This window comes from Megascapheus bottae, chromosome 6 (assembly GCF_031878675.1).
Source record: "Megascapheus bottae isolate mThoBot1 chromosome 6, mThoBot2.hap1, whole genome shotgun sequence".
NCBI classification, from domain to species: domain Eukaryota; kingdom Metazoa; phylum Chordata; class Mammalia; order Rodentia; family Geomyidae; genus Megascapheus; species Megascapheus bottae.
In genome coordinates, this window is record NC_143514.1 from 41,003,491 (window position 1) to 41,252,844 (window position 249,354).

General features: G+C 40.6%; 2 protein-coding genes and 2 pseudogenes across 3 annotated transcripts; 1 reads left to right on the forward strand and 3 right to left on the reverse strand.

Moving 5' to 3' along the window:
• Positions 1 to 59,042: 59,042 nt before the first annotated feature.
• Positions 59,043 to 165,785, forward strand: Jak1 (Janus kinase 1). 2 transcript variants are annotated; one of them, XM_090334682.1, is made up of 25 exons: positions 59,043 to 59,274; positions 112,531 to 112,612; positions 116,449 to 116,647; positions 119,434 to 119,557; positions 123,674 to 123,827; positions 128,808 to 128,971; positions 131,713 to 132,055; positions 133,183 to 133,368; positions 137,319 to 137,476; positions 139,635 to 139,758; positions 141,968 to 142,154; positions 147,588 to 147,694; positions 151,514 to 151,657; positions 152,471 to 152,558; positions 153,684 to 153,811; positions 154,299 to 154,434; positions 156,638 to 156,789; positions 158,361 to 158,511; positions 158,674 to 158,768; positions 159,599 to 159,791; positions 160,522 to 160,646; positions 160,841 to 161,013; positions 162,766 to 162,883; positions 163,376 to 163,486; positions 164,289 to 165,785. In XM_090334682.1, the coding sequence occupies exons 2-25, from the start codon at positions 112,607 to 112,609 to the stop codon at positions 164,397 to 164,399; spliced, it is 3,477 nt and encodes a 1,158-aa protein (XP_090190808.1). In that variant the 5' UTR covers positions 59,043 to 59,274; positions 112,531 to 112,606; the 3' UTR covers positions 164,400 to 165,785. The 2 variants fall into 2 exon arrangements, with proteins under 2 accessions (XP_090190808.1, XP_090190809.1); XM_090334683.1 differs by lacking the exons at positions 59,043 to 59,274; positions 112,531 to 112,612; positions 116,449 to 116,647; positions 119,434 to 119,557; positions 123,674 to 123,827 and adding an exon at positions 125,821 to 125,998.
• On the reverse strand, positions 64,152 to 64,736 carry LOC150061701 (RING finger and CHY zinc finger domain-containing protein 1 pseudogene; annotated as a pseudogene).
• Raver2 (ribonucleoprotein, PTB binding 2) lies at positions 165,782 to 233,692 on the reverse strand. Its single transcript, XM_090333978.1, has 13 exons — positions 233,622 to 233,692; positions 230,936 to 231,824; positions 206,230 to 206,296; positions 194,574 to 195,043; positions 192,198 to 192,389; positions 187,576 to 187,702; positions 182,132 to 182,217; positions 181,115 to 181,216; positions 180,848 to 180,959; positions 177,521 to 177,768; positions 176,129 to 176,240; positions 173,612 to 173,748; positions 165,782 to 167,974 (listed from the first exon to the last, which is right to left on the reverse strand). The coding sequence occupies exons 1-13, from the start codon at positions 233,690 to 233,692 to the stop codon at positions 167,828 to 167,830; spliced, it is 2,760 nt and encodes a 919-aa protein (XP_090190104.1). The 3' UTR covers positions 165,782 to 167,827.
• Positions 233,693 to 238,706: 5,014 nt separating this feature from the next.
• LOC150061703 (large ribosomal subunit protein eL29-like) lies at positions 238,707 to 239,108 on the reverse strand (annotated as a pseudogene).
• Positions 239,109 to 249,354: the final 10,246 nt, after the last annotated feature.

The following is a 249,354-nucleotide window of genomic DNA, read 5'->3' on the forward strand; positions in this document are numbered from 1 at the left end:
GAAGCACCCCTTTTTCCACCCACGTTCCGTGGGCTTCAAATAGGCCTGTTAAGATCGGTAGAAATAACCCATGGCTATTAGCTTGACCCATAATTTTTACTCCTGACTATACTCTCTTAATAGTCCTACGATGTGTTACTCACCACAGGGAGGGGTCCTTCACCTTCGTCCCAGATTTTCAGGGTCCCTGTTCGGGCGCCAGATGCCGGGGCCAACCGGCAGCAAACCAGGGTTCGCAGATTGGGGTTCCTGAAATAGGGGACAAGGACTAGGAAGAAAAAGAAGAGAGACAGACACACCGGGTCCGGGATGTCCGCAGTCCAGGCAAAGACTGCCGAGACTCCCGCGTTTATTTTCCACTCCCCCTTCTTCCCTCCTCCTCACCCAGGGAACCTCCAGGTGTTACATTCATATGGTAATTCTCAGGTCATTTACATAGAATAGGGCCAGAAAGCAATAAGACAATATAGCCATCGTCTGATGCAAGTCAAGGTACAGTTTGATTCCACTCTGGCTCCCAACATATTGTAAATTTCTGCTAGGAGAACCCAAGGTTTCTACTGATTATGACAAATGAGGGAAACCATTGAGCTTAAGTTCCTTTGAGTCTGGCTTACTTCACTTAATATGGTTTTTTCTAAGTCTTTCCATTTCCTTACAAATGGGGTGATGTCATTCTTTCTGACAGCAGCACAGAATTCCATTGTATACAAATACCACATCTTGTTGATCCACTCATCAACTGAGGGGCACCTGGGTTGGTTCCATATCTTTGCTATGGTAAATAGTGCTGCAATGAACATCATTGTGCTTGTGGATTTAGTATGTCCTTGTTTCTGGACAATTGGGTAAATCTGGCTAGAGATTCTTATGTTAAGCAAAATTAGCCAGACTCTGGAAAACTAAATGCTACATATTTTCTCCCTCATATTGATACTAGCAAAATGATGACAAGAAAGTAGGACAATAAAGAAGAGGATGGAGAATGAGAGGGTAGTGGGGATGAATTTGGTCAAAGTATGCACATATGAAAATATTACAATAGAAACCTTGTTTTGTGTAGTTACACTAGTTAAAATAATATATGAGGAGAATGAAATGACCTGGCCAAAGAATAAACCTGGGTTACTCCATAACCAACCTGATTACAAAGCTACTCCATGCCATATCTGCATTCAACTACCCTCCTCCCCTAGGCTCTCTAACTAGGCTGTTACCCACAACTCTACTCTCCCTTCTCCTGTCCACTATTTCTAACCATAGGAAATTACTAAATTACATAAGTGGAAAAGTGGAACAACCCCTCACCAAAATACATGGCTATTCATTCAATTAAGCACATTAGGCTTCCTATGTGCTTAGCTTTGGGCTGAGGATCAGCTATGGTGGCAGAGTGAAAAGTCAGTGAAAGTTATTCAAGCTCAGATCAGATTGACTATTAGGTATTCTTCCTCCTCAGGGGAATGCAGACAGAGTGTCTCAAGGCCTGGATGTGTTGTGGACAGTACTACAGTACAACTTAGCTTTGTGATGCTAACTTCAAGCCCAGGACCCACCGGCTCTCAGAAGGCATTAAATACATCTTAATTCCTAATTCATAGATGTAGATCTTTCAATAGTTCTTTTTAAATTAGCATACACTAGTCATATAAGCGGTCCCTCATAGCATTCATACACACATATAATGCATCTATCACTCTCCCTTGCCCCCTCCTACATTCAGAAATATTTTCAATAATTGCAACCTCTCTCCCCTTCTTGCTGGTACCCCCACTCCCCATCAGAGCCTGTGAGGAGTCAAAGCCAGAGAGCTTTGTGTATCCTAGGCTTTAACCCTGAGCTACAACACAGATCTTGAATTTGTGTGTGCGCGTGTGTGTGTGTGTGTGTGTGTGTGTGAGAGAGAGAGAGAGAGAGAGAGACAGAGAGAGACAGAGACAGAGAGAGACAGAGACAGAGAGACAGAGACAGACAGACAGACAGACAGACAGACAGACAGAACAAGAGAGAAACAGTATCCTGGGGTTTGAACGCAGAGCCTTCGCACTATCCCTGAATGGTTTTGCTCAAGTCTGTCACTTGAGTCACAGCTCTCCCTCTAGCTTTTTGTGGTTAATTGGAGATAAGAGTCTCATGTGCTTTCTTGCCCAGGCTGGCTTTGAACCATAATCCTCAGATCTCACACTCCTGTGTAACTAGGATTATGGTAGCCTTGAGCTGAAGAGCTCAGGGACAGCACCTAGGCTGACTCAAGCCACATGACCCACCAAAAAAAAAATTGTTTAGGAATCCTGTTAAGTCATATTATTAATCTTTGTGTTGCATAGCATGTAAATGCTCACAAAATCATTTTCTACTTACATCCTCTCATCAGCCTAGACTCAGGCTGCTTACCCTGCTCTGTAAATGGAGAAATTAAAATTCAGACCAAAAGATTTCTTAGTCTGTAAGGATTGAAACCTGGACACCATATACTGGGCTGTGAGTCTTAAGCTGGCACTGTCTTTACTTTCCCTCCAGTCCTTTCCTGCTCCATTCCAATATAGCTTGTATCTTTCTGCCCTTGCCATTGGCCTACTGGCTCGGAACAGTGATCACAACAGAAAAATCCAGAGTGAAGCCAAGAGGACACTTCTCTTTTTGCAAGCTCCACTTGGTCAGCCATCTGTTGCCCTGACTTTCCACAGCATAGGTGTTATCATCAGTCTTCATCTCCACTTAGAATTTCAGTTGCCTTTACAGCACAAAGCCACCATGCCTGGGGGTAGGGGGGAGAACTGTTGTGGTCCCTAGGCAAGAACTTATTGTATTATTCCTCAAGTCATACTACCCTATTTGAAAGCTTGCAACTTCACTCACTTTCTATAGGGGTATTAAGCAAAAAATGGCCTTGGAAGCTGATTTTCCAGTGGGTGGGTCACTGAGGAACAGCTGATCTGAAGTTCACTCTGCCCTTTGCCCAGGAGCAGAAGCAGCCATCTCCACTCCCAGTAAGCTTTCAGGATAAACTTGCTGAGTCCTCTATATCAGACACATGCCTGCAATCCCAGCTACTCAAGATGACAGTGTATAAATCTATCATCCTAGCTACCCAAGAAGCATAAACAGAAGGATCACCAAAAAGTAAGACCCTGTTTGAGAAACAATGAAAGAGAGCTGGGCATGTAGTTCAAGTGGTAAAGTACCTGCCTAGAAAGCAGAGGACACGTCTATGGCCATACCACCCTGAACGTGCCCGATCTCGTTTGATCTTGGAAGCTAAGCAGGGTCAGGTCTGGTTAGTACTTGGATGGAAGAAAGCAGAGGACACATCTTAAAACCCATCAACTGTGAAATGTAATCATATAGTGTATAACATTTTGAGATTTTTTTTCATACCATATTATTAAGAATCATCCAAAACCAGGCCATGGTGGCTTACATCTGTAATCGTAGCTACTGAAGAAGCTGAGATCTGAGGATGGCAGTTCACAACCAGCCTTGGCAGGAAAGTCTTTGAGACCCTTATCTTCGATTAACAACCCAAAATAGGCGAGCAGTGGTGCTGTGGCTCAAATGGTAGAGTGATAGCTTTGAGCAAAAGAAGCTCAGGCACATCACCTAAGCCCTGAGTTTAAGCCCAAGAACCATCCAGGAAAAAAAAATCCAACCATCCAAGTTGTATATAGGTTTTGGGTTTTGGTTTGTTATTATCTAAAGTATACAAATATATATATATATATATATAATGATCTTTTTATTTCATTTTTTTTAATTTAGTAATTTTTTTGGTAGGTCACAGGGCTTGAATTCTGGGCCTGTGTGCTGTCCCTGAGCTTTTCAGTTCAAGGTTACCACCCATCCCCAGGGCCTGGGTGTTGTCCCTGAGCTCTTCAGCTGAACGCTACCACCCTACCTCTTGAGCTAGAGCCCTACTTCCCATTTTCTATTGATTAATTGGAAATAAGAGTCTCACATTCTTTAGTGCTGGGGCTGCTTTGTAGTGCAGTCCTCAGATCTCAGCCTCCCGAGTAGCTAGGAATACAGGCGTGAGTCACTGCTCCCGGCTACTAATTTTATTTATTTATTTATTTATTTATTTATTTATTTATTTATTTATTTATTGCTAGGCTTGGGCTTGGGCTCAGGGCCTGAGCACTGTCCTTGGACTTTCTCAAGGCTCTACTACTTGAACCACAGCACCACTTCCGGCTTTTTTTTTTATGTATGTGGTGCAAAGGAATCGAACCTGGGTCTTTGTGCATGCTAGGCAAGCACATTACCACAAGGCAAAAATCCCAGCCTCTTATTTTTTTTTTTAACTAAAGCCTCTCGCTAGAATTACAGAGAATAACTATCCCTTCCTAGCCAGGACAACTTGAGCATTGCTTAACACCTCAAAGACTGCTCAACTTTAGATTAGGTATAATAATTTGACTCTTATATCCTATTCCCATGACTAACAAAAACTTACTATAAAGATAAGAAGTCTCCCCTTGAGAAGCAGCTGTTCTAGGAGGTGTTTTTTTTTCTTTTGTTTTGTTGTTTTGTTGACAGGTGTTGCCATGTAGCTCAGGATGACTTCAAATATAAGATTCTTCTGACTCAGCTTTCCACGTGTTAGACTATCAGATGTTTGTTACCACACTCAGATTTACAACATTGTTCACAGGAGACCCTCTGGCCAACTCTAAAATCATATATAAAACCATAAAGCCCTGTATCAAACGCTAGACCTCCACAAAAGATATCTGATTTAATATGAATTCAGTCAATCCACTGTAGCTATTTGACTGTGTGTTGTTAAAAACTGGACATTGCTGGGGTGTGTATATATATGTGTGCCAGGTTTTAAGAAAGCCCAGTTTTGCAAACAATAGGGAAACTAAATGTGAAGATGAAAGGGGTGTGTGCTCTCGGACCTGCGTGCTTGCGTGCGTATGTGCTTGCGTGCGTGCGTGCATGCACACACATGCATGTATTTGCTTGTGTTTCTGAAAGGTGTCAGTAGAGTTCAGTACAGAGCTAAAAACCAAGGTCCCCTGGTTCCTATGAAATTTCTGTGTCCAGGAGCAGGCAAACTTAGAGAATATCTTTTGGGCATGTTAGAAGGGTTACAAAGGGTCATCAGATAGGAGGAAAGATCAGTCAGCAGGCATATCCAGGGTCCTTGGCTGTGGTCATCTACAAAACAAACAGGAATCATAAAAGCTTAAAAGCTGGCTGATCTTCAATCTCCCCATTCAAGATGCAGATAGGGAGTAAGTGTATCTTTGTATACTTAATTTTACAACTTTTCCCTTTTTATGTTTTTATGAGAAAGCATGGGTTAGTGTCTGGTTCTGTTTGGGGAATGAGAAACCTCACCCACTGGGATGGGCTAGCTCTCCTGGAACACCCTGCCCCATACTAAGGGGAGGCCAATGGAGGTCTTTCTTTCATTGCTGCTCGGTCTCTAAGCTGGCCAGCTCTACCTGGTATTTGGCCCTTTGGTACTTTAGTATTAGCTAGGATCACATCAGAGGTCCTTTTTGCTTTTTGATGATGTTTGTGTCTGGGACAAAAATAGGAACAATACAATACATTCATATATTCCAGCAACTTGTAGGCACTAAATCCTCAATGCCCCTCAGCTCCTTGACTTCCTTTTACCCCATGATAGTAATTACCATGCTTTCTCATTTCTTGTGATTTTTCTGCCAGCTCCATTAAAGGAAAGCTCTTTCTGGGCAAGGACTGTCTTTTTTTTTTCTTAATATCTCTTGCCCCAAGTGAGATACCTAGCACATAATAGATGTATGAATGTTGAGCCAGGAACCGGGAGTTTGGCTTAGTGGTAGAGTACTTGCCTAGTATGCACAAAGACCCAAGTTTGATTCCTCCGTACCATATACATAGAAAAAGTCAGAAGTGGTGCTGTGGCTCAAGTGGTAGAGCTCTAGCCTTGAGAAAGCCCAAGAACAGGACTCAGGCCCTGAGTTTAGTTCAAGCCCCAGGACTGGCAAAAAAAATAAAATGTTGAGGTGGTGGTCAAGATGATGAGGAAGGTTCTACAAACAGGTCACACGAAGAATGGGACCTGCTTTGGACAAAATAATGGACATCCAAAGACATCTTGATCTCTGGAACCTGAGAATTTGTAGCTATGGTTGCAGATGGAATTAAGATTACTAATCATCTGACCTTAAAATGGGGAGATTATTGTGATTATTTGAATGGTTCCATACAATCACAGGGTTCTGATAAGAGGGAGGCAGGAAGGTCAGTTAGAAGAGACCCAAAACACACAGAGGCTTGGAGTGACATGGCCACAAGCCAAGAAGGCCAGGTGAGCTTAGAAGATGGAAAGGGTAGGAAATAGATCCTCCTTTAGAGCATCCTGGAGGAACATAGCTACTGCCTCCACCTTGATTTTGCCCTTCCAGGTGCATTTTGGACTTCTGACCTCAAGATAATCATTTGTATTGTTTAAAGCCAGTGAGTAGATAGTGATTTATAGGGAAGTTGTCATTTTCTAAATGGACTCACTGGAGTCCAACCTCGACAAATGGGAACCAGAGGGAGGCATGGAGGAAGGGCTGGCCACAGGAGGTGTTGATAACAAGAGACAGCACAAAAGACTGCACCAACCACATCCTGATACAAAGGCCACCATCACTACATACAGAAAATATCTCTGAAAAGTTGTCTGTCAAACATTTCCATGTCCACACAGGAACCTACACCATCTTTCTTGTTGATTATAGCAACAGGCAGTATGTAGTCAATTTATGTAATATTCTTCCTTACCTTTACAAACATCCTCTGGCCTCAGCCTCCACAAAGCATGCAAGTCTCCCAGGACTCAGTAGTAACACATGTTTTGTGGAAGGCAACAGAATGTTGGTAATCTTCAAATCCAAGGGCCTTGTTCTCAATCTTGCTAAGGATCTCTTCCTTAAAAGAAGTAGCTGTTCAAAAGCATCTAGAGAGGACAAAGTTGCTAAATTATGCCTGATTCTGATAAAGAGCCCAATTCACCAATAGGCTTCATATTATAAGAGGGGACTTTCTTCCTTATCAGTCAGTTGGAAATCAAAATCATCTTTAGATTCTGCTTTATGTGCATAAATTTGTCTGTGTGCTTTGTGAGAAAACCATTGTTTTTTTTTTTCTATTTTTTTATTGTAATTAGTAAAAGGGTTACATGATATTTGCCAGATAGAAGGTGCATTAATTCATATACATTGATACCCTTTCACATGTCTTGGTACCCATTACTCTCCCCCCCCACACCCCCACCATTGTTTCAATAACAACAATGATAATGATAAATACCTAGAATGAATTAAAAAATGATCTTTCCTACAACCCAGCAGTCCCACTTCTGGCCATTCTATCTAGTAGAACACAAACAAAGCCATCAGCACTATTTTACCATAGCCAAGATGTGGACTCAGCCCAGGTCACAAAAATGGAGGAATGGATCACAAAAATCTGGTATATATACACCATGGAATTCGAATTATCTATTAGAAAGAAAGTTATGCCATTTGTAAGGAAATGGAAAGACTTACAAAGAAGTTTTATTAGGACAATTAAGCAAGACCCAGAGAAACAAAGTTTTCGTGGTTTCCTTCATTGTAATAGATAGAATGTATCTATAAATATGTAGGCAAGTGGTTACAAATGAACAGAATTATAATAGACTCAATTGAGATCTCAGATAGTATCATCTTTTAGAAAGAGTAGGTCTAAGCCCAACAAAGTCAATACCAGGTGGGGTGGGGCCACCAGGAGAAGAATAAATGAATGAAGAGGGAAGTTGGAGAATGCACTAAAAAATTCATGATCTATACAACAAAATTAAGAAAAGTGAGGGAAGGGGTAGCTGAAGGTGAGATGTATTGTATTCACAAATTGCATTGTGATATAGAAACTGCTTTGTACAACTGCTTAATGATAATTGAAAATATTTTTGAAAGATGATAAAGCCATATACAAAGAATGCCATGAAAGATAGGTTTCACCTAAAGCTATTAGTGTCGGCTACTCTGAAGGCTGAGGTAAGACAGTTGCCTGACACTACAAGTTTATGACCAGCCTAGGCAACATACCTGGATGTTGTTTTTGAAAAAAGAGACTCATTCTCAACAGGAAGACCTAGAACCTGAAGAGAAAGCTATGGACCTAATGTAGGGGAAGATTTCGTAATGAGCCGATCAAAGAGAATAGCAGCGTGGGCCCTCTGTTCCAGGTTTTCTAGCCACGAGTGCAAAGCACTCAGCAGTTATAATATAGATGAAAGAAATCCTCAAAACTAACAGTGTCCAGCAAATAAACAAATGAGAAGTTTCACCAACTGACCTTCAAAAACGTATCTCCAGTTGAGACTTCAAAGTTCTATCGCATTTTTAAGAAAGGAGATTTAACTTTTTCCTCAAAAAACAATGCAACCTTTGAACAATATGCAACATACCAATACATAAAAAGTACATATACACACCCCATTCCTTTGTTGTTGTTGTTGTTTTAAACTCAAAGCCTTACACTTGCTAGGCAATTACTGTGTTACTTGTACCATACCTCCAGCCATGTTTTGCTTTAATTTATTCTTCATGTAGCATCTCACTTTTGCTCACAGCTAGCTGAAGACTATGATTTTCCTATCTAGGCCTCCTGAACAGCTGTGCCACTGGTGTGTACCATGACACAGCTTTATTTCTCAACATATATATATATATATATATGTATTGTTTGAAGAGGATCATAGTTACTTAAGTAGTACATAGTTTTCATGTTCATAGATTGTCAAGATTACATAGCAATCCTTTGAATGGATGTAGTATAATTTATTATTCTCCAGTTACCAGATGACTCAGTTTTTCCAGCATTTCATTATTATAAAGATCAATGCCCTAGATTTTTTTTTCATGCACAGCTCCTTTTTTGCCAGAATAATTAGCACTCATTTAGTTGCAAATTATAAAGTTTTTTGGAGTAGCTAAGTATACAAGAGGTTTGTTGATGAACAGGTAGAACAGCTACAAGATACAACAGGCAGAAAGTCTCAATGCCAATGTGCAAATGATCATTTGCAATATTCAGCAAAATGAATTCCAGGAGATGGAAACAAGAGTTTTTTGTTTTTTTCTTTGTTGCTGTTCTTTTTTCTTTTTGTTTTATTTGTTCATTTATCTGTCTTTGGGAGGGTAAGGGGTCACAGAACTGGAGGAAAAAAGTGTGAACAAATGCAGCAGTGACATTCACTAAACACTGTGTTGAAAATGAATTATAAAACTTGTTTGCAGGGATAGGAGGGAGAAAGTAGGGAGAAAGCATGGTCCAAAAAGAAATGTACTCTTTACTAGCTGGGCACAGTGGCTCATGCCTATAATCATAGCTACTCAGGAGGCTGAGATCTGAGGATCCTAAGCCAAGATTCAAAGCCAGTCCTGGCACTAAAGTCTGTGAGACTCGTATCTCCAATTAACCATTAGAAAACCAGAAGTGGTGTTGTGGTTCAAGGGGCAAGGCCTTGAGTGGGCTTGTTCAGGGACACCACCCAGGCCCAGAGTTCCAGCTCCTGATGGACAGAAAGAAAAAGAAAGAAAGAAAGAAAGAAAGAAAGAAAGAAAGAAAGAAAGAAAGAAAGAGAGAAAGAGAGAGAGAAGAAAGAAAGAGAGAGAGAGAGAGAAAGAAAGAAAGAAAGAAAGAAAGAAAGAAAGAAAGAAAGAAAGAAAGAAAGAAAGAAAGATACTCTGGTCCTCCTCACTTATGCAATTGTAACCTCTTTTTATAATAACAATCTAAAACATTTAAGACACAACTGGCAACCCACAGAGAAAGTTAAGGATCTCCTGCTAGTCCCTTCTGTAGTCTAGCTCACCCCACCCCTAGTCTGACTTCTTGGCCCATCTTGGATTCTTCCTCCCTTATCATCTCGGCCTGCTCAGGGCTCCATTGTAGCTGGAGATATCAGGTCTACCTTCGGCAAGTTCAGAGCCAATCACAATCTCATAAGAATATCTTTATCTTTTTATTTTTTTTTATCTTTTTAAAAATCAGGTTCTAGGTCTAGTGTTTGAAAAGGCTTGATGACCTGTTCCCTCCCTTGATCTGTGGGGAAAGAGATTGGCAGTGGAGATAAGGACTCTAAGGTTGATCTAGATTCAAATGGAATTCTGCCGCTTGCTACTCTGCAAGTAAGGAAAAAGCCAGCTTCTCTACATTGTTGTGGATTGAGACTCAATTGAATGAGGTTATAGTGAAGATGAAGGAAAAAAAGGTCGTTGTGAAGGAGCATGGAAAGAGCTAGTCAAAAGTTCTTTGTGAGGAGTGACATTGTTCAAAATGATTTTGTCTGACTTAGTAAACTATAACCCATCTTTACAACACCGTAATAATAACAATGGAATTATATTTTAAACCAGTTCTTTGTGTATGTGTGCTCTTAGGAATCTGTTTTATTATTCTTTTCTTTTTCTTTTTTTCTTGTGTATGTGCTAGTTCTAGGGCTTGAATTTAAGGCCTGGGCACTATCCCTGGGGTGTTTTGCTTAAGACCAGTGCTCTACCATTTGATCCACAGCTCTACTCTGACTTTTTTTTTTTTTTTTGCCAGTCCTGGGTTTGAGCTCAGGGCCTGAGCCCTGTCCTTGGACTTTCTCAAGGCTAGAGCTCTACCACTTGAGCTTCACCACCTTTTTTCTATGTATGTGGTGCTGAGGAATCTAACCCAGGTCTTCTTGCATGCTAGGCAAGCACTCTACCACTAGGCCAGACCCCCACCCTTTTTTCTTTTCTTTTTTTTTGGGGGGGGGTTGCAATAAGAGTTCCATAGACTTTCCTGCCTGAGCTAGCTTCAAACCATGATCCTCAGATCAGCCTCCTGAGTAGATAGGCTTACAAGTATGACTCACTGATACTTAGCTATTCTTTCTTCCTTCCTTTCTTTCTTTTTTAAATTATGGCCATATATGTTAGGAAAATGGAGGAGAACAGAAAAGAAAACAGGCAAGGGCTGTTTATTGAGAAACAGCAAGGGATATAGACTTTCTCTCGGATTAGAGCTTGTGCCAGGGACTGGTTTGGGGGTAGGCTTATATAGGCTTAACAAGGCAACAGAAAATAAAAATGGGCTATGGTTTCTTTGGGGCCAAGGGCAGTATCTAGATCAAGCACACAGTAGAATGTTTCACCTAGGGTGTGGGAGCTATTGTCTCCTGGAGGCCAGGGTGGAAATGACCTGCCTGTGAGCTTGGTGCTTTGCTTGACCCTGGGAACGAGGCAGGAATCAGTCCTTTAAGATATATAGCATACATTTTACTAACTTAATCGTTTTAAGTATATTAGCAGCATCAATAACATGTGCATTGTTAAAAACAAGTTAACACAATTGTCTATCCAGAACAATTTCATCATTCCTGAATCTGACCTGTTTTATTTGTTTGTTGTCAGTCATGGGGTTTGAACTCAGGACCTGGGCACCGTCCCTGAGTTTTTGTGCTTAAAGCTAGCACTCTATTACTTTGAGCCACAGCCCCACTTCTTCCTGCATTGGTTGGCTTCAAACCATGATCCTCAGATCTTAACCTCCTTTGTAGCTAGGATTACAGGTATGAGCCACTGGCGTGAAGCTGAATTTTGTCTTTTAGTCATCATTGCTCTGAGCAGTCCAGATATGGCAGTAAATCTATCTTTTTGAAGGAGATGAAGACACTTCCAAAAGTAAGGAACATGGTAGCTGGGTACACTGAGTGCCCATTGAAAATAATACACTTTACCAGTCTTTAAAAGCACAGAACATGCATGCACATGGTGCTAGATTGTCCTCCCAAGGAACTTTGTTTTTTCCTTGTGGTATTGAGGATTGAGCCAAAGATTTGCAGATGCTAGGCAAAAAGAATTCTTTACATCAGAAATTATCGTTCTTCTCATATAGGAAAGAAGACTGAAGTTGAGAATATCTGATTTGCTTAATGTCTCTCACCTATCTTACCTGGAGATTCAAGACCTAAGGCCAAGTCTTCTTCTGAATTCTCTTCCAGCGCACCAGTGGTTCATGCCTGTAATCCTATCCACCCACAAGGCTGAGATCTGAGGATCAAGGTTTGAAACCAACTGGAGAAGGAAAGTCCTAGAGACTCTTATCTCGAATTATCCACACCATGCAGGAAGTGGATCTGTGGCTTAGGTGGTAGAGGACTAGCCTCAAACACAAAACCTTAGGGATAGCACCCAGGCTCAGAGTTCAAGCCCCAGGACTGGCCAACCAAGAGTCTCTTCCATGACATCTCAGACATGTGATCTCTCCAAGCTTCCTTCGCTCACCTCTCCTATTTCAAATATTCATATTGTAGTTTGTATTGTGCTGTGGAAAAGAAACTTTCTTTGGTGGGCTCTCTAAGTTTAGGTGTCCAACAGATCCAGCAGCTGGATATAGGAAATGCAGAAATAATTTAACGTTAGTGTATAATGTGGTAATTTTATAAAAATAGCAGAGTGGGAGGATGCTTCAAAGAGCTCTAAACTTTTACCTTGAGAAAAGTTCTAAAATATTTACTGTAAACAAATGGCATTCTCAAGAGAATTTTAAAAATTAGATAGAGAAAAAGATAGCATTAGAAAGGAAATAGGTGAATGTCTGCTAAGATTTTATGGTTTGTACAGAAGAAATGTACTGTATCTAATTGACTTGATTACCCTTTTTAAGTGAAAAATACCTTTACAAAATGCTGAAAGTCTTCATTTTATACAAAAACCACAAGAAGAAAGCTCATATGGACTCAAGCTACTCCATACACCTTTCTAACAACTACATTAATGTTTGCTATTAGACAATCTCTCCATTAAAATAATGGATAAGGTTTTTGGATTAGACACTTCCCTTCCATTTGGCACTCAGAGTCATTTCATTTCCTGTCACTTACTTTAAAATAAAATCACTTAGAGTAGCTGAAGACCTTTGCGTGATTCTTTCTGTACAAAATTGATGGAGTTGACTCATCACGCTCTTCATGTCTTTTCTTTTACTTTTCACCTGACCACACCCTGTCTGCACCACCAAGATCCTACCCCTTCCATGCTGTTCTATTTTCCTCCAGTCTGGGATACCTGTTATATAAGTTACCTTGCACATCTCAAATACATTGTATTCACCAACCCCTTGTCTTTACCCATGTAATATGCCTCTTTCCTTTTATCCATGTGGAGTACTTTTCTCTTCCATCCAGTCTCAATTTCTTTGTCCTTCATTACAAAAAAAGAATCTAGTATATTCTCTAAGGTTTGACAACTGCAGCCCATATAAATGTCTCCTTTATTTCTACTCCTTACAGCTACCAAAGAATTAATATTATCCTCTCCCCTTCCCTCTGTGTGTGTATGTGTGTGTGTGTGTGTGTGTGTGTGTATGTGTGTGTGTGTATGCATGGGCACATGCATTCACCCAGGTGTGTGTGCACAGTAGTCTTGAGACTTTAACTCAAGGCCTACATACTGTCCCTAAGTTGTTTTTTTTTTTGTACCAGTCTTTATGTATTTATTCACATATTTGATTAAAAAAAGATCACAGTTAAGAGCAAAATCATTACAATGACATAACTTTACAGAATCAAATTACTGAAAGTCAGAAGATGAAGCAGTCACAACCTCTCAGCACCTGTGCAGACACTTACACACACAGAACTGTTCACAACCATAGGCGCTAAGTTTGGACATAACCAGAGTTTTCTCTGATTGCTGTCAGGTCCTAGGGGAGAGAAATGTTGATTTAAAAAAAAAAAAAAAGATGCTAGACTCCTAGAAGAGGCAAAAATATTGGGGCTGTTCGTTGTTTCCTTGGCACAGAACTGAATAAACAACTAGAAGGTCAAGAAGGGGTTTAATTCATCTCAGGTTTAAATTCCTTTTCAATACCACATGTCCCTAAGCTTTTTGCTCAAGGCTAGCACTCTACTACCTGAAGCATAGCTCTACTTCTGGCTTTTCTGAGGGGGAAGCGGGGGAGGGAGGGAGTGGTTAAAAGAGGTAAATCTTAGATAATTTCTTGCCCAGGCTGGTTATGATCTATGATTATTAGATCTCAGCCACCTGAGTAGCTAGTATCACGGGCATGAGCTGCCAATTCTCAGTTTATCATATAAAAGTTCAGAAAGGCTCTGTGGTTCGCCTGATGTTGCCCATTTCTAGCTAAGGACTGCTGCAGGGGATCGACTCCAAATTCTTGCTCTTTCTACAAAATATCCTTCAGACTATCTAGAAATGTCCTTTAATTGGTTTGTGTGCATTTGTCTTCTCTCCCCAATTAGTTCTTGAAATTAGGAACTGTATATTTAAGGATATTTAACTGAAACTTCTAGACATCCAATAAGCACAAAATGGGAGATATAGATAGATAGATAGATAGATAGATAGATAGATAGATAGATAGATAGATAGAAGTCCAGAGAAAAGCAAGCCTAATATGGGATCACAGTTTTAGCTTCTTTTAGCCCTGATTCTACAATCCCAAGGGTATTTCTTTTATCCTCATGGTTACATGATGACTGCTGAAAGTCCAGCATTATATTTGTGTTCAGGAAAGAAAGAAAAGATTAAAAGGTAAAGGTAGTGGAACAGGGATGCTGGATCTGGCTGGTGCCACCTTGGTCACATGGTGGATGGGGGGAGTGGAGTCTGCCAGCACTGGTCTGCTTTGTTGGTATTGTCCTTCTGCTCTTTCTCCCCTCTCTGACTCTCATGGTTGTTTTCTAACAGTGTTAAGTATATTCACTGGGCTGCAAATCTTTGTGGCATGAGTCCATCTGCAGACCATCAGCACTACAAAAAAGGCTCCAAATTCAACCCTCAAAAGTGGCTTCTCTGCTTTCTCACTGTACAACAGTAGGCCTCCTAGACAAATAATAGAGACTTTTTCTAGAAGCTTCACCCTACAATTTCTGTTTACTATTCACTGGCTACCACATTTGTAAGAACAGCTAGGAAATATTTTATGGCCAACCATACTGATTAACCCCAAAATTAAATTTTACTTTCTTTGTAAGAAAGAAGAGATAGTGCCGGGAGTGGTGGCTCACGCCTGTAATCCTAGCTACTCAGGAGGCTGAAATCTGAGGATCAAGGTTCAATGCCAGCCTGGGAACAAAAGGACCTGAGACTCTTATCTTCAATTAACCTCTAGAAAACCGGAAGTAGGACTTGGCTCAAGAGTAGGTTGGTAGCCTTGAGCTGAAGAGCTCAGGGACAGCACCCAGGTGGAGTTCAGGCCCTGTGACTCACCAAAAAAAAAAAAAAAAAAAAAAAAGAATAAAATGAAAGAAAGGAAAGGAAATCTGCCATTAGTTCAGGCAGAAAGTTTACTATAGGAGGAAGAGCAAACTGCAGACCTACATGAGATGGAGATGAGGAAGGAAAAGGACAAAAAGAGGAGGGGAATCCAGTTGAGCCAGATTACATAGGAAATGGTGGGAGGCCAGACCACTTGGGATGTGGAAGTGATTTCAGAGCCAGGAGCACCTCTCCCTGTCCGAGGGAGGTATGGTTCAGGAATTGACCTCAGCAGATGAGGAAGCGACCTCAGAGCCTGGGATCCTTTGCTGACTCAGTCAGGTGATTGACAGATGATTACTGATTTTAGGTAGGTGCAGAGGTAGCTGGGAGGGACTCTTCTCCCCGAAGACCAGAGAATGGGTGAAATTGACTGGGATACATTGTATATATACTTGTGCCACAAGAAACCATGTCCTTCATAACAATAAAAAGCAAATGGAGAGTAGGAAAGCAACATTTACAAACGTGATAAAGGAAGAAACTAACAGTAGCCACATTTGAGCTCTGACTTACAAGTGCTTCACAAGAAAACAAACACATATCCATGACTTCTCCCTCTACAGCCCTGCTGTCACTTGGGCTTCACATGAAGAACAAGAGGCCAAAGCAAGTGTGGCTGACTTCATATGTAATCCTAGCTATTCAGAAGCTGAGATCTGAGGATTGCTGTTGGAAGCCAGCCTGGGCTGGAAAGCCTGAGACTTATCACCACTAAACTTAAAAAAAAAACCCAAAACCTGGAAATGGAGGTGTGGTTCAAGTGGTAGAGAATTAGCCTTGAACAAAAAGGGGCAGTGATCATGAGATCAAGCCCCAGGACCAGTGGGGTGAAAAAAAAGAACATGAAGCCAACTCATTTGAAATTATTTTAAATAGATGTATTTCCTTCTGATTTTATTCCTTGTATACATTTAATTTCCATTTGTAAAATTGGCAACAGGAAATGTTTTGTTTTGCAAAAACAAAAAAACTCATTGTAAGAAAACAACTTGTGACCAGAGTGTTGGGTACTCAGTAAATACCTGCTGAACACTTAGAGAAAAAGAATAGATTGCATTTTTAATAGACATTGGGTGTATTCCTGAAATTTTCCTGAATTTATTTTGATTTCCACAATAAGTGAAAAGTTTGAAAGGAAAAATTTTATGGTAATTAACTAAAATATTTCCCTAGTCCCCAGATTAATAAGGAGAAGGTCACAGAAATTAAAAGCACATTTCTGTAACTTAAAATTTTTAAATAATTTAAAATTATGTGTGCCTTTTACCCTAAATCAGCAATTACTTTCATTTTGGTTGATTTGTTTTCTTTCTCTCTTCCCTGTCGTCTTTTATGTGTATGTTTTTGTTTTCTCAAACTTCTAACAGTAAATTGAAGACCACATATATTAAAAAACTCCTGCACACTTTAGATAAAAGGACATCCTCATATAACCAAAGCATCTTCTCTTATGTAACCACTCAAAATGATCAAAGCCATAAATTAAGATTGATAAAAATCCGATTGCCTAATACTATTATCTAAGCTGGTCTGTGTACACATTTTCTTAATGTCTCCAATAATGTCCTCTACAGTCATTTTATTTTCCCAGATCAGAATTCAGTCTTATAACAATACATAGCCCTTGGTCTAAAACAGTTTCTTGGCCTTTTTTTGACTTTTTCTTCTGTGACATTTTTAGAGAATTCAGGGCAGTTCTTTTATAGAATGTTCTTCAGCTTGATTTTTCTGACTTGTTCAAGAGTTACATTCAATATCTCTCTCTCTCTCTCTCTCTCTCTCTCTCTCTCTCTCTCTCTCTCTCTCTCTCCTCCCTCCCTCCCTCCCTCCCTCCCTCTTCCCCCTCCCCCACCCAGGTCAAAGTCTCACTATGTAGTCCAGTCTGGCTTCAAACCTCCCAATTCTACTGCCTCAACATCCTGAATTCTGGAATTACGGATATGCACCATCGTGTTTAATCGTACATAGGCTGTAGATTTCTGGCAGGAATAATAAGACACTACTGTGTCCTACTTGGTGCCTCATATGAGGATAAACACAATGCTAGGTGTCTTAATGCCAGTAATGTTAACTTTAATAGCTAGTAAATATGGTATCCAAGATTTTTTCTGTCATAAAGTTGCAGGATTTATTTTCCTTTATAATAAAATATAATTGATGGGGAAGTTTGGGGGAGGAGGCTTGTAAATATCTGATTCCTCCTGAAATGTTCATCCATATAGCCAGAGGATTTTGATTTCTTATTTCTTTCTATTGTAAGAACAGCAATCTCTTATAAAGGAGAGTTTCTGATGCCTATGGCTACGTATTTTCCAATGCTGTCATAGTGCATATTGGTTGTCCTAACAAAACCTCACAGCCTGGGTGGCCTAAACAGAAGACATTTACTGGGAATTTTATGAAGAAGGTGCTAGCAGCTTCAGAGTCTGAGGAGACCTCTCTTTCTGGCTTGCTGATGGCCACATTCCAACTGTGATGTCACAAGGTAGGAGAGGTATGGCTGGTATTACCTTCTTTCTTATAAGAACCCTGATGCCATCTTGGGGCTCCACCTTCACTACCTCACAGATGATCTCCCAAAAGCCCCACCTACTGATACCATCAACATACCAGGACATAAACATTCATTCCAATGACAGACTTTAAAACAGCCTCCTCCCAACCTAAGAAGATGGTATCTTCCTTGGATTGGGTTACTAATGGCAAGAGTTCAAACCCAAGTACAGTAAAGGGAACTCTTCGCTCTGTGTACTCTGTTAAATTGTTTCCATATTGTGAAAGAATGTGTCCACTTCTCTCTTCCTTTGGCACATTAGTTTGTTTCTTGTTTGGTGTTGTCAGACAAATAAGGATTCAAATTCTATACTCCCAATTGTGGAAGACATCTAGCATCTTCTGTAACTCTTAGTGTCTTTGTGGTGACACAGAGATAATGTGATAATGTACTTAAAAACTGGTAATGAGGTAGGTGATAAAAGGGAGCCATCAGCAAATAAATTCTCTATTTTTGAATTGTGCATCCTTCATATAGCTAAGGGGTGAGATGTCTGAGCAATCAAGTTTTCATCAGAAAGAGAAAAGATTCATATCATTTGTTAATTATTACATGATATGTATGGTTATATCAGCCTTTTCTTCTTCCTTTCCACCCCCCTTTACTTCCTTCTTAGACAACGTGAAATAAAATTTGCTCTGGGCAAGTCACTGTCTAGAGGGGTAGATTTCCAGACAAAATCTTCTGACTTGATATCTGTTAAGTTCTAATCAGAGATAAAGGATTAATATAGAAACAAATATACATTTACTTATTTATTTGATTATTTATTTTATACCCAACCTGGGGTTTGACTTAGGTCTGGGCACTCTCCCTGAGCTTTTCTGCTCAAGAATAGCAATTTACTACTTGAGCCACAGCTCCATTTCTGGCATTTTTCTTTTTTCTTTCTTTCTTTCTTTTTTTTTTTTTTTGATAGTAGAGCTTAGAGTCCTTTGGGCTTTCTTGATCAGTTTGGCTTTCAATCATGATCCTCAGAGCTCAGCCTCTTGAGTAGCTGGGATTACAGGCCTGAGCCACTACTATGTAGCAGAAACAAACATTTTTAACCAGGAAGAAAAAACAGAAGAAACAAAATAAGGATTGTGAGGGAGCTGCTTATCCTTCACCGGGACTAAAGGAGAGGAGCTCTTTATTGAGCGGTCAGGGTTTCCAAGGGAAAAAAAAAAAAAAAAAAATCACTTCTGGCAGAGGAAAGAAGAAACCTAAGGCTTAGAATGAGAGTTATTGAATGTTCACTCAAAGGAATCATGGAAAAGAGCCAAAGCTCATCTACAAAATATAACACATAACAGGCCAGTGCAGCACGGTTGAAAAACTGTCAGGGATGAGGTGGGTGTTGCTGTAGGTGTGTGCAATGTAGACGCCTCTCAAGAAAGAATCTGCTGCTTGGAAGTGGTGCTGTGGCTCAAGTAGTAGAACATTAGCCTTGAGTTGAAGAGCTCAGGGTCAACGCCCAAGACCAGAGTTCAAGCCCTATGACTGACCAAAAAAAAAAAGAGTGCAGAGATCTCCCAGCATCTAGGGCAAAACATTTTTTCTTGCAGAATCCTCAACCAAAGAGATCTGACTATAGGAAGGTACTAGGATATGATCATCACTATCAAGAGTGGGTGTCCTTTAAGGGCTATCCTGGTGCCAATGCTGCTTGTTAAACTGACCAATCTCTTTCCAGAGCTGTACTACCAGGCTTAATCACTTTTCTTTTAACTGTATCAGACCTGCCTCATGGGGTAAGACTTGTCTGCACCTTCTTGCTTTTATCTTTTGCTGATATTGCCCTTAGTGAATTATCTGCACTTACTTATTAGTGTTTGTGGCTTCTCAGAGAATGCAGATCTCCTGGGGATGGAGTAGAAATGCATATGATGAGATGTTTCTTGACCTCTACTGCCTCTCAAAGTCAGATTCAGAGCCATGGGGATGACCAAGGGGAGTCCAAGTGGTATGGAGAGATGATCAACTTTTCCAAATACTCAGCATCAACCCAACTCTGAGCCATCTCACACAGCAGACAACCAGAATGAAACTTCTTTATTAAAAACACAGTTCCATCCTAACTACTCAAGAGTCTGAGATCTGAGGTTGATAGTTTGAATATAACTCAGGCAGGAAAGCCCTTGAGGCTCTAATTTCCAATTACCTAAAAAAAAATGCTGGAAGTGAATTTGTGGCTCAAGTGGTAGGGTGCTAGTCTTGAGCAAAAAAGCTCAGCTTTCAGGTCTTGAGTTCAACCTTCAGGACTAGTACAAAAACAAAATCCTCACAGTTCCAATCAATTCCTCGGTATTGATATCCCTAACTATTTATTTTGTGTAACCGTTATAATTTGTAATCTCTTCAAATACTTATACAAAAGAGGCTAAGTATTTCTTATAGTGAGATTCTGGGGTTACCAGTGGAGTAGTTTCAAACCCTGAACCAAGTTCTGAGGAATGGTAGACCAAATACCAAACTAAAATGTAAAGAGCAGTGGCTTTGAGGGAGGAAAGAAATTGGTACTCACTTGCCTGTCAGAACTCAAACCTTGGGCATGTAGGCTCTCTGGTGACATCTGGTCTTTCTCCAAATATGATAACCATCACAGACTCCACCCAGGCTGTATCTGTTGGTCATTGTCTGTCATGGTTCATCACTCTCATATGACATATCAAAACCATTTTCAGAGTTGAACACATTAGGCTTGAGTGAACACTTACTAGTTAACAGCTCTGAATCTTCTTTTGCTAGTTTCTCTCTGGAGAGCTCTACCCATACTTGGGTTTCATGTGTACTCTGGCTTCAGCAATGGGGCCTGTGAATGCCCCTGAATTAACATCCCCACTCCCCTGCTGGTGGGATTCATAGGTACTCAGTCAGAACCAGTAAGTCTTTGCTAACAACCACTGGGGGAAAGGCAAGGGCACTTTTCCAGTTGACCTGAATCTGAGAGAATGGATGGCTGGAGCCAACTTGCTACCCCCATTGGACAAGTCTGTCCTAGGATGGTGCTCACACAGCAAAAACAGAGCCAACAGAAGAATAAGAAGAAAACAGGTCCTGATGTTACCTTTTAGCTCTCTGGATCAGGCCATTCTTGTAGGCAGTAATCAACAAAAGTGCCATCTATGCAAAAGCTACTATTTTCTGTCCTCTGTTTCTTTCAACCAAAGAGGTTGCAGTTTATTTCAATTAGTGTTAGAAATTAACTGGAATTCAACTGTAAAAAGATAACTCAAAATTAAATGGACAAAGAATAGAGTAGATATTTTTCCAAAGAGGACGTTCAGGGAGCTGACAAAATTCTTAAAAGATTCTTACTATGAATACTCATTAGGAAAATGCAAATCAAAACCACTATGAAAAGATATCATCATGAGAGAACTTCACTTTCTGAGATGGATATAATAAAATATAAACAATAACAAGTAATAGCAAGAATATGGGGAAATTAGAAAGCCTTGGACATTGTTAGTGGGGATATGCAATAGTTCAGTTGCTTTGGAAACAGCCTAGAAGTTCACCAACCAACTAAACATAAAGTTACCATGTGACTAGAAATTCGATTCCAAATAAAAATAAAAATATACATCCACCAAAAGCCTAGAACAAGAACACTCATAGTGGGTTTTTTGTTTTTTTGTTTGTTTTTGTTTTTTGTTTTTTTGACCGGTCCTGGGGCTTGAACTTAGTGCTTAGGCACTGTCCTTGGGCTTTCTCAAGGCTAGTACTCTACTACTTGAGCCACAGCACCAGCTTTTTTTTCTGTGTATGTAGTACTGAGGAATCAAACTCAGGGCTTCCTGCATACTAGGCCAGCACGCTTACCAATAGGCCACACTCCTAGCCCTCGTAGTGTTTTTATCCATGGAAACGAAAGAGGAAAAAACAATGTTCACCAAAAGGAGACTGGACAAACACATTGTAATATAAACATACATGTCTGTAATCCTAGCTACTCAGGTGGCTGATATCTGAGGATCTGTGTTCAAAACCAGCCCGGACACTAAAAAGTCCATGAGACTCTTACCTCCAATTAACCACCAGAAAACCAGAAGTGGCACTGTGACTCAAGGGATAGGGTGGTAGCCTTGAGCTGAAGAGCTCAGGGACAGTGCCCAGGCCCCAAGTTCAAGTCCCAAGACCAACAACAACAACAACAAAAAGTAGTTTACTGGATATAAGAGTCTCATGGACTTTCTTGCCCAGGTTATCCTCAAAGTGAAGTCCTCAGATCTGTACCTTCTAAGTAGGCAGGATTACAGGCATGAGCAACTGGTGCAGGCTCTAAAATTTAAATTTATTTTCTGCATTGACTTTTAGCATAGTTCCTCTTCTTAGGAAGATATTTCAACCTATTACTGACTAAGGCGGTTAAGTTCCTTAAGGCTTCATCCATCTCATCATGGGGTACATTAATTTATTTAAATTTTATTTTATTGTTGCAGTGATGTACAGAGGGATTACAGTTACATTCATCAGCTAGTGGGTACATTATTCTCACACACTGATATTCCTTCCCATGTTTTTCTCACACTTTCCCTCCTCACCCCTCCCATTCATCTTGTTTTTCCCTTACCTTTCCATTTTTAAATACACAAATAAACGTACATACAATATACAAAGTAGCAAAGTCAGATACAGTAACAATACAAGATAAACCTTAAGAGGAAAAGAAGAAAAAAATAGCTTCACATAGTACATTGAGAACAACAATCACAAAGATAAACCTCTTGTTTCCATATCCTGAAGTTCATTTCGCTTAGCCTCATCCTATATGGACTTACATACATAGCTTTTGAGCTATTATGATCCTCTGTTAGGAGAATCTTACATGTATACTAATTGTTACAAATGAGGGAAACCATGGAGCCTACGTTTCTTTGGGTCTGGCTTACTTCACTTAATATGATTTTTTCCAAGTCTTTCCACTTCCTTTCAGATGGGGCAATGCCATTCTTTGTGATAGCAGCATAGAATTCCATGGTGTAAATATATACATCTTCTTGATCCAATTATCTACTGAGGGGGCATCTGGATTGGTTCCATATCTTTGCTATGGTGAATAATGCTGGGATGAACATGGTTTTGCTGGTAGGTTTAGTCTGTCCTTGTTTATGGACATCTGGGTAAAATGCCCAGAAGTGGGATTGCTGGGTCATATGGGAGCTCTATGTTTAGCCTTCTGAGGAACCTCCATACTGCTTTCCAGAGTGGTTGGACAAGTTTACACTCCCACCAACAGTGCAGTAGTGATCCCTTATGAGGTACATTTATGAATTGTTGTTTTCTAATCTTTTCGTTTAAATCAAGTTTTGTGACAAAGTTCTTCACTTCACAGAACATAGTCCAAAAGAACTGGTAATTTCTATCTATCTTAAAGTCCAGAAAGGGCATATATAACAAAATCAATGTAACAGTGATTACTATTTTCAAATCTCTAAGAAAGTTGAAGAGATACTATCCCTTACACACTAAATTTCCACTTTGGCTGACTCATTCTTACTTCTTCCATTGTCTCCTTACCTCATCCCATCTCCTAGTCTTGTGTCTGGTCATTTACCACTTACAGAGCAGTTTAATGGGCTGTGGGAAGGCTATGGAAATCCTGAAATGCAGAGTCACTTATAGATTTCCTTAGCACAGTTTCTGAAGTCCTTCTGGGCACAGTAGCATATTCATTTTGATGGGGCTTTGGGGATTAGAAAGATCCCTTAATTGCTCCACTAGCACAGACTTCTCTGTGACCAAAAATAAAAGCCATAGTGAACTTTGGGATGGAAATGGACAGGAAATTTCACAAAAGCAAAAGGATATTATTTTCCAATACCAAGAAAATTTATTAGCAAACACATTAAACTTTGCTTCAGTAGTCATCACACTGATGACTTGTTCTGGAAAAGGCCCTGCTTTGGAAAAACACAGGGCAAAAACATCTCCCTTTATCGCTTGGCACAGTGAAACAATAGGGTGACAAATGTCTTATTCTTCCCTGTGGTGCTATCAGGTGTTTTGCCTGCCCCTAAGCCACCTTTATCACCATCTAACATTATGCTATTGCTATTTCCCAGGTCCACCTGTCATAGGCACTCTCCTCCAGTGTGTGGGAAACAAATTAGTCAAAGGTCATAGATATGCAGTCTTAAATACATCTCTCAATTTCTCTTAGTTTCAAGGCTCTCATCTAAAAAACAGGAAGTATAAAGCCAGGCTTGGTGGTTCATGTCTACACTTCAGCATGTAGGTGGCTAAGGCAGAAGGGTTAAGAGTTTGAGGCTGCATAGGCAGAGTCTTTCTAAAGACAAAAACAAACAAAAAAATAGGGAGTAGGGACATGGTTTCAATGAAATGGAAGCTAAGACACACCACTAGTCATTCTGGCTTCATTAGATCACAGAACTAATAGATATTGATAAAGAGTAGTAGATCCTTACTGGCAGTAAGGGCTAGTTCCATTGGTGGGTTGGGGCAGGGAGGGCTATGCGTAGAGCTCAGGGATTCTGTGAATGACCTTTTGGTTCAATGTTCTGGTCAATGGACAAGGGCTTCCATTTAATAAAAACAGGACTATCAATGTTCCATTGCTCACCTGCAATAAAGTTTGGGCCCCTCCAAATCTGTTGCAGGCAAGTGGGCAAGTATCTTCACTCCTGCAGTCTAGCACAAAGACAAGGGCTGTCAGCTGAAGTACTGAAAAAAAGGGAAGAGAAGAAATGAGAGAAGGTAGTCTGACTGCCACCTTGGTCTTTTGTGAACAGTTCAGAAGCAGGGGTTGTCAGTTATGGTTTATGCTAGTCTATCATTTCCTTCCATTCTACCTTAAAAGAACACTAGAGTTGGCTAACATTTTAGGTTTTACTGAGCTTATGACCAGCTTCTTATCCCTCCAGATCTTCTTTTCACCCTACTGTATGCTTAGAGGTTGACCTACAGGCACTGTATCATTTGCTGCTCTGACTTTGGGCTTCCAACTGGTTTCAGCAACAGTGAGCACAAACAGAATATCAGAGAGAAGAAGAAAGGAAACAGAGGAGGGAAGGAAGGGCCGGTGGACAGGCGGGCAGAAGGGAAAGAAGAGCAAGACTAAAAACGTTCTCTCCTTTCTCCGAGGTGTTATAAGCTGGCTTCCTCCTAACATTTAGAATAGCCCTTGACAAGCAGCTTTCTTTATAATGGCTTTCTTTCCTCACCTCTTCAAGCTTATAGGTGGAAATTATAAGTCATCTTACTAATACTAGGGTATTTTACTAAATCACTTTTTAGTTCCTTACTGTCGGTACAAACAATTCCTCTATCGATTACCAAATTTATACAAGTAAATTATGTCTTTCCTGTTGAAACCTTTATTAATTCAGGCAGGTCTCTATTAGCAATCACAATCCTAATTATCAAATGAGATTTCCTTCAAGATCAAATCACTTTTTCTCTTTTTGGTCTAAGACCTGAACTTGGTGTACAATACTTAAACCTGAGCCATGCCTCTAATCCCAAATGATTTTTTTGCCTGTCCTGGGGCTTGAACTCAGGGCCTGAACACTGTCCTTCTACAAGTCTTTGCTCAAGGCTAGCACTAGCACTTGAGCCACAGTGCCACTTCTGGCTTTTTCTGTGTATGTGGTACTGAGGTTTCAAATCCAGGATTTAGTGCATGCTAGGCAAGCACTCCACCACTAGGCCATACTCCCGCCCCCACCAAATAAATTTTTTTAATGCTTGTGAACTTTCTCTGAATAATATGACTTTGTTGAAGTTCAAATAAAGCATGACATACATAGAAAAATACATAGGACATCTATTTACAGTTTGAAAATAATTGTAAAATAAACACCTCCACAGAAGTGTGATTATTTAGATATAGAACACTGCTGACTGCTTAAGGTACAACTGACTCCATTCCTCCTTCCCCCTCCTTCCCATAAAGTAACCTTTATTCTGACTTTTATGGTAGTCACTTTATTGCTTTTCTGCATTTCCCCATGAGCATGTGTTTTATCCATTATGTAAGCATCCTTTGATTATAGTTTCATTTTGCCTGCCATATAATTTCTATAAATAGACTGTTAGTATAGATATTCTTTTGTGCCCTGATCTATTCTTGGATAACATACATATTGTTGTCACATGTCTTGATCCTGTGGCTATATTTATCTGTTTGACTAAAGGGGAGGATTTGGATTGGGTTGAGTTTCAGGCCACTCAGAGCAGTGCTCCTGAGAAAGGTATTGTGCTTGTCTCGACTGTGCAGTGTGAGTTTCTCTAGGACAGTCGGTGGTCCACAAGCTTTTTGGTTTCAAGATTGTATTACATAACTGAAAGCATTGAGGAAAACTACATATCAATAGGAGGATAAAAAATGGGGTAAGAGAAAGCTATAGGGAGGATTCTTCTGATTAAAATATAATATGTGCACATCTGAAATGCCTCAGTGAAAGTCATAGATACAATTTATACACAGTAAACAAAATTAAAAGGAAAAGAATGATAGGAAGTAAAACTGTCTCTGAGAAGGGGCAGCTATGAGCAAAAACAGGGAGGTGGAATGGAGGTCAAGGTACTTTATTTACATATATGAAAATAGGACCATAAAACATGCTGAAATTAATGAAGATATAAGGAGGTAGGGAGAATGAAAGAAGGGGTCAATGTGATTAGGTATACTTTGTATAAATGTATGAAAATGTCACATGAAACACCATCAAAGACTTGAATCTGAAACACTGAAAACTCATACAAATCTAGATAAAATAGATTCAATTAAAAAAAAAAAAACTGAGCTAAGCCAGGCTTGGTGGCTCACATCTGTAATCCTAATTGCTACTTAGAAAGCTGAGATTGGAGATCAAGATTTAAAGCCAGCCTGGGCACAAAAGGACCTGATACTCTTATATCCAATTAATCTCTAAAAATTGGGAAGTAGGACTTGGCTCAAGGGCAGGGTGGTAGCCTTGAACTGGAGAGCTCAGGAACAATGCCCAGGCCGAGTTCACAAAAAAAAAAAAAAAAAAAAAAAAATAGGAAGAAAAAGAAAAAGAAAAAAGAACTGAAGATGTGAATAAGTGCTGCATAAAAGAAAGATTTCCAAGCTGGGTGCTGGTGGCTCATGCCTGTACTCCTAACCACTCAGGAGGCAGATTTAAGGATCACAGTTCAAAGCCAGCCCAGGCAGGAAAGTCCATAAGACTCTTATCTTCAATTAACCACCAGAAAACTGGAAGTGGCACTGTGGCTCAAAGAGCCACAAGAGCAAAAATAGCTCAGGGACAGACCCAGGCCCTGAGTGATTTCAAACCCCACAACCACCACCACCACCACCACCAACAACAAAAGGGCGAGATTCCAGTGACCAGTAAATGTGCAAAGACCTGCTCTGCCTCATCCCCTCTATTAATTATGAGGGAAATGCAACAGAAAACCATAATGAATGCCAATGTATGCCAGCTATTGGTAATAATATAGAATGATGAGAATTCCACATCACTTTTGACAAGTATGTAAATTAACACATCACTAAACAACACTAAACAACAGTTTTACTCCTAGGCTTGTATCCCAGATAATCGCTTCCCAAAGAGTCTGTGAGGACAAAAGTCTTTTTGTTTTGTGTTGCTTGTTTGTGATATGTCATTATGTAGCCTAGGCTTGAGTTGAACTTACTTTTTTCCTTTCAAAAATATTTGGTTTTATTTTATAGATGATGCACAGAGGGCTTACTGTTACATAAATCAGGCAATGAGTACATTGCTCTTTGAAGAGTGCCACCTCCTCCCTTGTTTTCTCCCAGCTTTTTTCCCCTCCTGAACCCCCTTCCACACAGGTGTATAGTTCATTTTTTTATTAAAGAATTTATTAACTTTGATTTATACAATATATTTCAAATGATATATTTAACAAACAAGTATTCAAGAAGGGAATCTCTATATACAATCACTGGCACTTAGATTTTAGAACATAATTAAAATTAGGCTGAGGGTTTATATGTCTTAGATACATATGAATCTAGGTAATAAAACATTATTTCTATAGAGTCATAAAAGGTGTATAAAAGTTAATTTTCAACATAGTGTCTAGTGAACATTGCTGCCAGCTTTCTTGATTTGAACTTTGAATACTTCTGCCTCAGCCTCATGAGTACTGGGATTACAGGTATGTCATCACACCCAGCTGAAACGATTTTTTTTTTTTGCTAGTACTGGAGCTTGAACTCAGGTCCTGGGCACTGTCCTTGGGCTTTCTCAAGGCTAGTGCTCTACCACTTGAGCCACAGCACTACTTCCAGTTTTTTCTGTATATGTGGTACTGAGGAATTGAACCCAGGGCTTTAGGCATGCTAGGCAAGCCCTCTACTACTAGGCCATGCTCCCAGATCTGAAACTATTCTTTCTTGGGTGGAGGGAGGTACTGGGGATTGAACCCAGGACATTGCACTTTCCAGGCAAGCCTTTTGTCACTGAGCTACATCCTAGGCTTAACCCTGAAACTATTCTTATAATAATGTATGCTATTTGTCTTTTTCACTGGTATAAACATCTGTGCTGATGGAACCAAAACATTGGTGGGTAATACACAATCAAAACCTTCCACTTCCACCCAAGAATATCTTTAATGGAGCAGTCACAATTAACACTATTTAATTCTAGTCAGTGAATAAACTTCTTTTCTTTATTTATGTATTTATTTGCCAGTCCTGGGCTTAAGCTCAGGGCCTGAGCTCTGTCCTTGGACTTTCTCAAGGCTAGAGCTCTACCACTTGAGCCTCAGCACCACTTCCGGCTTTTTTCTATATATATGGTACCAAAGAATCAAACCAGGGTCTTCATGCATGCTAGGCAAGGGCTCTAGCACTAGGCCATACTCCTGGCCCCATTTCGTTTATTTTCTAATGATATTAATAACAAATATGAGTTTTAAATATTATATAAATTTGTATATAGTATAAAAATATGTACAAGCTTTGGAAACATCTGCATAATACAATGAGCTAGTCTTTTCCAAATGACTGATATATAATGCTACAAAAAGCATACATAGGTAAAAGTGCTAATCAAAATCAAAGAGAGGTTGATGGGTTTTTCTTTTTTTGGTCAGTCGTGGGGCTTGAACTCTGGGGCTGGGTCTTGTCGCTGAGCTCTTCAGCGTAAGACTACCCGCCCTACCTCTTGAGCCATGGTGCCACTTCCAAGGTTCATGGATTTTAGTGCATTTAACAAAAAGTTTACTGCTGTGGTTTCAGATTCCACATTAAAAAGGTGTTATTGTAATTGTGAGTAGAAGCAATCATAGTAGACATCTTTTAATTTTTCCTTCTGTAAAAATATTGGAAAGTTGCCAGTGCATTACTATTCCTTTCAAGTCATTTGCTGATTTTTAGAATTAAGAAAGTATATTGACATTTTTGGGGGCCATTTACCTTTGCTAAATATATTGAAGTGGTCATATGGGTTTGCTTCAGACTGTTAATATGGAAATTATCATTAAAATTATTAAATTTTTAGGCTAGTATAACTTGGTGTTCTTTTGTATCTCTATGTTCAGTTTGCTAACCCTGTGTTGCAGAGTTTCGCACTTATGATCATAGGTCTAGTTCATCTGTAATTTCATTTTGCTTTACTGTCCATGACAAGTTTTAGTGTCTTATTATGAGCTCTGGACTTACTCATTTTCATGCTCCTTTGTGCTTTTAGAATATTTTGTTTTCTAAAAGAATGGTAGAATGAAATCAATGTCTTTTGGGGTCTTGGTGGTTTCTTCTGAATGATTCCTCTTATAGGATTATTAAGTATTTTTTATATCATTTTAGAGTTATTATTTCATACCTAGAAAATTAGATATATAGAGACTGTTAGGAAAGAAAAAGAGCAGAAAGAGCAAAATCATCAGATCACCAAACTTTAGTTGGGTGGAAAGCCTGGGAAAGGCAACAGTCTCCTTTGGCCTGGCTAGGGAAATGGCAAACTCCTCTTACAACTAGTGTCTCTTTAAATATTAGGCAAAAAGAGTGAAGTCAGGCAAAGGCAAATGGAGCTTGAGTAGATGGACAAGATTTTTTTTTTAGATTTATTTATTTATTTATTGTCAGTCGTGGTGCTTGGACTCTGGGCCTGGGTGCTGTTCCTGAGCTCTTCAGCTCAAGGCTACCATCCTACCCCTTGAGCTACAGTACCACTTCCAGTTTTCTAGTGCTTAATTGGACATAAGAGCTTCACAGACTTCCGTGCCCAGGCTGGCTTTGAACCATGATCCTCAGATCTCAGCCTCCTGATAGCTAGGATTAGAGGCATGAGCCACCGTGCCAAAGACAATGTTATTTTGACTGAGGAGTTTTAAGGCCTCAACAGCATCTGTGTTCACCAGGGGTGTCAGCATCAGACCTGGCCTCAGTCTTAGGCTCTCATCTCCAAAACCAAAGGGAATGTTTGCTTCAAGAGTAAGAGGAGGAGAGATGATATGGCTGTCTAGGGAAAAGATGAATGTTTTTGATTTAGGTCATTTTCCATCATAGACCACACTGTCAAATGTATAAGCATTAAGTCATTCATTATTATCTGCTTAATATCTTCCAAATATTTGCAACATCTGGAATAACATTCCCCTTCCATTCCTGATTATTTTTATGTTCCTTCCTTTCTTGAATTTCCAAGCTTCTGTCTGGGATCTATTCTTTTGTCCAGAATGGCAACCCTCTGAATTCCCTTTCACAAGTAAACTCTGGATAATAACAAACTTCGTTTCTGTTGGTTTTTTTAAATTGCCAGTCCTGGGATCTGAACTCAGGGCCTGAGCACTGTCCTTGGACTTTCTCAAGGCTAGAGCTCAACCACTTCAGCCACAGCATCACTTCTGGCTTTTTCTATGCATGTGGTACTGAGGAATCAAACCCCGGTCTCCGTGCATGCTAGGCAAGCACTCTACCACTAGGTTAAACTCTCAGCCCCCGATTCTTCATTTTCAATAATTGTCTTCTTTTTCCATTTTCCTTTCCTGTGTCAGTACTGGAGCTTGACCTCGGGGTCTGTTCCTTGTTCTTTGATTCAAGAATTACATCTACCACTTGAGCCACAGCTCCACTTTCTGCTTTTTACTAATTGTAGACAAGAGTCTCACAAACTTTCCTGACCTTCCTGTCTTTGATTCTCAGATTTGCCTTCCGCACATGGCATATTTTCATTTCTAGCTTTCTATTTTGGTTTGGTTTTTCTTTTTTGCCAGTCCTGGGCTTGAGCTCAGGGCCTGAGCACTGTCCTTGGACTTTCTCAAGGCTAGAGCTCCACCACTTGAGCCTCAGCTTTTTTTAATTTTTTTCTATGTATGTGGTGCCGAGAAATCGAACCCGGGTCTTCATGCATGCTAGGCAAGCACTCTACCACTAGGCCAAACTCCCAGCCCCTGGTTTTTCTTTTTATTTGTGGTTCAAGGTCATCCCTTTCCTGATTGGGATGAAGAGAGCTTAGCAACACCTATCTCTTTAAGGGCCCTTGTATGGATTAAGTGAATTTAATCCTTGTGGGGACTACATGCAAAAAAAAGCCTGGAACACAACTAGGGCTCAGTTATACTGTAAAATTTAGGGTATATCAGGATAGTACAGGTCATGTTCTTTTCTCAGTCTTATTTGAAATAGAATGGACTTCTTTTTCTTTCCTCTCTCCTCCCCCATATCCACATCCGCTAGTCCTGGGACTTGAACTCAGAGCCTGAGCACTGTCCCTGAGCTTCTTTTGCTCAAGGTTAGACTGTACCACTTGAACCACAGTGCTACTTCTGTTTTTTTCTGTTATGTGGAACTGAGGAATTGAACCCAGGGTTTCATGCATGCTAGACTCTACCACTAAACCACATTCCCAGCCCTAGACTGAACTTTCTTTGTAATTAATTTTATTTTTAATGTTGTATTTGTACCTCCCCCTCCCCCAACTTTTTTTTTTTTTTTGCCAGTCCCAGGCTTGACCTCAGTGTCTGAGCACTTTCCTTGGGCTTTCTCAAGGTTAGAGCTCTATCACTTGAGCCACATAACCATTTCTGGCTTTTTCTATATATGTGGTACCAAGGAATTAAACCCAGGTCTTCATGCATCCTAGGCAAGCACTCTACCACTAGGCTAAACTCCCGGCCCAATGGAGTGTCACTATGCAAATAATATCATTCTACTACTTTGTGATTTTTTTTTCTTGTTAAATGATCTTGTTCTATTTTTTTTTTCAGTCCTGGAACTTGAACTCAGGGTCTGGGTTCTGTCCCTGAGCTTTTGTGCTCAAGGTTATCCCTTTACCACTTATGCCCAATAGCTCCACTTCTAGTTTAGTGGTGGACTTTTTTTCTGGGACTGCTTGAAATGTAATCCTCAGATCTTAGCCTCCTGAGTAGCTACGATTATAGTCCTAAGCCACCAGTGCCCAGCTAATAGATTATTTTTTATGACTGTGGTTATAACCTTAATCTTTCTTTTTTTTATTGTGATCAATAGAAGGGTTACATTATATTCACCAGATAAAAGGTGCATAACTTCACCTTAATCTTTCTTAATGACTGCATTGACTTCTATAGGCCACCTGCACCACAGATGCTTTGACCGCTCTATCGATGGCATTGAAGGTTTTGTAATTCTCCAGCTTTTTATTATAAATAATTATGTGAGAAATATAAGAACTTACATGAACTTTCTAACTGGCAATGGTTCTAAGAATAGAATCTTTATTGACTTGCTCCATTCATTGAACCAATATATTTCCAATCAAAAGTCTGTATAATGTGTAAACAATTTAGCTTGACAGTTTTTCAGGAATTTCTCCAATGCAGCATATTTCTTCAATTTAGTCTCTTACTACCTTTACTTAAAGTCATATCTCACTAAATTATCATGCTTAACATTCCTAAAGCACCTCATATACATTTCCACTTCCAGGCTTTTACTCATACTTTTCTTCTTGCTGAGGAAAGCTTTTCTGTTCTTTTCGGCTTTTTTCTTCTATCCTTTTTTTCCTAATTTTTTTTATTAAAGAATTTACTGGGGCCGGGAGTTTGGCCTAGTGGTTAAAGTGCTTGCCCAGCATGCATGAAGACCCGGGTTCAATTCCTTGGTACCACATACATAGAAAAAAGCCGGAAGTGGTGCTGAGGCTCAAGGGGTAGAGCTCTAGCCTTGAGAAAGTCCAAGCATAGTGCTCAGGCCCTGAGCTCAAGCCCAGGACTGGCAAAAAAAAAAAAGAAGCTTTAAAAAAGAATTTATTAACATTGATTTTTACATCATATTTCAAATGACGTGTTTAACAAACAAGTATTCAAGAAGGGAATCTCTATATCTTCTATCCTTTTGTATAGTGGGCTATTCATCTAACAATGGTGACTCTTCTGGCTTCCCACCTCTAATCACAATTGTTTTATCCAGGAATTGTCACCAAGTCCCAAACTATGCCTATCACAATACCATCTTTCTCTTGACAGACTCAGGAGTAAGATAGCCCTACAAAGAGACCAGGCAATCTAGGTGTTTCCTCAGGTGTAGTACCTGATACCAAGATACATTTCTGCAGGAGATTCTGCCAGACACTGGGCCCCCCTAAACTGTTTTTTATTTGCCTCCATGAAAGTTGGTTTTGAATTCTCTTTTAGGATGGAAATTTTCCAGGGTAGGGATATAACTCAGTGGTAGAGCTTTTGCCTAACGTGTACCAAGGTTCATTTCCCTAGTAAAGGTCAATCTGTTGGTTATGGAAAAAATATTTCAGTGTGGTTCTACTTTGTTTTTCACTTTCATATATTTGATGGTGATTTGTGTTTCCTCTTTTGGAAAGTCCCTATTTTAATATTTGGCTTACTTTTCCTAGCTTGAGCTTGTTTGTTGTTGGTAAAGTATCATTTAGATAAATACACAGACAGAAAGACAGATCTTAAAATAAATATATATTAGGATATATATCTTAATCTATATCTAATTTCTAGTCTCCCCAACAGATGATAGATATTTTATGAAGTTTTTTCATGAATAAATGTCCTAGTTTTAGTACAACCCAGTTACCAATCTCAATTTTATTTATGTCTTGTTTTTTTAAAACACTATTTTTCTCACCTTTACATAATTTACTGAAAGGTCCTTTTTCATTGGTCAGTGTCCTCAGACCTAAGTCTGGATTTGATACTCAAATTCATTCATTGATTTCTTTTTTCTACTCATGCACTGAAACTCAAGCACTATCTTATTTATGATTTTATGCAATTTAATATCTAGGAAAGAAAGTCTCTGAATATTCTGCTTCAAAAGCAACTTGTTTATTTTTGGCCCTTTGCCCTATATAAATATTTTATTTATTTTTGAAACAAGTTCTCACTTTGTAGCTTATGTTAGCATTAATCCTCCTGCCTCGGCTTCTTCAGGGCTGCAGTTAACGGCATGTGCTACCATGTACAACTTCTATATGAATTTTAGAATCAAGTTGTCAACTCCACCAGAACAGGCTGTTGGGATTTTGACTGAAATTGTAACTGAACCAATGGGTCAGTGTAGAGGAATTAACATCTTTAAATTTATTTGCCTCCAGTGCTGGGTGCTATGTGACTCAGGCCTGTAATCCTAGCTACTCAGGAAGCTGATTTGAGAATTGTTCAAAGCCAGCCTGAGCAGGAAAGTTCATAAGACTTGTATTTCTAATCAATCATGAGAAAGCAGAGAAAACAGGAAGTGGGGCTGTGGCTAAAAGTGGTAGAGCACTAGTCTTAAGCAAAAAGAGCTCAGGGACAGCACTCAATCAAGCCCCATGATTGACCGCCCCCCCAAAAAAAGGTTGCCTCCAGTCCAGGAACATGAGTGATGATACTGATAAATACCATCATATAATTAGATTGGTTAGCAATAAAACTGAAATTATTCTGATACTTTCTTTGCAAAAGAAAGTTTCAACATGAATTATGTTATGATGTCCAGTATGTAACATACCATAAAATAAAATTTATATTCAAATAGGTTTTTATTTTTAAAAATCTGACTTGAAGAAGAGATTTTTCACTAAATGCCTTTTTTTTTAAACATTCCTTTTGATCTTCACATCATCCTTTTCTGGAAATTCTGGTTCTTAAATTAGACATTTGATTAGTTGATCATCTTTAAAACTTGGGAAGGCAACAATTTGTTCAATCGTGAGCAAGGCTGTCACAGAATTACCCTATGTGCACACAAATTGCAGTTTATTCCAAAAGATAAGCACAAATCTATCCCAAGCTTGAATGAAAGAACTGACTGGCCTTAGAACAAACCTGAGAATGGCATGTGAACAGAGTAGTACTTACATTGAATACCAAACTTCCTAATTACAAAAGCAAGGTTAGTGGGCACGAGATATCCTCCATTTTGAAACCTCAGAGAAGCAGTGTGTGTGTCCTTTTCCTTTTTCTCCCCCTTTTCTTCCTCTTCTCTTTCTCCTCTTTCCTTTCCTCCTCCTCCTTCCCATCTCATCCCCTCTTCTCTACTCTCCTCTTCCCACTTTACTCCTCTTTTACTCCCCTTTCCTCTCGCTCCTTTCCCTCCCCTCCCTCTACTACCAGCCTAGGCTGACCTGAAATCCCTGATCCCTGCCCCTGAAACACTGGGATCCTAGTTTTGTACTATACTCTTTTTTTTTTTTTTTAGATTGGTGTGGCTCATGCCTGTAACCCTAGCTACTCAGGAGGCTGAGATCTGAGGATCATGTTCAAAACCGGCATGGGCACCAAAGTCCTGGAGATTGCTATCTACAATTAACTACCAGAAAACAGGAAGTGGCTCAGTGGCTGTACATGGTAAAGTGCTAACCTTGAGTTTAAGAGCTTTGAGACAACGTCAATGCGACCAAAAAAAAAAAAAAAATAAGGAAGAAGTGCTCTTCATTTATGGGCCTGCTCAGATATCATCTTCCTTTGGTAATACCAAAGCTAGCCTACTTAGTGAATGTTTTATTTTGTATGGTTGTTTTAGATGGCTAGAAAGCGGGAGTGGAGTTTGGGTCGGCAAAGATTGTTGAGAGAGGCATTTAATTTTCATCAAGAAGGAAAAATATCCCCAATGTGGTGATTGCATTGGGAGTTAAAACACATTAACCAGGTTGTTTCCAACTCTCCAAATTCACTGGCATTGACCTGTACCATGAAAGCCTTGGGCTGCAGGTAGCCTTTAAACCCTCCTCCAAGGATTCTATCACTCTTTCTCACCTTCTCCTGCGCACTGCTTCTAGAAAAGCTCCACAACTCTTCCTCCCGAAAAAAAAAAGAAAAGAAAAAAAGAAAGAAAAGAAAAACGAATCAGTGCTTGTCTATCTTCTCCCCCCAAACAGATCGAAACGCTTAGCCCCTAGAGTGAACCCCAGGAAAGGAGCCTTGTCAACCGCAGTCATCAAGCAAGAGCTGGCAGGCCGTGTTTCCTCGTAAAGGGAACTTTATATTCTAAAGGCCAGCGCAGCCGTCACCGAAAGAAAGGGCGTCTGAGGTCAGGGTGTGGACGCAGCAATTCTTCTCCTAGGCTGGGGAAACCTGGGAAAGTTTTTTTGGGCCCCATTCGAGTCACGCGGCAATTCCACGGTAGGAATTGTGCAATACGGCTCTTCGGCGGGCGGCTGCGTGGGGGCGAGGGTGAGAAACAGCTGGAGGGGCTGCTCCGGGGTCCAACTGTGCGCCCCCCCTCTAAAGTGCAGATGTGTCACGCTGCGCAGCCCCACTGCAGGGCAGGGGGAGTCCCCAGCCCCCAGGCAGGGAAGCGCGTCCCCCGCGCGGACGCGGCATGGAGAAGGGAGGGTTCTGGGGAGGGGGGGTAGGCGCGTCCCCTCCAGCAGACGCCAGTCACCAGGGCGCTCTCCCGGCTTGGCGTCCTCCACCCCCGAGGGTGGGGGGGGACTTGGCCCAAGGCTGCGTGGGGGATGCGGACTGGCCACGTCGGTCGATCGTGGCTGGGAACGTGAACTCGCCCTGTCGGGAAGGGCCTCGGCGCCGCGCCTCCGCCCCCACGAGCGGACGGTGACGCAGCCGGCCGGGGAGAGCCTGCGCGGAAACCCGGAGCCCCGGCGGATCGCCGCCCCCGCGGCCCGGGCCGGCACGGCCTCGGCCCGGGGAGGGGAGAGCACGCACGCACCGCGCTCCGGCCCGAGGGGCCCCGGGTCGGGGAAGAAGCGTACACCGGACACGCCACGTGTACGCGCGCTCCCTGGCGTTTGGGGAGATTCGTCACCGGGGCTGCGGGGCAGGGGAGACACGCGCAGTTATTCGCTTCACGTAGACGCGAAGGAGCAGGCTTGGCCTTTCCGGAAGACTACTTGCCTGAAGTCAGACTGGAGGCAGAACTACCGAGCAAATCCGAGTTTGGATTCCACCCGCGCTGTCAACCCCATTCCCCTGCCCGATCCGCCGCTCCCAGGCCCCCAAAGGGAGGACTGGTAACAAACAGGTGGGCGCCGGAGGCCTCGGCTTCTGGCTCGAGCTCACGCATTCGGCCCGACCAGATCAAAATAAATACGTGTATATATGTGCACGTATATATAAATTCATATATATAATTGTTCTCATAACGAAAAGAGGGGAGTGCATTCTGCACAGCTTCACTTGTGTTTGCACTTTGAATCTATAGATATGTTCATAACAACCAGTAAGAGTCATATTGGCACATCTTATTTACACACACACATACACGCGCACCTTTTTGGCGCTGGCTTCTTGACATCGTAGAGGAGACCAGCGTGGTCGTTCAAGATCCTCACCCTCGCAGGGAGACAAAAAGAAAAAAAAAGATTTAACTCAGTCAGCAGGAAAATCCCAAACTCCTATCACGGCCTCATCGGTGACCTGCCCGAGATCTGTCACTTGGTCCCACAAAGAGGTTCTTGCCACACCACGCCGCCCCCACCTCCTGCCCTCTCTTTTCCGGGTCCTGTGACCCGCTGTGGCGGCTGGAACGTGACTTTCTCAGAGACACGGTGGCGGTGGCGTGGGCGGGCACCTCCGAGAAGGGAACAGGAGGAAGTCGCGGCAGCGCTGGCTGCGGGCCGTCCCAGCTCGTGGGCAGCTGGGGACGCGTAGCGCGCGCGTCACTGGGTGGTGGGCAGCCGGGGCGCACGGGCCTCCCGGCCCCACTGAGGCTAGGCTCCTTTTGGCCACTCCAGGAAGAGCGGCAGCCCCACACAGTCTGTGTGTGTGTGTGTGTGTGTGTGTGTGTGTGTGTAACGAAAACGGAGAATTAAGCGCCCTTGGGATTCTCTCCTGGAGGGGATGCATAATCCTTCCATGGCTATCAAGGGAATACAGAGGGGAGTTTATTGAGAAAGTGAAATTGGGGGGGGGGGAAGGAGGGCCAGGGAGTGTGGCCTAGTGGTAGAGTGCTCGTCTAACATACATGAAGACCTGGATTCGATTCCTCGGTACCACATACACAGAAGAAGTGGTGCTGTGGCTCCAGTGGCAGGGCGCTAGCCTTGAGAAAGAAGTGTCCAAGGACAGTGACCAGGCCCTGAGTTGATTGGGAAGTTTTCAGACAGCATGAAGTCTTGGAGATTTGTGCTCTCCACTTGTTAGGAAATTAACATTTGCTACTTCTTAGAATATCTGTTTCTCCCTCCCCACACACTGCTTCTTAGAACATCAGTTTCCACGCACACACACACACACACTCCCCTCACCTGCCCCATCCCCCCCACATTTGTGAGTTGAAGCTAAACAATCTGAAGGTAGATAGCCCCTCTACTGCAGCTGAAAAACCAAGAGGAAACAGGAGCTTATAGGAAAGGACTTTCTTCCATAGGAACAAAAATTATTATTATTATTATTATTATTACTATTACTATTACAATTACTATTTGCCAGTCCTAGCTTGAATTCAAGGCCTGAGCACTGTCCTTGGGCTTTCTCAAAGCCAGAGCTCTACCACTTGAGCCACAGCACCACTTCCGGCTTTTTCTGTGTATGTGGTACCTAGGAATGGAAAACGGGTCTTTGTGCATGCTAGGCAAGCATCTACCACTAGGCCAAACTCCCGGCCCTCCCTTTGTTTTTAATCACAAAATTAGTAGTACTCCCCGTTGAAAAGGCAATTTTTCTTTTGTTTTTTGGTTTTTTTTTTTTTTTTCAAAACAGAAGGGAAAAAAAAATCCGAAATAATGTCACCCAGAAATTCTGTTTAACTTGACGCACAACATTCTGGTTGTTCACACTAAGTAGAATGCTGTGTAGCCGCCCTTCCTTCCCCCCCCCTCCCCGCCGCATATAAAATACAGCATGTTCCTTGATGCTGGTGGCTTACACCTGCAATCCTAGTTTCTCTGGAGGCTGGGATCTGAATCCCGTGGTTTGAGGCCAGTCTTAGCAGAAAGGTCCAATCTTTGGTAGTTTATTGATAGAGCTGTGGCTCATGTGCTACAGTGATTGATTTGAGAAAAAAAAAAAAGTTCAGGGACAGCACCCAGGCTGAGTTCAAGCCTCAGGACTCACACACACACACACACACACACACACACACACACCACACAAACACACACACACACACAATATGGCATGTCATTAAACATGTCACATATATGTCAATAATGGCTATTTATTGCACATTCAGCTGACCAGTACCCTATAAAGATTTAAAATTATATATTTAAATTATGCTTTTTAAATAGACCATGAGAGAGTGCAGCCGTTGTAGCTAAATCTTTGAGCGTATTCTCAATTGTTTATATAGATAAATTTCCTAGAAGTTGCATTACTGGGTTCAGGGTTGACAAGAATTGCCTTATACTGACCTTTTAAGCTAATGATTTTTCCCCCAGACTTTCTGACCATTTATTTACTAAGAGGATATTGAGTATCCATCATATAGCAGACTTGCCAAGACTCAGAATACACCATAGCACAATGATCAATAAATACATTGTGATTCAAGGTGCCATCCATGTCAGAGACAACATTGGACAGCCAGGTGTGGGGTTGAAGGTCCTCAAGCAGCAGCAGACTTTGAGATTTTAGGTGAGCAGAGGCTAGAGCACAGAAGAAGGCTAGGAAGGCCCAGGGGAATTTCCTGAGAGTCTGTATTCATTTATTTGGGAAATGTGTAAGTTGTTCTACTGGGATGGAGGGCGGAGGCAGCAGGCATAGAAGTAGCTCATTATGTCTTGCTTAAAAAAAAAGTCTGTGGAGATAATGGGAGAGCACATGTTTAATTTAATAGTCACGTCACAAGGCCCTGGGTTCAATCCCAGCACACAGACAGACAGACGGACACAGAGAGAGAGAGAGAGAGAGAGAGAGAGAGAGAGAGAGAGAGAGAGAGAGAGAGAGAGAGGGAGAGAGAGAGGGAATTGGACTTTATTCACATAGCAACTGGAAAAAGTGATTTGTGGAACTTTTAAAGTCACGCTGAAATTAGACCCCCCACGCTTAGTACACTGAAGAGCATTGTCTTTAGAGGTCTCCTTTTCATTCCTGCAAAGATGAAACATGGAAAAAAGGCAACAGTGCAGAGAACAATCAAGATTCATTAGTAATGACTACCATGCCATCAGGCTTAGGAAGTGTGGTGTGGTTCACGTTAGGAAACTGGGCCGTGGATAGCCTTTCCTCTTTTTCTACTTTAGAAAGGTTTCCTCCCTAGAGAATTCTGCTGAGGATTTTATTTTCTTCCCTCTCCTAACATGTAATGGTTTGAGAGCCAGGGTGTTTATATTTAGGTTTCTTTATTCTCAGAAACTAGAACAGTACCTAGCAAATAAAAGGTTATATTTGTTGAGTGAGTCAATATTAAATATCCTTCGTATTCTGTGCCTTGTCATTTCATATTTGAAGATGGCAGGTATAATGCTTGTCATCCGTTGCTTTGAGAACAAGAGCTTGCCATGTAGTGCAGGTTCCACCATACTCCCCAGACTCCCAAGAACTGGGGCTACATGTGGGGCCTCTATGCCCTTCTTGCTGGTTGCTTTTATGAGCCATTTTGTCTTGCTTACTTGTGTGCTTGTAGCTTTTGGTGCATGAGTTCATATTTCTTGGGTTTTATCCATAGAAAGTCTTTGAGGCATAAAATGAAGTTGCATTCATGCTTGAAGAGATCTTTCATATTTCCTTTTTATTTATTTTTATTTTTTGGATAATAAAAATATCCAAGCACCTTAGTGCTTGGTAGGCAGGGACTTTATCTCATGAGCCACATCTCTGGCTCCTTGTATTTGTATTATTGGTTGTCTAGGGCAATTGTTTATTCAGGATCAAAGTAGTATATCTGTATAATTGCTTCTTTTTTTCACTTTTTTTTTGCCAGTCCTGGGCTTGAGCTCAGGGCCTGAGCACTGTCCTTGGACTTTCTCAAGGCTAGAGCTTTACCACTTGAGCCTCAGCACCACTTCCGGCTTTTTTCTATGTATGTGATACTGAGGGATCGAACCTTGGTCTTTGTACATGCTAGGCAAGCACTCTACCACTAGGCCAAATTCCTGGCCCTATTGCTTCTTTTTTAACTATATAAGTAGAATGAATTGACCTCCAAACTTGTATATGAGAATATCAGAATTAAATATTAAATAAACTGGCCGGGAGTTTGGCCTAGTGGTTAAAGTGCTTGCCTAGCATGCATGAAGACCGGGGTTTGATTCCTCAGTACCACATACATAGAAAAAAGCTGGAGTGGTGCTGAGGTTCAAGTGGTAGAGCTCTAGCCTTGAGAAAGTCCAAGGACAGTGCTCAGGCCCTGAGCTCAAGCTCAGGACTGGCAAAAAAAAAATTTAAAAAAAATTAAATAAACTACAATCAAAAACCAAGGTATAGATAGGCCAGTTTTCTTATCCCTTTCTGTGCAGTAGGGTTTTCTCTTTATCTTTATGTTTACCACTCTTTTAGATTTCCCCAGCTTGTTTGGGCTTTAGCTTGATCTGATTTCTAAAAATTCACTATTCTTAGATAAATTTTTTTAGATAACGATATTTATGTGAAACCAGTGATTTGTAAATATCAGCAATTGATTCTAATTGACTAGCAGGGTCTCACTATGTAGCCTAAGCTGCCTTTAAACTCATGTTTTCCTGCCTCCCTTCCAAATACTGAGATTACAGGCATATACCACTATACCCACTCAAAATTCTTTTCTTCCTTCTTTCTCTCCCTCTTTCCCTCCCTCCATTCCTTTCTTTTTCTTTTTCTCTTTAGGTATCTTTTTATTTGGTCTTGCGGTTTTTGCAAGGACTGACCTCAGAATGCAATTTTCCCCATAGTTGGGATTATAAATATACACCACCGCAGCCCAGTTTATTTGTTGAGATGGGATTTCGCTAACTTTTGCCTGAATCTTAATCCTCTTCATCTTTTCCTGAGTAGCTGGTATTACAATAATGAACACAAAATTATTTGTGTGTGTGTGTGTGTGTGTGTGTGTGTGTGTGTGTGTGTGTGAGAGAGAGAGAGAGAGAGAGAGAGAGAGACAGAGACAGAGACAGAGACAGAGACAGAGACACAGAGACAGAGACAGAGACAGAGACAGAGACAGAGAGTCCTGGAGCTTAAAATCAGAGCCTGGGCTCTGTTGCCCAGCTTTTTTTTTTTGCTCAAGGCTAGTGCTATACCACTCTGAGCCACAGCACCACTTCTGGTTTTCTGCTGGCTAGGATTCTGCGCTGTGCTCCTCAGAGCTCAGCCTCCTTAATAGCTAGGACTGCAGGCGTGAGCCACTGGCACCTGGCAAAATAAATGTTTCTAAAGTAAAAAAAATTACAGGCCACATTTGACCTTCAACCTATCAGTTTATAATCTCTTATTCTAGATGAGCTAAGCAACCAACTCCAGTGTGTGAACACAGTGTTTGTACCATGCGGAATGTATTCTGTTAGAACACATTTTTTTTTTAATGCAATAATCAGACAAGCCTAAAGTCTTATAAAATGGCTTTCACACAACAAGATCCAGCAGTGGGGGTGTGGGGGGGGGGAGGGAAACGGGTACCAAGACATGTGAAAGGGTATCTATGTATGTGAATTAATGCACCTTCTATCTGGCAAATATCATGTAACCCTTTTACTAATTACAATAAAAAATAAATAAAATAAAATAAAAAAACGATCCAGCAGTATATTCAGGCATAGTACATAGTATTATTATTTTTTTTTGTCAGTCCTGGGCTTGAGGAAAAGTCCCTATTCTAAGTTTCTGCTTTTTCTCTCTCATCTCTGTAAATCTAATTGTTAGGTCTCGAGTCTAGATTTTTGATTCAGGAAATATGGTCACCATCTATAACACAGAGGAAAGACAGATCACAGTCCCTTCTCCCCAGGCTTTCCCATCTCAGCCATGTAGTATGTGCACAGTATCCAGAGATCTGAAGAGCAGCTAGGAAGTCATAGACTCCGTCCAGTCTGCATTAATGGAGCCTTAGCTGGATAGGTGTGATCTCATTCGAAAGAAAGGTTAGATATCAACTATCTGAAAGATTTGGTGACAGGAGATAATCTAAATGCATGTGGGTTAAAAAAAGAAGAAGAAATAATATTTTCTGCCTATGCAGTTAAGAAAATTCTAGCTAGGCACCAAGTTTCATGACTAAGAATGTCTTTTCATTTTGTTAGAAAAGAAAATAAGTCAATTGCCACTTTTTTGTTTATTCATTTCTCATAAACAATTGGCAATGTGAGAGATTTTCTAATATGTAATGAAGGAAAGAGACTGAGTGTACACTTCCCCTAGATAATTAGCCCTTGATTTTGCCGATTGTTTCCCTAAATGGCTGTTTTTTCTATTAGTTTTACATCCTCAATTGGTTTTCTTTGCTCATTTATGACACATTTGTCAGGTTTGATTCTACACACCTTGTGTGGTTTTGGCTCATACAAGCTTTATGCTAGCTGTATATGGGGATTCTGGTCTTTAAAACAAGAGTCCATAGTATTCCTCTGGCTCTCCAATAAAGACTAATAATTTGGCTTTGTAAGTGGTAACTTCTCTGTTTCTTGTGACTGAGTTTCCTTACAAATGCAATCAATTTTCTATGACAATAAATCACAATGGGAAATATTTTGGCTGATATACTCATGTAGATTATCCTCTTCCTCAAGGCTAGAGCACTATTACTTGAGCCACAACATCACTTCTGGCTTTTTTTTTCTATGTCTGTGGTACCGAGGATTCAAACCCAGGTCTTTATGCATGCTAGGCATGCACTCTACCACTAGGCCAAACTCCCAGCTAGATTATCCTCTCCTAGTATCTTATCTTCACTGAAGGATTGCTTTCACTCTTCAACAGACAAAAAAAGTTATAAGCACATAGGCTGTCAGGATTCTGAAGCATCTGAAGGCTTCTCATGTTGGAATGCTTAATTGAAATACATTGTCAATATTCTCCTAATGCAATGTTTTCAGTTCCATTTATGGCATTTCACTGGCGCCTGACTGTTTGAAGAGGCTATAGGAAAACTGATGACATTAAGTAAGATAGATTATGGTTCACATTCAACGCTCATTTCTCAGTGGGCCTAGCAGACATAACTTCCATTATTGTTAATGGCAGAGTCAAATACATGCCTTTGTTCTTATGCGCTTACCAGTAAAAAGATCTATCAATCTCCTAATCTTTTCAGCAGGTTGCAAATGGGCTTTAACTTTAGATGTAATAGCTTAATTAGTTGGGACTATAGTCTGCTTGTAAATGATTAGTATCAATAGGTTTTGTATTTCCCCAGAGCATCCGCATGATGACACATTTATCCACAGCCTAGAATGAAGGTAATCCTAAGAGAATTTGGTTGCTTATCTATCACATCCAAGTATGAGGCTGGGATTTTGGTAGGATGATATTGGTTTAGCATGGAAAGAATTATTAGGCACTTGGACATGCACAGTGTCACATGATGTGAAAACCTTGCTGCTGGAAATGAAACAGTGACCCCTGTCATAGTGGGTGTCAGTGTGCCCACAGCTTTGCCCCTCCTATTGAAAAAAAAAAAACAAAGAACTAATGGCATGAGAAATAGCACTCCACCTTGAACTTTGGATTGTTGGTGACAGTGGCAACATATGCTTTGTCAAGGGAAGTCATCAAGAAGTCATAGGAAGTCCCTAAAATGTATTTAGTACACTTTAAAAAACAAGCAAACTTATTGGAAATAAATCAACATGTCCCATGTTACAGTATGATATGAACACAGTGAATGCTGTTCCTGAGCTTTTAACATTCAAGGTTAGTACTCTGCCACTTTGAGCCCCAGTTCTACTTCTGTTTTTCTGATCATGAATTAGAGGTAAGAGTCTCATGGACCTTCCTGTACAGGCTGACTTTGAACCACAATTCTCAGATGTTTTTGTCTGGAGTAGCGAAGATTAGAGGCATAAGCTACAACACTCAGCTCCACATCTTACTCTTTTTCTTTGTGCTAGTAGCAGGGCTTAGCTTTTTCACCTAAGACTGGCCACTCTACCACGTGGGCCACAACTCTGCCTTTGGCTTTTGCTGGTTAATTGGAGATAAGTCTCATAGACTTTCCTGCCCAAGGTAGCTTCTAACCTCAATCCTCAAATCTCAGCCTCCTGAGCAGCTAGGATTATAGCCATGAGCCACCAGCTATTTTGTTATATTTTTTTCAAAGTGTTCTCCAGTATGTTTTCTGAAATATTGAAATGAATTATTTTTTTAAAAAGTCTCATTACTTCTCATATTCCTACACTAAGGATTAAGCTTCTAAAACAGGAAATTTTGAAAGATAAACTTAAAGCAAACTAGAGCAGTGTTGTAGTGTTTCATTATTGTGGCTTTGTAAGAAAATTTGAAATCAGGAGGTGTGATTCTGCCAACTTTATATTTCTTCAAGGTTATTTAGGCTATTTCTAGACTCTTCCAAACCCATATGAATTTGAGGATAAGGTTTTTTCCCCCATTACTGAAAAATAAAATAAAACTAGTGGGCTTTTGATGGAACCTGTAACTCACTTTAGACAATATTGCCACCTTAGATCTCTCAATCCATAAGTGCAGAGCATTTCCATTTAATTTATGTGTTTCCATCTCTTTTGGCAATGAGTTTTCAGTGAGTATTAGTTTTCCACGAATAATATTTCACCTCCTTGGTTAATATATTTCCAGACTTTTTTTTTTTGCCAGTCCGGGGCTTGGACTCAAGGCCTGGGCACTGTACTTGGGTTCTTTTTCTCAAGGTTAGAGCTCTACTACTTGAGCCTCAGCACCATTTCTGGCTTTTTTCTATGTATATGGTACCGAGGAATTGAATCCGGGTCTTTGTGCATGCTAGGCAAACACTCTACCACTACGCCAAACTCCCAGCCCTCCAGGTGTTTTATACTTTTGGATACTATTGTAATATAAATGGAATTTTTAAATTTTTTAAAAAGGAGATAAATTCCTATTGTTATTATTAAGGTATATACAGAGGTGCTGCCATTTTATAAGCCAGGTAATGAGTACAATTCTTTTTGCACAGTTACCACTTCCATTGCTTTCCTCAGTTTCTCCCTCTTATCTTTGCCTACAAGTTGTATAGTTTATTTTCCACACAGTGCATAATGAATTCTATGACTACATTTGTTTTTATTTCTTTGTTTGAATTGTTTTTATTTCTTTTTGGAATGTTCTTTGTGGATGTTGAAAAATAACTGATTTTTTTTTTTTTTTTTGCTAGAAATGTATCTCGGTGGTATAGTGCTTGCCTAACATATAATCCCTGGGTTTAATCCTCAGCATTGCATAAAAAGGAAAAGGAGAAGAAAGAGAGGCAAAGAGGAGAAGATGGGAGGGGAAGGGAATAGAAGGAAAAGAATGAAGAGGAGAAGAGAAAAGGGGTGTAACTTACAACAGATTTTTATGTGTTGGTCTCATAATCTGAACTTTGCTGAGATAATACATATTAGTTTTAGCAGCCTTATCTGAAATCTTTGGAAATAGAGATATAAGAATAATTTTAACTCTTCCTTTCCAACTGGAGTACTATTTATTTCTATTAACTCTCGTTACTGTGGCTGGGACAGTGTTAAATACCAGTACTAAACGCCAGCATTGGTCAGGAGTTTGGCCTAGTGGTGGAGTACTTGCCTAGCATGCACAAAGACCCGGGTTCAATTCTTCAGTACCACATACATAGAAAGAAGCTGGAAAAGGTGCTATGGCTCAAGTTGTGAGCTCTAGTCTTGAGAAAGCCCAAGGACAGAGCTCAGGCCCTGAGTTCAAGCCCCAATACTGGCAAAAAAAAAAAAAAAGCCAGTATTGTTGTTTCTGGCAATTAATTTTAAAAAATAGTCATTTTTTTTTTTTTGCCAGTCTTGGGCTTGAGCTCAGGGCCTGAGCACTGTCCTTGGACTTTCTCAAGGCTAGTACTCTACCACTTGAGCCTCAGCACCACTTCTGGTTTTTTGCTATGTATGTGGTACCGAGGAATTGAACCCGGGTCTTCATGCATGCTAGGCAAGCACTCTACCACTAGGCCAAACTCACGGCCGTCACTTAATTTTTAATGATAAATTTAAATAGTTGTTATGGGGCTCAGATCCAATATGACTAGCATCCTTATAAGATGAAAGAAGCATAAGAAGGTGTTAACACAGAGATACAACCATATGAACAAGTAGCAAGAGTGCAACCACTTGTAAGCCAAGGAAAGAGGACTCAGAGAAAACCATCTTTCTACCAGTTTCTTTGTCTTGAACTTTCAGACTGTGCAACTGTGCAACTGTATACCTATCTGCTGTTTAACCCACACATGCTATGATATTTATTATGGCTCATGCAAACCCTTCTAATGATGTTTTTTCTTTCCAGTCCTGGGGTTTGAACTCAGAGCCTGGGCACTATCCTTGAGCTTTCTCAAAGCTAGCACTCTACCACTTTAGCCACAGCATTACTTCTGGCTTTTTCTGTATATGTGGTAACCAAGATATCAAACCCAGGGCTTCGTGCGTGCTAGGCTAGCACTCTACCACTAGGCCAAAACTCCTGGCCCCTGAACTTTTCATTTTAGTTATGATTATTGTATTTTCAGATCCAGTGTAATTTTTAGTTTTCTCTTCATTGGTCTTATATTTTTCTATAAATAATTTTCCTGATTTTTTTTTGTGGGGGAGGGTACTATCCTGGGGCTTGAACTCAAGGCCTAGGTGCTGACCCTGAGCTTCTTTTGCTTAAGGATAACATTCTTCCACTTAAATCACAGCTCCACTTTGAGCTTTTTGGTATATATTTTTTAACTGGAGGCAAGAGTCTCATGGACTTTCCTACCCAGGCTTTAATTTCCTACCCAGATCTCAGCCTCCTGAGTAGCTAAGATTACAGGCATAAGCCACCAATGCTTAGATCTGATTTATTTATTTTTATTTATTTATTTATTTTGCCAGTCCTGGGCTTGAGCTCAGGGCCTGAGCACTGTCCTTGGATTTTCTCAAGGCTAGAGCTCTACCACTTGAGCCTCAGCACCACTCTGGCTTTTTTCTATGCTAGCTCTTGCCTTGGTTTCAGTGCTGGGATTGTAGACATGCATTACTATAAAATTTGGTCCTATTTAAGACCATGGTTTAAAAAATCTTGATCTGATAAAGCTAATACCTGCATTTCTTCAAGAATATTGTTCTTCCCCATCTGTTTTGTTCAGTTGAGCTCTACTTTTCTGTTTCTTTTGGTAACTTCTGATTTTTTTTTTGTCTATGGGGCTTGAACTCCATTTGGGCACTGTCCCTGAGCTCTTCAGCTCAAGGCTACCACCCTACTTCTGGACTTCTGGGCTTGGGCATTGTCCCCAAGCTCTTCAGATCAAGGCTATCATCCTACCCTTGAGCAAAGCCTCACTTCCCGTTTTCTAGAGGTTAACTGAAGATAAGAGTCTCAGGTCCTTTTGTGCCCAGGATGACCTTGATCCTCAGATCTCAGCCTCCTGAGTAGCTAGGATTACAGGTGTGAGCGATGGTGCCTGGCTTGATTTTTTTTTTATTGTTGAAAATCGAACATTTGAGTTGTATTTTATGACAACTCTGGAAATCAAAGTTTTTTCATTTCCCAGTGTGCTCTATTGTTTGTTGCTGTTATTATCTGTAGCAGCCTTCTTTTCTAGTGTTTTTTTTTTCCCAGTTATTTTTGCACAGACTATTTTCTTTGTCATGTGTGATCATGGGAGTCTCTTTAGCTTGTTTTCATTAAGTTTTGGCAGAATTATACTTAAATGCCAGGAACTAGAAAACAAAACAAATTGGTCCACCAAGCAAGCAAACAAAAAACATCTCTTAGCTGGGAATGAAAGTTCAGTGGTAAAGTGCATGCTTAGGTTTAAGGCCCTGCATTAGACTCCCAGCCCCATGAGAACAAACAAACATATAAACAAAAGTCTGTCTTTCACAGTCTTTGCAGATCAGCAGATTGGCTCTGTGCTTGAGCCTTCCTTCAACACTCAGGCAGACTTGCACTATAGTTTGGATCATCTTGTGATGGAAGCTTAAGGATTTTTGGACCTTTCCCCAGTTAGTACTTTTCTCTGGGCATGTACATACATGGTTTTCCAGATTCCCCATGTACACAGCTATTTCTGCTTGTTGTAACTTCCTTAAGAAATGGAGAGAGGAAAGGTGTCTGAATGTGGTCGTAATAGTCAATGTACATATGTGAAAATGAAACTAGGTAACTTGAGAGGAACGGTGGGTTTGGGAGAGATGGGGGAGATTGATGGAAGTTTTGACATTGACTAAGATACATTCTGTGCATAATCTGACATGTTGAATCAAAATCCAACCAGTACAACTACTTGAAGACGAAAGCATTTTTCCCCCCTCAAAACTAACACCTGTGATTCTTCCTTTAGGCCTTAGACAGTTTATTGTATGACTCAGTTTCATAATACTTCTAGCACTGTCTTTCACTTTTCCAACCAGGGTAAGTTTAGAAGTAGGTAGATGAGAAGAACATTTTCATAGGGAGCTCCAGACAGATTTTAGCAGATCAGTACATTAATTGGCAAAGTATAGGTAACTGTTAGTTAGTATAGGTAATTGGTAAGTATAGGTAACTGTCTTCAAGACTGTTGCTAAGAATATGGGGTAAATACCAATAAAAATTCTATAAAACTTTCTTATAAGGTTTATTTTGTTTTGTTTCATTTTTCAAACTAAAATCTCATTTTATAGCCCAGGCTAGGCCTTAAATTCATTTTCCTCCTGCCTTGGCCTCCTGAGTGCTGGAATTGCATTAAGTGCTAAGATTACCCATATGTAACCGCACTAGCTTCTGTCCTTTCAAAATTGCTTTGATCTTGATTTATCATTCTCTTCATTGCTGTAAGTCATTGCCTTTTGCCTTTTTTTTTTATCCCCCTCAGAGTTTGGACAAAGCAGATTCAAACAGTTTCAGGGTGTGTGTGTGTGTGTGTGTGTGTGTGTGTGTGTGTGTGTGTGTGTGTGTTTTGGCATTTCCATGGGAAATAGAAGCTTGGAGCTGTCTACTTCTGACTTAGAGGTCTAAAATCTTGAAATTCATATATAAGATAAACTATTTCCTCCTATGTAATTTAAAAGGAAGTAAAAAAGGTAGGCACTGGTAACACCTACTTCTAATCCTAGCTACTCAGTAGGCAGAAATTGGAAGGATTAGCTTTGTAGGCAATCTTAACAGACAAAAGCATGGCTGTGTGCATCTACCCTCACACTTACAGCTGGAAGTGTAAATACAAGGTTCCAAGTAAGTGCCGGCCTTCACAGAAAGTGAAACCCTATCTCAAAAATAACCAAGGAAACTAGGGCTGGTGGCATAACTCAAATGATAAATGCCTACATGGGAAGCATGAAGTTCTAAATTCAAGCCCCAGTGCTGCCAGAAAATAACAAAAGGTGGAAATACTGAATGAAAATAATGAAGAAATAATGTAGAAATATTGCAGGAATTTCTATGTTCCAGTGCATGTTCAAGGTAGACAGTCTGAATTTTAATTCTTTTTTTGTTACTAAAAGTTTATAATGAAGTAAATTGACCTCTATAAACCTCAGTTCCCTGTCCATAACATTTGAGTATTGGAAAGACATTAAAAATTTCCATTGTAAAACCCATGTTCTGCTGATAATTGCTGAGTGATCCATTTTCAGAAGGAATGGGTGTGGGAAACCCTCATTTTCAGTATCTGTCAGTTTCCATGGTGGAAACACTACTGATAAACTGATTTTAAGATGCCAGTTGAAAATCATCCAATATAGAGTTGAGACACCGTGCTCTCAGTCGGCTGTCCTGAGCTCATGGGAGTCAACTCAAGGACATCACTTTTTAAAAAGGGCAAGATGGGGCTGGGAGTTTGGACAAGCACTAGTGGTAGAGTGCTTGTCTAGCATGCACGAAGACCCCGGTTCAATTCCTCAGTACCACATACATTGAAAAAGCCAGAAGTGATGCTGTGGCTCAAGTGGTAGGGGAGTAGTGGGATTGACATTCAAGACCAGCCTAAGCAAAAAGTTAGCAACATCCAACTGGGAGCTAATGGCTCATGCCTGTAATTCTAACTACTCACTATTTGCCTTTAAGAAAAAGAATAAAATAGAAATGGTATAGTTGCTTTAAAAAAGTCAAGATATATGATGTCTTATATGTTGCCTGGTGTTGTAAAATATTTTACACTCTAGGTACTTTGAAAAGCTGTCTCCAGATGGTCTGCCTTCTGTGAGACTCATATTGCATATCCTATTCCATCTCTAGATCTTGCATCATTGCTTGCCATGAATTCAATCACAGAGCAAAATTGTCCTGCAGTCTACCACCCTGTTGGCAGTCGATCTGGCCAAGCAGGACTTGTCTGTAATTGGCTATTAACCATGCAGGCTGCAAGAGATGGTAGAGGCTTGGCTTCTCGGTTGCCTTGGTATTTTACCTGATATTGGTCCTGCCAGCAGTCATCAACTAGGTATACTTTTCTGCTCAGAACATACATACCGAATTCTCAACCATCCTCACCAGACAAACAGTTTTATAAATTATCACTTCCTTTATATTTCTATTCAGACCTAGGCCTAGGCAAGTTTGTGAAACAAAGATTATCTTACCTAATATCCTGGGTATCCAGACCAAACCCTTTTATAAAGTCCTTGTACTGGCACATGTTTTCCCTTTCTCCCCCCTTCCCTCCCTCCCTCCCTCCCTCCCTCCCTTCCTTCCTTCCTCTCAGTGCTGCAAATACAATGATGACAGCATCATCTCTACTGACTATGAACTCACAGCTTGAAGTGGAATGAGGAAGAATGGAAAAAGACATATTAACAAAATCAAATCTATAATACAGAATTGATCCCTACAGTGTGATAAGGGAAAGTATATTCAAAATATTCTGGGATTTTTAAAAGGGTTCTCTACCAGAAGGTTCTAAGGAAATTTGTTCAGAGTTTATGCAGATAAACATACCGGAAGGAGATAGGTACTTGGGGGTATGGTAACATGCCTTGGGTGCCAGGCTTGCTATTGTCTCCCCACAGTACTGAGTCTTTCTATGCATTTGCTTTGCATCACCAAGCATCAAATCATGATCTCTACAATAACAAATAATTATCAACTTTTTAGAGCTCACAATGTGACAATAACACACAAATGCTTTTACATTCATTGTATAACAATGTGAGCAGTAACCTTAGAAAATTTTATCACTCTAATTTTGCAAATAAGAAAATTAAGCTTTAAAGTGGCAATATAGCTATACACCGTGGCACTGCAACCCATTGCAAGACTGAGGCCAGCCTAGACTATATATACATAGCAAACCCTAGTCCAGCCTTTCTATATAATCAAGATACTATCTCAATCAAACAAGAGGAATGGTCATTCACTCACCACCTAGCAATAGGCAAAGTTGTAGTCTTAGAAACAGAGATGAAGTTAGGTGCTGGTAGCTCACACCTCTCCTAACTCACACCTAATCCTAATCACACAGGAAGCTGAGATTTGAAGTATCAGTTCAAAACCACCTCAGTTATGGTTAGAAGTATGGTTCAAGAGCGCCATCCATGATTGAAAAGCCAAGTGAGAACATGACACCCTGTGTTCAAAACTCAAGTACCAGCATGAAGACAAAACAAAGCAAGAAACAAAGAAAAACTAGAAGACAATACACTAGGTGTAGTGGCTCAAACTTATAATCCCAGTACTGGGAAAGCAGAGGCAGGAAGATCATGAGTTTGAGGCTAGACTCAGCTACATAGCCAGACCCTGTTAGGAGAAGGAGGAGAAGAGAAGGGAGAGGAGGAAGAGAAGGAGGAGTTAGAGGAGGAAGAGGAGGTGGTGGTGGTGGTGGAAGGGAAAGGAAGAGAAAATGGGGAAGAGGAGGAGATAAAAAATGAGGGAAGGATAAGAAAAGAAAAGAAAAAGACACAGAGAGTCAGCAACACTTGGTATATATGAGGGACTAGAAGGAGCTGTTCTACTCACCCTACAAAACTTCCCCAGAGTTTATCACTACATCTTAGAACCACACGTTCCTACTTGTGCTGACTGCATCAGTCTTTAAGTGCTGTTTGAGGGACAATGGTAGTTACTACAGAAAAGAGCTTCAAGGATGGTGGTGGCAGTGCCAACTTACCTCCCAGCACTGTGTTGTTACTGTGTTAGGTTAATGATTAATCTACTTTTATGTGAGTCAGCTAATACCACTCCCAAATAATATAATGTGTGAACCTCGTTTAAAAAACACCTGCTCAACAAAGATGAATGTCAACTAATATATCTTACATTCATAAGCTCTGAAGAATGCAACCAGTTTTCATGGAGAGGACTACTTGTCAGGCAGTATGAAGACATTACCTACTTTAGGGTTGATATCAGCTCTGTAATATTATATTTTTGAATAAGAACCCTGAAGCTCAGAAAGGTCAATGAATTTGAACAAGTATAGAGTCAATTTTCTTTCTGCTGTTTCAAGACTATTAATGGGGTTTATTTAGTTTGGAAATTTGAATAGTACCTGAATAGGCATAATTATTCTAGATGTGGGATGTAGTGAAAAAAATAGGAGCTTTGAACCTTCTATCTGGCAAATATCATGTAACCCTTTTACTAATTACAATAAAAAATTCAAAAAATAAATAAACAAATAAATATTTGTTGAATAAAAAAAAAGAATAGGAGCTTTGATGATTTGTGTTCCTATGTTAAAATTCTAGTTCCTTCTCTTTAGTCGGGTCACCTTTAGCAAATCATCTGATCTCACCTCCAAAAGTGATAAATAAGCATTCAAGCAGATGGCAAATAACTAAGGGTTTTTGAATACATGTTCATCTTTTCTAGCTCTTCCTTAATAGAGTAAGAGTGGACATCTCTAGCTGTCTCATGCAAATTGATTAAAGACTCAAGACATTATTCAAGGTATTTTAATTAGAGATTTTAGGGAAACTTAAGGGAGATATTGTGAAACTGCACAAATCCTATAGGTCCTAGAGGCTGACACACACAATTAGTGAGGTCTATTGCCCATGATGCTATGGGTGAGATGCCACAGATTTCTGGAGGAAAATAAGAAAATCTGCTACTGGAGCTATGAAAAACTTGAGATAAAACATGCAGACAGATGGAAAGAGAAATCAGATGGCAATTGGAATCAGAAGAGGACTCATTTCCAAGGAGAGATGCAGGCAATAAGTAGTATGTGAACTAAGAGGAGAGACTGCTTAAAAGGATCCTAGAAACCTGCCAGAACCACAACATGCCCTCTTTCCTGTCCCGCGCCCCCCCCACCCCAGAGACTCTGAGTTGGTCTTTCAGCCACTAGAGCACTTATCTCTGAACGAGATGAGGAAAAACATTGCTATCTCCTAATAGCCAGTGCCAGAATTTCTTATGTGGATAGTAGTATCTAGGTTTGGAAAAATAAAAATAAAAAACAGCTGGAAAATGAGATATGATAGAAATGGAGGAGGGACATATGCTGTGCACATTACAGAAACAATCTAGTGGCAATTGTGGGCCAATATGCAATGGAAAAGGAAGGGAAGAGGGAAGAGGGAAATGGGAGGGGAAGGAGAGAGAGAGGGGTGGGGAAGGGAGAGAGAAGCGTTTAACAAAGTAACAGTCCTTTGGTTGCTCTACCATGACTTCCCTACAGAACAGAAATTTTACCATATTCAGTCAAGTTTGTGTGAGAGTTTTGGATAAGAAAACCAGAAAGGTATTGACTTATCTTTTAACACTGTTCAAAACAGAGTAGATATGAGGAAGTAGGAATAATCCTTTCAAGGAGAGGATTTTTGAAAGTACTTCATATTTTTTCAAGCCAGTTACTGGATTTAAAATTCAAGCCGCATTCAGGTCCAACTAGATCTTTGAGAGGGGAAATGGGCCCCTGTTGATTTCTCAGCTAAGTCTACGATTTCGTAATTTCCTGTCTACCTTAAAGCTTATCCAGTACAGTGACTTATGTAAAGTGAGTGATCTATAAATATCTGTTGTGTCAAATCTGTTAGACCTCCATACCTGCAAGTTCTGCATCTACAGAATCAACCACCCATAAGTTAAAAAATATTATTAAGATGATTATTTCCAACCAACATATATAGATTTCTTTTTCTGCCATTATTCCAAAAGCCAACTGAGTTGAAACAGTATAAGATTAGCATAGCACTCAGATTATACTGGTTCTCATAAAATAATCCAGAGATGATTTAAAGCATATGGGGGATATGTACAGGTTATCTGCAAATACTATGCCCTCATAGGTCAGAGACTAGAGCATCCTAGGATTTTGGTATCCACAGAAGAGAGCTGAAGAAACTGAGGGATAACTCTACTAGTCTCTCTTATCACAGTACTTAAAAGTCATTGGTCAACACATATGTATTTTAAACATTAAAATCCTCATGGTTCTGAGAAGGCTATAATTAAATGGGCCTAATATGTTGCCCCCCTGCCCCACATCCTTGAATATTCATCTCACCTCTATCTTCCAGGAAGTCCACCTAGATTTTCAGTGGTGTTTTCTGCCTCTGAAATCTTATGACACTGGTGTCCTCTGTCCATTGTGCCCTCTATCTAGCACTTGATCATTTATTTTCCAGATGAAGAATTTACTTATCCAGTATATATACATCCTTGAGGGCTATCCCTCAAGATTGGCTATCCCTTACCAAAGGCCTATTACATGCAGTAGATTGCTACTGGTCATATTATGTCCAGAAGTTAGCTCCATTTTTGAACATAGTACTGAATGAATGTTTCTTGGCTGAAATTGAATTGTTGGAGGTCACAGTCTGCAAGACTATAAGATTTCTAGAAATCATTTTCCTAGAGGAATAACCAAAAGTTAGAACTTGCAAAAAAGTTACACTTATTTTTTGTGCAGCCAATTTATTTGTCTTCTGTTTGGGGGACTCATACTCTAGACTTTCTATTTCAGTTACCCTCATCTGTGCAATGCAAGTATAATTTCCCGGCCAGTAACTTTTGCATAGTTAGTATGAGGTTGAAAGGAAAGATGTACTTAATTTTGATTCTGAGATAATCATAAAATAGTGTGAGCCAGCAGTGTGTCAGTGACTCATGCATGTGATATGGGGATCCTGGTTTAAAACCAAACCAGGCAGGAAAGAGGTGAGACTCTATATTTCATCATTGAAAATCCAGCTATGGAGCTGTGGTTCAAGTAGTGGAATACTAGTCTTGAGTGGAAAAAGCCAAATGAGAGCATAAGGCCCCGAATTCAAGTCCAGTACTTACACATACAAAATAATGTAATCTAACCCAAGTTGAAATGTTAGTGCAAAATGATTAGTGCTGAAGCTATCTTGTCTAATGTATTCAGGTCTCCCTCTTTCTGACCCAGTGGCCTTTCTAAGGCACCAAGCTTAGTTGTCTGAATAGCATTTCCTCATAAAGCATTTTAATTACAAATATAGTATGCTAAGTCATAGGAATTGTCTTATTCTTATAACTAGTAAGTCCAAGAGTCCAATTTGACATTCATGTAAAGCTAAATGGATCTTGAAGTAAAGTATCCTTGGCCTTACTAACCTTAGAGGGGGCTGTCATCTCAATCACCTACTAAAAAAAAAAATCCCAAGCCCCAAACCCAGCCATAAATGGTTGGACATTCATTGTATCTCCACTTATTGTATCTTACTTGTTCTGTTATGTTACTAATTATTATAGGCCCACAAACGTTTTCAATGTGCTCAAAGCCATAATAAATAAGATTAATAATACTTTGCTGTATGTTGAATGTTTCTAGAACAATTGATGTTTATCTTCCCAGGCATTACTGCATTGACATCCTGTAAAATAATTAAATCAGATAATTAGACAAAAAGAATTAAGTGTTCTTTTAATGGTTAAATGGTGTTAACAGTCATGACCAACCCTGGTGGTATCTCCATAAAGTACACATGATCATTTTCAGAGACAGATTGTATATAAAGGGAAGTGGGAGAGTTAATATGAAGTGAAAATATGATTAAAAGAATAAAGCACCGGGCACAGATGGCTCACGCTTGTAATCCTACTACTACTCAAAAGTGGACTGAAGGATTCTTCCCTGTGATCCTGTGATCACCTTTCATGGAGCATGAATCCTACTGCTTTGTTACTAGATTGTTATTCTCATTACTCCATGGTAAGTATCCACAGGTCAGGAAGTCTTTTTCTTTGAATATCCAGCAACATCTGGGACAAGGGAATGGAACTAAACTCACGAGAAAATAGACTAATTCTTGAGCATTATGGGTTCATTGCTATTTTCTTTTGTTTCTTTTTCTTAACCCATTTTCGTCACCTGACATGCTATTCTTATATGTTTCTGTCTACATTTATGTCACTAATGCCTGTGAAGGTCCAGATAAAAGTAAGAAAAAGAAAACAGCAAAAAATCTTCCCAAATCTGATTCATTGAGCCCATGCCATAAACCAGATAGTATCTTAACTCACTTCAGCAAAACGCCTATATGGAAGGCATTCTCTCTATTCCACAAGTGAAGAAAATGATGCAACAGCGCCAGGCATTCATAATACATTAGGCAAGACAGAACATGCACACCCCCACCTGGGCCTGCTTGCTACCTGCTTGATTCTCATTTTCTCTCTTCTTGGGAAATCATTTAGTCTGCTATGCCACTTTTATGAGTAAGCCACAAATTATGAAGTGAAACACAAGTGGTTGATGATTGAGGCCTAACTAAAATGTGGCCATTCACTTACCATATATCACACCCAATATGTCTTGGTCAGTCTAAGTTGTAGCACTCCTCCCTCCCCCCCAAAGCATCAGGAACTGCACTGCAGGGTTAGTGGAGTCAAGAGCAAGAGCAGCTACAGACATAAGTGACTTGAAGCTGCAGAATTCCTATCACCCATTCATGGCCTAGCAGGATTTTGGACCAAGGATTTTCAAGCTGAAACACTGGAGTGTTTTAAGCACAGGCCTGAGTGGAAGAGATTTGAACTTTTAAAAGCTCACCATGAAGAATTAATTGATTCTCGACATCGATCAAGATGCATTGCATTCATAACTGGACTTACAGAATTGAAACCTTTTTGTACAACTACTTAATAATAATGATGATGACTTAATTGAGAGGCTGGAGTGAATTCCTAATGACAATTTAAGAGCTTTTCACGTTCCAAAAGTGAGCAATAGTGGCAGCATTGGGTCATATTGTGATGGCACAGAGAAGTAGGCTGCTTAGACAGATATCAGAAAATAAAATTGTTAGGATACGGCTGTAAATGGCTTATCGTATACGACTCCTAGCGACAGTATGGCCTTGATAAAGGACCTTAAGCCTTACTCGGATTCCTCATAGATAAAACAAAGCCTGTATTACTTTGGAGGGCAATAGTAGAAGAGAAAAGCGTTGGTCACTAATGATCTATCCATGAATGTTATTTCATCTTTTATATTACTGCTTTATCTAAGTGGCCGGCCACCCCCTCCTCGTGCCTTGAGAGAGCTTATTAAATATGGGATGGGTTGGATCTGTCAAACTCTAAGGTTTGATTGATGTTCTTGCTAGTCAAGGGCATGAAGGGCGCGGAGAAACACCTGACAAACACATCCAAGTGCACCAAGAGGCGGTGGCATGCACCTTATACTTGAGAGTGTGGGGGGGTCACCCGGTGGGTGAACCCTAACAGGGGTTCTTCCCAGTGCCCCGGCTGACCTTTGACTTTTACGCTGGCGCTAGGAGAAGGCTCAGACTCGAGCGCGAAGCCGGATGTAGGTAACGCGGGGGGGGGGGGGGGCGGACCGCGGGGGAGAGTGGGAGGTGCCCGTGACGCAGGGTGGGCGGGGCCTCCCGCCGCAGGGAGGGAGGCGGGGCCGGCGGCGGGGCGGCACCGTCGGCGAGCGCAGGCCGCGGCGGCCGCGGAGTAGCCCGGGAGCCGCCGACACAGCTGGCCTGCCCGCCCCCCTCGTCTCAAGCCTCGGCGGCCCTTCGTGCCCTCTCCGCTACCTCAGTCTGATTAGGTCCGAGCGGCGGGCCGCTTAGCGAGCCGGCCGGCCGCTCCCTCCGGACCGGGACAGCGTTCCGGAGCCGCCCGGCCCAGGCGTACACGGAAGTGGTGAGTGTCACCCGGGGGTTGGTGGCGAAGCCCGCGGCGACGCGACAGGGGTGGGGGGTTGGGGCGCCGAACCCCGGCGCTGGCCCAGGCGTTGCCGCGGCGGCTCTCGTCGGCTCCCGGCCGGTCCTCACGAGCTGCGCTCCCGGGACCGCTTGGTGAGCGGCCACTCCGGGGCCCGTGCCGCCTCCCAGCGGGGACAGCGAGGGGGGATTTCCAGCGAGCCGGGCCGGCGGAGGCCGCGGGCGGTGGAGGCCTCGGCGGTGGGAGGGAAAGGTCGCACCTCGCCGTCCCCTTTCCCCCACCCCCACCCCGGAGCGCGCCGCAAGTTTTCACAAACAAGCGCCCGGAACGCGCGGTACGGCCCGACATCCTGTTTATGCCTCCCGGGGAGACGGGCTCGCCAGCCCCAGGTCCCACAGCTGGCGGCGGGGCTCGAGGGAGGTTTTTCTTCTTCTGACCTCTGGACGCTGGGCGGAGGGTCTTAGGAGTTTTTCTCCCTGGCCATCTCAGCCCCATTTCTGGGATTTAGATCTAGGTGGAGGTGGGAGGCCGCAGTCCGTTCAGGAAACGCCCCCTTCCCCTTGGAAGCGTTCAGGACCCTGGCCTGGAAGAGCCAGCGTGAAGGGCCACCGGTGACCCTACTCCTGGACGAGGGGGCCCGGAGAGAGGAGCAGCGAGAAAGGATCAGTTGAGAGTTGCACATCTGACGGTGGCCAGGGACTTGATTTAACCGAAACTGGGAGGAGTCCCCAACTCCTTGGACCCCCCAACTCCTTGGACCCCCCTCTGACGTTACTCATCTGGGTTCCTGGGGTGCTTGTTTACGCAGAAACTTGTCAGGGGAGACCAGATGAGAGGTGTTTTTGAGATCTTTTAAGAGCGTTAGGTTCTGTATGCTTTCCTAGGAGTTTTCTGTGGATAAGATTCTGGGACTCTGATGGCGCCCCGAAGTCCCAAGTAAATGCTTTGATACATCACCTTACATACATGCTGTTCATATTCTCTCTGACCCCGCTCGGTTATAGAGTTTTTCAGTGGCAGGTATTTACAGTGATGTAAATTTTTAATTGCTTCTCCAGACCAGAAAGGCATTAAAAACCTTGACGTGTTATACATGATGTACATAATGCCGAGGCAGTTAGATGAGATACTGGAGTCTTTGGTTATTTTGTGTTTTCTTTTTTGAAAAAATTTAAGTTATGAGTTGGCATACATCCACTTGGAAAAAAAAATTTTAAATGAGCATTGTGTTTTGACTGAGTCTTTGTTACTCCCTTTCCAAAACCGCATTTTGTATTATTAGTTTTGCTTTTGGTGACTTTGATGTCTTCTGGCACCAACGAATCATTTTCACTGGAGGATCAATGTGTTCTTTTTTACTTTGTGGTGGAGGTTAATGAGACCATCAGAGTAAGAGTTCTGGACACGTCTGGTATACTTTGCTTTGGAATATAGAGAAAATGTCCTCTTATACTTCCAGATCACATTTAAAGATGCAAGTATATCCCAGTACATTGAAGGTATTATGAAGCAATCATAACCTCTTCTTAATTCTATCGAACATATTAAGAACTTTTATGCATTGTGACTAAATTCTCAATCAAAACTTAGCTGAGTTTTTTTTTTCTTCAAGTATTGGGACTTTGGTGTTACACTCCACATCGAATGCTTTCGTTTATTTCATAATGTACGAATTATTTACTACCACTAGGAAATGATGGTGGAAAAGAAAATTACAAACTTGGCAAACTTAATTCAGACATTTTACAAAATATACATTTTGTATATGTGCATTTTGTATGTATATATTGTATACATATATGTATATATGCATATATTTTGTTTGTAATTTGAGCAGTCAATATCATCTTGGCTACTGCTATACTTGTAATGCTTTAGTCATTTAATATTCAGTCTTTACAGATTTAATGCATTAAGGGGAATTAGTTTCAAAATATTTTAAATTCAGTCTCTTACTTCAAAGCTAGTGAAAATGAGGAATTCTAATAGGAAGGTTGCTTTTACAGTGGTACACTGGCTTGAAGAACTTTAATTTGAGGATTTCCAAATAGTTCTGTGAGTTCTGCCAGTATATGAACACTAGTAGTTTCAAAAGTAGATGGTTGGCTACAAGATTCTAATAATATTCTAAACTTATCACTAAGTTTCTGAATTAACACATATTTTGACTGAAACACGAATAGAGAAGTATCTGATGCTCTGTGATGTATTATGGTATATGAATCCTTGCCATATAGCCATATAGTAGAGTTGCCACAGGAATCTTGAAGATTTTTTTTTTTTAATTTTTTATTAGTTTTGGGGCTTGCACTCAGGACCCGGGCATTCTCTCTGAGCTTTTTTTTACTCAAGGCTAGTACTCTACCACTTGAGTCCCATTCCCAGTGGAGATAGCAATTGCTTTTAGCCAGGAATTCTCAACCTGGTATGATTTTTGTACCCAGGGAAGATATTTGCAGGTTCTGTAGAAATCTTTTTTTTTTTTTTTTTGGTTGCTATACACTGTGTGTGTGTGTGTGTGTGTGTGTGTGTGTGTGTGTGTGTGTGTGTATGTGTGTGTGTGTGTTGCTATTGATCTCTCTGGTGGGCAGGGCTCAGGGGTGCCACTAAACATCCTGTGAAATACACAGCATTATCATCATCAGCCCTCCTGCTCCCCCAACAAGGGAACATCTACTTCAAAATGACAATGGTCCCCTTTTGGGGGAATAAAGAAAAGTAGATGAACTGGGTTCTTATTGAGACAGATTATTTCATTAATGGCACCTATTTTCTTTCTCTGTAAATAGAAGCAAAAATCTCCCTCTTGGCTATCTCACAGTATTGTTGGGTATATAGTGCATGTGCTCGTGCATGGAAAGTGACATGCTACACAAATTATAGCTATCATAAAGATATTTATTTTCTCTAAATGAATTGTTAAAAAGGTATACTAGTAGTTGGGCAAGAGAAGAGATGAAAGCAGGATAGTATCAAATCATTGTTTTAATTCACTTTTGATAGATATGTGTATATATATATATTTTTTTTTTTCTTGGCCGTGGGACTTGAATTCAGGGCCTGGCACTGTTCCTTAGCTTTTCTACTTAAGGCTAGCATGCTGCCACTTTCAGCTACAGCTTCAGTTTTGGTTTTCTGGTGGTTAATTAGAGATAGGGGTCTCATGAACTTTCCTGCCTGGGTAGGCTTTGAATACTGATCATTAGATCTCACACTCCTGAGTAGCTAAGATTACAAGCATGAACCACCAGCATACAACCTAAAGAATTTACTTAATGTGCTTAGTTTTCTTATTGTTATAACATAAACTTTTTAACTATATAATTTCTTTAAACATAAAACTTATTTTCTGGTTTTAACAAGTAAATGAGAAGGGAGAAATTCACTGGGGGGGGAAGGAATAGAAGCAATATCATTTGTGCCCTCCCTACTCCTTATATTCTTACCATTTTTTTCTGGTTGTGGGACTTGAACTCTGGGCTTGATCACTGTCCCTGAGCTCTTTAGCTCAAGGCTATGGCCACAGCACCACTTCCTGTTTTCTGGTGGATAATTGCAGATAAGAGTCTCACCGTAATTGTAGTACATCATAACGTTTGTAGAAGAGGAGAATTGAGTCCAACTGAAATGAACAGGCTCTAAATTCTCATGTATATAATCCACAAATATACTTTGTATAAAATGAGATTTCATAAATATATTATGCCACATTAAAAAGTACAGCTAGATGAATAAAGCAGAGGTAGGTAAGGAAAATCAGTTGTTACTTCCTTTATGGTAAATATTAAATACTTTAAGATCAAGTATTCATTTTAAATGGAATACAGATTCAAATGCACAAACAGTGGCTGGTAGCATGTTACCTGAACATTGTTGTTGCTTTTTTTAAAATAACTTTTACATCTAGGAAAATCTCGCATTACTGCTGCCCAGTCCCATAGGTGGACAAGTCGGTATGCCATATTGTTTGCTGTCAGCTTCAATTGTCTTTGTACTAGTGATTCTTACTGAATACATTTTTCTTTGTACCGTGCAACTTTATAAAATTCTAAAGCTAAATAGACATCCACTGTTAAGACTTCCTGAATATATAAAGACAATAAACTTTATTTTATTATTTTAAAAAAAAGAGTCTCACTGACTTTAGTGCTGATGCTGGCTTTGAACCGTGATCCTTCTGATCTCAGCCTCCTGAGTAGCTAGGATTACAGGCTTGAGCCACTGTGCCCAGCTTCTTACCAGTTCTTTTAAAATATAATTTTATTAGCACTTATTACATCAAAACTCATTTATACTGATACAAAGGAATGTTTTAAGAAAATTCAAAAGCATATATAATTAGATTTTTTTTTTTTTTGCCAGTCCTGGGCTTGGGCTCAGGGCCTGAGCACTGTCCTTGGATTTTCTCAAGGCTAGGGCTCTACCACTTGAGCCACAGCACCACTTCTATCTTTTTGCTAAGTATGTGGTACTGAGGAATCGAACCCGGGTCTTCGTGCATGCTAGGCAAGCACTCTACCACTAGGCCAAACTCCCGGCCCATGTAATTAGATTTTTAACAATATAGTACAACTAATTCTCACAGCCCTCAAAGTCAAGAATACTACTTAGAATAATACAGTTCTATCAAGAACTAGAAATAGTGTCACTTAAAACAAAGTTCCATGAAAATATAATATATATCTATGAATGTGTCAGTGGCAAACCTCATTGGCTTCTAAATTAAAGGAATTTCCAACCCAACCACAATCAGAGATTTTCATTCAATACAGGGTTATGGTAAGTCTATAAAGAGACCCTGAATCCTTAAATACTTGTAATATGATTTTTATATCTTGACACTCATATAAAACACGTCAACTCTAATGCATAGATATGACACATTATGACAAGAGAATACTTTTCCACAGAGTTTTTTCTATATCACAAAACGTTGACATTTCCAGTTACGTATATGCTGATCATTGCTGAACTCGTGAAATTCTACATCCCCCAGCTTGAGCAGTATTGTAAGAATCACAGATCTTAAACTTCATGCCCAAAATATGGAACTGGATTGTCGATCGCCCATTACTGTCATTGCAGAGAATATATGCAGAGAATATACACAGTCATCTTCTGATACTCTGATGGCATGGAAGTCTGTGCTACCTCATCATCCAGCTGTCTCCAGTATCTTGTCATATCTAAAGCTGAGTGCATGCACAGCGGACATCTGTAGCCTTCTTTCAACATTTCTTCATAACACGTTCTATGTAAAAGTGTAAAAGATGTCTGAATGGCAAGACATTAGCCACAACATGGGATGTGTGAATGTCCTCCAAACATATTGGACAATTCTGCTGGGAAACATTTTCAATACACTTATGTTTTCCTTGAAGATTCATAGCTAAGCATAAATTACATTTCAAACAGTGGAAAAAGTCTTCTTTCAGACCCATCCTACACAATGATACTGCTTCCTATGTTTGTCAAAGATGGCATGTATACTGCAGTAATGTTCTCCATATAATGTGCTATATTCTTCACAAGTCTGTTGGGCATGTTGAATTTTTTTCACAGTTGATACACTGCACTTCCTTTACATTAAAACGGTCTAGCTGATGATCTTCATTGTTATCATAGCACAACCAGCAAGTATAAAGCTTGTCACAACAAGGAGCCTTCAGGAGACATCCTCTGTCATAGTGCTGCCGTCGCCATCTCCTCTGCCTCCCTCCATGCTCCAGAAACCCTTCCCCTAGGTTGAAAGCCATTCTTACCAGTTTTTTTATTAAAGAATTAACATTGATTTTTACATCATATTTCAAATGATGTGTTTAACAAACAAGTATTCAAGAAGGGAATCTCTATATACAATCGCTGGCACTTAGATTTTAGAACATAATCAAAATTAGGCTGAGGGTTTGTATGTCATAGATACATATTAATCTATGTAATGAAACATTATTTCTATAGAGTCATAAGTTTTTATGACTATGTAGTTGTGCTTGTATTTCCAATACCATGTTGATAGCATTGGGTATACAACTTTTGAGTACTCCTTGCTCTTGTACTGTTTGGATGTAATAGCCACATATTAAGGATACCATGTGCCTTTTGTTCCTTTGGTCTTGACTTGTCTCACTCAACATGATTCGCTCTAGATTCTTACCATTTTTTTTTTTTTGCCAGTCCTGGGCTTGAACTCAGGGCCTGAGCACTGTCCTTGGACTTTTCTCAAGGCTAGAGCTCTACTACTTGAGCCTCAGCACCACTTCCAGTCTTCGTGCATGCTAGGTAAACACTCTACCACTAGGCCAAACTCCTGGCCCTCTTACCAGTTTTTTAAAAGAGCTTTTTACAATCCTCAACAGTTATAATGAAAAAGAACAGACTACTTGATGACCAAGGAGGTGCTACTTTTATTTTATTTTAATTTTTTTCCCCAAATAAGTACAATGCAAGTTGCATGTGGTAGTACATACTTGTAATTTGGACCTTGCAGTTTAAGAGACTGAGACTGGAGGAAAGCTTGAGTCTCAGGAGTTTGGGGTTAGCTTATGCAACATAACAAGACTCTGTCTCTTAATAAAAATGTTAGGATACAAAGGTAAGCTATGCTTTTGGAGGCACTAGAGAAATTAGCTTTTTATGTTTCATGCTAAGCTGCAAAATATGTTCTCCTTTAGTGTGTGCTTCCTCTTGGTGTCTTCCTCTGGTGCTCTCAGCTAGGTGTGCCTTTAGTTTCCTGTCTCAAAAACTTCTCTGGTAACATGGGGTTTGAAATAGCTGCCTTGTTGAAATGAGAGAGTTTCAGGGGCAGGAAATTAATTTCTATGAATGCTTTCCCCTCTGAAGTATGCCAACATTTTTTTCAGCAGTTTCAGGCAAGAAGAAAGCATGACATTAATTTATTTTTGTGATACCTTCATTTCTGTGGTTTTTATGACTTGTAATACTTGCAAGCCAGCAGCAGGCAAATGTTCTCCTTGATGCTTGAGTAGATTGCTCAGCCCTATGGCAAGATGTGATTTAGTAATGAAAGGGAAATTCTTTTAAGTCTGCTTTGGCCAGAAGATAGCTGTAGTATGTGTTAGGAGTTATATTTTAATCTGCCATCTGCCTTAATAATGTGCAAACGATATTTTGTTCATTTATTTATTCCCCCAGTAAATATTTTTGAGCTCTTGTTATGAGTCACAGAAAAAACAAATGCACAACAATCTCTGTTCTAGAATTTACAGTGTTAGTGGAAGACCCTTGAGAATACTCATAGACTTTTTTTTTCTTAAGGGGACCAAGGTCTTATGCTGAAGCCCAGGCTGGTCTTGAGCTCACAATTCTCCCAAGCCTTGAGTTCAGGCCTCAGGATGTCATGGCACAAATAACAACCAAGCAACAACAATCAAAAAGAGGGAGAAGAAGAGGAAGAAGAAGAAGAAATTGTGCCGCTCTCTAGTAGATGAGTAGGGAAGATGTGAAGGCATTTGAAGTAGGGAAGATGTGAAGGCATTTGAAGTTTTTGAGTTAGAGATTAACATCATTATCAAAGTGGAAGAACTGTGAAGCACTAACTTCTAAAAAGGGTCAGATTTTTACCAAATATTGTGCCTTCCACTGAATGAAAATGCTGTACTGTCTACCACTTGCCAGTTATCCAGAAGACTGCCAGGAACAGAAAAATGCTTAGAGAGAAATACATGTCATGAAGTCCATACATGCTTTCCTTATAGCAGAGCAAAACCATTCTGATTTATTTTTAATTTATAAAGGCCTCTTCAACAGCTTACAGTTTTTCAAACTTCAATAAACCCAAGGCATTGCACAGGCAGATACAGCCACAGGGACAAAACAGTGCTTTTTAAATTTTATAATTACTATTTTTTTAAATCTTAGGATAGAAAGTAGATGGGTTATAAAAAGTGGAACTGTAACAGTGATGTAATCCGGGGCATGTATTGGAGGGGTAAGACGTTGTAAACACCCTAGGAATTTGAAACTGTCATGATACTTCACCATACATGGTAATTGATACAAGTAAGGATGACCAAAACATTAAAGAAGGAAGAGGTCAAGTTACAGAGCATAACTGAAAGAGGCTCAGACCTGTAATGGACAAGGAACCCATTCATACACCTTACTCAAGCACCAGGAAGGGAAAAACAGCAATGTTATCTTTGTTTTTATTATTTAGGGAATACATTGATTTAGAGGGATCAGCAATTGAAATGTATAAAGAGGATCCCAGATTTTCTGTATAGGAGATAATAGTAACTGAATCCTAGCTGTGGGAGACTCAGCTCTGCATGTTACACCTATAGGTAGAAAACAGACATGGATATTGCATTGTAGCTTGCTTCTTTTCTTGTATTTCTTTTCCCCTCCCTCCCCCCCTCCTTCTTCCCCTCTCTCCTCCCATCCTGCCTCCCTCTTTCCTTTTCTTCCCTCCACCCTTTCTTTCATCTGTCCTTAGGCTTTAACTTGAACTAGACACTGTCACTAAGCTGCTTTTAAGGCTAGCGCCCTACCATTTGAGCCACAGTGCCACTTCTGGCTTTTCTTCAGTAGTTTTTTGAGATAAAAGTCTCTTGGACTTTTCTACCTGCAGAGAAGTATGGCTGGCTTCAAACTGCAGTCCTGAGATCTCAGCCTCCTGAGTAGGTAGGATTACAGGCATGAGCTTTTTCTTGGATTTAATAGTCTGTTTTAGGAGGCTGTGGATTGGGTTGGTTGGTTTGAGCCTGACAATGATGAATGAACAAGCTATGCCTGTTTTCTTATTTACAGAATGAAAGTAAAGACAATGCCTACTTCTGAAATTGGTTTTAGGACTGAATGGCTATGCTTAAAGATGGTCATAGGCTTGAGCTAGAAGTGAGCTTGGTGTATGTTTTTGGTGTCTATTTTAAAAAGTTCAGATTATATCAAAATGTTTTAAGGTGGTAAGGAGTGTTACCTATTACTTGTAAAACAAAACAGTATCTGGTATCTTTTTTTTTTGGCCAGTCCTGGGCTTGAGCTCAGGGCCTGAGCACTGTCCTTGGACTTTCTCAAGGCTTGAGATCTACCACTTGAGCCTCAGCACCACTTCCGGGTTTTTTCTACGTATGTGGTACCAAGGAATCGAACCCGGGTCTTTATGCATGCTAGGCAAGCACTTTAACCACTAGGCCAAACTCCCGGCCCAGTATCTGGTATCTTTTATATTTGAGAGGCTTCGTTTAGAAACGAATAAACCCAAACCATTCTAGAGCCTTGAATTTTTTTTTTAATCTAGAAGCATTTATTATGTAGATAGCATGTACAGTGCTAGGTAAATTAGGTATTTCTCCATTTTTAAGGAAAGATAAGGAACAAGGGTTCTTTTATTTACCATGGTATATAATTGGGAAGGAATGTGTTAGGATTTCTGGGAAGCTCAATGGAAAGATACTGTGTTGCCTTCACTGATTCAGTGTACTTAAAAAGGGGTTGGCTGTGATATCTGAGAGTTACTTCCAAATTAAAAAGCTTACTAATCAAGTTATTACCCGATTCAGGAATTACAGGAGTTTAAAGGACCTCTCAAATACACACGGTTTTCACTGAACCATTGTATGCTTTTCCATAGTAGCCAGTCTCCGTTTTTGTCTCTCTTTACTTTTGGTCCTTCTCCCCTCCTCACTTTTTTTTTTTAACCATCCTCATGTTCTTGTTCTCTCCTTTCCTAAAGTAAGATTTATCCACAATACAAAGTTACAGTCATGCTTTTCTCTTTTAGTTATATGTATGCCTACATATTGGCTTATTTTAGATGTATTTCCTTTTTAACAATACTTATGTTGACCAGATTTTTTGTTGTTGTTGTTAGTCATGGGGCTTGAGCCCGAGTGCTGTCCCTGAGCTCTTCAGCTCAAGGCTACTGCCCTACCCCTTGAGCCACAGCACAACTTTTGGTTTTCTGGTGGTTAATTAGAGATAAATGTCTCATGGATTTTAGTACCCAGGTTAGCTTTGAACCATGATCCTGAGATCTCAGCTTCCTGAGTAGCTAGGATTATAGGTGTGATCCACGGTGTCCCGCTTGGACAGATTGTTTTTGAATCTAGGTATTATTCTGAATTTTAAGAATACTAGTTGCCTTGTGGTTGGAAATGGAGTGTATTGGTATGATTCTTATGGCCTGGGCTTTGACAGCAAAGCACTTCACTGTGTTTTTCCTTGTTCTTCCATTCAAGGATGAGAAAAGCAATGAACATCCCTAAAATGACTTGTGGATAGCAGTTTGTCAGTAAGACTACCTGAACTGTAGAAAAGGCAGACTTACAGATATTTCATAAACAAATTTAGATGTTATTTTCAGGTATATTGAGGGAACTGAGGCTGGTCTGATTATAGAAAGAAAAAAAACCAGTTTGTAATTAATACAACTCTTTTTGTGTTTAATGGTGTTTTTAGGGCTTCAGGGTATTAGAACTGACAACTGCTCTTTCAATTAAGCATAATTATATCTGTAGGCTTGCTTATAAAGTTAATTGTGCAGATAGTAACAAGGTTGTAATTTACAGCACTTTATTTTCAATTAGTAGAATTAAAAGTATCTTTTCATGCTACAGTAAGAGTAAAGAAAAACAATCCCCCTCCACACACAACTTGCCAAATATATATCATCTCTGTGGAAATTGTTGTTATTAAACTAATTTGATGGGTCACGCAGAAAGGTGGATGTGATTTATACTATAAAAGAGATAAAGAGGCATGGAGTTTGGCCTAGTGGTAAAGTGCTTGCCTAGCATGCGGAAAGACCTGGGTTCCATTCCTTGGTACCATATACATAGAAAAAAGCCAGAAGTGGTGCTGAGACTCAAGTGGTAGAGCTCTAGCCTTGAGAAAATCCAAGGACAGTGCTCAGGCCCTGAGCTCAAGCCCAGGACTGACAAAAAAAAAAAATACTATGTACTATGCCTGAATATACTGCTGGATCTTGTTGTGTGAAAGCCATTTTATAAGACTTCAGGCTTGTCTACTGATTACTGTGTATCAGTTATCCTACTGGGAAACACATTGCATGTATGGTGGGAACTCCAGAGAACCTCATCCTTATGCTTGTTTAGAATGATTATTCACTCAACTTGCTTGGAAATAGGAATGAGGTCAGAGGTCAGACCAGCTTGACCATAAATTATAAGCCCCCTTGATGTGGATTTTGAAAGTAGGTTTTTTTAGGATTCACATATTAGTTGAGTTAAAAATACTCTTTTTCATATTCATCTCATTATTCAACTACTATCGGTAGAATACATGCACCTACACAAACAAGACAGGGATTACTCTGCTCAGTAGAAAGGACAGTTAGGCAACTGTTAAGCTGTTCAATAGTTGTACAATTTGTCACAATTGTGCTAAGTATCAGGAGAGATGTCTAGTTGTCTGTAAGACAAAGAGGCGGCAGGAAGAGGAAGATATCTCTGAAATAACTATTTTATTGGTTGAAATATGACAGTTGAAAGAATTAGCAAAACTAAAGGGGGTATGGTTGTTTTCTAGTCTGAGGGGAATAAGCATGTGTAAAGGACCTAAGGTAGGGACAACATCCAGCAGTTGGTACATAGAGAAAAAATAATCAGGTTGGACAGATAGTCAGAAACCTGCACAGACAGGGCTTCATACTCTGGACATTTTCATAAGTAATAGGGGAAATTGGAGGTTTTAAAACTGAGCAATAGGCTTTAAAACTGGACAATAGTAACAGGAGAGATTGCTGCCATTGTATGAAAAAACTGAGAAAAGGATTCCATTCCCCACTGTCCCCTGGGTGCCTCTGCTCTTCTTTTTTTTTTTTTTTTTTTTTTTGCCAGTCCTGGGCTTGAGCTCAAGGCCTGAGCACTGTTCTTGGGCTTTCTCAAGGCTAGAGCTCTACCACTTGAGCCTCAGCACCACTTTTGGCTTTTTTGTATGTATATGGTACTGAGGAATCAAACCTGGGTCTTCATGCTTGCCAGGCAAGCACTCTACCACTAGGTCAAACTCCTGGCCCTGCTCTTCATTTTTTTTTTTTTCCCCCTCTCCACATCCTTTTGTCTGCTAAGAGTGCCTTGAAAGCTTTTACTTTCTTCCACCCATGCATTCTTTAACCCTTTGCAAACCCCCACTTCTTAGTTTGAGATTGCTTCCTGGAGATCAGCCACCCTCTGGGTGTCATATTTTAACATCCATTTCCTGTCATTTAAAACATTTTTGCTGTTCTCCACCTCTTTCTGGTTATACCCTCCCCAGCTGATAAGCTTCAGAGACAAAGTAACTACTTTTCTTTCTTTGTGTCTTGTTTTCTTTCTGGATGTTTCTTCTTGGTTCTCCTCTTTACCCAATTGAAACTTTTCCTTAAGATTTTGTGATTAGCAGATCTCATCTGTTTTTAAAAGTGTTCAGGTAATCCACTTTTGCCTGAGCTGCAATTGTCCCTGCCCTTATTCATCTGTTCTTTACCTTCCCAACACTGATTGAACAAATTTGAGGCACTATTCAAAGCAAAGGATGCAACAGGAGCAGGAGTTAAGGCTGTGCTCTGAAAGTGCCATTGGAAGAAGTTACATGCATTGGTAAATAAGATAGCTTCAGCATACTTTTAGGTAATGGTAAGTACTATGGAGAACACTGGCAAGGTAAAGGGCAAAGAATGTTAAGATGTGTGGATGAAGATGAGCATTCTCTCTGAGAAAGAAACATTTGTGCTCAGACCTGGAAGATGAGTGAATGATGAGGAGGGAGGGGCCAGGCCTTGTGATGATCTCAGGAAGAGTGTATGAGGCTGGGGGCAGAGTCAGCACTGGCCCTTCAGTGAACAATCCTCCCATATCATACTGGGCCTCCTTACCTGGGTCACTTTTTTTTTTTTTTTTTTTTTGTGGGTCATGGGGCTGGAACTTGGCCTGGGCGCGCTGTCCTTGAGCTCTTGAGCTCAAGGCTGCTTCCCTACCTTGAGCTTCCCATTTTCTAGAGGTTAATTGGAGATAAGAGTCTCAGGTCCTTTTGTGCCAGGGCTGGCTTGGAACCTTGTTCCTCAGATCTCAGCCTCTTGAGTAGCTGGAATTACAGGCATAATCCTAGCCACCTCGACCTCCAAGCAAGTTTTGTATTTTATAGTGAAGTTTTTGCCTAGGAAATGTAAGGCCCTGTGTTCATTCTCTGACCTAGTGCATACATGCACACCCACACACATATAGGCACAATTGTATTGACGTTTTTGACATTTTAAATCAGATTAGATTTGTTTTTACTATTTTATTTGTTTGTTTGAAACTGTAGCCCAAGAGCCAGTGTGTGGCTCATGCCTGTAATCCTAGCTAGCTACTCAGGAGGCTGAGATCTGAGGATCAAAGTTGAAAGCCAGCCCAGACATAAAAGGACTCTTATCTCCAATTAAGCTCTAAAAAATGGGAAATGGGACTTGGCTCAAGGGTAGGATGGTAGACTTGAGCTCAGGGACAGCATCAAGGCCAAGTTCAAGCCCCATGACCCACAAAAACAAAACAACCCCCCCTCAAAACAAACCAACCAACCTGTAGCCCAGGTTGGCCTTAAAGATTGGCCTTAGTATCCTGGCTTCTGGGATTATAGGTGTGCTACTTATAGGTGTGCTGCTATGGCCAGTTCTATTGCTTTATATACCTAATAATTATATGAGATAGTCCATGTTTAACTGCTCCAATCTGAGCACAAGCAGATGTGGTTTTTTTTTTTTTTTGCCAGTCTTGGGCTTGGGTCAAAACATTGTCCTTGGGTTTTTCTCAAGACTAGAGCTCTACCACTTGAGACACAACACCACTTCCGGTTTTTTTAATGTATGTGGTACCAAGAAATTGAACCCAGGTCTTTGTGCATACTAGGCAAGCACTCTACCAGTAGGCCAAACTCCCAAGCCAGATGTATTTTGAAAGCACACTGGTTTTGGAGCCAAGAAGAAACTAATCTGAGGCTATCCTCTGCCACTGCTAGTTATATGATTTTGTGTTGTTGAGTTTCAATTTTCTCAACTTCAGAATGGACCTAATCATAGTATCTGTCATCATGGAGGTTTTGTGAACCCTGAATGAAGTAGAACATATGACATTGCTTTAGGTGGGGCCTGGGATCCAGTAGCATTTAATATCTTAGTTGTCCGAACTTCATCAAGAGATACTTATAAAGTTAGGAACTTCTATGCCAGATATTCATAGAGTAAACAGGATTATAGTGGTTGAACAGCATGTATAGAGGCACGCAGCTTTTCAGTAGGTTTGCTGAAAGCCAAGCCTACTTAGACCTTGGTCTCACTCTCTGAGTTCAATTCTTAAAGTTCCTAGGTACCCACTCAAGACTCCATTTACTGTTAGTCTGTGCTCAGACTACAGTTTTGAGATGACAACACCACTCATAGTTCTCTTTGGCAGCAGTACTGTTTTCTGCTTTTTTTTTTTTTTTTTGGCAGGGCAGAAGTATAGTGTTTCAGATACTTTATGCATTAGTCTTTTGTGTGTTGGCTTGGGAACTTAACCACATGTACAGCAATGAGTGTTAGGGCAAATGTGTTCCAAGTTTCAAACAATCAACAGAGGATGAATTTTTTTTTAAAGTCAGGATTTCTTTTAAGTTAAAGACTCTGACCAATACCTGTATTGTTATACCTTAAAGGGCTTGTATGTCAGATCTGATCCAGGCAACATTCTGGAATGTATATGTTATTATGCTTACTTGCCTAACTATCATCCAGAACCATTTCCATTGTGTTTGGCATAGAGTAAGAATCTGTGAAGAGACTTGTTGAGTCCTCTAAACAAGGGTGGCTGAAGTGATGATCACTTGGTCTAGAGTTTGAGATTATCCTGTGAAAATAGGCAAGACTATTTACCATAGCAAAGATATGGAACCAACCCAGATGCCCCTCAGTTGATGAGTGGATCCACGAGATGTGGTGTTTATACACAATAGAGTTCTATGCTGCTGTCAGAAAGAACGACATTGCCCCATTTGTAAGGAAATGGAAAGACTTAGAAAAAATCATATTAAGTGAAGTAAGTAAGCCAGACTCAAAGGAACAGAGGCTCCATGGTTTCCCTCATTTGTCATAATCAGTAGAAACCTTGGGTTCTTCTAGCAGAGATTTACAGTGGAACAAAACATAGATACAGAAGGCCATATAGTATGATGCTAAAGGAAAGGACCTCCAGGATATAGAAACAAAAACCATATAATGAGTGATTGTTGTCCTTAATGTATTATGTTGTCTCTCATCTCTTTTGCTGTCCTTGGTTATCTCATATTGTTACAGTATTTCACCTTGTTATCTGATATAATATATATGCGTATTTGGTTATTTGAAATGGGATAGGGAAGAGGGGAAAACAAGATGAGGGGCAGAGGTGGGGTGAGGGAAATGGGGACTAAGACATGAGAAAGGGTATCAATGTATGTAAAGCAATGCCACAGCTTTACTTCTGGGTTTTCTAGTAGTTAATTGGAGATAAGAGTGTCACAAACTTTTTTTTTTTTTTTTTTTTTTTTTTGCCCAGGCTGGCTGTGAGCCCTGATCCTTAGATGTCAGCCTCCTGAGTAGCTAGAATTGTGGGTGTGACTCTCCAGTGCTCAGCTGATCAGATCCCATTGAAAGAGGAATATTGCCACTCTGTTGTCAATAAGATGAAAATACTGCTTATGTCAGATGGAAAGACAGTGTCAGGGCCAGACACTTAGGAAAATATTTATTGATTGTAAGATAAAGAAAGCAGTTCAACTAGATCCTTCTTGGCTTAGAGTCTTGTTTACTTTTCTCAAGTTAAAACTGATAGTTCTAATGGTTTTAAGAGGTCATGGAGACAAGTATGCCATGAACCTGAGCACATTAATTGTGAGTTTATATGAATTGTATAATATGCTGTTTAATGATTTTTTAGCATACCATAATTATGAAACTCATAATTTTATAAGTTGGAAAAAAATCGAAGTCATCCAGGAAACAACTTCTTACCCAGTTTTATAATAGACAGAAAAGAAAAATCAGAGTACCTAAGTGACTTGCCCGAGATCTCTATGGGTCAGTGTTTTAGTGCTTTGTCTTCTTCCCTTTTCTCCCCAGCAGGTCTCACGTGTGTGGTACGAATTACATTTTGGTCTCAAATACATGATTATTTTCTGCTTAGCTTCTGGAGTGCCTAGGACTAGCAATGTGTATCACCAAACCTGGTTTTTAGTGGTTTGTTCTTTGCTTTTAAATTTCTCATTCTAGATTTGGGATGGAGTGATATACAATGTGGAATTCATGAAAATACTTACCTATTCAGTTTTAAGACTGATCTATGCTTATGGAAGTGTGGGAGACTTAGAGGTTTAGAGAAATTAGAAGTCTGTTGCCTTTGCCTATTACCTTAGGTATAATAAAAGAAAATGTCTCATAGGACAAGAGAGATGAGGTTTCTTGGTTTATGTGTTCCAGGTACCTAATCTGAAGACTGGGCTGGATGGTGATCCTAAGCCCCTTTGGTTGCTTTTCCTTAGAAACAAACTAATCAGCACAAGCCTGGTTGTTTCTATGAATAATGAAACTTTGTTCCAGTTTAAAACATTTTAATTATAAATATTTAATAAAATGCTTCCTTTAAATGTGAAATTTGCTCCCACTTTAAAGCTGTTTTTACTTATTGTGTTCCAGTCTTTGCCCCTAATTCACTTTATTCAGCTTTTGAAGGTTGGGAATGTAGCTCAATGGTAGAGTCCTTGACTAACATGTATGAGGCCCTAATTTGATCCCTGGTACTACAAAAATCAAACCAAAACAGCCAACCAAATAACAACAAATGGAGGAAGCATTTATTTAAAAAATAGTAATGCCAAGAAAGGATTGAGGATTTATAACAGATTAAAGGTACTTCCAGGGTTAGGGTTGTGGGTAGAACATTTGCTTAGCTGTGTCCTCCCTCTCCCCCCACTCTCATACTATTCTTTTTTTCCTGCTTCAGGTTTATTGGTAGAAATGACACAGGCCACTTCCCCTCCTGAAGATGGTGGCCAGGGAGCCACAGCAGTCCTCCTGTCCTCACACTGGCAGACAGAGGTCTAAAATTGTGGGACCTTCACAGGGCCCTGGGCACCCTTAGGGGCTGGGCTTGAGTGGGAGCCTTAGCCTTAGCCTTAACCAGGGCCTGTGCCCCTGTCTTGGGCCACATGAACCTGCTATCCTTGGTGATGTAGGCATGGATGTGTCTGCATCTTCTTAAAGCCCTTCTTGTGCTTCTTAGCAAAGCACATGTTCTTCAGGAACTTGGGGTCGATCCCCAAGAGACTCATATCCTGAGATTCTTGATGCCATTTCTGTGCCATTTCCAGGACTGGTTGTGTGTAGTGTGGTTCTTAAACTTGGCCCATGTCTGAACTGCCAAGCTGCAGGAGCTGATGCACCTGGAACCGGAAGGGGAAGAGCCTATTAAAAAACCTTTTTTATTTCTATTTCTTGGGATTCATTTTGATAAGCATCATTTTATATGGTTATGTGCAAATAGCTATTTCTCCATTCTCTTAAGCATCGTCTGTTCTCTCAGAGATGCTCAGAATGCTGTTTAATCATTTGTCTTTTACTGTCCATTGGATTAACTTGTAGATTTATAGATATATTTTAGTTATTACAAACAAGGGAAACAATGTAGCCTATATTTCTTTGGATTTGGCTTACTTTGCTTAATGTAATTTTTTCCAAGTCATTCAATTTTCTTATGAATGGGGCATGTCATTCTTTCTAATGGAAGCATAGAATTCCATTGTGTATATATACCACATTTTCTCGATCCATTCTTTTGTCACATCTTCTTGATCCATTCATCTGAGGGCATTTGGGATGATTCCATATCTTACCTATGGTATTTAATGTTGCAGTGAACATGGTTGTGCAGGGACACTAATGTAGGCTGGTTTGTGGTTATTTGAGTAAGTGACCAGGAGTGGGATTGAGGGAACTCTGTTGTTGGTGGGAATGTAAACTTGTTCAACCACTCTGGAAAGCAGTATGGAGGTTCCTTAAAAGACTGAACATAGAGTTTCCCTATGATTTAGCATTCTAATATTATTTTCATTTAAGACTTCAGAGAACTTGAATCCATGGGGTAAAATAATTTTTAGCTTCTAGCTTTACACTTAAGGCTCTTCACTGTACACTGGTTTGGGGCAGAGCACAGCCTGTCTACTTTGGCAGCTCTTTTATACATTTCAGTACTGCTTCTTGCTGTTGTTGCATGTTGCTCAGGTCCAATTGTTCACTGACTCCTTCCTGCTGTTCTTCCTTGTTCCATGGAGCCCTGAGAAGCTCAGTATCCAGGTCATTTGCTTCTGGTCATTGTCATGACTCTGCATGTCTGAATCAAAATTTACCTGCTTTTTCCTTGTTCTTGCAGAAGGGAAGGATCTGCATACTGCAAATTTTCATGTTGGTATGCAGCCTGAGGAAATAATTCAGTAAAAGTATTTATGGCTAAAACAAGACACCTCAAAGCAGTCTAACTTGGGGCCTCTGAGGATAAAGAGGTTTTTATTTCTGTTTTCTTTTTAGTTTTCTTGTTTAGTTGTTCTTTAAAAACCTACAGGCTTTAAATTCAAAGTAATTATAACTTTTCCATATTATGTAAGGAAATATGTATTTTATGGATTCTTCAGTGATATGTATTATATTTTATCTTCACAGACATAAGGTTCTATGTTTCTCTAAATTGTTATTTTTTAATTAATTGCCAAGGCGTTATGAGTGTAATATGTAGTAAATACTGTTACCTAGTCTTACATTTCCTTATAGAAATGTCAGACTATTAACCTAGTAATTGGCTTTGTCTAGGCAGCTATTTGCATCTTGCTATATAGTGCTTAACTATAGACAACAGTTTATTTTCATTTTAGAAAAATTAAGAAATGAGGGGCCAGGAGTTTGGCCTAGTGGTAGAGTACTTACCTAGCATGCATGAAGACCCAGGTTTGATTCCTTGGTACACATACATAGAAAAAAGCCAGAAGTGGTGCTATGGCTCAAGTGGAAAAACTCTAGCCTTGAGAATGACCAAGGATAGGTCCCAAGTGCAAGCCCTGGGATTGGCGCGCACACACACAAGAAATAAAGTTTCTAGAACCTGCCATGCACGTAAGCTTTTTTGTTAAGATTTCGGTGCTATTTATTTTTGATCAGTCATAGAGCTTGGACTCTGGGTCTGGGTGAAGATCCTGAGTTCTTCAGCTCAAGACTACCACCCTACCCTTGATCTACAGTGCCACTTCTGGTTTTCTAGCGGTAAATTGGAGATAAGAGTCGCACACACTTCAGTGCTGGGGCTGGCTTTGAACTGAGATCCTTAGGTCTCACTCCCCTAAGTAGCTAGGATTACAGGTGTGAGCCACCAGGCCTGGCCAGTGCTTATTATTTAGATGGTGTTTATGAACCTGTAAGTTAAAAAAATTTTTTTTTCCTGTCCTGAGGCTTGACCTCTGAGCTTGGGTACTGTCCCTGAGCTTCTTTTTACTCAGGGCTAGTGTCCTATCACATGATCCACAGCTCCACCTCTCATTTTTTTCTGTGATTAATTTAGAGATAAGAGGGTTTTTTTTTTTTTTTTGTGCCAGTCATGAGCTTGAGCTCAGGGCTTGTGCACTGTCCTTGGACTTTCTCAAGGCTAGAGCTCTACCACTTGAGCCTCAGCACCACTTCCGGCTTTTTGCTATGTATGTGGGGTACAGAGGAATCGAACCTGGGTCTTCGTGCATGCTAGGCAAGCACTCTACCACTAGGCCAAACTCCTGGCCCCTAGAGATAAGAGTTTTATAGATATTTTTGTCCTGGTTGGCTTCAAACCATGAATTTCAGACCTCAGCCTCCTGAGATGCTAGAATTACTGGCATGAACCATGCCCTACCCCTTGAGCCACAGCACAACTTCCAGTTTTCTGGTGGTTAATTGGACATAAGAGTCTCACAGACTTTAGTGTCCTGGGCTGGCTTTGAACCGTGATCCTCACATCTCAGCCTCCTGAGTAGCTAGGATTGCAGGCACGAGCCACCATGCCCGGCTTTTTAGGTAGTTTTTCGAACACTAAATTATGTATATTCTTTGAATGATTGGTCCTGTGGACTTCAGTTCACCTGGGAAGCATTCCCAATAAGTAGATTTGATTTCAACTAGTTTAGGCATTGTGGCTATCTGGTTCTGAGATTGTCTTTGGACATGCAATCTGGAAGTTATGTTAAATAACTGGGAAATAATCCAGTGGAAGAGACAACCTGTCATTTTTCTGTTTATTGGGCTTATTGTAGTGAGCCTTGATTCTTCTACGTAAATATAGTCATTACCTTCCCTTATCTTGAAAATAATGGTATGATGGAGAAGTCTTCAATTTCAGAAGGTGCAGTTTTTTAAACTGATCATTTGTTAACAGTTATTTCAACAAATGGCATTTGTAGTTTTGAAGTTATTTTTGTTGCCCAACTCTGGTTTAGTGGAACGAAGGCTAGTTTATCTTCGAAAAGACTTGTGAAATGTCTCTAACTACACTTCCTCCCTAGGAAATTCAGTTCATGTTAAAATTTTGCTTCAGGCATCTTTTTCAGCTTTATCCTGTAAATGTTTCATATTCTAGATGTGAAAGTGGTTTGGCATTAATTTCTAGCAAGACAGCTTTTTAGAGATCCTGTTTGTATTGATTCATTTAAAATCTATAGAGCCTAGTGCCATATTTGGTTTATGAAACTCCCTTCCCCCTTGATTTATTCCTTTCTTTATGCTACTTACTGGTTCCTATGAGATTATATCCATACAGTCAATAAAATTTATTGGTTAGATATGTGTTAGTAAGATTAAATATTGTCAATAGTGATAATTAAACCCAGGGACTCCATGGTAAGGGGAGAATTGCACGGAAGAACTAGGAAAGGGTGAAGTACTTTCAGTAAGGTTCAGATTAAGGATCTTACCTTCCTCTCTGTCTTGTGACTTTCTTGTTACACCTGTCCACTCCAAACCTTAACATCATGACAATACTTAGGTTTTCTTGTCTGTGTTGTATCAGATCATTTAGATAGAAACAGGTAAGAATAGAATTTTGTCTTTTATACTTTATACCAGTCTTCTCACTAATAAATGTATATTTAGATTGACAATGACTAATTTTTTTTCCTTAGAAACATAAAATTCTAAAAAATGCTGTAATGTGAAAATTATTTTTTGGGTTACTGTTGCTCAGTGAAATTGCTTTTTTTTGGTTGGATGCCTGTATCTGTTCTCTCTTTCTTTCTCTCTCTCTCTCTTTCTCTTTTTTTTTTGGTGGATCATGGGTCTTGGACTTGGCCTCGTTGTCCCTGAGCTCTTCAACTCAAAGATACCACCCTACTCTTGAGCCAAGCCCCATTTCCCGTTTTCTAGAGGTTAATTGGAGATAAGAGTCTCAGGTCCTTTTGTGCCCAGAGTGACTTTGAACCTTGATCCTCAGATCTCAGCTTCCTGAGTATCTGGGATTACAGGTGTGAGCCTCCGGCTATGTTCTCTTTTAATGGATTAAGAAGGGGAAAATGGTGCTAGGATTTTCTGGCTTGTGCAATTAGTATTTCTTAAGTAACAGAGAAGGATCCAGAGAATCAGGGTATAAAGGCATTGACTGTCCTCTCATTAGGAGTCCACTTTAGGAAGAGAGCAGCCATCTACTTGAAAGTAAAGTTTCTTCTGGCTATTTGCTGGATGTTCTTGACAGATTCTTCTCTGGGTCTCTCTTTGGACTTGTAGGTGGATGGTAATTGATTAGATTGAGTCATGTATAACAAGCCCTAGGTTCACTTTCTCGGTACTACAAACTCAGAAAAAGCTGGTGCTGTGGCTCAAGTGGCAGGGCACTAGCCTTGAGTAAAAAGTGTCCAAGGACAGTGCCCAGGCCCTTAATTCCCCAGGACTGGCAAAAAAAAAAAAAAAAAAAAAAAAAGGTCTGTTTTCCTTTTTTTTTTTTTGCCAGTCATGGGTACTGAACTCAGGGCCTGAGCACTGTCCGTGGGCTTTCTCAAGGCTAGAACTCTACCACTTGAGCCCCAGCACCACTTCTAGCTTTTTTCTATGTATGTGGTACACGAGGAATCGAACCTGGCTGGGTCTTTGTGCATGCTAGGCAAGCACTCTACCGCTAGGCCAAATTCCTGCTTTGTTTTCTTAAACACTTGAAAGTTATACTAACTATAGGAAAAGGTATTAGACTTAAGAGTCTAACTATGGACTGTTTCTATGCAGTGGTTGTGTTTGTGATCTTCTATGAAGTGACATATAACCATTAGGTTGGTTGTGAAAAGCTGATGTGATATCAGGTATGTTATGAAGACACAAAGAAGAGTAAATTCTTGGTTCTCTTGAGTTGTTAGGAACAAGTCATTTTGAGATAACCAAGTTTTCTAGGTGGTAAGAGTTTATTATAATACCAACTGAATATTTTAAAACTTGGAAAAAGGAAATATATTTGCTTTGTCCCTGCATTAAATATTTGCAAATTTATCTTTTATTCATCAGTTTGAATTATGAACAGAGGTTGCATTACATATTTTGCTTCCAAGGGCACATCATAGCCTAAAGGTTACACTTTCTGTAAAACTTCTGTTGCCTAGGAACACTATACTCCTCTTCCTCCTCGTCTTCCTCCTCTTCCTTGTCCTCCTCCTCTTCCTCCTCCTCTTTTTGTTCTTCACATTTGAGATCAAGAAACTTGATATAAAATAGTTCTTCCATAACAATATCTCTAATGATTATAATTGAGATTTTCTTCAGACTCTAATGAATTGGGTGTGTATGTGAATATATATAAGCATGCATGCTTACAAAATCACATGGATACATTTATATTTCTGTATGTAGTAGTATTGGTTGTTCTGTGGCCTCATCAAAATGAATTGCCACAACCACTATTTATATAATGGCAGGTGCTCCCTGTGAAAAAACAGTCAAAATGTTGTGCCCACATGACTTTTCTCTGTGGCTGAGTTCCACCTTCAGTTCTCTTGTCTAAGTGAGGGCGTGAGGTTCATGGAACCTTAAACAACCTCAGAAGCTGTACCTTTGTGTCATTTATTGAGCAAGTTTTTGAGTACTGGAGCTGGTGGTCATTTGAAAAGTAGCTCAGGGATCCCATGAACCTTCCTTATTCCCAATTAATGAATTGGAACAGCAGCTGCTTCTGATTCCTTTTTCTTCTGTCCATGTGGTTTCCTAGAATTTATCGTTCCTCAGGTTTTTCTCCAAATAGTGTTTGTTTCACATTGCAGTGCCCCAGTTCTAAAAGTGGACCTGAGTAAGGCTATTGGCTGTAGTTTTTCATTTCTTGAGGATAGTTACGTTTATATAGTAATTGTTCACTCTATAGTACCTGGAAGTCATAAAGACCGAAGAAGTTTGATATGTCACTTCAGTATGAAACAAAGTAAGTCTAAAAGTAAATCAAAGTTTCTTTGAACGGAAAGTTTCTGCATCAGCTGTCTGTCTGTCTGTCCATCCGTCGTCTTGTCCTGGGGTTTGAAGTCAGAATCTGGGTGCTATCTCTGAGCTTCTTTTGTGCAAGGCTAGCACTTTACCACTTGAGTCACAACACCACTTCTGGCTTTTTTCTGTGTATGTGGTGCTGAGGAATTGAACCCAGGGTTTCATGCGCTTTTATGGCTGGCTTCAAATAGCCATCTGGGGATCTCAGCCTCTTGTGTAGCTAGGAGTACAGGCGTGAGCCACCGGCATCAGACTCTGTGAGTAGCTTTTGTACTAATGTTTGAGTGGCTTTGGAAAGTCCCCTGATATGACTTCTTGTAAACTTGGTTAAATAAACTAACAGGGGATTCCAATCTTTATTTGTAATTAAAGGTAAGGATGCAGAGTGAGTTTCCATTACTCCCGGATATCATGAAGCTAGTTGTATCTGCCAGCAAGCAGAATCTTAATTCTGTATAGGAGAAGTCTTGTTAGCTAATCTCAAGTAGCTGAGTAGGAGGACTTAATAATTCAGTTACACTTATTTTCGTGCTATAAGCAATCAAGTGAGAAGCCTAAAAACATCTTTGGCTGTTTAGGGGATTTTTGTTAGTGAAAGTATTGTTGGAAACTGTATTTCTAAGGAAGCATTGTAGAATATCTCAGGGTTTACCTCCAGGAGAAGAGTTAAAGTGTTACGTGTGTAAGTAAATATTTCGAGCACTAGGAATATGAATAAAAGAATTGTCTAGAGGCGAACAGTCCAACAAGTTTTTGGTTTTTTTTGTTTTTTTTTTCAGGAAGAAGACCTGGGAAGGGCAACTGAGTCTCCTTTAGCCAGGCTGAAGAGAAAATAGCATGCGTCCCTCACAACTAGTCTCTCTTTATTAGTTGGTAGAAAAAGTGACGCCAGGTGGGGCAGCTGGAAGCTGAGTGGATGGAGGTGTGGTAGGAGAACAGTCTACCTTGAGTTGGGGTTTTCAAGGTTTCAGCAGTGTCTGTGTCCAGTAGGGGTGTCAGTGCCAGAGGTGGCCTTGGTTTCAGGCTCTTTTCCAAGATCACTGGGTGTGTTTTTTCAGGGTAAAGGGGAGAGGAGGTGATTCAGCAGAGTTGGCAGAAGAGCAGTCGTAAGATATAGCTGTCAGGGGGGAAGGTAAGTGCTTTCAGTTTAAGTTATTTTCCATCACTGTACAGATCCATGTTTCCTGTCAACTGTGATTTGAGGCCAGTTACTCTTAGCTGCAATTGACTCCTTAGACAATAAGTAGTAGTTTCAGTTCTGAAGATAGATATAAAGAATTGTATTAGTTGAGAGTGGAAGAGGTAGCACATTAGGGCTAAAAACCTAATGGGTAGGCTGTCTTTATTCCTGTTTTAGGTGGCCCCTTTCCCCACTCCTGCCTGGCCTACTGCCCTTGTAGACTTGAGCTGTTCTCCACACACACTTGGTGTGGATGATAAAAAAGGTGACCGGGGGAACTAGATTACGTTTCGCCATACAGCTGTCACTGAACCTGTGTCTGATTTTGGCTCTCACTTCTTTAGGCGGGGGGGGGGGGGGGGGGGGGGGGGAAGAAATAGAATCCACTTATTGGTAAAGTTAGGAATAAAAATAAGTGAGGGGTAGAATTTTTTCATATTTGGCTTTCTTCAGCTGACATTTTCTCACAGGGAGGCTGTACTTCTAGCAACCTGTGAAAAGAAGAGGATTAAAAAAGAATCAAGGATGTGGATACATTTCTGAAAAGCTGAACTCCCATGAGTAAAATCACAAGCATTTCTAACAGGTTTTATTTCACCTACTTACTTGCTGTTTTTTTTTTTTTTGCCAGTCCTGGACTTGAACTCAGGGCCTGAGCACTGTTCTTGGACTTTCTCAAGGCTAGAGCTCTACCACTTGGGCCTTATAACCACTTCTGGCTTTTTTCTTTTTCTATGTAGGTGGTACAGAGGAATCGAACCCAGGTCTTTGTGCATGCTAGTCAAGCACTCTGCCACTAGGCCAAACTCCTGGCCCCAACACCTACTTACTTTCTTATCTTCAGATCATAAGCTATTGTGGTGAAAATAGAACAGTTTTTTTAGCTTTGACAGTTGCTAGTTTTTTGTTTGTTTGTTTTTTTTCCTGCAAAAGTATATAATGACATCTTTTCCTAAGCATTCCAGCTGGTCCCTAGGATCAGTTTAGTTATTACTGTATCAGTTTAGTGCTTTGTAAACTTAACTTAAAAGTCGTATATGAATGACATCTGCTTGGACATCTTATATTCCAAAGTACAGAAACATTCTTTTAATTTTTTCTTCCTAACTGCTACAGTATGGTACTGGTTTTCAGAAGATGACCAGAAACATGCTGCATGTATTAAGGGCTTTGGCATTCTACAATATGGGATTACTGGTACCAGAAGATGAAATGATAAAGGGATGTGTCAATATGTGTGAGTTATGTACATTTATGAGTTACTTAAAAAATTGAAATCATAAATAGAAGTAGGCATGAGTTCATCATCTATTATTTTCATTGGCTTTAGAGGTTTTCAGGTTAAAGGTCACTGAAAAGGGAAAGGGAAAGTGGGAGAAAAACATAGGAAGGGATAACAATGTTCAAGAAGTAATGTACCCACTACCTGATGAATGTAATTGTAACCCCTCTGTACATCACCCCAATAACAACAAAAAAGTCACTGATACATTTAAATGTTTTAAAGCAGAGCATGTAAAAAAAAAAACTTAAAACTCTGTAAAAGCACCTTCATTTGAAACTGTATCTTGATTTTATTACCAGTGGTATTTTTTATTAAAATTTATTAACACTGATTTTTTTTTTTTTGTGGGTCATGGGGCTTGAACTCAGCCCGGGTGCTGTCCCTGAGCTCTTTGGCTCAAGGCTACCACCCTATCCTTGAGCCAAGTTCCACTTCCCATTTTCTAGAGGTTAATTGGAGAAAGAGTCACAGGTCCTTTTTTGCCAGGGATGGCTTTGAACCTTGATCCTCAGATCTCAGCCTCCTGAGTAGCTAGGATAACAGGCATGAGCCATCATGCTGGGCTTAACACTGATTTTTTTTCCGTCATATTTCAGATGTCAAGTTTAATAAACAAGTATTCAGGAATGGAATCTGTATATGCAATCACTGCCACATAAATTTAAGAACAAAATTAAAATTAAGCTGAGAGTTTGTCATAGATCAGTATGCCTATAGAATATATATCCCATCATATATTTATGTGTCTATATAATCATATTTATATGTCCAAGTTCCTGTCAGTGACCTTGAGTACCAGAATATTGAGTCATTGCTCTTGTAATATTTGGATCTAATATCCACATATCAAGGAGGCCATGTGCCTTTTGTTCCTTTGGTCTTGGCTTATCTCACTCACCATGATTTGCTCTAGTTTCATCCAGTTCCCAGAGAATGCCATTATTTTATATTGTCTGGTGGCTATGTAGAATTACATTGTCTACATGTACCACATTTTTTGTATTCATTCATCTGTAGTGGGGCATCTGGGTTGTTTCCATCACATGGCTATTGTGGAATAGTGCATGGGTGAACATAGCTGAGCAGGTATCCTTATCATATCCTGGGTTATGATGCTCAGGATAGATGCCTAGGAGTGGTATGGCTGGGTTATAGGGAAGATCTATTTTTAGTTTTTTGAGGAACCTCCAAATTGCCTTCCAGAGTGGCTGTACTAGTTTACATTCCCACCAGCAGTGCAGTAGGTTTCCTCTTTCTCCACGTCCCCACCAGCATTTGTTGTTGTCTGAGTGCAGAATATTTACCATTCTGATTGGGGTAAGGTAGTATCTTAGGGTTGCTTTTATTTGCATTTTCTTAATGACCATGGATGATGAGCATTTTCTCATATGTTTCCTTACCATTTTTATCTCTTCTTCTGGTAAGTCTCTCTTTAGCTCCCTTGCCTCTTTAGTGATTGGTTTGTTGGGTTTGGGGTGGGGGGGATTAGTTTCTTGAGTTTCCTGTAGATACTGGATATTAAGCATTTGTCTGCCAATGGTATTATTAGTCACAGTTTTGTATTGATATGTCTGCGTTCTGCTCTGGCACTTATCAGACAGAAAGCAACAAATCAGAAAACAACCTTCATGGCCTCAGGGAGCTTTATGATCGTTTACTCCAAGGGCCAAAGTGTTTACCTGATGTTTCCAGGGCCCTGAGTAGATTATGGCAGAGGCAAAGTTAGAACTCATTCAGTAGTATCATCTGTGAGAGAGAGACGCCGTACAGATTTGGTTACCATTGGACAAGGATATTTTTACTACCATTATTCTATTTAAATTACAGTTCATACTACATGACCCTGATATACCACTCTTGAACATGAATCCAAAGAAAGGTAAATCAATATACCCATATACCCATATTTATACCAGCACTATTTACAGTAGTCAAGATGTGGAACCAGCCATTGTACATATATACAATATAGTAGTAGTATTCAGCCATAAAGAGGAATAAAATTATTCCATATTTAGGAAATGGATGGACTGGAATCCTTGCGTAAATAAGAGTAAGCCAAACTCAGAATGATAAATATTATGTTTTCACTCATGTAAATCTAGATCTAAAGAAAATAATCATGTGACACAATTATAGAGGGGGGAACTGTTTGAGAGAGGAATTAGTTGGTGAGGGAAATGGAAAAAGAGGAAATGACATGAGGGGTAGAGCTTAGAGAAATGCATTATATATGCATATTAAAATAGTTCAAGGAAGACCACCAAAAACTGTCAAGAGAGAAGGAGAAGAATTAAGACAGTATATAGTTTGGCACTGGTGGTTCACATCGGTAATCCTAGCTACTCAGGAGACAGATCTGAGGAGAGGTGGTTCCATCCAGCTCTGGCAGAAAAGCCTGTGAGAGCCTTATCTCCAATTAACTAGTGAAAAGTCAGAAGTGGAGCTGTGGCTCAGGTGGTAGATCACCAGCCTTAAGCAAAAATGCTAAGGGAAAAATGCCCTGATTCTGAGTTTAAGCTCTATTTATTGGTCCTCGGCACACACAGAGTAGTATAGATGAAATAAATTTGATAAAAAATATATTTATATCGTAAATATAACAAAAAGCCTGTTTGTACAATTGATTTAAGCAAATAAAATTTAAAATTTTATAGTTTATTTGGTTGAAATCTGGTTTATTTTTAAATTTGGAAGAAGTCTTCATAAATTAATATGTACCTCTTTATGCTTAGAAATGTTTTTTTATTTTTTTTGGTCGGTTGTGGGACTTGAACTCTGGACCTGGGCGTTGTCCTTGAGTTCCTCATTGCAAGGCTACTGCCCTGCTCCTTGAGCCACAGTGCCACTTCTTATTTTCTGATGATTAATTGGAAATAAGAGTCTCATGGACTTTTAGTGCCTGGGCTGGCTTTGAACCACCATCCTTAGATCTCAGACTCCTGAGTAGCTGGGATTATAGGTGAGAGCCACTGCACCTGCTGAAAGTGTTGTTTTAATGACTTTATTTTTCCATACAGGGTTACTTTTCCATTTATCATGGTGCTCATTTTTAACACTTTTAGCAGCCTTTTTTCTTTCTTTTTTTTTTTTTTAAATAGAGTTCTCATTCTGTGTCTGGCCCTTTGCTAGGTATGTGCTGGAAGTGGGAATGTATTTCATAACTTGACTCTGATATCAGGCTTCACTGCCATTTGCCTTAGTTCATCATTGTTTTCATTGAAGCCTGAAAAAAAGGAAGGATCATTAGGTAAAACAATGATTTTTTCCTTCAGTTTTTGTTCTCAACCTATCCAAGGAAGCATACATTACAAATTGGCCAATAAATTAAAAGGATTATTGCTTCGGAAAAGCTTTAGACGATTGCTGCTATTTGAGACCATCTTTTACTATTTGATAAAATAGTAAAATAATTCCTAATATGCATCTTGTTTAGGGTTTTCCATTCTGTTAGGAGCTTTAAATGTATCAGCTTTAAAAATACTCTACATAGGGGCCGGGAGTTTGGCCTAGTGGTAGAGTGCTTGCGTAACATGCACGAAGACCCAGGTTCGATTCCTTGGTACCACATACATAGAAAAAAGCTGGAAGTGGTGCTGAGGTTCAAGTGGTAGAGCTCTAGCCTTGAGAAAGTCCAAGGACAGTGCTCAGGCCCTGAGCTCAAACTCAGGACTGGCCAAAAAAAAAAAAATACTCTACATAAACTAAAAATATTTTAAAATAAAAATTTAAATATAAATATTTAAAAATACTTTAAATTTCCAAAACCTATCAGCATATAGATGACTTTAAAATATAAATGTACAACTAGAAAAAAAACACCAATATATCCACTGGTTAGATTAAGAAATGAGTATTGCCATTGTCTTGAAGTTATCAAGTATCCTTCTTTATTGCATTCTCCTTAGAGGTAACAGCTATCCCTCCTTTTGCATTAATCATTTCCTTCCTTCCAGTGTGATAAATCCAGGAAGCAGGTGTAAGTTGAGGTGTATAAGCAAAGAGCCAATCTTTTATCACTAGATGAAGGCTTTCAAAAGAGTGCTTCATAGTTCTAGGTTGAAGTCACCCCTGGATTCATCAGAAAATATGGGTCAGGAATGGATTCAGACTTGACAAGGCTGAAAGTTCTTTTTAGAAGATTAGTGGAAAAGGTTACAAGAGTTGTGAGAAGCAAGCTCCTCACAACAGTTGGCGTTTCTGGAAGACTTCAGTGGCCTAACTGTTAGGGTCTTGGAAGGATCCTGGTTGGTAGAGGTGCTGCTTCCTATTTTATTTCTGTTTCTGTGACTTATATCCAGCTCTCATAGTAGGTCAAAACAGAGCACTTCTCTGGTGTCAAATGGTCATCTGCAGATTCAGGCAGTAGGGCATAGAAGGGAAAAGAACACTGTTTCCCATGAAAAAGAAAATCCCCTCCTCTCCTTCCCTCCCAGCCACTCTCCTCCCTCTCATTTTCTCAGAGACAGGGTCTTACTATGTAGCATAGGCTGACCTTAAACTTGGACTTTCTCTACTTTACTCCTGAATGCTGACATTCCAGAATTGTACTCTATGCCCCACTCTGGATATATCTTAAGTTGCATTGCCCAAGTGTGCACTGGTCATTCTTGAAGGCTGGCTAGAGCTGTTATCCTGAGAGTTATTGATTCCTGAAATTCTCTTTACTTGTACTTTGTCAAACCTTTATTTCTTAGATATAGCTTGTCTTCTACTAGGTTTTTGAGGATACATAGCAGGAAAGTTTTTTTTTTTTTTTTTTTTTGGCCGGTCCTGGGCTTAGGCTCAGGGACTGAGCACTGTCCTTGGATTTTTCTCAAGGCTAGAACTCTACCACTTGAGCCTCAGCACCACTTCTGGCTTTTTCTAAGTATGTGGTACTATGGGATTGAACCCGGGTCTTCGTGCATGCTAGGCAAGCACTCTACCACTAGGCCAAACTCACAGTATAGCAGGAAAGTTTTATGGGATATTTTAGGTCTAAATATGCTTGATATAATTCTTCCTTCTAGCCTTCTGATAATTTGACTTCTAGATTGAAAATTTTCCTCTTCATAATATAATATATATATATATATTTTTTTTTTTTGTCGATTGTGGGGTTTCAACTTGGCATGCGTTCTGTCCCTGAGCTCTTCAGTTCTACCACTTGAGCAACAGTGCCACTTCTGGTTTTCTGGTGACTAATTGGGGCTAAGAGTCTCTGACTTTTGTGCTGGGGCTGGCTTTGAACCATAAGCCTCAGATCTCAGTTTTGAGAGTAGCTAGGATTATAGGTGTGAGCCACGAGCACCTGGCTCTCTTCATAATTTTGGAGGCTTGTTGGCTGAGATCATCTCTGTGTCAACAAAGCTATCAAGAAGACTAAAAACATTCTTGAATCTTGACTTTTCTGCATGTGGCCTGTCCCATTCTCTCTAGGAAGATTACAGAGCTTCTCTTGTTTTCAGTGTTCTGAAGATTTCCAGGAATGCCCAGAGCATGTCTGTATGCATGGATTATGTGAGTGGATCTTTTTTTCTTTTTCTGACTACCTGTAGCCTTTAGTTCTCGGAAATCTGGGAACTCATTTTAGGATTTTCTTCAGGAACTCAGATGTATGACTGTTCTACTCTTACTGTCTTTATTCTCCTGTTTTTAAATTGTTTTCTTTTAGGCTAAACTTGTATTCAGACTTTTTTGAGGTTACAAAAATTCAGGTGCAGTTATAAAGTGTACCAATCCCGAATGTTTGTCTAGCTTTGAGAATTGTATATTCTGATTCAACCCCACCTGAAACATTTCCATCAACCTTAAAATTCTGTAGAGCCCCTTTTACTCCTTCTTCCCACCCTCCCTCCCTCCCTCCCTCCCTCCCTCCTTCCTTCCTTCCTTCCTTCTTTCTTACTTTCTTTTTTTTTTTTTTTGGTGGAACATGGGGCTTGAACTGGGCCTGGATGCTGTACATGAGCTCTTCAGCTCAAGGTTACCACTCTACCCTTGAGCCAAGACCCAGTTCCCGTTTTCTAGAGGTTAATTGGAGGTTAGAGTCTCAGATCTTTTTGTGCCTGGGCTGGCTTTGAACTTTGATCCTCAGATCTCAGCCTCCTGAGTAGCTAGGATTACAGGCTGAGTCACTGCGCCCAGCTTCCGTCCTCTTTTTTTTGTTTTTTTTTTTTAATATTAAGTGTTTTTATTTTTCCCCTCTGATATATTACTTATAAGAGGAAACTTCTATTTGTGTGTGCCTGGCAGATATGTTTCTTCTCTTTCTGAATACATTAATTTAAAAAGTTTTTCTTTCTTTGTTTACACTGAATTTTCTTTTTCTATCTGCATGCTGCATTGTAGTCATTCTTCAGACTGCTATTTACCTTGGCTATTTGTTCAAGTAAATATAGGCAGTGAAGAGTTGAATGTGTGTGTAAGACTTATGAACTTTGAACTTCACTGAAGAGTGAACCATTAATTGGGAAATACCTACTGTTAGTATCTTTTATCTGTTCTAGAGGGATGTTGATGTTACATAGAGTCAAGCTCCACTCCTGAGATCCTACGTACTTGAAAGACTGAAATCTGAGTATTGTGGTTTGAACCCATCCTGAGCAGGAAAGTCTATGAGACTCTTAAGTTTAGTTAACCAACAAAGAGCTGAAAGTGGAGCTGTGGCTCAAGCAGTGACGTGCTGGACTTGTAAAGGCTAAGGGGCAGTGCCTAGACCTTGAATTCAATGCTAGTACATATACTGAGCCCGGCTGTGTTCTGTATCTTGTACTCAGGAAAGACCCCTTCCAAGTCATACCCCATTTCAAAGTAACAATACTTTTAGTGAGAGATGCATTAGGCATACTAGCATAGACATTTCTTCTTTATCTTTAAAACTACTTAATAAAAGAGGTCAGTTTTGAGTTGTCTGTCTCAGAAAGATTATTTGCTCCTTAGCTGTTTACATCTACATGGTCTGGAGACTTTATGATAGCATTCGCTTTCACAATGTTTGAAATGTTTAGGGTAAAAAGCATCCATCGTGTAAGTCTTTTACTCAAACTGTCTATGATTATTCTTTCATTAGAATTGCTCCTGTAACAGTTAATAGCAGTTAGAATTCACTTTCTATAGGCAGCTGTTTATATCTGAATCCCTTGTTTATCCCTGTTTATCTTGGCTACCCTAATGATGGATGCTTATTTGCATCATTGCATTTGCTTCCTAATTGCTAGTCTCTAGCCGTCTTTTCCAAATGACCTGTGAAAATTGATCTTTCTCAAGTGCATTATGTATTGACTTCCTGTGACCTTAATTATAATATCCTAGCTCCGCAACATAACATAGAGGAATGCTTATGCTCTGTTTCTTTCCTACTCCAGTAGAGCTATTTTTGGTCACCCCTTCCTCCTGCTTCCCCCTCTTCCCTTTAACACTGAACCACATGGAAGGTCATATTCTAAATCTACCTCTATACATACTCCTACTTTCTGGCTGAAATATGCTTTCTCTGCTCCTACCCATTTCTCCTCTTTACTGTCTACTATTTTCTTATAATATCAGCCCCAGAATGTTTGCCTGACCCACTTTGATTTAAAGGGGCGCTGCCCCTGTTGGGCCCAGTGGCCTCTGACACCATGTGTGGCCAAGCACGGCATCCATTTGGCTTCTGCCAGGTGCAGGACAACTGGCGTGAAGTGGCCGTCGGAGACAGCTCCGGCCTTGCCCCTTGCGCGTCCTCAGCAGCCTAGGCCTTTGCCTCCACCTTCCTCAGGCCGCCCCCTACCCACTACGAGCACTACAACCCCGGTGACGCTTCATTACAGTATATCCATTCATTCAGATTGGATCTTGCCATACTTATTATTCTGCAGTTTGTCTTTTCTATCTAATAATATATTTTTCTACTTAATATAAACTTCCCATATTGTAACTGTTGAATGACCAGTCAGTTCTCCCAATTAACATTTTTTGATAGTAATTTTATCTTCATATGACCATTCTTGGTTCAGATCTTGTCACATAATAGGAAAATATGTGTTGAGTAAAGCTAAGCCCTTGTGTTGAATGAACCTATGGAAGTTGTTTTCTCCTCTGACACATTTGGCATTCAGCCTATTTTCCTAATATAATTATGAGTAACACCCCACTTTCACTTAAATAAGTCCTGGTTTTCAAAGAAAAGTATGTAGCTGCCTTATCCAGCATAACAAAGTGGATCAGCTAAAGAATAAGAAATACTTAAATGTGTGTTTATATTTAAAGCATTAACTCCATTTTCTTTCCAATCAACCAATCAGGAAAGCCCCAAAGCCAACATAAGAAAATTCCTTTAATGTGTTTTCAGTTTCAAGTGTTTCATTTTCCAGAGAGAATGCTGATCCTTTCAAAAATGCTTTTGTGAGCCAGGCACAGTGGCTCACACTGTAATCCTAGCTACAGCTGAGATCTGAGGATTGAGGTTCAAAGCCAACCCAGGCACTAAAGATCGGGGACTCTTTTTTTTTTTTTTTTTCGGCCAGTCCTGGGCTTGGGCTCAAGGCTTGAGCACTGTCCTTGGGCTTTCTCAAGGCTAGAGCTCTACCACTTGAGCCTCAGCACCACTTCCGGCTTTTTGCTTTGTATGTGGGGTACCGAGGAATTGAACCTGGGTCTTCGTGCATGCTAGGCAAGCACTCTACCACTAGGCCAAACTCCCGGCCCCAGATTGGGGACTCTTTTCTTCAGTTAACCTCTAGAAAATGGGCAGTGGGGCTGTAGCTCAATGGGTAGGGTGGTGGCCTAGTGGTACTGTGCTCATCTAGCATGCACCCAAAGCCCTGGGTTTTGATTCCCTGGAACCACATGCACAGAAAAAGCTGGAAGTGGCATTATGGCTCAAGTGGCTTGAGTAAAAAATGGGGGACAATGACCAGGCCCCGAGTTCAAGCCCCAGGACTGGCAAATAAATAAATAAGTAAATAAATAAAATAAATAAAGTAATAAATAATAAAGTAAATAAATAAAAATAAAGAAGAAAATAATATTCACATATTCATTTACTATTTTAGAGTAGGAGCAATGGTGATGGTGAGAAATACTTGCTGTGGGGAACATTTAAAAAAATTAACACAGATCTTACCAGAAACCATGTTAAGCATTTTACATATATGGGGCACTTTTTTTTTTAATTGTATTTTATTGTCAGGATAATGTATAGAGGGGTTGCAGTTAACACTTGTCTTTCCCTTCCCCCACTCCCTCCCAATCATCCTGTGGGGCACAGTTTGAAGGTAACAAATTAACAATGGTTTAGATGTGGGATGTGTCAGAAAGAAATGTGTTAAGATTGACCTTTGAGGGATTTGCTGTTACCATGTGGTGATAAATACTGGTATTCACAATAGTGACTACTGGGGATGAGGCAGAAAGTCTGTGGTGGTGGTGGTGGTGGTGGTGGTGGTGGTATTTATATTGAGGTCTAAGAAGTAATTAGATATTTGAGATCAGAATTCTGAGATATAAATTTGATAATTGTTGGTATGCAACTGGGTGAAATTGCTTTGTAGTGAAAGTAAAGAGAAAGCTGGAGATCAAAGTATTGAGTCCATGGGCCAGCAGTATTTGGAGATTGGGAAATAGACTCTACGTTCTGAGACTGAGGTACTGAAACCTGGGTGCTCTCTCCTGTAGGTTGTAATTGTACTTATGTGTAAGATATTATATCTGAATGCTCCTAGAATATTACTGTGTTTAATTATGTCAATGAAGAAAGACACAAGGGAAGGTATTGATAACAATGATTTTCAACTTGACATTTCTTCTGCAAGTATGAAGTTATGTTTTATGGTACTAGGAAAGGTATGCCAAATTTGACCTGTACTAGCAATTCCAGTCTACAGGTTGCCTTGCTATAGGGGGAGAAATAGAGAGCAGTGGGGAAATTGAACCAGGGTCTGCTATATGCTTTTAGTATGATTATTTCCATGTTCTAACTCAAGAAAATATATAGCAAAGGAATCCATGGGCTTTGTTATTGTTAACAGAATTCTCAGACTAGAAAAAAATTAACCTAACACAGAGCTTAATACATTTGTAAAATTTAATTTATGTATCCTGATTATGTGTCGGTGGCATCTGTTCATAAGAACAGATGTCTGCTTGGGCTTCCAAATCTTAGTGAGCTGCTTGAACTTGCCATCATCTCACTTTCTTCTTCTTCTTTTTTTTTTTTTTTTTTTGGTCATTCCCTCACACTGAGAATGAGGTGGGGTTTCCTGAAAAGTGGGTTCTGTTCTGGGAAAACTCTGGCGAGCTGCCAATATGATGACATATAATAACTCAACCAGTCACATGGTGAAAAGATAAGACTTGCAAAAAGATGGATGAAAACAGGAAAAGCAAATGAGTTGAAGGGAAACAAAAGAAGATGATTTAGGAAAATGGAGGCCAAGGATCATTTGGGGGGGATTTGGGAATGATAACCAGCATTTCTTAGATGTAGATTACTTGTTCTCTCTTTTGGGTTAATTTCTTTTTGCCAGTTTGTTATTGTCAGAATAACAGGATTCCCCCCCCCCCAGGTGTTTGGGTTACTGAGTAATGAGTAAATATAACTTTTCCCAGGAATTCCCTTCCAGAAAATCTGTGTGAGGGAACATTACAAAAATGTTGTATTGTCCATGTTTATGAGTACTGACCAGTAACACTGTATTGAAATATTAGATTTTATCCTTGTTTTGTTTGTCAAATTTATTTAACTTTATGGTGTGTGAATGAATGACATTTCTGGAAAATAATATATTCTGCCATATGTTCAGGACAGAAGGAGTTCCATGTTGATGGCCTCAACAATATTATTTATTTATTTTTATTAAAGAATTTATTGACATTGATTTTTACATCATATTTCAAATGTCATGTTTAACAAGCAAGTATTCAAAAGGGAACCTGTATATACAATCACTGGCACATAGATTTTAGAACATAATTTAAATTAAGCCAAGGGCTTATATGTCATAGAACAATATTTTTGTTTTTATTTATTTATTTTTGTGGGTTTGAACTCAGCCTGGGAGCTGTCCCTGAACTCTTCAGCTCAAGGTTACCACTCTACTCTTGAGCCAAGCCCCATTTCCCGTTTTCTAGAGGTTAATTGGATTAAGAGTCTCGGGTCCTTTTGTGCTCAGGCTGGCTTTGAACCTTGATCCTCAGATCTCAGTCTCCTGAGTAGCTAGGATTACAGATGTGAGCCACCACACCCTGCTTCAACAATATTTTTAGTCTTTGATAAATGGAAGAGAACGCAAAGATTATCTGTATTTAGATTTTTCCAAATATATGTTCCATCAAAGATAGAAGTCCTCAGCTGAGTGTGGTAGTAGATACCTTGAAATCCCACCATTTACTGGGTAGTCATTTGGGAGGGTAAGCCAGTAGAATCTTGAGTTCAAGGCTAGCCTGGGCTTATATAGGAAGATTCAGTGTCACACATGAATAAAACTTCTGGCTGAATAATTTTGGCCAAAGTTGGACACTCAGTATGCTTTTTATGATGAAAGGTAAGAGCTTTTGCTTTTAAAATGTTATGTGACTTTTTTTTTTTTCAATTTATTTCATGATGATCCCCCATAGAGGTGTAAAACATTCCAGAGAACATAGTTTAGGAGTAAAACTTTAATTCAGTCCTTACCTATAAATTGAGCTGTAACATTTCCTAGTTCTAATTTACTAATGAAACACTAAAAAAGTTGCATCTGCTTTCATATTAAGGATTTTTCTCCTATAATTACAACACCTATAGGGCTAGGCACATAGTCTCAGTAAATGCTGTTGGAAAAATTGCCCAAGAAACATTAGTTTTAGAGTAGTATGCTAACTCTAAAGGTTGTAGAAAAGAAGCCATCTTACGTATGACCTCAAAGAATTTGTAGTCTATCAAGTTGGTGGTTTTCCAAAAAGTATGAGATGTGCTATGGAGGGAATTCAGATTAGATTGTGACTTTGATCACCTGTGGAACACAGATATACTGGACAAGTTTTTTGCTCCTGAGTCGGATGTATAGATGAGAGCTTAAGTGAGTTGTGTGAACCTAATTTTTACAAAAGGTATCCGTTACAGTTATAGTCACCACAGCAGTCATATAGTACTTTTTTCCTGTCAAGAGCTTCATGATAATATCAACACAAAGATATGAGTTGTTGTTCCTATTTTATAATAAAGGAACAGAAATTTAAAGACTTAGTAACATTTCTTAAGTTGACATATGTTTTTAATGAAAATACATAATTAGGACCCAGTTGTGTGTGGTTCTATATATTGTTCACTAGACCATAGATTTTCTGTCCCCTATAAATCCTAGAGTCTTTCATCATCCTGTTTATATCAGGAGCTCATCTTGATCAGATTCCAAGGGTTATATATATTCCTGGATCCCATTATTTCCCTGCTATGTTTCTTATATCCATACTCCACGATGGCTGCTGCTTTTTTTTTCTTTTTTTAATATACCAGTACTGAGGCTTAAACTCAGGGTTATAAGCTCTGTCCCTTGCTTTTTTTTTTTTTTCCTCTGCTCAAGGTTAGCACTCTACCTCTTGAACCATAGCTCTACTTCCAGCTTTTTTGGTGGTGAATTACAGAGCCTCCACACTTTTCTTCTCCAGCTGTCTTTGAACTGAGATCCTCAGATCTTAGTCTCCTGAGTAACTGGTATTACAGTCATGAGCCATCAATGCCTGGCTAGAGTTGTTTAGCCACTATTTGGGAGAAGTCTTCATGTCTTCGTTAGGACTAACTTGTCTGGATGTAATTAAAATTTCACTAAATCCTGTCTCAAAAAAAAAGTACTTGTTTGTTAAACATGTCATTTGAAATATGATATAAAAATCAATGTTAATAAATTCTTTAATAAAAACAAAAGGTGTGTTATGTGGGAGGGGGGGCAGGCATGGTGGGCCCTGAACTCCTTATACCAGCAATCAATCGGTCAGCAAGGAAAGATTGCCCTTCATTGTCCCCTTTGTTTACTATTCATAAAATGTGGTTGAATGTTATTTTAATTTGGTGAAATGCTACCTTTTTACCCTGTTTATTTGTCCCTTTTTTCTTTAATTATTTCTTTCCTTTGCCTCCTAATGACTTTTATTTGAATTCTAGTTAATATATACCTATCACCTTCCACAAGTAACAATATTTTACTTATAAGTGAAATAGGAATTACTGTAGCTATAGTGAGGATTGAAAACATGTATTCAAAGTGCTTTGTAAAATGTAGAATGTATATGATTGTATTTAATGATTTTATATTAGTAAATGGATATGAACAGTTAAGCCTACTGTGCACTTTTGGTATTCATTTGGAGCAAATTAAGGTGGCATGGTGGAAGTCATGAGATTAGGCATCTAAAGATTTGGGCTTCTGCCATGTAGTTATTAGTTATGCAGACAGCTGTAATATATAGGACAAGTACAGCTTTCTTTGGCTGGGATCAGAAATGTTTCAGGAAATGCTTGGCTGGGCACACATCATAGAGTTCAGTGAGCTGATTAAACATTCACAGTGTGAATGGAGATTGGAAACTGGTGTAGAACAAGGGAACTTGTTCTGTTTGAATTCTACTTACTGAATTTCCTACAGTTTTACCCTAAATTTTAGTTCTGTGAAATAAAAATTTGTCAAAATCATTATTCTGAAGCCTGAGAGGGTCTGATAAGATTTCTTTATCATCAAAAGTAGAAAAAGCTCGAGTTAATAAGGATTTTTGTTTTTGCTTTCCTGTATTTGGATCCTTAAAAATATGGATACTTTGTATCACAAAGGCTGTGTAGGCAACTCTATTGAGTGATAGGTTATCCGGGTCTTTGACTTATATTTGTGTGTGTGTGTGTGTGTGTGTGTGTGTGTGTGTGTGTGTGTGTGTGTGTGTGTGTCTGTCTATCCTAGGGCTTGAACTTAGGGCCTTACTCTTGAAGTTTCTTTTTGTTCAAGGCTACCGTTCTACCACTTGAGCCACAACTCACTTCCAGTTTTTTTGGTTAATTAATTGGAGATAAGAATCTCATAGATTTTCTTGGCCAGGTTGGCTTCAAACAATTCTCAGCCTCTTGAGAGCTAAGATTGTAGTTGTGAACTACCAGTGCCTGGCTAGCCTCTGAATTTTGACTCTGTGTTGCCTTTTATCCAAGGATAAGAAGTTAAAAATAATTCAGAATACTTTTCAAGGGCAGTCCATGAAAAACTCTAACTATACCAACGAGGAGGATGAATCACCACCTGTAGATGGTTGAGTCCCTCAGCTAGCCTCTTCATTTAGGAGGAGAGAAGCTCTATGAAAGTTCCCCTCCCCCCACCGAGTCATATGCATAATGATTTGCTAATATCCTGTAGATTTTCATTTTCTTTCCCCCCAAAGAAATTGTGTGTGTGTGTGTGTGTATGTTTAGTAAGGTGGGATGAAGGCATATTTCCTTCAAATGAACATTCTGATATTTGAGGCTTTTACCAAGTTAATTTTTGTTCTGGAAAGTTTACTCTGAAGTTGGGATGAAAAGTAGGAGGATTTCACTGCGTAGTGCCCATCTATCTATCCAAGTATTTTGCTGGTATGTGGGATCTGTTCACTTAAAATAATTGAAGGATATCCTTTTCACAGCTGACTTTCAAGGGTTCTGTACCTATGCCTCCTCTGTCATCTTCTATTGTCTTAGTCCATGCATACACAGGGTCTTTCTTGTGTCTGAGGAATTCTTATGAGTTTTAATGCTTCTCCTCAAGAGTTGTGTTCTCAAAGGAAGATCCAAGCTCTGTAGTGTTGTCCCCTGGTACATGGCTCTACCTTTGTCCCAGCTCTGTCTGATCTCCATGCACCTTCTATTTAGTGTCTCATTAAGAGTTTTGCACTCCCTCTTTCCTTCTTTTGGTCTTTCTTTGTTCATGTTTCCATTTGGAACATTTCTTGCAATCAGCTCATATTTTCCTGTATTTGTATCTTACCATCTCTAAAGGCTAGCTCACGTCTACTTCCATAGAAGTATATGCTTGCTGTAGGCTTATGTTTTGCTAGATGCATCTATAATTTTTTCCTAGAGTTTTTAATTTGCAGATGAGAAAACACAGAAAGTTACAAATTATTTACTTGAATATTAACTATTCAGTAGCAGACCTAAGATTCTTCTTGATGGAAATGTTTGACCATGATTGTTTCCTTTGAAGTTCTCTGGGTGTACTGGTCCTCTACTTATTCCTTTCCCATAAGTATAATTTGCCTCAGTTGACAGTCAGTCATGTATTGTTGTCTTGCCATATTTGGGGGGTGTTTACAGTTCTTTGGTGATAAGTCTTTTATGATCTTCTTTGCTTCCTGCCAAGCTGTGCATCACAAGTTTTACATAATGAATTTGTGTATTTTTAAAAAAAGAATGTTGTCCAGGACAAGTTATTTCCCCTGGTTCTATTTAGTCCATTTAGTCACTTATATTTTACCATAATATTTTCTCTCATTAATCGCTAAGTAGCTTAGCATGTTAATTAGCCTTCCTGTCTAACTACATTTTACTTCCTAGAAAAAGACAAAATTTGGGCATAGTAGAACGGGGACTTATGATCCCTTGCCAAGTAATAAAATAAGAGAATAAGAAGTAGAATAGTGAATAAAGAGAATAAGAAGTAGAATAAAAGGAATAATAAAGTCAGAGTAGTACTTCTGTACAATGAATGAAATGGTTGCGACTCTGGATAAAAGCAAATGTTTTGGTTAGAGAAGGGCTATTTGATAAAAGCATTATGCATATAGACATGCTGTAGACTTGCTCTAGATTTTAGTTAAAGGGCACAAACATCTCCCCCATTAAAAAAAAATTAGGCCAATGATTGAACATAAGATCTTAGGCATGCTGGGTAGGTGCTCTACCATTGAGATTCATCCCCAGCAAGGTTTTGCTTTATTAATTCAATGCAAAGCAAGAGTTTGTCTTGACAAAGAGTACATGCCTCTGATCACTTTTTTTTTAAAGAATTTATTAATGTTGATTTTTACATCATATTTTAAATGACAAGTTTAGCATACAAGTGTTCAAGGAGGGAATCTCTATTTACAATCACTGGGACTTAGTATTTAGAACTTAATCGCAGTTAGGCTAAGAGTTTGTATGTCATAGAAACATATTAATTTATGAAATAAAACATTATGTCTATAGAGTCATAGGTTTTTATGTCTATACAGTTATGTTTGTATTTCCATTACCATGTCCATAGCTTTGGGTATGCAGTTACTGAGTCCTCGCTCTTGTACTCTTTGGATTTAATAGCCACATATTAAGAATACCATGCGCCTTTTGATCCTTAGGTCTTGACTTGTCTCACTCAACATGATTCGCTCTAGATCTGATCACTTTTTTGATTGATAGGTTAGGAGTTTTTAAGTTTTTTCTGCCAAATTAATGATTCCATCTATCAAATTTACACGATTTGCATAGTACCGTTAAAGCTGCCACTTGCAGTTTTTTTCCCATCTATAGTGGGGATTTCTGTAAAATATATAGAAAAATTTGCCTGTATGAAAGTTATCATATTGTTTTTTTTTTCTTTTCTTGCCAGTCCTGGGGCTTGAACTCAGGGCCTGGGCACTGTCCTTGGACATATTTGCTCAAGGCTAGTGCTCTGTCATTTGAGCCACAGTGCCACTTCCAGCTTTTTCTGTCTATGTGGTACTGAAGAATCAAACCCAGGGCTTCGTGCAGGCTAGGCGACCACTCTTTCAGTAGGCTACGCTCCTGGCCATCATACTATATTTTTAATGCCTTAGGTTCTGTGAAGGATAATTGAGAAATGTGATCATAAAAACAGAAACATGAACTATTATATTATAGTAAGTCATGTGACAGTAGTAATTTGGGGCAGAATTTAAAACATGTATTTTCCTTACTTTGTTTCAATGTTTTCTAGATATCCATAGCACTTATTTTTGGGTCTAAGACATTCTGGGAGAAGAGATTGTTTTATGAAGTAAAGGCTGACTGTGGCGTTTGGTGGCTAATCTCAGTCTAGGACTTGTGCTGAAACATCTTAAGCAGCATACTGTGGGATGAGAGGAATGGTGAGTTGATACAAGAACTGCAGAGGAAGTACATATCATTGGTACTGCTTTTCTGAGGATGATAGACACATTGGATTAAAAACAGCAATTTTAAGGCCAACTTTTTTTTTTCTTTTTTTAATGATTGGTTGTAGGGCTCAAACTCTGGGCCTTGGCACTGTCCCTGAGTTCTTCTGCTCAAGGATACTGCTCTACTATTTGAGCCATAGTGCCACTTCTGGTTTTCTGGTGGTTATTTGGGGATAACAATCTGTCAGACTTTTGTGCTTGGCCTGATTTTGAACCATGAGCCTCAGATCTCAGTCTCTGAGTAGCTAGGATTATACACTTGAGCCACCAATGCCTAGCTTAAGGCCAGCTTTATTCCTAGTTTTCGTTAAATTATTACTTGGCTGTAAAATATATTTTACTAGATAGATGGATGTGTGTGTATGTATAGTAGGTTTTATGCTTTAAAACATGTTAAATAGAAGAAAATAGTATAGAATAGAAATTAGTGTAAATTGCACATAGCAAGGATAAGTATCATACTTGCTAGGCAAGTGATCTACCATTGTAGCTATTTCTGTGTATTATAAAATGTATTTCTTATTGAGAATCAAAGCCAGAGAATGAAAGGTGTTTTAAGGTATGGCTGGGCTATCAGATCCTGGGCTATCAGGTTGTGATATGTAGCTCTTACTAGAATCTCAGCTGATATCAAAGGAAACTGGGAATGGGGAAGAGGGTTGACTATCAGCTTGGCTCTTGGAGTTCTGTTCTGTTGCTTCTGTCTTAGTGAGGACTGAGTGTTCAAAGCAGCACACTGATACCTTTTGATGTCTACAGTTTAGGAGTGGATTCTTGAGCTGGGGATGTGACACAGTAATAGAGAGATTTGCCAAACATGCATGGGGCCCTGAGTTTGATCTCTAGCACTACTCTTCCCACCTTCCAGAAAAGGGGTGGCTCATGCTGTAATCCTAGCTACTCAGGCGGCTGAGATCTGACGATCAAGGTTCACAGCCAGCCTGGGCATGGACCAGAGACTCTTATCTCCAGTTAACCTTTAGAAAATGGGAAGTGGGGCTTGGCTCAAGGGTAGGGCCGTAGCCTTGAGCTGAAGAATCAGGGATAGCTCCCAGGCTGAATTCAAGCCCCATGCCCTCCCACAAAAGGGGGGGTGGTTGGAAGAGATAGAGAAGAAAATGAAAGAAGTGAACCTTTTGCCCACAGTGCTATTCCATTCATTTTTATAATCCATAAAAATGAATTATTTCTTGGCTGAGGAGAAGTATAGGGTATTGTGTATTGTATAGAAAAACCTTTTTCTTAAAATCCTCTTACTTTTCTCACTGATCTGTAATTATATTGTGAATGAGATGCTCAGGATTTCTTTTGGAGTATATAGTGTAGTGGAATATGTCCTTTGGAGGATTGTCTAGTGCTTGAACTGCCTTCATTTCTGAAATTATCTTCCACTGTGGTACACAGAGCTGACGGAAGTGTGGACAAATGACTGAGGGCACAGTAGGTTCAAGGCCTAAGAGCCCTCTTTTCCAGAATTTGAATGTAAAGGGAATGGTGTAGATCTAGGGGATGGCTTGAGATCATTGCTGAAAGCAACTGAGTTGAGAGGCCAATTGTGATGACTGCTAGTGATTGGTGGTGTTGCTGCCAGTGGTGTCCATATCCTTCATTTGTCCTTTAAACTTTTTCCCTAAGGTAAGCCGACTAATTTCTGTTATTTATACCCAAGGTAAGCCGACTAATTTCTGTTATTTATACCCAAGTACACTGAGTGGTTAACGGCTGAAAGTTATGGAAACCATTTCAGATGGATTTATGCCCCAAAAGATTTGTACAAACGGAAGGAAAAGTAAGTGAGCATGTGGCCACACAAATAAGTTACAAAGGGTTGGGGACAAAGGATTGTTTCTTGTATATTCTTTTAAATTATGATTACCTTCGAGCTTCACCAGATAAAGATACCAGCAGGAGATTCTATGTCTTTCCTTCATGACATTTTGGAAGTAAAGATTAATGAAAAAAATCATAATATACCTTAATATCACTATAAACATTTGTAAGTCAAGGTTGGTTTGTTGTTCCATTTCTTTTTTTTTTTTTTAAGTTTAAAGGTGTTTTCAAGTCTCAAGTGTGCTTATAGAAAACTAGTTTCCTAATGGGTGTAAGCTTTTTATTTTAACATAAAAGACTAAACTAGAGCTCCCCTATGACCCAGCAGTTCCACTCCTTGGCATTTACCCAAATGTCCAGAAACAAGGACATACCAAAGCCACTAGTACAATGATGTTTACCATAGCGAAGATAGGGAAGCAACCCAGATGCCCCTCAGTAGATGATTTGATCAACAAGATGTGGTATTTATACACAATGGAATTCCATGCCGCCATCAGAAAGAATGACATCACCCCATTTGTAAGGAAATGGAAAGACTTGGAAAAAATCATATTAAGTGAAGTAAGCCAGACCCAAAGGAACATAGGTTCAATGGTTTCCCTCATTTGTAATAATTGGTACACATCTAGGACTTTTCTAGCAGAGGATTACAATAGCTCAAAACCTAGGTACATAAAGTCATATAGGATGAGACTAAATAAAAGGATTTCTAGGATATGGAAATAAGAGCTTTTATCTTGTGTGATTGTTGTTCTTAATGTACTATGTTTCTCTTCTATTTTGCCCTTTGGCTAATCTCATATTGTTACAGTATCTTGACTTTGTTACCTGGTATATTGTATATATGTTTATTTGAAATAGGAAAGGGAAGGGGGGAACAAGATGATTGGGAGAGGGGTGGGAAGAGGGAAATGGGAACAAAACTATGAGAAGGGGTATCCATGTGTTAGAAGTAATTCACCTGCTACCTGGCTAATGTAACTGTAACCCCTCTATACATTACCCTTACAATAAAAAAAAAACTGAAATAACTCAAAGCAGCACAACAATCCTGTGTAGTTTTGTAGTTGCCATTTTACATTGAAACCCTTGAGAGGCTAAGAAACTTGCTTTTGGTCACACAATAAGTGATAGATATGAGATTTGAGTCTGGGTTAAGGTTACTAGAGGCCTAAGACTCAAACTACTTCCATTCTGTAAAGATCTTTAAAGATTATTTAATACATGTTCATTGAGGAAGACTTGAGTTTAGAGAGCTTAAGAGGCTTGATCAGTACTAGGTAGGTCCTGGCAGAACTGGACTGGAACTGGTCTTCTTTCTAATGGGTAACTTACCTACTGCCTTCAGGAAGAAGCTAGAGTTCAGACTGTCGGGGTCATTTGTACCTTTTCTCCCTTTTCTGTGCTGTATGCTTTTTACCTATACAATCCTTCCTGGTCTGTGTGTTCTTTCCTGCACATTTATCCTTGCCGTATTCCTCCCTTCCAGTCCTTTTGGAAGAGCTATATCCTACCTCTCTGTTGTTTTAAGGCTTCTTTTCTTCAGATTTGAGCATAGCCACAGCCCAAAGCCCTTGCCCTCTGCTTTCTTGACTGTAAGTCTTCCTGTGTCTCTCTGTTCCCTTTGTGTCCTGTGTTGCCAGCTGAAGCTACATCAAAAAGGTTTTCTGGGTTCACATATATCCTGTTACATCTTTGGATTCCCTGACACTATGTGCCTTCCTCAGGACAGTGTGGTGAATGGAAAGGACAGGGAGGCTGGAGTTTAAGAAGTGTGTTTGAGAGTCACTTTCACCACTTACTGGCCAGTTGACCGTGAGAACATCTGGAACTAAGTCTTCTCATCTGTGAAAAAGGCTTTTGAGACTTAAATGTGGTTATAGATGTGAACACTTTTTTTCTAAGTGACAAAGTACTGTGTAAACGAAAGACTTTATCATGCCCAGTGCTTCATAATTATTTTAGGATGAATGATTAAAAAGTACACATGTTCTTTATTTCCCCCGCCCCATGAGAATCTTATTATACAGCCCAAGCTAGCTTTGATCTTGCCTGAGACTCCTGAGTGCTGGGTTTATTATAGGTATGTGCCTGTATGTCCGTCTCATGGCATCTTTTTGGATGACTACTTCTGCATGGTAGTTTTGACCCTTGACATGTGGATGGCGTTACTAATCATACCCCGTCTTTAAGAACACTTTAGATGTATTAGTAGTAATTAGTTAAAAAGAAGAAAAAGAAAAAAAAAAACCTGAACTTTAGCCAGCAGCTCAGTATCTTGGTACAATGTGGTTTTCAGGTAGATACTTACTGACTTTAATTAAGCAAAGTACTATATTCACTTTGATCAGAAACCTTTTCTCAGCTAAAGCAGGCTCTTTGGGTGCAATACAGAGCACTCGAACCATCGACTTGGTATTGATTGTTTGATCATCCCTAGAAGTTTATTGTAAGTGAAGCAGCATTTACGATTCTAGGGTATTCCTGGAACTGCTGTTATAGTTAGAAGTGAATTATTCTATGTGGCAGGAGTGGCATATAGAAAAGCCATAATTCTGACTTACTGACATGAAAAAAAAATAAGAGATTTGAAATTTATATTATGTCATCCTTTTGGCTAGAATCCATCAGCTTTACAGTATCTTGCAATGCTTTCATCAGCCATTATCCCAGGTCTCAGTAAAGCAGTGGGGTCTGGGAACAAGAGGCAGAAGTCATTTCTGTGGCTTTGTGAGTGTGAAGCCACGGGTGGTACAGCTGGAAGAGAAAGAAGCAGTGGCCCACACCCTGAAGCAGTGGTGACAGCAGTGTCTAGTTGTGGGCTAAATTAAAGCAGATAAGGTAGGGTACTTCCATGATTTTTAAAATGAAAGTTCTTTTTCTTTTAGAGGGAAAGGTGCTGGAATGAGTTCAATCTCCTATATAGAGGCAAAACTATGAAAAGAACTAAAAATCTAGAGAAAGCAATCCTGATCACTTTGGAACATTTAAGTTGTTCCCCATCCTAGGAATCAGGAGTCACTCACTTACACTGATTAGCCTTTAAGCTCTCAGTGTTTTTATGAGAGCTAAATTGTGCATGAGATGTGAAGATGGTTAGTGCCTAGTTTGGGTCTTGTGCTAGGACTGTATTCCATCAAGTGGCTACTTTCAGGACATTTTCTTTATATTTTTCTTTTTGTTTTTTAATAACTTCATTTCTTCAGTATTTTATTTGTATTTCCTACTTCAGAAACCAGAGGCTTTAATTCCCTGAAGTCATGCATAAGGTAATTATCTATATGTGAAAGTGTATCTTTAATGAAAATAACCAGATGCTTATAATACTTGATTTTGAATCTTCTGTTGGTTTTAAGTTAATCTGTTTTTTACCACATAAATCTGGTAGTGTGGTCTTTGGCCAAAAGCAGCCATACTGTAATGATCACATTTCATAAAATTGGGAGAGATTGGTAAGAATGATTTGAAAACAAGTGACATTGATAAAGCTTCTTTTGTATTCTTAAACTCATATATTTAACCCCATTGGCATAACTACTTAAGGAAAATAAGAAAATTTAAAAAATTTGAATGATTTCTTTTCCTTTTGTTCACTGTCTAAATTTAATTTTCAGTTCTTCCCTGCACAAATCCTAGTATTTCCAAGGATGCCCTTGGGAAATCTTTTATCCAAGATTTATGGAATTTTGCTCATTGGAAATAATGTTATATCCCTTATATCGAAGTTAGGCAGTGTTCAGACTCAGAACTGTTTTGTTTCTTTTACTTTCTGTCATTCAGGAACTATTAGCTACCTACATGAGAATGAAAGACATTTGAGAAATTTCTCTGAATTTTTTCTCATACAAAGTAGCATCTATAAAATTGAGCCTCCTTTAAATCCTTGAAGAATTCACTGATTTCATCAAACAGCTTTTAGTTGCTCATCTTCTATCATTCTCATGTTTTAAGTTACTTTGTATTCATTTGAGTGGGAGTCAAGCCCCAGTGAATCATGTTCTTTTTTTAAAGATACTTAATGATTTCTACTGAACTTCATTTTTAAGATTGAAGATTTTTTTCTTTTATATCTTGTAGTAAGAAACTTGAAGTGGTTTCTTGGAATTAGCAAAAATGTTTATAAAATGATCTTGCTGTTTTTTACTTGTTTTAAAAGTTAGCTACATTATGTTGTTTGGTTTATTTTGACATGTTGTTTGGATGAAGCCTTTTCACTAAAAACATCCTTAATGAGAGCCATTGTCATTCCTTATGCAACAGATTCATAATTCTACATGTAAAGGGCATATTAGAACAGTACTCAGTGTGACTTTTTTTTTTTGCTAGTCCTGGGCTTGGGCTCAGGGCTTGAGCACTGTCCTTGGCCTTTCTCAAGGTTAGCACTCTACCACTTGAGCCTCAGCACCACTTCCGGCTTTTTGCTATGTATGTGGTACCGAGGAATCGAACCCGGGTCTTCGTGCATGCTAGGCAAGCACTCTACCACCAGGCCAAACTCCCGGCCCCCAGCATGCCTTTTTAGGTGCTATTTGGGTGTTTAAAAAATTATTAGAATGTCAATTCCCCGACAAAAGGGATTTTATTTTATAAATTGGCATACAAAAAATATAATAAATGTAGGTTGTCTAAGAATGTGATTGCTAATCTTGCTTTCTCAGTTTAAGATGAAGAGTAGCAAATATGTATCATATCTCTGTCCTGGCTAGCCATATTGGAGATTAGTTAGGAAAGTAGGTATACCATAGTATCAGTATATAGGCTTGTTTGCAGTGCAGAAAGAATGCTTTAGCCTTTCTAAAGAATTACATTGTTTGATTTCTGCCCTGAATCTACTGTATTTTAGTTAATACATCTGTGTACACTTGTATGCTGCCCTGTGTACTTACCTTTATATTTATAAACTAATTCTAGCTTCCACATATGAGAGAAAACATGCAATCTTTGTATATCTGGGACTGAGGGCACTCACAATTTTTTCCAGGCCCTTTCTTTGCAGTTGAGTACTTGAAGTGGAGTGGGGATAGGGAGGAAGAGGGAAAATATGAATAGAAGAAGGGTTGAGGAGAGCACAGTCAGCAATTCAATGCAGGGGTCAGAGGTGTGGGTCAGGTGATAGAGTGCTAGCCAGGGAGTGAAAAATATCAGATACCAAGTTTGTGTCTGGGTCTCAGAAAAAAAAAAACAATTCAATACATACCTCACAAAATTAAGAAAAGTAAGGGAAATCTCCTGCTTTTGGGAAGGGAGGGATGAGTGAGAATGTTAAAAGGGGTGACATTGATCAACATGCATCATATTCATAAACCACTTTGTTGAATGGCAGCTCCTTTGTACAAATATGTGTACGTGTGTATATGTGTGTACGTGTGTGTGTGTGTGTGTGTGTGTGTGTGTGTGTGTGTATGCACGTGTGTGGAAGAATGATGGGAAAATCTGTCTCCTTGCTTACAGGTTGTCATGGAATTCTAGTTATAGGAGAACCGTAAAGACTGACCTTTTAATTTTACAGAACGTCTGTGATTCCTAAGTTTAAGAAGCACATAGCTAAGTTCTAGTAAATTTTATGTAGAATTATGGGGGCCGGGAGTTTGGCCTAGTGGTTAAAGTGCTTGCCTAGCATGCATGAAGACCCGGGTTCAATTCTTTGGTACCACATATAGAAAAAAGCCGGAAGTGGTGCTGAGGCTCAAGTGGTAGAGCTCTAGCCTTGAGAAAGTCCAAGGACAGTGCTCAGGCCCTGAGCTCAAGCCCAGGACTGGCAAAAAAAAAAAAAAAAAGAATTATGGGCTTGGGTGTTCTCAGTCTATGTTATGTCTCTCTATGGTTTGGCCGGTTTCTTTGTACTCCATAGCAGGGAGTTCTTTGGCCATCTTTTGTTCATCCATGGCAGCAACAGATAATGGTGTACTGTGGAAAACCTGGTATTGAATGGCATGCTCTTAGCAAGGACTGCCTATGAGTTGTTAGTGCTGGTCTATGTGCAGATATCAAGATGAGTGTGGTAGAAGTTTTCCCCGTCTAGCACCTTCCCTCTTCAGGGCCTTTGTAACTTACTGTTCTTTGGTCTGAACTATTTTCTTTTTGACTTGGTGCTCCACTGCTGAAACAACCATTATATTTTACCTCTATGTTACTGCCCTCTTGAGCCCCAGACCAGCTCACACTCCCCCATTTTTTCTTCGTGGTATCCTTAGTTGTTTGTACTGACATTTGTTGCAGCATCTCTGCTTCTGTTGTTTCTGTCCACTGAAAGCTCTACATGGATAGGGACCATATACTGTTTTTCTTTGTTATAATTCTCATCTAGCTTAGTTTTTGACATAGAGAATTACACAAAACTACTTGTTGAATGGAAGAATCTCAATATGGTATTTTAAGTTCTATTTCTGACTTATTACAGGGAATTAACATTCAGATCTCACGCTTGCTAGGCAACATGTCCTACCATTTGAGCTGCACTCCAGGCCTTTTTGGCCTTAGGTATTTTTTTTTTCCTAATCCATGCTTCTTACTTTATTACTGATTATTTTACCAAATGAAGGAAATGAGGTAAGGGTTACTCAATTGGGGAAAATTTCTAAAATGAGAACAGGGCAGGTTGTCTGAAAGGCAAGCAAGATATGATAGCATAAGTATCTGAATGCTGAATCTCACATAGACTTGGCTTTCTATGGCCTTAGGTACTTTTCAGGTATTTAAATTTGTCCTGGCCTAGCATTCAGCTTGGATCCTTTTCCTTAATAGCCTTCCACATAGCTGGATTGACTTGCTTTTGTGCACTACTGTGCTCGGCTTTTGGGTTAAGAGGGGATTTCACTAGGCAATCCTGAATCATGGTCCTTCCAGTCTCCACACCCCCTTTTAATTGTCAGGGTAATGTATAGAGAGATTACAGTTAACATTCGTCAGGTAGTAGGTGCATTACTTCTTGAACATTGATACCCTTTCTCATGTTTTTGATCCCCTTTCCCTCCCCCTGGCTCCCTCCCAATCATCTTGTTTCCCCCCTTCCTTTCCCTATTTCAAATAAACAAATAAATGCATATACAACAAATAAGGTAACAGTCAGATACAGTAACCATATGAGATTAACTGTAAGGGGAAAAAGAAAAGAAATAACAGCACATAGTACATTGAGAACAACAATCACACGAGATAAACCTCTTGTTTCCATATTCTAGAGTTCATTTTTAGTCTCATCCTATATGACTGTATGTACATAGCTTTTGAGCTATTATGATCCTCTGCTAGGAGAGCCCTAGATGTGTACTAATTATTACAAATGAGGGAAACCGTGGAACCTGTTTCTTTGGGTCTAGCTTACTTAATAGGATTTTTTTCCGAGTCTCCTTCCCCTTCCCTTCCTCTTCCCTTCCCATTTCCTTCCCCTTCCCTTCTTCTTCCCCTTCTCTTCCCTACCCTTCCCCTTCCTATTCCCTTCCCCTTCCCCTTCCCTTCCCCTTCCCCTTCCTTTCCCTTCTGTTTCTTTAAGAATACAATCTTAAAGATGTGAGCCATAGTGCCTGGTCACATTAAACTAATTTTCAGTTGCTGTATTGATACAGGAAAGGTTGCCTGTTCATGTAATTCGAACAGTTGTTTATATTACTTTTAAATAGATGAAGGTATAATGATTCATTCTTGTTACATTTGAATCTTGTTACATTTGTCCAGAAATAGCCAAAGCCAGTATTGCCAAAACTCTTGCTGTGTCTTCTGCCTGGTCTCCTGTTGTTACTTTTACTAAATATTGATCCACTGCAGAAAACTTCCTCAGTTAGTTCTTGACAGCATGTCAAAGTTAGTCAGAGATATACACGGTGGTATCACAACACAACATACTCTGTTGAAGTTAGATTTGTTTCTGTTTGTGCATTTCTCCCTTGACTATTATCCTGTGGGAATGCTGCTCCAGGCCTCTGAGCTAATCGCTCCTCATGTCTTTTCTGCTCCCCATCTACTGCTGCTACATAGTGTTCAGGACTGTGCTTTTTCCTAATTCCAAATCTGATAGAAATGTATGATAGGATGGAAAACTGAGATAATAATCTGTGTTATCTTGGAACAAGTTTTGAATCACTGAATTTGGTAGCTCCATCTTTGTGAAACTAACTTATGTCTAAACGTGTGCAATTTTGGGTGTCCTACACTGTTACCCACTGTTCTCAGTATCAGGAGGAAAATGGAAAAGAGAAAGTCTCCATTGTGACAGAAAGTCATAGCCTAGCTTCCCTTCTCAGAAGAGTCAAAGTGGTATTTTCTTTGTTGTTTATATCATATGTGTCCTCTTAATGCCCTTATCAGTCTTTTCTTTTTCTTTTCTTCAAATTACCTCCTATCTGACTTATTTATTTTTGTCTTTAGCTCAGCTCCAAATGGACTGAAAAGTTGAGAAAAAAAACCCAGTCTCCTTTTTGTGGGACATTGGACAGCCGGATAAATGCAGGTGTGTAGCTTTGCTTTACCCTTTCCTTTCTTTCCTCCCCCCTTTCCTTCTCTTCCACTTTTCCCCTCCCGTCTTCCTCCCTCCCTCCCTCCTTCCCCTTTCTTTCCCCTTCTTCCCTATCCCCACCCTCTTTCTTTTGGTGACAGGGTTTTGCTATGTAGACTAGGCTAGACTTGAAATGCAATCCACCCACCTCTTCTAGAATACTGGGATTAGACATGTGTCACCATGCCTGGCTAATTTTTTTTAGAAAGGAAAAATCTCTCTCTCTCTCTCTCTCTCTCCTCTCTTTCCTCTCTCTCTCCTCTTGGATTTAAAATGGTCTTGCCTGCTGATCAGAACTGCAAGCTTTCAGCCTGATTTCTAGACAGTTCTGGTTTTTACATTTATTTTGGAGCCTAAGCAATTAAAATGGAATGACTTGTATTTTGTAGCACTGAAAAATACCTTTTTAATTCTCCTCTTGAAAACATCCTATTTCTCCTTACCCACAGTGCAGCTAATAAACCAAGCAAATGAGTTTGGTGAAAAGAACTGTGCCTGCTGTCTGTTCTCTAGACTTTTCTTGTTTTGGTTCTTTCTTTGTTACTCTTACAAGCACCATTATGTAAGCTTCTCTGTTTCAGACTAGGAACATGAACATGAATGTCACAGTTTTTGCCCTCAGAGACCTCATAGTATGTGAATAAACTGGCATCTTTCATTATTATTTATGCAGTGTACTGATTATAGGGGTACAGGGGAGGGAGCATTTACTTTAGAGGTGGAACTGAGTTTCACTGAAGATGTCCTGAAGAAGGTACTATGTGGCCTGAATTCTAAAGAACATAGAAGTTTAACATGAAAGAGGTAAGGGGAAGAAGACAGCATGAGCAGAGACAGAGAGTGAAAAACAGCATTGGGGAGTGAGGAGACCAAGAATGCTGGTATTCTATGGTTTCAAGCCTGCAGTAAGAAGTGCAAACCAAACAACGGACAAAGGCCTCATATCTAAAATATATCAACAGCTCAAAAAATTGAATCACTCCAAAATTAATCTCCAAAGTAACAACCATCCCATTAAAAAATGGGCCAAAGGGCCCGGGAGTTTGGCCTAGCGGTTAAAGTGCTTGACTAGCATGCACAAAGACCCGGGTTCGATTCCTCGGTATCCCACATACACAACCAAGCCGGAAGTGGCAGAGACGAGACACAACCAAAACCGGAAAAGTGGCAGAGACAAGACAGCGACGGAGACAGAGAGCGAAAGAAGCGAGCTGAGCTGAAGTGAACAGAGCCCAACCGAGTGGTGGCCGGAGCGAGCGGGGCGGAGCGAGCAGGACCCCGGAGCGTGCGGGAGCGAGCCGAGCCAGAGCCAGCGAGGCCGGAGCGAGCAGGGCCAGAGCGAGCGGGGCCGGAGCGAGCGAGAGCTGGCAGGGCCGGAGCGAGCGGGGCCGGAGCGAGCGGGGCCTGAGCTAGAAAAGGGGGGCCTAGCCGGGCCGGAGCCAGAGCGAGCGGGGCCGGAGCGAGCGGGGCCTGAGCTGGAGGGGGAGCCTAGCCGGGCCGGAGCGAGCGGGGCCAGAAAGAGAAGGGGGCCAAAAAAAAAAATAAAAAAAAAATAAAAAATGGGCCAAAGACTTAAAGAGAGTCTTCTCTGAAGAAGAAACAAAAATGGCCTATAGACACATGAAGAAATGCTCAACATCTCTGGTCATAAAAGAAATGCAAATCAAAACAACTCTAAGATTCCACCTCACTCCAGTTAGAATGGCCAAGATCAGGAAAATGAATAACAACAGATGCTGGAGGGGATGTGGCCAGGAGGGATCCCTACTACACTGTTGGTGGGAGTGCAAACTCATTCAACCACTATGGAAAGCAATATGGCAGTGCCTCAAAAGGCTAAACATAGAGCTCCCCTATGACCCAGCAAGTCCACTATTTGGCATTTACCCAACCATCCAGAAACAAGGACATACTAAACCCACTAGCACAACAATGTTCATTGCAGCATTATTCACCATAGCAAAAATATGGAACCAACCTAGATGTCCCTCAGCTGATGAGTGGATCAACAAGTTGTGGTATTTGTACACAATGGAATTCTATGCTGCTGTCAGAAAAAACGACATCACCCCGTTTGATAGGAAATGTAAAGTCTTAGAAAAAATCATATTAAGTGAAATAAGCCAGACTCAAAGGATATTAGGCTCAATGGTTCCCCTCATTTGTCATAATCAGTAGAAACATTGGGCTCTACTAGCAGAGATCTGCAATAGAGCAAAACCTTGATACATAAGGCCATATAGTATGAAGCTAATTGAAAAGACCTCCAGGATATTGAAACAAAAGCCATACAATGAATGATTGTCGTCCTTAACTACTATGTTATCTCTCATCTCTTTTGCTGTCCCTTGGTTATCTCATATTGTTATAGTATCTCACTTTGTTATCTGATATATTGGATTTATTTGTATTTGGTTATTTGAAATTGGATAGGGAAGGGGGGAAAACCAAGATGGGGTGGTGGTGGTGGAGGGGAGGGTAATGGGGACCAAGACATGTGAAAGGGTATCAATATATGTGAATTAATGCACCTTCTATCTGGCAGATATCATGTAACCCTTTTATTAATTACAATAAAAAAAAAGAAAAAGAAGTGGAGAATGACAGGAAATTGAAACAAAGAGACCAACAGGCCAGGAGAGGAAGGGGCTCAGTTTAAGGGTTTGAAAACTTTTCTGTAGATTAATGAGAAACCAATGGAAGATCTGATAATTTACAAAGATACTTACTATTGTATGGCTAGATAAGGCTTGTATGGTAGGCAGGAAGAAAATAGAAGTCTAGGAGCCAGGCAGTTGTTATTGAGGGAAGGGAAGGAAAGAATATGTTGGACTTTCCCTTGCTCTTCTGTGACCTGGCCCAGGGTTGATACTGCTTCTTTGTTCCTAGTACTTTTGAGGGCCATGGAGTGACTAACACCATACCTCATCAGTGGGTCCTACCTTTCTCCCTCAAGGTAGCCCATCCAGGAAAGTTTGTGAGTGTCTTACCTTCAATAAACTACTCAGAAAAAGACAGAAGTGATGCTGTGGCTCAAGTGGTAGAGCACCAGCTTTGAGCACAGAGAGGCTAGGGAGACAGCATCTAGGCCCAGAGTTCAAGTACCAGGATTGCCGGGGGTGGGGGGGGGGAGACTGTAATTCTTGCCATAAGTCTGTTCAGAAGTTACATGATCCACCTAGGTACCAGTGGCTCACACCTATAATCCTAGCTACTCGGGAGGCTGAGATCTAAGGATGGTTGTTCAAAGTCAGCCTAGGAAGGAAAGCTTGTGAGACTGTTACTTTCAGTAAACTACCAAAAAAAAAAAAGCCAAAAGTAGAACTGGGGCTACAAGTGGTAGAATAGTAACCTTGAGCAAAAAGCCCAGTGACAGCACTCAGATCCTGAGTTCAAGCCCTATGACAAGTACAGAAAAACAAAAAAGAAGTCACATGATACTAGTAAAAGTAGCAACGTTAATTATTATGTCTAGGACCTTTTACATCATTGTTTCCATAGTATACTGCATTTTTTTTTCAGCTGCAGCTTGTATGCTAGTAGAGAAAACAAATTCCCCCTGCTCATTTTTTAAGATAATTTTGATTGTTTAGAAAATGGTTTGACTGTAGGTAATTAGCATGCTAATTATATTAATTAATAATTATTTCTGTAGTTTTTCCCTTGTAAGGGAAAGAGCAGGAGTATTTATTCACAATGAAGTGTTTGTGCTCTTACTTTAACAGGACTCTTATCACTTGAACTTTTAGCACCTAGAATGACTACGTCATATTGTCTTTCTCTCCATATAGTATCTAAACATAAAAGAAGACTGTAATGCCATGGCTTTTTGTGCTAAAATGAGGAGCTCCAAGAAGACTGAAGTGAATCAGGTGGTCCCTGAGCCAGGGGTAGAAGTGACCTTCTATCTGTTGGACAGAGAGCCCCTCCGACTGGGCAGTGGAGAGTACACGGCAGAGGAACTGTGCATCAGGGCCGCACAGGAATGCAGTGAGTATTGGTGACAGGGCTTGGGAGGCACTGTTCCACTGTCCCAGAAGCAGATCTGAAGTCTCTTTCCCTCTTAGTTTTGCTGAGCAGAAAGGTAGAGATCCCAGGAACAGGATTCTGCCTTATCTCTGCCACTGCCACTTCCAATTGATCTTTAGCCAGTAATATTAATTCTGCAGTTTTACTTGGCACTGAAAAATCATTAATGAGCTATTGAGTACAAAGGAATGATGATTGCTTCTGTGTGGGGTTAGTTTTTTCTTCTTTTGAGATAGGGTCTCACTGTGTAGCCCAAGCTGACTCCAGATTCACAATCCTTTGTCATAGTCTCAAGTGCTGGAATTAAAAGCTTTTACCACCACATGAGATTGAGACTCAGTTCTTATTTCTTCCACATCTATATGATTGGGATAACATTAGCTGTTGATGAGGTTGTATGGAAAGCACCTAGAACAAAGTACAAGCATCTCAGTATATTAGGAATTATTCAGAACTCCTGCAGGGTAGCCCATTCTCTTGCCACCATAGCTTGCCCTTCCTTTTGTGGTGCTGGCTTGAAGTAAGAAGTTGTGTTGCTTTGTGGCTTGGGCAAGTTGTCAGGTTGTGAAAAGGGACAGTGAAGCTGTTAATAAAAATCAATCTCTCTCTCTCTCTCTCTCTCTCTCTCTCTCTCTCTCTCTCTCTCTCTCTCTCTCTCTCTCTTTCAAAGTGAGGCTTATCTTAGTTAACCTCCCACCTCTTGAGGGTGAGAAACCAAAGCACCTAACACAGAAGAGCTCCTTTTATTACCTTTTGAACTTGACTTGAAGAGCCTTTATTTACCTGATTTTAAATGATAAGTGAAATAAAGGCATAGAAACTTAGTTTTAGTTTATCTACTTAGGTTGTGGTGACTAGTATAAAATGTCATTGAATTATGCATTTAAAACAGGTGGGGTTTTTTTTTGTGTGTGTGTGCTGGTCCTGGGGCTCAAACTCAGATCTTGGGTACTGTCCTTGAGCTTTTGTGCTCAAGGCTGGTGCTCTACCACTGTAGCTACAGCTCCACTTCTGACCTTTTTGACTGTTAAGTGGAGATAAGTCTCATGGACTTTTCTGCCTGGGCTGGTTTTAAACCATAGTCCTCAAATCTCAATCCCCTGGGTAGCTAGGATTACAAGTCTTAACAACCAGTGCCTAGTAACTCGATTTTTTAAAAAAAAAATAATGTCAAGCCACGGTAGTTCATGCCTATAATCTTAGCTACTCATAAGGCTGCAATTTGAGGATTTCACTTTAAAGCTGTCTCAGGCATACATATCCATGAGACTCTTTACCTCCAATTAACCAGCAAAAATTTGGACCTGGAGTTCAAACCCATATACATACATACATACATACATACATACATACATACATACATACATACGTATGTGTGCGTATATATGACCTTAGCCTTCAAAACAGCATTATAGGAATAGTATAGTTATTTCAAGAAACACATGTCTTGTTAGTAATGTACCTTGTCTAGAAGCCCCATTCCTCTCTGATATATCCTTCTGCTTAAAAAGCTTTATGTTTCAGAACACCTGAAAGGGAGGGAGTTATGACTGCTTTAGAAAGAGTTCCTTTCTAGCTGTATAGGACCAGGCAAGGGACCTGTCAATGTCTTTCTCATTTCAGGTGTCTGATTTGAGCACCAATTATCTCATTCCTCCCCAACCCCCCATGATTTTTGCCTTAAAAGTTTCCTGTTTGAAGTCTACTTGGTCTTGAAACTACCAGTAATGATGATAGGCACTATGTCTCTATATACCTGTTGAAATTACAGGTCTATATTTCATCCTGGGCTCTGAAATGAGTAGCTTCATAGTCTCCCTTATTTTTTTCTATCTATCTTTGTTATTAAAGAATGTGTTGGGGAGACAAAGCTGTACTGGCCTATTTTGTTAAGCATATAACTTTGAGCTAAGTTGACTACTAAAAGCATTTATGATAACTGTACAGAGTACTTAAGAAGTATTTATTATTCATGGCAATACATTTTAATCACCTCCAAAATCACTTTGTTTAGTATTTATTCTAAAATGCAGCTTGTGTGTACTACTGCCAGGATTTCCTTGCATATTGAATTTATAATCATAGTATATTAGAATTGTTTAAACATATTTTAAAGGAAGCAAATTGAAGATTTCCTAAACTCCAAGAATGTTTCTGACTGATTAGCATAGTATATATTAGATGGAACCAGAGCCTCTCAGCCTAAAAAAGATAAAAATCAAGCTTCTGTAAGACTTTTAGACACCTAAAATGGCAACTTCTTTTATTTTGCTTTTTTTTTCTTTTGCCAGTCCTGGGGCTTGTAATCAGGGCCTGAACACTGTCCTTAGGCTTTCTCAAGGTTAGAGCGCTACCACTTTAGCCACAGCACCACTTCTGGCTTTTTCTATGTATGTGGTACTGAGGAATCTAACCCAGGTGTTTGTGCATGCTAGGCAAGCACTCTACCACTAGGCTAAACTCCCAAACTCCTAAAATGAAAAATAACAACTTTTGTTTTTATATTAGCAAATATGTACATACTAGTTTTCCAAGAAGTATGTTGTCCAGATGGTGTAGTTCTTATTATTATTTATGGTTAAAATTGCTTGACTGAACATGGTTGAAAGTTATATTTGCCTGTAAAGGATAAGGTGACCTAGATTCTTTTTGGATAAGAGAGTTTCTTATCTTTGCATATGTCATGCTTTAGAAACAGCTGATCACATGAATCTTTCTGTAATTTTCTTATGTGTTCTCTTTCCCAGGTATCTCTCCCTTATGCCATAACCTCTTTGCCTTATACGATGAGAACACCAAACTCTGGTATGCTCCAAACCACATCATTGCTGTCAACGACAAGATGTCACTTCGACTCCACTACCGCATGAGGTACTGGAGTACAGAATTGGTGCTTGTGTAGTTTCCTCATGCAGCAAAGAATGGCAGTTATCTGGGTCCCTGAGTCATTTAGCAAGAAGTATTACAGTAATTTTGGTAATTTGTAACTTTGTATTGGTTATGAGAAAATATTTCTTTAGTTCTTGGTGTGCAATTCTAGATGCACATTTCAGAAGAGAAATGTTTATAATGTAAAGACCATTGTGAATTGTGTCCAGCAGAGGTGAATCCCAGATGGTGAATTATGAGTTTAATATATTGGGTTCTGGGTCCAGGAACATGGTCTAGTGGTAGAGTGTTTGCCTAGCATTCCTTGGTACCACCTATACAGAAAAAGCTGGAAGTGGTGCTGTGGCTCAAGTGGTAGCGTACTAGCCTTGAGAAAGCCCAAGGACAGCCCAGGCCCTGAGTTCAAGTCCTAGTACTGGCCAAAATTATATATATATATAGAGGGTTGTAACCAGAATTTAGAAAAATATGCAATAATAGATAATATCCTGTAGGTACATATGGTTGGAGTATTGTATTTTGATTTTTTGCAATATTTTTATTATGTATATGTTTTTACTGGGTCATAATATAAAATATTTCTTACTAAAAGATATGTCTATATGATAAAATAATAACTTAGCAATTATAACTTGGTCTTGCTCTAAGGGAATAGCTATTTTAATCTACACCTGAGGACTTTTGGCAGTAGGGCTATAACTTTTCTTTTGATAAGAGCTGGTCTTTTTTTCCATGTTGCAGACGTTGCTAAATGTTGCAATGTCTCATGGTCATGCATGGATAGGTGCTTCTTTAACTTTTAAAAAAGGAAGGATTCTGTATGAAAAGAACCCGTGTGTGTGTTTGTGCTTGTACACATACGTACATACATGTATATGTGTCAATATTAGGTCTTGAACTAAGGGACCTGACTCTGTCTCACAGCTTTTTTGGTCAAGATTGGTGTTCTACTACTTGAACTATGGCTCTACTTCCAGCTTTTTGGTAGTTAATTAGAAATAGTGTCGTGTATTTGTTTGCCCAGGCTGGCTTCGAACAACAATCCTCAAATCTTAGCCTTCTGAGTAGCTACAATTTCAGACCTTAATTTGTATACATCTGATTAAAACAACAAATTATCTCAGATGTGAATTGGATACCAAGGGCATGATAGAAAAGCTCTCTTGAATCTTAGAAGCTCTCTGCAATCTTAGCTGCTGGTGCCTTTGTGACTTTGGTAGAGTTGTGACTGTTCCAGAACAATAGGATTTTTCTGAAAACTGAACCAGATGTCACTTTCATAATCCTTCTAGGGCTCATTTTTCCTCTTCCTCTTGAAATTACTGAAGGTCTAACCTTAAGGGGAAAGAGGTGTGTTCTGTGTAAGATTTCTCCCCTCAGATTAGGGAACCATTTACTCCACTCGTCTGAGCCTTCTGATTACATTTTGATTGCTTTTCTAAGTATAATTTTGTTCTTTATGGCCAGTGGTTGTCTGTGTGATTATTATTGATACATATATTTAAGAGCTGTTAGTCTAAGCAAGGAACATGCCATTGAGTTCTAATTCCTTTCCTGGAGCTTTCAAAATTTAGCTGAGTCCAGGATCGTAGTATTTGGCACTTAGTGTATAGTAAACTGTGTTAGCACTATAGTCCTGTCTGAAGCAATAGTCTTTGTTAGGAATGCCTTGGTATTAAAAGCTGGTTTTGCTTGTTAGCTGCCAGGAAATATACAACAGCTTTGTTTTTGTCACCTTGCCTTTGTACCTGACATTGTGCTTCAACAGGATATTGCTTTTTTTTTTTTTTCTCTTAACCACAAACTCTTTGAACCTGGGAGAAAATAGTACCACCCTAAGCTAAATAAAGCATTTGCATTACAACAAAGAAGAAAAAGTTTGAAAACTCAGTCTCACCATTGAACAAGATGTGATATGAAAAAAAAGTGTTAGTGATTGTTTCAGTTGAGTCCTATTTTGGGACTACATCTTCTTTTACTTAAGCTGTGGTTTTCTATTTTTAGATAATGAAAATTTTTGATAGTTGTTTTTGCAATATATGTTAATGTAAAACAGTTATTTTTTATTTCTTTTTAAGGGAAGAAAACCATGCTTTTGGGGGTCAGTACTGGGATTTGAACTCAGGACTTGAGCTACATTTCCAGTCTTTTTTTGTCTTTTCATCTGAGTGAAATCCTGATCCTATTAGTAAAATTTAGAGAAACTTAAAGCAAAATCTTTGGATATAATGGTTATCCACTTAAATGTGCAAATTTCTCAAAAACTTGCAGGATTTCCGGACGAGGTGGCTCATGCCTGTAACCTTAGCTACTCAGGAGGCTGAGATCTGAGGATAGTGGTTCAAAGCCATGCCAAACACTAAAGACCAAGAGACTCTTATCTCCAGTAATCACTAGAAAAGGGGAAGTGGTGCTGTGGCTCCAGGGATAGGGCAGTAGCCTTGAGCTAAAGAGCTCAGGGACATCACCCAAGCCCAGACTTCAAGTCCCATGACCCACAAAAACAAAACAAAAACAAAAACAGAAAAATTTTGCAGGATAGATTTGTGAGAGCTTTTTTTAAAAATATCTTTCTGCTTTTCCCATTGGCCTGTTATAGTAAAGTAATCTGTGTGTACCAAGTGTGATAAATATCTTGATTATTTATTTCCTTATAAATGGACACTTTGATAGCTTAAGATTATATACACTTATGAGGAATTAAATGACTATTACTTATCAATCTGGAATGATTAGGCCAATCTCAATGTGTACTCATCACTATAAATAATTTTCATGGTGAGAACATTTGAAACTGCTAGCAATTTTGAAATGGCCATTTTGAGAGGGCCATGAAATGCTTTAATTTTATTTAAAGTCACAGATAAATGAAGTTGGTTGAATTACATTCATCTTCACAGTTGTGAAAAATAACTTTCAATGTTTTCATGTGGATGAAGCGAAAAGTATATGGGGCTCATGAAAGTTGTGGTATAGTTGTGCTTATGCCCCCCCGCCAATTGTATGTTGTTTTATAATGTTGCTGGATTGGACTTAACCAAGGACGGAGACTGTGCCTAAGAGCCATCTCAAGGCCTAACAGACCTACAATGTCTTGGGTCAACAAGTACAGTTCAGTGACACATAGCTTCATTTCCTTCCTTCCTTCCTTCCTTGCTTCCTTCCTTGCTTGCTTGCTTGCTTGCTTCCTTCCTTCCTTCCTTCCTTCCTTCCTTCCTTCCTTCCTTCCTTCGTCCCTCCCTCCCTCCCTCCCTCCCTCCCTCTACTTTTCCCCTTCTCTCTTCATCTCACTCTTATCAGTTAATCAATTAATTAGTCATTGTATAAGGCTTGAAATCAATGCCTTTTGCCCCATTACTTCAGAGTAACATGGTTGTCTTTCTGTCAGCGTATGGGCAGCTCAAGGGAGAAAGATATAGACAGAGCTAAGTCTTTCCAAAATTCATGTTTCCTGTATAAGTGGCAGAGGAAATCGGCAGTTGTAGATCATCTTGCCTCTTACAACCTTCCTTTTCTTCATTAGTGTAGTGGAAACAGTAAAACATACCTTTCAGAGATGCTGTGAAGATTAGGTGGCATGTTTGTAGAGTGCTGTTAACTTATCCTTGACACGATAGCTGGTGCTTGTAGCAGAGTTCATGTAGTTCTATTCCTAATCTTCATTTACCACAAATTTAATAATATCAGTCTGGAAATTGGGAAACATAACATTGTCTGGTGAAAATAAGTTTTAGAAATGGTCTTGAGACGAAGGCCCGATAGCCAAGCATCATGGCTCTATTTGATATGCTGGGCCAGCATAGAGGTGCAGGCAGCAAGTATTTTCCTGTTTATGGTGACGTAGTGGATGCTACTGGCCATCTTGATATAACAGGAAATAGCTATCTCCCTATGTTGTAGAGGAAATGCTGATAGGACACTCTTGTGAAATGCTTGCAAGAGTGAAAGGAGAGGAATGATGAGGGCATGTAAGGTATAAGTCTTGTCTCTGCTTACCTCAGAGCAGTTCTGCTTCCAGTACCAACTACTCTCAGTGGACACAGGAGTCGTCTTCTAGTACTAAGGATTCAAAATTGACATTATTTTATTGCATTTCAGGTTCTACTTCACCAACTGGCATGGGACCAATGACAATGAACAGTCTGTGTGGCGACATTCTCCAAAGAAGCAGAAAAATGGCTATGAGAAGAAAAAGGTTCCAGATGCAACCCCTCTCCTTGATGCCAGCTCATTAGAGTATCTGTTTGCTCAGGTAGGAAGTTTGGGCTCAGGATGATCTGGAGTTTGTGGGGAGACTGAGACATCTGTTGAGGGTTTCTATTCCTGGTACAGCTGAATTTGATGCACTGGGAAGCTTTATGGCCTGTTTTGTAGGAGTTCTTGCCACATTTAGAGTTGCCCCAGGTGAGCAGGGAGGCAGCAATTCAGCCTCCCAAGAAGCTATCTGTTCTACTTGTGGATTTTGCAGGACTTTCTTCTTTATTGCTTTCCTTTCCAACCCTCTGCCATTTTGCTTGTTTTTTGTGATATCCCATGCACAGAGTTGAGGGGACTTGATCTTACTCATGCAATAAGTGAATGAATGAATGTTACATGTAAGAAGTAGATGGGGTCTGGTCAGAATAAACTCCAGGTGTATTAATTAAGATCCTAAAACAGTGATCTGGGGGGAGAAATTGCTAGTTTCATTTAGTATAGTGACAGTGGTTTTGGATAAGAATAAGCAGATCTGCCATTTATTTTAAAAATGAAATACAGTTTTAAAAATGAATACAGTGTTCTGATGGGATGAGTATAGAAGGGGAAAGACTAGAAGATGCAAAGATGATTTCTTGGTTTTTGTTCTGGGCACTGTCTGGTGGACAATAGAGTTATTCTCTACCAAAAAAGAGCTTCAGGATGATCTAGTTCTCCTTTGGAGAAGCTTATGAGACATATGAGAGGAGACTTAAGAAATTGAATACTGATTCTGGAATCTGAAGAAACTCAGTCATTAACTGATCACATATTCCTTGACATTTTGGTTTTTTTTTCCCCAAGTTTTCCCATTGATGCTATCATTGTGATAAGCCGTTATGAATAAACATAAGTATATATTTATGGGTTCCTGTTTGTGTCTGTTGTTTCCTTAGGACATCAGGTTTTATATCAAAGTTATAGCTCACTATATCACTGTACAGCCTGTACTTTATCCTTGTTCCCTACATAACTTAGATCTACCTTTAGAGACTGCTGTAGAGGAACAAGACAATGTACAATCATGGGCAGATATTGTTTAGACAAAAATAATCAGATCGATCTTTTTGGCACCAATCTCTCAATTCCGTGTATCTCTATATGAGATTTATTCTTTTATTCTCCTACCTCATGTTTCCCCATTCACAGGCCCATGCTGAGGTATGTATGGGGTAGTTTTACTCTTCCTCCTCTTTCCCCCGTCCTGCCCCCCCCCACTCATGTGGATCATGGGGCTTGAACTTGGTCCCTGAGCTCTTCAACTCAAGGCTACCTCTGGAGCCTTGGTGCCACTTCCAGTTTTCTAGTGGTTAATTGGAGATAAGAGTCTTACAGTCTTTAGTACCTGGGTTGGCTTTGAACCTTGATCCTCAGCTCTCAGCCTCCTGAGTAGCTCGGATCACAGGTGTGAGCCACTGCGCCTGGCTGCTTCCCCTTTCTGTATAGTCAGTATAAGAAGGAAGCCTGTGGTATGCACCTAAGAGGATTTATTCTTTCATCATTCTTGGAAGCAGAAGTATTGCATTAAGACTCTTTTGTTTGTTTGTTTTATGTTTTTTGGGTGTTTGTTTGTTTGTTTTGCTTTTAGCCAGTCCTAGGCTTGGGCTCAGGGCATGAGCACTTTCCTTGAACTTTCTCAAGGCTAGCACTCGACCACTTGAGCCTCAGCACCACTTCCGGCTTTTTTCTATGTATGTGGTACCGAGGAATCGAACCTGGGTCTTCGTGCATGCTACGCAAGCACTCTACCACTAGGCCAAACTCCCAGCCCAAGACTGTCTTTTCGTATGACATAAAACATTCACAGTGGCTTGGGTGCTTGACCTAGTGGTAGAGTTGCCTAACATGTATGAAGCCCTGGGTTCAATTCTTCAGTACCACATACACGGAAAAAGCTGGAAGTTGTGCTGTGGCTCAAGTGCTTAGGCTCTAAGTTCAAGCCCCAGGACTGGCAAAAAAAAAAAAGAAAAAAAAAGAGAAAAAAAGTAATGGTCACAGAAAAATAATACTCTTCCCCCAAAAATCCTAGCTTTAGATTTTGTTCTTCTTTTCACACATTATAGGACGATTGTTGTTGTTTCTCAGAAATTTGTAGAATTTTCTTACTAAGAGGAAGAAGAAAGCCAATTGTGGACAGAAAGGGAACTGCAGCTTGAGAATCCCCTCACATGTCATCACAATGGCCAGGTATGGGGGTGACTCAGACCTGTTATCCTAGCTGCATAGGAGGTTGAGATCTAAGGATCTAGATTCCAAGCTAGCCTACATGAAAGTCTGTGAGACTCTTATCTCCAGTTAATGACCTAAAAGCTGAAAGTAGAGCTGTGGCTCCATAGTAGAGTGCTAACCTTCAGCACAAAGGCTCAAGGACTGGGCTCAGTCCCCTAAATTCAAGTCCAAAAAAGCTATCAAAATGAGGTTTTCTGAGAGAGAAAATGAGTGTCTTCAGAAGGAACATCTCACATCTTTCCAGTCTGGAAAAAGAATGAAGAGTTTGCAGTCGTCAGAGTGCTGAATGCTTTTAAGCTATCAATGAAGATTGAGTACGGCTGTGGCATAGTGGAGTCAGGTCTAGGTTTAATCTTAACTTACTATTCACTAAACTCTTGGCCCATGATACACAGTTCTATTTGATACTTTTTGTAACTGACATTTGGTTATCTTGTTTGTTTATTATTCTGCGGTTTGAACTTGTCCTCATGCTTTCTATGCAGGTACTCTGCTACCTTAGACATGCTTCTGAGATCTTTTCACTGTAGTTATTCCTTAGATTGGTGTGCTCTCTCTCTCTCTCCTCCTCTCCCTTCTCCCTTCTCCCTCTCCCTTCTCCCCCTCCCTTCTTCCCCCTCCTCCCCCTCCTCCCCCTCCCTTCTCCCTCTCTCTATCCTTTCTCTCTTCTCCCTCTCCCTTCCCTCCCTCCCTTCCCTCCCTCCCTTCCCTCCCTCCCTCTCTGGTTGCCCTGTCTCTTGAGCCATAGCCCCACTTCTGGTTTTCTAGTGGTTAACTGGAGGTAAAAGTCTCAAGGTTTTTAGTACCTGAGTTGGCTTGGAACCTTGATCCTCAGATCTCAGCCTCCTGAGTGGGTAGGATTACAGGCGTGAGCCACCATGCCCAGCTTGGGTCTCTCATTTTACTTAGGCTGGCCTTGGTCAACAATCATACTACCTATGCGTCCTGTATAGCTGGAATAACAAGTATGTTACTACCACGTCCATCTAGTTCACTTCTTTTTTTTTTTTGCCAGTCCTGGTCTTAAGCTCAGGGCCTGAGCACTTTCCTTGGACTTTCTCAAGGCTAGAGCTCTACCACTTGAGCCTCAGCACCACTTCTGGCTTTTTTCTATGTATGTGGTACTGAGGAATTGAACCCGGGTCTTCGTGCATGCTGGCAAGCACTCTACCACTAGGCCAAACTCCTGGCCCCCATAGCTCACTAACTCTTTACCCAGGATGGTTTCAAAAACTATAATTGTCACAATATCCATCTCAATAGCTAGAATTACATCTAGTTCTATGCACTATCATAACCATACCATACTTCCTCTTTAGAATGGAATTTCCATGAGGTCATAGCATGGTTTACTAAGTTGCTATCTGTCCAGGGCCTCATGTAACATGTAGCCCATAATTGGTTCTTCAGAATGAATCAATGGGACTGCCTTAGATTCCTCGTCTATTAGAAAGAGCTAATGTTAATACCTGCCTGGCATGGCTGTGGTAAAGATTAAGTGAAATAATAAAAAAGAATGAAGTGCAGAATCTAGAAATGACAGTAAGGGTTAATAAGAACCATCTGCCATTTATATTTTTTTGTAAGTTTACTTTAGGAAGGGAGGTGGTGGCCCTGTCAACTTGATATACCCAGTTTTTTCTCATATATATTTTATTGTAATTAAAGAAGGGTTACATTATATTCACCAGATAGAAGGTGCATTACTTCACAAACATTGGTACCATTTCTCATGTCACAGTCCCCATTTCCCTCTCCCCATCCCCCCCACTCATCTTGATTTCCCCCCATCCCTATCCTATTTCAAATAACCAATTCAGCATATATAAAATATATCAGATAACAAGGTGAAATATTCTAACAATATGAGATAACCAAGGGACAGCAAAAGAGATGAGAGACAACATAGTACATTAAGGACAACAATTATATGGCTATTGTTTCTATATCCTGGAGGTTCTTACATTTAGCCTCATACTATATGGTCTTATGTATCTAGATTTTGTTCTATTGTAAATCTCTGCTAGGAGAGCACAAGGTTTCTACTGATTATGACAAATGAGGATATACCCAGTTTTTATAGACTAATTGTCTAGTACATTTGTGGAATTAAAGAGTGATCAGTCACTCAGCCCAGTGTTACCCCTGTGCTCTGGTATGCTTGGTCTAGCATGCACTGTGAATGTCATTTAGCCCAGTGTCACTTTCCCATGCTGTAGTGGAAGTTTAGCCTAGCATTAATGATATGGCAAGCTTCACCAAGGGGTTTTTATGTGAATATACTCTTCAAAAATGCATTTCAGAGTACCCAAGAAATGCTTCCTGATTGAATACTAAGGAGAGTATTCATGCCTAGCTTTGTTGAAAAAGTTTTAATGCTGGAGCTACCGTAAATATGATTTGTATCATTGTTGTACTGCTTTTCTGGGTGTCACCTCCCAATGTAGAAGCTGTCCTATCAAGATAAAAAAGGTAAGTGAGGCCAGGCACGGTGGCTCACTCCTGTAATCCTGCTGCTGGGATCTGAGGATCCGGGTTTGAAGCCAGCCTGGGAAGGAAAAGTATGTGAGAGTCTTATCTCCAATTAAGCTCTTAAAAAATATCTGGAGGGGGGCTGTAGCTCTAGTGGTAGAGTGCTAGCCTTGAGCAACAACTCTCAGGGACATCACTCAGGCTCTGAGGTCAACCCCAAAAATGGGGGGAAAAAACACAACAACAAAAAGATAAGTGTGATTTGATATTGATTATGGTTCATTTTGTTCTAAAGGGACAGTATGATTTAATCAAATGCCTGGCTCCCATTCGGGACCCTAAAACGGAGCAGGATGGACATGATATTGAGAACGAGTGCCTCGGAATGGCTGTCTTGGCCATCTCACACTATGCAATGATAAAGAAGATGCAGTTGCCAGAACTTCCCAAGGATATCAGGTAATCTTTTCTTCTGGGCAAAGAGTGGATGGTGGAGACGATGATGATGTTACTTTTATATGTTCTCACACATCTCATAGGACTGTACCCAGCATTTGCTCAATGGCTGTTCTCTGTAAAACCCAAATCTTACTTAGACTACTTGAAAAAAGATAGTTTACTTGTAACTGTTTTTTTCCAAAATGTTACTACACAGGTAATATACAGGGGAGTTACAGTTACATAAGTCAGGTAAAGAGTACATTTCTTTTTTGTGTGTTTTTCTTTTCTTTTTCCCTCCCCTCTCTCCCTCTCTCTCTCTCTCTTTTTTTTTTTTTTTTTTTGTTGGTTGTGGGCTTGAACTCAGGACTTAGCTACTGTCCCTGAGCTCTTTAGCTTAAAATGAGTGTTGTACTACTTTGAGCCACAGCTTCATTTCCAAGAGTATTTTTCTTTTTGGACAATGTCATCCCTTTCCTTGTTCTTGATCTGATTTTAAATGGTGACTAGTACTGTCACAAATCTATTCTGCAGTGAAACATTTGGAATAAGGATTCCAATCATATCAGTGACTCAGATGCTCCTTACCCTGTGGTAGACATTGCCATCCATGTCTGCAGTTTTCTCCATTTTATCCTATCTTGCAGTCCTCACTACTACAGGATAAGTAGCTATTGCTATCTCAGCCTGAGCTTCCAGAGAGCTCTCATAGTATACTAAGGAACAGTTAATTCTTATATGAGGGATGATCAAACTTTATTATATATACAAGAAAATTGTATTTAAATTATAAAGTATTGAAGGTCAATGGTCAGCATGTTCTTAATTTTGTATAGTTTTTTTTTAAATTTTTACTCCCCAGTGGGGTATTGTTATTGTCAGAAAAGAAGAGTCTCTGTATTAAGAATTTTATTGGGGCTGAGAGTTTGGCATTAATCCTCAACTTAAAGTATAATTTTTTAAAATTTAGATTAATAGAAGAGAGAAAAGCTGTCTGGGCGCAGTATTTGGCCTAGTGGAGAGTGCTTGCCTAGCATGCATGAAGACCTGGGTTTGATTCCTCAGTACCACATACATTAAAAAAAAGTCAAATGTGCATGGCTCAAGTTGTAGAACTCTAGCCTTGAGAAAGCCCAAGGACAGTGCTAAGGCTCTGAGTTCAAGCCCTAGGACTAGCAAAAAAAAAAAAAAAAAAAAAAAAGAGGGAGATTTACTTATGGCTCCATTAATTATAATAGGTGGCAAACATCTCAGAAGGTTGCTTGTTTTTTTTTTTTACTTGATGATATTGGGGTTTGAACTCAGTGTCTTGTGCCTGCTATGTAGGTTTTCTATACTTAAGCCACGTCCTCAGTCTAACTTCTTGTTTCTCTTTGCCCTGTAATCTATCTCATCCTTAATAAAGCAATGCCAAGTTGCTGCTTTCTCTTTTTCTTTGACCTTCAACCTTCATTCTGGGTATGTGCGTGCACGTGCTCGCACACACATGTGTTTATTTATTTATTTACTTTTGGTATTTGTTGCTGGGCTTGAACTCAAGCATGGACACTGTGCCTTAGCTTTTTCACTCAAGCCTGCCACTCGTCCTCTTGAGCCAAAGCTCTTACTTCTGGCTTTTGCTGGTTGATTGTAGTTAAGAATCTCATGGGTTTTCCTGTCCAAGCTGGCTTCTAACCTTCATCTTCAGATCTCAGCTTCCTGAGTAGCTGTGGTTACAGGTGTGAACCAGGGGTGCCTGGCCATCTTTCCATCTTTATATTGTCATGAGTCTGAAACAAAAACAGACAGCTCCCCTCCCCCCTCCCTCTCCCTCCCTCTCCCCTTCCCTCTCCCCCTTCACCTCTCCTTCCCCCTCTGTCTTTTATCCAGTACTGTGGCTTGAACTCAGGGCCTGAGCCACTGTCCTTGGACTTTCTCGAGGCTAGAGCTCTACCACTTGAGCCACAGCACCACTTCTGGCCTTTTCTATGTATGTGATACTGAGGAATTGATCCCAGGTCTTCGTGCATGCTAGGCAAACACTCTACCACTAGGCCAAACTCTGAGCCCAGACAGCTCTTCTCTCTTCTATTAATCTAAATTTAAAAAATTATACTTTAAGTTGAGGATTAATGCCAAACTTCACTCCTCTGCTGTGAAACCATTAATGCTGCTGGACTTCTCTGGGCCAGGGTGTCTCTGACCCCTATACCTGGGGATAACAAACGAATCAGCTTCTTCATTTGTTCCATAGTAAACTTGTTCTTTCTTTCTTTTATGGAGGTTCATGGTGCTATGGCCCTTGAGCTAAAGAGCCCAGGGACAGCATCCAGGCCAACAGTTCAAGCCCCTGGATTGACTAAAAGAAAAGAAAAAGTCTGTGATCTTTATAGAAAAATGAGCAGACAGGAAAAGTAGCATATATATGTAGTATCTCTCCAGGAAAGATCTACTCTGGATGCCTTTTATATTGTTTTCTATCTAGTGCTCAATCATGGCAGTATACATGTGAATGCTAACATGTTCACAACAATTAACTATCAAGCAGAAATGTAGATAAGTCAATATTTGTGTCTACTTTTGTGATTCAGAAAACTTGATAAATACATATACCTTTCCATTATAGTTCATGTTCAGCTCCTTACATTTATCACCTATGGTGATGTGGAAATAGGTCTTCCCTTCTCATTTGGCAACATATGTAGGAAAGATTCACACAGGTTTGTTTCTGAACCTTTTTCTACTAACCTGATGAGAAATAAAGACATCTTTATTTCTTTTAGCTACAAGCGATATATTCCAGAAACATTGAATAAATCCATCAGACAAAGAAATCTTCTCACCAGAATGAGAATAAATAACGTTTTCAAGGACTTCCTTAAGGAATTTAACAATAAGACCATTTGCGACAGTAGTGTGTCCACACATGACCTGAAGGTGAAATACCTGGCTACCTTGGAGACATTGACAAAACATTATGGGGCTGAAATATTTGAGACATCGATGTTACTGATATCATCAGAAAATGAGAAGAATTGGTTTCATGCAAATGACAGTGGAAATGTTCTTTACTATGAAGTGATGGTGACTGGAAATCTTGGAATCCAGTGGCGACAGAAGCCAAATGTAAGTGGTTGTGGTGTCTAATCAGAAAGACCTACTGTGTCACACAATTTGTATTATTTACCCTGCCTGAACAACTTGTTTTCAATCACCCTTATGATTTGAGTTTATTTAATCTAGGGACTGTATATGAGTCATTTCTTAGTCATCCATGTAGAACATTTGAGGCAAGAATTGGACTTAGGCTTCTGGCTTCTTGAAATAGTATTATCAGTTTTGCAGTCTGAAACTTCTTTATTACTGTGCTTGTTGAATAAAACAGGTGGAAAAGAAAGGTTTTAAGATGCTGGTTTTAAATCTTAGAAAAGCTGACTGATACGGTAACTACCAGTTTTGGTTATGAGGCCTTGAGAGGGTTATTTTACTCATATCAATTGCATATTATTTGTCTGTCAAATAGAAGTACAATAGTTCCTTAATGTCTGAGGGGAGGAAGTTATCCAGAACTCTTCTGTAGATATCAAAATCTGTGGATACTCTTTAGATATAAGATGGTAAATTACTTGCTTATAATGTGCATAAACTCTTTCTGTATTATAATACCTAATAGATGTAAGTGCGACATTACATACATTAGGGATAATAACAGGAAAAAAAACCCCAAATCTCCCTGTTCAAGACAGATACAGCCATTAATAGGTCTGATTTACATTTTCATTCTCTGATTGATTGGATCAGTGTATGCAGAATCCATGGATGTGGTACCTGTGAATATGTTTGGCCAACTATTTTTACTGTATCTAGTTCATAGACCCAGTGAGAGAACTAAGTAGCATTTAGCACAGAATGGGGCATATAATAAGTGTTGAATAAATTTAATATAACTGCTATTGTAATTACTACTGTAATAATGTAAAAGTAAACAAGAGTCATCTCTTCCTATTGTTTTGTTGTCAAGCTGAGATAAAAGTGGCTTGTACTTACCAGGTGACTTCTTTCTATATCAGAGATACTGTATTAATAAGTATGTACCTAATCTCTAAGACTATGTTCCTGAATTTTCTGTGTGAGTTTCTGCAGGTGACTTTATCCTCCTTGGTCTACATGAAGTTGTCAAATGTATTAATCTTTTACCAGCAGAAAGCTAGGAAAGCCAAGTTGACCCTGTTCCTTTTTGGTATCTTTATCAGGCTGTTCCTGTTGAAAAGGAAAAAAATAAGCTGAAGCGGAAGAAACTGGAAAATAAACATAAAAAGGATGAGGAGAAAAACAAAATCCGGGAAGAGTGGAATAATTTTTCATACTTCCCTGAAATCACTCACATTGTAATAAAGGAGTCTGTAGTCAGCATTAACAAGCAAGACAACAAAAAAATGGTAAGTTTGCTCAGAAGCTGTTTGTTCTGGATGTGGTAAGGAGAGGGAGGCATTGCTGAGGGCATGTGATTCTAAATTTCCTATCCCAAGAGAGAATCCCATTCAAGCCCAAAAGGCCCACTGCAACATATTTCCCCCAGGGCCTCCTCAGCTTCTCTGCGGTGTCAGATGGGTCTCTGGGACTAGTGGGAAGCCCTACTGGCCATTTTGGCAGAGCTTTGAACAGGCCTTCTCAAGGTGCAAGGCATATACCCAGAAACTCTGGCAGAGAAAGGGCTATTCATCTCACTTGGTTTTTCCTGGTAGCACTTGTAATCTAAATAAGCAAGCCAATTCGGCAGAGGAAGTAGAAACTGCTGAAATAAGTACTTTTGTCAGGGAAAGTCTCAGATGACAGCACTGGAGAGGACCACCTGGTGAAAAGAGTACAATCACAATGCAAAAGGAAGCAACACCAAGAAAATGCCTTGTGTTGCCTAAATTTAGCAAAGATTATGTTGAAAAAAATAACATTGATAAGGAAGAGCCTTGTGTGTGACAGGGCTTAGGATAGACGGATGGTTACTCTCACAGCCAGAGTAACTTGTTTTCTTTTGAAAATGAATCTGATAGTAAGACATTGATCAAGACACTTGGTACTCAACAACTGACATTGAACTGAACCCCCTTCCTACAACTACTTAAAGATAATTTGTTTTTAAAGCTTTGAAACTATTTTCATATTCCTCCATTCTAGAATCTAGGGTCAAAAGAAAAAAAAAGAAGAGAAAGAAGAAATCTAGGGTCAAAAGAAAAAAAAGAAGAGAAAGAAGAAATAACCAAGGAGTTGGAGGCATGGCTCTGTTGGTAGAGCTCTGGCAGTGAGCAGTAGCATTAGGTATCGAGTTTGAATCTTGCACCTAAAAAGGATCTTGATCTTCTAGAAGCAATATGGGATGAAGATACTGGTTAATGAATAAAAATCATTTTAGCAGAATTCATTGTTAGAATACTGAAAGCAGTCTAGATATGCATGTCCACCCAAGTAATAGTATTATATAATCACATTGACTTTAGAAGTAAAAAGAAGCATATAAAGCTTTATAAACTGGAAAATTTCTTCATGATTTGCTAACCCTGGCAAAAATATGAGACCCCATCTAAAAAGTAGCTGAAGCAAAAAGCTAGAGACAAGGCTCAATTAGTAGAGTACCTGCCTTGAGTTTAACCCACTCCCCCGCCAAAAAGAATCAGATATTAGTAGTTATATTTTTTATGGTAAGGTTATTGGAGACTTTAGTCTCTCTTCCTTAAAAAAAAAAGGTTAATTTTATCAGAAAAAATGTAATAAAAGCTAGTGAGGAGAAGACTGAAAAAGCCCAGATCAATACTGATGGAAATATAGAAAATGTAGGGTGAGAGAAAATAATAGATGCCAGGCCATGGGTTATATTCTGTACCTATGTTATTAGTCCTTACTTAAGGTCCTAAGCTAAGGTTAGTCACCAAAAGAAGCTTAGCTGTAGCAATACCAGCTGTTTGAAGTGAGGAACGCGAGACCATTACTAAGAGATGCAGAGCTTTGTACAGGGTTGCAGAGTGAGGAACCATCAGGACTTGCCTTGTCTGGTACAGACCCTGCCTTTTGCCTTCATTGCTTGGGTGGCTAAGGGACTTTGATGCAGTGAGGAATAGGTTCGTTAGAGATTCTGCCTCTGGAATATAGATAATCCCTTAACAAATTAGGAGGAGGAAGAAGAGAAGCAACAGATAGGATACACATTTTGTCAGCCTATCTTACCATTTAACAGTTGACACAGTCAGATCTGGCACTTGGTTGGGGCCCCTGTCTTCCAATTCAGAGCTTACCCTGGCCTCTTTGGCCTACAGCTCTGCCAAGCTGTGTCCAGTACTTCCTATTCCAAGTTCTTGACAAGTACCCACTCTTTCCATTTTCATTTTGACTCTTGAGTGGGTAGACAGTTGTCTTCACAGAGGAAGAAAGTGAATCACAAAGAGATTAACCCACTTGACCAAACAATTTGAAAATACCAATATCTGACCAATTTTGCCTATAAAAATAGTGAATAATACATATGCTTAAACCCAGTAGCAGGCAGTGATGCTATGATCTGAATCCAGATAGGAGGTTCCAGTGTTATGCCCAGATTTCAGGGTCCCCAAAGACCACCAAGGAGCTGAATCCGATATAAGAGCACAGAGTCTTTATTGTAAGCTCGAGCCTGGTCTCTAGCACACACAGCCGCAGCCGGTGATGCAGAGAGCCCCGAGCCTAGGGTTACAGCATTTTTATACACTTCTTTGAGGTAGGCAGGGACTTTAGTGATCATTACATACTGTGGGAAATTCATAAAACAACTCTAACACTAATTGGGGAAGAACTTCAAAAGGTATCCTTGGGTAAGAACTTCTTACTGACAAACTTCTTACTGATTTGTTAGTGCCACCTGGGGTGTCCCAGGAAGCTATATGCTTAACTGCAGGGTCTGCCCTAAGCAAACACCGTCTGTTGCACCTTCCCGTGTTAGACAAACTTGCCATTTGTCTATCTGCCCTGAGTAGTTCAGAGTGACCTTCTGGCAGGGCCTGCTTAAAAATAATTTTTTACTGAAGTTCATCAAACTTCAAAATTAATTTAGGCCTCACACCAGAACCTGTGGATTAGCTACCGTTGTGTGCTTTCATTTGAATAGGTAGCATTTGGCTGATGGTCTTCCAGGAAAGCATGGCCATACATCTCCAAATCCATCTTCATGTATCACTTCTCTCTTTGATATTTCCAATTATACTTAGGCTTTTGCTCTTAAGAAATTTGGATGTTCTTATGGCTAGATATGAACCCTGCACTTCATTTTAGAGCCTCTCAAATCTGTTTTCCAGAGGTATTTTCAGATGGATATTAGATTACACCTGAAAGGAAATCTCTCTTCTGAGGTGCCATCTCTGTGTTGCCTTGCCCTCGTGACCTCCTTGGCACAATCTTAGGGCATCACCCTTCCTTTAACATTACAGTTGTTATCAGGTCCCCTTTACCACCTTCCTAACTAGCTGGTAATACACACTGGCCACCTTTCTCCTCAGCAGTTTTCGTGTTTTTCCTTACCAGCCTTTCCCTCTTCTAGAAGAAAGAACCTTATTCTCAAGTGTTCTACCTCTCTCTGAAGACTCAGGTGCTTTTAAATATCTTTGTAAACTGGAGCTCCAGATCATGATTTCCATGTATTTTCTCACCAAGACGTGTTCTTGGATGAGCAAACATTTCTATTCAGATTGATGGTATTTGATCTGGGACCCCTGGCTTTTCCTCTGAATGTTTTTCTAAATACCTTCCTTTGTGGAAATTCTCTCTTCTACTTTGCTGTGCCTTGTCTTTTTATTTTTTTTCCTCTCCTAGTAAGATTTGCCTCCTTCAACTGAGCACTGTATGGAGAACCATTCTTGGATTAGAACACAGGAATGTCAACTTCTGTATTAGCTGTGCCATGAGATGAGGCAGTCATGCCTCTATTCTTTCACTGCAGAACAGAAATACCAATGCAGTGGGTCATTGCTTTGTGCCAAGACCAGAATATATACCTTCTCCTTTTACTACATCTACTTTTGTGCCTTTGTCACTTTGATTCAGGCTGCTGTTTTTTCTGTCTGGACTCAGGAGGCAACTTCTCTGTAGGTCTCTCTGTCACAGCCTCTCTTTGGTCCCATCCCTTCTTACCCAAATGCATTGTCCTTTGTCTTGGTCTCATTAAGATAATAGAGGGGTAAGCATGGAACAATATAGATCCTCTGTAAATGCAGGAGTATAGTTGCCTTCAAGAAGATGTTTTCCCTGTGAGGTCATATGTTCTGAGTTTTGTTTTAAGTATCTTCTACATGGTGCTCTACAGATGAGGATGGTCATGTAGGGTGGTGGACACATATTGTAACCATTCGAATGTCTTCTCTCTTAACAGGAACTGAAACTTTCTTCCCACGAGGAGGCCTTGTCCTTCGTATCCCTGGTAGATGGCTATTTCCGGCTCACAGCAGATGCCCACCATTACCTCTGCACTGATGTGGCTCCCCCACTGATTGTCCACAACATACAGAATGGCTGTCATGGTCCAATCTGGTTGGTTCTAGAATGTTTTTGGTGACTTTGGTGTGACAATAGCCCAGATTTTAGTGGTAGGGAGAGTGGCCTTGTCCAACCCTGATAAGGCTAGTTATGCAGGTTGGAACAGTTGACTCTATTCATTTATGGTACATATAGATTGCCTTCTTTTCTACTGCTGCTGTCTGAGCTTCCTTCTATCAGTGCTCCTGCCATAGCCTCTCGACTCAGTTTAATACCTTCCATAGCTGATCAACCCAGCACTACCTTTCCTAATCCCCTGCCCTGTCAAATGCTGTAGGCATTTTGAGGTACAATATAGATCTCAGTACCAGACAGGTGGTAAATAGAATACTGGGTTAGTTTGGCCTAGTGTTACTGGAGGAATGGTGAAGACTGGGAGTATGATTTAGCCTTAAAGCCAGAAAGGGCCCTGTCAGATGCCTTAGAATACCTGTGTCTTAGAATTAACAACTACTTAAACATCTCTACAAATAGGCCCCATAGTGATACACAAGGTAGTCATAGATTTTAGCTCCCCTAGTGACCAGTGTACAAACCTTTTTAAAAAGAATTGTACTTGGCCTCTTGTAACTTCTTTTTACTCATTTGTGTTCTGCTTTTGAGACAGCAGGGGTTCAGTGTACTTCCTGTTAAATGTGGTTGCCCTCCAGACAAAGGAAGACTGTGGTGTTTTGTTTTGTTTTGTTTTTGAGTACTAGGGATTTAACCCATATGCTAGGCAGGGGCTCTACCACTGAGCTATATCCCTAACTACAAACTCATTCTTTAGATCTGAGGTAGTATTTCTTGGGCTGTTTTCCACATTACGAGCTTTCCAATTTCCTCTTCAGGTTACCTAGTGAAAGCCAGGTGGGTGTTGCTTTGGACTGTGGCTTATAGTCTTATGGACTTGGGGAGACTGTCCTGAAGAATTGCAGAATCAGGAGTTGACCACCATCAAAGTGTCTTCCTACAGTGTCTCACCTGGCATTTCTGTTCCCTAGCTGGGAATGCCCTTCTACTAAGACCTACACAGCCCCCTACTTGTTTCAGGTGACAGCTAGCACTACATCCACTATGTAAAATAATAGCTCTCTCTTCTTTCCATCCTTCCCTCCTTGGCTACCGTTTCCATTTTGCTTTCCTTCAGTGCCATTTATTACTTCCTGTGTCCTATGTTTGTATGTCCATTTGTTTCTGGTCTGATTACCCTCCCTTCCCAGAGTATGAGCCTCCTTACAGTGCCTCCTGCCTTCCTCAGCACCCTTACTCAGTAGAGCCTGGCACTTCAGAAGCAGTCAGTGTTTATTTGTTGAAGGATAAATGTTTTATGTTCTGTGGGAGGTTGAAACTCTCTGTCTCAGGAGGCTTCTCAAAGTAGTCCACATTCACATTGCATTAAGTGGTAAAGAATCAATGACAGTTTGCCAGGTCTTAAAGAGTGAGCAGAGTATACCAGATAGGGGATCAGCAGTGCAAAGGTGTTGGAGGTATTAGATACCAGGACACAGTTGATAAGTACTGAAAAGTGCATTTTTAAAGCATGTTGATCATGTTGACCCTCTTTTACCAACATTTCATGAATAGCATTCACTGGGTGCTAGTATAATTCTTCTACATGGATTATTTTAGTGAGTGTTCATTGCTCTCTGAGTGCTCAGACTCATTCCTGGGAATACAAGAGTGTAAGATGTACATGTTCCCTGCTAATACCTTTTTTATTCTCATTGATTTATTCATTCAGAGCTTTATTTTCTGAGTATTTACTATATTACCAGGCCTGTTCTGGTGACTAAGGGAATAGCAATGAGAAATATTCACCATGATCTTCCACTTAGGCTGGGTTAGGGATAACTGAGGGGACTAAGTATGGAATCTCCACCACTGCATCATGGGGAGCTCCCCATCACTAGCTTTAGGGATACCCCTTAGTGAGTACTGGAGATGTGTTAAGGAAACTTGGGGCAAGGTGGAACCTTCTCTATACTAGAGCCTCATCCTGTCCCAGTATTCATGAATATTTCCATGTGTCATGTCAGACACTGTAGGAATCCGCATGGGTTATATAATGGGGCTGTAAGATCGAGGCAACTCAGGTAAATGGATAACCCAGGGGCTTATAAAGTACTGTGTAATTCGAACTCTTTCTCCTTTTCCCTACTTCCCTCTCCAGCACAGAATATGCCATCAATAAGCTGCGGCAAGAAGGGAGTGAGGAGGGGATGTATGTGCTGAGGTGGAGCTGTACCGACTTTGATAACATCCTCATGACTGTCACCTGCTTTGAAAAGTCTGAGGTTAGTGAGGACACTGGTGTGAGCTGAGCCATATGGCCACAGGGTATCGGACAACCTGGTCCAGAGTCTGTGATGGAGAAGTTGAGGTAGAAAAGCCAGGGTTGCTAAGGAAATCCCTGGGAGGTCTGGCAAAACTTAATTCACAGAAGACCACTCCTGAGCAACCAGACCTGCATTCGTTCCTCATAGCTTTTCTTCTCTACCTGCTGTCCCTTCAGCAGGCATGCACTGTGGTTTTGTAAGACAAAACATGACCAGGAAACTGGTTTTTACCAGACCCAATGTAATCATATAGACTGGTATAGTTTAGACTGAATATCAAAATCATCACACACACAGAGTTGTGTCTCCTTGCCACATTCTGTGGTTCAGACAAATACTAAAATGTCACCTCATCAGCATTGTCTAACAGTTTTCCCCAGTGACAGGTCAGAGGTCGTAACAAGTAAGTAGTTGATCCATGTTTTCTTTTTTTGTTTTTTGTGAGTCATAAGGCTTGAACTCAGCCTTTGCAGTATCCCTGAGCTCTTTGGGGTCAAGACTACGGCCCTACCCTTGAGTCAAGCCCCACTTCCCGTTTTCTAGAGGTTAATTGGAGATACGAGTCTCAGGTCCTTTTGTGCCCTGGCTGACTTTGAACCTTAATCCTCAGATCTCAGCCTTCTGAGTAGCTAGGATTACAGGTATGAGCCACCGCGCCTGGCCTGACCCAAGTTTTGACAATTATAGGCATCTGTAATTCAGACAGTCAGATGTGGCTGGAAGTTGTCAGTAGTTTGAGAGAAATCCCAAAGGCTGAGATTTTAGCCAGAATTATTAACTTTGGTTACTTGTACAGTTTTTCAAGATGAAAAGTAGAATTTTTGGAAGACATAATTTTACAGTATTTATCTATAAATCCACTAATATTGGTGGGCTCAGCATGCACTGGGAGAACTGAGGTGAGAGGGATATATAAGATGGAAGTTGACTGGTAGTACAAGGTAGACCTCAGACATTGGAGAACTGAGGTAAGAGGAATGTTTAAGATGGAAATTGATTGATAGTATAACAAAAGGAACCCAGTGCTGCCAGATGCCCTGGGGAAAGTCCCGGTGGTCACTGCTTATCCAGGGGTGTTCCTCAATAGCCCTGCTTCAGGGCTGATAGGAGTGCAATGGGTAGAATATGTCATATTTGTTGACTTCACAAGGGATGCTTATCCTTGTTATTCACTAATCTTTGGAGTCAGTTTAGTGTTTTTAGGATAGATGGTATGTAAAACCACCCAACCTTCCTGAGGTAGAATCTACCTGTGCTCTAACAACAAAGTTAGTGATTGAAAAAATATGACCTGCTTGCAGTTAGTGACTAACGTTAAATTAGTCACATTGGTGACTAACTATTCTGCTCATCTAGTATACTAGGCACAGTGATACTTTGGCACACACGTTTTTTGGTAAGTTATACAATGCCATATTATAGGTAGGCAATGTTATCCAACTGTATGGGTAAAGTAGCTAAGGCATTGAGACTTGAAATCATGTCCTACTTTACACTATAAGTAGGTTTTAATAGCTTTCATTGTTAACCAGTAAAATAGTTTCCTTTTCATAGAAAGCACAGTGAAAGGAACTTCTGCTTCTACTTCCTTTCTGTTAATCATAGAACTTGAACCTAGATGGATAGTCAAGCACCTACCCTAGTGGTTCTCCACAAAAAGCTTAGTCTGGAAGGATTCGTAGTTTCTGGATGAATTTTGCTATCTGATTCTTATTTTATGCATCATACTTGCTAAAGTAGTAAGTTTTAAGATATACCTTGTCTGTTAACCATAGCAACAGTTTAGTGATAAAGTTGATAGTTTCCTGAATGTTATCTTTTAGGTCAAAAGCTAAGGGATACTCTGTATTTTGTATGCTTGCTTTACCAAGGCCTTCACTTGAGCTCCATTTTATTATTTCCTTATTTGTTGGTTAATTTCTATAGTGATAGTAATTTCTAAATGTTAGAATAATTTTAGATGAACGGCTATATTATAGAGATGCTATAGAGATGATTTATGAGCACACAGTTTCTATGAGAACATAGAGAAACTCTATAGAGTTTCTATGTACTCTTCTTCAGGGTCCCTTAACATTTAACATCTTACATACCCAAGCATACCCAAGGTAACTTGGCCTTGTTCCATTTTAAACAAGTAGTTTCTGATTGCTTTTCTGAATGACAGGTGCTAGGTGGCCAAAAGCAGTTCAAGAACTTTCAGATCGAGGTACAGAAGGGCAGTTACAACCTGCATGGCTCAGATCACCGATTTCCCAGCCTGGGAGAACTCATGAACCACCTCAAGAAGCAGATCCTACGCACGGACAACATCAGCTTTGTGCTGAAACGCTGCTGCCAACCCAAACCTCGAGGTTTGTCCCCTGTGCCAAGGCAATGTCCCCTTAGTTCCTTGTGGGTACTTTGAGTCCCAGATGGACCAAAGGACTCTAGCTGGGTTAAAAGAAGTATCTCTTTCCCACAGTTTCTGTTTTTTTTTTTTTTCCTTTAAATTTTGTTACAAGTCTATTTTGAAGTCAGATCTCTTGAGAGTTAGACTTTTCTGTAGAAAAGACATGCACACCTTTTCTCAACATCTCAGTCTACAGAATAAAAAGCGTATTCAAGGGTCATTGACCAGAAATGTAGTTCTTCACTCATTAAGATAAAGTACCCTGTCTGGGTGCAGATGGCTCTTGTCTAAAATCCTAGTTACTCAGCTGTGATTCTAGGATTGTGGTTCAAAGCCAGCCCAGGCAGAAATGTCTGTGAGACTCTTAAACTAACCAGTAAAAATCTGGAAATGGAGTTGTGACTCAAATGGTAGAAGCCTTGAGTGAAAAAGTTAATCAAGAGCAAGAAGTCCTAAATTCAAACTGCACAATTGGTACCCTCCAAAAAAAAATAATGACAAGAAGGAAAGGAGGGAGGGAAGGAAAGATAAAGTATCCTTGAGGACTCCTGTCATTGGTTTGTCAGAGAAATACCTTTTATGGGCCAAGAACTATGTTAGATATAAAGAATCAGAATTGCTTAAGACCTGGTTCCTGCTCTCTGAGCATTTCTACTCTAATGCAGAAAATATGTCAGTGAGGCCATTACAGTATGTGATAAAGTGTTTTAATTAACGTAACCCAGGGATGGAAAGAGAGATGGCCAAATACTCTGAGTTACTGAAGATGGTGGATTCGTGGAGGAAGCAGAGACTGAGTTGGATGATAAGGAGGAGGTGTCAGTTAGTTGAGAATGTATCTGGCAGAGCTAGAAGCATATGCCTGGGCAAAACAGCAGGCAGAACTAGGGTAAATGTGAAGGCAAAGGTGGAAAGAATGGAGGGAGGGGGATGGAAATCGGCAGCCACACCAAGGAGCTGGGACTTTATCTTGCCAGAACTTGAGGCTGTGGAAGGATCAGGAAATAAAATACAAGCATTGGGCCAGGGACCTAGCCATTCTTTATTAAGCCCCATAAGTAGTGTCAATGATGGGTTACAGGAGGATTCACTATCTTTCAGAAGAACACTTTAGGGGTAACCTAGACCTGAACCTGCACTTGTAGATAGGAAAACTGGAGTGCAGAGAAATAATGTTACTGAAGGTCAGCATCAAAGGGGTTTGAGTATAGGCCTACCCCGAATGGGTTTTCTTTCTCAAAGAGCTTCCCAACAATTGTCAGTCCTTTGAAATTGTCTGTCCTTAAAGCAGAGGCAGGGAAGTTGTTCTGAGGATCTGCCTGAGACTGTGTTGCTCTGTGATAATTATCTCTGAGCCTTGTGTATCTATATTTTGTTCTGTATGGCAGAACAAAGCATACTAGGTCAGAAAGTAAACTAGAGATCTAGAGATCTGCTTTTGGCCTCTTTTCTTGATATGTGAATCATGTTTCAGTCTAAACAAAGAGAGTTGGGCATTGAATATAGTGAAAGAGGAAGGACTGGTTCTTGTTGATCAGATAGGACTTCCTGCCAGCTGAGGGGAATAACTGCAGCCTTTGTTTTTATGCTCAGAGATGTTCCACAGAGACTAAAAACACATCTGCCACTTGACTGTGAGACCTCAGAGCAAATTAAAAACTTTAAGCCCAACAATCTGTTTACTTGTATAACCTTTGCTTCCAGATAATAATAAAAAAAAAAGGGTTATATTTTCTTGTGGATGTGAGGTCGTTAAAAGGAAAAAGTAGTGGAGGTAACCACAGGAGTAGGAAGATAGATGGCCAGGTCTGGGACCTAGTAGCTGTACAGAAGTGCAGAAATAACTAAATGTCCTGTCTTGTGTCTTCTTTTGAATCTTCCGAGACTCTGCACTGAGGTGTTTAGTGTATGTGTCTTCCCGGTTTCTTATTAACTTTTGAGGCAGTCTGGGTCTCACTATTTTGTGACTCCTAGGAACTCCAGGCCTGCAACAAAACCAGCAAGTAATAATGCCTGTCAGACAATAGTTGTAGCACCTCCTGCTAAATTTGTGGATACCTCCTATCCTAGGCAGTTTACATGAACATCTCATTTCTTTTATCTACATAGCAGTTCTTTATAATCATTACAGAGGTGAAGAAATTGAATCTTAGGGATGTTTGGTGATTTTAAAGGTTACATGGCTCATGGTATCAGTAGTGGTTATATTAGGGGCAATAAATAATAGTAACTGCTACCCTGTTAATAAAGCTTACTGTTTGCCAGACACAACTCAAAACATTTTCTATTTTAAATAATTTAATCCTCAAAACAACCCATAGTGTGTTTTCTTTTCTCTTTGTACTTGCTTAGATCACATGTAACAGAAGAGTAGGAATTTGAACTTAGATTGTCTGACAAGTATGTTGATTTTCCTCCATATCGCATGATCTTTGCAGCAGAGCATGTGAGCCATTAGCCTGAGTCTAGGACAGTGGCAAGGGATAGGCCATGAGGCTTCTTCATACCAGTCCTCAGAGCCCTCTTTCTGCCTTTGTAAATTAGAGTAGTAAAATCATGAAAATTTGATTGGAGAGTATGATTTTAGGTTGTCCTCATGAGATAAATATAAAGCAGAGGGAAAAGTAGGAGGCCACACAGGATAGGTGTGATGTTTATGCAAACTTACCATCTCTGCCCTTTGTGCAGTTCATGCCCAGATCCAGACCTGAGAGGAGCTATGTTAAAAATACACCAAGCTCCACCATCCATCCTCCCATTTCCTCTTCAGCTGATGTGGCTGTGCTGCCCGAGTTCCACACCAGTCATCTCTAACCCACAAGGAATTCTATAGGCTGCTGTGCAAGGCCTAGGGCACACAGGTTGTAGAACAAGGATGATGACTGGTAAGGCTACCATTGATGGAACGTTTACTTCACATCAGGCAGTGAAGACAGCTGTTTGGATGTATTGTGTCATCTATCTTTCCTAAAGAGCCGATGAGGGACACTTTCCTGGTGTGAAGCAGGTTCCTGGAGGTTAAGTACTCTATTCACAGTAAACTTTGCTTCTGTGTCACCAGTCACTTTTTTTTTTTTTTTGGCATTGGCCTGTGTTGCTTGTTTAAATCAGGTTTTACTCCAGGAATTGGGTAGAGTTGAGAAAACAGTATAGAGGGAGTAGCCTCTGAAAAGGGAGTACTCACAATATGGTAATGAAGAGTCCTTCCAGAAACCAGTTTCGGGGATCGTAGTTTATACACACACTAGAGCAGATGTTCTGTGGGAAGGAAAGCGATGAACTGTCCCTGATTTCCATGTAGAGCCTGTATCTGGTGCTTATGAACTTTCTCATTGTGGTCAGACTGTTTCTGACATTGGCTTTCTGATCTGTAATAAGGGTGAAGTTGCTGTCTGCCTCATAGGATCATCATGGAGACAGAGAATAGTGTCTGGCATAGAGAAAGCAGTAAGAAAATGTGAACTTAAAATAGAAAAGGGAAAATCATGAAGGGTCAGGGTAGTGAGAACTTGAGGGACTTGGAGTTAGGCATCATGCATGAGGGCATGATATTCCGCAGCTGTTGTCTTCCAGGGCACATATGTGACCCTAGCTCACAGGTCTTGGATAAGCTCCTTCAGAATCCAGGAATCAGGACTTATATTTTCTTCCCAAAAGTGGAAGCAGGAGAGCATCTGTGAGTTGTGACTTTCCTAACTGTCTGGCCTTAGCTAAAAGAGGCTCATGTCATGTTCAGTGGCTGCTATTGTCTGCTGAGGTTCCAGGGCCATCATTTGAGTGTGTCCTGATTTGGAAGGTCTCCCCCCACACACCTGGGGCTTGAACTCAGAACCTTATGCTTGCTAGGCAGGCACTCTACCATTTGAGCCACCCCCCCCAGCCTTTTTTACTTTTATTAATTTTTTAAATAGGATCTATCACGTTTGCCAAATCTAACCTAATTCAACCCCCCCACTTTACACTTTCTACTTACCAGGGATTACCAGCACACATCAACCATACAAAACTTGTTGAGATTAGAGTCTTGCTAACTTTTTCTCCAGGCTGGCCTTCAGTCATGATCTCTTGGTCTTGGTTTCCTGAATATCTATAATTACAGGCCTGGGCCACTGCACTAGTCTTGGAATGTCCTTTATTCCCCCATTGTTGCCTTATATCTTAATAGAATCCACAGTAGGAATGGTGATCTGTGTGTGTGTGTGTGTGTATGTCTGTCTGTGTCTATGTCTGTGTCTGTGTATATGTGTGCCAGTACTGGGGCTTGAACTCGGAGCTTGGGTACAGGCCAATACTAGGGCTTGAAATCAGGGTCTGGGCACTATTACTTAGGTTTTTCTCTCAAGGCTGGTGTTCTACCACTTATCCACAGCTCTACTTTGGGATTTTTGGTGGTTAATTACAGGTAAGAGTTTTTGCCAAGGCTGGCTCCAAATTGCTGATACTCAGAACTTAGCCTCCTTAAACTAGGATTATAGGCATGAGCCACTGGCCCCTAACTTACTTAAAAGATGATTTTTGAGAATCATAAACCCCAGTTAGCCACCTGTGCCAACCCCAGTCCAGCAGACCTTGACACATGTTGGGCTTACGTTTGAATGGAGTTTGGAGGATGTTTCATTCCTAACCCACATGTTCCAGATTTGGTGAATATATCCTCAGTTATGGTATTGCTAGGCTTGGAAAGATTTAGACAATACTCTCTAGGTTGCCTTTTCCCTCTTCTTGCACATAACCAACATTTCCCTTCTTTACAGGGTTCCTATGGCTCCTGAGGCTCAAAACTTTTGTTACTCCCTCATTGACTTTGCTCCTACAAATCACTACATTTTACATATCATACATTTAACAAGTACTTGTGGAGGACTGAGGTAGCAAAGTACTTGCTTAGCATGTAAAGAGCTTTGGGTTCAATTCATGACACCACAATACAAAACAAAATGAAAAAAAAAAACCACAATATTTCTTGTGTTGCCCATCTTGTCTAAAGCTGTAGAGGTAGAACAGGAAATAAGATAGTCAATAGACTCTGATCTGTTAAGAGTTTCCATTTTGATCTAAAGGATCCTTAGGGAAATCTTTGCTGAGCTCTTATCGGTGCAGGTCTTGCTTTGTAGAACTTAGAAAAACCTAGGCTGTCCTATATAATAAATAACATGCTACCTTGTACCATGCCACCTGTTGGTCAGATTATTTGATTATTTTTGACTCTGTTATTTGCCTGTGATCTCCTGGAGGGCATGAATCAAGTACTTTTCCAGTTAAGTAATTGATGAATGATTGCGACAACAAATACACACGTTTATGTTCAGCAGCTTCTATGGCTCCACACATTAGCTCGTTGTGATCTTAAATGTTTAGTACTACTACACTAAGACTTCTTCAATCTCTTCTACAGAAATATCCAATTTGTTGGTGGCTACAAAGAAAGCACAGGAGTGGCAGCCTGTCTACTCCATGAGCCAGCTGAGTTTTGATCGGATTCTTAAGAAAGATATTATGCAAGTAAGTTACTGTAACAGGCCTTTGGTCTAACTTCGGTAGGTAGACCTCCTGACAGACGGAAAGCCTGAGGACTTGAGGTGAAATGAAGTCTCTGGGGAAATCCTGATGAGAGAAGGAAAAGAAGACGTCGTTTTCATAGTTAAAGCAGGTTACCTTGTACCTCCTATTCTGCCCTACCTTGCTGCTGATGGCCATTGTCAGTGGTACTATTGAAGAAGTACCTTAGGTGTAGTGTTACCTGTGTTGGAGAGACCATTCATTGTGAGGGAGCTGGAGTCAGCTCTCCAAGGAGACCTGGCTTGGCGCTCTCACCATCCTGCACTACATGGTGTAAGACTGCAGTTCTAGATTCCAGACTTGCTGTTGTTGATGGTTCTTCTAGAAGGAGCAGAGCTAGGGGAACAAAGAACATGATGGGATGGCAGAACAACTACCTTGAGAAATGGATTCTCACAATGGCTTAGACCAGTGTCCCAGCCTTAGGAGGCTTTTCTTTATATAGCCTTAGGCAGATCAAAAGTGTCCCTTGTAACATCCCTTAGGCCTTTGCTGGCGGGGGACATTGAAGCTCAGGGACAATTTCACTCTCTATTCTTTGCCCCCTTTCCAGTCCCCCTGGGATAGGAGCAAGACATGGCAGCAAGTGGGGCATCAAACTAGATAGCATGCCAGTATCCTGGAGAGAATGAATCTTCAAGGACCATTTGCTCTCTGATGAGCAGGACAAGGGAGAAGGCGAGTGTGGGGTCTTTTAAGTTTCCTTTTAAGTAAATCCAGAGTTTTTTTTACGGATCTCCATCTCTCTGGTGGTGTCAGAGCTATGTTCTGACATTAACGTCACCAGAGCTGCAGTACTAACTGCAATCTCTTTTCTCTCTAGAACTTGAAAAAGAACTTGGGACCTGGGTACTTTCCCTGCTTCTGAGCCTGTGAGCTCGTAAGCATCATCTTCCATGCCTTCTGTATCCATTTACTAAAGTGATAAGCATTTATAACCATTGGGTATAGTTGCTACCCTCAAACTACTGGGAGAGGCCAAGTCATCTTCAGCATGTAATTCTCAAGACACAATTCCTGAGGTAGCTTAGTACAGCAGGGCAAAGGAACATCAAAGATCTAGTCTGGGGATCACAGAAATGGCTTCTTGACGCTCTGGATATCAATGGCATGAAAGGAGGCTAGAGTGGACATTAGAGGATTTTGTGGGTTGCTGTGGAGTCTTAGGAGTGTGGGGCTATGACCTGCTCACTGAAAAAGCCACCCTTCTGGGGAAGAACTAATTATTCTGAAAGCACGTGACTTTTACAGAACGTTCTGGGAATATAACTTCCCATAATTATGATGGATTTCTTTGTGATGTAGCTTTAATAGTCACAAGACCTTGCCAGAATCTAGCAAACAGGGTGTCTATATAGCTGTTTTGCTGTGACAGATATATGGTAGTATTTGTGTAAATTAATATACCCAATTAATAATCACACGTGTTTCCTGTGGGAACAGGACTGATTTCCTGTGTATCATCCACAATCCATTTCTTCCCATTTAATTGCAGTCCTAAAGTCATGGAAAAATAGGCCTTTAAGCTATGTTTTGTGATGCTGAGGTCGACAGCTTGATATACTTGATATAATTCTGTGAGTAATTTTTTTCTGGCTGTATTGGGAATTGAACTCAGGGCCTTATTCTTATTGGCTGGTCCTCTACTTCTTGAGTCACTCCTGTAGCCCTTTTTTTGCCTTAGTTGTTTGTGCGATAAGATTTCAGGCCTGGGTACAATCTTTCTGTCTTTGCTTTCCTGTGTTGCTTGTAATGACAGGTGTATGCCACTACAGCTAGCCATTGATTGTAATGAAATGTTATGAACTTTCATGCACAGGGCTGGCTTTAAGTCACAATCTCTTGATAACTATCTCCCAAGTAGTTAGAATTATAGGATTGAGCCACAGTGCCCACATACAAATCTTCCCCTTTCTTTTTTCTCTCTTTCCTTTTCCCCTTCTTTTTCCTCCCTCTGTTCTCTTCTCTCATTTCCTCTCTCTCCTCTCTATCTCCTTTCTCTCCTCTCTGTTCTCTGTCTCCTCTCTTTCTTTTTCTCCTTTTTCCTTTTCTTTTTTCTCTCTCCTCTTACCTCAGGACCTAAATGTTGTCCCTGAGGGTTTTTGCTCAAGGTTAGTGTTACTTAAGTTATACCTCAACTCCTGGCACACGTGCGCGTGCGCATGCGCGCGTGCGTGCTCTCTCTCTCTCTCTCTCTCTCTCTCTCTCTCTCTCTCTCTCTCTCTCTCTCTCTTTTCTTTCTGCATAATTGGGGATAAGAGTCTCATGGACATCTCTGCCTAGGCTGGCTTTGAATCATGATCCTCAGATCTCAGCCTCCTGAATAGCTAAAATTATAGGTATAACTAATGGTGCCCAGCATCAAATTTCATTTGATTATAAAGCCAGGTGCAGTGGCTCACACCTGTAATCCTAGCTACTCAGGAGGCTGAGATATGAGGATTGTGGTTCAAAGCTAGCCTGGACACTAAAGTCCATGAGTCTCTTTATCTCCAATTAACTACTGGAAAACTGGAAGTGGTGCTGTGGTTCAAGGGGTAAGGCAGTAGTTTTGAGCTGAAGAGCTCAGGGACAAGGCCCAGGCCCAGAGTTCAAGCCCCACAACCGACCCCCCCTCCAAAAAAAGAATTTATGTCCAGAATCAGTGATGCATGATGTAATCCTAGCTATTCAGGAGGCTGAGATCTGAGGCCTAAGGTTCAAAGCCAGCCTAGACAGCAATGTCCGTGAGGTGGTGCTGTGGCTCAAAGTGGTTAGAGCAGTAGCCTTGAGCTAAAAAGCTAAAGGACAGCACCCAGGTCCTAAGTTCAAGCCCCATCACTGACCAAAAAAAAATAGAAGTAGTGAAGCTCAAATTGGAAGGGTCCCTAGAGGCAGATAGTTCTTTGCTAAGGGCTCTGCTCAGTGGCTTATTTAATCCTCATGCCATTTTTCTAGTGGGATTACTGCCTTTCTTATGTGAGGAAACTAAGGGCCCAGTTTCTTAGCTTGGGGCTTCTGGATAATGTTGGTATAATTTGTGTCACTGCTTCTGCAGCTTTGCATGCATGTCCTTGTGTACATACACTGGAAAGATGGGATGAAGAGGAATGAATATTTCCAGTGTGAGAGACAATGATTACTAGTGTGGAAGGCATTAACACAGAACTCATGGGCCCAGAAAGACGAGTTTCTATCAAATACCACATCCGAGAGTCTTTTATATTTACTTTTATATTTACTTCCTTATTCAGTTCTTAAAACAACTCTGCAAAGTAGGTGCCATTATCCCCATTTTCAGAGAGTGGGCAGAGACTTGAGTATAGTGAAGGAGTATCACCAAGTTAATGCCCAGCAGGTAGTAGAGCACAGAGTTATAGACCTCTTCACTTTGCCCCCTGGACTGAGAGTGAAAACGCCATCTTGCCAGATCCTCCTCAAGTCTTCTGTGGAGCCCAGGGGATGAAAGGGGGTGGCTGGCTGTTGTCATTGTTTTGAAGTTTGTGGTGGGTCAGTATTGGGACTTGGCTTTTGTCCGTCAGGTAAGGAGCAAGAGAACGAGGTATTTAGGGAACAGGTGAACTGTTTCTAGGGCACCAGGAAATGACATAATTGTGTTTAGCCAATAAGCTTTCTGATCTTCCAGAGACCTAACAAGGTTAAGACTGATTTGCCTTAGCTCCCCTCCCATCCATATTCAGTGCTTCCATTAAGGGTTCAGTCCCAGACCCCACCATCACACAGTTACAGAAAGAGGTCACCACCTTCTGCTTCCTCCCTCAGGGTGACCACCTTGGCAGAGGTACCAGGACACATATCTACTCCGGGACCCTGGTGGATTACAAGGATGATGAAGGAACTGCTGAGGAGAAGAGAATAAAAGTGATCCTTAAAGTCTTAGACCCCAGCCACAGGGACATTTCTCTGGCAAGTATTGGCCTGGTTTATGGAACCAGAATACAGTGGACTGGGAAGAGCCTTTGCCTTCATTTTGTCCTCGTGGTTGTCACACCTTTATTTCAATCAGTCTCAGGCTGACTTGTATGCATGTAGAACTAGTCAAGGAAGATTCACCATTAGGTTCAGTCCTTGTACCCAGCCTGTCCCCTACTTTTCCTCATTCCTTTCTCTCCTGCATCACCCCTGTGGGGTTCTGTGAAGTCCTGGGGCAGTCCAAATCGTCTCAGAGTTTCCAGTGGAATCTGGGGTTCCCATTCCAAAGTATGGGAAATGAAAGCAAAGAGGAGCAAAAAAAAATGACTACCCAGGATTCCACAGATTCATAGAATACACAGACAGATAGTGCTAAGCATTATTGTTCCTAACATATAAAGAATGAGGAGGGTGAATGTCTGATGGGAAAAGTGTCAGCTCATCACATCCTGTTGGATTTTCTCAAAATCATTCCAGCTCCGTTGGTGCAGAGGTCAGGGTGTGGCCATGCCTTTTGACTGCCAGGCAGTAGGTGCCGTTATCCCCATTTCAGAGAGTGGGCAGAGACTGAGCATAGTGAGGAAATATCACCAAGTTAATTCCCAGCAGGTAGTAGAGCACAGAGTTACAGACCTCTTCACTTTGTCCCCTGGACTGAGAGTGAAAACGCCATCTTATCTGGTCCTCAAGTCTTCTGTGGAAGTATTTTCATGGCCAGGAGTGAAGGCAGTGATGAGCTCTCAAGGGGTCCGATTGATGTTACTTTAGCAGTGGGTAGCTGATCCTTGATCCTCCCTTCTCTTACAGGCCTTCTTTGAGGCAGCCAGCATGATGAGACAGGTCTCCCACAAACACATTGTGTACCTCTATGGTGTGTGTGTCCGAGACGTGGAAAGTAAGTGTTCTGTCTTGAAGGAGATAGTGGGCCCTGCCTGGGGAGGGCACGTCCAGGATGCATGAATTTCTTACCCTTCTTTTTTGCAATTCAAGAAAGTGAGGTACTCAGAATGTCTTTTGTGTATGTTAGTAGTGTCTATAAACTGGATACCATTTTGTGTTTGGGGGGAGGTGTGTATGTGTGTGTGCGCACGCACATGGACTGGTCCTAGGACTTGGACTTCAGGGTTTGAGCACTGTCCCTGAGCTTTTTTGCTCAAGACTAGTGCTCTATCACTTGAGCCACAGCTCTAACTTCTGGCCTCTTTGGTGGCTAATTGGAATCTCACAGATTTTCCTGCTTCAGCTGGCTTTGAACTGTGATTCTCAGAGTAGTTAGGATTTTGGGTGTGAGCCACCAGTGCCCAGCTGGGCATCATTTCTTTAACACTTTCTCTGGTCACTCTAGATGTCTTACTGTGCTATACCAGGAGGTAAAATCAATGTGGCAGGAGAGAGGAACTCTGAACAGTGGGACTGCCTGTTGAGCAGACTAGCTGCTTGTAACAGTGTTCCAGCTCTGGCCTTTCTAGCTTCAGGCTACTGACACCATTGCTCTTCATCTGTCTTTGGTCTGAAGCTGCTAGAAAAGACCTAGGAACTCCTGCCATACATATGTGGAAGAAAAGGAATGTTTTTAAACCCCAAGTTCTTTACTGTGAAATCTGTTGCGTGGGCTATTCTGCAACACACAAGTCTTGCTGCAAGGGAGATCTGTACAGTATGTGCTAAGAGTAGGGGGTGATGATGGTGGCTGTTCTCACAGGCCTTCCATGTCTTATCACATCTAGCTCTCCTAAGAGCTCTGAGAGGTGGAGGTATTGCTATTTCCATATTTATAAACAAGGAACCTGAAGTTCAGAGAGGCTCAGATTAGAAGTAGAAGTGCTATAGGGATGAGCCCAGGCTAGTCAAACCCTGAAACACTCTGCATTTGTACCTCTGGAAAGTATTTTTGGTTGATGAAATGTAGTACCATCCACTAAAAAGGGCTGTTATAAGGGGATAAGGAGAGTACCTTCTCAGACAGATGTGTGTTCTGGATATTACTGTATCCATGGGATATCTGTTTCTGTGCCTGCAGACATTATGGTAGAAGAGTTTGTGGAGGGGGGCCCCCTGGATATCTTCATGCACCGGAAAAGTGATGTCCTCACCACACCATGGAAGTTCAAAGTTGCCAAACAGCTTGCCAGCGCCCTGAGTTACTTGGTAAGAATGTTCTCACATCCACGGTTTCTGACTAGAAACCAGAACATCCTCATAACCTTGGTGGGAAGGAGGTGCTGGTCAGCAGACCACAAATGTGGCCAATGCTTAGTGAAAATTTGTAATTGAGGACTGTTCTGTGTGCTCGCTTATGAATCTTGGTTAAATAAGGGAAACTGCCAGTGTCTATCAGAGCTTATGTTTTATTGTCGACTTACTAAGAGCCATAAGCGGGTCCTATGTTTTAGATTCTGCTTACTTGAACCTCCCACAGATCCCCAGGAGGCATGCTCTGATGTTATCCCCTGTTCCACTGATGAACTGGGGCTGAGGGACAATATAGGGTGTGTATGAGTCACACAAATCATCAGCAGAAGGGCCAGGCTGTGGGTTCTGCCTTCATAAGAACAGGGACAGATGATCTGAGGAGCCAGAGTTGGAAACAGAGGAGTATGATAAAGAAGACCCAGAGACTCTTTTTATTCTACAGGAGGATAAAGACCTGGTCCATGGAAATGTGTGCACCAAAAATCTCCTTCTGGCCCGAGAGGGCATCGACAGTGAGATTGGCCCTTTCATCAAACTCAGCGACCCTGGCATCCCTGTCTCTGTGCTATCCAGGCAAGGTAGAGTCCCCCAGCCATCACCTCTGTGTACACAATGCCAGGCATCTGGCCAGCAGTGCCAAAGGGCTGGGCACCCTTGAGACATGGAGTCAGCACACTGATGTATGATACTATTGTTTTGTCCTGACAGGGATATAATGCTAAGTCCCTGACAGCACAGCCTAGACTATCTGGTCCCTGCTATATAGATGCTGTGTTCAGGTGTTGGGGAAGCACAGAGGGGCCACAGGCTCCAGGGAGTGACCAAGAGGTTGAGAGCAGAAGTCGGGCTTTCTTTGCTAATGAGTAGTTTGGAAGGCATCTTTATTGAGTGGTTGCTGAGATTGCATATCCTCACTGTGAATTGTGTTATGCCAAGGTAGGCTGCAAAGGCGAATGTAGCCAAGCTCAGAAATGTACATGTATCAGGTTGTGCTCTTTCTTCTTGCCCAGTGGGCTACTCAAAGAGAACCATACACAAGGGCCCAGTCTCTGCTATCTGCAGTATTATGTTTTGTTCAGCATAATGGGTTTTCCTTAATAATTTAGTCAGAGTGGATTAAGTTTGGAAGGAAATAAACCTTACAAATGAGATCCCAGTCATCTTTTCCTTGATAGGGGAATGGCCAGTTACCTTTCATTTCCTGCCTGATGGTTGTCATGTGACCATTAGCCAGTCCTCCAGTGGCAGAGAACACTGCTGAGTCTGTCAAGAGTCTTGTCCTCAGCAAGGGACATACACCCATCCTATGACTCCACAGTCACACACACACACACTCTCTCTCTGTCTCTCTGTCTCTCTTTGTCTCTCTCTGACTTCAGAGTCACATAAATATGCACACATACAGGTGCACACATATAAACTCTGTGACTCTAGTCTCATACACTCACACACATCCTGTGACTCCACAGTCACACACACACACACACCCTTTGTCTCCATAGTCTCTCACACACAAACACACCACACACTCTCATGACTACACAGTTACACTCACACACATCCTGTGACTCCAGTCACACACGCACTATGACTCCACAGTCACATACATATGCACACATACAAGTGCACACACACTATGACTCCAGTCACACAAACACATCCTGTGACTCCACAGTTTCTCTCTCACACACATTCACACATCCTATGACTCTACAGTCACACCCACACACCCACACTGACTATACACACATACCCTATGATTCCATAACCACACACACACACACACACACACACACACACACACACTCTCACACATCCTATGACTTTACAGCCAGAGAAGGCTGGGGACTCAGAGGTGTTTATGAAAGGCTGTGGGGCTGGTCACTGATAGCTCATACCTGTATTCCTACCTACTTGGGAAGCTGGGATGTGAGGATTATGCTTCAAAGCTACCCCAGCAGGAAAGTTCGTGAGACTGCTTCTTTTGGCAGCCAAGTTACCACTCTGTAGGGGTCATGGCATTGGCTGAGGGCATTTCCATGGCAGGGGTCTTTGCTAAGATTGTGACCTGTGGTCTTAGAAGCCAAAACCCGTGGCCATAGAAGTTGCCCTGAGAAAAGGACATGCAGTTTTCCTCATTCCTTCCCCATTCTTTCCCCCAAAGATGGAAATCCTTACAAAATTAGCCCAAGACTCCTGAGCCATGGTACAGGATACATACATACAGACAGCTGCCTGGCCTCTTCTCTCCTGCTTTCTTTTTTTTTTTTTTGCCAGTCCTTGGCTTTGCGCTCAGGGCCTGAGCACTGTCCTTGGACTTTCTCAAGGCTAGAGCTCTACCACTTGAGTCTCAGCACCTCTTCCGACTTTTTTGTATGTATGTGGTACCAAGGAATCGAACCCGGGTCTTTGTGCTTGCTAGGCAAGCACTTTAACCACGAGGCCAAACTCCCAGCCCATCTCCTGCTTTCTTTTGTGAGCCATTGTTCACATTCTCGCCTGATCTACCATGGTGTCCAGGTGCTGGGGTGCTCTGCTGTTTGTGAGGCCAGGGCTTCAGAAGTCAGGTACTTGGACTGCTTTATAAGAAGCATTGGAGCAAGCCTAAAGGCTGCCATGTGATGGCTCTCTGTTGGACTTACATAGACAGGTCTGTCCACATCAGTGAACTCTGATAGAAATAGTTTCTTTGGTTGCCTGTAGCTCTACTTGAGTAGCATTGCTCTGTTCCCTGGGTGATCCCAGAAACAGGACTATAAATGTGCCTGTTGTCTTCTCCAGAGTGCATAGAGCGAATCCCATGGATTGCTCCTGAGTGTGTTGAAGACTCTAAGAACCTGAGTGTAGCTGCCGACAAATGGAGCTTTGGAACCACACTATGGGAAATCTGCTACAATGGCGAGATACCCTTGAAAGACAAGACCTTGATTGAGGTGAGCAGTTGTTCCAGGGTGTGAAGAAGAAGAGACTTTCAGATGACCATGGCATCCTAGAAGTTTCCAGGAAGCTCACTGCGGAAGGTGGTGGCATGGGCTGTTGTGGGAGTCCCTAAAAGTAACTTCCTGTCATCTCTCATCACTATTAGCACTTTCACATATTGTCTTTCAGCCTGTTTGTATCTGTATCCTTGTAAATGAAATTGGTATCATGCTAATTATAGTTACATGTTCTGAATTTTAAAATCTGTGAATTTTAAGAAATTGAATTAAAGGCCAGGAGTCAGTGGCTCACACCTATAATCTTAGTTACTCAGGAGGCTCAGATCTGAGGATCGCAGTTCAAAACCAGCCCAGGCAGAAAAGTCCCTGTGAAACTCCTATCTCAGTTAATCAAAGAAAAAGCTAGAAGTGTTGCTAGGGCAGAAAGTAGTAGAGCGCTAGACTTGAGCAAAAAAAGCCCAGGGACAGCACTCAGAGTTCAAGCCCTAGGACTGGCAAAAAAAAAGTTTTTGAATTAAAAAATATGGATGCTTTCATGTGAGATTAAGAGTGAGCCTTAATTTTTAAAAATTTAATTTAATATGAGTAATAAAATAACTTTAAATAAATTTATTTATTTATTTATTTATTTATTTTGGCCAGTCCTGGGCTTGAGCTCAGGGTTTGAGCACTGTCCTTGGACTTTCTCGAGGCTAGAGCTCTACCCCCTGAGCCTCAGCACCACTTCCAGCTTTTTTCTATGTATGTGGTGCTGAGGGATTGAACCTGGGTCTTCGTGCATGCTAGGCAAGCACTCTACCACTAGGCCAAACTCCCGGCCCCTTTAAATAAATTTAGTATGATTAATTGGTCTTCTTTAACTATTACTAAACTATAACTATATTATGTATACTGTATATACAATATATAACATATTGTATATAACATAATAGCTATAAGTTTTATAGTTACAACTATATAGCATATAGTTATATATGTAACTATAGTATATTACATATACTAGTTATATATCATATATAGTTATATATGATATATAATACATTGCATATTATATATACATTATATACATTGTATAACTATATTGTATACATTATATATTATAACCACACATGCTATATATTTATATATTTTATGTATATATATATATTTGACCTTTATGTTGCTCTCAAATTTCCAATGCCCTAATTCTGCAGATTATACTTTTATATATTAGTCTTAGTATATCTGAACTATTTTTGAATCATTTACAAATTGGAATGAGTTGGAGCAGGTGAAGAACATGAAGATTGTTATGCATGCTGCCATATTAGATTCCAGAAAGGCTGCCTGACTTCACAGGATTGCAGTGTTGGGACTGGGATATACTGCCCATCTTTCTTAAATCTACGCTACTCTAGTATCAGGACAGAGATTTCCTGCAGTGAAATAAGGCCACTGTAACCCTTACAGAAAATCTACCTCTCAGCAGAGATGTTGGAAAATAAATTAGAGATTGTAATTGTTCCAATCTGGGGCTAAAGGTTTGGAGTTCCTTTGTTTCCTCTATGTGTCCCTCTTCTTTACAGAAAGAGAGATTCTATGAAAGCCGCTGCAGGCCCGTGACACCATCCTGCAAGGAACTAGCTGACCTTATGACCCGCTGCATGAACTATGACCCCAATCAGAGACCCTTCTTCCGAGCCATCATGAGGGATATTAACAAGCTTGAGGAGCAGAGTAAGACATTGAGCATACTATTGTAACCATGAGCAGCCATAGCCATAGAGCAGTTGGGCCTGGGGAGTGGAGGGGGAATAGGACGAGCTTACGTGTAGGTGGCAATCTCTGGGCACCGTTCACTTTTTTACCTTTTTTCTTTTTTCTTCTTTCTTCTGTTAGATCCAGACATTGTTTCAGAAAGACAACCAGCAATAGAGGTGGATCCCACCCATTTTGAAAAACGCTTCCTGAAGAGGATCCGTGATTTGGGAGAGGCAAGTTACACTGGTTCCCACCCCCCTTTCTATTTTGATGATATTCTTTTCTGATAAACCATTTCTACATAGTGCTGCTCCCTGCTTCTTCCCATTCGAGGTCAGACTTTATAAGAGAACATATCTTTGTGCATCTTAGGAGAACACTGTCATTACATTCCACTTAACATCTCCCTACTTGCTAGACCACACATTTGCCTGTGTGTATAACTGTATTGTCAGTGTATGTGTACCCAGGACCTTGTTCAGCTCCCTTGAGAGAGCCTTGATTTTTTGGGGGGTGGAGGTGGGGTCTATCTTTAGGCTTGAACTTAGGGCCTGGGCACTAAGAGTCTCAAGGACTTTTCTGTCCAGGCTGGCTTTGAACCACAATTCTTAGATATCAACTTTCCAGGTAGCTGGGATTATAGGAATGAGCCACTGACACCTCACTTGAGTTTTTCCCTATGGGGCAGAGATAATTAGGTATAGATATTGTGTGAATAGAAAAATCTCTGTCTCGGACTTTTCTGGGAATAAATATCTTATGAGGCTCCTGAAATAAGGGATAAATTTACTATAGAGTACCTTAAAAGAGTAGTGGCTTACCCTTTAGACCTCAAATGGGAGTTGCCACCAGCTAATGATCAGAGATTTATATCTTTACACAGATTTCCATTGTTCAAATAATGGCACAATAATTGGCATGTCTTGGCTTCACAGTATGTCCAGGATTGTATGGCGCATTTTCACAAGCATAGCCCTTTGTCTTGACAGTATCCCACAAAAGGCTTATTACTGCTTTATACAAAACCACTCAGGAGTCAGCTGAGATATATATGTCTTTCCAGGGCCACTTTGGAAAGGTGGAACTCTGCAGATATGACCCTGAGGGGGACAATACAGGAGAGCAGGTTGCTGTCAAATCCCTGAAGCCTGAGAGTGGAGGTAACCACATAGCTGATCTGAAGAAGGAAATAGAAATCTTAAGGAATCTCTATCACGAGAACATTGTGAAGTACAAAGGAATCTGCACGGAAGACGGTATGTGGTCCAAAAAGTGGGGTCTGGTTCAAAGACTTAAGTGGTCCTCCTCTAGTTCATAGAGGCCAGTGCTAGACATGCAGTCCTTGGCCTCAACTAAGCCATCAGCTCCTAGGAGCTATTAAGACTTCCAGGTCTGACACTGTCCTCATACTGTCAGATCCCTCAGCTTCCTGTAGTAGCTTTCCAGTCTCATTTCCACTGAAGGGATAGTTCAGTTGTGTCTCTACTGTGGTTTATATATGCAAACTGAACAGAACTCCACCATGCACATATCTGCACAGATACATATTGAAGTGACACCTATCCTGGCCCCTCTCTCCCTATGCTTCTGACCCAGGACTAGCCAGAGCCAGAGCATTTTGTTTTATATTTACGTAAATTAAGGTGGCAAAGTAGTATTTGGTAGATGGATTTGCCAATACTTTTCTATTTCTAAGGTGAAACTATTCATGTATGTCCTTTAACACTGGTAGTGAAGAATATGGCTTATACTTTAAAAAAATTAGTGGTTTATGAGTATTTGGGCCATGTTGTCCTGATTACTGCTTGTATACAAGCTAAGAACCTAAGGGGTATGTTTCCTCTGCAGTATGAGAGGTGTGTGTCAGCAAACTTGGAGTTGTCTGGCTCACAGCGTAAAGTTGAAACCGTGTCAGGTTCCCCTCCCCCGTCGGATCTTGTACTTGCTGGTTTGGTAACCTAATATTGATGGGTTTTTCCTAAATAGGAGGAAATGGTATCAAGCTCATTATGGAATTTCTGCCTTCGGGAAGCCTTAAGGAATATCTTCCAAAGAATAAGAACAAAATTAACCTCAAACAACAGCTAAAATATGCCGTTCAGATTTGTAAGGTAAAAATTTAAAAAAAAAACATGCCAGCAAAATCAGGCAGTTTGCCTTGGATCATAATGGTTTGAAATTAGACCACAGGTGGAAGACTTTAGAATAATTGTACAAGCATATTTTTATCTTTAAATTATGAAATAACAGGTGCAGAATATAACTTAAAATACTAACAGTTCGCTTACCTTCATTTCTCTCTTAGGGAATGGACTATTTGGGTTCTCGGCAATATGTTCACCGGGACTTAGCAGCAAGAAATGTGCTTGTTGAGAGTGAACACCAAGTGAAGATTGGAGACTTTGGTTTAACCAAAGCAATTGAAACTGATAAGGAGTACTACACAGTCAAGGATGACCGGGACAGCCCTGTGTTTTGGTAACTGAATGAAACCAGCTAGATTTCATCCATGCTTCATGGGCTCATTTACTGTTTTCATGGGTTCTTTCTTATTCCTTTGTGTTGAGTCACAGTTGGAATTCACTTAATCTGTTTCACAAGTGCCTGAGCTTTGATAGCACCATTTTTCTAGGAACAGTTCCCTAGGAGAGGGCAGTCGTCACAGCTGTCAGCAGTGGAGAAGGCTAGCGTCCTCTTAAACACATGCATGCAGAGGACATCTGGAGGGCAGGAAAGGGAGAAGGGGATGTGGTGGTAGACACTTAACAGAACTGGGCAAATCCTTGACAATGAAGTCTTGGCCATCTCAAGAATTGCGAGACCTCCTGGTTTGAAGGCCACACACTTATTACAACCACCTCATAACCTGGAACAATCTCTGGGAAGAAGCTTTGGACTTCTTGTGTCCTCTATAAAACTGAACAGCTGAACAGCAGCCCTAGTGCCTCCTCAACAGATGCAAATGCATCTCTCCTCACTAGAGTCTGAATCTTTCTTTATTTATGTGGGGGGGAAATGTGTCAAGGCCCATCTTGACAGGTACTAGAGATAAAGCTACCAAACTGATTGAAGTGTGAGGCAGCCAGCATGGCATGTTTGGATGAGGCTTAAAAGACTATAGAATTTGTAGAGGTGGTGAAAGCTAACATGTGAAGCTAACAGAACTGAAACGCAGTGTGTTTCAGTCACAAAGGAGGCTTGCAGGGGACAACTGAGTCAGAGCTTAAGAAAGATGAATTTGGGGGCTTTCATCCCAAGAGCAGTGAGATGCCATTAGCAGGGCAAAGGATAGATTTTTTGTTTGTTTGTTTGTTTTTGCCAGTCCTGGTTTTGGGCTCAGGGCTTGAGCACTGTCCTTGGACTTTCCCAAGGCTAGCACGCTACCTCTTGAGCGTCAGCACCACTTCCGGCTTTTTTCTATGTATGTGGTACTGAGGAATCGAACCCGGGTCTTTGTGTATACTAGGCAAGCACTCTACCACTAGGTCAAACTCCTGGCCCCTGTTTGTTTTTTGCCAGTCCTGGAGCTTAAACTCAAGGAGCCTAAGCACTATCCTTGGGCTTTCTCAAGGCTAGAGCTCTACCTCTTGAGCCACAGCAGCACCACTTCTGGCTTTTTCTATGTATGTGGTATGGAGGAATCGAACCTGGGTCTTCGTGCATGGTAGGCAAGCACTCTACTACTAGGCCAAACTCCCGGCCCCAGGATAGTTTGTTTTAAACACATCGCTAGGGAGGGGTGCAAGATTCAGCTGCTTCAGCACCTAAGCAAGTGCCAGCAATAGTGTGGACTAGGACCATGGTTAGGATAGTGGGAGGTAGGACCGAGGAGTATGTAGGAAATGATATGGAATTCCTTGAAACCTAGCTTGGGCAATTGGGATCATTTGCCCAACAGGTGACACTAGACATTGGTGAGCCAGTGAGATTGCCACACTCGGGAGTTTGCAGGAATATAGGACAGGGTGCCTTCTTGATTTTCCTTGTCCTCCACATAAAGAACACAGCGTTGTCTACTTATTTGAGAAAAAAAAATGTGTTACTGAAAGGTTGAAAAGTTACTACTCTTTCAGATGTGCACCAGATTAGCATACATGCGATTAATATATAATACCTACTGAGATTCCTTGAATGTTAAAGACTAAGAACCAAATAGGTGATTTTTCATAGTTATTATGTAATGTTTGGAGTCTCTTAGGAGTGGAAGATTTACCTTCTGCTTGTTCTCAGGTATGCTCCAGAATGTTTAATTCAGTGTAAATTTTACATTGCTTCCGACGTCTGGTCCTTTGGAGTGACCCTGCATGAGCTACTCACTTACTGTGATTCGGATTCAAGCCCAATGGCCGTAAGTCTTGTCTCTTCATTTCAATCTAAAATCTAGTTAAAATATGTCCATTCTTCTACTTTAAATTTTGCTTTCAGCTATCATGCATTGCCTTGCATTGCATTGCAAAGGGTAAGTATTGTTCCCTTTTGGTAGTCAACAAGATGTCCCAAGACTTGGCTTCACATAGAACCCTCGCCTGCATAAGGAGACGAGAGGATGCTTCCAGAGTGCCTAAGGGAGCCAAGTGCATCAGTGCTGGGCCTTGTTTGTGCTGATTTATTCCTGAACAAGGGATTTTTCATTGACTAGGTTTTCTGACTGGAACAAGTAGTTGGGTAAAGTCTGAGACAGGATTTCAGTCTGATTGAGGGCTAGTAAAAAATTTGGATTTTCCTTTAAAGTTACTAAGGAGAAATGAGTTTTTCTTGCTGGTGTTCAGTTAATTCTAGATATTTTGCCTAAACAAGTATTTACAATAGAAAACATTTTGCCTGGTTTTATTTTACATAGTTGTTCCTGAAAATGATTGGCCCAACTCATGGCCAGATGACAGTGACAAGACTTGTGAACACACTGAAAGAAGGGAAACGCCTGCCATGTCCACGCAACTGTCCCGATGAGGTATTCCGCTCTTCCCTGGAGCAGCCCGAGCAGCCCATTTTACCCTTTCACAGCGCAGGTTTCCAGCAAGGGTTGGCAGGCAGGGAGGTTGGAGTGGAAAATTCCTCTAAATTATTTTTCTGTAGCTCAATTTCAGGTAAGACTTTTGAGAAATAAATCTTTGGGACACTTGATTATGCCATTCAAGGCAAAGAAGCCTTTCCCTGCTGAGCTGCTGCCTACCCAAGGAATATTCTGGCAAAGCCTATTCTCATTTTTGTGTGTAAATTTTGTCATAATTATTCATAAAACTTACAGTATTTCCTGTTTTTTCCATCTTAAAGTGAGTTGGGCTTTGAGACTCCTTATACTCTTTAAAATTTTAATATTTTGAAATCCACTGACTAGGTACTATATGTACAGTTCAAGTGACAGAGTGCTTGCGCAGCAAGCCTAAGCCCTCTTTAAACCTTAGCACTGCAAAAAACAAAATATATAGATTGAGTAGTATGAATAAGAGCAAGATGACCATTATGATGAAATGGGATCTCACCTCAGCTTCACCACCCCCTTTCACCCAGCGACAGGAGTGCCTGGCTAATGGCCAGTCAGCCCATGAGCTGCTCAGATGTCCATGTTTAGGAATTGTAACCCACCAATACATTTTTCTGCTTTTAAATTATTTAGCATTCTAGGAGGTATTATCCTTAAGGAAAAGTCATTTCCAGAATTGTTTCCTTGCTGTTAATATTTCTATAATGTTTTAAAACTTACCAAATCTGACATCATTTTTGTTCGTGTTGACTATTTTTACTTTTTACAGGTTTACCAACTTATGAGAAAATGCTGGGAATTACAACCAGCCAATCGGACAACTTTTCAGAACCTTATTGAAGGATTTGAAGCACTTTTGAGAAGCATGAATAACCTTTAAATTCCACTGTTTACCAGGTCCTCCTTCCCCAACGAATATCTGAGCAATTTAAAAAGTTTTATGGCAAGTTTGTTTTGTCTGAAAAGTCACTCAAGAGGCATAGGCCCACTGTGGGCATAGCATGTATAAACTTCCTCTAAATTGATACTTTTCAAATTAGTGACAAAAAGTGACAGTCAAAATGCTAGAAAGCACTTAAGCACTCCTCCTTTTGGAAAGACCATTTCATGGAGCTAGTTTGCCATCGTAATTGCTTAACAAAATAGGATTTGTGAAATAAGAGGAATTGACCAAAGTACTGTCTCAAGATGATAGCTTTTGTCAACTGCCAGATGGCCTAAAGTATTTTCTGGCACATTTATCTTAGATTGAAAATCAGTGGACTTCACCCATACCTTAACTTACCCTCAAATTTCAGTATCTGTATACATCGATAGACCAAGCATTCTTAAAAGACTAGATACCAGTTAGTATGCTATTGTTTCTGTACCGATGCGTGTACTCTGTCACCAGTGGGATGGAAACTTCAGACTATTTGTCCAGTGACTCGGCTATTGTTCCCTTGGCTGAGCATCATCTTCTGTTGAACAAATTGGCCTTGCACCGGGGACAGCATGGGGTACACTCTGCATGTTACTTCTTAAGGACTAAGCGCGCCAGTGCTTTCCTAAGCAGTGTGCTTTCCACCTGCCCCCTGCCCTCAACCTGCTTTCAGGAATCTTCAGTGTGTACCCTTTCCTAGCTACCACTTTGGGACAAGCTGTTCCAGCATTAGCTTTGGACACCATAGGCAAACAAAATATATATCACATATCACTATTCTTAATGTTTTGATATCACCATCGACAAGGTCGATCACTATTTTGACTATCACCTCATGGTGCAAAACTTGAAAGATCTAGCCAGAGGCATTCTGGAGTTAAAAGTTTACTAGAAAGTCTCCAGTTTGCTTGGAGGTAGCTGGGTAATTGAAAATGATTAGTGTCTGTTAGATGTGGCAGTGAACACTTGTAATCCCAGCACTTAGGAGGCAGAGAGTTAGGAGTTCAAGGCCAACCCGGGCTACATGGCTCTATAGCAAACCCTTTCTCCCCCTACCGCTCCCTCTCCCCCCAAAAAACCCAAATTAAGATGTTTAGTCTCAATTCAATGTGAAGCCTAAAGATCCTATGACTAAGAGTCTGAAAAAGTTCTTAATACTGTCTAGTATTTGTTCAATATCTTACTTTTGAGCCCCCCAAAGAGTTCAGGACTTCTTCATATGGCAGTAAGCCATTTAAATCTGTTCAGTTGTCTTTATTGTCAAGATTTCTGTGTCTAACCTGTGGTCATCTATATGCACTTTGTTTATTACTCTTTATACAAATAAATATACTGAAGACTTTACATGCATATGTCTTTTAATATTAACTTTTTACTTACAAAGCATTTCAAACAGTTTGCATACATAGAAAAATACAGTATAGATTTTTATAGGGAAGGGTAATGGTTCTTATTACTAAAACAACTTCATTTGTACCTAAGGCCAATGATAATGGGGCAAAAACCAGTAGTAATGGCAAATCCACAGTGCTGAAATACAAAACATCATTGTTTTAGTTCTTTCAGCTTCTTTCTTCTCTCTGTGCAGCTATGATGTAGACTTCCTCATCTTCCCTTCCCTCTGTTTGTACTGTACTAGAGGAGGAACAACCAAGTACCCAAGAGGCCAAATCTAACAGGAAAATGGAAGAAGTGCAGAGAAGGAGACCACTAGCCACCTGTTGTGTGGTGGGTCCTGTCCAGTTATTTATGGGTAGTATACTTCCTAGAAATTGTCTTAGCTTACCTTTCTAGCCGTCATCTTCCAATTGAGGCTAATATGGGCAATAAATTAACCAGTAAAATTCTCTACAGAGCATTTAACAATGTACCAGTTCTATGCTTCATAATTAAAGTGAGATATCAGTATCAAAGTAAAAAACAATGAGTCCCCAAACTTGAAAAGCTATTTTAATGATCTGATCCTAAAGACTAGGGTCATTGAGATTCCAAACTCCCAATTACAAGTCTCAGAACCATAAACAAACTTAGAAATCCCTAGATAGCAAAGTGTTTTTCATGCATTTAATAGCACTGTTAAACTCACATTAAGACAAAAATTCTTTACGTGGATTAAAGAGCTACTTTTTTTCCACCCAAACCTCTACCAAAGACTGGGAAATCAAAGTTAAACACAGCTAATTAATTCACAATAGTTAAAAATATCATCTCCCTAGGACTCCTTCAGAAAGGGTTGGATAGACAGCATACTGTGGAGTGAAAGCATTTGGTAATCAAAGTGGCCCCATCTAGTAGTTAGATCATCACTAGTCTGCTCTGAAAGATGGCACAGAAATCTTTGTTCTTTGTCACATGCAAAAGTTGAAGGTCTTTCTTTAGCTGAAATAAAAATAATAGGGAAGGGACCGGGAGTTTGGCCTAGTGGTAGAGTGCTTGCCTAGCATGCATGAAGACCCGGGTTCGATTCCTTGGTACCACATACTTAGAAAAAGACGGACATGGTGCTGAGGCTCAAGTGGTAGAGCTCTAGCCTTGAGAAAAATCCAAGGACAGTGCTCAGCCCCTGAGCTTAAGTCCAGGACTGGCAAAAAAAATAATAATAATAATAATAATAGGGAATTAGTGCCATTAGGCCAGGAAGTCAGTAAACTCTATGAAGGGAATTGTGGACACTGAAATTTGAATTTCATGTAAGTTTATGTAAGTTTCTTGTCATCCGTCTCCCCCCCCAACCATTTAAAAATGTAAACATCATTCTTAGCTTGCAGACAGCACATGGATAGGTAGTGGGCCAAACTGGCCCAACTCCCGAATTTGATCACCAAAGTTGCCTTTCCTAAAACACTGCATTTGCCACAAAAGGTACAAATGGCTGTAGGTAGAACTGTGTTGGTGTGTCAGGGTCACTGTTGTTGGGCCTAATCTAGCGTGGCTGGTGTGAATAGAGTAATAGAGCATGCACAAAGCAGGTCCTACAAATGTAGAAGAGATTCCTTCCAGGGAGAGTGCATTGAAATGCACAGTGGCTTGTAAGAAATTCATTCTAAGGCTAAGGAAACAAGATCGTTTCCCATTTATTGCTTCAAACTTGTATATGCGACATCAAAATCATTCCCAGTCATAAACATGGAATCTTAGGACATTATTTCTCCAGTGGTCTGTGTTCAGTCACATGGATTAGGACATATCTAATCTTAGTGGAAATGCATCTTCAGTGGATGTCACTTATTGCTACTTGTTGGAAATTTGGCAAGTCTGCCTGCTGCACAACACAGTTCCTTCTGGGAAATCAGAAACCCGTATTGAAAGGATATGGCTAGACTGAATGAAGTTAAGGCAGTGATGAACAGCAGAGGTGCTGCAGAGAACCACGGGAGGAGGTGGTCCTAGCACACTCGCTTCTTTTTTAAGTAGGTTTCCAAGCAGTAAGCTCCAGTGCCCTGAGAATGCCGATCAGCAAATTCCACTGCACTGCCACCTGGGGCCGTGATGAGATAGGCCGACCCTCGCTTTTCATTTCTCAAGGAAGACATCTATGAGAAAGTCAGATCACAACAGTAAAAGCTAAATTAAAATTTACTTGTTAAAGATGTCTGAGTTCTGTTCATGTTGGTGCATGTAAATGTGGACTGTAGAAGCTGTCAAAGGAAAGAAACCCAAAACTTCCAATTAAATTATGTTTTGGGGTTTTTTTTGGCCAGTCCTGGGCTTGAGCTCAGGGCCTGAGCACTGTCCTTGGACTTTCTTGAGTCTAGAGCTCTACCACTTGAGCCTCAGCACCACTTCTGGCTTTTTTCTATGTATGTGGTACCGAGGAATTGAACCCAGGTCTTCGTGCATGCCAGGCAAGCACTCAACCACTAGGCCAAACTCCCAGCCCCTAAATTCCGTTTTTAAATCTCTATGTAAAACATCACTAGTGTAGCCAGTGACTCACACCTGTAATTCTAGCTCCTCTAGAGGCTGAGGATCAAGGTTCAAAGTCAGCCCAGGCAGGAGAGTCCATGAGACACTTCTAGTTAACCACAAAAAAAGCTGGAAGTGGAGCTGTGGCTCACAGAGTAGAATGATAGAGCCCAGGCTCTGAGTTCAGGCCTCAAAACCGGCATGAAACAAATGAGTGGGGGGAGTGAATGCGAAGGAAGGGTTGGGTAGGGCAAAAATAGGTGAGAATGTTGAAATGGATGACACTGAGCAAAACTGCTCTAAAATAGCAACTCCTTTGTATGATTACCAAAAGTAATAAATGAAGATACTCTAAAAAGCAATGGGAACTCAAAACCTTAGCGTCTAAAACAGGACAATAAAAGTAGCACCTGTTTGTATCTACAAATAGTATAAGTGTGTCCAAACAATTAATGTAACAACAAATGTGAAGGCAAAACCAGCCGATAAGAAAAGTTTCCATCTTCCCATTCAGTGATGGTTGGACCGTCACTGGTGGGGCAGCTTCAGGGAGCAGATGTGACGTCTCATAGGCACAGCTGTCAGCCTCCATCATGCCTGCAGGAAGATGGCAGGCCTGGGGTGTGACTCAGCCCAGCCTGTCTAGCCTGTGTGAGGCCTGGGCTCCATCCTCAGCACTGTGGGAGAAGCATGACAATCTGCTACATACCTTATTTCTGTGTGGCTCTCTACTGGGAGGACAATAAAAAAAAAATACAAATGCTTCACCAGCCAGGTGCAGTGACTCACACCTGTAATCCTAGCTACTCAGGAGGCTGGGATCTGAGGATCAAGGTTCAAAGCCAACCTGGGCACTAAAGGACCAGAGACCCTTATCTCTAATTAACCTCTAGAAAATGGGAAATGCGGCTGTGGCTCAAGGGTAGGGCAGTCAACTTGAGCTGAAGAGCTCAGGGACAGGCCCCATGACCCACAAAAAAATAAAGGAAAAGAAAAAGCTTCACCTAACTAGCTTACAGGACAGTTCACAAAATGAAGCAGTGGCTGGCTGAGGCTTTGGCTTTAGCCTCTGTCCCCAAATTTCTTTGGCAGTAATGAATGAGGTTTGCTCAGAAGTCATCTGAAGAAAGAGGACAGGAAACTGGTCGTGAGCTAACGGCTGCCTGAGCTGACTAGACAGAGGAGGCACAGCTTGCTCCTGGTTGCTTGAGGCCCCGTCCCCAGCCCTCTGCTCACCGCCAAGCCCCAGCACCATTCACCAGCTCCTCCACATTACCCTCCACTGGCTGGTGCTCTAGCTTGTTAGTGGTGCCATTGACACCCCTCACCATGCCTCCGTGCCTGCTTCTCCCTTCCCCAGGCTAATTTTCCTGCACTCAGAATATGCTGCTGTCTCCACCTGGCAAAAATGCCTGCCAGCTAGCCACTGTCAGCCACCTCCACCTGTCTCCCCCACCCCAGGTCACAGCATCTTTACTTGCATAACATCTCAGTAGGCTCCTGACCTTGCTGTATTCATTTATTGTTTAGAATAAAAAACAAACTACCTTTTCACTCCACTGTGACTTCATCCCTTATTCCCCTCTGTGTACTCTTCCCTGCCCCAAAGTGTCCTTTGCAGTTGCTTTGGCATGTTGGCATGTCTGCCTCAGGGCCTCTGCACATGCCAGTCCTCTCTCCAGAGGGGACTTCACCCTGGCAGGTTCCCTAAACTTGCCATCTTTACCTAAAGGTCAAGTATACCGTGAGCACACCCTTTACCAGGTGTAATCAGCAGAACCTTGCATTGCTTTTTCTGCATTTATCATTACAGATCTTGCTATTTTTCCAATTTTCTCCCAACTGCACATAAATTCCATTGAAATAAGAATGCACTTTAGGGACCAGGAATGTGGCCTAGTGGTGGATTCAATTCCTCGGTACCAAATACCTAGAAAAAAAAGGCAGAAGTGGTGCTGTAGCTCGAAGCTCAGGTGGTAGAGAAAGCTCGAGGGCAGGGCCCAGGCCCTGAATTCAAGCCCCAGGACAGGCAAGGACAGGCAAAAAAATTCAAGAATGTATTTTGCTCTGCCATTTGCCTAGTGCCTAGAACCTTACTTGTTTAAGAGCAAGCACTCAATATGTGTTGAACCAGTGCCTGTCACAAATGTTTCTTCTTTCTATATATTTCTCCACGATTGCTTCTGACATGACAGAACACCATGGCTGGGAAGATGTGCTCCTGGCTTTGCCACTCCTTTCCTCTTAGAACTTCCTTCTCCTCCCACTCTACATCCCCTACCCCCCCCCACACACGCCAAAGGTATCACATTTAAAAAGTGAGATCATCACCTCATAAGGTTAGTGGCCACACAAGGCTGTACTTAGGTCTAATTGTATGTCATTTCTATGCATGTCTCAGGAATTTTGCTGTTACTGAGTGATGTGCTTTTCTGCCCTTCACAGCCACTAGGTGGCAGCATCGCACCATAAAAGAAGGGGTCAGGAACCTTCCAGCCTTGATTATTTTTGTTCTTGTTCTCTTCACCCATTCTGTGATGATTTCCCTGGGAGCAGCAACTTCCTGGCAGGAATAACCTGCACCCAGAGTAATGCAGGAGTACATGACACAAACTGACAGCACTGACACCTTGCAGAATTGGGGTTTATACAGAACAGCCAAACTAATTCTTCCACTTAATAGCTAGTGCTACAGCAGTGGAGCCATGCCTCCTGGCCAATTATTTTTTTTCTGTAATATTGAAACTGATGACTAAAGCTGAAAAAATAGAATAAATATTGGCCTATTTTACCTACTTACATATGAGGAGGCAGAGAAAACTGGTTTGTCAAATTGTCATTACATATTAGATTTGGTCATTAAGTATTTAATAAATTGATTTAAAGCCTTCTGTGAAATTGATTACCAATTCTTGGATTACTTATCTGTCTCAGAATCTGACCATTTCAAACTGTTTTTACATTCGCATTAACACAGGATTTCAGACTGTGATGCTATTACTTTTAGTTTAAACTAATTATTGCTTTCTTAAATTTTCTGTCACAGTTAATATATTTAAAACACGTAGTTTTTGCACAGATAAAATGAACATTTCAATCAAAATTCTAGTTACAGTTAAGTAAAGAAATGGTAGCATCCATTTGAAACTAGATTCTAATTCAACCTAGATCAGAAGTCTTTGCTTTAACTTGTCTGATATCAATATATTGTGGTGAGTGTGTGTGTGTGTGTGTGTGTGTGTGTGTGTGTGTGTGTGTGTGTGTTCTGGAGCTTGCATTCAGGGGCCTGGAAATTTTTCCTGAACTTTTTCACTTAAAGCTAGCACTCTACGACTTGAGCCACAACTCCAATTCCAGCTTTTTGGTCATTAATTGGAGAGAAAAGTCTCATGGAGTTTCTTGCTTGGGCTGGCTTCAAACCATAATCCTTAGATCTCAGCCTCCTGAGCAACTAAGATAGAAGCATGAGCCACTGGTGCCCAGCTTTCAATAGACACCCTGGAGATGTCTAAAACACAAATAAAATGGCTTAACACAGTTCAGACTTGTTTTTAAAAAGCTTAAGAGCCCTGCCAGGTGCTGGTGGCTCATGCCTGTATTCCTAGCTAGTCACAAGACCTCTAGGCAAGCCAGGAAAAAATCTCCACGAGATTCTCTTCTCTCCAGTTATCCACCTGGAAAAAGAAGTCCCCAAGTGGAGCTGTAGTTCAAGTGCTAGCCTTGAGCAAAACACCTTAAGGACAGTGCCCGGAATTCAAGCCCCAAGACAGGCATAAAACAAAATAATTCCAGAGTTGAATATCTGATAGGCTCAAGTTTGTATGTCACAATGTGATTCCAGAGCGTTCCCTCACTCCTACAAGAATTCCTGCACCTGGTAAGGTACCTCCTTCCATCTGCTAATCATCTTCCTCTGGCCTCCAATAACTACCACCTATTTATGTTTTCTGTGGATTTGCTTGATCTGCACATTTCATAATGTGACATCATGTATGGTGACATCGTGTATACTTTATCATGTTTAAAACGTTCATTCCTGTTGCAGTGTGGATCACAAAGTCCTTTCTTTCATGGCTAAATAATATTCCATCATATGGATAATTTGTTAACTGATAGACATTTAGGTTTTCCCTTTTGGCTCTTAGGAATAATTCTAAGCAAACTGGCATGTGAGTTTGTGTGTGGACACTGGTTTTCCATTCACTTGGGAACAGCAAAATGGATATATCTAAGTCAAGACACAAAGTGTCTTTTGAATACTTCCTGTCTGTCAGTTCTGCACCCATGAATTCAATTGAGATTGAATATATCTGAAAAAATGCATCTTCACTAATCACACAGACTTTTTTCTTCATTGTTATTAGGTAAATAGCATATTAAAAACTATACTATGAATCTGCAGAGATGTGCATAGAACGAATGCAAATGCTTCAGCATTTTATATATGACTTGAGCATCCACAGTAGGTCTGGGAATAAATCCCATACTGACAGTGAGGGTGGCTAAATCTTGATGTTATTGATGAACTAGTTTAAAAGTTTGTAGCAGAGTCTGTAAAAATGTCCATGGAGGGGCCAGAGTGTGACCTAGTGGTAGGGTGCTTGCCTAGCATGTACAATGCCCTGGGTTCAACTCCTAAGTCTCACATACACAGAAAACGCCAGAAGGGGTATTATGGCTTAAGTGGCAGAGTGCTAGCCTTGAGCAAAAGTGCTTAAAAACAGTGCCCAGGCCCTGAGTTGATGCACCAGGACTGGAAAAAAAAGGCCATGTCCTCCATGTAGAGGCAGCAGTGAGCAGAGACATTCCCTTGGGTTCCTCGGGTCTATACTTGTGTAAGCAGTAGGGCAGCAGTCTTCTGTATTTTGTCAGATAATATTCAATCAAGTAACCACATAGGCCTCGGATGGAACTGCTCATGTCTTTCACTGTAGTTCGACTGAACCACAGGAAATGTGTAATGAATGGACATGACTATAAAGTTTACTTTCCAGAGGCAGATGGTGGGCTGGGTCTCACCTGTGGGCTAGAGCTCACGACCACTAGTATGAAAACAAGAGGTAAATATTTAGTGCAAAGTCACTAGCAGCTATCCCTGGAGCCCATTCCTAGATTTGAAATGCAGAGTAAGAAATACCATCTGCTGGCCTGTGCATTTAACATTCCTATGAGGGTAGGAAAGTAAAGCTAATTTCCTCTTCAGTGAACTCAGGACATGGCTGTTCCACAATCTCCCTTGCGCTGACAATGCCTTCATCACTTACCTGTGTGCAATCACCAAATGGTGGGGAGTAGGCCATGTACTTCTCCAGCGCGTGCTGAGACTCACTTCCCTGAGAAATTGCATCCAGAATGCTGTGTGCAATTCCAGTCTTAGGAAGGGGGGTTTTACCTGCAGAGGCTGAAGGCAAAAGCAGCACAATTTAGGTTTTTATAAATTACAAACAAAATGCTAAGCTCACTAACTCAGAATATTCTTAAACAGAACACAAATTTTGGTTTGCCAATATATATTTTTTGTCACCAGGAGAAACTACATATAATATTGAGTTCTTTTTCTTTTGCCACTCCTAGGGTTTGAACTTAAGGCCTGGGTGTTGTCCCAGAGCTTTTTGTGCTCACAGCTCATGCTGTATTACTTAAGCCACACCTCCACTTTTGGCTTTTCTTTGTTTTGGGGTTTTTATTTTTTGCTATTTTTTTGTAGTTTGTTTGCAGATAAGAGTCTCACAAAGACTTTCCTACCCGGGCTGACTTTGAACTGTGATCCTCAGATCTCAGCCTCCTGAGTAACTAGGATTACAGGTGTGAGCTACTGGTACCTGGCATATTGTTTTATTCTTTTGGAACAACTGAAAGTGTAAGCTTTCCCTACTGGTAAAATAATTATGAATTATAGAAACATTTTTAAAACACTTTAAGATATATTTTTTCAAACAAAGTGCATAAAATTTAAATTAAACTTAACACAATCCCTAGCATATCCAAACTTTAGATAATGTCAACAGTACATTAAGGCATGCTAACTTTTGGGAGGGCCTTAAGAAAATTAGAAATTAAGGTTTGGGCTCAAGAAGCTACTACAAAAAATATAGCAGAAGTTATATATTTAAATGATATTCAGCTTTAATCCTTTTCCTTCAATCCTATTTGTTCCCATAACTAACAGTTCAGAATTTCTTTCTCCAGATTAATGCAAGCATTTACAAGTCAAATATGTGCCTGTAAGAATATGAAGCTTTAAATACGCATAGATGGAATCAGTTGATGTGTACTTTTGAACAGATATAAAAGAACAGTTTTGCATACGATAAGCCTTACATATTATGGAAGACTAGGAAGCAGTGTGGCAAGTCGGTTATGAAGTGTATTAGAGGGGTACCCTACATACACACCAGTGACATTGATGGGGTCTTTTCATTTTGGTTTGCTGTAAGGAGCACTGCAGCCAAGCAGGAGTCCAGGACCCTGGACTCTGGTTGCCATGGCACAAGCAAGGTGAGCTGGTAAAGCCTTCTCCCAGGTCCCCACGTCAGACCCGACCAATGCAAGCAAGGGGGTCTGGTTCAGCTGTTCTGCTGCCACTCCAAGACATCAGAGCAACTATTTGCAGAGCAAATAATTTGCAGAGCAAATAATTTGCAGAGCAAACTATGTTTGGAGTCAGATATTTTAGACTTCTATCAAAGGATAGTGCTTCTCTTATTTTTTACTTTTTTTTTTTTTTTTGCCAGTCCTGGGGGTTGAACTCAGGGCCTAGTTGCCATCCCTGAACCATGATCCTCAGATCTCAGCCTTTCGAGTCATTAGGATTACAGGCGTGAGCCCCTGGTGCCCAGCTTGGATACCGCTTTTCAAATTCTGACGATTTTAGTCTAATCCATATGGATACATGGATATAATAAATTCACCTACAGCCCCGCCTATCTTCATTTATTAATTTAAATACACTTTCCTACCTCTTCATACATCATTAGGAATTTAAAAAAAAAGTCCTTCAAGGATGTATTTCCATGTCTTACTTTAACTTTTTTTTCAGCTTCCTTTTTAAATTTCTCCAAGATCTCTTCTGGAGTTGCTGAGGTCCAAAGCACCACTGCCTTTTTGTGAAGTGTAGCTCATGTGTGTAAAAGCCCATCCCTCTTCCTGAGTTCTGAGACAGAACTCAGCATCATCCCTGCTTCCGGCCTGGGCTTCAGTGGCTCCCATAAGGCTTCAGGAGGCAAAGCTGGCTCAGCATTTTGTTTGGGACAGAGGCTGGCATGGATAGTTAGGATGACACAACCTTTAGGATCAAACGCTACAGGCCCTAGAAGAGGAAGTGGTTGCTCTGGTTCATCACACCAGTCTCAGACATCCCTGGTGGCACAGGTGGGTGAGTGGTGGCCAAAGTGCCGCGTGTGTCTTCTGAATCAGGGTCTGCTCTGAGCCACCGCAGCCACAGCCGAGGCTCAGCACAGAGTGCAACGATTCTCTATGCCTTCCACACAATCACAGAGAACGGTCAAGTCATCCCTTTGCCCTCGTTATTTTCAAGTATGACTCAATGATAAATCAGTAAAATTATTTTTAATGTAAAATACTATTATGGATCTCTCCTTTAAATGAAGTAATAGACATTCTAGAACTTTCCCCGATCTCCCTTTCAATTTAAAGAGTAGGGTTGTGACTCAGGGCATAATTTGGTCAATGGACACTACTTGTTTCCACTGAGTTAAAAGCTAAGGAAAATCACTGTGCGAAGCACTCAGGGTAGGCGCAGGGGACAGTGCCACACTCACACGGTAAGCACACGCTGGGCAACACACTCGCCAAATTCAAATATGGATTTTTACTGAGCCGGACTTCTTTTGGAGGTTCTCCCAAGAGCGAAGTCTGATTCTTACCAGAAGCCTATTAGTCAAAAACAGAAGATGGGGGTATTTCATAAGAGGCAAAGGGAAATAAATGGTGAATATGATTGAAGTAGATTACATGAATGCATGAAAACATCAAAGTGAAATCTCTTATTTTATACAATATAAAGTATTCAATTAATAAACCCTACCTAAGAGTTTAGCATAAAGTTAAAATGAAGAAAGAATAGGGAAACGTATTTTTTTCATATAGAAAGGTGAATTTATTGGGGAAGTAGATGGTGAACTGACCAGCCAGAGACACAGTGCAGACTCGGGAGCTGACGCTGTGACCCCGAATGGTTCTCAAGCTGGGTTTTTAAGGGCAAAACCCATGCGGTCAAACCTGGCCACACACAGGTGGCCGATGGGATAGTTACATACACAGAGGGACCATAGCCAGCTCCGGCCACACGCAGGGAGCCAATAGGGTTACAGCCGAGAGAAACACATTTTTAATACATCTGATTTAGTGCAATTAAAAGCTAGTGGAACCTAATCTGTGATGATGTAAGCTTGTGAAATACTTATGGACATTCACTTACTTTTATTTTTCACCTGTTACTATTTTTTTCATATTAAAAAAATTACATTCTAGACCTACAGAACTGTGAAATGAAACAGGAGTGAAGGTGTTCTGTATAATGTTCACACTTGAAATAGAAAAAAACAATGCATCCTAGATCTCATTTGTACAATAAAATTATTAGCATTAATTACTAAGACTTTTTATTTCATCTTCTTTATTTCAGCCCCCACCCCAAAAAATCCCATAAGGCCAGCATGGTGTTACAGGTCTGTAATCCCAGCTATGCAAGGAGCAAAAAAAACAAACTTATGATTCTTGAACAAAGCTAGTAAGATCCTGTCTCAAAAAAAACAAAACAAAATCAAAATGAAGTGTGCTAGGGGAGAACTGCTCAAATACCTAGCATGAACACAACTCTGCAATTAACTCCCCAGGATGGGAAAAAATTTTTAAAAAGCAAATTCCCAATTCATCATTTACATGGCAATGCTAAAACTTCACCTATCTTGAATATCAATGTGTTTACTGTATTTTCAAGTAATTAGTTAGATGTCATGACTTAGATATTTTTAGTATATGAATAACTTCCTTTCAAGTTTAGAAATAGTTGGGACTGCTTTATGAAGCTTCAAAAGTTACACACCTGTAAAATGATCACAATTAAGCTATGGCTAGTATTAGGAAAATCTCACTGAGGCTATAGGAAGCATTCGTACCTACATTAGCACACCAGCTAGGTGTTTGCTCACCTCTAGATTCATCTCTGTGCCTTTGGGCTGGCTCTGTTGCTTCTGGTGTGCCGGCAGCAGGCCTCCAGCCGTGAGGTTTGGGAAGCTCTGAAGATAAGGCTGAGACACTGAGAAACTGCCATCAGCAGTTCCTGCCGTGGCTGGCTGTTTCTCCTGAGTACTGCTGGGTCCAGGCCCAGCCTGTGCAACAGTCTGCTGAGCCAGGAAGAAGGGCAGCACGCCCATCCCGGCCGCCACAGCCGTCCTGCCTGGAACCAGAGTAGATGCTGTGTGAGCCACAAATGCGAAGATCAGAAGTCAACCAGGGGTTGCCTTAGAGGTAAAAGGTAGGAAAGTCTTTTTTGTATCCATTAGAGAACTTTAAAATTCAAAAGGTAAGGCTAGGCTTTTAAGTTGGGAGGCTCCTTTATGAAAGAAAACTAAAATAATAACATAACATAACACGTGGCTATTAGATCCAAACAGTACAAGAGGGAGGACTCAATATTTGCATACCCAATGCTATGGACATGGTACTGGAAATATAAACACAACTACATAGACAAAAACTTATGACTCTATAGACATGTTTTATTACATAGATTAATATGTATCTAGGATATACAAACCCTTAGCCTAATTTTGATTATGTTCTAAAAACTAAGTGCCAGTGATTATATATAGAGATTCCCTTCTTGAATACTTATTTGTTAAACATGTCATTTGAAATATGATATAAAAAAATCAATGTTAAATTCTTCAATAAAATTTTTTTTAAATTTCAACAATCAGAATGATCTCAATATTATATTTCTAATTCTAAGTATTGTAATTTACAAGTTTATGTATGTTTGGGCACTTAAAATTGTGCTAGCACCTTAAAAATATTCAAATTTTTCTGTTTCCACATTGTTTATGTTTTTAATTTTCTTCTTTTCTTTTTTGGGTTGTGAGATTTGAACACTGTCCCTAAGCTTCTTAGTGCTCACGTCTAGCACTTTACCACTTTGAGCTACAATGCCACTTCTAGCATTTGAGTGGTTAACTGGAGATAAGAGTCTCATTGGGGACTTTTTTGCCCATATTGGCATTGAACTGTGATCTTCAGATCTCAGCCTCTTGAGATTAGGATTACAGAGGTGAGCTGCTGGTGCCTCTTTTTTTTTTTCATGATACTGAGGTTTGAACTTCTTAGACACTATGCCCCCAAAGCCACATCCCAAGCCCATTTTGTCAGCTGGGGCTTGAACTCAGGGCCTGAGCATTGTCCTTGGGCTTTCTCAAGGCTAGAGCTCTACCACTTGAGCCATAGCACCACTTCTAGCTTTTTTTTATCTATGTATGTGGTACTGAGGAATCAAAACCAGGTCTTCGTGCATGCTAGGCAAGCACTCTACCACTAGGCCAAACTCTAGGCCCTGCTTCCATTTTTTAAAGACAGTAAGTTTTGAGTTTTATTAAATTCTTTGAAAATAAGCTGGACTGAGCCCATCACTGTTTGATTGGCTAGCCTCATCTAATGAAAGCCAGGGTACCCGGCATCTCTTCTCAACCTGAGTTCAGTGTTCCCACATTACTTTTTTGTCTCCCAGATGTTTTTTTAAGCCTAGAGATCTGGTTCTTCGACACTAGTACACCACTGGGTTTTTTGGGGGGTGTGGGAGTAATCAGTATTTGTGACTAGATAATCATTAACATATAAAAGTTTAATGTTTAACTTATTTGCAGGAACTAAAATTCTGAAAGAAATAAAAATTTTCATGGGAAAATTCATAACCACTCCACTGTTTAAAGATCTGTAGGCTATCTGGGCAAGTGGCAAACATGGAGAGGCCCAACTATTCTTGGTCTGAAGCAGAAAGATTGTGTGAACCGACACATTTAAAAACCAGCCTAGGTAACCCTATCTCAACTAAATAAAAATAAATAAATAAAGGAAAAGTGGTAACAGAACTACTTGAAGTCTAACTTCAGTTTTATAACTTCACTAAACAAATTTCACAAATAATTTCTAGTACTAAATTCTTAAGAGACAGATACTAAAGTTCTTTTTTCTTGTTAGTAAGAGGATTGCTTGCACATTGAATTTTCAGTGCTTCTAAACTGCACAAACTAAAGCAAGTTTTATTTCACATATGTTATACTAATAAACATTTGCATAGCTTTTAGTGGTAGAAAGCTAAATTTTTGGAAAGACAGGCTCTTTCACATCATGAAAGTATCTTTATTCAGCCTTTGCCTGGTCAATTCAAGCCCAACCTAAAGACAATTCCCTATGTTTGGCTAAATTTTATATTACTGGTGACACTTAGTTTCCACTCAGCATGTTCATGCCTAGTGGACTTTCAAAAATCACATTCCAGTAAGAAGTAAAGCCATGTTTCTGCTTTCATATAATAATAATAATAATAATAATAATAATAATAATGCCCCCATTTCCGTGGGCTGAGAATTACTGTCTACGGTACATAGACAATGTTTTCTATACTAATTTTAGTATGATTCAAACAAATAAACTTTTCTTGAAAATGTTATTGTCTTTTATAAAAGCTAAGGCAAAAATTAAATGGGTGTGTATAGAGCACTGTCAGCCAATTAGGCAATAGGTCATCCTCAAACGAATCTGTATCTTCCCTCGTGCTGCTGGGAACTGCGTGAGAGATGAAAGCATATCCAACAGAGGCTGGCTTATGTTTCATGGAGGCAAAACCGTCAATAACTTATCAATATTAAATATCGAGAAGTCAAGAAGGCTCCTGAAAGTTGAAATGGTCTACTATAGCTTGAAATGGACCTTCCAATAAACAAAAACAGAATATACGTAAACAGTCTTGTTTATTTTTGTGCCACTTCTAGGACTTGAAGACTGACTTGAACCCAGAGTCTGGGAACTATCAGTGATTTTTTTCCCCCTCCAGGTTCGCACTCTATCATCTGAGTCACAGTTCCACTTGTGGCTTTTTGCTAGTTAACTGGAGATAAGAGTCTCACTGACTGGGCTGGCTTTGAACTGCAATCCTTGGGTCTGAGCGTCCTGCAGAGTGAAGATTACAGGCCTTGGCCACTGGAACCCAGAAGAAACTACCTTGCGATCCCAAGCCTGACTTTTTTTTTTTTTTTTTTTTTGCCAGTCCTGGGCTTGAGCTCAGGGCCTGAGCACTGTCCTTGGACTTTCTCAAGGCTAGAGCTCTACCACTTGAGCCTCAGCACCACTTCCAGCTTTTTTCTATGCATGTGGTACCGAGGAATCGAACCCGGGTCTTCATGCATGCGAGGCAAGCACTTTAACCACTAGGCCAAACTCCCGGCCCCCAAGCCTGACTTTTTTGGCCAATACCCATCACTTACTTTTGCGAGCCTCCCCATGATGTGGCAGCTCCGCTTTCGGTGGCAGTGCAGGCCCCAGCCCTAGGGCACTTGGCAGAACCATAATGGGGGGCTCTCCAAGTAAGCCAGGCTTCTGCAAGAGGAGGAGGAGACAGAGTGAAGCTCTGCCTGTGGCAGACAGCTACACCTGCAGACAGAGGACGCATGAGGGAAACGCCACCATCTGATCACCATCTGATTCTAGAAAAGGAATCATCTCAAAAGAAAAACTAAACACGCAATACTTACGTTATTAGTAGGGATATTCTCAAACTTCATTAACTGTTGCTGTGCCAGGGACACATGAGTCAGATTCTGAAGGAATACGTTAGAAGTACCCATAACGGAGCTCTGTGAACATGACAAAACAAGAAGCTGGTATAATTTTGAAAAGCCCTCATGTAACCAATTCATCTTAAAATTCAGGTCTGCAACTGATCTGAGTAGAAGCCACGCGTTATACAATAAGATCCCACAGACTCTTAAAGTATTTGAACTGACTAGGTATTTCATTATATTTGTCTCCAATGTCATGCACATAGTTGACATATTTTTTTAATGATAAGAACAACATTCCTTACTTTCAATAGTGCATGAATTATTTTTATAATACTTAATTTCAAGAATTATTCCTCATTTATTTGTTTTTATAAAAAAAATTTGAGAGTGGGAGCTGTCCTAAATTGAATCTCAAGGCCTCAAGCTTGCTAAGCAAGTGCTTTACTACCAGAGCCAGCCCCCATACCCTTTTGCCATTGCTTGTTTTTGCCACAGGTCTTGATGCTTGTGCTGGCCTGGGCTGTGATCCTTCTGCCTGTGCATCCCAGGTCACTGAGAAGAACAGGCACATGCTACCATGCCCAGCCACTGGCTGAGACGGTATATGGCGGGCTGGCTTCAACCCCAAATCTCCGGGTACCTGCCTCCCAAATATGTCTGAGCCATGAAGCCTGGTTCATACGCATTTTAAGACTACTTACGGTTAGTTTGCACTATCTAGCAAAAGGCTAATCACATTAAAAATAAAAACCATAAAACAGACCTCCTCCCCTCTTAAGGCCCTACAAATAGAAGTCAACACAATTGCCATGCTATTCTGATGAACGTAACGGGACTTGATAGACTTGTAAGTGATAGCCCGTACTTGTATTTATTAAGGATATGTTTTAAAAGCAAAAATACTCAGGTAACTTCCCACAAGTCCATGGGAATGAGCACGCAGCTGCTGCTGGCGCCCACTGTGGCCACCATGGGGCCTGGACGTACCTGATGCGTTTTACTCAGGTGCAAAAATGCAGGGGAGACGGACGGGTTCAGCAGGTGGGGCAGGCTGGGCGGCATTCCCAGAACTGCTTCAGGGAACAAGAGAAATGTAACTGATGGATATGTGACATTAAACGCGAGACGAGCTCCAAAAACATTCCTTTAAACGTTTAGCAAACTCATCAGAAGTTTAGTGACATACTGACCTTTGGTTCATTGGTCAAAAGTGTCAGGCAACTTTCCTTATGATTAAGCTCTGGGATTACCGTTGAACTTCTAACTTTCTGCCGTCACTGTGATATACTAAGTCTGGGCTAATACTTCTCCAGCCCCCTTGAAATAAAACTAATTCAGTCTTTTCATAAGTTCTGTACTCATTAACCCACTGAATTTGCTCAGTGTTTTGTTTTGTGTGTGTGCCTTTCACGGGGCTTGACCTCCGAGCCTGGGTGCTGTCTCTGAGCATTTCGTGCTCAGAGCTAATACTCTACTACTTGAGCTACAGCTCCACTTCCAGCTTTTTGGTGGTTAGTTTGAGGTTACAGTCTCATGGACTTTCCTGCCTGGATTGGCTTTGATGATCCTTCTGCACACGGGACATGTGTTTTTCAGGGAAAGGAAGCTGCTATGAGAGATGGGGGGAATACATGATCCTTATTCTTAAAAACCTCCTCCAAATCCTACTTAAAAATAATCTATTCACACAGAAATATTTACACAATGAAAACAAAAGACACAACAACACTAGTCAGAGAAAGAGAAATAAGTAATAAGTACATGCTTAGAGTCAATTTCAGAAGAGGTATTTTCAGAATAGAGAATATATAGGACAAAAAGAACAATGAGATAGAAAATATGTGAAGAGGGCCGGGAGTTTGGCCTAGTGGTTAAAGTGCTTGCCTAGCATGCATGAAGACCCGGGTTCTATTCCTCGGTACCACATACATAGAAAAAAGCTGGAAGTGGTGCTGAGGCTCAAGTGGTAGAGCTCTAGCCTTGAGAAAGTCCAAGGACAGTGCTCAGGCCCTGAGCTCAAGCCCAGGACTGGCAAAAAAAAAAAAAAAAAGAAAAGAAAATATGTGAAGATATGTCTCCTAAGTTTTATAAAGTAGACGAAAATAGTCATAACATACAAAATTATACATATATAATATTCAAAATATTTAGTGCCAAAGAAGGTACTGACTGGTAAAGGCTTTTCATAATGAATATGTAGCAAAAGTAAAAAAAGCAAAAACAGTGCCAGGCATGGTGACATATACCTGTAATCCCAGCATTCTGGAGGCTAAGACAAATGTATTACCTGAAATATAGTGGGTTCAAGGGAGATCTCAAATAGTGTAATTCCTTAGAAAGCCAAAATAAAGTCCCAAAAATAAATACCAGGAAGCAGGTACTCAAAAGGGGTGGGGTGGGGTCAGGGAAAGGAATGGACAAATGAAGAGGAGAAGGGAAAATGAAGACAAAAATCTAATGCTTATATAGCCTACAAAATTAATAAGAGTGGTTCAGGTGCATGGTCTAGTGGTAGTGTGCTTGCCTAGCACGCACAAAGACCTGGGTTTGATTCCTCAGTACACAGAAAAAGCCGGAAGTAGTGCTTTCACCCAAGGGGTAGAGGGCTATACTTGAGAAATCCCAAGGACAGTGCCAAACTGAGTTCAAGCCCCAGCACTTAAAAGAAGAGAGAAAAAAAAGGAAGAGTGAGGGAAGGGATGGGTGGAGAAGGAATGGGTGAGAATGTTGAAAGGGGTAACGTCGATCTAGATGCATTGCATCCATGCCCTGCTTTGTTAAAGGCAACTTCTCTGTACTACTCCTTAAAGATAATTTTTAAAGGAGTCATGGATTCCAGATCACTCTTGAGTACACTGTGAGACACTGCCTCAATGACAACAAACTACTGGGGGAAAAAAAAAAGAAACTAAAAGAGACTAGTGAAACAAATTGGCCTTAAAACCAAATGTTCCAGCATTCAAGCAGAGACCAGGACATCTCAGATAACAAGAATGATGCAGTATTCTAAGAGGTAATCAACCCACAGCGACTGTGTAATTTACCAGCTTTCAACATTCTTTCTGTCAAACGCAGTGATGCCCACTGCATATGGGGATGGCGAGAATGTTTATTACAGCGGAATTTTAAGGCCACTAGAGTCACAGGAGGGTATGCAGCAGAGAACTGTTAGCCTTCTTTTCCATACATCAGGGTGGAAAAGGCATGTCTGGGTGGAAAACTGCTACATAGAAAAAACTTGCTTACAAGCTGTGTGTCTGTAAATTGAGTGAAAAAATCTAGGAAAGTATTGCTTGACTAACAAAATAACTAGGATAGAGGAGTTTTTTTTTTTAATTTTGGAGTTGAAGTCTGAAGAACTATTGTTTAACTGGTAAAATACTTTTGTAACAAAGTCAAGGTAGTAGAGATTCCATATGTCTCACTGAGTTCCGCTCAAGCTTTCACATTGTAGCTACTGAATCCATATTGACAGGTATACTTAGCACATGCTTGATTTATGTGTCATTAGCTGTATTATTATTATTGACAGCAACCCTTTTCTCTTCCGGTATTCCATCCAGGGCACTATACTGCATTTAGCAGTATAGCAGTATAGTGCATTGCATTTAGCAATGTTGTAACAAAGTCATGCAAACCAGAAGTTTGCTATGTTTGGATGACTTTGACATTTTTTATTATCCTACATTTATAATCCTACACTGTTCACTTTCTACACATGCTTATAATATATTCCAATCAATTTCATCCCTCTATCATTCCTCTTCCCCCTTTGCCCATTCCCAAAACAATTTCAGCAGGTTTCACCATTGCAAATAATTGATTTTGACTATGCTCAACTTGCTTCATCCTCAAAGAACTATTATGAGACAAATCCCCTTCTAATTAATGAACACTTGGGGGCAAAACATCGAAATTACAAAGCCTCATATGTATCACCTACCAGAGAGAAAAAATGACCATGGGAAACACAAATTACATGTCAAAAACATTTTTATAAATGATATTAAAGTCACAAATTACTGATGGAGCAGCCAGTAGTAATTTGGGAAGTATGATGAAAGTATTTTCTAAGACAACATAAAATATAACCCTTGACAATTTACAAGATACAGAAATGTTAATAGGAGTTTCTTGAAAGTAGCTTTTCTTTTTTAATGCCTGTAAATATTTCGTCAGTTTGTCAGGAGTGATGAGTAGATATGGTTGGAACATTTTCAGATTACTACCTGAAGGCTAAACTGGACACTGGTGGCTCACACCTGTGGTTCTAGCTATTCAAGACCTGAAGATTACAGTTTGAAGACAGCCTGAGCAATAAAAGTTTGTGAGACACTTATCTCCAATAAACTAACAAGAAGCCAGAAATGAACCTGTAGCTCAAGTGGTAGTGTACCAGCCTGGAACAAAAGAAGCTCAGGGACAGTGTCCAGGTTCTCCTGAGTCCAAGCCCCAGGACTGTCACTGAAAAGAAAAGTGTAAGACATATAAAAGAAAAGTTTTTGGAAAGAATGTACTACAACTCTTGTTTATTTCAATTTTGTCTTAGAAAAGGAAAATATTAAGCTTAATAATTTCTTAATAAATGGACTCTGAATGGTAGACTGATTTGGTGTAGGACCACTAATATTCTACAGAAAAAGAATAGATTGGAGTTTGGGCTACAAATTTTATTTTACTGATATGGTTTCACAGAATGAATGAGTGAGTGAGTGAATAAATGAATGAATAAATAAATAAAGCAGACAATAGGAGACTGGAAAAACAGAAGCCGGGGAAAAATCAAACCAAAATTGATGAGTATTCATAGTATTGTCTTCCAACATTATAAGCTATTCTTGTGGAAAAAGATTTTTCTGTTTAGTCAGAAACATACTAAGGGACCAACAATTACAGAGATTATGACATAATGCAAGAATTTCTACGACAGGCATGCTGGCTCAGACTTATAATCCTGCCCACTTAGCAGGCTGCGATCAGGGAGATAATAGTTCAAGGAGATCATAAGCAAAAAAGGTAAGGAGATCCCCATCTCAATCAATAAAAAGCTGGGCACCTGTCATCCAGCTATATAGGAAATGGAAATAGAAGAACTGTTGTTTAGGCTGGCCTGAGAGATTGGGGATTTTTTTATGATGACGAAAGCGAAACACCAGCAACAAACAACCAGGGGTACTACTTAAGCAAGAGGGCCTGCCTAGCAAGCCCTTGAGTTCAAATCCAGTCCTGTCAAGAAAGGACATTTCTAGTGATTAAAATTATGAAACTAAGAAACTAATTGCCTTGAGAAGCAATGAGATTTTAATTATTCGTGTGCTCAAGATGTAAGCTGTAGAAAAGATTTCTGAAGATTACATCATAGCCTGAGCCTGAACACCTCTAAAGTTACTTCTTACGCAGAAATAATTGTTGAAGACCTGAAACAATATAAATACTGCTGTATAATAAAAAGTTAGCCAGGCGGGGCACAGTGGCTCATGTCTGAGGATCATAGTTTGAGACTCTCGGTGGTAGGGGAAAGTTAGTCCTAACTCCTAACTCCAAGAACAAGTTGGGTGTGATGGGTGCATACCTGTAAACTCAAACATGTGGGAGGCAAAGGTCAGGCGATTCCAGTCTAATACTGACTTCAGGCAAAAGTGAGGCCCTATCTGAAAAATAACTGAAGTAAAAGTGGGGCAGGACTAAGGCCTACAGGCTAAGGTATCCAAACATTGGGAGTTTCACACTCATATACACAGAGAGAGAGGAAGAGAGAGAGAGAGAGAGAGAGAGAGAGAGAGAGAGAGAGAGAGAGAGAGAGAGAGAGAGAGAGAGAGAGAGAGAGAGAGAGAGAGAGACAGAATTTAACTAGATTTTATCCTGGGAGAGAGAATAAGTCCTTGAAAATTCCCACTTGAAAGGAGTGTTCTAAGAAGATGATGAAGGTGAGACTACAGCCAGCCTTATGATGAAGGTAACCAAGACAAGAGACTAACCGGGCTGTATGATGGAGCTCTGGGGCCTGAGCCAGGTTTTTCTAACCCCGCCTCCCACCCTGTGAGGAGAAGAGGGGGCCATAGACTGAATTCTGGGAATCTGCCATTGAAAAGCCACAGCTGACTTGCTGGGCAAGGCCTGCCACAATGAGGGGAGGTGTGCCAAGAAGTGGTATGGAAATGATGACCTGGTTTCAAATCATTTCAATTAAGAGCTAGATTTAAGGCTTAGTATTTGATATTTATTAATGGTAAATATAACAGGAAACACAGAAGCAGACTAACTTATGAAAAATAATCAAAATACACTGGTATCTCAGATAACTGCTTAAAATAATTTTTTAAAACTAATTTGTGGTTTTCAACACATGAGTGTGTCTTCACATTTTGGACATAAGGTAGCCCAGTCAGCTTTGAGCCAGCACTTTGGGTTAACAGGGGATGCCTGCTTACCTGGTTTGCCAGCTCGTCCACACAGCTGAGGCTGCAGAAGAACTTGTAACATGGCAGGGTTGTTTAAACTTCTCATAATTTGTACAGGATTAGGCTCTGGAAGTAATCCCTTTTGATTACTTTGTGTCTTCCATGAATGCAGCCGAACATTAGAACAAGCATGGATACAAAAGACAGCATTTTAAAGGCTTTCTCCTAGACATTCTAATTCATCAAAGATCTATTTTCCAACACAACTTGTCTTACATTATGAACCAGTTGTTTGCTTTCTATCCAGCTTTCAAGTTAATTTAGCGGTCCTATTTTACATCTGACATGAAATCTTCATGAATGTCAATTAAATGTCAATTGTTTTCACAAAGACTCACATCTAGCAGAACAAATCTCTTCATAATAAGCACATAAGATAGTAACAAGGAAAATCTGAATTAGCTACCAAGGAGACAACTTGCTGGCACAATATGAATCTTCTTTAATACTACAGAAGAGCTTTATTATTCTGTTGATCTGAAGCTTAATAATGTAGGGTATCTTGCAAATATTTTTTATATTCCAAGTCTAACACAAGACTAAAATAAGCTGACTTCATATATATATGTAATTGAATGTAAGTATTCTGTTTTAAAAAAAACTAGCCTAATCTATGAGGATCTTAACTTTAATAATAGAAAATATATAGAGATTACCTTCTTGAATACTTGTTTGTTAAACATGACATTTGAAATATGATGTAAAAATCAATGTTAATAAATTCTTTAATAAAAATAATAGAAAATAAAAACTTGAAATATCTAGTCATGAGAAAATGGAGACTTGATCAGGAAATCGAGATCCCTCTTCCAATCTAGACACTGAAACTAAAAGGAAGAGAAGACTCTGAGAAACTTCCATAACCCTGATTAAAAACAAAAACCAAAACCCTTGGAGAGAAGGTGTACAAGAAACCAGAAAGATTGCACTAGAGAGCCTGGATCCACACAGGGCAATTCGAAGAAAAGCTTTTGAGTTTATGACTGAGATCTTTCCTCTACATTGCCTTGAGGGAAGGGAAGCTGGCTCTTCTGGCCAGAAAACAAGGCAGGAAAAGAGCAGTAAGGTTCAGTGACAGCCATAGAACAGAGGAATTAGCCCTGAGGGACAGCAGGGAGCAGACAGGGTAAGATATGGGCAATTCAGTTTGCAAGACTCTTACCTCCAATGAACCACTTAGAAAAAGCCATAAGTAGTACTGTGGCTCATTGATAGAGTGCTAGCCTTGAGCAAAAGAAACTCAGATCACTTCCCAGGCCTGGAGTTCAAGCCCTGGGGCCAGTATCAAAAAAAAAATGACTGAAGAGTACCCATTAGATAGGACTATTAAAAAATAATAATAGTAGTAATTTTTTAAAAATCTCTGCTAATTTCCATGAGAGTACTGTCACTTTAACAGCAAAGGCAGAAACTACAATGCACTAGGCTGAGAAGGGAATAGATAAGAAATGAGAACACTGAATTAGGCTTTTTTTCTAAGAAATTCTGATTGCATAGTTGTAAAGAACAACATCTGGAGAAGTTTCTCTCAACAGCAATAAAAACTCATGTATTTAATGAAATTGTAAACAACAATGAAAAGAATCAAGACAGTACAAAAAGCAAAGATATAAGTCTCTAGCTCTCATGACTTCAGCACCACCCAAAATACAGTAATAATTGACACATACAAATAGTATGATTTCTCTTCCTCCTACTTGCAGGGTCCCCAGTGATGACCATCACCTAAAACACTTCAATGATGAGGCTGTATTCTGGAGCAGAAGTAATTGTTTCATGTCAACAAGACTGTTCTTCTTTGGGATCCCTCTGAGACGTACAACTGAGACAATAACTAAACCAGGCACCCTTTGCTCAGACTACTTAACTAGGCATACTTCTCTCCCCCATCCCAATTTTTCTCCTGTTTAAACCTAAAACTCATGCCTGTTCCTCAAAGATGGGATGAAATGCTTACTTTGTGTTCCCATGCCATATTAATAACTCTCTTTTAACATTGCTCGTCTCCTTATTTGGCATGTTGGGCTAAGTGGCTGGACCTGGGATGTTAGACCCCTGGAGTTAGACCTCTGATCTGTAATTGTGGTTACAGAGGTTCTGCTTCCTCTAAGAGAGCAGGGATCTCTACTCAACACCAGTGAATTCTGACAGCTCTCACTGTGCACGAAGCCAGCACCAAGTAAAGATTTGTAGAATGAATGGTATTAATTGAAGAGGGAGGTCAGAAATAAGAAAAGTTGCTTGAATGAATCTAACACAAAGCCTTCATGTCTCTAGAAAGTAGAGCCCATGACCATCTGACAGAAAGATGGACAAAAGCAGGAACAGAGTGCAGATATCAGACACTGCTGTGGGAAATGCCAAAGACCAGATGAGTGACAAGCTGTGGGTAGCTGGGCCAGCTCTGAACAGATGCCATTCCTGGGCATTGCTAGCCACTTGTTTATTTTTCTCCATGAGAAGCTAGTGTCCTGACTTTGGAAGTAGGCGACAGGAATGGATTCAGAATTGCAAACTCCACAATCCAACAGAGAAAACTTAGACAGAGGCATGGAAATTGATGGGGAACAAATGGCTAAAGTAGTCAATTACGTAAGAAAAAATACAGGAATAATGAAAGAGACAGCTAAGAGAAGACAGGCTCTAGGACCCGAAGTGAGATGAGAGAGGAAGAGAAGGAAGAAGGTGGAGATGGCCATGTTCTGTCTGTCCCCCTATCCTTGATCTTCCTCTCTCTGTAGCTCATCTAAAAGTCAGTTTCAGACTACTCTCACCATGGCCTGCCTCGGTGTCACTATCTCATTTAGCTATTTTATCAGCTCTCTACTGCTAATCAAATTCAGTTTAAGTTCTCTGGGCACACCAGTCTTCCCTGCTGTGATGTCAGGCTACCACCTCATCGTATATAGCTCTGTGTTACTATCCAAGCTGTCTACTTATAAGCACATAAACCCAGCTCAGGCCACTGCTGGGGCTGTTTGCTTCACCTTGTCACCTATGCAGTCTCCTCCTCACAGCTGTCAGATTCGGCAAGTCAAAATATGAGATATTCAGTTAAACTTGGAGTTCAGATAAGCAATAAATGATTTGTTAACATGAGTGTGTCTCATGTACAATCTGTATTTGGCAATCTTATCCTCCACCCATCTACATATGCCATTGTTTAATGTCACACTTGAATGTCATCTGCTTCATGAGGTCTTCTCCAGTTCTTTCAAATGTGTATCTCACCCTTCGTTAAATAAAAAAATGATTTACTAAGCTATGAAGAAGACGGAGACCTGTATGTGGGGCTTCAGGACAAAGAAGTGGGGAGGAAGAGGTAGATGGTTGATGATAAAGAGCAGAAAGGAGACACATGACTTCCTCTACTCATACTTAGGAATACTTAGGAAAAACATCCAGTAGAGGCACAATATACTCCAACCTCACAGCTGAAGGGCAACTCCAATATTTACTGAACAAATAAAATTCTTTTACAGAATTTCTCACGATAAATACATCTTTTAACTAAAAAACATTTTTAAGGACAACAATCATTCGTTATATGGCTTTTATTTCGATATCCTGGAGGTCCTTTCAATTAGCTTCATACTATATGGCCTTATGTATCAAGATTTTGCTCTATTGCAGATCTCTGCTAGTAGAGCCCAAGGTTTCTACTGATTATGACAAATGAGGGAAACCATTGAGCCTAAGTTCCTTTGAGTCTGGCTTACTTCACTTAATATGATTTTTTTTCTAAGTCTTTCCATTTCCTAACAAATGGGGCGATGTCATTCTTTCTGACAGCAGCATAGAATTCCATTGTGTACAAATACCACAACTTGTTGATCCACTCATCAACTGAGGGACATCTAGGTTGGTTCCGTATCTTTGCCTTAATGTACTATGTTGTCTCTCATCTCCTTTGCTGTCCCTTGGTTATCTCATATTGTTATAGTATCTCACTTTGTTATCTGATATATTGAATTTATTTGTATTTGGTTATTTGAAATTTGATAGGGAAGGGGGGAAAACCAAGATGGGTGGGAGGTGTGGGGGGGGAGGGAAATGGGTACCAAGACATGTGAAAGGGTATCAATGTACGTGAATTAATGCACCTTCTATCTGGCAAATATCATGTAATCCTTTTACTAATTACAATTAAAAAAAATGCAAAAAAAAAAACCAAAACATTTTTTTCTCTATGACAACTTCTTTTTTTTTTTTTTTTTTGCCAGTCCTAGACTGGAGCTTGGTCTGAGCACTGTCCTTGGGGTTTTTTTCCTCAAGGCAAGAACTCTACCATTTGAGCCGCGGTGCTATTTCTGGATTTTTCTATGTATATGGTACCAAGAAATGGAACCTGGGTATTCGTGCATGCTAGGCAAGCACTCTACCACTAGGCCAAACTCCCGGCCCTCTATGACAATTTCTGTCTTGGTCTTACAAAGATATCATTTAGTCAATTTTCAGAGAGGATGAATGTGAAATATAATAACAATTCAGTGAACAAGCAATGACTTTGGATAGTATGTCTAGATTAAGATAGTCTTAGAGTTTTCTATAATTTTAGACAAAGAAACCTGAACAGACCAAACTGCACTTACCACACGCTGTGAGGCTATCAGAGCAGCTAGGGTGCTTCGGCCTGATGCTCCTGGGGCACAGAAGGACACCTGGACTTTGCCCCTGCTAATGGTCACGCCATTGGTTGCCTGCTGGGCCTCCTCCGCCTGCTCTGCAGAGTGATACTCAACCACTGCAAAGCCACCAACGTAACTGCCTTCATCCTGTGCAAGCTGACACCAGGCACATTATTACAAAGAAATTCAGCAGGTGACTCAGTACGCTAGCTTACAAGGCATCCTTCCTAAGTTCAAGAACAAGCGGACCTGAGCCTGGTAGTCATGACCATAATGTATCCTTTCTCCATGAAAACGGAAGGATATAGGGATGCTTGGGCAGACTCCATAGGTCCCTCTCTAGAGGCAGGACAATAGACAAGGATCTGTTGAATCTCATTCTGATTTTTTAAAAATAATTTATTTTAACAGTCAATTCCTAACTGATGATAGTCCCCGGGCATTCAGACAAATATGTGATTGGGGATTTATGAGAACATGTGAACATGCAGTAATTGAAATTTTCTTTTAAACAAAAGGCACAGGTTACAGAGACATAGAGAACAATTTTTGGACTACACATTGATGTAAAACAAGTATTGTCAAAAATAGACATGTGAGTGAAAGCACATTCAATTTGTAGTTTATTATATGAGGCAGATTCCCTAGAATCTGCCAAAGTAAAAGTAGTGCCAAGATTTATTAAGATAACCATGCCCAACATTCAACCTTGAGTTTTGAGTAAAGTGCACTATGTAGAGCTAGTTACCCACCTGTAGGAGGGTACTGGGAGATACTAAAGACATGTAAAAACTGACACCGTGAGAAGAAGACCAGAACATTTCCAAGTTTCAAACACATCTGAGTTGTCTTATATATGTGTATACCGCAACACTTGTCTTTCAGGAAACATATAACTCTTATGTGTGGGTTGGCATCTCATACACTGATATTACAAAAATATCAGTTCCCAGTCCTTTTCTTTTTTTCTAATTTTTGAAACTTAACTTAGCTTTCTATTTTTCTTGTTATATTTACACCGAATTTCTATTTTTATTCACATTTTTATTCTTTTTAAAAATTTCCTCAACTATCTTTTTCTCCATAAACATTCCAAGCATGTAAAGAAAAAGCATTACATTGACCTCTTCCCAATACGTCCCTAACAGCTCTGTTCCTCTCATAATCCAAACCAGATTTCCACGTCTAATCTCTTCTTCAGTCCCAAGAATTTCTCTGGACAGCAAGAAATTGTAATCCCAGTATTGTTTTAATAATCCTTGGAAGCCTTAAAATAGTGACTATCACTGTTTCATTATGATAACCTTCATTCCCATATAAATTAGTTCATTATAAGTCTTTCAAAAGCAAAGTCACTCTAGATCCACTCATCAGTAGTTTCAGAAATGAATATTTCAGTGGGCACGAGTGGCTCACACCTGTAATCCTAGCAACTCAGGAGGCTGAGATCTAAGGATCAAGGTTCAAAGCCAGCCTGGGCACTAAAGAATGAGAGTCTCTTATCTCCAATTAATCATTAGAAAATGGGAAGTGGGGCTGTGGCTTAGGGGTAGGGCAGTAGCCTTGAGCCAAAGAGCTGAGGGACAGTGCCCAGGCCCAGGGGTAGGGTGAAGAGCTGAAGAGCACAGGGAGAGTGCCCAGGCCAAGTTCAAGCCCCATCACCCACAGACACACTTAAAAAAAAAAGCAGGAAGGAAGAAATAGAGTACCAGAAGAAAAATTGATAGCTGTGTAAAAAATCGTAAGGGCAGTCATACGCAGTATCTTTATCTCTATTCATTTGGATATATTTAATCTTACTACAATTAAGTGCTTCAAAACTCTTACGGTACGGTTTTCAGGATTTCTCCAAACATCTCACTACCACGATTCTATGAAGCCACTATACATTCTTGTTAAGTTGTATAACATTTTCCTATCCTTTCCCACACTGTTCTTTATGTAAGATTTGCCAGACTTTTCCTCCTTGTCATTCTCTGATACCAGACTCTGAAATAAGGCATTCTTCTATTCTCTGCATTTCTGAAATTTGGCATGGTATCTTATAGTGAGAAGGGGGTAAGTTAGTTGGATAGACAAGGGGTGAAAAGCTGGATGAATGGATGGAATAGTAGTGTTGAGTTTGCTAAGGCATACTGAAGGACATATAATAACTAGTGTGCATCATCAAACAGAAGTGATTTAAAATTTCCTATGAATCTTAAGTTTTCATTATAGGCTAGCACAGAATAAAAATTGTCCCATGTGCTATTTACAAGTATGATAAAGAAACTTGTAAGTTCATGTATAATAGACACAAATATTTTTAAATAGCTCTAATAATCTCTTAAAAATACCTACCTGGCAAAATATAGGTTTATGGATACTGGAACAAAGTTGCAACAGCTCTTCCGAATCCCTGTAGTCACTCGGAAGTTTATCTATACAAAGGCACTTAGAATGAATGAGCTCTGAGGCCAAAAGATTCACATCCATCCACTGTGCAAAGAGTGCGGATTCTCCCAGCTGTTTGCCAAGCAGTTCCAATCTGGCCTTTGCAGCAAAGTCTTTTTTCATGTACTCCACAAACCCATAGCCTTTGGAGTGGCCAGTTACTTCACTGTAGACCAGAAAACATCTCTCGATGTTTCCATAAGCACGAACAAGTTCTTCAAACTCTTCTAATGTAAAAGAAATGGGCAGGTTGGTAATACACAGCAAAGCATCTGTAGGCTGGAGCTGGACTATTAAGTCTTTGCCTCGAAAAGAATACTGATGAAACATCTGAATTGCATCCTGGGCTTGTTCCCCATTCAGTAAGGTAACAAAAGCTGGAATATAATAAAATGAATGATAGTGTTTTGAGGCCAAATTCTTTTTACTATAACCGACAGCAAGAAAAACATTTTAGGTCCATAACTCAGCCTACTCAGACACTTGCACATTTTTCTGAAACAAAATCATCATGCAGTTATAGCATTAGCAGTATTCATTCTATTTTGCTGTTTCTTTAGATGTTGAGCCTCCACTGAACTAAGTTTGTGGCCATTTGCTCAAATAGAAAAGTATACACATGGGGCCGGGAGTTTGGCCTAGTGGTTAAAGTGCTTGCCTAGCATGCATGAAGACCCGGGTTCGATTCCTCAGTACCACATACGTAGAAAAAAGCCGGAAGTGGTGCTGAGGCTCAAGTGGTAGAGCTCTAGCCTTGAGAAAGTCCAAGGACAGTGCTCAGGCCCTGAGCTCAAGCCCCGGACTGGCAAAAAAAAAAAAAAAGAAAAGAAAAGTATACACATTAGGAATTCCCCCCGTAAGATCCAACTTTATTCTAAGGGCTTTTTGTTCATCTTTCCCAATGATACACAGATTTTTCCCCCTAACAATCTGTGGTATCAAATTTTATGGGGACCATACAAACAACAACAACAAACAAACAAACAAAAACCCACTTCACTGGGGGCAAGGACCATGGTTTAATTTGCTGATAAGCAAGAGGTACTAAATTCAAAACAGCAAAATGTTTTAAGAAGTCACTGACATAAAAACAAGGTTAGAGGACCACCTTTCTTCCTAGAGAAATGTGAAAGACTCTATTTGATAGTATGAACCAGAAAAAAGTGAAGGTATAGAAAAAATACCCTAAAGCAGGGAAGAATAGATATATTCATATCTGATAAAGTAGATTTAAATAAAACTGTTCATTTTATATTTATGAAAGGAACACTCCATTCAGAGGAGAAAATAATTATTAACAGTTATACACCAAACATCGGTTAACTAGCAGCTACATAATACATGTTGTGTATCTTCTCTACAGCCCATGAACTACTCTCCAAAATAGATCGTATTATAGGACTCAAAACAAAGCAAATTTAAGGAAATTTGAATAATTCTCTGAGAATATTCTATCAGATCATAACAGAACAAAACTAGAGCTCAATAACAAAAGAAACCACAGAAAACAATCAAACATATGGAGATTGAGCAACAAACACACTACTGAATGAAATCAACAGTGAATCACTGAAAAGACTACGAGGGAAAAATCAAAAGTTCATAGAATCCAGTAAAAATGAAAATAAGCCCTACTAAAACCTTTAGGATACAGCAAAAGCAGTATGAAAAGGAAAGTTTATAGTGTGAATGCCTACATCAAAAAACAGAGAAATTTCAAATGAATAGCTTAATGGTATATATATCAAGCTCCTAGAAAAATAAGAATTAGCCAAATCTGAAACCAGAAAATGAAAAAAATAATAAGGCAGAAAACAACAGAGACTTTAAAAAACTACACAAAGATTCAGTGAAGCAGTGGGTGCGAGGGTCTGTTTCTATAATCTTAACTACTTGGGAGACTGCAAACAGAAGGATTACAGTACTCAAGCACTTCGTACTCACAAACAGTCCAGAGTACAAAGGCTTGTGTGACCCTAAGGATTAAAAAAAAAAAAAAGCACATGGCTAAAGGTGTGGCTCAACTGATAGAGCACTAGCTTAGCGAAAACAAGGTCCCACTTCAGAACCACATGCTGGAAAAAAAGGTCAATGAAATAGAGAGTAGGGTCTTCAAAAAGATAAAATTATAAAATCCATAGCTAATCTGACTAAAAGGAAGAAGCAAATGACCCATGTAAATACAGTTAGGAAAAAAAATGAGATTATCACAACAAATAGAAGGGAAAGCCAGAAGATCATGAGGGAATGCTATACATTTAAAAGATACTCAAGGAAATTGAACAATCTAGAAGCAATGAATGCATTTCTAGATGAAGTTGATCTACCAAAATTGAACCAAGAGGATGTAGACTGCTTTAATAATAAACCTATAAAATAAAATTAAAGCAATAATTTAAAAACCCCTCCCAAAAAAGTCCAGAACTCAACAGTCTCATTACTGAATTCTATCAGACACTAAATCTCCTCAAACACCTCCTTGAGACAGAAAGAAAAGGAACAATACAGAGTTATTCCTATGAAGTCAGTATTATATTCATTTTCAAATAACACAGTGAGGCCGGGAGTTTGGCCTAGTGGTTAAAGCGCTTGCCTAGCATGCATGAAGACCCGGGTTTGATTCCTTGGTACCACATATAGAAAAAAAGCCCAAAGTGGTGCTGAGGCTCAAGTGGTCGAGCTCTAGCCTTGAGAAAGTCCAAGGACAGTGCTCAGGCCCTGAGCTCAAGCCCAGGACTGGCAAAAAAAAAAAAAAGAGTGTCAAATAACACAGTGATACATTAAAAAGAATTTTATACAGCAATTTCTCTGATGAACATAAATGCAAAAATTCTTCATAAAATACTTGTCAACTGGATTCAACAATACATCTAAATGATTATAAACAATGAAGCTGATTTCATTCCCATGATGGAAAGTTGTTTTAATGTATGTAAATCAATAAATGTCATAAAGTACATAAATAAGATCAAGAATAAAAGTCACATGCTTATCTCAACTGATACATAAAAACCTTTGAAAATGGGTGCCGGTGGCTTACACCTAGCTACTTAGGAGCTGAGTTCTGAGGATACTGAAGCCAGCCCAGGCAGATAAATTGGACAAATTTTTATCTCCAGTTAAGAAGCTGGAAGTGAAACTGTGGCTTCTATTCTAGAGTGTCAGTCATGAGTGAAAAGGCCAAGTAACCAGGGATGGAGGCTTGGCTCAGTTGGTAGAGCAATAGCCAATGAGTGAAAGAGCCAAGTACTATGTATGAGTCCTGATCTCAGATCTAATAAAACGAAACAAAACAAAAAAACCCAAGCAAGAATACAAAGCCCTGCCGGGCAGTGGCTCACACTTGTAATCCTAACTACTCAGGAGGCTGAGATCTGAGGATCATGGTTCAAAGCCATACTGGACAATATAAGGAATACAAAGCCGTGTCTCTTTTTTTTAATATATTTTATTGTAATTAATAGAAGGATTATATTATATTCACCAGATAGAAGGTGCATTAATTCACATACATTGATACCCTTTCTCATGTCTTGGTCCTCATTTCCCTCCCCCACACCCCTACCCCTCATCTTGTTTTCCCCCTTCTCTATCCAATTCCAAATAGCCAAATACAAATATATTCAATATATCAGATAACAAAGTGAGATACTGTAACAATATGAGATAACCAAGGGACAGCAAAAGAGATGAGAGATAACATAGTACATTAAGGACAACAATCCCTCATTATATGGCTTTTGTTTCTATATCCCAGAGGTCCTTTCATTTAACGTCATATTATATGGCCTTATGTATCTAGGTTTTGCTCTATTGCAAATCTCTGCTATGAGAGCCCAAGGTTTCTACTGATTATGACAAAGGGAAACCATTGAGCCTAAATTCCTTTGAGTCTGGCTTACTTCACTTAATATGATTTTTTCTAAGTCTTTTCATTTCCTAACAAATGGGGCGATGTCATTCTTTCTGACAGCCGCAAAGAATTCCATTGTGTATAAATACCACATCTTGTTGATCCACTCATCAACTGAGGGACATCTGGGTTGGTTCCATATCTTTGCTATGGTAAATTGTGCTGCAATGAACATCGTTGTGCTAGTATGTCCTTGTTTCTGGACAATTGGGTAAATGCTTAGTAGTAGAATTGCTGGGTCATAGGGGAACTCTATGTTTAGTCTTTTGAGGAACTGCCATACTGCTTTCCATAGTGGTTGAACGAGTTTGCACTCCCACCAACAGTGTAGTAGTGATCCCTCCTGGCCACATCCCCTCCAGCATCTGTTGTTATTAGTTTTAATAAACCACATTTTAGGGCATAAAACAAACCTGGGCAGATTCAGAAACATTGAAATTATTCCCTGCACTCTCTCAGACCGCAAGGGCATCAAATTGGAACTGAGCACCCATCTCCACCAACGAAAACCCTGTAACTCATGGAGCTTGAACAACACAGTGTTGAATCACCAATGGGTCATTGTAGAGATCAGAACAGAAATCCAACAGTTTATGAAACTTAACAAAAAGGAACACACAAAATACCAGCTCCTTTGGGACATGGCAAAGGCAGTACTCAGAGAAAAATTTATAGCTCTGAGTGCCTACAATAACAAATTAGAAAAGTCGCAAACCAACAATTTAATGTGTCACCTTAAGCTCCTGGAAAAAGAGCAACAAACCAACACTAATACCAGTAGAAGGAAGCAAATTATTAAAATCAAAGCAGAATTAAATGAATTGGAGTCCAACAAAAAACTATAGAAAGAATCAACAAAACAAGGAGTTGGTTCTTTGAAAAAATTAACAAAATTGACAGACCCTTAGCAAATCTTACCAAAAAAAGAAGGGAGCATACCGAAATAAACAAAATCGCAGACAAAAATGGTAATATCATGACAGAAATTACCAAGATCCAGAGCATCATGAGGGAATACTTCTCAAACCTTTACGCCAACAAATTTGAGGATCTAGAAGAAAGGGATGAATTCCTAGCCAAAATTAACATACCCACACTGAACCAAGAAGAACTAATAACCCAACTCAACAGGCCTATTTCAAGCACTGAAATAGAAATGGCAATAAGAGACCTTCCACCTAAGAAAAGCCGTGAGTCTCTTATCTCCAATTAATCACTAAAAAATGAGAAGTGGGGCTAGGAGCTCAAGGGTAGGGCAGTAGCCTTGAACTGAAGAGCTCTGGGATAGCGCCCAGGCCAGAGTTCAAGCCCCATGAGCAGAGAGGAAAAGAAGGGAGGGAAGGGACAGGAATCAACCACAAAGCCAACATCAAAACTAAATAGGAAAAACAAATCATTTTCTTCCTATAATCAAGAGTGACACAAGTGTGTCCACCTTCTCCATGCCTACTCAATATATTACCAGAGTTCCTAGCCATAGTAATAAGGCAAGAGAAAGAAATAAAAAAGACAAAAATAGGGAAAGAAGAACTCTTAATTATTCACATTTATAGATGGTATAATTCTATAACTAAAGAACTCTAAATATTCTACTCTAAAACTCCTAGATGTGATAAACATCTTCACCAATATAGCAGGGCACAAAATCAACATACCAAAATCAGTAACTTCTCTGTATATTGACAAACTGGCTAGGAACCCATTTAGAACAATTTTATTCACAATACTCTAGGAGTAAACTTAACCAAGGAAATGAAAATCCTCCACAATAAAAACTACAAATCTTTGAACAGAGAAACTGAAGAAGACAACAGAAGAACATGGAAAAGACTTCCCTTGTTCATGGATTGGTAGAATCAATACTGTGCAAATGGCAATAATGTAAAAAACAAAACAAAAAACAACAACAAAAACCAGATGCAACCTATATATGTGATGCAATACCTACCAAAATCCCTATGTCACTTTTCACAGAAATAGAAAAAAAATCATTAAGTTCATATGGAATCACAAAAGATCCCAAATAGCTAAAACAACGGAGAGGAAAAATTAGTGGTAGAATTCTATCACAGACTTCAAATTACACTACAGAATCATAGCAACAAAAATACCATGGTAATGGCACAAAACAAGACAGTATGACCATTGGAACACATTAGAAGACTCAGAAATAAATCCACATACCTACAGCCATCTCATTTTTGACCAAAGCTTAAAGTATATATATGCAAGGAATTTTTTTTTGCCAGTCCTGGGCTTGAACTCAGGGTCTGAGCACTGTCCTTGGACTTTCTCAAGGCAAGAGCTCTACCACTTGAGCCTCAGCACCATTTCCGGCTTTTTTTTTCTATGTATGTGGTACTGAGGAATCGAACCCGGGTCTTTGTGCATGCTAGGCAAGCACTCTACCACTAGGCCAAACTCCCGGCCCCAACAAGGAAAATTTTTAAAAAGCCTCTTCAACAAAGGATACCTAGAATTTTGGACAAACACATGTAGAGGAATGAAACTCAATCCTTGTCTATCACCCAATACCAGTATTAATTTCAGAGCAGATCAAGGACTTTAATGTAAAACTTGAAACCTTGAAACTAGTATAGGTATATGGAAAACATTAGAACACACTGGCATAGGTAGTAATTTCCTGCACAGAACTTCAATAGCTCAAGAAAACAGGAACAAAAATTGATAAATAGGACTGCATTCAACTAAAAAGTTTCTACTCAGTTAAGGAAGTGGAAAGATAGTTTAGAGAATGGGACTAGCCATTAACAAGTGGAATATAAAAGGAGCTGAAAATACTAAACTTGCAAAGAATCAACAACCTAGTTAATGGGCAAATGAATGACCTCAATAGATAATTTTCAAAAGAAATATGAATAGCCAATGAGCAAGTCAAAATGAAAGCTCCTGTAGAGCTAATTGATACTAATTTTTAAAAACCCAAATAACAAAAACCCATGATAAATACAAAGGCCTAAATCAACTAAATTTAAATATATTTGTATCTGTGGAAATTGAACTTTAGCTATACCCATTTATGTGTTATGCAAGAATATTCTTTGAGAGGGGAGAGACAAAGACAGAGAGGTTTTATAAGACAATTTGAAAGACTCCAATTAATTTAAAAACAATAACCTAAGGTAATCCACAAATTACAATTTTCTTCTCTAAAATTTTCTGCCTTCTTGCTCCGTGGAGTTGCCATATTATGAACAACCGTATACTATATTATGACAATCAGACAAAATGTGGTGCATGGCAAATATGCAAAGCACAAGAGAGGGAGGATGAATTTAAACAGCTTGGGTAATTCTGCCCATCACCTCTTTCGGTCTCTTGTCTTCGTGCCCACATGGCTCTCAGGAGTGTGAACTGCTCATCACACTCGTGTGATGGCAACATTTAAAGAAACCCAATTTTCACCTAACACAGTCTCCAAATGCAAGGGAATCACTGCCAATGGGAAACACTGCTAGTTCTTCCAACACTGAAGTAAAAAATAGCTTCGTCATCCTTAATGAGAGACTATCCTTTGGTTTCCAACCCCATTTTTTAAAAGGCTGGAGTTATTTTAATTTTTTTCCTAATGGTGACACAACATAGCACTTAACTCTCTTTCCCCTATTATTTACAAATAAGCTAACCATCAGCTGTATATACTGCTCGTATCCCCCTATCAGCCCATAGCCTCATCTGTTCAGGCATGAGTTGTGAGGGAACTTAACCATTAATCTAATTGCTCCTCTTTCCTAGTTCTGCATGCCTGCTGAAGCACTCCTTCCTTTGCCCACTTTCTTTGCACTTCCTCCCGCACTGTCCCCATTGAGGTTAGGATTCTTCTCTGTAGGTTCATGCACTGTACCACTTGTCCTTTAGTCCACTGCTCCCACCCACTGAGTCACTCCTGTCACTCCACACCCTTGGCCCTGGGGTGACTAAGTCCTTTCCCACTTTCTCAGTGCTCTGTGCCAACTGCCAGGACAAGTACTGGAAAAACCTGAGTGCGTAAATGGTAAGATCTCTTTCAACACAGAACTCACTTCCCAACAGGAGCACGGGAAACCAAATGCAGTATTACTGAGAAGGAAATAGAAGGACCATGAACACAATTAAGAACAGCAAGCAAAACCACCTAGTGGAATGGTCCAAGAAGGCCTTCAGTACTCAGTGGACTCCCAAAGCTGTTTCTAGTCTTCATTCCTTTTATATGCAGATGGATGGATGTGTGCATATACATCAAATGGACTCCCACATGACTACCCAAAACTCAACTCATAATCTTCATCCTATCTCTTAAATAAAGACACACACACACACACACACACACACACACACACACACACACAGTGAGGAGGTGATTGCTCAGCACTGCTCATTGGGCCTTGATTTTTTTTATTTTAGAGACAATATAACACTCACAAATACAAGACCTATCAGATTCTCTAGGCCCATTTTTCTTCATTTCCCACATTAAAAACCAACAACAAAACCTCTCAAATTCAACTCTTCAAATGGATCTTAAATCCACCCTCTTCATTTTTCTAGCTTTTCCTCTTTTAATCTTTTCCTATAATGACAACAGTGACCACTCAAAAACTGAATCCAGATGCAAAGGTCTGGTATTCCCAGATCTGCAGCATCCCAACTCAGGCACCATGCCCTAACAAGACCCTACAAGAAGGCCACAGAGAACTCCAGCCCACCCCTCCTTACCACCACTCCCAATTCCCCAACAGTACTGAAGCACTGCGTTAGTCTGTTTCGAGTATCCACTTACACTTCCCATGTATCCCTCTGTCCCAGCATTTCAGCTATTTTGCTGAGTCAAATCCAGCCAGAGAGGACTGCCTCGTGGGCCCGAGTGGTCTTCCTTCTCTCTAGTTAGAGCTTGCCCTGCCTTGTTTCATACACCTCTTTACCATGAACATGGCTGGAGTTGTCACAGAGATCAGACTATGTTGTAATGAATTTATTTAGCTGCCTGTATCCATACTGAATTTGCTTCTACTATCCCAGTGCAAGCACACAGCAAGCACCAGATACGTGAATAAAGGTGTGTTCACAATCAGCTAGCAGAGTTAAAAGCTGACAATCTCTTCCTTTCCTTGTGTCTTTGCACTTGCTCAATCCAAATATGAGATTTAAGGACTGAATTTAAATTACATAGTGACACAAACTTCCAAGTCTAGGCAGGAGCTGAGGCAGTGAGAGGACACTCTCTCCTTCTATGACCTCTTCCATTTATTTGCAAGACCATAGATTCTCTAAAACAGTCGTGCCTGGCACCATGCCTGGCACTTGCTGAATTTTTTTTTTTGCTGGATGCCAAATGTAAATTTAACCTTGTTTGGATGGCAGATATTTTTGTATTTGTATAAATATTTTTGAATTTTGTTCTCAGATGTGGTTAAGTTACCAGGAAACAGTTTGATATTGTCTATTCTTGTTTTTAAATTTTAGGTAGGACAGGAGGTAATTTGACCCACTGTTAAGGCAAAACCTTTTGAATATTCCTCTTGATGCTTCAGCTGGTGGGAACCGCTGGAATAGAACTCCTGGTTCTACGAGACTTAAAGTCTGTACCCATAATTGTATTTATTTATTTTAATTTTGCCAGTACTGGGGCTTGAACTCAGGGCCTGGGCACTGTCCTTGAGCTTTCTCAAGGCTATTACTCTACCAAGTGAGTCACAGCACCACTCTGGCTTTTTCTGTGTATGTGGTACCAAGGAATTGAACCCAGGGCTTCATGCATGCTAGCAAGCACTCCACCACTAGGCTACACTCCCAGCCCCCATAAAAAACCCTTTATTACTACCTAGTAACACTAAAATTTCTCCAATTGTGGAGAAATAGATTATTAGAAACAGGTTTCACAATACTAAAATACTAGAAATGTTAAAAACACAAATGCCTACCCCAAAGGATACATCAGTTGTGATTAGTTCACATAATTGATTGACATATGGTAGTTGAAAACAATGGTATAGAGTTATATGTATTAACATGGTAATAAATAGAAAAAGTTAAAGTTGAAATACAGAATAACCCATTCTCATAAAGTTAAAACACACACACACACACACACACACACACACACACACACACAAACAAACCCACTAACTTTCCAGATTCAGTAACTGGTAGGTATTACTCAATACTATGGCAAAAAGAGCAACAGTAACAACAACAAGAAAAAAAAGCAACCCCATAATCTCAATACTGCTACAACCAAGATTTTCTTGCTGTACACAGTATATGTGTAGTTTGAAGAAAAGGCAAGAAAGGAGATTTTGCTCCTTACATACTAAAACCTGGACTGGAAGAAGTTCAGCCTCTAGAATAGCTGGGATTACAGAATGACCCAACTACTTGGGTGAATGAGATTGGGAAGACATCAGTTCAAGGCCAGACTGGGCAGAAAAGTCCAAGAAGACTTCATCTCAACAAAAGAAGCCAAGTTGGGTAATGTATGACTCTCATGCCAACTATGATAGAAAGCATAAAATGGGTATATTTTTGTGTAGGCCAGGGCACAGGCCCTGCAGTTAGGCATCTGCATAACAAGCATATATCACTGAGTTCCAACTCCAATACGACTGACAAAAAAGCTCTTCCCCAGTGACTGCAGCCAGAGACAGGCAAACAATAAGTAACAAATAAATGAGTAATGCACTGGCTGTCTCTGAGACCTTCCTGTAGGAGGCACATATGCCATTTCCACTCTGATTTTGTTTACCACAAAGCAAATCACATGTCCACTCCTGAACATAAGGGAAATATTATCTTACCTTATTCCCATAAGTAAAAGAATTGATTACCTCGAAATAATACATAGATTGGAAGTTAGATTCATGAGGTAACAAGGGAATCTGAGCAGTGCACTGTACATGCTGGTTTTATCACCTTTCAGTTCCCCTTTATCTTAAAAAGATGCTTGAAAACATTTACATACCACATATATACAAAATGAACAATCCAGTTTTAATCTCACAAATATAAAATGAGTATACTGTTCTCATAACCTAATTTACAGAATTCAACCTATTTGTACAACTTAATAAATTTTTAAATGGTTTATCATGTGAATTATAGTATATATGAGTACCAATAAAAAAGTTTCTATAAAAACTTTCCATTCTAGACAAAACATTAATTTTTTAAATGAAAGCTCAGTCATTAAACTAAAGCAAGTTTCCTTTGTCAACTAACAATCATATTATATAGTCTACTGGCAAAGTTCAGCAATATATTATTAAAATAGAAGCAGACAGAGCCTAGAAAGAACACTCACTATAACAAAGTATTAGAATTTTCATCTATAGAAATTGTAAGTCTCAGGTGGGACACTATGGCATACTCATGCAATTCCAGAATTCAAGAGAAAAAGCCAGAGAACTGCAAGTTCTCAACTCACCTAACTACATACTAAATTGTCTCTCTACTAATTTATTTTAATTTATATAGTTAAAATTTAAAATATTGACAATATCTTCAGAAAATAAATTACGCAAACAATACTAAGGTAATCCAATGTTTATGAATTTTATTGATTGGCTTACTTATGAAAAGACAAAGGGTTTTTCTTGTTCTGTGACTCTTACGTAGAACCAAAATGAAATTGGATCCAAGAAACTGAAAACTTACCCGTTCGTTTATTTCTGTCAACATAACAATACTTCAACTCATAGTCTTTTAACAAATCATGAACTTCCTGAAAGAGACAAAACCATGAATTCAATAAACACATGAACTCAGCAGATGACACAACTCTGTTAGTCTAGTTTAATGGCTACCACCATCACCACATATATGTGAATAGGAACTCTTCCACACAACCCCAGTACTGACAGGCATTGACGGCAAACGCCTCGCTCTCAAAATGCACCTTGTAATTCAGTCCCTACACAGAACCACAGCCTCTGTCTCCCGAGTGTCTGGGGCACAATTCCCCTGCACCTCTTCCCTTAGCCTCATCTAGCCTGCCAGGAAGAGATCATCAAAGGATCAAAGGCCCCACACTGCCTCAAATCCATCTCACATGTTGCTTCATGATACTTTTTCTGAAATTTTCCCACAGAATGTGACCTTTTAATGAAATTTATTTCAATGTCTGCATACTACCTACAGAAGTTTTAACAGTAATTCATCTATAAATACTTGTAGCACAAACATGGAGAAGAAATATGCATTACATTTATTGTAATAAATAAATGAGATTTTAATTTAGAAATTTCTAGTTATAAAAACAATAGCCACCAAAGCATAGTATACAGCTATATCTATTTCCCTGTGGCTCCATATAGTACTTGAGTACAGGGACTTTATTTTATATATTTAATTATTACCTGTATCACTTTGCACAGGAAAGACATTCATGCACACACACACACACACACACACACACACACACACACACACACACACAAACACACACGCACACAAACATATATATATATATATATATATATATATAAAGGTAAATATAAATTGTGGCCTTATTTTTTCGTATTCTAGAACAGATACAAAGGAATTAGAAAATCCCTTAAATAGACATTCTAACCCTATGCTGGATAGTTTAATGTGTACATAAGGAATGAGTTAGGTATGGTGGCACACACTGTAATTGTAGCTATTCAAGAAGCAGAGGCTAGGAGATCTGTAGTCTGAATGCAGCCCTGGGCAAAAACAAAAGACCTTGTCCAACCAAAAAAAAGGACTGAAAGCAAACAAGGCTGGAAGCATGACTCACGTTCAAAATTCTGGTACTGATAAGCTGAGCGGTACTGGTGGCTCACACTTGTAATCCTATCTACTCTGGAGGCTGAGACCTGAGGATTGCTGTGTGAAGCCAGCCCAGGCAGGAAAGTCCAGACGCTTTATCTCCAATTAGCCATGATGAAACCGGAAGTGGCTCACACCCATAATCCTAGCTACTCAGGAGGCTGATATCTGAGATCATGGTTCAAAGCCATTCAGGGCAGAAAAGTACCCATGAGACTCTTGCTTGTTTCCAATTAACCACTCAAAAACCAGAAGTGACATTTGGCTCAAAGAACTAGCCTTGAGCAAAAAGAGGTTCAAGGCCAGCACCCCGGCCCTGGGCTCAAGCCCCAGAACTGACAAAAAAGAAAAAATGGGAGTAGAGTTGTGACTCAAAGAGGTAGAACACTAGGATTGAGCACAAATGCACAAGTACAGTGCCCAGGCCCTGAGTTCAAGCCTCACAACCACAACCAACAACAAAACTCTGGTACTCTCAAAGAACAAAAGAAAAAAAAAGTATAAGCTAATTATACACAGTTGCTAATACATAAAGTATATAGTATGGTAAGTACATGTAAAAGGTTTAATTCCATAATGCTAACTCTTACGGTTCTATTGCTATAATACTTAGTCAGCTTTCAGTTGGTAGTAATCATTGAACTCACTACTTTTTTCATTCAGTCTAGCCAATAGCTTGCTGAGCGAGGACTAGGCCAATCACCAGGGCTTCAGGAGCTGACTGCCCCGTGCCATACTGCCTTACTTGTCTCTGTGCAATGGGACACTATCATCAACCATCACCAAAACTCTGTAACTGTTGTACCCAGTTACAACCATAACTCTTCATAAGAGTTACCATAAGAGCAACCTAGAAATGGAAAGCAAGAGGACAGTTGAGATATATTTGCCCTTTTAACCCAGTAGTAGAGGAAAAGAGAGGTGATGAAATAGGAAAAACATAAAGCTGGGTGAAGAAAAAATAATCAGGCCTCATACAAAAGATAATGCAATACTACTTATTTGTAAGCTATATCAGAGTTGTTGAAAAACAGCTAAGCACAGCAGCTTACACCTGTAATCCCAGCTACTTTGGAGATTGAGATCTGGAGGATTCTAGAACAAGGCCTGTTTGAGAAAAAAGTTACAGAGACTGCATGTTAACTGATAAAAAGCTGAATGCAGTACTACATATTTTTCATCCCAGCTTTGCAGGAAATATAAATAGGAGACTGTGGTCCAGGCCAACCAAGGAAAAAAGGAAGACTCTTTCTGAAAAATAAGTAAACAAGAAAGGGAGTGCCTATTTTGCAAGCATGAGGCAATGAGTTCAAACCTCATTATCTATCTATCTATCTATCTATCTATCTATCTATCTATCTATCTATCTATCTGGAGAGATACATCTATGTGTATGTGCATAAACAGATGTGGATTGGTATACATATGTATCAATTTTTGAACTGTTGCTTGCTGGAACATGTAACGATCAATATACATATTAGCCTAAAATTTACTGTCACAATCTTTATGTTGTATTTATTTGAAGGGATTGAGCATATTCTTTCGGTTGCACAGAATCTAATCTTTCACTGGTGAACAGCTGTCAAACGGTAGAGAAAACCTGACACCACTCTTCACATTATCACAGAACCGTAAACAAATGGCATGCTCTCTGCTCGATTAGCTAAGGGAAAGCTTCAAGTTCCTTAGAAAATATTCACATTTCTAATCATCACTTTTCTATGCATCAGACATGGAGTACAGAGCTTGTCAAATGGGAAACTTTACAGTGCCCTGCAAAGAAAAATCTAATTACTTTTCTCTATGCCCTGGTTGTTTTGACCCAGGCAAAAGTGGGTCACCCCTCAATGTGAGCCTTGGTAAGTTGGCCAAATTAAAAACTTAAAACCTAAAAGAGAGTTCTAATAACCATCTGCCAAAATTCTATTATGCTCTGCCACACAGACCTGAAAGAATTAAAACTACAGCTCCCTACTACACGTCTAGCTTCATGACATTTCTAATTAATTATAAATGATTTGTTTCCTTTGTTATGCTGGAAATGAAAACCGGGCCTTATGAATGCTAAACAAACACCCTTCAGCTGGCCCACACCCCCAGTTCACAGTATAATTTTTAAGCAGACCTTTTGATAGAAATAGTCTGTCCTCTGATCGCAATATCATTTACAAATTTCCGAGTACAAGAGCTTATCAAAATTGTATTACTAATTGACATTAGTAATGTTCTTCTAGATCTGACGAGCTCTCAATCCCTGAAGTTACATGAAAAGCTTTTGCTCACATAAAACACTTTTTGAAGAGAAGATGAACTGCTTTCAGCTCAAAGCAGGCAGTCAAGGGCACCCCAAATCCCACCAAAGTTAACAGTATTATTCTGACTGGTCTGTGTTTCTTCCTACATGAAACTAGGCCTTTGATATGTACGTGAACCACACAGTTTCCTAAGCCTTTCACAGGCTTTCTTTTGTTTCAAATTCTTCTAAGAAAGTCTTTCACAGGTTAGCAGTCTACTTTTAGATCTGAAGGAGAAACAAATAGTGTGTTAATTTGGGTGTTTTGCTAATATGACAAGATCATCTGTCAAATGAAGTATGGGGCATAATACTATAAACTATACAGACAGCCAGGAAGCCGAGGACTCCGAGGTTAAGGACTGGGACAGTGACCTGCTCCTTCTGGTTCTGCCTTCCTTCTGCTTAGTTTTTATAAAACTGCTTTCATGTTCTTATAAGCATTGCATACCAAGGAGTCTTCATGGAGTGAGGTACCTGAGCTGCATGAATGCGAATGGTTGGCTATGTGGAGAAGATAAAATGTGTTTGGCAGAATGAGGTGACACATATGTACCTGCTGGTCCATCTCCTTTTATACCAGTGTTAGCAAATATGAAGCTTTCATCAACTTCATGTTCTTACTGTGTCCTGAAGCTGCAGTCTATTGACTAACCAGGAAGGACAGTACACAGGCTACTTCACATGTCTGCTTAGCTGCAATACCCAGTTATTCAATCACAACCAAATCTAAGTGCTGTGAGAGGCTCTTTTGTTCAAATAAAGGAAACTGCCTTATAAGGTGAGTGGGAATCCTCCAGTCAGCTGAAGCCTGTAACAGCAAAAACTAAGATGTCCTGCTAAAGAAATTCTGCCATAAAGTGACAACATTCATACATGCCTCAGTTTCCAGCCTGCTGTCATGCCCTTTGGACTTGTGAGTGTTCAAGGGCCAATTCCTTAATTTCTTACACACACATGCACACGCACGCGCGCACACACACACACATACACAAAGACATAGAGGAGGGGATCGGGGAGACTTTTCTGTTTCTTTGAAAGGATCCTGGCTTAGAACAGGCATCTTTCCAAGTTTATTTTGCTATTCATTTCCTCTTCTGAAAAACATGTATGTATTTCTATTGCCTGTTTTTCCATTCTGGTTCTCTAATTTTTTAATTGTATGAGGATTTAAATACAAATGTCTTTCCCTAGCACATGATCTGTCATGCTACTTATTTGTGAAACTTTATAGAGACATTTCACATTTTTATGAAGTCATGCGTATTAATTTTCCCCATAAAAATCTGTGGGGTTTATATCTTAAGAAGTCCTTTCCCTACCAAAAATGTGTTACCTAAATGTATTTTCTCTTATTTGCTAATAGACTGAATTTTAAAAAAATTTATTGTAAAGGTGATGTTTAGAAGGGTTACAGTTACGTAAGTCAGGTAATGAGTATCTTTTTGAACAGTGTCATCCTCTCCTTCATTTTCTCTCACTTTCCTCCCACTCCTCTCCCCCACCAAATTGTACAGTTTCCAACAAAGTGTCCAGTGAATATCACTGTTGAATTGGTTCATCCTGTGTCCCAGCCTTTGTTTCTGTGATTCCCCTTCCCTTCCCCAAATCAGAAAAACTTATATATAAGACAAAGGTACAGAAATCAAAAACAGTAACAGCATGGAATAAATAAAAGGTGAAAGGGCTGGGAGTTTGGCCTAGTGGTTAAAGTGCTTGCCTAGCATGCATGAAGACCCGGGTTCGATTCCTCGGTACCACATAAATAGAAAAAAGCCAGAAATGGTGCTGAGGCTCAAGGGCTAGAGCTCTAGCCTTGAGAAAGTCCAAGGACAGTGCTCAGGCCCTGAGCTCAAGCCCACGACTGGCAAAAAAAAAATAAAATAAAATAAAAGGTGAAAAAAGAAGTTAACTACAAACAGTACATTTTATTGTACTATATCCAATTACTGGAGTGCATTTCAATATGTACCATTTTATATGATGATATGCACATAGATATTAAGCCTCTATGATCCTCTGCTAAAAATATCCTAGACATATTCTAGTTATTATAAATGAGGGAAAGCATGCAGCCCTATGTTTCTTTGGGTCTGACTTACTTTGCTTAATATATTTCTTTCCAAGGCTTTGCATTTCCTTACAAATGGGGCAGGGTCATTCTGATGGAAGCATAGAATTCCATTGGGTATATATATCACATTTTCTCTTGATCCATTATCTACAAACAGGCATTTGGGTTGGTAAATAATGCTTCAATGAGGGCCAGGAGTTTGGCATAGTGCTGGAGTGCTTGCCTAGCATGCACAAAGACGCAGGTTCGATTCCTTGGTACCACATACATAGAAAAAAGCCAGAAGTGGTGCTGAAGCTCGAGTGGTAGAGCTCTAGCCTTGAGAAAGTCCAAGGACAGTGCTCAGGCCCTGAGCTCAAGCCCAGGTCTGGCAAGGAAAAAAAAACACAGCAATAATGCTTCATTGAACATGGTTGGGCTTGTAATTTTAATATGGCCTTGTTTGTGGTCATTTGGGTAATTGCCCAGGAGTGGGATTGCTCTGTCATAAGTGAGATCTATGTTTAGCCTTTTGAGGAACCTCTATACTGCTTTGCAGGGTGGCTGAACAAGTTTACATTCCTCCAATAATGTAGTAATGTTTCCTGCTGGTCACATCCTCATTAACATCTGTCATTATTTGTTTTCTTTTTTTTTGCTAGTCCTGGGCTTGGGCTCAGGGCCTGATCACTGTCCCTAGATTTTCTCAAGGCTAAGGCTCTACCACTTGAGCCACAGCACCACTTTCTGGCATTTTGCTATGTATGTGGTACCAAGGAATCGAACCCAGGTCTTCATGCATGCTAGGCAAGCACTCTACCACTAGGCCAAATTCCCGGCCCCCATTATTTGTTTTCTTGATCATGGCCATTCTAACTGGGGTGAGGTAAAATCTCAGTGTTGTTTGGATTTACGTATCTTTTTTTTTTTTTTTTTTTTTGCCAGTCCTGGGCTTGAGCTCAGGGCCTGAGCACTGTCCTTGGACTTTCTCAAGGCTAGAGCTCTACCACTTGATCCTCAGCACCATTTCCGGCTTTTTTCTATGTATGTGGTACCAAGGAATCGAAACCGGCGTCTTTGTGCATGCTAGGCAAGCACTCCACCACTATCCAATTTCAGATGATGTTGGCTAGAATTTTATTGAGAAGTTTTGCATTGATGTTCATCAAAGAAATAGGTCTATAATTTTCTTTCTTTGATGATAGATTGATTTTCTTTTCTACATTTCAATTCTGAATCAGTTTGAAAGAATCTTAATCGAAGTTCATAAATGCATAATTCTTTCTTCAGCAAAGTTGTTGTGTGTGTATGAGTCTGTGTGTGCACGCGTGCACATGCCAGTACTGACACTTACTTCGGGCCTTGGTGCTGTCCCTTAATTTTTCACTTAAGACCTGTGCTCTACCATTTGAGCCACAGCTCCTTTCTGTCTTTTTTTGTTTGGAGGGGCGTGGTTAATTGAAGTCTCACAGACATTTCTGCCTGGGCTGGCTTCAAACTCAAGTCTCATCCTCAAATCCCATCTTCCTCAGTATCTAGGATTACAGGTGTCAGCTCCTAGTCCCCAGCAGGAAAGAGGTCTTAATATTACCATTTAGGCTAGGCACTGGTGGTTAATGCCTGTAATCCTAGCTATTGAGGAAGCTGAGGATTGTGGATCAAAACCAGGCCAGGTTGAAAAGTCCATGAAACTCTTATCTCCAAAAGGTAAACTACTCAGAAAAAAATCAGAAGTGATACTGTTGCTCAAGTGATAGATGCTAGTCTTGAGCACAAAAAATCTGAGACAAAGCTCAGATTCTGAGTCCAAGCCCTAGGACCAGCAAAAACAAAAACAAAAACGAAAATCATTAACATTTAGGTTACAATTAATCTTCAAAGAATTTGTCTAAATTTGTTAGGTACAGTCAACTTCACAACTCTCCTTCATTCATTCATTGCTGAATGCACTGCTATATTACAAAAGGGCTACCTGGAGACTTATTTCATTGCTCTATCCGTCTAACTCCTTTTTTCTAGTATTACATGGTATAAATTGATATAGCTTAGAGGCAGCTTTGAAATCTGGTAATGCAAATCCACTTTATTTCCATATATTTTTTATTGTAATTAATAGAAGGGTTACATTATATTCACCAGTTAGAAGGTGCCTTACTTCCCAAACATTGATACCCTTTCTCATGTTTGGTCCCCATTTCCTTCCCTTCACCCTCGCCCCTCATCTTATTTCCCCCCTTCCCTATCCTATTTCAAATAATCAAATATGCATATATACAATATATCAGATAACAAGGTGAAATACTGTAACAATATGAGATAACTAAGGGACAGCAAAAGAGATGAGAGATAACATAGTACATTAAAGGACAACAATCACTCATTATATTGCTTTTGTTTCTATATCCTGGAGGTTCTTTCATTTAGCATCATACTATATGGCCTTATGTATCTAGGTTTTGTTCTACTGTAAATCTCTGCTAGGAGAGCCCGAGGTTTCTACTGCTTATGACAAATGGGGGAAACCATTGAGCCTATGTTCCTTTGAGTCTGGCTTACTTCACTTAATATGATTTTTTTCCAAGTCTTTCCATTTCCTTACAAATTGGGCGATGTCATTCTTTCTGATGGCAGCATAGAATTCCATTGTGTATAAATACCACAACTTGTTGATCCACTCATCAACTGAGGGGCATCTGGGTTGGTTCCAAATCTTTGCTATGGTAAATAGTGCTGCAATGAACATCGTTGTGCTAGAAATCCACTTTTTTTTACCCCTTCAAAATTATCTTGGCTCTTTGAAGCCCTCTACCTCTTTTACATAGATTTTGAAATCAGTATATCAGTTCCCATGAGAAAAACCTTCCAGGACTTTGAGCGGACAGTGCTAAAGTCTGGACCTGTGTTAAAGGTCTGGTGATAGCCTGAGTTTGCAGTTTGAATTCAGCTCAGGTACACAAATCCATGGGATTCTTACTTTCAAGTTACCCAGCAAAATGCCAGAGTGCTAGCAGAGAGAAAAAATGCCAACAGTGGTCAAGAGTTCAAGCTTTAGTACTACTAAATAAACAAATAAATAAATGTGTGTGCATGTTTGTGTGTGTGTAAAAGAATTAAAGACTTGTTTTCTAGAGTGGTGACTAAAACAGTATCTTTAAAGAAGGACAACTCCTCAGGCTTCACCTTTAGCAAATTACCAAGGTCAATATCCCCAGTGCTAAAGTTCTGCTGATGTCAGGAAGGCACAGTAGGGTCAGATGGGTACTTCATCTGTGACGTTCTCCCCCAAACCCATAGCACAAATCTTATCATGAAGGGAAAAAACATCCCGTGTAAACCAAACTAAGGTACATTGTAGAATATACCTGATCCTTGATCCTAGTCATGAGCAAAAGAAAGGCTGAGAAGCTGTCCCCAGAGGCAGGCAAAGGGGACAAGATAATGGAATGAAGTATCATGTATTCGTCCTGGGACAAAAAGAATCTAAGTGAAAAGACTACCGAAACCCAAATAAAGCTGGTGATTTCGTTAATAATAGTTAGACAACATCAGTGTCACAGTTTTGAATAACACACATTGGCTATGCAACGTATAACATTATGAGACACTGGGTAGGGAATACATGATAAGTGCATGTTTGAGCTCCGAAAATGTTTTTGTAAAGCTAAACCTTTCCAAAATTTTTTGAAAAAGAAAGGTTATTTGAAAAGAGGACACAGGGCTATTAGAAGCCACTCTCGTGCCCAGATCTAAAACATCAGAGACACCAATGGGAGAATAGTGACAACAGTGCTCCTTAAGACCACCATGGAGCAGAGAAGCAACTCTCGCCTCTGTTGTCACAGGCGTCACAATGCTGTATGTAGCACACTGGACTGCACATGTTCCTGGTGGTGCTAGGGTAATTGTGTTTGCATCTGCCCCACATGAAAGTGTAGCATATGTAAGTTTGTATGGCCCTTGCTACTTGCTTATAATACCAAATAACTATGTGACTAGTTTATGTTTTCTATACCGCATTTTAAATCTTCTCTGCACTTATATAAAGGGTTTACTGGAAAGCAGTGCTAGTGTTACACTAACAAACAACCTCAGTCATCTTGAGTCCTCCACCTCTTAAGTCTCATCAAGAGCCCACCTGAGGTGACTGCCCCGCCTTCCAGGACTGTGTGAGTGCACCCCTTGATCCTCACAGACATGGGAATCCCCTAATAGCATCCCACTCAAGTGGTAGAGGGTCAGCCTTGAGCAAAGAAGCCAAATGACAGCATGAAGCCCTGAGTGCAAGTCCCAATACCAGCACAAAAACAAAATAAACAATATACTCAAAACAGTCCAGGGAAAGAAAAATTGCTCTATACTGCACTGACAGTGTGTGGTATGTTTGAAATGCTTTCATAAATTAAAGCTTCCCAAATGGAAAACAGGAAAGGAGGAGGGCACAAATACTGTCACAATACTCAGGGTATACATGTAAAAATTAAAGTAGGAAACCTGAAGTGACTGGGGGAGGAGAAGAAGGGGGCGGGGAGGAATGAAAGAAGGAATCCCTCCGATTAAGAGCATGTTAGACTGTCACCTTTTACTATAACCATTTGAAGATTGATTTTTTTAAGTTAAAGCTTTTCAGATTCACCTGCTCTTGTTTACAGAAAGCACTTTCATTCTAGTTCAGGTTACAAAAAAGAACCTTAAAAAGTCAGGGAAGTGGAGACTAATTTAGAATCAAAGAAAGTGGTTAAACTGGTAGGATAACTGAAGCTCCAAAGTCCAGAAAAGAAAGGCAAGCTGGTGATTAAGAGTAGTGTTACTGGCCTGGGCAGAAGGGGCCAGGACAATGGAGTAGAGGGAGGGAGGGTAGTGCGCTGGTAGCGTTTGCTAAGAGTGGGCCAGGGTAGAGTGGGGACAGGGAAAGTAGAGTGGGAGTTAGTTGGACAGAATGGAGGTAGGTGGTAGATGTGAGTAGAGAGGGTAGAATAATGTAGGGTGGCTAGGGTAGGGGTAGGATAGAAAGAAAGAATGAAAATAAAGATTTAACTGGAAGCTTCAAATACCCAAAGAAAAGGCACAGACCCAGGGCAGAGGAAATTGGGTTCACAAAGTAAAAGCAACTATTGTGAATAATCACAACACAAAGTACACGATAGCTGGCTAAGCTTTGAGAGTTAGAGAAACTTTTCCTTCCAAGAAATGGTGTGAAGATAACTAGATAGCACAGTGGATACTGTGCTTAATGTTTTAAAGGGAAACATTCTTTTTTTTTTATCTTTTTTATTTCTATTGATTTATTTCAATGTACAGAGGAATTACAGTTATTTTCACCAGATAAAGGGTTCATTACTCCTCAGACATCGATATCCCTTATGTTTTTGTCCCCATTTCCCTCCCCCCCTTCCCTCATCCCTTCCCTACTTCAAATAAACAAGTAAACACCTATATAATATACTGGTAACAAAATGGGTTAAAGTCTTAAAGAGAGACTTATCTGAAGGGGAAATAAAAATGGCCTATGGACACAGGAAGACATGCTCAGCATCTCTGGCCATAAAAGAAATGCAAATCAAAACAACTTTGAGTTTCTACCTCATTCCAGTTAGAATGGCCATTATCAAGAAATTTAATAACAACGGATGCTGGAGGGGATGCGGCCAGGAGGGATCACTACTACACTGTTGGTGGCAATAAAACTCATTCAACCACTCTGGAAAGAAGTATGGTGGTTCCTCAAAAAACTAAACATACAGCTCCCTTATGACTCAGAAAGGGAAACATTCTTTAAATGAAAGATTACACTGTAACTCCTTGAAAACCTTTTTGGTTTGGTTGGAGCTTCTGGAGTCTAATTTCATCTCTCTTGTTCCTAGCCTAGAAGAGCTGAGGACCTAGGGTTTATTAGAATATCTTTCCCTGAACTTGTACTTGCTCTTTTATTGCTTTCAGCAATGTTCTGTAAGGTTTCAGCCCAACACTTTCACCTAAGAGCTAATTCCTAAGTAACTTATGTGTGTGTTTGAGTCAGGGTATCCCAATATAAACGAGGCTAGCCTTGAACTCATGGTCCACCTGAGCCATTAGAAGTGTGCACTCAGCACTCAGGTTGAAAAACTCATTAGAGGAACGTACTGAGCAATCATTGTCTGCCAGACCCAGCACTTGAAGAGTCAGTCTTCAACCCCTGTGTGGCCAGAGCAATGCATCTTGGAAATTAAGGTGCCTGATTTATACTACTGTCTACATGGAGCCTCCTTTACATGTGCAAACATTTCTTATGAGCACTTTTCTCAAAAAGCAGCTGTGAGGGCCAGAGTACTATGGCTCATTTTTTATCATCCTTGCTACAATCAGGAAGTTGAAATTGAGAGAAATGTAGTTAGGGACCAGCACAGACAACAAGTTAGCAAGATCCCCCTTTCAACAAGTAAGCTGGGTGTGTGGCATACATCCCAGCTTCATTGGAAGCCATAGTGAGGAGATTCAAGGTGCCAGGCTAGCCCAGGGAAAAACATAAGATCCTATCTGAAAACTAATAATAATAATTCATAGCAAGAAGAGTTGAAGGTGTGGCTCACGGGGTCACATACCTGCTTTTGTACAACACACACACACACACACACACACACACACACACACACACACACACACACACAGCAGCTTTGAAGCTTTGAGGCCCACACCCATAATCTTAGCAGTCAGGAGACTGAGAGATTTCAAGTAGAAAGCCAGCCTGAGCTACATATGAGACTGTCAATATATTTCTTAAAAAAAAAAGAAGTCCTTTGCATCTGCCCATGCGGTCTATACTGAAGCCATGATTGGAATTCTGTTGTCCTGCAAGAGTATTTTTCAGCTCCAGCTGTATGATCCTTTCATGTCATCTGCAAAAGGATCCCTAATTCCTGAAATTGCATGCAGATACTGGTGTGCCTCTGAGTGGTAGCATTTTTCTGGTGGTTTCTGAGGTTTAATAGCGCCCAGACAGTTGGCTGGCTATAGGTGAATGGATGAGCTCACAGCCAAAAACTAACATAGGCTTACACTGCAAAATTATTCACTCACAGAGCACTGCTGAGAGCCTGCCGCCTGTCAGGAGTATGGGCAGTACTTCAGAACAAAGCAGATCTTCCACATCGCTCTTGGAACCTCGTATTAGGTTCTTGGTTAAACACTAGTGACACGATGGTAACTAGAACATGGTCTCTGCCCTTTCAACACAGCACTGCAGCAAGGGCAAGGAGGAATCGCAGGTATAACACAGCATGAGGCAGAAACTTGAGCTTTGGAATCAAACATGCAATTCGCATTCTACCACTAATTAGCCAAATGAGCCTTGGAACGTGTTAACATCATTTTTAAGTTTCTGCTTCCCTATAAATAAAGTAGGAGTAAGAAATCTGATTATGCAGCTTTAATGAGAATTAAACATGTACAAGCTCTAAGTACAATGCTTGCAGAATAGGAAGATGATTTGTTTGGCATACAGTCTGAGCAACACGAGTGTAGCAGGCAGCAGAGGAGCTAGCATGCCTGGGTCTTAGTCCCTAGTGGCCCATGAGCAAGGATACAAGGTTCCCCAATGCCTATGCACTCCAAACCCACTTGTCAAGGGAGGCAGGCCAGCAGCAGGCAAAGGCCCAGCCCATTGCTTCTGAAGGACCATGCCTCCTGCCATTCTGGTTCTAAGCAGAGGTTCAGGTGTCTCTCCCACCCCGAGACCAGTGCCAGTGTGACATTCCCTGGGGCTGCTCTGGAGGAAAAGAGGCAGAGAATATGGGAAGAAAGACAAGGTGACCAAGGGCCCTGGCAGAGCCAGGCTGGCCAAGCTCTCACGGGGAATGTTAGCACTTTCAGTTGACAGCCTTGGGAGGTGAATTATTATTGTTACTGCAGATGTTCAAAGGAAAGAGAAATATGCTTTGGCTGGGGATTATAAGGAGATCACTCTCTTCCTTCTCTCTGTCTTGGCATTACTATGGATTGAACACAGGGCCCTGGCTGTAGGCACTCTACCACTTTCTCACTTTATGCTCAGGCTGGCTTGGACTGCAGTCCTCCTATTTGTGCTTCCCCTTGTAACTTAGATGAAAGGCAAATCCAACCACTGTGATTCCTTTTCATTTGAGATGAAAGACAAGTCCCACCATATCCAGCAACTGAGATGGCGTCTCACAGTTTTTATGCTTGGTCTTGCCTTGAACTGCGATTCTCAATCTCTGCCTCCCAAATTTCTAGGACTATAGGCTTGAGTTATCATACCCAGTCTACATGGAGATCTTAATCAGACTATTAATTTAGAGTGCTTACCTAGCATGTATGAAGCCCTGATTTCAATTCCTCATTATCACAGAAAAAGTCAGGTGTGGTGCTGTTGTTCAAGTGGTAGAGCACTATGCTTGAACAAAAAAAAAGCTCAATGACAGTGCCCAGGCCCTGAGTTCAAGCCCCAGGACTGCCCCCTCCCCCTGCAAAGAAGGTCTAATATACAAGTCAGGATGATTACAAACTCTTGATCCTTCTACCTCTACTTCCTGAGCCTAAGAATTACAGGTATGAGCCACCAAGTCCAGTGGTTACAAATTTTAACTACAGTCCTTTATTATCTACTATACTTCTGGTTGGCATCAATAGAAGTCCTGAGTTAAGTGAAACAATAAGGGAATGAGGGGCTTGGCTAGTCAAGTTCCAGAGGGCAGCTGAGCTGAATACAGGCTGTAACTCCAGCTCAGTTTTTGACAGTCACTGGCACCCCAGTCGATCTTCCTTTGGGTGCCTGCTGCAACCAGGGCTGAGTGTGTGTGCATTCATATCCAGTGAGGAGAGAATAATTTATCTTAACAACCAAACAAAATTCCTGGGTGTCTCTGTTCTGTATTCCACTAAGCTGCACAATTCCTGTTGCCTGAGCACCACCATGTGCACACTGGCTCAGGGCCAGGTTATTTATTGCCCATTCTTTAACCAACTTCTCAGCAAAAAGAGAGCTGCTTAATAACTAGGGATGGTAGGCCCTCACAGGAAAATGAGTTGCCATTAAGAAAGACAGAGGAAGAAAGGAGACTGGGTGGCCAACACCACCTGGGTCCCAGCAAGAAAGAGATGGATGGTATATTGAAAATCAAGTCATCAGAGGGACAAGCTACAAAGTTTAAATCTTCTGGCTACCCACAACTCCCTATAGTTCATGAGTTTAAGGAGACCAGGGGAGTGGTTAAATAACCCAGAAAAGCTTAGAGGAACAGAGTCACTGGATGGAACTGTGACCTTCGACCAAGGAAGCAATAATCCTGGCATGGAGGAGCTGGAGGACTGCAATCTCATTCTCTGTCTGTTGATCCCCACAGGTGACACGGACTGAAGGCAATCCAGGGATCCGGACAGGGGACCCCTTTTCACAGCAGTCTTCCATCAGAGTCAGTTTTATTTAATGCATTCCTAATCTTCGGAGTCTGATTTAAGAATTCCCTCTAATCCCTTCCTCCTTCAGTACTGTTGTAAAACTTGGGTGTGCTTACCAAGGCCAGGAAGCTGGGGGAGTGTGGGCTTCAGCACAAAGCTGATTAGATGGTGGCCACCGGATGATGTGGTATCATCTTACCCTTCAGAAGCAACCATGATTTCAACAGACATTAAAATGCAAACCTGCGAAGACTAAACACCACCATACCACCATATTTTTTGTTGTTGTTCACAATTTTTTTTTTTTTTTTGCCAGTCCCAGGCTTGGGCTCAAGGCCTGAGCACTGTCCCTGGATTTTTTCAAGGCTAGGGCTCTACCACTTGAGCCACAGCACCACTTCTGGCTTTTTGCTATGTATGTGGTACCAAGGAATTGAACCGGGTTTTCGTGCATGCTAGGCAAGCACTCTACCACTAGGCCAAACTCCCGGCCCCAACCATATTTTTTTCTATGGAAAACATGATGCAATTCTAAAGACTTGTTTCCATAAATGTGAACCTGCGAAGACTAAACAGCACATTTTTTTTCTATGGAAAACATGATGCAACTGTAAAGACTCGTTTCCATGCATAACCTCACTGATTAGCTGAAAACAAAAAAAGGTCAGTGGATTGTGTGAGCCTTCTTAGGCCTGGCATTAATGCACAGATTGTGATGCCAATCAGAATACTCTACTACTTCTAGAAATGGATTTCAGAGGAGGGAGAAGCACTTCCACAAAACTTTTCTGGAATTGCTGCCAGCACTACCAACTTAGGGAGGCAGGGTGCATTTCCTCAGCATCTACCAATGTCCTTATTATGTCAGACATAGGAAAATGAGATGTACAAGGGGCATAACCCATAATTTAATCTGCTTAATTACACTAGAAATGAAAATGTACTAGACAACCACTAAGAAGCATAACTTCTGGAAGTGCAATGGCATACTTATACTAACTTTTGGACATACAATGTTTTCTTGATGAAGAAACAATAATTTCAAGATGTACTGTCAGGAAAGAGTAGTAAATAATAACTCTATTTTCCAAAGAGGCCCCAATCATTGAATAAATTGTCAAGAAAAACAAGCAAAAGAAAATAATCTCAAGTACTCAATAGCAGAAGAGCAGAAGGATCACAGCTTGAGGTAAAAAGTTATTGAAATTTCATCTTAACTAACAAGTCAGTTATGTTGGTGTCTACTTCTATCCTAGCTATACTAGAAATCATAGATAAATGACTCTACCTAAAAATAACTAAAACAAGGACTGAAGAAAGAAAATGCAAATCAAAACAGCCCTGAGATACCATCTTACCCCGGTTAGATTGGCCAGTAGTCTGAATTCTGACAACAAATGCTGGTGGGGATGTAAAGAAAAAGGAACCCTATTGCACTGCTAGTGGGAATGTAAACTAATAATAATACAACCACTCTGGAAAGCAGTCTGGAGGTTCCTCAAAAACCTAAACACAGACGTTCCCTATGACCCAGCCATACCACTCCTGGGCATCTACCCTGAGCATCATAACCCAGGATATAAAGACACCTGCTCAGCCATGGTGACTGCCTCACTATTCACAAAAGCATATAGAAACAACCCAGATGTATCAATGTTTGTGAAGTTATACACCTTCTATCTGGTGCATATAATGTAACCCTTCTATTAATCACAATAAAAAATTATTTATTACAAAAAAGAAACAACCCAGATGCCCCATAATAGATGAATGGATACAAAAAAATGTGGTACTTATATGCAATGGAATTTTACATAGCCATTAGAAAGGATAAAATAATGTCATTTTCAGGGACATGGATGGAAATGGAACAAATCATGTTAAGTGAGGTAAGCCAAGATAAGATCAGATTGACAAATGACACATGTTCTCCCTGATACATGCAAGCTAGATTTAAAACACAATGGGATATGACAAAGTGCACAGGATTCTAGACACTCACACAGAGTGAGACCAAAAGAGGATAGTCTTAGGAGAGAATCCCAAAAGTGCAATACCCAAGCACCTCTTCATATGTATATAAAATAATGGGCATACTGAAATAAACTCCAAAGATAAGGAAATGAAGGACCTTTTCTTAATTTGTCTTTTTGTCTGGTGACTCTGCATTCTTTATCTTATATACAGTGTATACATAGGCACATCTGAGGGAAGGTGGGGAAAGCGGGGGAGAAAGTTCAGTAGTGGAGGGTATTGGATGCACTGGACACTGATAAAGGTGACCTATAGAACTGTGCAGCGATGGGAGGCAAGGATGGGAGAGAAGGAGGGAACAGATGACACTATGCCAAAGGAAGGAAGAATATGTACTTAATATCTGACGTATGCACAGGTAACCAACCCCATTGTATATCACCTCTGAAACAATAAAGTAATAATAATTTAAAAAAAGGACTGAATACATGGCTCAAGAGGTATAATGCCTGCCTAGCAAGCTCAAGGCCCTAAGCTCAAAATCCAAAAAGAAGAGTTTATTTTTAATATACCAGAGTCAAAGTACATAAAATATATGCAAAATTCTCATATATTTTGTGATTTTAGTTTTCTTTAAAAAACAAACAGCAAATAACTTTTAAAGATAAGCTCATCCAGAGTTCCTCACATTTTGAGTTTAAAAGGTGCCAACTTGATGATATTCTTAGTTCAAATAGATCTCTGTTAAGTATCAAGATTGTTGTCCCCTTGAAATAGAAGGTTCTAGTACTGGCATGGAGAGGAGATCATGCTTTCTCTGTCTTCTACTGCTGGTCCTGAATGCTAGATTTCACACTCACAATCGGGCCTCTCCGATTTTCAATAATACAACATAAACAGCCATAAACACATAGAAGCCATGTAAAAAACACCAAGTGCACAATTCAACATAAGAAGTAAATGTTCAATTTCCCCCATCTGAAACTGTAATAACAATGCTTCTGGAAGAGAAGCAGGTTAGAATATAGACAACTTATAGAAATGCAACAACATAAAGTACCTAGTACTTTAATCAAAATGTGAGACTCAAAGTTGCCAAAGCTATACATACCACACACACACACACACACACACACACACACACACACACACACAATTTTTCCTTTTATTGTCAGGATAATGTAGAGAGGGGTTACAGTTACATTCGTCAGGTAATGGATACTTTACTTCTTAAACACTGACACTACCCATGTTTTTTTCCCACTTTCCCTTCCCCTACCTCACTCCCAATCATCTTGTTTTTCCCCTTTCCTTCCATTTTTCAAATAGACAAATAAATGTATATACAATATGCCAGGGACCAAAGTCAAATACAGTAATAACATGAGATAAACCATAAGGGAAGAAAGAGAAAAGAAATAACTTCATATAGTACCTTAAGAACAACAATCACAAAGATAAACCTCATTTCCATATCCTATAGTTCGTTTTGCTAAGCCTCATCCTGTATGGCCATATGTACATAGCTTTTGAACTATTGTGATCCTCTGCTAGGAGAATCCTAGACATATACTAATTATTACAATGGAGCCTATGTATCTTTGGATGTGGCTTACTTCACCTTAATATGATTTTTTTCCAACTCTTCCCATTTCCTTACAAATCGGGAAATGCCGATGGCTCTGATGGCAGCATAGAATTCCATTGTGTATAAGTACCACATCTTCTTGATCCACTCATCTACTGAGGGATATGTGGGTTCGTTCCATATCTTAGCTATGGTAAATAATGAGACAATGAACATGGTTGTGCTAGTTACGTTAGTATGCTCTTGTTTCTGGACATTTGGGTAAATGCCCATGAGTGGGGTTGCTGTGTCACAGGGGAGATCTATGTTTAGTCTTTTGAAGAATTGCCGCACTAAGTTTCCGGAGTGGTTGAACGAGTTTACACTCCCACGAACAGTGTAGTAATGTTCCCTTCTGGCCACAGCCTGGTCAGCATCTGTTGTTATTAGATTTCTTGATAATGGCTATTCTAACTGGAGTGAGGTGGAATCTCAAAATTATTTTTATGTACATTTCTTTTATGGCCAGAGATGTTCAGCACTTCTTCATGTGTCTACTGGCCATTCTTTTTTTTTAATTTTTTTATTGTAATTAGTAAAAGGGTTACATGATATTTGCCAGATAGAAGGTGCATTAATTCACATACATTGATACCCTTTCACATGTCTTGGTAGCCATTTCCCTCCCCCCCACCCCCCACCCGTCTTGGTTTTCCCCCCTTCCCTATCAAATTTCATATATCCAAATACAAATAAATTCAATATATCAGATAACAAACTGAGATACTATACCAATATGAGATAACCAAGGGACAGCAAAGGAGATGAGAGACAACATAGTACATTAAGGACAACAATCATTCGTTATATGGCTTTTGTTTCAATATCCTGGAGGTCCTTTCAATTAGCTTCACATTATATGGCTATTGGCCATTCTTATTTCCTTTTCAGAGAAGTCTCTCTTTAGGTCTTTAGCTCACCTTTTAATGAGATAGTTGTTTCTTTGAGGATTTGTTTTGGAAAGATTCATTTTTTTGAGCTGTAGGTATATTTTAGATATGAGGCCCTTGTCTGCTGTATGGCTAGTGAAGATCTTCTCCCATCACTAACTATTCTGACTAGTCACAACATTAGTTTTTACTAGAAACTGCTTCAAATATTATTTTATATTTATTAGAAATTATTTGCTACAAATATAATTTTATACATTATCACTCTAAGTAATTACATTCTAAAACGCAAACATTGAAAGACATAACTATACATGCTCAATCCACAATGGCATGAATTGTGTGGTGACTCAGGTAGCTAGAACAGACTTTGAGTGCAGGGTTAGTAGGAAATGTAGTAAGGAGTCCCAGAAGCCCAGGGGCCTTAAATACCTGTCCCATGATACTATTTTCTACATTCCTGACTGAGGACACGATAGCAACTTAGGAGTACAGGAAGTCATAGCAGGAAAATGGTATATCTTGCTTATGGATGAAGCTCATGAAAAGAAATCATTGTTTTAAAATCTGAGTACTCTGGATAAAATTCAAAATGTACATGAATATGAGCTTTCTGAGCTAATTCAGACTTCTGGAAATGTGAGAAGTGGTCTGAGGAATGTGAGGCTAAGAGGTTGCTTTGTTTGCTTTCACTGTTTAAAGCAGGAAGATGACTGATCAAAGCATCTAAAGCAGGCGATGACCAACAACAGTAGGTGACAAAGGGAAAAAACTTGTGCTAGTCAGAAGAAGGAAAAAACAAACAAACAAAAAGAAAACCCCAACAACCCTGAAATGTGGCCCACACTTTAGAAATGAGAGGCCAGGAAGATCCCTGACAGCTTGGGAGGCACAGCAGGCAGGGTAGTGTGAATGCACAGCATGGAGAAAGCCAGTCCTGAGCTTGAACTCAGGGGACCTATGTACTGTTCTTGGGCTTTTCTCAATGCTAGAACTCTACAAATGAGCCACAGCACCACTTTCTGGCTTTTCTGTATATGTGGTATGGAGGAATTGAACCCAGGGCTCCGCATGCTAGGGGAGCACTCTACCACTAGGCCATGCTCCCGGCCCCAGGGCTTCATCTTTCAAACTGAATATTTCTGTAAGATATTTGATACCGGTGCCTCTACCGTGCTCATTAAAACAAACAATACTTTGTGCATTTTAGTTACAGAAACCATAAGGTTGTGAAATAATACTCTAAGTGCTATACCAGAAATTAAACAAACTTTGATTTATGAAAACTGTTTTTTTAAAAGGCGATATCAAACCAGGTACCACTGGTTCACTCCTGTAATTCTATCTACTCAGAAAGCTAAGATCCAAGAATCACAGTGTGAAACTGGACATGGCAGGAACAGTCTATAAGACTCTTAGCTCTAATAAACCAGCAAAAAGTCAGAGTGGAAATTGGCTCAAGTGGTAGAACACTAGACTTGAGCAAAAAAGCGCAAGTATAATGTCCAGGCTCTGAATCCAAGCCCTAGTACTGGAACAAAAATAAAATGAAAGGGAAATACCATGTTTTCAAAATGTTAAAAAAAATTTATTAGATTCTTAGTAATCAGATACCAATCAGACGTTTTTCTGGGGCCCTAGGGACACAGGAGGAGAACTATAGTTAAGAATGTCATTGACTATTAATGTATTATTCCAAAATAAATAAATGATATGTAAGTATATGCATGGGACTGGGAAGATGATGGGCATTGATCATATTCATCATGCTACTCATATTCTTGTTGAATTAAAACCTCTTTGTACAACTACATGAGTTAAAAATCAAATAAACAAATGGAAACAACACAAACCAGGTGCTGGTGGCTCACACCTATAATCCTAGCTATTGAGAAGGCTGAGCTCTTGGGATGGCGGCTGGAAGCCAGCACCAGCAGGAAAGTCCAATAAACTACTCCAGGAAAGCCCAGAGATTACGCTGTGGCTCAAGTGGTAAACTACTAGCTTAAGCACAAAGAGGCTCAGGGACAGTACCACAGACCTTGAGTTCAAGCCTCAGGATGGGCAAAAGGAAGGGAGGAAGGGAGGGTGGGAGGGTGGGAGGGAGGGAGGGGGAGAGGGAGAAAACAACACAGACTCTTTTAGAAAGAGCCAGGAGTTTGGCCTACTGGTAAGGGTGCTTGCCTAGTGTGCATGAAGACTGGGGTTCGATTCCTTGGTACCACATACACAGAAAAAGCCGGAAGTGATGTTGTGGCTCAAGTGGTAGAACTCTAGCCTTGAGAAAAGCCCCAAAACAGTGTTCAGGCCCTGAGTTCAAGCCCTGGGACTGGCAAAAAAAAAAAAGAAAGAAAGAAAAAAAAGAGAAAAAGAAATGACAATATCTCTTTATAGAGGTAACAAAACAACAAAATATAGTGAAACTTCCATTAGTAAATTGACATCAAAATACCAAAATTAAGTGGGGTAGGGGGAACCCATAGACATTAGAACTGTTAAAGAAAGTAAGAGAGAGGACCTACTGAAGAAAGCATTTCTTCAAAAAAGTACATGAAGGGGCTGCAAGTTTGGCCTAGTGGTAAAGTGTTTGCCTAGCATGCACAAAGACCCGGGTTCGATTCCTCAGTACCACATACACACACACACACACACACACACACACACACACACACACACAGATAGCCAGAAGTGGTGCTGTGGCTCAAGTGGTAGAGCTCTAGCCTTGACAAAGCCCAAGGACAGTGCTCAGGCCCTGAGCCCAAGCCCCAGGACTGGCAAAAAAAAAAAAAAAAAAAAAAGTAGATGAAGCCATGTGTGGTGGCATGTACCTATACTCTCAGCCACTGGATGACAGAGATGAGGAGGATAGAGGGGTTTTTTTGTTTGTTTGTTTGCTTTGGAGATCTGAGATCAGCTTGGGCAAAAAGTCACAGATGTCATCCTAACAGAGGCATAATGATATCAACTTGTAAACATTATGCAGAAAGCATTCGAGGAAGATAACAGACAGAGGCTAGCCCTGGCAACAATGCGGGGGGGGGGGGGGGGGAGAGGGAGAGAAAGAAAGTGAGGCGGGGAGAGACTGGCGGCATAGTCGAAGTGGTAGAACATCTGAGTTCAAAAATCCATTAGTACACCTGGAGAGGGACGGAAGGAAGGAAGGAAGGAAGGGAGGGAGGGAGGAAGGGTGGGAGGGATGAAAGGGAAGGGGAGGATATTTTAATTTAAATTAATAAAAACACAATTCCCAAACCAAAATAATCCAAAGGAAAGACTGTCTTTTAGTTACTTGTGTAACATGGATCAGAAAATCAGTCAAAAGTAACGGAAGTTCTGAAGATGATGGGGGGGTGCAAGGAGAAATCCATACTCAGGCAAACCTTGTGCCGAAACTCACATTGATCTGTTGGATTTTTAAAACCATGTATCAGAAATGCCAAGAGCTTTCACCATGGGAATTCTCATAGAAAGTTAAATACTGGCCCAAAGTTCTTAGCAACTTTTTTTTAGTTTGCCTTTCAGAAAAACCTTGTATAAGTGTCTGAGAGCCTAAGAATTGTATACACTGGACCTGGAAGTAATAGCTTATCTAGATGCAGAATGAATAACAATTTTATTTGCTAGTTTATACTTGCCACCTTAGAGAAAACTCTAAGATTTAGGGTAAAGGTAAGTTTATAGCAGAGAGATATTGACTCAAAACCATAAGCCACACCCATAGTTTTCAGAAAGCCTGGCTCTATCTAATGGGTGCAATTAATTTGTTCTTTGGATATGACACTGATAGACTTTCTCTCTCTTTTGACAGACTACCAACAGAAAACCAGAATAGAACGGACTTAAATTTTGCCTCTAAATCTATTTTAGAATTAATGCATGGAATGTAGTTGGCATTCTGCAAAATAAATCCAGATACTTCTCCATTTTCCTCCCCTAGATTATCCACATACTGGGATGTCTTGGAAATACCATCTGCTTCTGTAAACCTCCCCAGTCCCTGAGCTCCCAGGCTTTCCTCTATTTGCATGGGAAGAAAAAGTTGCTTCAAACTAAAACAAACATGGAAACAAAAATCCAGGTATCCTCACAGGCAGCAACACAAAATATCTGACCAGTGGGAAGAAGACTTGTTGGCAGATAAGAGAAACAACATTAACTGAATGTTTTGTTTTCATCACCCCTCTCCACCCCCTCACAAAATGGCCCCATCTACATATGAGTTATGAAGTTAGATGTCCCTGTTTCTTGCAGCAGCCTCTGTAAGCTCCACCCACACGACAATGGGACATTCTCCCATTATTTTATGGACTACATAGAAGAAGCATCCTGCAAGTGTCAACAGCCAGCCCTGCTTGCAATTCCCATACATGCAGTCATGCATGAATACACACAAATCCCTAATCACCAGGACACCCATATATATATATATATATATATATATATATATATATATACACACACACACACACATATACACACACACACACACACACATATATATATATATATATATATAATGTGATCATCTGGACTATTAAGAACCCCCCCAAGATCTTATGCACTTACTACAACGATGTGCATATGCATAATAGTTATGCATACAAAGAGAGAGGTTCACAGTAGTTGTCCTAAGTATCCGAAATGAATTATTCTCGTTCTTCCCTTGACCCTTCTTTGCATTTCTTTCCAAGCTCTACTTGTTTAGCATGTGACTTTTGCAATCAGAAAACTAACTAACAGATCTCCTAAGAGTTTCTGTTTCTACAGCAACAGTTGGCTGCCCGCAGGTCACTGAGGCACGGCTCCCCGGGGTCCCGGGCTGGGCCGGGGACGGCCGCGGGGCTCCCCCACGCGAGCCTCGGTTCAGGGGCGGGGGCGGGGAGCCTTCGCAAACCCAGGACACAAAGTTGCCTCAAACTTGGAGACTTCTGCAGCCCGGAGCCTGGGCCCGCTCGCCCGAGACCCCGCCCTCCCGGGGGCGCACCCCCACGCCCGCCGTCCCCAAGTCTCAGTGCCCCCCCAATCTGCGCTGCACTCCCCACATCCACTCTTCCGCCCCCTCCTCCAGCTCCCGGCGGGCTGGACGGGCAGGAGAGCGCGGGCCACACTTCCACGCAGACACCCGCCGCCCCCGCCCCGTGACCTTGGGCCGCGTCGCGCCGCCTCCCCGAGCCTCAGTTTCCCTCCCCCAGCAGACCAGGAGAACCGCCGGGGGCAGGGCGAGGGCGTGCGCGGCCCGGACCACCCTCCCCACCCCCCCTTCCGCGGTTCCCCGCGACCGGCCCCGACACCCCGAAACCTGAGCCCCTCCCCGCCCCCCTACCTCGCCACCCCGGTACCTGGCAGCCGCTGTCTGGAGGCAGATTTTTCACCAGGATTTTCCTGCGATTGCTCAGTTCCCGCCGCATCCGCTGCAGCCGCGCCGCCACCTCGTCCGGGTGCAGCGCGGGGGGCGTCGCGGAGGAAGAGGCCGACCCCGGCCCAGCCACGCCGCCCAGGCCCGCGACCCCCCGACCACCGCCGCCGTCTCCCGCCGCCGCCGCCGCCATCTTCCCCCGGCCCCGCGGAATCCTCGAGGCTCGAGGGGGAGCGGAGAGCGAGCGCGAGGAGGCCGGGGCGGGGGCGAGGCGGGCCGCGGCCGCACGGAGCGCCCCGCCGCCCAGGGGGAGGGAGCGAGGGCGGAGGCGGCGCCGCCACCGCGGCGGCGGGCGGGGAGAGGAAACCTGAGCAGCCGCCCCGCGGCCCCTCGCGCGCCGCCCGCCCCGCCCGGACCCCGCGCCGGGGCGGCACGCCGCGGGTGGGCGCGCGGGGGGCGCAGGTGAGTGGGTTCGCGCGGGCGGAGGCCCTCCCCACCCCTTCTCTGCAAGGCCCCGGTGGACGCCCGGGGGCGAGCTTCCTGGATGTGGCCCAGGGACTCGAACCCCAGACCTCGGTTCCCGCAGATCGTCACCCCCCCCGCCCCCGCCCCCTCCGCCCGCTATCCCCGCGCTGGGTGCGTCCTGGGGTGGCAGGTGCGGAGACGCGCGTTCCAAACCCTGGGAAGGAACCGGAGGCGCGTCCCTGCAGCTCCGGGGACCGCCCCCCCCCCAATTCTTCTGTGGTTTAAGACGGGCGAGTCTGCCAAAGTGTGAGTTTGTGATGAGAAGTAAAATGCCTGGGAAGAAAAAGGGGCAAGTCCGTGTGTCCCTCCGGACCTGGTCTCTCCGTCCCGGTCCAACAACGGAGATGCTAAAATGGAGAAAACTTAGGAAGCAATGCTGCAACCAGCCCCAGGTTGGGGGGGGGGGGACGTGGGAGTGGGGGTGGAGGGGGGGTGGCGAGGCCATTACCCTGCTTGGGATAAAATGATTTCAGTTGAAACTTGGAGAATTAACATTGTGAAACTACCTAGTCAAAGAAAATCACAAGACCAAACAGCCTTTGGCACCTGCTCCAGTCAGTCAAGAGGGACCCGCAGGCTGGGCGTGATGATGCCTACCTGTAATCCCAGCATTCACAAGATTTCAATTCCCTGGAGCTCCGAGACATTGAAAAGATTATTTTTTTTTTCCAAAGTGAGCAAGAAGCAAGAATTGTCTTAGAATACGCTTGAGTCATTCATTAAGTTTCAGAACATGTATTTACTCAAATGAGTACTCTCTCCTTGGCAAACACTTATTAAACGTCTATTATGCCCGAGACAATATATAGATAGGCTATAAAAACACACAAATAATAAAATAAGTATTCTCGTGATAGGGGTGCAGCCTCATTAGGAAAATTATGTAATAACTATAATTAGATGTGATAATTAGTATGCAAACAGAATTTCAGGATCAGCCTCAGAAAACAGTGATCTGAGTCTAGCTTTGGTGATGTTGCTTTTGCTCAAAACCGTTCTGCAGCTGCTTAAAAAAATTGACTATGTTATGTGGAGCCATGTCTAGTGAAAGAATTAGGTGTCCATTTAAAAAACTGCTGTGAGGGCACAATTGGTTTTATGTGCCAGTAATGAATCATCACTCACATTTTGATAAATACTGCTCCAGGGTTCGAATCAGTCATTCTTCCTTGTTATTCCTTGTTTTTTTGGGGGGGGGGGTTGAGGAATTTGATGAAATAATAGACTATTGATCCTGAAATTCTAAAGCTGAACTGATTGTTCTTGCCACATTTAAAAAAAGAAAAAACTAAAGTGTGGGGAGGAGTGGGAATTACAAAGACTTGGGTAGGCTACTGCAATTCCTGAGTTCCTTTCATTTTGGGTTTCAGTTGACTCTAAATAGCAGCTTCCCCAGCAAAATTGAGGAACACTCTAAATCTGAATCTGAGGGGAAGTATCATTATCAGGTTGTGACACACTTACCAGATATCCACAGGTAATTATCATGATCTGTATAATTACATTGTTCTTAAAATATGAACCATGTGCTCACTTAAGCTTTTTATTTTTCCTATAATTATGGTTTGTGTATGGTTTGTTTGGTTTGGTATATTCTTAAAGCTTTCCAAATTGGTGGAGGGGGGGAGTTGAAGAGCTTTAATAAATCCTACTGTATAAAAATATTAAAAATAACATCTTGTACTCAATCTTAGGAATTTATATCATAATGTGATTTAAATAAATAGGTGTCAAGAGTTTAGAGACTGTAAATATATTCGACTTGAATCTATATGATGTATCTACAATGTAGTGGACACAGTACAATACATTAATTTCTATCTGAAAGTAGAGTTTTCCTTGGGAAAAATAATTGCAATCCCATAATTGCAAGTTTAGTGTGATAAATGCTATTAGTTATGTGCTCCACAGCACAGCAAGAGGCTGGATTTTGATGCGAGGGTCACAATCCTGGAAACACAAATAGGAGTTTTCTAGATGAAATAGGGCAAGTGGTAAAACAGGAAACACGAAGAGACCCAAAGGCATCAGAAGGAATGAGTTTGATGTTTCTGAAAGGCCTTCTTCTATGGGGAACACAACAGAAGAGAGAAGAGCAGCAGATGTCATTCTTCTAAGTAGCTGATTCCATTATAACAGAATACCCTCGTGTGGCTTCAAAGGCAATCCGGATGAGGACAGTGACATCAGAGGCTTTCTGGCAGGAATGTGGCATGATCCGTTTTAGCATTCTGAAAAATAATTCTGACAAGAATAGAGAAAATTAATTACCAGGTGTTGTGTCAGTGACTAGTCAGGATTCTTCTGAAACAAAGTGAACACATTTGCAGTTTCATACTAGAGTAGAATATTAACAGTGAGAGCAATAAAGTATGTAAAAGCTTTAGAAAAGCTTTTATTCCCTCTCTTTTTCTCTCTCCCCCTTCCCTCTCTCTCGATACACAGTTTTATTTGGGCCCCTGTAGTTGGCCTATGATGTAGCTAGAATGTACCTATTTACCAACATGGAGCCACAAGTAGAGAAGGTCGGCTACCTTGTCCAAAGGCACACAGTAGGCAGAAGCCCCAGGATTCCAGTGTAAATCCATCAGCCTCTGGAGCCCAGGTATATAATATTATGTAACTGCAGCCAGAGAAAAGGGCTGGATTTGTGAGGCTATTCTGAGAAAAACACAGTAGAGTTAAGAAACAGCAAAATATAGCAGCAAGAGAATAGGATCCAGAGTCGAATTACCTGGATTCAATTTTGTGTAACTGGAGCAACTATTTAAAGCATGAGAGAATACTTAAATATGCAGAGCCTCAGACACTCCATCTCTAAAACAAGGATAATAGCAGCACCCATAAGGTTATAAATAATTAAGGACTAGGGGGAGGATTAGGCGAATAATACATATAAAAAGGACTTAGCTGAGTGCTCAGCTCAAGGGCTAGATAAAAGACAGTCATAATAATGATGATGATAATGAATACTTATGAATTATCATTAGGGCTCTTGGGGGCATATTGAATGTCAGCAAAGAGAATGGTATGGCTTTCAACGTGAAGTGGGGTAGGTGGTGATGCTGCGATTAAAAGAGGCAACAGTGAAAGAGTTGCAGCTACTAGGCTCAATTTGGGCATCTGAGCTTCAAATATTGAAGGACACATAGCTAAGCACACCCACCCACAAAGACACTTGAGAAATTGTAGGAGAACTTGATAGTGAAAATGAACTTTTAATGCTGGCTGGGAGCACAGACTAAAAGACAAGTCCAGGAAGAAGACTCTAAGGAAGCACTTCAGCTTCCCACGCTAGCTGCTGCTCTATCACCTCCTCGCTTCTGTGTCTTCCTTGACTTGCTTTTTGGATCACAAACGAAACCAGTTTACCATTTGCTGTGATCTGCTTTTGTTTTAAATTTGTGAGATGAGGGTATTGCTATATAGCCAAAGCTAGCCTAGAACTCCCTACCATAGTCTGAACTGGCATTGAACACACGAATCCTGTGCATTAGGCTTTTTAGTGCTGATATTACAGGCATAGGCCACCATGCCAAACTCCACCAATTCTCTTCAATAGACATCTCTTGCCCCAGAGGTTCATTCATGTCAACTGTAGCATGAAACTAGTCTACTACACAAACCTATATTTATGGAAATAATGTTGAAATTTACACATGTCCTTGCTTACTTTTTCTTTAATTGATACATAAAGATGTACCATTATGGGTTACACAGTGTTTTGATTCATATACACATTATATAGTGATAAAGTGACATTTATCAGTCCTTTATAGTGAGAACATTCAAACAACTTTCTTTTAGCTTTTTTTGAAATATACAGTACATATTCTTGTTAACTCTAGTCACCCTCCTGTGTAATAGAACAGCAGTACTTACTCCTCCTTTCTAATTGCATGCCTTTGTGTATTACCCAAAGTGCTTCTTGGCAGGCTTTCATTCTATTTTCCACTTGGACTCCTGGCCTTGGCTTCTTTTCTTTCTGCCTCTGCATTTATACTCAATTGTGGAGGTGTTGTACTCAGATCTCACTCCAAGACAGCGTGCTGTATGAAGTGTTGTTGACTACCAGCCTCCAGCTACTGGCTGTATGTCCAGATGTGCAGCATTCATTCCAAGGTCACACTCCTCCTCTCCCTACCCCTACAGCACTGCCAAGCAATGCTTGCATACACAGGGTACCACGGCTGCTTCATTTCTGCCTGACACAAGATTCCTGTAATGAGCAATCCTTGCCAACCATGCAGCCAAGACTTTTCTTCAAGCGGCCCTGCAGCCTGGGCTCTTTTTACCTCATCTGCTCTCCTTCCTTTTTCTCTTTCCCAAGTGTCATTTCTCTTTTTCTTGTCTTTCTTTTTTTTGCCAATCCTGGGCTTGGGTTCAGGGCTTGAGCACTATCTTTGGACTTTCTCAAGGCTAGAGCTCTACCACTTGAGCCTCAGCACCACTTCCAGCTTTTTTTCTATATATGTGGTACTGAGGAATCGAACCCAGCTCTTTGTGCATGCTAGGCAAGCACTCTACCACTAGGCCAAACTCCCGCCCCTTGTGTCCTCTTCTGTGGTTCGAGTCTCTCTCCACCCACTCCTGCTCCTTTCATACTTGATTACTCCAAAACATCTTTGTAACATCTAAATGTGCCTTGATGTCCATTACCAACAGTATGTAAACTGACATAGGTGAGAAAAATGGTCCAAGAAAAAAGGCAGTGCAATTAGGTTTGAGTATTGTTTATTCACATTTTGCTGGCAAGGAGGACCTCATCCTGAGGTGTGACTAGATAGTTCCTAGCACAAGCTGGTCATGCTATTGCCGAAGAGAACAATTTTTGTTTGTGTTTTGGCAGTACTAGTGTTTGAACTCAGGGCCTTGCATTTACTACACTAGTGCTCTTCCACTTGGGAATCCCTCTAGCCTTCCAGTGTTTTTAGAATAAGTGTTTAGGTATTTGAAAGGTATGGGGAGAGTAATACCTATGGGAATAAGGATTGTTGTTGGCTAGTTATTTCAAAATTCTTTTGATTACCTACAGAGGGATATGAACCTGAGAAATAATGAAACAAAGAAAGGCAGAAGGTGAGACATCTAGAGCTTGTTTAACTTGGATCATGAGAACTTTTTCTTTTTCTTTCTTTTACTTTTTTTTCTAGTCCTTGGGCTTGAACTCAGGGCCTGTGCACTGTCCTTGAGCTCTTTTTTTTTGCTGATGGCTAGCACTCTGCCACTGGAGCCACAGCACCACTTTTGTGGTGCTAAAGAATCCAACCCAATGCTTTCTAGGCAAGCATTCTAGCACTAAGCCATATCCCCAGCCCATGGATCATGAAATTTTGACAGCATTGCAAGGACATAAAACATCTCCCTTGAGTGAGGCAAACTCATTGTTTAACAGCTCGTAGGTGCCCAGGGAAAGTGATAGCCCATGCTGAGAAGTGGTGGAGGGTAGAGAAAGGAATATAGAAGATTCTTTAGTAAATTCCTAATGTGTGGCCAGAAGGGCCATCAGAGGATTATATCCACTATATGACGCAGAGAACACACCATTCTGCAAGGCAATCAGGAGAGTGGGGACCATTCCTCAGGACAGGGCAGATGCTGTCACCAAACTGGGTTCACGAATGGCATTAGGAATGAGGAGGCCAGGTAACGATGCCTAACTGCCAGTGGGCTGCCATTACTGAGACAATCAACAATATTGGAGTCACTGTCAAAAGGTCCTAAGCCACAATTGAAAGAATAATTTATAGAAGGACTGGAGGCATGGCTTAAGTGGTAGAGCACCTGATTAGCAAACATGAATTCTTGAATTCAAACACCACCAAGAGAGACAGATGGAAAGAATGAGAATGAGAGAGAGAGAGAGGTGGGGGGGAACGGAAATTAAAATAGTTAACAGGGGCTGGAAATGTGGCTTAGTGGTAGAGTACTTGCCTAGCATACATGTAGTCCTGGGTTTGAGTCCTTAGTATCACTTAAACAGAAAGCTAGAAGTGGTGCTGTGGCTCAAGTGGTAGAGTGCTAGCCTTGAGCAAAAGAAGCCCAGGCCCAGGACTGGCAAAATAAAGGAGGAGGAGGAGGGAGAGGGGAGGGGGGGGAGGAGGAGAGGGAGGAGGAGGAGGAGGAGAATATGAATATGGTATCCCTAGGGGAATAAACTAGAGCAACAGCCAGTAAGTGTCATTTAGCATCATTTGTCAAAGGATGAAGTTGGTTACCCCAATAAAATCTCATGATTCTTTGCTCACTGCTCACTTCCTGCATCTGAGGAAATTTTCAGACCTAGAACTCAGTGACTGAGAAATGGCTGTGTTCTGAGGAAGAACCATGACAGATATAAATAGGAATGGATTCCTCAGTCATGCCTTAAAGGGACACACAACCATTTAGTCGTGTGACTATCTACTGGGAAAAGAGGGATAACCCTACTGAGGGCATATGAACAACTGTCTAAGCTGACATGGATCCTCAAGATTTGAAGTGGCAACATGGTTCCTGTTAGAGTTGGGGCTATGGGACTCAGTCTGTTTAAAGTCCAACATTCCGGTGGGTTCACTGCCCACAAATCCATGTAGACTTTTTACCTATCCTTAGTAGAAAAGTAGGATTGACTTCCATGGCAATTTGGTTCTTTGATATCCTTTGCTAATGAGGCAAGAGCCATCATTTTGGGAAGGTCAAGGAGAAGCCTCCAAAATGACCACTTCCGGAGCCAACACTGAATCAATCATAATATCATATCCCAGAAATGATGGCACATATTAGCATCTGTGATGATTATCATTATGTGTCAGCTTGGCTGAATCATACTGCTGAAGCGCTTAGTCAGATATTATTGTGGATATTTTATTTCCCTTCTTCCTTCCCTCCTTCCCTCCCTCCCTCCTTCCCTCCCTCCCTCCCTCCCTCCCTTCCTTCCTTCCTTCCTTCCTTCCTTCCTTCCTTCCTTCCTTCCTTCCTTCCTTCCTTCCTTTCTTCTTTCTTTCCTTCCTTCACCAGATCCTGCCTCAGGTTTATTGGGAGAATGACACAGGCCACTGCCCCCCATGAAGATGGCTGCCAGGAAGCCACAGCAGTCCTCCTGTCCTCACACTGGTAGACAGAGGTCTTCATTGTGGGACCTTCACAGGGCCCTGGGCACCCTTAAGAGCTGGAGCCTGGACACCTTTAGGGGCTGGGGCCTGGACATCCTTTGGTGCTGGAGGCTGGGTACCTTTAGGGGCTGCAGCCTAGGCCTGAGCTGGAGTAGAGGCTGGAGCCTGGGCTTTGGCATGTGCCTTCGCCTTGGCCTTCGCCTTGGGCTGCGTGAGCCTGCAGCCCTTGGCAATGTAGGCATGCGTGCTAGAGCTTGCGCAGGGCCTGCTGGGGGAGCTTGCACTTGTTGCTCACTACTTTCGACTTCACCAGGGTCTTGGGCGGCCTCAGCCCCACGCTCATGGCCTTGGTATTGTTGGTCTGCATCTTCTTAAAGCCCTTCTTGTTGTGCTTCTTAGCAAAGCACATGTTCCTCAGGATCTCGGGGTCCACCCCCTTCAGGGACTCATATCTTCTTTGTGATCTGGGTTTCTTGATGCCATTTCTGTGCCATTTCCGGGCCCGGTTGTCATGGTGTGGTTCTTGGACTTGGCCATGTCTGAACTGCCACCCTGCAGGAGTCAATGCACCTGGAATGAACGGTATTCTGGATATTTCTATGAGGGCATTTTTAGATGAGATTTAAATCAGGGGACTTTAAATCAGGGGACTTTAAGTAAAACAGATTGCCTTCTATCATGTGGGTGGATTCAATCCAATTAGCTGAAATCCTGGATAGAACAAAAAGCTGACATCCCCCATTCAAGAAGGAATTATTCCAGTAAATTTCTTTCTGACTGAGCTACAACATGTACTTTTCTTGGTTCACTAGTGAACTGCCTTTGAACTTGAACTAGAACTTTTTCCTCAGTCTCTAGATTGCCACCCTTGCTCTTCAGATTCTGGACCTAACTATTTTTCACAAGCATGTCAGCCAAGGCCAAACTTGTCTCAAAAGATCCCACCCTCCTCTCTACTTTCCAGAAGAAGAATGGCCAACAAACACATGAGGAAATGCTTAACACCCCTGGCCATAAAGGAAATGTAAATTAAGACAACATTAGGGGCTGGGAGTGTGGCCTAGTGGTAGGGTGCTTGCCTCCCATACACAAAGCCCTGGATTTGATTCCTGGGTACCACATACACAGAAAAAAGCTGGAAGTGGTGCTGTGGCTCAAGTGGTAGAATTCTAGCCTCCAGAAAGCCCAAGAACAGTGCCCAAGCTCCGAATTCAAGCCCAAGGACTGGCAAAAAAAGTTAGGTTCTATCTAACCCCAATAAGATTGACCAACATTGAGAAATACAAACAATAACAAATACTGGTGAAGATGTGGGAGAAAAGAAACCCTATTATACTGATGGTGAGAATATACTCTATTTCAACTACTCTAGAAGATAACCTCAACGTAGACCAACCGTATGATCCAGCCATTACACTTTTGGGCATTTAACTCAGAATATTACAGTGTTGAGGTACTAGTAGTTTCTCATGAGAAGACAAAAAGCCATGGTCTTATCCATCTTTTCTTTCCTGAAAAGGCTAGGGGTTTAGACTCATAAGGATAGATATTTATTGTAGGTATGGATTTATCTTTTCTCTTTGAAAAGTCAGACAGCATTTCTTTTCTTTTTTTTTTTTTTTTGGCCAGTCCTGGGCTTAAGCTCAGGGCCTGAGGACTGTCCTTGGACTTTCTCAAGGTTAGCTCTCTACCATTTGAGCCCTAGCACCACCTCTGGCTTTTTCTAAGTATATTGTACCAAGGAATCGAATCCGGGTCTTCGTGCATGCTAGGCAAGCATTTTACCACTAGGCCAAACTCCCAGCCCAAACCATTTCTTTTTTTTTTTTTTTTGCCAGTCCTGGGCTTGAGCTCAGGGCTTGAGCACTGTCCTTAGACTACCACTTGAGCCTCAGCACCACTTCCAGCTTTTTGCCATGTATGTGGGGGTACCGAGGAATCGAACCCGGATCTTTGTGCATGCTAGGCAAGCACTCTACCACTAGGCCAAACTCCCAGTTCTATCCAAGAGTTTTTTAAAAGGCCTGATTCATAGGCCTGGTATCCCATTTAACATAATATTGGGTTAGGGCATCCATTCAAAATGGGCTCTTGGCCACAAAATCCAATGATCACTCACACATCCCAAAGAAACCAGCCTGATAAAGTATTAAAAATAATTGACTGAAATCAGAGTTCAGAGACAATCCTTTCAGTGATGGCGTAATGATATTCAGAGTGTAGTATATGCAATAAATCAGATAACTCTCTCTGGCTCTGAGTTTCCAAATGAAAGAACACATGAGAGTAGAAACCCCAAGGTGGCACTTCTGTGGCCACATGATATCATTCCAACACTTACTAAGGACCTCACAAATCTGAGGTGGAGGTGAGGTGATGGTCTTAACCCCAACAGATCATACCTAACCCAGGGGACAGGGGTGTCATTTAAACTTAAGCTATGGCCAGGTCCTGAGCCTTTGCTTCTTGTATCTATTGTATCTATTGACTTGTGGAAAAGAAGTCATCATCTTACTTAGGATAGTTGACCAGAGATAGTAGGTGAAAATAAGGCTATACAAAATGTGAACTACCAGACACATTTTGGTTTGCTACTGTCCATTATAACCATGAAGACATATGTGTGGGCATATTGGCCCAAGAAGATAGAAGGGAAGTTAGAGCTGGGCACCAGTGGTTCACGCCCGTGACCCTAGCTACTCAGGAGGCTGAGATCTGAGGATCCTGTTTCAAAGCCAGCCCAGGCAGAAAAGTCTGTGAGACACTTCTCTCCAGTTAACCACCAGAAAACTGGAAGGGGCACTGTGATAGTGAGCTAGCCTTGAGCTTAAGAGATCAGGGACAGCATCCAAACCCAGAGTTCAAGTGACTGACACACACAAAAAAAGGATGAAGGTTTGGTCATACCAGACACCAGGAATCACTAGGGTAAGAGCTGAGTGACAGCAACGTAGACAGGACAATAGAGAAAGAGACAGTGGATTTCAGCTATAGTTCTGTAATCACTGGTGGTACCTTGGATGCTGAATTTCCTCTTTAAATAAAGTTTCCTCTCAGGAAGAGAAGCTCATAGGAGCCATTTAAGTGTGCTACTCAAGCCTCTTTTCCAAAGAACCTGCCCAGCTACTGCATTTTCACTGAAACCAGCATGTTCTCAGTGACTTAGCTCAGCCAGCATACTAGAACTGGATTATTTTTAATGAGCACTCCCTGTTAAGGCACCTGTCTTAATTGGCCTGATGTGTTGCAGTCCAGGACTCTTTCTACAAGGCCTTCCTTTTCTTTCTTCTCTGGTTTTCCTGGGGACAGGCCTGGGATGTGTGTCCCTTCCCCTGCCCCTCCCCCACCCCCTCACCACACACACCTTATCTTTCACAGACTTTTTATCTCTGTGAATGTTCTCATCTCATTTTTATTCTTGGTGTCTTCTTTCTTATAGGACTTGAGACAAACCACTTTTAATACTTTGGTATGCAAAATTCTCAGCAAACTTTGATATGGATTCATTCCACTGATTCGTTCTGCCATCCTAATCTCCTTCAATGTTGTTCTCAATCCCTGACATATTTCTAGAACATGCTTCTGGACCTATACTGAAAACTGGCATTCAAGCACACTTTTAAACCCAGTTGGCTTGGTTCTGACAGCAGCCTTACCATTGATTAGAAATGGATTACAATTCTTGAGCAATTACTGTTTTTAAAGCCTACATAGCAGGTGTTTCATATAATTATTCTATAAATTATCTAGTCTTAAGAAAGAGGCTTTCTTATTTTTATTAATGTTAAACATCCTATGTGACTCAGACTTCTTGTGTCTGTGACCAAATACCTGAAAGAAACAATTTCCAGGGTGGAATTATTTAGTTTGGCTAATGGCTTCAGTGGTTTCATTCCATAATCCTTGGCTCAATTGATTCTGGGAAAATACAATGACAGATTTCACTCTGTAGGATTTTATAGTTAAAGCCTGAGTATCTTGTAGCGTCATCAGCATTGAGCTGCCCACTCAAACAATGTGTTCCCACAATTGCATCTGCTTTTAGCTAAGTTTACATCTTTCCTGTTGCTCTATCCAAGGTCCCTTGCCAGCTCCTCCATTTCTTTTTTAGTTGTAATATTCCGTTACTTCTGCTTTTGCATTCAATTGTCCATTTATGAGCAACATTTTGCTTTTTTACTCACCTAGTAAGAGAAATGCAAGCTTTGAAGTTGGATGAGTCCAGCATAGTTTTCACATGAGCACAGACATTTCTCTTAATGGACTTTTCAGATGGTAAATGTATTGCTGACAGAGCAAAAGATCCCAAGATAAGGTATGATAAAGAAAATCTCAGTACATTTAGGTGAGTACTAATTCCACACTGTTGGAAGATTCTCAGGTCCCATAATTATATGAACCTATATTTTTGATGCAAATGTACATCTAATGCAATTGTAAGTGTTTTACTTGCAAACTATCCATTCACAAAGTTGACTCAAGTTTCCAGTGAACTAACACAGTAGAAGCATTTCTGTAATTGCTTTATAATGATACCCTGAAGAATCTTATGCCTGAAGGAGCTGAAGGAAGTCAGTTATGTTCTTTTACCTTCTGGCACACTTGTACATAAACAACCCACATGGCAGGAAACAGTAAACTCACTCTAGACAAACTCACTTCTATACAAATCATTTCATTATTTTTTCATCAGGGTAAACCTGTCTTTTTAAAAGTCATAACTGTTTATTTTCCATAAGAGAACTTCATGCAAATGACCATTTTTTTCTTTGTATCAGAATAAAACTTATTTGTTAAATATGTATGTATTTGAAACCTTCATTTAGCAATTTTTATAGCTTCTACCCTGTGAAAACCACCACAAACTCATGTGCCTTTGACACCCAATATCTTCTAATTATTGTGATAGTTTATTTTGTGTGTGAGGGGGATAGAGGGGATGCAGGTCCTAGAGTTTGAACTTAGCCTGAAGGTTGAGCACTTTGGCTCAAGTCTAGCATTCCACCACTTGAGCCGAAGCTCCATTTCTGCTTTTTGGTGGTGAAGTGAAGGTAAAAGACCCATAAACTTCCCTGCTTGGGCTGGCTTTCAATTCTGATCCAAGATCTCAACAACCTAAGTAGTTAGGATTACAAGGTGTAAACCACCAGTGCCCAGCTATGATTATTTTTAGTGACAAATTTGTTGCCTTTTCAAAGTGACTATTCTGTCTGAGCTGAACTTTCCCTTCCTTCACTCCCAGGATTTTCCTCCAGTCCCTGCCTGCAAGTTGTATAATTTATTTTGCTGCATTTGTTCATCCTTTGTCCCTCCATTTCTGTCCTCCTCCATTGCCCCACACAAAAATAGATAAGTGAACCAACAAGACAAATTAGAAAATCATCTTAGAACCAGGAATTTGGCCTAATGGTAGAATGCTTGCCTAGCATACATGAAGACCTGGGTTCAATTCCTCAGTACTACATACATAGAAAAGGCCAGAAGTGGTGCTGTCGTTCAATTGGTGGAGCACTGAGAACAGTGCTCAGGCCCTGAATTCAAACTGCAGGACTGGAAAAAAAAACTCATCTTGGTTCATTGGGCTAAACATTTTTTTTTTTAAATACTCAGTTAATTTAGACACTTGGTTAAGTGTCACCAAACCTTTAGTTTTTGACAATAAGATGTATTAGGTTCTTCTTACTTTGTCTTTTCTTAAGATTTGGCCCACATAGTTCCTGTGGACCTCACGGAAGAATTTTGTAAGGAGAGAAAATTATGGGTATTTGGAGTTGCCATTGTTCTTCCTCATTACTATTAGAAGTTGTTTAAGCTGAAATCTATAAGGGAAACAAATTATCCAGGTGAAATAACAAGATGGTCTTGAGCTTGGGGAGACGCAATAAGGTAACACAACTAACAAACAGTAGAATAGTGGGTATCAACTGACAAGCATAGGAGAGAAAGAAACTCTGGAAACACAACCCAGTCACACTTACCTACTACTATTGTAGGCTGGAGAATTGAGGAGTTGGTTCCGGAAGGCTTTCTGAACAAATTCGTTACTGACTTAGAGAAGAGGTATCGCTGACACTCACCATGTCCAGTTCAGTTTTCCTTCCTGGTGTCCCTTTAATAGCTGATTAATAGCATTTCCTAGTTGGGGCACTGAAAGACTGATTTTTCATCCTCCCTCCCTCCCTCTTTCCCTCCCTCCCTCTGTCCCTCCCTCCCCGTTCCTTTCCCTTCCTCCCTCCATTCCTCCCTTCTTCCTTCTCTCCCTCTTTCTTCCCTCCATATCTGTCACACTCTCTATTTCTCTCTGTCCTCTTCCCTCTCAGCATCCTTCCCTCTTTCTCTTCCCAGTATCATTATCGGTCAAAGATACAATTAAAAATAGCTTCATTTGGGCCGGGAGTTTGGCCTAGTGGTAGAGTGCTTGCCTAGCATGCACAAAGACCCGGGTTCGATTTCTCGGTACCACATACATAGAAAAAAGCTGAAACTGGTGCTGAGGCTCAAGTGGTAGAGTGCTATCCTTGAGAAAGTCCAAGGACAGTGCTCAGGCCCTGAGCTCAAGCCCAGGACTGGCAAAAAAAATAGCTTCATTCTTCCATTATTACATTTAAACCATTCCATTTAGTGTTTAAACAGATCTACTTTTCATACATATAAACTATTCAGACCTGTCTAAGTTAGAGCTTCCATTTCACATGGAGTCCAGGCTTTTTTTTTCCTTCACCCAATTTGAGGCTGACACAGACTCTCAATCAAGGAGCAAAGAGGGGAAGAAATCTGGCCTATTCTTCCATTTTTTCACTTGATATTTCCCCCATGACTCTTAGTAACCTCTAAGTTAAGATGTAGAAGTGGGACAGGAGAAAATGTGGCCAAAGCATTTCTTTGGTAGTTGGTTGTCAAATGCTCTCTGCCATGACAGATGATAAAATATACTTCCTCTTGTAGGGGCCTTTTGGGTTTTCTAAGGATGTATATCCAACCCTCACCTACCTGCAAATCTGTGCAGAGAGGGAAAAAACTAGGAGAACATGTGGGAGGAGGTAACACTGTTCAAAATCAAATGTACTCATTACCTGACTTAAGTAACTGCAACCCCTCTGTATATCACCTGTACAATAAAAATTAAAAGAAAAATCTCTGTGGACTTCTATAGTACAAGCTTCCTTAAAAACCCATGATCTAACTGATTTCTTACTATTGCTCTCTATTTCCATCTTCTCTGTGTATGTGTGTGTGTGTGTGCGTGCACGTGTGTGTGTGCGTGTATGTGTGTGTATCCGTGCATGCATGTATATGTGTATGCTGTTCCTGGGGCTTGAACGCATGGTATGAGTGCTGAGCTTTTGTGCTCAAGTTTAGCACTCTGTCACTTGAGCCACAGCTCCACTTCCAGCTGTTTTTTTTTCTTTTTCTGTAGTTAATTGGAGCTAAAGGTCTCACAGACTTTCTAGCCTAAACTAGTTTTGGACCTGGATCCTCAAATCTCAGCCTCCTGAGCAGCTAGGATGACAGGCATAAGCCACTGGTTCCCAGTTTATCTTTGCTTTCTTGATGGGGTTCATTAGCTTTCACATATCCCACATTGTGGGGAGGGTTCCCATGAGACCGTGCTGCCTTCCTGTATTAGTCAGGTCAGCTGGGTTATGCCACAACAGCTCCTAAACCTCAGAACAATGTCCTCTCGCTTGTACTCCTTGCCCATTGCAAGGGAGCAGCAAGGCTCTGCTTCTTCTCATCTTTCAGAATGCCAGGATGATGGAAAATCAGCCTCAGCTCATGCTTCTGAGCCCCCGTGGCAGATGGAGAGATACGGGGAGCCTTGTGCTAACTCCTAACTCACGCACAGAAATGATACCTTCCTTTGTGCCCACACTTATGAGCCAAGCCTGGTCACATCCTCAAGCCTCACTTGAAAGAGCATGAGGAACCACAATCTACATGTCAGAGGAAGAGAAGAACTCAGTGTTTTTCAACAGCCCCATAGGGTCTTGGTGACCTCAAGGAAACATTACAGAGCTTGGTAGCTAGACTGTTAGTTTGCTCATCCCACCCTTTGGGCTCACTGCATTCACAGAGAATTTTCCAGCAAGTTCTGCCTTTTCATTTCTTGCTGAAATCACCACACATACATTCATTTAAGTTTCACCTCTTGCCTGGTCTGTGGGGGAAAGCATGACCCTTACCTCCTCTGTAAGGGGAAAAGCTGTGGTTCTTCCTGCTTGGCCAGGGACCTTCTCTGAAGTCGGCTAGCAGCAAGATGCGGTGGTATATATCCGTAATCTTAGCTATTACTGGAGGTGAAAATAGTAGGCTTGCAGTCCTGGGTTATCCCTGGAAATAAAAGTGTGAACCCTTCTCTGAAAAACTAACCAAAAAGGGTAGCTCAAGTCATAAGGTGCTTGACAAGTAAGTGCAAAGCCCTGAGTTCAAACCTAGTACTTCCGAGAAATGAAGGAAAGAGGAGGGAGGAAGGAAGGATGGAAGAATGGAAGAGAAGCTCCAGTGACCCTCTAGGCAGTGTAGGGGCACAGGATAAGCTCTATCCACTCCTCTTTGCTTACAGGGCATTTTGCCATTTGCTTAGAGCTTTGAGTTTCAGCTTAAATTTGAAACAGCAGGAAAGGTCCTATTAGCATTTTACTACTAAATGGACTGGCTGGACATCCAAAAATGGTAGGAAGAAAATCAGGAGAATATATATGGTCCTGGCAGCCCAAGAGAGCGTTGTAAAAAGAAAATATTCCAATAGTTCGGAATTTGTTGAGTGGCCAAGAAAAATTCAGACTTGAAAAGTGTCCACTGGGTTTTGTGAAATGTGAATCCTTGGCATTCTTGCCATGGTGGTGGTGGCTTTGGGGGAAGGAAGGGCAGGGGCAGAGGAATGAGGGGAAGGTAGGGAGGCTCTGACAGATCACAGCAGCATGTTTTGAGCAGTGTGGCTGTGAAGGGGAGGAGGGAGGTGGCAGTAAAAGGAAAATTTCTTATTACTAAAAAGAATCTAGTGCTGATACTGAAGCTTGAACTCAGAGCACTGGGTACTTGCTTGTTTTTTCTGCTACCACTTGAGCCACAGCTTCACTTCCACTTTTTGTTTTAGTTTTGTTTTGATGGTTAATTAGACATATGAGTCTTATAGTCTCTTTTAACTTTGGCTGACTTCAGAGCTTGATCCTCACATCTCAGTCTCCCCAAGCTAGGATTATAGGCAACAGTCACTGGTGAAAGGTTTATTTCTTTTTAAGTGAAAGAATTTTTTTAACATAAAAGATGTGACCATTCTGAAGTATTAATTTAAAAGGAACTGATTGACAATGAGAAATTAAACAGAAGTTGGAATGGTTTTCAATTCCTATTTTTTTAACAGTCCTGGGGCTTGAACTCAGAGCCTGAACACTGTCCTTGGGCTTTCTCAAGGCTAGGGCTCTACCACTAGAGCCATAGCACCACTTCCAGCTTTTTTTCTGTGTATGTGGTACCTAGGGATTGAACCCGGGTCTTCGTGCATGCTAAGCAAGCACTCTATCACTAGGCCAAACTCCCGGCACCAATTCCTATTTTTTAAAAAAATCTTCTCTAAGGAAAAGAAACCGACATCACTAATATTCACCTCACACGTGCCGGCAGGCAGTGGTGTATGTAGGGTGTGGTGTATGAAGGAGGGTGAGAAAAAGAAGAATTGCAGCTCGGTGTGTGGAATGCTGGTGCTCGGACAGCTATGGCTTTCCATTCAGCAGAGTGGAATGGAAATATGATGTTCACAGGACTCTAAAACTTTATCTTTGCATCCTCAATGAAGGCTTCTCCTTCCTGTACACACAACGAACGGGCTTATAACTTGTTTTCCTGGTGCTATTTACACAACTTCTCAAAGTAAAATTTTATTCATCTCATTGCTTTTCATAGAGAAGCCCCTAAAGGTACAAAGTTAGCATTTAACCATAAAGAGCTCATCTGCTAAGCACATTGTGCCTTCCAACTCCCACTCACCTCACTGGGCTGGAGTGACAGCCCAGTCTCCTTCCCAGATATGCAAACCCTTTCCTTTCTCACATTTTAAATTATTTTATTTTGGATAATTTCTTTAAAAAAGAAACCAACTTCCTGTGGTATGTGTAAAAAAAAAAGTGTCTCCACACCTCCATTTCAAACTTGCTTCCAAATTAAGTTAGGTAGATTGCTAAGTTTCATTGTGAAACGTTGTAGCTATCACTTAAAACCAAGTTATTATTTCTCCCTTCTTTTCCCAATCAACTAGTGCCTGGAAATAGTAAGAGTTTATTCAGTGTCAGATGAAGGAACAAATGAAGTGGAGGGAAGGTGTGACAGGAGGAAGAAGTGGTGTGCTGTACAAAAGTAGCATTGAATATTTCCTCCAAATTTATTTCCAACCCCCTCAGCAGTCAAAGCTGGGGAGCTCAGGACTACACAGCTCAGACTCCCCCAGTGGGCACTTTCCATTCCCAACCTCTCTTCCACCTCTGTCAAGGCTGGAAGATGAGAATGACCACCAGGAGATGGAAAGGTATTTGCTACTTCTCATTTCTTTCTGGGGAGATTTCTCTGTAGCTTTGGGAACTGAGGTTCTAGTCTCTGTGGGAGTATTTGGAGCTGATGACATGTCTTGACATGCTAAGGAAAGGAGTGCTTCCAAAAGAGGAGGCTAAAGCAGTGTGGTCCCATGACTACAGCTTCTAGAAATTAGCAGAATCCTCCATGACCTGGTGTGTCAGTCCTGCAGGTTATTCTGAGAATTGTTTGTGGAAGCTCAGTTTAGACCTCCCTC

Excerpts from the sequence above, each read along its gene's own strand:
- Jak1 (XM_090334682.1), top strand. Across the intron at positions 142,155-147,587 it reads CTGCCAACCCAAACCTCGAG|AAATATCCAATTTGTTGGTG; the intron begins GTTTGTCCCCTG and ends TCTCTTCTACAG. Across the intron at positions 147,695-151,513 it reads TTAAGAAAGATATTATGCAA|GGTGACCACCTTGGCAGAGG; the intron begins GTAAGTTACTGT and ends TTCCTCCCTCAG.
- Raver2 (XM_090333978.1), bottom strand. The coding sequence starts at position 233,692 with ATGCCACATTCCTGCCAGAAAGCCTCTGATGTCACTGTCCTCATCCGG. Across the intron at positions 176,241-177,520 it reads GCACAGAGATGAATCTAGAG|GCTTCTGGTAAGAATCAGAC; the intron begins GTGAGCAAACAC and ends TTTGACTAATAG. Across the intron at positions 167,975-173,611 it reads CATTTGGTGATTGCACACAG|ATGTCTTCCTTGAGAAATGA; the intron begins GTAAGTGATGAA and ends ACTTTCTCATAG.